Source organism: Panthera pardus, unplaced genomic scaffold (genome assembly GCF_024362965.1).
Source record: "Panthera pardus isolate Hobbes unplaced genomic scaffold, ASM2436296v1 HiC_scaffold_1, whole genome shotgun sequence".
Taxonomy (NCBI): Eukaryota; Metazoa; Chordata; class Mammalia; order Carnivora; family Felidae; genus Panthera; species Panthera pardus.
The window spans coordinates 84,634,094-84,915,018 of record NW_026526654.1 but is presented as its reverse complement, the minus strand read 5'-3'; the positions used below and the strand labels follow the sequence as shown (position 1 = coordinate 84,915,018).

Sequence of the window (280,925 nt, the reverse complement as noted above, 5' to 3'; positions counted from 1 at the left end):
TGGGGCACCAGGGCTGCTGAGTCTGTTAGGCGTCTCTTGATTTTCGGTTCAGGTCATGATCCCAGGGTCGTGGGATCTGGCCTCCCACACCGGTTCCACGCTGAGCGTGGAGACTGCTTAGGATTCTCTCTCTCTCTCTCTCTCTCTCTCTCTCTCTCTCTCTCTGTCTCTTTCTCTCTCTCCCCCCTTCTCTCTCTTTCAAATAAAAAATAAAATTTTTTTCAAAAAAGTAAAACCCATTATGGCAAGTTCCACTGGAAATGTTGGAAACGCCTAGGGCTCAGTTCTCAGATTTTTAAATTTAGCAACCCCTGTTCTCTGAGGGATCCTGTCCAAACTTGAGGAGTTAAACATATTGACATATGTTTATGACATCTTAACATATGTCATATAACATCTATATATATGTGGCATATGACATAGAAACATATTAACATATGACATGTGACATATGTTAACCATCAAATTGACATATCCAGCCTATTTCATATACGGGTCCAGCTGCGTATATATAGTTGCATCTGTGACGAGAAACGTGCACAGGCATACACCCCGTCGCCCTCCAGCCCGTTCCTGGCTTTATTTCTCTGTGTTGCACGTATATTTGACCGTTGTCTGTCTCTCCCCTGTACACCAGAAACCCCCCGGGAGGAGCCTGTACCGTCTCAGCCTCTCCTCTTTTCCCTTGGCCCTGGGTGAACGCACCATCCAGGCTCAGGACTCGGGTAGGCCGACGGTTCCCGGATTTCCCGTCCAGACCTACCTGCCGCATCTGACTCGTTACTGCAGATTGTCTCCAGACCAAAGATACCCGAAGCGGACTCCGGCCTCCGCCTTCCACCCTGCTCCTTTTACAGACGTAACCGTCTCCGTGGCCACGAACCCCTCCGTCCCGGCCGTCCAGGCCGCACCGACACTGTGGCGTCATCCTTGCTCACGCGCTATTCCCGTTCCGCAGGCAAACCCCGGGCGAACCGCCCTCCCCGCCTTTGCGGCCCCACTGCGCCAAACGACGGCCACCCACCTCTTCCCTAGACTCTTCCACAAGCGTCCCGCCTGTTTCCGCCCTGTCTCCCCAGCCTCCGGCAGCCCGAGGGACCCTTTTCACACAGCTCGTGCCACTCCTCTGCTCTCGTCCCCGCGGTGCTCCTGGCCCGGTGAGAGCCACACAAGTCCCTGCACGCCGTGGCCACCCATTTCGTACACCTGTCTTCTGTCACCCTTCCGTCCTGCGCCGTTCCTCCAGCTTGCCAAGCGTGTCTTGTCTCACGGCTCTCACACCCTGTTCCGGCTGCATCTGTCTCCCGCTCTCCCCAGCTTGGCTCGCTCCCTCACTTCGTCAGGTCTGCTCCAATCTCATCTTAGAGAGGCTCTTCGTTTCCACTGTGAAATGGCAGCCTGCCCCCCGCCTCCCCACCCCAGCCTCCTCCCCTGTCCCCTTCAGCCGGGCCTCGTTTGCCCCCATAGCACTGACCGCCACTAACTCCGGCTTGCTTGGTCTTTCTCCCCACCCCACCAGAAGATAAACTCCAGGCAGGCAGTCGTTTTTCCCTGAGATGCCGTTGACCTGTCACCAGGCCTGCTTACGGGGTGAGAGGTGTTGATTGGGTACACTTAGGTATTCAGCGTGATTGCCACAGTGTTAGCTAACACCTCTAGGCGGTCTTTTCGTCTACGGCGACTGGAAACGTGCCTTACATAGGACAGTGCTCGTAAATACTTACTGGGTGAATGAACGAGTGAACAAACGACTTCACGTTGGGACGTCAAACGGGATCTCAACTCCAGCATATCCAAAAGAGAACTTTCAATCTTCTCTCCCTCGCCAAGCTCTGGCTTCCTAACTGGCCCCTGGCTCCCACTCGCACCATCCTGTGGCCTGCCTTCCACACGGCACCGATCCTTCCTCTCCAGAACAGTGATCACTACTTGACCTTGGTATACATCTGGGGTTTTCTTTTTTGTTTGTGTTCTTGTTTATTGTCTGTCTCCCCCATGGAGTAAGGATTCAGTAGTCCTTTTATTTTTTTTTTATTTATTTTTTTTTTTTTAATTTTTTTTTCAACATTTTTTATTTTTTTATTTTTGGGACAGAGAGAGACAGAGCATGAACGGGGGAGGGGCAGAGAGAGAGGGAGACACAGAATCGGAAACAGGCTCCAGGCTCCGAGCCATCAGCCCAGAGCCTGACGCGGGGCTCGAACTCACGGACCGCGAGATCGTGACCTGGCTGAAGTCGGACGCTTAACCGACTGCGCCATCCAGGCGCCCCAGTAGTCCTTTTAAAGAACAAACTAGAATGGTCATCGTACATGCTCTTAAGCCCTCAGTGGCTTCCTGAGTCAGTCACACTCAGGAGGTTATGTGTTTTTTCAGGAGGATGTTTGTAGACATCAATACACTTTTTCTAAAATTTATGGAGAAGGAAAAGCACTAGAATGAAGGAGTGCATAGAAGATGCATTATGTGATTTTAAGCCTTAGCTAGACCTAGGGGCGCCTGGGTGGCTCGGTCGGTGAAGCATCGCACTTCTGCTCGGGCCATGGTCCCACAGTTAGTGAGTTCGAGCCTCGCATCGGCCCCTGCACCGACAGCACAGGCCTTGCTTTGGACCCTCTGTCTCCCTCTCTCTGCCCCTCCCCCGCTCACACTCTTTCTCCCAGAAATAAAAGAATAATTAAAAAAAAAAAAAAAGACATCTAAACCCACAATAATCAAGACATTGTGATATTGGAGAAAGAATAGTCTTATAAATCAGTAGAACATGATGAGTCCAGAAAGGTACTGACACACAGAAGGGCGATTGATTTTTCCAAAGAAGGGCGAAAGCATTTTAGCAGAGAAAGGATCGTCTCTTCAGCAAATGATGCCAGAGCAATTCGATATCCTTACGCAAAACCAAGCGAGCAGAGCCTTAATTCAGACCTTGAACTCCATACAGATATGAACTCAAAATGGATCATAGACCTAAATCTAAATATGAAACCTGTAGAATAAAATGTAGGAAAAACCTCTGTGGCCTCGTGTGAAGCAAAAATTTCTTAGATATAATACCAAACGCACGATGCAGAGAAGAAAAGATTGACTAAGTTAGACTCTATCTCGATTAAGAACTTCTGCCCTTTGACAGACTGTTACGAGAACGGAAGACAAACACTGACTGGGAGAAGATGTTTGCAAGTCCCGCGAGAACTTGTCTCTGGAAACAAAGAACCCTTAAAACTCAGTAATTAAAAAAAAACAACAACAAAACAGCAATTTTTTTATGGGCAAAAGATGTGAATAAACATTTCGCCAAAGAAGATAAACAGATGGCAGATCAGCTCATGGAGAGATTCTCAACAACACTGCCCATTAGGGAACTGCAAATTAAAACCACAATGAGATCCTACTACACACCTATTAAAAAGGCTAAAATTAAAAAATAACGGAGTACCACGTAGGTGAAGATGCGGGGCAACTGGAACTCTCACGTCACTAGTGGGAATGCCAAGTGACCCCGTCGTTTTAGAAAAGGTGAACAGTTTCTTTTTAAAGTTCAACACACCCTTGTCCTACAACTTAGCCGTCCCGAGTGAAGCGAGAGCATGTTCCCACAAAAACCTGCGCACAAATCTTTGCAGGGGCTTTATCTGTAATTGCTAAAAGGTGGAAACCTATCCATACCTTGACCGAAACACATGCCGTAAAATGGTGAATTTCCCATGCAGTGAAATGGAAAGTGCGTTGCTGATACACATAACGTGAATGATTCTCAGCTCGTGATGCTAAATGAAGGAAGTCCATACTGTGCGATCTCATTTCTATGGCATTCTGGAAAAAGCAAAATTATAAGAACAGAAAGACCACTAGTTGCCAGGGGCAGGAGGGAGAAGAGGGATCCGCGAAATAAGAACATGTTGGTATGTTTTTGGGTGATGAAACTTCTATACCCTGATCTTTGTCTTGGCTACACAACCGTAAACGTCAAAACTCACAGAATTGGGGCACCTGGGTGGCTCAGTCAGTTAAGCGTCTGACTCTTGATTTTGGTTCGGGCCATGATCTCACAGTTCGTGGGTTCAAGCCCCATGTCAGGCTCTGCGCTGCTAGCGGGGAGCTTGCTGGGGATTCTCTGTTCCCCTTCTCTCTGCCCTTCCCCTGCTCGTGCACTCTTGCTCTCTCTCCCTCAAAAATAAGTAAACATTTGTTTAAAAACTGGCAGAATCGTTCAGGTGAATTTCAGTGGCTTTGCATAAACTCTACCATAGTAGAAGACAAGAGGGGAAGAAAAGGACCAACAATATCCAGTGTTGGCAAGGACGGGGAGTGGCTGGAACTGTCCTACATTATTAGTAGCAATATCCAATAGAACAGCCACCCTGGAAAACAATTTGACAATTGCTTATAAAGTTATACCTATTTCCCAGGGGACCCGGCAATTGCACTCTCGTGTATTTACCGGAGAGAAATGAAAACATGTCCACACAGTGTTCAAAGCGCCTTTATTACAGCACCAAAATGGATGTCTACCAACAGATGAATAGAGAAACGAACTAGTATATCCATGAAGTGGGGTATGTTACTCAGCAGTAAAAATGGAGGTTCAGTAGACTCTTAATTGTAATGATGGTACAGGTATACATTTTGCAAAACTCCTGAAACTGTACACTTTCAATTGGCAATTTGTAAGTGATGTCTTAAAGTCAGTCTGCTTAAGATGCCGTCATGCATAAAGCGCTGAGCACACGCCTCGCCTGTAAGCGTTCATTAAATGTTAGCTATAATTAGCATTCTCTCTATATGGAGATATGATTTTTCTGAAGACTTAAAATATGACCTACTTCTAGCAGGTAAGTTGAACTTTGGGGGTCACGTCACGACCAGATGTCTCCTAGCCCTTCCCAAATGAACGTAGAGCAATTACATGAACGTAAGCAGGATTCTTGACGTCCATAATTCCAGGGCTGAAATAGTTAAAGGTAACTCCGATATCAATAACCCATCATGAAGGTTTTTTTCTTTCTTAAATCCAGGGAAGGTGAGGGGCTCCTGCTCTTTACTGAACAATTAATTCTCCTCATCTCACTTAGGGACAGCTGTGAATTTTCTCATAACCTGAATGTGTTTTGAGGGAGCAATGGCACTGAATCCACATTTACTGAGCACTTAGGATCTCAGAGAGGCTGTTAGGGCCTGTGGCCAAACAGAACTGAAACAAACCACAATCCCTATCCTCAAATACTCATGGAATTTAATTTAGTTGAGGAGGCAGGATACACGTATGGGAAATAAAGCAATGGAAGCCATTATTGGATCAAGCACTAAACGGAAGGTTAAGAACCATAACTATTTCTCTTTTGAGAAGAGAAAGTACAGTGGGAAAGATGTCGGGGGTTGGGTGGGGAGACTGTCGGTGAAAAGCATCAGAAAGAACGCGAGTTTGGGACCTAGGGCTTTGGTCGAGTCGTTCTCTTCCAAGCTCTGTAAATATTAAGAATTGTAGTAACAGGGCGCCTGGGTGGCTCAGTCGGTTGAGCATCCGACTTCGGCTCAGGTCACGATCTCACAGTTCGTGAGTTCAAGCCCCACATCGGGCTCTCCGCTGTCTGCGCAAAGCCCGCTTCGTATCCTCTGTCCCCCTCTCTCTGCCCCTCCCCTGCTTGTGCTCTCTCAAAAATGAATAAAACGTTAAAAAAAAAAAACTTACAGAAAACGAATTGTAGTGGTAACTATGATACTTTCAGTGAATCACCGAAATGCGTAAAGGTGCTGTGGAGAGCAAGCTCCATCACTGTTCAGAGTTGCCTGATTAACTTTGTTATCTCAGCTTGACCCTAAAGTAACACTGCCTGCCTACCATTTGGAGAATTAAGTACAAATGTGCTTGTCTCAGTGTACAAATGAGACAAAATGAAGTTTGGAGAGATCATGCCCTGCAAAGTCAGTCGGCTGTGTGGTAAAGTCAGATTACTGCAGCATCCAGGCCCCAGAGAAAGGAATAAGTCTAAGGTGGTCACCCACGGTGACGTGGCCACTCTGTTCAGAGCACTAAACGTGTCCTGGGCAGCAATGGCCACAGATGAAATTGGTAAGCTCGTGGAAGGCCAGTGAGGACCGTTTTGTGTACAAATAAAGTCATTTCTTAGGTGTGTTTTTCCATTTAAGTTACAAAGTACAAAGAGAATTTGTATTTTACCGGTTATCGATAATGTCTGTTGAAAGCATACTCAACAGTGCTAATGGATGTAAAAACTGAGGCTGGCTTAATAGACCCTAAAATCCACTTGATAGGCAGTAATTGGCTTCCCAGTTGAGTTTCTTCATTGGTGGAATATATGCTATACATAGGCAAAAATAGATAACGAACAATCGTCTCTGATTTAATCAAGGACTTTTCCTAATACCAAACTACGCTGGACTCCTCTCGTGGTCCCCTTCTCCCTCCAGTACCATAACTGTTTTCCTGTGAGTTTGTAGTGTAGACTGAAGTCATGGAAGTGTGGTGTCATTTCTGTTGTTCTTCGTCAGGACCGCGTTGCGTTTTGGGGTCTTTTGCGGTTCCATGCATATTTTAGGATCGTCTTTTCTATTTCTGCAAAAAGTGCCATTGGAATTTTGATAGGGATTGCATTAAATCTGTAGATTGCTTGGGTACTTTGGGTATTTTGGCAATATTAATTCTTCCATTTAACCAACATGGACTATCTTGCCATTTATTTGTGTTATCTTCGATTTCTTTCATCAGTGTTATAATTTCCAGTGTATAGGTCTTTTCTCTTCCTCGGTTAAATTTATTCCCGGGTATTTTATTCCTTTTTGATGCAATTATAAATGAGAGTGTTTTTTAAATTTCTTAACCTGGTTTTTTTTTTTTTTTATTGGATGCTGATATTGTGAATTTTCCTTTGTTGGTTACTAGATCTTGTTATATTTGTTTAGTGTTGGATTTGTTCTGGCATACTATTAAATTAACTGGATCTTTTTGATGCTTGCTTTTAAGCTTGTATATCAGGTCCAGAACTGTGCCTGGGGCTAACTAAGTAGTGATACTAAAGAAATGTCCTGAGAATTCTGCCAGATGCCTCAGCAACCACTCTGATTGGTAGGAAGATAGACTCTTCTCAGCCCTGCGTAAGTTCCTGGAAATGGTTTTCTCTGACCTCAGGTAATGTTCTCTCATGCATGCCCAGATCAGTACTCAGCAAAAGATTTGAAGGGACTCCTCTGCAGATCTCCCAAGCTCCCTCTCTCTGTGCAGTCGCCTGCTCCAATACATGGCCCTGAAATTCTGGCCACCTTAGCTTCTACGTGTATTTTATTTTATTTTATTTTATTTTATTTTAGAGAGAGAGGGCTAGCACGAGAGAGTGGAGGGGGGGGCAGAGGGAAAGAGAGGGAGAGAGAGTGGGAAAGAGAACCCCATTGCTCAGCAATTCTGAACCCCGTTCTGCTCCATTGCTCAGCACAGAACCTGACCTGGGGCTCGACCCACAACCCTGGGACCAAGACCTGAGCCGAAATCAAGAGTCAAATGCTCAACCGACTGAGCCACACAAGCGCCCCTGTAGCCACCTTAGCTTCTATGCAGTGCAGCTTCTCTCTGCTTAACACACACCAACGCCAATAGACCGTATTTGGAGCTCCCTTTCTTGTGTTGGAAACTACTTTCAAGCAGTAAGCTCACGCAAGAGTAAAACTCGCTTTGTGCTGCCTGTTATCTGATGTCTGAAAAACACATTTTTAAATATATTTGGTCCAATTTTCAAATTGTTTAAGGAGGAGGGGTCTCTAACGGTTCTTCGGTTCGAGCCCTACGTTAGGCTCTGTGCTGACAGCACGGAGGCTGCTTGGGATTCTCTCCCTCTCTCTCTCTGCCCCTCCCCTGCTCTCTCTTGCTGTCTCAAAATAAATACAATTAATGGGCATTGAGGAGGGCCCTTGTTGGGATGAGCACTGGGTATGGTAGGGTAAGCCAATTTGACAGTAAATTATATTAAGATAAATAAATAAGTAAATAAATAAATAAACTTAAATTTTAAAAATTTGTTTAAGGAGGAAGGGTAAATCTGGTCCTATTGTTCCATCGTGGCTGGAAGCAGAAGTCACAGCTGGAGACAGTTTGGTAGATGGAGAAAACATTGAGCAGATTCACAAGATTTATTAGAATTGTGATGTAAGTGAGTTCGATATTGACAAGACAGTCAATACATTTTCCTAAAACTTGTGTACGTGTCCAAACATCTGGTTTGGCAATCTGGTATATAATGTGATCCTCTGGTTTCCCAATGAGAAGATGAAAAAAAGAAAAGGATAGATAGATAGATAGATAGATAGATGATAGAGATAGATGGTAGATAGATAGATAGATAGATAGATAGATAGATAGATAGATGATAGAGACAGATAGAAAGATAGATGATAGATAGGCAGGCAGACAGACAATAGACAGACAGACATAGATATCCTTTAAGAGATGGAGATGGAATTAACTACATATAAAGTTCAATGTAGTTACAAATATTTAAAAGTACACATTACATAAACTAACATTATTTTAGAATATTGCCTCTTCTCACTAGAAGGAAATTATCCATTCTCTCATATGCATCTTTGACTTGATGAGCAATTTTGTCACTGCTATAATTTCTTTTTAAGTTATCTAAACATCATTTTTATGTCACTTGAAATTGTATGAGATACAGCATTTTTTTTTCTTTTTTATGTATATCACTCTCACTGGAAATTTTCCCCGGGCCACAAGTATTCATTCACATCACGGGAAATGGCTTGTCTGGCACTTGTTTTTGTTTATTTGTTTGTTTGTTTTCATTCAGCAGTCACCACATGCAAAATACTTTGTGGCTTTTATAAGTGATTTTTATAAGACTTATTTACAGTATATCCAATAATTCTAACTGGGTGTGTCAGACCCCCAAAGATAATCACTAAATACTAAACTTGGTCAATTGCTTTGTCTCTGTTTTTAAAAATCCATTCCATCAGGTGACCTCTCTAATCATCCCAAACTAGCATTTTAAGATCATTTTAATATTTTTTTTAACGTTTATTTTTGAGACAGAGAGAGACAGAGCATGAACGGGGGAGGGGCAGAGAGAGAGGGAGACACAGAATCGGAAACAGGCTCCAGGCTCCGAGCCATCAGCCCAGAGCCCGACGCGGGGCTTGAACTCATGGACCGCGAGATCGTGACCTGAGCCGAAGTCGGACGCTTAACCGACTGAGCCACCCAGGCGCCCCGAGATCATTTTAAACTAGAGTTGCAAGATAAAAAATACAGGTGTCCACTTAAATTTGAATTTTAGATAAACAGTAAATTTTAGTATAAATTGCCCCAAATATTGTATGAAACCTACATGCATTACCAAAAAAAAAAGGTATTTGTCTGAAATTCCAATTTAACTGGTCATACAGAATGTCCACCTGAAATAAAAATACAAACTTTTATTGGCTAAATCTGGCACTTTTATTTTATTTTCTTTACCAATTTTTTTAAATTGAGTATAGTTAACACACAAGGTTACATTAGTTTCATTCAGTTGTTAGACGTAGTGATTTGACAATGGTACACTTTATGCCGTACTTAGGACAAGTGTAGGTACCAGGCATCCCATACAACAGTACTCCAATGTCACAGACTACGTTCCCTATGTTGTGCATTTCATCTTCCTGACTTACTCATTCCATAACTGGAAGCCTGTACCTCCCACTCCCCTTCACCCATTTTGCCCATCCCCCCACCCCTGGCAAACATCAGTCTGTTCTCTGTATTTATAGGTCTGTTTCTGCTTTTTTGTTTGTTCATTTGTTTTGTTTTGTTTTTTAGATTCTACATGTGAGTTAAATCATATGTGATATTTCTCTTTCTCTAACTTACTTCACTTAGCATAATACCCTCTAGGTCCATCCATGTTATTGCAAATGGTAAGATCTCATTCTTTTTTATGGCCAAATGACATCCCATTATACACACACACACACACACAGACACACAGACACACACACACACACACACACACACACACACACCACATCTTTATCCATTCATCTATTGATGATACAACCCTGTTTTGGATCCAGGTCCTCCTTGGAAAATCTTTATAAGATGTTGCTTATCAGATGATTCCTTCTCTTTTGAGTGATAATATTGAAAAAGCATCTCGCTTTATATTTGGGCATAAACAATAATTTTCACCATCATTTTCTTCCTAAGTACTAATATCATAAGCACTCTAGACTATTTCCAAGCATTTTCCCTTGGTGGGGGGTAGAAATTAATTCAGAGAACCAAATATTAGAAGACTGTGTTCACCCATTTTCTGAATATTCCACCAGAACCCACATGACTAATTAAAGTACTACAATATTCATGAACACAGGTTTGGGCTAGGTGAGTGCGTTCATTTTTCTTTTCACGTTTTCAGGTTTATTTTCTCTGAGATTTCGGAATACCAGAATTTTTCAGAGGTAAATGTTATCTTTAACATCACTATCCTGATCCCCCCCCGCCGCCAGATTGCAGGTATCCCCTAAGCCACACACACTTGTGAGGCAATTTAGATGGCAAATGGTTGTATCTGTGAAGAAATCTAGGATTAAAGAATTCCTTCGGTCAAAATGACTTTTAAAAAAAAGTGTTAAGGAGTGAACAAAACTAATCGTATTTTCTTCATTTGTTCTTAGCATAGTAACAATAATGCTCTCGTTTCCCCCTGCTGTATCATTTAGAAAGAGTAATTCAATTTACCTCACTACTGTGGAATCCTGGTGGGGTGTCACATCTTTAATAACTTAACTTGTTCTGTCACTTTATTAAGTTAGGGGGGAAAAATAACATTTGCTACTTTGGATCCTGTTTTAGAATCCATGAAAAAGTGTTAAGTTCCTTCGTGCCTCCTGAATATCCTCAGTTAATACCAAATTGTACCCAGCTTGAAGCATTTCCTGTGATTCAGAAAAGCATTTTTGTTCTGTCCCCAAGGATACAAATTGGAAACAAAGTGATTAAACAAAACAAAACAAAAAAAACTTGGAAGTAACACAATAAAACATCCCTAGGAGGCATGAGAATCTTACATTAAGCCGTTGGTAAGTTTCGAATCCCGCCCAGATGTGCTGAAAATATCCTTCGCGCACAGTGAAAATCTCCACTGCCCTCTTTAAATCAGTGGTTTTCTCTTTCTTTCTTTCCTCTTCCCTTTTGGACACAGATGACTTTGCTGTTCTGGGGGAAATCAGAGTGCTCCCTGCCTCTGAGGCCGATGCACTGAGGAGGTCAAGGGTGCTTGCTCCAGCAGCTTCTTCACACCCGGCTTAGAAGGAATTTCTCCCAGCACATTCCTATCCCTAAAGAACACCCTTGCTTCCCATTCCAGAGCAATGCTTTCTCTGCCAGCCAGCCCGTTGATACTAACCAGAGCTTGACCAGCCCCTGAAACCCAGTTCCTCACCCAGACTTTTACATTTCACGTGTGCTAAGTCGAGCATCCTTAAAGAGAGATTTAAAAAAAAAATTTTTTTTAATGTGTATTTATTTTTGAATGAGAGAGAGAGAGTCAAGAGTGAGAGCAGGAGAGGCAGAGAGAGTTGTCAGCGCAGAGCCCGAAGCGGGGCTGGAACCCACAAACCTTGAGATCGTGACCTGAGCCAAAGTCAGATGCTTAACCGACTGAACCACCCAGGCACCCCAAAGAGAGATTTTTTTAAAAACATTATTGATGCAACAAATGGCATTTCCTTCAGGCTTTTCTTTTTCCATTTTTTTTTTTAATGTTTATTGATTATTTTTGAGAGAGACAGAGAGAGTAAGAGCAGGGGAAGGGCAGAGAGAGACGGAGACACAGAATCCGAAGCAGGCTCCAGGCTCCGAGCTGTCAGCCCAGAGCCCGACGTGGGGCTCGAACCCACAAACCGTGAGATCATGACCTGAGCCGAAGTCGGATGCTTAACCGACTGAGCCACCCAGGCGCCCCAAAGAGAGATTTTTTTTTTAAAACATTATTAATTCAACAAATGGCATTTCCTTCAGGCTTTTGTTTTTCCATTCTTTTTTTATTTAAAAAAAAATTTTTTTTAACGTTTATTTTATTTTTGAGACAGAGAGAGACGGAGCATGAACGGGGGAGGGACAGAGAGAGAGGGAGACACAGAATCGGAAGCAGGCTCCAGGCTCTGAGCCATCAGCCCAGAGCCCGACGCGGAGCTTGAACTCACGGACCGCGAGATCGTGACCTGAGCTGAAGTTGGACGCTTAACCGACTGAGCCACCCAGGTGCCCCTGTTTTTCCATTCTTAAAGGCAAGCACCCTCGGAACCAAAGTGTTTACAGTATTCTCTCTCATCCAGTAATTACCAAGCCAGCTTCAAGAGATGCCCGGCAGTCTCGGTCTTCCTTTACAGCTTGATTTCTTTCACTGCATTTTCTACTGAATGATGATGTGTGGTTTCTGAAAACGGACCATTCACTCCTTGCCCGAGGTAAATGGCATGTTCTGGAGAAGTGTGGAAGACAGAGACCCAGACTGATTTCCGACCTAAGCTGGGCTCTTGGGGCAGCACTGGGGCACAAATCAGTCTGCTTCCCTGTGGCTCAGGGTCAGCGGGGGGGACCAGATCCAAACAGGCAGGCTCGGGGCTAGCACCTTTCCAGAGTTCCAGGAGCCATCTGCGGGGGTGAGCGGAGTCTTCTAGAGGGTCTGGGATGGGACTCACGTGAGCTCACGACACCCCCTTTCTACTGCCATTACCCGCCCACCCTCCGTGAGCTTCATAGGAGCAGGAACCGGCCTTACGTACCTCCCCACTGGCGCGGCGGCCGGCAGAGCGGTCCCTTGATGGTTAAGTGTAGGTTAAACTGCTTCATCCGGGAAGACGATGTTTAGGGCTACAGTTTCCAGTTGGCTTTTCCTCAACTCCCAGCCGAGAGCAGAACGGGAGGGGGGATGGCAGGAGGAGACAGTGGCGTGGCACCGAAACTTCAACGAAGTCAAAGGTCTTAACTTTAACGGTGATTTGAAGTAGGTCTGGACTGCTTTTTCTTTTCCTGGGCGGAGCTGCTTAGCCATTTCAATGTTTGATATCTGCTAAAAGCATTGAACGTTTTTAAGCACAGTCAAGCACTTGCCCTAACGTGGCCCGGAAAGAAAGAAGTAGGAACGGGATTTCCCTGACCCCTGGCCCCTCACAGAGCTCTGGACCACACAGGTGCCCTTTGATCTGCCGACCTTCGACCGTGTTGGGTTTCTTGGGTTACAAAAAAGAGCATTTGCTCCCTCTGTATCCACGACCTTCTTCCTTCCTTCCTTTCAATCCCGTGATACCAGGGCGTTTGAATGGAAGTGGAAAGGAAACATGCGACCAACTCTGTGCTTGACATAAGGACCTTGAAGTGACCCGGAGGCCAGTGTCACCATCCTTCCCATTTTTCCTGCCTACCTTTCTGTCGCTTACCGGGTGCCAGGCCACCACGTCCCCAGTCCCGCTCCTATCACGGGAGTAACAGTATCAAGGGTAGGAAACATGTCCCCCTGTGTCCCAACCACCAGCTCACTTGCCTGTATCCTCACTAACTCGGGTCTCCGTAAGTGAGCTCGGCGCCTAGCACTCTATAAGCACGTAATACGTTCCGTGAAGACAAGGGGTGAGTCCTTAAATTTCCTAAGTGCTTTCTATATGTCAGCCCCCACCTCACCATCTGTCTTAATCCTCCCCACAATCTTAGGGCACAGACGTTATTATTATTACTCCCGTTTGCCACACGACGAGGCTGGTGCTTAAGAGGTTTGCATCTTGCCCAAGACGCACAGCTCTCAGGCAGAGCCGGGATTCAATTTCAGCCTCTCTTCCCCTACAGCTTTCGTCTTTACCTCCACAGTGGATCAGTGAGCCCACGATGCCCCCATTAAGTCCCGGAGGGAGGCAGGAAGGGGCGCAGCGATTGGGACGAAGCCGATGCTGAGGGTGGCAGAGGGGAGACCGCCAGAAGTTGGGGCTGGATGTGGACCTACCAGCCTGGAAGCCTGTTCCCCTCTGGACTTTCCAGTTACGTAGAAAATAAATATCCTTGGGGCGCCTGGGTGGCTCAGTCGGGTAAGCATCTGCCTTTGGCCCAGGTCATGATCTCATGGTTCGTGAGTTGAAGCCCCGCATCCGGCTCTGTGCTGACAGCACGGAGCTCATGTCAGATCCTCTGTCCCCTTCTCACTCTGCCCCTACCCAGCTCTCTCTCTCTCTCTGTCTCTCAAAAATAAATAAACTTAAAAAAAAAAAAAAAAGGAAAGAAATGTCCTTACTCTTTAAGCCATTTTGAGTTGATTGTTTTTGCTCTTTGTGATGAAAAATACTCATCGATACACTGGACGAGCTACGTCTGGGATTCTTCACCCACTACTGCTCTTTCTGCTTACTAATTATTTACTGATATGCTTCTTTTCTATGGGAACATGTTCATTAATGAAAATTGTAGTCGCTGTTTATCGTGTACCCGTTGGAGATCAAGCTACATCCACCAGTTAGCTTTCTGAAGATTAAAAATGTGTTCACATGCCTTTGTGTTTTTGTTTTTGTTTTTTGTCAGTTTTCTTTTTCCATCATTTAACGTCTGTGTTTATTTCATGCCCCTAAGAGTTTATGCCAGCGTCTGGCTCTTCATGGAGAAAGAGGTAACATTGATTTCTTGGTGGTGCATTGCAAGCATAACCCTCTGATCACAAAGCCCTTTATCACCCATTCCCAAGCTAATTGATTTCTTTGAGAGCCGAACAATCCCAGCCTTGTGGGAAGAGAGTCTCCCACATTCGGAGAGCAGTGGCTGGTTTAGAAACGCTCTGTCTTTGTCCCAGACGAAGTCTCTTCCGCATCCTTGATTACGTCTAAATGATGCTCTTATCCTTAAACAGAGCCCACTTTCTCAGTCCACCAGGAAGCGCCGATTTGTTTAGCAGCCTCAGGGACGGCAGGAAGCGGCGGTCCACAGGCCGATCGCACAGCCAGGTGAGCCGCCACCGAGCTCTGGCTTGGGAGAAAGCGGTTTTAAAGGCTGAAAGGGTTTGGTGTCATGCCAACCTGTTTACTAAAGCATCTGCACAGCCTGCCTGGGAAACTGGACGGGCAGGCGATGCTGAATGCTTCCAAATGGGGACACTTGAGGTAGCTGTAATTGTCCCAGCCAGGGGGGACAATCATGAGGGGACAGTGCCCATAGTGTGCGTGACCTCGGTGGATGCAGGCCTTCGCAGCAACCACAGCACTCAGGGGTGGACCAAGGATTAATGAGAATGACTGTGTATGTCTGCTGGGTAGGTGGGTGGAGAAAGGTGGTCTGATAATATTCTAAGTCCGCTAAACCGGCTTCTTACTCAGAGAAGTATCGTTAGAATTCCTTTCCCCAAAGTGAGAATTTTTATAATTCAGGCATCCCGTTGGTAAACACGGGGGCTTCAAGAAACAAGCCCACCTCGGGGGCTGGGAAGCCTTGGAGCAGAGTCTCAGCTTCTGAGATGCCTTCAAAGGAGTCCTACACATCCGGGACCGGATCCCACTCAGCCCCCGGAGAGTGACACGATGACACCCTGAGCTCCCTCCTTCACTAAGTGCCACTCCTGGTTTGTTCCACTTGTATTTCCCAACCACCCCCCCCCCCCCCCGTGACGGGCACAATCATATTGCATTGTATCTGTGCAGGCAGGATAAAGTCATTAATTTGTTCAACGGTGAACATTTAAAACATGTCAATATTTTTGTAACTGCTTTGGCATCTCTTTATTTGTTAATATATCGAGTGATTTGAAAAAAAAGGATGTGTATGTGGGGGGGGGGGGGGGTGGGGGGGGGTTGGTCCTGGACTTTTTCAACCTCAGAGAGCTTCTGCCCCGCCTGGATATCAAGGGTCCTCAGGTGGAAGGGGGCCTTGCTTCTCCAAGTGTGGCCCCTGGGCCAGGACATCTGCATCACCCGGAACTTGTGCAACACACAGAACCTGCCTTTCAGCAAGGTCGCCAGGTGATTTCTAAGCACTCTGAAAGTTCCAGAAGCACAGCCGTAGGCAAGACAAGGAGAAGGTGAATCAACAACCATAGGCTCTGGCCTGATGACAGCACCCCGTCCTCCGTCTCCGGGCGCCCTGTGTCAGGCACAGTCTTCAGCTCAGCTCCGAGGGCTCTGTCACCTTTGCTGCTGTGTTTGGGTTAAGGAGTGAGCACCTTCCGATGCGAGGCCCGGAGCTCCCGCGGAGGAAGGGGAAGGTTCCGCAGCTGGGACCGTACTCAATTATCACCAGCATCTTTTAAATCTCATCAACAAAAAATTTATGGACGTTAGTTTTCTTTCTTGTTTCACGAATCAAACTTACAGAGAGACAAAGTAGAAGGGCGGTTGCCAGGGGCTGGGGGAAGAAGGGGACTCGGGAGTTGGTGTTTAACGGGGACGGAGCGTCGGTTTGGGAAGATTACCTGGACGTGGAGGGTGGTGATGGCTGCTCAAGGAAAATGTCCTTAATGTCCCTGCAATGCATATTTAGAAATGGTTGATCGTAAATCTTACGTATTCTACCACAAAAAAATGAAACAGTCTGGAGATCAATCAGTGGGACCCCCTGGCCGATTGCCCGTGGGGGTGGGGGCCGAGAAAGAGAGGGAGGCCCAGACAGCGCTCCCCCAGAGGCTGCGGAACAGTCCCACAGCCACCTGCAGCAGGTCTCCTGCCCCCCGGAAATGCTAGCGCCCCTGGGCTAGCTGCCCTGGTCAGCGTGGCCTGTGCGGGCTGGGGCCCACTCGTGGCCCCGCGCAGAGTCAGACGCCCCCTGCCCCGCGAGCCCTCGAGAAGGCGCCGCCCTCCACTGCAGAGAGAACGGGGCAGGTCTGTGTGCAGAGCTGCGCGCAGGGGCAGGAGGCTGGCTCCACGCGTGGCCCCAGGGCCTCCGTGACCCGGGCCCACGCCCCCAGACGATACCGGCCCTCAGCCACACACGCCTGCGCCTGTCCTGCTCCCAGGCTCGGGCCTCCCCAGGGAAGGGGCAGGGGCACGAAGTGAAGGGCAGGGTCCACCAGACTGGGCAGGAGATCAGGGAAGGAACGTGGTCCTTCCTCAGGGAGCAAGGCCACCGGGCAAGGCCAAACCCAGGGCCTGGGCCCCTCTACCCGCGCTGACTCCCATCGGCCCGTATCCAGGAGATGCGATGATGAATAAAGAAAGCCTAATTCCATATGGAGTTGGGAAGCAACAAAGGGAGGGCTCTCACGCACTACCACTTGTGGCAGCTTACCGTACAAGCCGGGGCAGAAAGGATTTTCTTCTTGCCTGGCAACAACCCAGCCAATGAGAAGCCTCCACAACCCAGCCAATGAGAAACTGCCACAACCCAGCCAATGAGAAGCCTCCATAACTCAGCCAATGAAAAGCTGCCACAAGGCAGCCAATGAGAAGCCGTCACAACCGGAACTCTAGCTCTCCTCCAACGAACTTTTGTTTGGAACAACCCTGCCTAATGCCTTCCTCTCCTCTACGAGAGGACCTTCTCCTCCTTTGTTCTCGGACGTGCCCGTGGCTTGCCATGGTTTGCACTTCCTGAATTGCAGTTTCTCTGCTGTTCCTGAATAATCTCATTTTTGCTGGTTAAATAACTGGCCGTTTTATTTTTATGGTTGACAGTGGTGAGGCAGCTCCAAGACAGATGTGTGACGTTCAGACGAGAGGCGGCCTTGGAAGTGGGTTCCCAGGCTCCTGCGTCCGGGCTGCAGTGAGGACCTCGCTAAGCAGGAGGCCAGGGCTCCAGGTGACCCATTTCCTCTTTTGTGCCAGTAACTCTCATTCCACAGCGTCCCCCGAAGCTGTCCTCGAACACCAGCCCGGGAACGGGGAAACGTGCCGTGGGTGGAATTGCTGAGCCCCTGAGACGCAGGGGCCAGAGGACCCGCGGCAAAGCCTCTACTCTGATTCTTACGGGCCAGAACACGGTTGCCGAACCGAGGCTTCCAGAACGGTGAGACAAATACCGCCTCTGTGTTTGGACAGTGCTCTACGCTGCTGTGCTGTCTGAAGGTGACAAGAATTGGGTAAATAACTCGAGGATGTTTCCAGCTGCTCAGGCATATTTCAGGCACATGAAGAATCTTTCAGATCGTCTTCTGTGTGGGCGAATTGGGTCATGGGGAGAACCCTTTCGCGTCACCCTCAGGGCCATGGGCAAGACCCAGTGGTTCAAGTCAAAGAATGAAATGCTCAGTTCCCGTCGTGGCCCAGGCTCTCAGCCCTCACGTGTCCTGCGTCCTCAGCCTTCTCCCACCCACTGCTTCCTGGGTGCTCTGGGTTCTCATGAAACCATTTATTGGCTTGGCTTCTTGAGTAAATAAAAGATCACAGCATGACGCACTTTCCGGCAGGTCTGGTTGGTTCCGTCGGGACAAAGGGATTGCTTCGGGCCAGGCCTGCCGGGCAGCTGCTGAGTCCGGCCAAACCAGCGACCACAGCGTCCCTCAACACACCGGACCCCTCAGGGATCTGTCCTTTCACACACACAGTCCGTTTGCCCAGCCTACTCACCCCTCAACCCTTCCTCTTGGCCTTGCAAACTCCCGGTCAAGCTTTAAAACACTTCCGGTCTCTTCTGTTTGCAATCCTTCCAGGCCAGCGTCCTGTTGTCGACGGCACCCCTCGTGGATTGTAATTGTTCATAGGCTTTGCCTGTCTGCCAGACCGTGAGCAATCTGTGGGTAGTCAAACCTGCTTCTTGGGGGCGGGGAGGGGGTGGCGGTTAGGTCTGGAATGGACAGGGTATCATTCTTCTGCTCCCATGACGCGCAAACCCTGAGGCTCTTAGCCAGGCAATTTCAAGGGCGGGCAGCAAGGACGCCGTGATGGCCACTGAAGGGCGAGGCTGGCCTGTCTGAATTACCTGAGGCTCCCGGCTCAGTTCAGTAGGCCGGAGCGGCCTGGAGCAGCGCCAGGAGGGGCCCAGGAGAGAAGGGGCCTGTGGGAAGGACTCAGAGGAAACGCGGTACACAGAAGAGGTCACGAATGAATGTTTCCCTAAGGAGCTGGCACCTCGTAGGGAGGGAGCTGCCTTTGGGAAACCGCCCATTGAAAGGCCCTTGGGTGGAAGCTGAGGCGGAGGCCACAGAGGGAGGGCAGGGTGTGGAGAGGCAGGAGGGAAGGCAGGCTAGGGAAGCAACTCGGGGGGAAGCTGTAATCAGCCCCTGTGATGGGGGAGCGCAAAGCCAGTTAAGGACTAAGATGCTTAAGTTTGCAATAGCACTGATGTCAGTTAAACCTCTTCTCTGGCTTCCCGCCACCCCAGTGGGGTGTGTGTGTGTGTGTGTGTGTGTGTCCAGGAAGGTAGGAGAAGAGTTTCCCTCCTGGGCCTGGAAGCAGGAGCTTAGAGGCCAGAGGCACCCCGGCACCCCGTCTCTCTGTACCCTCAAGGGCTTCCCAGAAGCTGGAAGTCTAAAGCAGGGGTTCTCACCCCCAACTGTACATGATAATCGCCCACAAAGCAGGTTTGAAAACGCAATGCCTGGCGTTCACTCTCCCCTCAAGAGTCTGGCCTCAGCTGTGTGATGGGGAGCCCAAGGCATGGGTGCATTCGAAAATGCTTCCCAAGTTGTTCAAATGGGCACAAGGGTTGAGGACCACTGATCTGAGGGAGTGACTCAAGAAGGGGTTGGGGGTGGGGGCGGGGGATGGGGGCGCCTGGATGGCTCAGTTGGTTAAGCATCCAACTCGTGGTGTCGGCTCAGGTCATGATCTCACGGTTCGTGAATTTGAGCCCCATGTCTGGCCCTGCGCTGACAGGCTTGGGACTGTGTCTCTTTTCCTCTCCCTCTGCCCCTTACCTGCTCGCTCTCTCAAAATAAAGAAGCTTTAAAAAAACAAAGGAAGGGAGGGGTTCCGTGAGGCCTCCAAATGGGGAGTGGGAAGCAGGGTAGGGGGCTCAGGGAGGCAGAGAGCTGGCCATCCCCGAGGAAGGAATTTCTGGGGACGTGCAGGGACCAGGGGACCCAGCACTCAAAAGGCTATCAGTGATAGCCTTTGTGTCTCCAGCTCCAGCCCTGTGTCTGCAGGCCGCTAAGGGAGCTCAAGTGCTGACTCATTGAAACTGTGCAGCATCACATAAAGTAGCTGTGAGCTCCCCTGTTGCAGATAAGGACAGAGGAGCGTGGAGAGACGGCACCCGGCACCCAGGTTGGTTAACTTCAGGGCAGGGATTTCAGCCCAGTCTTCTACCTGCCCTGGGCACCCGCTGCCCACCCTGCAGAGCCAACACAAGGGAGCTGGGCCAGATCCTACTTTTCCGCTGTTGCCCGAAGCTCTGGTCTTGGTGTTATCTTTTCTGCGGCCTTAAAACGATCACTATGTTCAGTTTGTATTCTAGCTCATGGAAATGAGAATAGAACCTTGGTTGCATAAGGCTATAAATCTTGTGCTGTTCACTCCTAATTGTGCTGGGGGGGGGGGGGCGGGGGGCAGAGACATTCCAATACGTAAAATTCACAAATAATCACCGAATGTAGGAATTGCCAGGGACTCTATTGGCAGACCTCTCCAGACCCTGGAGTTCACAAACACTAAACAAAACGGGGCCAAGAGGGTGCCAAAGAAAAGAAGTGAATGGTTTGAATCAAATTCCCAGTCCCCAACCCAAAGATTTGGATTCCAGGCTGCACTCAAGAATCTATATTTTAAATTCCCCTCATGATTCTGATGCTCTAAGACTTGGGAACCAGTGGTGGGCATGGCCCCGTGAACTGGAGAATCAAGCTTTGCATCCCATAAGCCGGTGGCCTAGACTACACAGAGAAGAGGAAAGAGCCCCCACTGGGAGCCAGGACTCTGAATTCCAGTTTGCTTGTACTGGGTGGACAGGCTAACAGTCACCAGCGTCCAGACCCTCCCTTCGGTTTTCTTATCTGTGAAATACAAAAATTGGACAAAATAATCCCCAAACCTTTCCTGTGATGGATTTATCTGATTCTGTGAGAGTCGAATTTCTTATTCAGGAAAGGTAAGAATATTTTTAAAGGAATGGGGATCAATTCTCCAAAGGGGGGTTGCCATAATTTTAGTATCTCTTCCTAAATCTGCTTAGGAAATTTGGCAAGTCCTTCCAGCCAGCTCTCTGATCTTCCTTCCTTCCCATCACAGGGACCCTTAATGCCAGTGACCCGTGGGCCTTCCTTCCACTTCTTGCCCGACTCTCAGAAATCTCCCCTCTGGCTCTTGCTTTCTTTCCCGGAAACCCCAGAGTGGCAGTTTTCAATCCTGGCTGTGTATTAGGATCACCTGGGAAGCTCTTCCGTATTATTGGCACTCAGGCCTTACCCCCCAGACAACTGAATCAAAATTTGGGGGGTGTGGCTTAGGCATCTGCATTTGTAAAGCTCCCCAGTGGATTGCAATGCACGAGAAAGTTGGAGCAGCTCCCCAGAGCTGGTGGGAAAGCAGGGGTGATAGGTCTCAAGGTACTTCTTTATTCAAGTAAGAGAGCAAAAGTGTAGGGTTGAATTTACAGTATTCCTAGTCTTCTCTGCCTAGACCTACGTGCCAGTATTTTAGATACATCACATCGGTATCCACAGGAGCAAGCATCAAATACACTATGGAAGTGAAATGAAAATACCAGGCCACCTAGCACCACCCTACCTACACCCACCGGTGGACCTGAGTTTGGTCTCCCAGTTCCAGTTTTCCCATTTGCAAAGCGAGCCCAGCATTTCCCTCTGACCTTACAGGGTTGGGAGGTGAATCATATGATGTAATGCACGTGAATTGGCCTTGTCAACTATAAAGCACTCCACAAATTGAATGGGTTTAAGCGCCTTGCATGTGGAAGGAGTTCACTTATTCAACAAAAATATGTCGGTTCTTTCCCAGTTAATGCATGGATTCCATGCAATATTAATACCAATCAAGATGCCAGCAGGCTTCTTTATAGAAATCAACAAACTGATTCTCAAATTTGCATGGAAATGCCAAGGACCCTGAAGAGTCCAAACAGTTTTGAAAAAGTACAGACTTGGAGGACTCACACTCCCTGGTTATGAAGCCACAGCAATCAAGATAGCGTGTGAGGGGCGCCTGGGTGGCTCAGTCGGTTGAGCGTCCGACTTCAACTCAGGTCATGAACTCGCAGTTTGTGAGTTCGAGCCCCGCATCAGGCTCTGTGCTGATGGCTCTGAGCCTGGAGCCTGCTTCGGATTCCGTGTCTCCCTCTCTCTCTGCCCCTTCCCTGCTCATGCTCTGTCTCTGTCTCTCAAAAATAAATAAATGTTAAAATAAAAAAAAAGAAGATCGTGTATGAGTGTAAAGATAGGCGAGTAGTTCAATGAAATGAAATCCCAAAATAGATCCACATATATATGGCCATGTGACTTGCTACAAAACTGATAAGACAATTTGATGGAGAAGGGATAATCTTTCGACAAATGATACTGGAACAACTAGATAGCCATAGTTGAGATATATTTATGTGCATGTATATACATATGTCTCCTAGGAAAGAAGAACCGAATTGTAAAATTATGGCATCTCCATACAGTGGAATACTATTCGAAAGAAAAAAGGCATGAACTGGAGACATATATATTCGCGTGGATGCCTCACTAAAATACCATACTAAGTGAAAGAAGCCAGACACAAAGGCTGCATATTATTTGATTTCACTTCTGTGAAATTTTGCAAAAAAAGAAAAAGAAAAAGAACTATAGTGATAGAAAGCAGATCAGATAGAAACCTGCCAAGAGTCAGGGGGTGGGAGGCGGGGATTGAATATAGAGGGGCTTAAGGGAACTTTGGGGAGATGGACATATTCTATATCAAGATTACACAACTGTGTACATCGGTCAAAACTCATGGCTAAAAATGGTGAGCTTCACTGCATGTAGGTTCTGTTTCAAAAAAAGCTGACAAGATTATTGGAGTGTTTGGCTTGCCAGGCACTGTGCTGGGCACACCAAGGTGAATCAGACATGGGCCCTACCTGCAAGCACTTGCAAATAAGTGTAACACATCGCTGAAAGTGCTGTGATAGGGACTCTGCACGCGGAACTTCCTCTTCTGCGAGGTTGATTCTCACCAGGGGAGGGGGAGCAGGCTAGATGCTATCAGAGCCGAGTCTTGAAAGATAGGTAGCTATTTGCCAAGTAATAAAGGAGAGAAAAGCAGTTCTAAGCAGCAAGAGCCAAAGAACAGAACCTCACAAGCTGGAAATAGCCAGACACATTCCAGGAAACGCAAGTGGCCGGTCAAAACATGAGTTTCCAGGAAGAGCATGTCCAGAGATGAAGATGTTGCAGGGTCTCATACCACACGCTCGGGCGCTCAAGTTTCATCCTATAAACAAAGAGCAACCTACTGAATAGTTTTGAGCTGTAATAAACAGGTTCAGTTTGGTCTTTTATAAATATTAGTCTGGAAGACAGATTGAAGGGTGGTAGCAGCTAGATCGAAGGCTAAGAAGCCAATTAAGAGACGATTGCAGTCACTCAGATAAGATAAACCATGAGTTGCGTTCTGTGGGGTAACGTCGAGGCAAGGGTCATGAGACATATTAAGGCAGCATAGCTGGATGTGTTGGAGGGTGCCGCGTAAGAGAATGATGGAGAGTCAGGACTCCTTGGATCCCAGCTTGGGTGACTGGGTGACTGCTGGTGACATTTTTCAAGATGGCAGATGCAAGGAAGAGCAAGCGTGGGAGGGAAAGCTGAGTCCGGGTTGGTGCACGGTTAGCTTTTGTACAGTCCATTCTAGTAGAGTGTCTACAAGGAAACTGAACACCCAAGAGGAAAATTCAGAAGAGATCTAGACGAGATGTACGGTTCAAAGTAACGCCCACACCGATGGCAGCTGAAGCCAAGGAGTGAACGAGGGTGATCACACAGAAGGGCAAGGAGGGCTTGTAGTTATGGAAGGGATGAGCAGAGAGCAGGAAGCCTTGATGGAAACTAAGAAATAACGGTCAAAGAGGTGGAGGTGGGCCAGGAGAATGTAGTGCAGAGAAGCAAAGGAACAAGCGATCTTTTAGAGAAAGGGATGGTCAACACCATCAAATGCCACCTCTAAGTCAGTCATGATGAAGACAGGAGAGTCCGTTGGAATCGCCAAACAGGAGATCGTTGTGGTGGTGGGCAGGGCCCGGCTGTGGAAGGCCAAGCAATGAATGGGAAGGACACGGAGACAGTGAGCAGGCAGTTCGGGTCTGAAATGGAAGACAGAGGAAAGAGCGGGTTGCTAGGGAGAACTGGGGGATCCAAGTATTTGTTTTTAAAAATATTGAAGAGGTTCGTCAAATTTAACAGGCTGTTGAGGAAAAGCCAGGGGAGTAGAAGTTGACACCATAGCAAGTTCTTTCTGGCTCTCCCGGGCATAGTTCGGATCTCCCCCAGCTAGTGCCCACTCTACCCTCTCACACTTTCCATCAAAGCAATAATCACGTCACAGTAGAATTCGCTTGCTGCGATATTGTGATTTATAAGAAATGCACATTTGGTCATTCAGATGACCAAGGTATATTTCTCGTATGTATTTGGTCTTCGTCCCCACTTCCTGGCTCGCAGCTCGCAAGACTCTTGGTCTCTTTCTATTCTGTGTCTCTACGCCCGGCCCTTCCGAGCCTCAGGGTCTCAGGAATCGATCGAATGCCTGGATTTTGAAGCCAGATAAACCCTGGACTCAAATTCCAGGTCTGCCACTTGCCAGCTACTAGCTGCTGTCCTTGGGCAAGTTACTTAACCTCTTGAAGCCTCAATCTCATTATTTACGCCACGGGGGTGCTGAGGGCGGTGGCGGCGTGAAGGTGGGAGGATAAGTAATAATGTTCGGAAATTCCAACGAGATCATGGATACCAAAACCATTGCTGGTTTTTGAAAACATAGACTCAGAAATTCTCTTACAACCTAGATCTGCTCGAACCCTGATGAACAGATTCACACCCCTTTAGAAACCGGGATGCCAAATTATTAGCTCACGATAAGAATGCCAAGCAGGGGGCGCCTGGGGGCTCAGTCGGTTGAGCGTCCGACTTCGGCTCAGGTCATGATCTCGCGCTCTGTGAGTTCAAGCCCCGCATCAGGCTCAGTGCTCACAGTTCAGAGCCTGGAGCCTGCTTTGGATTCTGTGTCTCCCTCTCTCTCTGGCCCTCCCCCCGTTCATGCTCTTTCTCTGTCTCAAAAATAAATAAATGTTTAAAAAAAATTAAAAAAAAAAAAAAGAATGCCAAGCAGACCAGGCACCATGATACCGCCCCCCCCCCCACCTCCTCCCTGGGGACAGTGCCAGGGACACACTGAGAAATTCTCATTACCCACCTCACATTTTTTAGATTCTGTTATGACTATTATGCCCGTTTCTGCCATGTCATTTTGGCTTCTTTTCACAGCATGTCACATTTCCAAGTTAATTCACACTGAGCTATGACAGCGAAAGTCTCCTTATTTTAAACCTGCAGTCAAAAAGGGTGACCCTTCCCCGAACTTTGAGTCCAAGATCTCGGGCTCTGTCTTACTTCGAGAACTGCACAGCCCCCACCCGACACCCTCCCTCCCACCCCGCTCCAGTCCATTGACGACACTGTTTATCCTCAAAGGAAAGAAAAGCGGGTTTTTATTTATGGGCCAGATGATGTACCATATAGAGTTGCAAAGCATTCCCCACTGGAAGTCTCAGCAGCCGAGAGCCAAGTGCGTTAGTCAAAGGCACTATTGATACGAGGGAACAGAACCAGTGTCCTCAGCTGCCCTGAGAATGTCTTTCCTGAGGTATTTGTCTGGGAGTAGGTCTGACATTTCTGACATTTGCAAGGGAGCCTGTGGGACTGTCGTCTTAAGCAAGGAAACAGCTGGTCGCCTTCTCCCACCAGCGGCCCTGAAACGTTGTGAAATTCTGTTGTTTTCCACAGCGAGTGCAGGGGCCCTGAGAGATGTGACAGTGGGTCATTACGGAACGCTTAAATCACACCTGGTTCTGGGACCCAAGCGCGGGCCAAGCATGCTCTTTTCTGTCCTCCGTCCTCCCCTCTGTCTTTCTGTCTCTCTCTCTCTCTCCCATCCTTCCTTGAACTTTCCTTGCGTGTGTATACCTACACAGAACTTTAATAAAACCTATAATGAAGGGTAAATACGTTTAGGATAAGACGTACTTCTGTTGTAACTCCTTTTAAATTAAATAAAAATTCCGAAAGGTCAGGAATGTATCACAGGAGTATCAGGAAAGAGCAAACCTCAAACATCTTATTTGAGAAAAGAAACTTCAGCTCTGGTTTTAGGGTTACAGTCCCCACAGAGGTAAGTTTCACGTTAGCCTCAGATTCCAGTGATGGTGGCTGTGTTCAGCTGGATTGTTCCTTTTTTCCTAAGTAAGGAGATACGGAGTGCGTTGTATCTGGGGGGTCGTGTTTCGCCAAAGTGTTTCCCCAAATTCATAATGTGCCTTCTTGCCCAGTTCTGGCTTGGGATGACTGAGCTGCTCTCATGGGTAACGGGATTGAGGGATCTTCTAAAACACAGGGGTTACCATCACAAGTCTCAGCAGGGGCAGTGATGAAACTTCTAAGGCATTAAGCACAACAACACAAAGAAATACCCTAACGAAGGCGTGGCTTTCCAACGTCAGTTAAAATGATTTCTTCCTTAAGGATACCTCTCGGGGGTTTTGTTGTTGTCATTTGACCTAACTTCCTTCAGTTGCTGAGATATGGAGGGGGTGCTTGTTAGCTCAGTTGAGGCAGGTAGGTCAGGGAATTTCTTACCTCTCTCCTCTGAGTCTGTGTAGTGATGCTTCCAACATCCCGTCCCCACAATCCTGCCTCCTCCACAGCCTCCATATCCCCTCCTGGCTCCGTGACGCCTGGACCCCCCTAAACCTTGTATCTGCTTCCTCTCCCTTACCCCCAACTCCTATCTCTCTACCGTAACCCACTTTTCAATCCCCCTGCGTAGAAACATGCTTACCTTCTCCATCTTCACAGAGGCGAAGGGTTTCACAACCGGCTGGGCGTGAGGGCAGGTGGTTGATCGGTAGCATTTGCTGATGCCTGCAGTGTAAACACATCCACCGTGGGAGTGTGTCAAGCCAGTTGAACAAGAAGCGCGCATAATCTCTGAAAATTTAAACCAGCTCTGCCAGAGGTAGGAGGTTTCTGGGGCATCACTGCAGCCTTCCCCTTAGCTCTGACCTTAACTTGAACTATCTTTCTCCTTCTATTTGTTGTAGAACTTCTCAAGGAGCAGTCCACAATCATTGCTTGTGTCTCCCAGTGCCGTAGTGTCTCTTGGGCCTTTACAATCTGGGTTTTACCTCTTCAAGATCCTTAGGAATTTTGTGGTTGTTGTTGTTGTGACTACGAAAGCTATCCGTGTGGAATCCAAAAGCAAAAAAAAAAAAAAAAAAAAAAAAGAATCCATCAAGAAAAATGAGTAAAAGTATAAAAGAGATACCATAAATGAGGTTTTTTTAATGTTTATTTATTTTTGAGAGGGAGAGAGAGAGACAGACAGACAGAGCGCGAGCAGGGGAGAGGCAGAGAGAGAGGGAGACAGAATCCGAAACAGGCTCCAGGCTCTGAGCCATCAGCACAGAGCCCGACGTGGGGCTCGAACCCACGAACCGTGAGATCATGACCTGAATCGAAGTCGGACGCTCAACCGACTGAGCCACCCAGGCGCCCCTACCATCAATGAGCTTTGAATTGGAAACTGACACTCTTGTTCCTTGTTTTCTTTGGCCTTTGCACCACTGGTCGCTAGTGACCTCCCCCTCTACCAAGAACTCTTTTTTCTTCTTTTCCTTTTTTTTCTGGCATTTTTCAAGTTGAATTATGGTTGACACGATGCTACATTCGTTTCAGGCGTACGACGTAGTGATACTACAACTCTATGCGTGATTTTGTGCTCACCACAAGTGTAGCTGCTGTCCGTCGCCATGCAGCACTACGACGATATCATAGACTATATTCCCTATGATGTGCCTTTCATCCCTGTGACTTACTCACCCCATAACCGGAAGCCCATCCCTCCTGCTCCCCTTTGCCCGTTTTGCCGATCCCCCCACCCCCTCCTCTCTGGCAACCATCAGTCAGTTTGTTCTCCGTATCTGCAGGTCGGTTTCTGGGTTTTGTTTTGCATTTGTTTTCTTTGGTATTTCTCTTTCTATGTCTGATTTCTTTCACGTAGCATAACACCCTCTAGGACTATCCATGTTGTTGTAAATAGCAAGATCTCATCCTTTTTTAGGGCTACGTAATATTCCACTGTATATACGTACCACCTCTCCTTTATTCGCGCATCTACCAGTGGACACTTGGGCTGCTTCCATATCTTGGTTATTGTAATTAATGCTGCAATAAACATGGGGGTACATGTATCTTTTTGAATTAGGAGGTCTCTTTTCATTGGCCGCAGCTTCCTGTCCTTCTCCGATATGCCTTCCTCATCTCTCACCTCCTCTTCCCCTGTCCCCACAATGTCCACATCCCCAGAGCTCTCCTCCACCCTCTCCTCTTCCCTTCATCATCTCCATCAACCTTGACGTTGGTGACTCACAGGCAGATCTTTCTACCTGAGACCTCTCTTCTGTGCTCCAGTTCAGTATCCCAGTGGCCTGAAGTTTCTTTCCTCCGAAAAATGCGAATAGTCCGGAATGGGCTCCACCAGCTTGACGTCCATATCTTCTCTACTGTCTTCATCTTTCCCATAGACCGAGTTCCTCTACACTCTTCACACATACGTCCTGCTTATTGAATCTCCCGGCTACCTCTTATTCCATTTCACCTCCACAGTTGAGACCATCATTACCTATTGTCATACCTTCTGGCCTCCGGAATTGATAAGAGTTCCTCTTCCACTGAAAAGAAATCCAGGGATGCCAGCGTGGCTCAGTTAGTTGGGCATCTGACTCTTGATTTCGGCTCAGGTCATGATCTCACGGTTCATGGGATGGAATCCCACGTTGGGCTCCCTGCTGACGGCACAGAGCCTGCCTGGGATTTTCTCTTTCTCTCTTTCTGCCCTCCCCCCCATCCCCTACCCCTCTCAAAATAAATAAAATTTAAAAAAAAGAAAGAAAGAAAGAAAGAAAGAAAGAAAGAAAGAAAGAAAGAAAAGAAACCCAGCCATAGGATTTATATTTATAAAAAACAGTTCTGTACAATCTCACCTTCCAGCTCAAATACCCTTGATTATAACCGAGGCTTCACCTTAGCCTAGCATCAAAGTCCTAAATGACATGACCCCTGATTTTCTCCCAACATTATCTAACTCTCCAGCATTCACCTGCCCCGGGACTTTGTCCATGTTGTTCCCTGTCTGGAATTCCTCATCCCCTGTTTCTACATACTTAAATCCATCCATCTTCAAAGCCAGGGTCAAATGCCACCCCTGCCCTGAACTTCTTCTTGGAGCTCCCCAGCTGCCAATAATTGCACCTCCATTCTCCGAACTCGGAGCATTTTTCTTGTGTCACATCACTTCCTGCTTCGCATTAAGAGTAATTTGTGGAAGAAAGGAGGAAAACCAACATTTATGACATCAGTCGTTGCATTAGGACTTTTTGTTAGCTCCTTAAATGTTTACACAACCCTGGGTGGTGCATACTATCACCTCTTGTTACAGAAAAGGAGACAATGGCTCAGAGTGGCACCGTGAAATTGAAATCGGATGACAGCCTGCCTGACTCCACTTGTGTGCTGTCACCACTCAATCACGTGTCTGGCTTAGCTCTCCTCTCATGGTGACCTCCTTGAGACTGAGGACCATGATTTCTCCCATGTTTACACACCTCAAGACTCCCCGTGCAGGGCTGGGCACCCGGCCGTTGCGCATCGGAACGCGAGGGACCGAGTGCAGGCTGGATTGACAGATAGGTTTGCCCACTGCTCATTTCCCTGCGGGTTGCAGCTGTGCATTCCAGAGCTCCACACGCTATAAATATCTCACCGCCATTCACGTTTAGATGTTTCTTCCTGCTCTCTGTGTCCTACTTCTGTGCCTCTCTTTGATTGGCAAGCTGTGAAGGAGGCAGAGATTGAATCGGCGGTTCTCTTTTGTCCAGAGCCCGAGCACAACAATCAACAAACGATTTCTGGTGAGGGGGAAAAAAAGTTGTTTTCCCGAATGATCCTGTGCTGCTTTTCGATCGATTCTCCTTGCATTTCCTCCCCTTCGTTGGAACACATAGAAATGGCATGTAGAGTCCACTGTGACCTCACCTCTGTTGGGACGATTATTCACTCTCCAGATCCCTAGCCTATTGTGACCTCTTCTACTCCTCCTGCCCCACCCCTCCTCCCGCCCCCTGCTGGTTGCTCAAAGCCCTCATTCACAAGTGCAGGGGCAGAGCGTCCCCCAAGCCACACCCACGGGCCTGACTTACCTGTTCCTGGTTTCTTCTAGATCTACGCAACTCATCTTGTAAACCAACTGAGACTAGACAACCACTCGTGGAATCATTAGATTGTTCCCTCCTCCTTCCATTAAGCGGTGGCTTCATGAAGTAGTTTAACTAAAAAGTAACTCTAATGGTGGGAACTCGGATACCATGGCCTCCTGTTGAAAAAGACATTTTAGGGCCAAGGGACTTCTCTGAGGAAGCTCCCAGGCACCAAGCTACCTGGACGGCTGGCCCCACCCACACACCCCCTCCCGGAGCTTGCCTCCAAATCCCCAAGTTTGATTTGCACCTAGGAAGGGATGAGGAGCCAAACTCTCATTGCCTGATATGCAATCTGACGCACAGACCGGCCGGTATGACGAACATAGACGTGGCTCGCCCGAGAGCAAGGGTGATATATGGCCCTTGTAGGGCTGGCCACTCCCCAGGCTGAGGAAGTGTTTGTCAAAGCTCTATCAGTGATGTCTCTGACAGAATGCGGCACTGACCTGTCCCGTGTGCCACCCTTTCTGATGCTGAGACAGACAAAGGGGCCCCAGAGGGATGGCCAAGCTCCTGGTCGGGTCAGAGGGGGAGGGGCACCACCCTGGCCCTGTCCTGCAGACGGCAGGGCGAGCGGGACCCCGCACACGCTCTCGCTGCCTCAGGAGCGCCAAAGAGCCTCTGGCTCCCTTGGTGCGTTGTTTTGATGTAAGAAAACCCGTTTTTATTCTCCAAATTTGTGCATAAATCCCCCGGAGGCCTCGGATTTGAGGTGGGTGGATTTCATGGGCATCCAGGCCCTGAACAGCTGTTGTGGGATTTCTGACTTCTGAATGCACATTCATTCCTATGAAGAGCTCCAGGGACATCTAAGCCCTTGGATGCTCCCTCCTCCACTTGTCCTCTCTCTCCGTCCCCAGCACGTAGGTTATTGTAGCTATTACTGCAACTGTTTGGGACTTGTTCAATAAAAAGTCCCTTTTAATCCAGTGTTACTAAAACGGGTTCTAGTTTATTTGCATATATTTATTTGAATCTGTGTATGGTGGGATGAAATGTAATGCTAAGAAGTAAAATGGTTCTTCTGTGACTATAATATTATTAGCCTCTTTTTGGATATTGGGGAAATTTTATTTGTGGCAAGGTGATATACTGAAAAAGAGAGAGCGTATGTCCCTGATATAAGAGTTAGGAATTGGCCAGATAAATTTCAGGCATTATAGGTAGATAAGTAGATAGATAGATGGATAGACAGATAGATAGATAGATAGATGATAGATGAAAGAAATGTATTATATATATTTATATATGTGATATATATACTTAAAATTATAGAGAGATGTTAATCTCAGGTACTGAATGACGGGAGTTCAAAATTCCTTTTTCGTTAAGGAGAAGAAGAATAGAGGTCAGTCTGTGAGACAGAGGAGGATGGGTTGACTTCTCAATGGAGGTGGGGTCTGATCTCCTGCACAATTAGTCAGAACAGCCATTTGTCATGTGCTGGCTCCTGGCCCTGACATTGTGGATTCACCTACAGGGCTCACCGGTTCAAGAGGGACGTACAGATGTTCAGGACTGTTCCCAGCATTGACAGAGGCAGGCCATGGCTATGGCTGTGCTCCCAAGGCAAGGCCATGACAGTGCCCTAAGGAATTCTTCCTGAAACACTCTGGGAATGCAGACTTTGGAAAGGCCTGGTGCTCATGCACTTGACCTTTTAGCTGCCGTACAAGCAGGAAGTAATCCCCAACAGCAACAGCATCCTTGAACATGAATAGCAATCCCGATGTTGCCAGCAGTGTTAAGAAATGAAGAACTCTGAAACTTAACCTTTTAAACTCCTTAACATTTTGAAGAGTTCTTTTGTTTCCCAGAATCATCATTATGAAAAAGCAAAAATGTGATCTTCGCTTCAGAGAAAATAATCTAATCCCAATGCCAGTCTCAGGCCCAGCTGCATCAAATGGTTTACTTGCTGAGAATACAGAGCCCTACTTCCTACTCTGAATTCTCACATAGTACGTTTGGAGTCGGCCCTGGAACCTGCACTTAAGTCAGCTGGTGGAAAGCCAGACTTGGGGGACACTGGCCTGGTTTAACTCCCCATAAATTTAGAAATCCCTTTCACAGTATCCCTAAGCCAGAGTCTTTACGACATTGTTTCTCTTACTGAGCTGGAATCTGCCACAGAAGTGTTTTTACCCATCTGCCCTGGTTCACCCCTTGGCACAATAAATCAAAGGCCTCTGAACTCAGGGGTTGGGAGGATAGCCCAGGGCAAGGGAGCCGGCGGCTTGTGAGTAGGAGTGTACTTGCGTGTGTATGTGTGCAGATGTGTGTGTGTGTATACACGAATGCACGCTTGCAAGTGTTCGGGGTACAGTTTAGAGCAGGTATGAGGCAGGAGTGAAACTAACATTTAAGATCAACTGGGGGCTTGGCACACCCAGGTCCAACAGCCATCAAGATCTGAGAAGCAGAGACTGGGGCAGGATGGGAAGGACAGGCGTGCGAAAACAGAGTGAACACAAGACCACCTTATTCAAGAGCCTCCAACTGCAATGTTACCGGCCTGACCTCCAGAAGTGGGGGGCTAGACGGTGGGGGCAGAAAGCCGGCATGAGGTACCAGCTGAAGTTAAGGAAACGGGTATGGGGAAAGCCCAGAATACCCAGGAGACTGGAGCAAAAGGAAGTCCGCCATTCCTCCCGGTAAGGGGAAGAAAACGAGCGGCTGGGTGACACCATCAGAGCGGGTACGGCCCCCTTAGTACAGAGTTAAAACTATGTCTAGGTCTCATGAATGCACGGGGCAAGGGCTCTCATCCGCACAGTCTCCTTCATTCCGAGGACGGACAGGGACTGCACCAAAGGATGGGTCTCGTTTGAGGCTTCGGCTGTGCTGCCAGGATGGAGAAAGACCTAGATCCTTACGTCTCCCAATAATTCTCGGGTTTTGTGGATTTTTTTGCCACCCTGGTTGAGTGCCTTTAATTAACAAAGTACCATGTTCCAGAAGTGGTCTAATCAGTATGGAATAGAAGTGGAACGAATGCCTTCTTCGTTCCGGACATCAGACTGCTGTTATTGCAGTCTGAACAAGCGCCCACATCGCTTGTTCAACTTTTAGTAAGATTGGTTTACATTGACCTTGAAGACATCCAAACCCTCTAGAACCTTTCCAGAACTGAATAGAAGTCAAGACTTTATATTTTTTCTTTTTCGGTTTTATCTGTTAGTGTGGACACACTCTTCTAGATTTGGGAGGTTATTCTGAATCCTGCCCCACAGCCAATGTTTTCGCTCTCCTCCGCAAGTTGACGACGCCATCGGCAAATTTGATCAACGTGACCTTGATGTCTCCATGTAAGTTTTTAAAAAGAGTTTGGACGACACAGAATTGATATACCTCTTTGTGGTGCAGTAGAAGAGACCTCCCTCCACCTTGATCTTGAATAATTAATGTTCATCAACCAGCTACAAAGTCACCTGCTTGTCCCATCACGTACAGCACTTTGCAAATGACTGAATTGTAGCATTTATCAAAGTGTATCATAATTACTTCTTTGCACGGCTGTCTCACTCACCAGGCTGTTTCTCCAAGACAAGGACCATGTTTTATTCATCTTTGTGATGTCAATACAGAGCACAGTTAAGTGTGCAATGTCCGTGGTGTGGACTCCTCTGGCCAATATCCCCCCCAACTTGTCTGCAGAGGTAAGTATCAAGAATACTCATAAATCATCTTGCCAAAATGAAGGTACTCTTTTACCTTGCAACTCAATCTATCAAGAAACGTAGAGAGGTATGAGGTTAATTGGACACAAGTTAACAACCCAGAATTATTCATTCTTCTCCATAATGTGCATGGCAAACATAAGCTGAATAACATGCCATCAGTTTGTTAACCTAACCTAGACATTTGTTAGTACTCAAGGCCATGTTCATTGGGCTGTAGTTTCTGGTTTCCGCCTTGTTCTGTGTCTCCCACCCCCAAGTTGAGTATCCGTGGTCCTTTTGTCTCTTACCATGCCCCATATTTGCTCAAAGGTTCCTAATTATCTCCATGCCTCCAACGAGCCTCGCTCTAGTTCCCTGGGACGTCCTCCCTTGGACCCATCTGATCTCCTGGAAAGCCTTCAGCGCCAGCTGCTGGTTTCCTCTCCTTTCTTGAACCACACGCTTCAAGTTAACCAGGACTTGACATGGGTCTCTCCGGCCAGGTCTGGGAGAGAAGTGGAAATGTTACCTGGGGGGGGGCCCATGCCCTCTTATGCATGGCCTGGGTCAGGGCAAGGAGATGATGCAGAGCGGCATGTGGGCACTTTTAAGTGCCCCCCCCGCCACCCCCCCCCCCCCCCCCCCCACCAAGGACTCTTGAATAACCTTGTAGGGAAGAGTCTTCCACAAAATCATGGAGACTGGATTTCCTGCCCGCTGGAAGGAGGGGTAGGAGGAGGCTTGAAGTGATGGAGAGAAGTTGAAGAAAGGGGTCTGTCTTCTCTCATGAATATCTCAGAGCTAATTGATCTCATTACATAAGTCTTTCTTCCCTCTCAGTTTTTAGATCATTTTCACCGACAGAGAAGACAGAGAAAACTAGGATGGGGTATTTCTGTCTTTCGCCGAGCTCTCTGTTACCACCGGGCCAGCTGCCAAGCACAGCTTCAAAGCTTCCGGGCTTCCCGCTTCCTGAATGTCATTCCAAAATTTGCATCACAGTGTCCTGTGTGTCCACCCTCAGTGATGTGCTTCAGTCTTACATACGTGCATTCAGCAGAGAGTTAATCCAGCTGTGCCCCTGACACGGGGTGCGCTGCGGGCGCTGCCCCAAACAAAACGAGAAAAAAGCCACCAACCCTGCCCCTCACGGGGCTTGCAGTCGACCGGCCGGCAGACAAGAAACAAGACAAGCAAAACAAGTTGCAGCTTGGAGAGCGATACCAGCTGTGGAGGCGAATGGAGCACAGAAGATCACGTGCTGGGGCCTGAGGGACCAGGAGTTGAGGCCTGTAATAGTGCGGTCTGGGAAGGTCTCACGGAGACCTCAACGGTGGGGAGGGGGCGGGGCAGGGGAGTGGGGCAGGTGCCCCGGGAGGGAACCTCCTAGTTGCTTGTTTTGTTCAATGAGGCCAGACTGACGGGAGCAGAGGATTGGAACCCATCCTGTTAAAATTGGAACTCCACAGAGAACCTGCTGGTTTCTCCTCTGTGTCAGAACGGACTGTTCTGGACTCCGATGCAGGCATGGAACTAAGTGGCCAGGGATTGTGGTCTCATACGCGGTGGCCTCAGATGGCTGTGCTTTCTGAGTTGTTGATGTCGGACCATCCACTGGCATTTTGCTAATTTATTACATTACTCCCGAGTGCCCATTCTACCTCCGCGAATAAAACATTCCCGACCCCGACTTCACGGGCTCGGGGATACCAAGAATACAAGCAATGGTTCTGCTAGAGGACATAAGAGGTAAACGGGCCCACTGAGAGATCCAGGTGGCTTCTGGTGGGAAAGGATGTCCAAATCCTGTCTTGAAGAATGGACAGGAAGGAGTGGGCCAGGCAAAGAGGTGGGGCAGAGCTTTCCAGACATAGCATGCCCAGGGCACCAGGGCACGTACTCAAGACAGTCTCGGAGTGGTTCCAGATGTTTGGAGGCGGGTGAGGATGATGTGGGGGTTGCTGGGCGTTTGTGGAAAGAAGGATGGCAGAGACACGAGGGCGGTGAGGGCGGCACAGGCCTGGTCGTGTCTGGTCTCATCACGGGCTGCACCGGAAGTCACTGAACAGTGTGACTAGGGCAGTGACACGGTCCAATGTGCTCTCTGGTGACACGAGGAGAAGAGAGCACAACAGGGAGCAGCAAGACCCACGGGAAGCAGGGGTGGCTTGAACTCCAATGGCATCACAGAGCACAGCGACAAACGGACAGACTCCAAGATGAGGCGCCCCACTGGCTGGTCGTGGGCCTTTGGGAAGTGACTGGGTCATGTGGGTAGAACCCTCACCAAGGGGTTAGTGATCTCCCAAAAGGGACCCCAAAGAGCTCCCCCCCACCCCCAGCAGCACCGGAGCCACCTGAGAACAGAGAAAGGCCCGCACTGGAAGGGCAACCTGAGCTGACCGGCACCCCAGTCTCCGAGGACAGCCTCGACATCCGCGCGAAAGAAATTTCCGTGGTTTACAAGCCGCCCAGGCCACGGTGCCTTTGTCTAGCACACGGGAGATGCGCCCGAGCCGAGCAAGTTGCTCTGACCCAGGGCCCGGTTTCACCTGAGAGCGAGTGATTTTCAAACGCTGGCTTCAAACCCACATTTCCAGCTCGGATTTTTGTGCTTCCCATCCCTTACTCGGTTGTGTTTGGCACGGTTGAGTTCGCTGAAAAAGTGTCCTCTGGGTAAAGGAGCTGCTGTCTGGGTCCCCGACAGACCGTCCTAGGTGCAGGTTCCCGTGGGCCCGTCACAGGGAGTCCACGCCTCTGGCGCAAGACTCCCAGGCGACGTCCACGTCTTAGTCTGTGCGAACAGCGCCCCCAGGAGCTCGGGGACGGTGTAACCAGCGCAGCCCTGCGCCCCAGTTCCCCTCGGCTGGCTCCTGGCCCTGCCATTGTTTCCGGCGGGACTGGCGCGGGCAGAGCAGATGGGGAGGGGCTCTGGGGGCTGTGGGCACGGGGCCCTGCCAGGCTCGCTGCTCTGCGAAAGCGCAGCGACGCCAAACACGGGCTACAAAAGTCCCAAGTGCCCTGCGGGAGGCCCGTGCCAGGCTCCCCTCCCACGGCCTTCAGTGCGTGACTGTGACCTTGCACACACACCCCCTCCCCCCTCGCTGGACTGTGGCTCGCTGGCGACGTTGCTGGGACGCGTCCAGGTTGCCATGGGAACGCGCGGGGGCGCTACCGGTCAAGACCCAGACCCCTCAGAGCTGCTGCAAAGTCAACACCACGTACAAGGCCAGGTGCCCAGCAGCACCGTCTTGGCCCACAGCCAACCGGGAAAGGGGTCTGGAAGGGATGTCGACCTTGCCTGTCGTTGGGGAAAGCGCCCCTAGTCCCCGGCCTTAGTGGCTCTGTGCACACACCAGAGAATCACTCCCCGGGGCTAGGAGGAAGGAGCGAGGGGGCGTGCAGAGAGAGGTGGGCTCTGGGATCAGGAAGACTGGGTTCAAGTCCAGGCTCTGGCACCGGCTAGCCACCCCACTGTCAAACGGGCACCGTACATCTCCCGGGGTTATCATTGGGGTTAGATGGGAGAACACGGTCAAGTGCGGAGCCTGGCGCACGCCCAGTACCCCTTACGTGCCAGCTGGTGAGGGCGGAAGGTAAACCACTTTTCTAGCCATAGCGTGGGGCCCTTTGCGGATTCCGGGTGTCTTTGTGGGCATTCGGGGTCCCGGTGCTTGGTAAAGACCCGGGATTCTGCTTCTTCCAAAGGGATTCTGCTTCCCTGAATGGCTCATCCCTTGACATTCCGTCTAATTACTGCCTTTTCCGTTTGCAAGCGATGATCCCACAGTTCACAAGAGCTGGGCCTGGTAAACACCTTTCATCTTTGCAGTTAGGGTTTTTTAATGTGTACTCCTTCCCCGCCCCCAGCCCCACCCCGCACCGAAATAGGAGATTAAAAAAACACAACACCTCTATTAATACATAATCATGGTAGAAAAATTAGATAATACAATGCAGATAAACCACAACCAGAAATATAATTAAAATAATCCAGATCTTTCCACCCAGAGACAACCACTGTAACATTGGTTCTAGACTCTTTCCCATGTAAATACATATGTCCTTTTAAAGCAAATTTGACTCATGTTATACATAAGGCTCTTTCTTTTTTTAATATGAAATTTATTGTTAAATTGGTTTCCATACAACACCCAGTGCTCATCCCAACAAGGTGCCCTTCTCTATGCCCATCACCCACCCTCCCTGCCCTCCCACCCCCCATCAACCCTCAGTTTATTCTCAGTTTTTAAGAGTCTCTTATGGTTTGGCTCCCTCCCTCTCTAACCTTTTTTTTCCCCTTCCCGTCGCCCATGGTCTTCTGTTAAGTTTCTCAGGATCCACATAAGAGTGAAAACATATGGTGTCTGTCTTTCTCTGTAGGACTTATTTCACTTAGCATAATACATAAGTCTCCTTTAAACTGCTTTTCCAACACATACATGCTGAACATCCTTCCAAATAAATATAGAAGTATAATCCACAGCATCATTTTATTTTTTTATTTTTTATTAAAAGATTTTTTTAATGTTTATTTAGTTTTGAGAGAGAGAGAGAGAGACAGAGACAGAGCGTGAGCAGGGAAGGGGAAGAGAGAGGGAGACACAGAATCCGAAGCAGGCTGCAGGCTCTGAGCCATCAGCACAGAGCCCGATGTGGGGCTTGAACTCACAGACCGTGAGATCGTGACCTGAGCTGAATTTGGACGCTCAACCAACTGAGCCACCCAGGCACCCCTCCACAGCATCCTTTTAAATGGTTGCATGGATATATTATAATGTATTTTACCAATTATTTAAGAGGTTTGGATTCTTTTCGCTGCTATAAAAAACACTGCCGTGAGTAATCCTGTGCATGTTTCTTTGTGGTCTTACATACTTGTTTCTTAAGAAAAACATTCCTGGAGGTGGAATGATATGGAAAGTATATATCTTATGAGGGCTTTTGCTACATATTATCGAACCACTCCTTAGATGTTCCTTTTACGATCCCTCCCATTGAGAACACGAGTCATTTTTCTCATACCCATACCAACACTGGCTTTTAATTTCTCAATGAAAAAAGTATTATTCTTTTACTTTTTTCCCAGCCCATTCTATGAGAAACGCATTCTTGTAATGTTTTCTTCCGTTTGTTGGATTACTAATGAGAATGATAACTTTGGACACTTATTGGCCACTTATCTGTGTTTCTTATTTTATTAAATGCCTCTTCATTGCCACTCTTCGCCATTTTCCCGTCAGGACGTCTCTCAGCCTTTGTTGATTTGTACTAGCTTTCTCCAATAAGCTCTTACACAAACCTCTGCCCAGGAAATACTCCCCTCAGTGGGGTGAGAAATTACTACATGATTGCTCTGGCAGAGGTGCCGTTGAGGCCAAGTTCCCCCAAAGAGGCCCCGAAAGGAGAGCGGTCACCCCCTGAATGGCGGGGGGCGGGGGGTTGGGAGCTCCTGGTGTGGGTTGTGGAAACTGGCACTAACCACAGACGGAGCCTGCACATTTGGCCTCAGCGGGACTGTGTCATTTCATGTAGCAAAGTGTCTACAGATGCATCCATATTGTAGCTTGTGTCAGAATTTCCTTCCCTTTTAAGGCCGGAAACTGTCCCATTGTGTAGATGGACCCCATTTCGTCTGTCTAGTCATCTGTTACTGGAAACGACTGCATTTCGAAGAATAGTGTGCACAGGCTTCGCTGAGGATGGGGTTAAATGCAGACTTCAATCAGCACTGCTGGGACGAGGCTGGAGATTCGGCAGCAAGCTTCTGGGCCACCTGCCCTCACAAGCCAGTTCAGCTCTTCGTTCACCGTGCCCCGTCCCACTTGTAGTGAGAAGCACCAGCACCAAGGGCTGCTCTTACGGGCCGCTTTTAAAAAATACAGACTACCCATTCTCTCCTTTCTAGCTAGTTCCAACCGCCAACTCCCCACCCCCGGCCTCTGCCATCTGACAGGTCTGAGCGGCCCTGCCTGGGTCTGAGTGCCTGTCGGCCACGGCCAGGCCTCCTCAGCTGGCCTAGCTCCTAGCTCCCAACTCCCTGCAGGCCTCTCCCCGGCTCCAACCCCCGGCTCTGTTTTCATCTGTTATGTATACTTGGCTTCTTTCATTGGGAGCAAAGATCCCGAGGCCAAAAGCCTGTATCCTGTATTCATTCATTCAGCAAATATTTATTGTTACTTTGAGCAAAGCGCCGTTCCTTCTAGATACAGGGGCTACAGCAGAGACCACAAGAGACCCAAATCTCTGCCCATATTAGCTTTCATGCTGATGGGGACATAGATAATACACAAGGGAAACAAGCAAAATTTTAGCTAGAGATAGATACATAGTGAGCGTGAAAAATAAAGCAGGGAGGAGAGAGGGGAATTTGGGGGCAATGATACTTTAGGGAGGGAGTCCAGATCAGCCTTCACTTGGCGATGAAGTCGGGTAGAGATGTGGGGGTGTCAGGGAGCCAGCGGTGCGGGCATCTAAGGAGTTCATTATAGGTAGGGAGAATAGCAAACAGCAATTGCAGAGGGCCTGGGGCAGGAGCATTGAAGGCACATCAGGAGGCCATTGTGATGGGGACAGAGCAAGTGAGGCAGACGAGGCAAGAAGACGAAGCCAGAAAGGCAGCAGGGTTAGATCACGCAGTGCCCTGTGGCCCAGTGCCGTCCAAAAGAGATCTGGGAGCCACACAGGCATCTCTAAATTTTCTAGCAGCCGCACTAAACAAGTAAAAACAAATACGTGAAATTGATTTTAATATATTTTATTGAACCCAATGTATCTGAAATATTATGACTATTATTAATATGACATTTTTTTAAATGTTCATTTATTTTGAGAGACAGAGTTTGGGTGGGGGAGGGGCAGAGAGAGAGAGGGAGACACAGAATCCGAAGCAGGCTCCAGGCTCTGAGCTGTCAGCCCTGAGCCCGACGCGAGCCTCGAACTTACAAGCTGTGAGATCGTGACCTGAGCCGAAGTCGGACGCTTACCCGACTGAGCCACCCAGGTGCCCCTGAAACATTATTATTTCAACATGTGGTCAATATGAATACTGATGAGATATTTTACTATGTTTTGGTATTGCCTTTGAAACCCAGTGGATATTGTATACTTACGGTACATCTCAATATTGGCTAGCCACTTTTCGAGGGCTCAATAGCCACATGTAGCTAATGCCTAGCACCGAGGGCAGCAGAGTCTGGGCCATGTGAGCAACCTGACTTTTCCCCTGAGAATGGTTTACAATGTAGGTTTTAGGGGCGCCTGGGTGGCTCGGTCGGTTAAGCGTCCGACTTCAGGTCAGGTCCTGATCTCACGGTTCGGGAGTTTGAGCCCCACGTTGGGCTCTGTGCTGACAAGATCAGAGCCGGGAACCTGCTTTGGATTCTCTCTCTCCCTCTCTCTCTGCCCTTACCCCATTCATGCTCTGTCTCTGTCTCTCTGAAAAATAAACACACGTTAAAAAAAAAAGGTTAATGTAGGTTTTATTATCATTCAGGTATGGCAAGGCCAATGGATCAAGGAGACAAGGGGTCGTTGGAAAATTAGTTGGCTACACTTACAGTTCCCAAAAGAAGGGGTACGCCACTCCACACGGGGCCGTGCGGGGAGCCCCAGGGGCAGTCAGGAGGCAGAGGGAGAGGGGAAAGCATGAGGTAAAGACTTTCTGACAGTTTCTATGGGAAGGAACAGGAGAGGTAGGACAGGTTCAGGATGGGTAGTCTGAATAATTCCAATGGGCTCTAGAGCATAAGGCTGCCCCATTTGTCAGTACCTGGCCGTACCCGGGGTGACCAGAACAGGTGTTTATTGGCCCTGAGTGCAAGAGTCCCATAGAGGAGGCGCCTGGGGGTGTGGGCTCTGGGCTGGTTGACATGCGTATGAAAGTACACTCCTCGGTCCCTTGTTTGCCATCTTTATGAATTAGCCAGTCCTGGGAGGGGCAGTCTCTTGGAGTCCGAAAGCCCCCTTGATGTCAAAGCATCAGAAATACAAGGTTAACATAGAGAGGAGCAGGAGCACTGTGGGATTGGAGCCAGGCAGGGGTGTGATCGGGCTGCTGTGTGTGCAGGACTGGGCTCGGCTCGGGAGCGATGGAAAGGGGGAAGGGGGGACGCGGGACAGCTAGGAGGCTATAGCGACACTCCAGAGGAAAGGGGGTGGGGGCTTGGGTGAGGATAGAGACTCTGCGTGGGTGGGAGGGGAGAGGGGAGAGGGGAAGAAGCTGCATTTTAGACAAGACAGACGGACAGATCGCTAAGATGACTCCGCCCAGCAGCCCCTAAGCAACTAAATGAAAATAGACACTAACCAGGGGCCTTTTGAGGAAGGCTAGGACAACACATTTGTTGAAATGCTTAAATTCAATAAAATTCCGGGAGCGTTTAGACAGTGAAGTAATTCCAAAACAGACGCAGAGTTATTCTCAGCTGGCTCTCAGCTGGTGAGTGCGCCAGGCCTGGTCGGGTCATTCCGTTTCCCGGGTCAGAGCCTGGGGTCCCCAGAACAGGACAGAACCCAGAGATGGCACGCCATCAGGATGAGCGGAGCGCTTTTTCCTCCCATACGTCTTCATTGGTCCGGGAAATCCCAGGGCTTTGCTGAAGGAAAGACTGTTGTTGAAAGAGCCATCTGTCATCCTGCGATCCCGAGGCACCTTCGTCTATTCGGAAGGCAAGGGGCTGCCTCAGGGTCTGAGGGGCGCGAGCCTGTGGGCCCTGCTCCGTCCAACGGTCCGCCCCACGCCCACGGCTCACGCCACAATTACTCGTTCCCATTTTCTTCGTAATCCAAACACAATGCCTTCACTGGGGGCTCGCATCCCTCATGCATCGTCACTAAGCCCAGCCCAGCTGCAGGAAGCCCGGCCAGTGGGGACAGTTCCCCTTCCCATTAAAGAACAGAGGTGGGTTAAGCCCTACCTAGAGCTCACCAAGGAATAAAGTAAGATAACAGTATTGAGTCAGACAAAAAGCACTGCTTTCCTAGAAAGCAGGCAACACAGGATGGGGACTCTTTTCTTGCCTCTAAAAAAAGGTGACTGATCTGTTAGCACCTAGGCCGGAAATCCCAGATGTCGGGGAAGTGTGCTCAAAGCTGCTGCCTGGGGAGGAGTTATATCTTATTCCGAAGTTGTTCCCACACTCAGCACACATCTGGGACTCACTTCTCCTTGGCAGTGTCCTTCAGAGTCCATTGAAGCCACATTGGAAACCCCATCTCATTTTTTAGAACAAAAATAATGGTATTACTCATTTTGAGCTCGTGTGTCGTCTCCCAGACCGGACTCTGAATTATTTTTTTTGTCACTTCCTAAGCTCATTAAAAAAAAAAAAAAGGCCCATGTTCTGAAAGCAATTATATTCAAAGGCTACCAAAAACTTACATTCCTGTTTCACCGCTGATCATCGCAGGGTATATTGTTCCAATTGAATATGTACCTGATCTGAAAAATTATTTATTGAAAGATGATCCTGAATTTACATGCAGAGAAATTTACAAATCGGATGTGTACAGGTTGAGTAATCTGTGGAACTCAACACCCTACTGCGACCAGCACCCCCACTGACTCACAGAGCGTTAACCATGGCCTGGCGCCCACCCCCCTCTTTCTAGGGTAAGCAGCCCCAGACCACGGCCAAGGTCAGGGCAGGCAAGCGAGGCCCCTAGGAGGCGCTCACTCTCAGGATTAGCCCTAAAGCCTCCTTACTTCTTGCCCTGGGCACCTTCCTTCCCTCACCCTAGTCCCCACCTTGATCCTGACTTCTAACAGCACTGGTCAGTTCTGCCTTTTGTGCTTTGCAGAAGTGGAATTATCCAAAATGCTGTTCTGTGTCTGACACCTTGCGCGCAACATTGCGTTGGTGACATTCACCCATATTTTCGCATGGAGCTGTAGTTCGATCGCTCTCATTGCTGTCGGGCAGTGATTCTCACACTTGGGCGGACACCATCGTCACCTGGGGGTTTGCTAAAACACAGACTGCTGGGCCCTGGGCCAGAGTCTTGGAGTCAGTAGGTCTTGGGTGGGACCTCCAAGATTGCTTCTCTAGCAAGGTGCCCGGTGATCCTGAGGCAGCTCTTTCCAGACCGTACTTGGAGAACCACTGCTGAATATTCCGCGATGGGAATAGCTCCCCACTCCTTCGTCCATTCTAATGTTGATAAGCAGGTAGGTTTCCAGTCTTGGACTACAAATGGTGGTTCTCCAGACAGTTTTGTACATGTCTCTTGGTGAACTATGTATGCGCCTCTGTTCGATGTGTCCCTGGGGGTGGAATCGCTTAGAGTAGGCATGTGATCAGTTTTAGAGACCGTTTTCCAAAGTGGTTGTGTCAGCTTACATTCCCACCAGCAGATTATGAGGATTCCTGCGGCACACCCTTGCCAACACTTGATATTGCCCACCATTTTTCTCAGACGTTCTGGGAAATGGGTACCAGAATCTCACTGTGGCTTTAATTTGCTTTTCCCTGTTAATGGATAAGACTGAGCGCCCTTTCGTACATTAATTGGCCATTTGGCTGGCTTCCCTTATGAAGTGTCTATTCAAGTCTTTAACCCGTATTTCTGTTGGTTGTCTGTCTTTTTCTTATTGATTAGCGGGACTTCCTTATGAGTCCTTTGTGTGCATTGCAAATTCTTCCTCCCTCTCTGTGTGCTACCACTCACTCCCTTCAGTATCTTTTTTTTTTTTTTATGTTTATTTATTTGTTTTGAGAGAGACAGAGACCGGGTGAGCAGGAGAAGGGCAGAGAGGGAGAGGGAGCGAGAGAATCCCAAGCAGGTTCCGCACCTTCAGCACAGAGCCCAACACAGGGCTCGAACTCAAGATATTGTGAGATCATGACTCTTCAGTGTCTTTTTTTTAAAATTTTTTTAACGTTTTATTTATTTTTGAGACAGAGAGAGACAGAGCATGAACGGGGGAGGGGCAGAGAGAGAGGGAGACACAGAATCGGAAGCAGGCTCCAGGCTCTGAGCCATCAGCCCAGAGCCCGACACGGGGCTCGAACTCACAAACCGCGAGATCGTGACCTGAGCCGAAGTCGGACGCTTAACCAACTGAGCCACCCAGGCGCCCCTCTTCAGTGTCTTTTAATGAACAGAAGTTCTTAGTTGTAATGTAATCCAGTCTACTTTTTTCTTTATGCTTAGCATGTTTGTGTCCTGCTTAAGAAATCTTTACCAACTCCAAGATTCCAGATAAATATTTTGAAATAGGTATCCAACACTTGCTTGGAAGCGTAAGCTTGAGTGCAGTCACGCCCAACCTTTGGATCCAGAGCTGTCAACCATGGCATGCGAACTTTCATCAGCCGTGGCAAACATCACACGTTGTCCCCAAGTCTTCCCCTTTCTGCTCCGTCCACATCTTCTCTGCTTCCATCCTGCCCTTCTCCCCCTTACCCTCTCCCCACTGGTTCTTCCACGTGGCCTCGCGTAGCTCCTGCAAACGACACATCCCCTCTAACCGATAGCCTCTCTCCTCTAAGGTCCCCTGAGCTCATAATGGGGCTCCTGTGACCTGCTCCACAGAGCCCACTGGACAATAGCATCATCCCAAGAAGACTGATTGGCCTGTGTTCTTGGGTCAGACGTGGCCATGGGGTGTCCTTCTTAGACAAGAGTCCTTCCTTTCAGGGAAACATCTCTGTGTCTGCTAAGGAGTGCTCATTCGTTACTTTTTCCATCTGGATGTCTGAAATCTCAAACACCATGGCAGGATTTTAGAATGGACGTCAATCTGGGGCGCCTGGGTGGCTCAGTCGGTTAAGCCTCCCCTCCGACGTCGTCGCAGGTCATGATCTCTCGGTCTGTGAGTTCGAGCCCCACGTCGGGCTCTGTGCTGACAGCTCGGAGCCTGGAGCCTGCTTCGGATTCTGTGTCTCCCTCTCTCTCTGCCCCTCGCCTGCTCATGCTCTGTCCCTCTCCATCTCTCAATAATAAATAAACACTAAAAAAAATTAAAAAAAAAAAGAACGGACATCAATCTCTTAACGTTGGATTAGGGGTGAATTCCATTCTGCAGATCTCATGTATCACACTGTAAACATGCCTTCCCAGTCCACCAGGCGGGGCAGCATGGATCCTGGGCAGAGCCCAACCCCAGGGGTGAGCAGGACCCACACAGGCGGGGGGGGGGGTTTCGGCATGTTTGTGTTTGGAGGGCACAACAGGGGGCCAAGAAGAGTTCACAGAGAGACGTGGAGGCTTGTAAGGAAGCAACGAGAAGCATAATCATGGAAAGGACGTGGCACCAGGAATGGACAAGCCAGGTACCAGCATGGGTGGCTTGAAAAATTCTCTTAAAATGTGCCCCGTGAACCTAGGACACCTTTTACTATCATCATGTGGTCTTCACCCACAAGGGTCTCGGTCCATTTCCAACACAAAAAGCATCACTCTCGTGTGGTTAAATAGAGCTCATTAAAACACCCCTCCCTATTCCTTGACAAAGTGGTAGATGAGGAAGTAGCCCAAACTAGGCACCCTGAATATATGTCCAATATAGATCATTCTAGATTTCCATTCATGGGAAACCAGAGGTAAGCAACAAAATATTCCAATTTATTTAAGTTTTACTTTGTAAAGCATTAGATAAATCTTACTCCCTCAGCAGATCTGCCTCTATTTTCCAAGTCAAATGTAACACGTTTTTTGTATTTCCCGAGCACACACCAATGGGCGGGGTGCTGTTGGCAACAGGGGGGAAACCAGTTAGGTGTTTTAAGTGCTGCGCACGGTGTTCGATAGATAAGCCAACTAGTCTGTCTCCACTCCTTTTCAAGGATCTTATTCTTCACTTTTTAGCTCTCTCTACTTATCTTTTTATTTCCTTCCTTCTTTTCTGGTGGTTTCTTTTTCAGCTGTGCTATGGGAAGGTGTGGACTTCTACCTTCTTTGCCCTCATCCCTCTACCCTGGTTAATTTCCCATCACCCTCTGTGAAATCATCATCTTCACACTCCAGTCTAAAAGGAGAGAGAGCACTTTAAGACAGAGCCTTATTCTTGCCACCTGTCTGCTTTCGATCATTTATTGTTTGGGAGTATAGGGATTTCCCGCCCCCCCCCATTCACCAGTCGTTAAAATTATATTTAAAACTCGAACGTTAGCAGGGAGCCTGGGTGGCTCAGTCAGTTAAGTGTCGTCTCTTGATCTCAGCTCGAATCATGATCTCACCATTCTCTGGGTTTGAGCCTCGCATTGGGCTCTGTGCTGGCAGTGTGGATGCAATGCTTGGGATTCTCTCTCTCCCTCTCTCTCTGTCCCTCCCCTGTGCTCACACACACACACACACACACACTCTCTCTCTCTCTCTCTCTCTCTCTCAAAATAAATAAATAAACTTAAAAAAAACCCAAAAGTTAGAATTGCAAGAAAATGATCACAGATATATGCAAAGATTACCAGGTTGTTTATCACAACACTGACTCGTATCGCAAAGAAAAATTACAAGAAAAGTAAATATCCATCTATACAGACTCGGTTAAGTTCACTCTTCTTACAATAGAGTACTAAAAGCTGTACAAATTACGTTGTAGAATAATATTTGATGATGTGGAAAGCTGTTTATGATATATTGTTGGCGAAAAAGAGGTTAAAGTCAATACGTAGAAGATGATTCTCCTTTCTGCAAATGAACCTAAACTTGCACCTCTAGTCACGAAAAAAAAAAAAAACAAAAAAAACAAAAAAACAATCCCAATGTGAGAACTAAATGTTAGTGGGATCAGTTCTGAGCGTAGGAGAATTATTGTTGGATTTCATTTCCCTATTTGTGCTTTTCTGTATTTGCTGTGAAATCCACGTATACGTTTTGAAATCAGACATAAATGATGGCTCTGAATTTTCTTCATTTAAAATTTCAGTGAATAGAGAGACAGGGCCCTAGCAGGGGCCCCCAAGGAGGCAGACAGGGAAGGAAATGCTCGTTTGGAGAGACAGCCCTGCTGCCTACCACGTGAGCTCCGCGAGGAGACCTTGACCTCTTCGCAGGATCGCCAGCTGGACTTTGACCTGACTTAGACTGCAGTCAGCCCCAAAGAGGCCCCTTGCTAGGACACCCACTTAAAGACTAGATGCTTAGTGATATACCAGATGTTTAACTTTCTCAACAACCGGGAAGCTTGTTCCTCAGTGTATCCGTCTGCATCAGCCTGCAGGAGCCTGTGTAACAAAGACCACAGACTGGGTGGTTTAAACAACAGAAATGTGTTTCTCCCGGTTCGGGAGGCTGGAAGTCCAGATCGGGGTGTCGGCAGGTTTGATTTCACCAGAGGCCTCTCTCCTTGGCTTGCGGACGGCCATCTTCTTGCTGGGTCCTCACATGGCCTTTCTTCCGCGCATCAAGATCCCGGTGTTTCGTGTGTCGAAATTTCTTTTGGTTATGAGGACTTCGGTCCGATGGGATTAGGGGCCACCCTCATTTTAACTTAATCTCCTCGTTAAAGGCCCTATCTCCGAATACAGTCACATTCTGAGGTTCTTGGGGTAGGGCTCGAACATACGAATTTGAGAGGGACACAGTTCAGCGCAAAGCAGCAGCTGTCCTGTTTCCTGAGGGGAGAATGAGCTCAGGTGAGCTCCGGAGGCAAAGGGCCGCCTTAGGTAAGGCATCATGTTTTTCTGAACATCGTATGCGTTTTCCCCTCTGTCCACCAGAGGGCAAACTTTTAAAGTGCTTATTTAAACATGTTAACCTTGGTTTTTAACTCTTTAGAAGCCTAAATAGTTTCTTTTATTTTTAAAAATTTTTTAATGTTTATTTTTGAGAGAGAGACAGGGTGTGAGCGAGGGAGGGGCAGAGAGAGAATCCGAAGCAGGCACCCCTAGTAGTTTCTCTTTTAAATAAAAGATCATTAGGGGCACCTCGGTGGCTCAGTCATTTAAGCATCTGATCTCACGGTTTGTGAGTTCGAGCCCCGCATCGGGCTGTATGCTGCCAGCTCAGAGGCTGGAGCCTGCTTGGGATTCTGTGCCTCCCTCTCCGCCCCTGCCCCGCTCACGCTCTGTCTCCTCTCAAAAATAAACATTAAAAGAATTAAAAATAAAATAAAATAAAACATCGTTAGAAACAGACAACACTTGTGTTGCTCATTAATGTCAGTTATTCTCAGTTTAAACCTCTCTTTGAAAGTTCAGGGTCACGGACTAAGATAATTTTTCATTAGTGGGTGTGAATGTCTTGACAATTTCAAAATCAGTTGTTCAAAAAAGCGTTTCTTTGCGCATATTACATTTTATTGTAACTTTTATCATTTCGGTTTCATTATCTCAATTCCTAAGCACCTTGTGAGATAATTAAAGAGTTATCATGCAAGAACGGAAAGAAAATGAATTTTCAAGTCAAGGAACTTGAATTCATTTGTCTGTTTGTGCCTTCAGTTATTCATCCAGCCAACAGATATTTGTCATCGTCTGCAAGGCAGTGGGATTCAAGTCCTAATTCTGCCACTTGGTGGCTATCAGACTGTGGGCAACTGTGGGCAAGTCAGATCCCCCGTATTTCTGCTTCGTGGTTTGTAAAAGGGACACGACGCTGACCTAAGATGACTGAGGGCTCAGTGCAGTCAGTGGGGGGGGGGGGGGGGGAGGCGTGAAGGGGGAGGGATGTTTGGAAAACCTCAGAATGCAAAACCTCTGTCAGTTGTCACATACTTGCCAAGTTTAGTCTCCACGGTGTAGACCAGTTTCTTAAAGTGCCAGGGTCAGGGAACACCTGTTTCTGGATCTCTGGGGTGTGGCTATTGCAAGGTGGAAAACTTTCCCAAAACTTCCTGAGAATCTCTGGGGGGTTAGTGCCCAGGAAAACATGCCTGTTCATGTTTGCCCCCTGAATGCATGGGGAGCTGCAGCTTAATCTAGGCAGCGTTTCTCCACGTGGGCACTACGGTCATGTTCTGCCCGATAATTCTTAGTTGTGGGGTCTCTCCTGGGCACTGCAGGGTAGAGCAGCATCCCTGGTCTCTACCCTACAGGCCACCAGCACATCTTCCTCCTCTCCTGGTGTGACAAGTGTCTCTAGACAACACCAAGTGGCCCCCAGAGGTCAAATTTGCCCCTGGTTGAGGACCACTGAGCCAGAAAAATGGAATTGGTCGCACTGCCCTGAGGCAGAGACGTAATCCCAGTCTAGTGCCCCTCAGGGTGCAGCTCTGAGAGCCCGGCCCCTGCCGCTCCGTCCACGCCCCCATTCCTAACCTTCTCGTGGTCAGAGCCACCCTTCACCGAAGGACCCCCATGTGGCAGGAATGCTTTCCAGAAACGAACTCAAGGAACACTTGAGTGGACTCCATTATAAATTCTGGCTTAAAGGCGAGAAGCCCGAGGTTCAGAAACCCGTGCCCAAGGTCACAGCTGAGCCCAGACCTGCCTCTGAGCTCATCGCTTTCAGTATCCCTGCACCCACTGGCCATTGATTATGCCCTGCCTTGCCGCTGTCTTTGTGCCACTCACAGTCCAACGGCAGGCCCTGCAAGGACAGGAGCCGGGTCCTGGGGAAGCCGGGGAAGCTTTCAGTGGCGAGGAGCACAGCACCGTGGGTGGTGTCCTTGTTGTTTCGTGGGCAAAATGGGGGGGAGCACCGTGGTCGGGTCCCCTCCCTCAGGAGAGAAAAAACAAAAACAACCTCAAGGCAACCTGACTATCCGCGTAGGTGACAACGTCCCTCACGACCCTGTACCACGAGACCACTCACTCAGACTACGCGTTTGTGAGTTACCATATGTGGGAGACACGGAAGTAGAAAATGTATAAAAACCTACTGGGGCTCCTGGGTGGCTCAGTCCGTTGAGCCTCTGACTGCGGCTCAGGTCATGATCTCACAGACTGTGAGTTCGAGCCCCGGGTGGGGCTCTGTGCCGACAGCTCGGGGCCCGGAGCCTGTTTCAGATTCCGTGTCTCCCTCTCTCTCTGCCCCTCCCCTGTTCATGTTCTGTCTCTCTCTGTCTCAAAACTAAATAGAAACATTAAAAAAAAAAAAAAAAAAACCTACGCCACGTGGCGCTCGGGGCTCAGTTCTTTGGGTACAAACCCAGCGGAGTGAGCCCGTGCCAGCACGAATAAACTTGCCTCCTGGAGAGAAAAGCCTCGGTGTCACGATTCCGTGCGAGGATCCTGCCACAGCATTGCACAGCTTATGCCAGCAGTCGCATGCTTTCGTATTCGGGGAACAGAAAGCCGGGGTAACGGGCACGTACCGAGAGTGAAGCGGCGCCCCCGCGGGGACGGACTTCACGGATCCGCTCCCCTCGACGGCGCTGAGAATCCCCGGGAAGCTCCGAAGCCAGCTCGGCGCACTGGTCCTGCAGACGCCAACCAGGGGAGGGAAAGGGCCCCGGGCCTCGGGGCTTCCATACGTGCAATGGGCCCAGCACCACTCCCGCTGCGGCCGGTCAACCGCGAGGCCTCTCTGAGAGAAGCGGATTTGTGAAGCCACCGCCCGGGGCGTGGCATGTCCTAAGGTGTCCACGTGGTTTCTCTCCCCCCTCTGTCTTCCGTCCTCTGGCTCTGGTGCTTTCCTGCAGCCCCGGAGGGCTTTCCGACCTTACTCGTACCCCGGCTGGAGACGAGTGTGGACGTCCCCGTGCGTCATGCTCCCCGCTGCAAGGGTGGGAGGGGACAGAGAGTGTCACGGGGCCGGGCGCTCACTCCAGTTTGGGTTCCCTCGGGCTCCGGGCTGAGCCAGACCCGGGCTGATCGCTGGCAGGCCGCCAGTCTGGAGGGCAGGCCCTCGGGGAGCTCAGCGGCCCTTCCGGAGGGGCAGAGAGACCAGAAGAGCTGCCCGAGGCCCGGCGGAGGGTCCCCCTGGAGCCCAGGCCAGGGCGGTGCCGGCCGGGGGCCCCCTCGCTGCGGGCCACGCAGTCAGAGGAGGCTCCAGAAACTCCCACCGCTCCTCTCCACTTGCCAGCATCTTCTTTCCTTCGCCTGAGCCTCAAGAGCCTTTTTTGTTTTGCACTGTTTGAAGAGATGCTATCGATTTGCACACAGGCTGTTGTTTATTTTACCTTTCTAAGTATTTAAGGCTTCTGGTCTGTGGTCTATAACTTTATCCGTTTTTGACTACCTTAATTTCCTTCCTGCCCTGTTTTGAATTTCTCCCTTCTACTTAAAAAATATATATATTTTTTGATGTTTATTTATTTTTCGAGACAGAGACAGAGCAGGAGTGGGGGAAGGGCAGAGAGAGAGAGAGAGAATCCGAAGCAGGCTTCGGCTGTCATGACAGCTCAGAGCCGGAGGCCGGGCTGGAACTCAAGAACCAAGATCACCACCTCTGCTGAAGTCGGAAGCTTAACCAACTGAGCCACCCAGGTGCCCCTCTCTTCTATTGATTTTGTTTGAACTTTTATCTTAAAAAAAAATTCATATTCCTCTTCTTGTGGCTTAATAATCATTTATTTTTTTACAAGAGCGCACAAGCAAGGGAGGGGGCAGAGGGAGAGAGAGAGAGAGAGCGAGCAAGAGAGAGAGAGAACCTCAAGAAGGCTCCACACTGAGTGGGGCTTGATCCCACAATCCTGGCATCATGACCTGGGCCAAAATCAAGAGTCAGGTGCTCAACCGACTGAGCCACCCAGGCGCCCCATAAATCATTTTAATTTAAGTGAACATCCTTTTATTAGCCGTGTTTTAGTTTCTCATCTATCTTCATACTCTTCATAACACAAATTATTTTATCTTTTTAAATTTCCTTCTTATATCCTGTCCTTCTTCGTTTCTTTTTGGTTCTTCTGTTCCTTTGGATGTCTTAGTTTTAGGTAGCATCTGATTTCTTTTTAACTCTAGTTTATAAATGATGGGCAGAATGCGTATGTGTGGAGTGAGGAGGCCGAGAGGGGGCCCAGGCCGTCAGCAGAGGCCCTGGGCCAGCGCCATCTCCAGCCCTGGAGACGTCCGCTTCTCTCGCTCATCGTGAGACAGCTTCCAGCCCCTCCTATGTTCCCTGAACCAGGGTCCATCCATGTCCCCCAAAGGCCCCCAGGCTGCAGATGGATGTGGGCAGACGACAAACAAGCTTCCAAGAGTAATAAGAACAATAAAGACAATGTAGCAAGGAATGAAGGTAGAGGCTGAAGAGTGACAGTGTGAGGACAGGTGACTGGGGAACTTAGCAGAGAAAGTGGCAGTCCCCTGCTCCAGGTTTCTTTCTTTCTTTCAAGTTTATTTATCTATTTTGAGAGAGGCAGAGCGTAAGCGGGGGAGGGGCAGAGAGAGAGCGGGAGAGAGAGAATCCCAAGCAGGCTGCACACTGTCAGCACACAGCCCGACATAGGGCTCGAACTCACCAACTGTGAGAGCCAAGAGTCAGACATTAACCGACCGAGCCACCCAGGTGCCCTAGATTTTTTTTTTTAATTTCCTAAGATGCGGTCAGTTCTCTTCTCCCGGCAGGTGGTTTTGTCTGCGCGCTGGGAGCCAGAGAAGGCCTGAGGCAGGAGGCCCAGACGACGTGTCAAGGAGCCTTCAATTCTGTGATTGTACGATTCATTCTTAGTAACCGTTTGCCTCTGTGGGTTCTTTTTCTGTTGTGTCTTTTGGATACGCGGGACTCCTGGAAATAAAAGTTGTTGAAAAATTCCATTCGGGAAGAGCTGCCGGAATGGTGTTAAGGTACCACTTACATGGTAACCGTGTCCCCGTTAGGAGGCACCGAAAGATGGAAATCACATACAAACAAGCAGAATTGGTTTCTGCCACCTGTAATGATGGGGCCTGGGCCAGCCAGGGAGATGACGCACTCCCAGCAGGGGGAGGGGGGTGCTGGGGGCAGCTGGGGGGACACGTTCTTGCCTCTCCTCTCACGGGGAGGCCGGGCAAAGCTGGCCTGCAAGAACAGGGAGGGACGGGGCAAGGTTACTGTAGGGGGTTCAGGGTTGAGAAGAATTGAGCTCTAGAAGGGTCACGATTATTCAGCAAACTCCATGCAATAGTCAACGTCGTCGGGCATCCTGGGACGTGTCTACCCGTGGACAGCTTGTCTGGGGACACCTGAGCTGGGCAGCCTCAGGAGCTGGCTGCCGGCTGCAGGCTTGCCTTGTCTCCTTCTCTGGCAAGGAGGTCCGGCAGGGCTGGCCGGGCCAGTGCCATCTGGTGAAGCTGGAGGGAGAGGTAGGCGTCTTCCACCCTCGGCTGCCGGTGCATGGGGCCTGCAGGTAAATACCAAGTGAGCTCCCGTGAGCTGAGCCCAGCAAGTCTGTCTGCAACAGGTGGTAGGGCTGCGGTGGGCTTGTCAGAGAGGCTCTGGGAGGGGGTGACAAGATAAAGACGGGAAGGGGTTGGGATCATCCAATAAATACCTGTGATGGCAGCTCCCAGCAGATCGCGTGGGCAGACCTAGCCCTGTACGGGGCTCAGGACTAATGAACCCGCCTGGGGGGAGGCTCTACCCGGGATTGGGGCGCAGCGACTCTGGTTGGACTTGAGTGGGAAGCCTGGTGCTCTGCCTCCTCCCAGCAGGGCCCCCAGCAGGGCCATTAGAGGGCCCTCCAGGGGCGGGGCCTCTCCCAGGCTTCCCTTTACAAAGACAAGAAAATTCGGGTCGGGACTGAAACCGCACGACTCTCCTTTCGCTTCACCGTCCACGTAGGCAAAGACCAGGAGCCCCGCCAGCCTCTCTAGAAGGCTGGGGGCTCGTGGGAAAAGATTCTTCCGGCATCTTCTGACATGCTTCACCTCCTCCGAAAGAGCATCACGCTTGCCACATGGCATCGTAATTGCCTTTTTTGCAGTTGGGTCCCGTCACCCGCACATAGCTCGAGGGAATTCGACTGTAGGTGCTCAAAAGAACATGTGACATAAAAAGCAACATCCTGTGTGTGATCTTGCCCGCCGTCCCCCACCATGCACAGGTGCCCCGGAGTGCGGCTCTGCGAACGTTCGTACCCAGTTCCGATCCTCTCTTGCCGGGAGCATCTCACACGCTGGCGTTTAGAGCTACGATTCATATTTTTCATACAACATGACCTCAAAACACAAGTCAAGCCAAATGCTTCGTCTGGTGCTCAGCCACAGAAAACAGCCATCTGTTCCGGGGCTGCGGGGAAACTGGCTTTGTTGTATTTCTTGAGAGGCTGTGTTTCAGATGCCAGCCAATGTGCCTCCTCCCTGAGGGATGTTCCCCTCCACCCCCCAAGAATAATTTTGATTATACTTGATTTTCTTCTTGATGCTGAAATCTACCTAAGCCCTGCCAGAAATGCAACTCCGTTCTAGCTTTCTTCCCGGCTAAGCTGCGAGCTCCCCGAAGGGTGGCCCATATCGAATTCGCCCCACACGGTAGGCACAGTCCTGTGCATGAACAGAGAAGCCGGAGGGGAGCCGAGGGCGGGCGCCTGGACGGTCTTGCTCATTTACCCAAGGCGGGGGGCGGACTGAGATTACAGATGATGATCCGGTCATCCTCCAGATCTGCACGAAGGAGATGAACTCCTGCCTGTGCTCTGCTCGCCTGCCGTGCACCCCACCTTTGTGAGGAGGCGCGGCCTGACACACTGTAAGTGCTTCGAGCTTCCAGGATTCCACGCTCGCGTGTCTCGTTTGCTCACTGGACACGCGGTCTCAGGCTCCTTCGCTGGGTCCTCTTTCTTTTCCTAACCTGGAAACACTCGGGAGCCCCAGTCTCAGTCTTTGTCTCTGTCCTCTCCTCTTCCCCACCTCCAAGTGCATCTCAACGTGGTCCTGCCCAACCCCGCAGGTGTCCGTATCGTCGTGCCCCGCGCTGTCCCATATGGTAGCCACCAGCCGCGCACGGCCACGGGGCGTGTGAAATGGGACAAGTCCACGCTGGGACGTACTGTCCGTGTCGATCCACACCGGATTTTGAAGGCTTAGTATGGAAAAAACAAAAAAAGTAGAGTAGCTCATTAATACTTTTGTATTGATTAGATGCTGACATGGCAAAAGGTCGGCTCTGCTGGATGAAGTTGAATGTGTGAAAAGTAGTGTCACCTGTTTCCTCATGCCTTGTTTTTAGCGTGACTGCTGGAAAGTTTTGAGGTCTCTAAGTGGCGCACACATTTTCTCCTGTTGGACCCTTCTGATCTCCACACTGACGACTCCTAAATTTCTATCTCAAGCCTCTTTTCTTGGAGGTTTAGAGTGGCGTATCAGTTAAGCTTCTCCAGACACACAGATCCAATGGGATGTAGGCACACACATATATGAGTGTGTGTGTGTGTGTGTGTGTAGAGAGAGAGATTTAAGGAATTGGTTCACATGGTCGTGGGGCTGGCAAGTCTCAAATCTGCAAGATAGGCCAGCTGGCTGGAAACCCAGGGTAGAGTGGATGTTGCAGTCTTGAATCTGAAGGCAATCTGCTGGCAGAATTCCTCCTTCCTCGAAGGTCCTCAGTCTTTTAAGGCCTTCAACTGATTGGATAGAGGGCAATCTGTTTCACTCAAAGTCTACTGATTTAAGCGTTAATCTCATCTAAAAAAAAAAATACACCTCCACAGCGACACCTGGACTGGTATTTAACCAAGTATCAGCACCATGTCCAGCCAGGTCAGCGCATAAAATTACCCGCCCGTAAAATAAGTGGTTTGGCCAACTTGGCATCTCCACAGAGTGGTCTGATGGCCATCTTGGGGACTTCCCGTGCCCCAAGCAGACCTCTCTGCTCCCCCCCCCGCCCCCCACCGCCTTCCTTCCACCCAATTGTTCAGCCCAAATCCTAGGAGTCCTGGGCAACACCTTTCTTCCCTCACCTCTCCTCTCCTGTCCATCAGCCAAGTCCTGCCGGCTCGGCCGTTAGATCAGATCCTGATTCTGACACCACCCCGCTGGTCCAAGCCACCATCACCTGTCACCTGCACGTGACAGTTGTCCAAACCATCTCCCTGCCTCCCCTGCCACCCACCTACACACGAATCCCACAGCAGCTACACTCTCCTGTTTAAAACACCAGCTTACCAAGGAACCCCCAGCCTCAAAACTCTAATGGCTTTCTATCACATTCAGAATCAAATCAGAAATCTTTACTGAAGCCCACTTGGCAAAGACCTGCCCCTGCCAGTCTCTCTGAGCCCATAATCCACTGCTCACCTTGGCCAAACTGGTCTCACAGTTTCTCAGACGCGTCAAAGGCATTCCCGTCTCCGGACCTCTGTGCTCTTGGCCCTCCTGACCTCGTCTTCTGCTCTGTCCTTCCTCTCCTTCCCTGCTAAGGCAGCCTGCCAGGCCCGCCCGCTGCTAAGAACCACCCCCCCTTGAGCCGACACGTGGCTTTTTTGCACCTCATGGGGTGCTGACTTGGCTGTGCGAGCCCTTCTGACCTTACTTGCCATGGGCTGAAGGGACTTCAATGCCAGGCCACGCTAACATCTCCCGGGCTCGGTCTGTCATCGGTAATGACAACAACAACAGTTTCCATTTCATAGGTTTGTTTTGGGGAATTAAAGTGGCAGTCTTCATAAACCGCTGGTCCATAGAAAATATTCTCCAAATGCCGGCTAAAACACTGCTGATTTTCTTGGTGAAACTTACGGGTCAGGAACTGAGAGCCGTGCAACAGGACAGGGGCAGCCTATAATCCAGATTTCTGTCTGTTTGTACCAACCCACCCCTCAGTAAGAGCCCCAGGGGTGGAATTATTTGGGGGGAGGGTGTATGGCACAAAATTCAGTTTTTAAAATGAATCGGGGCATCCGGGTGGCTTACTGGGTTGGACTTCCGACTTCGGCTCAGTCATGATCTCACTGTTCAGTTCAGGAGTTTGAGCCCCGCGTCGGGCTCTGTGCTGACAGCTCAGAGCCTGGAGCCTGCTTCGGATTCTGTGTCTCCCTCTCTCTCTGCCCCTCCTCTGCTCACTCTCTCTCTCTCAAACATAAAACAAATTAAAAAAAATTTTTTAAATGAATCAGATCTCACATTAAGTTGATTTATTTACTTGAGAGAGAGAGAGAGAGGCAGAGAACAAGTGAGCAGGGAAGGGCCAGAGAGAGAGGGAAAGAGAGAGAATCCCCAGCAGGCTCCCGCACTGTCCCCGCAGACCCAGATGAGGAGCTCGAACTCACAAACAGGGAGATCACGACCTGAACTGAGGTCAGATGCTTAACCGACGGAGCGACCCCGGTGCCCCCAGATCTCACATTAAAGACAAAGTTGGCAATGGCCGCTGAGAGAAGGTTCCATAGTTTCCCTTTTACTCCGAGTCGGCTTTATTGGGTCTGAATCACCACTACCTTTCAGCCTTCCTTTCTTCCAACCCAGCGCGTTTGGCCTGAAGGTCCCAGCAAGGGATGTACTGACTCTAAGGCGAAATTTGTCATCCCAGCGAACGGGCTCCTCACTGAAGCTCGGACATAAAATGGCAAGTGCAGCCCCCCCATCCGTAAAAAGACAGAAGGAGGCAACACGCTGCTTTCAACGACTTTCGGTCTCTGGATGCAGGGGAACTGTAACCGCAAACTGCTGATGGCATTTGCAGACGTCACCTCAGAGTCTTCGAGAAACGCAAAATGGGACGAGCACCAGGGGACCGGAGACAGATCACGTGGTCGGAATTTTCAAAAGGTGGAAACAACGAGAATAGACCGAACTCCAGACGGAACACGCCTCAGTCCTGCTCTGCTGATCCAGAAGGGGCTTTCGAACTGCGTGTCGCTTCAGGGTCATTACACTAGACACGCTTATTGCGTCCTGGAAACGGGCAGATGTTCGCATTCACACGCTAACTGCTAACAGTTAACAGCTTCCTGGGCAACAGGGGTTGATCTGTTAATAATCTCTTCCATTTATTGGCCCCCTCTGCGCCAGGAGAAATGCTAAGTGCTCTCGTTGCATTTTCTTATTTAATCCGTCCTGCCGCCCTTCGAGGTTTGCATTCGGAGGAAATTGAAACTCAGAGAGGTGAGCTGGCGTGTCTGCAGCCACCCAGGGAGAGTGAGGACAGCTGAGGCTTGGGCACAAATGGATCTAATTTCAAAGCAATGGCCCTTAACCATTTCTCTGTCCTGCTTAGAGAAACCCCGGCCACATTTCGAGGAACAAGAACCAACGAAGGAGACGGAAAAAGGCAGTCATGGGAGCAGGGGGATGAGGCTTCTGCGAAATGCCTCGCTCCCCTCCCAGCTAGGGCGAACTTTCCGTGTTGGAAAGAACAACGTTCATGCGGGATGAACGCGCTCTCCACGAAAATGCCAGGAGCTGCTTTGAACCAAGGGTTCGAAGTCATGGCGGGGGAAGTGAAGGTGACTGGATGAATGGGAATCTAGACACTCGCCCTGTTTATGTCGTGGTAAATGTCTTCCGTCTGTACTACCAACACTCATCCTCTGAAACCAACGTGGGATTGATATTCTGTTCACAGAAACAGTTCTCCAATTTTCCCGTGTTCTACTCTAGATCACTTCGTCCTTTTCTAGTCACAGGCCCTGGCAGGCAGCAAATGGGACCCGCAGACCCTCACACTATGTACCTTCTGAGAGTTTCACGAAGGGGCTATTCATGAAGATTCGGACAAGATTGAAGGAGACCGACAGGTCATGGTCTCAAGACTCCTTAGCTCACCTGCCCTAGAAGGGCCAAGAGCAGGGGGCAGGTTCCAGAGCCTGGAGAGTGTGTCTTCCGCAGAAGGAGCAGCAGAGGGGAGGGGCGGGGGGAGACCCGGAGGGGTACGTGCTCTCACTGCACTTTCTTCCCAACCCTTGACCCCTGTCAGCGCATCCTAAAGGAAGTCACTGAACAAGAGACGCTGTTACTGTTCCCAGCACACAGATCAAGGTAGAGAAAGATGGAAAATGGATTTGGGTGGGGTTCACAGAAGACACCTACCACACTCCCCTACTTCCCCAGAGAAAAACTGGAATGAAAATAGTTAAAACAAGCAAAAAGAAAAAAAAAAAAAATGCCAAGTGATGCAATGAAGTAATAAATTGTTTTAAAAAATCACAACAAAAAGCGCCCATTGAGAGGTCACAAAGAGGTCCTTGAACAGAAAATAACCCCGAGGCTGTGTGATTTGGCCTGGCACATGCCTTACATGCATTTGAATTTGTTGCCAATATTTAACACTTTTTTAATGTTTTTATCTTATCTTATCTTATCTTATCGTATCTTATCGTATCTTATCTTATCTATCTTTGTGAGAGAGAGAGACCGAGCACAAGCGGGGAAGGGGCAGAGAGAGCAGGACACACAGAGTCTGAAGCAGGTTCCAGGCTCTGAGCTGTCAGCACAGAGTCTGACACGGGGCTCGAACTTATGGACCGTGAGATCATCACCAGAGCTGAAGTCGGACGCTTAACCCACTGAGCCCCCCAGGCGCCCCTATTGCCAATATTTAAATATTGGGGGATTTTACACAGACATCTGGATTTCCTGTTTTTCTTTTCTTTTTTTATTTTTTTTCTTTTAATTTTTTTTAACGTTTATTTATTTTTGAGAGAAAGAGACAGAGCCTGAGTGGGGGATGGTCAGAGAGAGAGGGAGACACAGAACTGGAAGCAGGCTCCAGGCTCTGAGCCGTCAGCACAGAGCCTGACGCGGGGCTCAAACTCACAGATGACGAGATCATGACCTGAGCCGAAGTCGGACGCTCAACCGACTGAGCCACCCAGGCGCCCCTCTTTTCTTTTTTTAAATGGAATAACAATTGACATACGATGTTGTGTTAGTTACGGGCATACAACACAGTAATTCAGTGTTTATGCACACTGCAAAATGGTTACCCCACTGGGCCTAGTCACCATCCGTCACCCATACAAAGTTGTTACAGGATTATTGACTGTATTCCCTAGGCTGCACATTATATCCCTCTGTCTTACTTATTGTATAACTGGAAGATTCTACCTTTTAACCGCTGTCACCTCTTTTGTACCCCCCCCCCCCCCACACACACACCACTCCCCTCTGGCAACCATTCGTGTCCTCTCTGTATCTATGAGTCTGTTTTGTTTTGGTTATTCCTTTGTTTTGGTTTTTAGATTCCACAAGTAAGTGAAATCATAAGATATTTCTCCTTGTCTGATTTAGTTCACTTAGCATAATAGCCTCTAGGTACATCCATGTTGTGGCAAATGGCAAGATTTCCTTCTTTTCCATGGCTGAGTAATATCCCATTGGTACATCTGTTCTTTATCTATTCATCTATCAATGGAAATTTAGGCTACTTTCATATCTCGTCTATGAAAAATAATGAACATAGTTCATTAGTTTTTGTTCTCTCCAGGCAAATAGCTAGAAGTAGAATTACTGGGTCATGCGATAGTTCTATCTTTAATCGTTTGAGGAGCCTCCATACTGTCTTCCGCAGTGGCTCCACCAATGTTCATTCCCACCAACGGCACACAAGGGTTCCCCTTTTCTCCACATCCTTGCCAACACTTGCGTCTTGTCTTTTTGAGGCTAGCCCTTCTGACAGGTGTGAGGTGATAGCTCGTTGTGGTTGTGACTGGCATTTCCCTGATGAGCGGCGATGTTGAGCACCTTTCCATGTGCTTGTTGGTCATCCGGATGTCTTCGTTGGGAAAGTGTCTATGCAGTTCCTCTGCCCCCTTGTCAAGCAGGTTGGTTGTTTTTTGATATTGAGTTGTATGAGTTGTTTATATATTTTGGGTATTAGCCCTTTATCAAATACGTCATCTGTGAATATCTTCTTTCATGCACTCGGTTGCCTTTTCATCTTGTTGATGGTTTCCTTTGCCGTGCAGAAATCTCTTTAGGTTGTTATCGTCCCATTTGTTTATTTTTGCTTTTGCTGTTCTTTTTTGAGAAGACAGAAAAAAAACAAAACAAAACTGCTAAGACCGATGTCAAAGAGCTTACTGCCTATGTTTTCTTCTAGGAATTTTATGGTTTCAGGTCTCTTACATCGAAGTCTTTTTTTTTAAATTTTTTTTTTAACGTTTATTTATTTTTGAGACAGAGAGACACAGAGCATGAACGGGGGAGGGGCAGAGAGAGAGGGAGACACAGAACTGGAAGCAGGCTCCAGGCTCTGAGCCATCAGCCCAGAGCCCGACGCAGGGCTCAAACTCACGGTCCGTGAGATCGTGACCTGAGCTGAAGTTGGACGCTCAACCGACTGAGCCACCCAGGCGCCCCACATCGAAGTCTTTAATCCTTCTGAGTTTATTTTTGTGTATGTGTAAGAAAGCAGTCCAGTTTCATTCATTTGCACGTAGCTGTCTCGTTCTCCCAGCACCATTTATTGAAGAGGCCGTCTTTCCTCGTTTTCTATTCTTGCCTCCTTTGTTATAGATTGACTGACCATATAATCATGGATTTATTTCTGGGCTGTCTGTTCTGTTCTGTTGATCTATGTGTCTGCTTCTGGGTCAAAACCATACTGTTTTGGTTATTACGGCTTTGTAGCGTGTAGCCCCTTCTGCCTGGGACACAAACATATCTGCCTTCATCAGCAACCCTCAGGAAGTACCTTAGATATCACTTCACTCCCTTTAGGGAGCTGTGTCTCAGAAGCTCTTACGGCATCCCCAAGCTAGTGATGATCTTGTTCCGTTATTGCCTCTAGACTAAATCTAAAAGGACAGGGATTGGGCCTCTCTTGGCTATTGTATCCACAGGACCTCTTCATGAGAACCACTCAATACTATTTGACAAATCCATGGCCACACCTTACCCGCTAACAGTTTTAGAGAAATTAGAGGCAGGTCCTGTCAGAAGCTCCAGTTTTGTCTCCAAGATAACCAGTACAAAAGAAGCAGCTCCGGGGAGAAAGTGAGCGAGTGTGAGAGAGGCCAGCCCACTTCCCGGCAAGGGCCGGCCCTGGCAAGCTCTTGCAACTCCGCCTCTCGCGAGAAAACATTTGGTTTGTAGGTTGTTCCCACTTGGCTTTGAAAAACCAAGAACACATTCAATTTAACGACCATTCGGCATTAGTCAGCATGGGTTCACAGAAGTCCTCACTCTACGTATTTATTAAGAAATCCATCGACCCTTATTTTTCTAGACAGGGCAATTTCAGACACTTCCTGTCTCCAAGAAGTCATTGCTAATATTGAATTCCAATAGTATGTGAAACTGTGGCCGGCGGCCAATAAAAGATGCTTTAAAGCCCAGCCCTCCCCTGATAGCCCGGCAATTTGTGAGCAACCTAACAGGCAGTGGAATTCATGGCATTCTGACATCCAAGCTGCTCTCTTTTGGTGGCGAGAGCCAAGGCGGGATTGATAACCCCGAAGGAGCCAGTTTGGGAATCAAAGTTGCACGCGTTCACTCACCGCGTTCACGACGAAATGTAATTTTTCCAGAAGACTTGAAAGTGTACCCTGACGTGACAAAGGAAAACACTGGAATACCATTTGCTTTCTTCACCTGGAAGGCAGATGCCCTTTCCAGACCTGACTCCAGCAAGGCAGGTGGGGGCTGGCGCCAGTCAGCTCGGGCCCCTGCCTGGTGCCGGACCTCAGGGCCTCCAGAGATGGGAAAGCCCATCTGCTTGCCCAGCATGGCCTCGCTGTAACGTGCACAGCACGTACCTGGTATTTCCTCTCTGTGGGGATTTGATGTAATGTAATCTGTCGAACGCAACCAGAACCTCAAAAGCAGGGAGCCTTAGGGAGAGAAAGGGCCTCAAGCTGTAAATAGCAGCAGAATGAAACACCGTGTTTTTCGTTGACAGGTGTTCCCTGGGGAAGGTCCCCCCCTCTCCCCCCCGCCACATCCCAGGAGGACCTACAATCACCGGAGGTTTCCAGCGCCCCTGACAGGACGACGTGACGGTCCACAAAGAGGTTGTAGAAATGACGGCTCTGTTATTACAGTGAGATTAAATGTGACTCATTGTCAGGGAACAGGAACAGTCCTACTCTTCTTTCTTTCCGTGGAAAATGGCCTGGGCTGCTGGATTGGGCATGGTCTCTAGAATTAAGTCCATCATGCAGTTAGCAGCTGGTTTCACGGAATCGCAGGCTGCTACAGGTGCAACAGCACCTCGATGCCACATATCCAAGGTTCCACGAAATGCGGTTCACGGATGACGCACCCTAAACGCAGAAGGTCGGAGTGACTTCCCGGAGGCTGTCCTGGGAGCTGGAAGCAAAGAGGGGACTACCTGTCCTCACCCAACCTGTTACCTTTTATACTGTGCCGTCACCCTGAGGACACAGCCCTGCTTACCTGGGGTTTAGGCAACGAGCTCTGGGTTTAACTGTCTGCTTTAGTCTGTTTGGGCCGCTATAACAAAACTACTATAGACTGGAAGGTTTCGCCAACAAGCATTTATTTCCCTGGAGGATGGAGGCTCGGAGGCCCAAGATCAAGGCTTCCGTAGATTTGGTGTCTGGTGAGAGTCCACTTCCGGGGTCAGAGACGGCCACTTTCTCAGGGTCCTCACGTGGTGGAAGGAGCAAGGGAGCTCTCTGGGCTCTCTTCGCAAGGGCCCGAATCCTATCAGCGAGGGCTCTACCCTTATGACCTCCCAAAGGCCCCACCTCCTAATGCCTCACCCTAGGGGTTCAGATTCAGCATAAGAATTTTGTGGGGACACAGCATCCGGGCTATAGGGTAGGTACTGGAAGGGCCTAGGCCCCCACAGGTGCTCAGTGGGAGACAATTAGGCCTCTCAATGCCCGGCCGCTGTCTCCTCCCCACTTCCTGCCCACCTATTTTTCCCCTCCTAAATCAAAGACAGAAAAGCACAGGGCAGGAAGGTTCCCAAGATCTCAGACCACTGTGACGGGGTCTGTAAGTCACCGGGCAGACGGCAGTTTTGTCCTGCGTCCAGCCCCTCTTGCCTGCTTCTTTCAGACAGTATCATCTGTGCTGACCGGAAGTTTAGCCATTTCCTGTTTTCAAAGGAAATACCTGTGGGGGCGCCTGGGTGGCTCAGATCCTTAACTCGGGTCTTAAGGACTCTTGATTCCGGCTCAGGTCTCAATCTCACGGTTCATGGGATCGAGCCCCGCATAGGGCCCTGTGCTGACAGCACAGAGCCTGCTTGGGATTCCCTCTCTCCTTCCCCCCAGTCTCTCTCTGCCCCTACTCTTTCTCTCTCTCTCAAAATAGTTATTTTAAAAATTGTAAGTAAACAAATAAATATCTGCAAAGGCGACAATGTCAAGGGGCCTAAGAGGTTTTGGGGGGGCAAACGGTGTCAGACTCCTCAAGATGAAAGGCCAACCCGGGCAGGAAGAATGGCGCCCGTGGGTTTTTATTCTTTTTTTTTTTTTTTAATTTTTTTTTTTAACGTTTATTTATTTTTGAGACAGAGAGAGACAGAGCATGAATGGGGGGAGGGTCAGAGAGAGAGGGAGACACAGAATCTGAAACAGGCTCCAGGCTCTGAGTGGTCAGCACAGAGCCTGACTCGGGGCTTGAACTCACGGACCGCGAGATCGTGACCTGAGCCGAAGTCGGACGCTTAACCGACCGAGCCACCCAGGCGCCCTTCGTGGGTTTTTATTCTTAGGGGAACAAACTGCACGACAGCTCGTGCCCAGCCTCCGGCTCATGTGTATTTCTCCGGGCAGTCAGTGAAGGGACTCCCGAGTCATTATGGACCATCTCTGATGAGTGCAGTGATGTGCTTTTCTTGCGGCCCCAATTTTCTACCTAATGTTTCAGGGGGCTGAGGAGCCACGGGTCCTTTGGCCTCCTGGCAGATCTGGGAGGGGTGCAGGGCAGGGAAAAGGTGATTTGATCCCCAGGCTTCGTGTGTCTATAAGACCCCAGCATTCGGGCCAATCCCGTCCTTCATGGATTAGGCTGACAGTCATTAAAATGGGCTTTGGACAAATGGGGTGGGGGTGGGCTAAACAGGGGGACAGGCCAATAGGATCCATCAGTTCTCCTTCCCCTGCACCTCGACGTGCAATACAGATGCTAGATCTCAGAGTATTAAGAGAGACAAGGGCACGTTCATTCTCTCATCCCACGTGCTCACCAGGCGGGAGCGAGCCAGGAACCTGCTCCAACAAGAAGCCAAAAGGCTTGGCTCTCGAAAGTGTTGAGTTCTGCCTCATCCTTAGCTTCCCTAAGAATATTTGCTTTTTGAAAAAAAAAAATTTAATAATAACAATTACTTCAAGGCTTACTTAAAAATGGGTAACCTGATTTGCCCGCAAAACAACCAAGCCTGCTCGTCCCTGGTAAAAAAGGTCAGCATCTTCCTTATTCCAGTGTGTGAGCCAGTCTGCCTCTGGGAATTCGCCAAAGTAAATAATTGTAAATTCTGAAAAATCTACACTCAAAATTATGTTTATTATAGCACTACTTAGTAGCATGAAAGAAGAGTAAACATCTTAATATTTAATGATAGGGTGGTAATAGTTAAGTAAACTGTGTAAATTCCCAGGAAGGAATATTGTTCAGCCATTATAAGTGATAAGAAAAGGCTAAGTTCGCAAAAAAAAAAAAAAAAAAGGATATAAAATTAAATAGTATTTGTGTATCTCTATAGAGGCATGGAAAAAAACCTGCCATGAAATTTCCTAAAGCATTAACAGCGATTGCAGAAGGGCGGGGGGCAAGATCATGGATGATGTCTTTCCTTTCTTTCCCAAGTTTTCAGTTACGTAATTGTATTTTTGTAATGGAAAAATATAAATATAACTTTCCAAAAAAAAAATATTGCCCTGGCCCAACTCAAGACATTCCGCTCTTCGGACCTAATAGACAACTATCTGACTTGAAAGAAATGTCCGTGTACAGGACGTGGTAGTTTAGTGACTCAGCATGAGTCACCCGTGAGTCAACTGAGTGTGAACTGTGTCAGGTAGTTGCTATGACAGCTCGTTAGGTGGTGTTGATAAAAGTGTGGTTTCTAGAACTCCTGCTGTTCTCTGTGCCGGTCGGTCGGGTAAATCAGAGTTTCCGGCCCAGAACTGCACGTGAAGGCCACCAGAAGGTGACTAGGGGTGAGGGGCCGGGGCAATGAGGAGTCTGAGAGTCATGTGACGGGGGCGGCTGAGGTCTCGAGATGGGCAAGTGGCGCTGGGGAAAGAGACGTAGCAACCCTCCTGTCGGTTGTCCTCAAATATCTGAGAAACCGGAACCTTGTTTTTCTCTTACCATCTAATCCAAGGAGGTTGGTGTCTTTATCCAAGAGCCACCAAGGAAAAGGTGACCCTGGTTCTGATTCTCTATGTGCCACGCACTGGTTCACACCCAGAGGTAGTCCTCCGGGGTGGGGGTGGGGGGTCTCTCTCCCTTATCCCTGGCTTGATTTGCCGATCAAAGAATTCTTCCTTCCCTGGTGCTTCAATTCAGACATTAGCTAGAAAATCCCTCGTCAGTGGTTCTTGAGGTTGAGTCGCTGCTCTTCCTACGTTGTTACCGGACAAACCCACGCCGTGCTGGCATTTGTCATCCATTCATGCCACCAATACTTTCATGAGCACTCACCTCGAGCCAGCTCTGAGCTAGAGGCGGGGAGGGAGGCAGCACGGAACCCAAAACATGATGACGCTTTGCCTCAATAAGCTTATGTTCTAGTGAGGGAGGGACGGTTAACATTTAAAAGGTATTTGCATGTATTAACTTAATACTCATCCCAACCCTGTTGGATAAGTACTATTATTATCTCCATTTTAAATGTTCGTTCATTTATTTATTTATGAGAGAGAGAGAGAGAGAGAAAGCATGCACGTGCACAAGTGGACAGGGAAGGGGCAGAGAGAGGGAGACAGAGAATCCCAAGCAGGCTCCACACTGTCTGCACAGAGCCCGACTCGGGGCTCAGACTCACGAACTATGAGATCGTGACCTGAGCCCAAATCAAGAGTCAGACGCTTAACCGACTGAGCCACCCAGGGGCCCCTGTTATTTCCATTTTAGAGAGGAGGACCTGGAGGCACAAACGTGCTGAGCAGCTCATCCAAGGAGTCAGAGCTGGCCATCCTCACTCTTCCCCACCCCCCACCCCGGGCCAGGGTTGCCCGTCTGTGGTCCATACTTCTCCGACTCGGCTGCAGTGTTCTTTGGCAACCCTCCGTCTGGAAATTCTCACTCGGCTGAACCGAGGTGGGAGGCGTGTGAAGGACTGGGGTGTGGGAAGAATGACGTCGAAGCTGGGGACTAATTGAAGAAATGGTTACCTCTCAGTGACCCTCTGTGCAGTGTCATCCTCCAGACCCTCAGGCTTCCGTGGGCCCACTCATGATAGTATCGGTTACGTTTTTTAAGAGCACCCCAAAAATAAAAGATTTCGAGTAAAACATTTCCTTCCCTGGAACACACTTTGGTGAATATTGTCCTAACCGCCTGGGATAACTGCTAAATACAGGCTACAGGTCAGCACTGTGATGAAAGTGCCTTCGGACCGGGACAACACGGGGCAGCCGTCCACACCGGGACAACACGGGGCAGCCGTCTACAAAGGTTGGAGAGGATTCTGACACACCAGCTCAGAATGCTGAGTTGTCACTAGACAGTGTCGTTTTCATGATAACCGTTATAGTTATTAGTTCAATTACTAACTCGTTAAGGGCATGAATCGAATAGGAAATTCTAGATGACCCTGTTAAAATAACGTCGCCCGCAAGCATTTTTCCGTTTTCCCGATACACAGCTGAAGATTTTGAAAAGATCCTTAATGAGGAAGACAAATTTTCCCTAGAACTCTGGTGTCAAATCAAGAGAGAAAGTATCCTATTTAGAGCACTCGTATAGAGCTATTTTTCTCTTCAGGATTACATACATTCCTTTGTGTTTAAAATTAATTTTATTTATTATATCATTAACCTAATATTTCCTGAGTCCACATGTCAGGCATTTTTTCTGGGCATTTATCAGTGATAAATGAAGCAGGCAAAACCTCTCACGGAGTTTATATTTTGGGGAGGGAAAGATAGTCAATAAAAAGAATACAAACAGGTGTATAAGATAATGTCACCTGGTGATAACCATTATGGGGGAAAATAATACGAACTAAGAGGAGACAAAATGAAGGGCAAAGGTAGTCTTAGATGGGTCACAAGGCAAAGCATCTCTGAGGAAGTGACACAGCTGTAGCTTTAGGGACAACAGTGTAAGGTTCAGACCTGGCTGGGCATGAAGGCCACCTCCCCACAAGCAGCATGACTTGGGGCAAGTTACACAGCGCCTCTGTCTCCTAGTCACTAAAATGGAGATAATAATCGTGTCCACATCAGAGTGGTGTTTATTCATCATTCAGTTTCTAAAAATTTCGAATGCTCCTCCTTTCCTTGTCTCATAAATGTGTGGTGACCATATTTGCCGGACACACAGCAAAAAGTGGGCAGGTGCTTTTGCAGATGATTTTGTCTGCTGTGTACATTTTACTCTCATAAAGAGATAAAAGTCAATTGACACTTTGATGCCCATGTAATTCAATATGTATATATATATATACATATATATGTGCACACACACACACACGCACACACACACACATATGGTAAAACTTGGTTTGTGAGCATAATTCATTCCGGAAACATGCTTGTAATCCAAAGCACTTGCATATCAAAGTGAATCTCCCCATGGAAAATAATGGAAACTCAGATGATTCATTCCACAACCCAAAAAAATTCATATAAAAATGATTACAATATTGTAATATAATACAAAATAATAAAGAAAATACAAACTATAAGGAAAAATAAACAAATTAACCTGCACTGACCTTTGAAAACCTTCGTGGCTGGTGTGAGGGAGACGAGAGAGGAGGGTTATTGTGTAGGACAACTTTCACTATCACTAACGAGGGGAATCACGCTATCTGTTGGCTCACTGGAGTCCTTTTCTTTTCATGCAACTTTAACAAGGAACCTATCCAATGAGTTGCTTTTGCCTCCTTTTGAGGATTTCTTGGAAATGTGACATTGCATTGATGATCATGCACAATCCTACAGCGAGAGAGAGAGAGAGAGAATCATTGGCTGAGCTGTGATCATGTAACATTCAATATATGCACTACTTGTAGTGCAAGACGTCGCTTGTTTATCAAGTTGAAGTTTATTAGAAATGTTTGCTCGTCTTGCAGGACACTCGCAGAACAAGTTACTTGCAGTCCAAGGCTTTATACGAATATATAAACTTTTAATGTTGAAGTAATTACAAACTTACATAAAGTTTCAGGACTAGGACAGAGCCCCACACACCCCCTCACCCAGATTTCCCTTAGCAATAATTATATTCACTCTCATGGGAGGGGCTGTGCAGCAGTAACCTTCTACAGTTGGGCCTGGGTGCTGGTTCACTGAATGTTTGCTCTTTAGGTGTTAAACTGTACACAGAAGTTTTGTCTATTTTTCAGTAAGTTATATTTTACCATTTCTACAGGACTGAAAGAGACAGAACAAGGGAGCAAGAATGAACGCTCCTGGTGAATTTTTCTCCATTCTTTGGTGAAATTTCACTCAAATGACATTAAAGAAATTCTTTGAAGTATGAACTCACAAGGAGAAAAAAGTGGGAGAGGAGATGACAGAATATTTCAACAAGTATTTGGAAGATGAATGAGTAGAAAATGAGTAGAAACTAATTTGGCAGAGTGGGAAAATACGAAACCTCCCTGTAAACCTTCTTCCCTACAAAGGCCAGTGAGGGATTTAGGACATGCCAATAAGAAGCCAAAATCCCATAAAGATAGTTAACTGTAAGGGGACAGGGGGATGGGCTGGAAGGGGAAAGAGGCAAGAGCAAGACTTTTCAAATTATACATCTTTTCACAGTGCTTGGATTTTGATACGTGGAAACGGTTATCTGTTCACAAGAGGAACAAGGTGGAGGGGAGGAGGAGGGGCCGGAAAGGAGAAGGACCCAGGATAGACCCTGTTGTAGGACCCAGGATAGACCTCTGTTGTAGGATCCAGGAAAGGCTACACTGCAGGAGAGTCTCCAGGTCTCTAGCAGGCAAGGTGGGTGGGGCTGAGAGAGAGCAGGGGTTGCTGGAAAGGTCAGATAAAGAGAGCTGGGCCCTCGATGCCCTCCTCCCTCACCCTCTGCAGAGCCTGAGGCCTCAGGGACACAAGCACCCCCTGAACTGGGGGGAGATGACATTAAAAGCAGAGACACGATGTGTTAGCTGACTGAATGATGAGGGGGAGTCATGGCTTCCAATGCAAGCCGCGAGGCAACAGTACCATGTTCTGGTCTATTCTCACCCAAAACCCTGTTATGGTCGGATTATGTTCTCCTGAAAGAGATACGTGGCGTCCTAACCCTTCGTACTTCAGAAAGTGACCTTATTTGGACGTCCGGCCTTTAGAGATACAATCCAGACAAAGGAGGCCGTGGGGTGGGCTCAGATCCAATACGGCTGGGATCCTCGTGAAAAGGGGAAATTTGGGCACAGCCACACAGGGAGGGGAGATCACGTGAAGATTGCAGAAGATGGCCATTTGTAAGCCAAAGAGCGTCTGAGGCCACCTGAAGCTGGAAGGGAGGCGAGAACAGAATCTTCCCTGCAGGTTCCAGAGCCAGCAGGTCCCTGCCGACAGCATGGTTTGAGGCTTCTCGCCTCCAGAACAGTGAGACAATGAACTTCTGTCGTCCCAAGCCTCCTGGTTTGTGGCGCTTTGTTATAGCAGCCCCAGGACTTAGAGCTGGAGTTAGAATTCCACGCGGTGAGTTTTCTAGATAGAGACTTGTTGGTTCCTGGTTTGAAGGCCAGATCCAAGAGTTTTCTGTTTTTGCTTTGTTTAAACGGCATTGCCTTTTAAAATATAAACATTGAACTGGACACCCCTCCCCCCCCCCCAATCTGGAGAATTCCTGATCCCTTTGGCTAAAGCAGGGGTTTTTCCTCCTTTAGAAAAAAAAGGTGGGGGGAATGACAGGTAGTTAAATTTCAAGGTCTATCTCCTCCCGGGCTTTGAAGACGAAGAAAAGCAGCTTAATTGGCTCTGGGCTGTCTTGGGGGTGATTTGATACTCTTTTTAAAAATAGAGAGCAAGGAAAATTGTCTCTTGTTGAAATGCAACTCCCTCAGTCTCAGTTTTAAAGGCTCCTTTGCAGGCATCCCTCCCGGCTTCTGGCTAACCCTGCTGGCTCGCTCGTCTGCTCTCCAGGGCCAGCTGGACAGAGCTTCCCCCGGCTTCCCGGCTGCTCTCCCTCTGCCAGGGAGAGCATGTCCCCATCATTTTTAGGATGTCCCCCTTTCAAGATCTGCCCACATCCTGAGGAAGTTTGGGAGAGGAAAATGCACCGCTTTGTCTCAGCCACGCTGTCACTAACCCCCAGTGGAGGAGGGGGTGTTCTGTCTTCATGTTGGCTCAGAGGGAGTCTGTTGTCTCTCCCTAGCCCACACCCCGACCCCGACAGCGGGGCAACTCTGTGTCTCTGGGCCTTCCTTCGAATGTTCGGTGCTGACACGAAAAGGGCCACGGCCCTCACGGTAGTTCAGGGCTGCTAGAGCGTGTTACGCATCGGCAGCTCCCAATTGCCGTGGCTTCTCAGTCCACGGCATTTATTCCAAGTCATTTCCAGTGGATGCAGCGGCTCATAACCCTGGAATTCGAAGAGGAGGGGACATTTTGAAACCTCATTAACTGTTGGCGTCTTTTCTGTGAACATTCTAGGCCATAAAATTGCTTCATTGGGGTATTTTTCATTAATTTTTACTATTTTTTATATGACATTTATTGTCAAATTGGTTTCCATACAACACCCAGGGCTCATCCCAACAGGTGCCCTCCCCCGTGCCCATCACCCACACTCCCCTCCCTCCCCCCCCATCAACCCTCAGTTTGTTCTCAGTTTTTTAAGAGTCTCTTATGGCTTGGCTCCCTCCCTCTCTAACTTTTCTTTTTTCTTCCCTTCCCCTCCCCCCATGGCCTTCTGTTAAGTTTCTCAGGATCCACGTAAGAGCGAAAACATATGGAATCGGTCTTTCTCTGTAGGACTTATTTCACTTAGCATAACAGGGATGGCATTGGGGTATTTTTAAATGCCAAGTTCTTCTGTGCCCTAATGAATTTCAGGCCACCCCTCTTGCATGCGCAGGTGAATTGTACTCTGACGAAACATAGGAGCCGTTATACGGACAGACTGATTGATAACAAAAGACCACCAGAAAGATCTCCTTTTCCTCTTGGTTTAGTTTAAGACTGTCCCTGAAGCTTCTGGTAATAGTGTCTGTCATGGTTTAAGCTCTTGGCCGAGATGGTGAGATAGAGGGGCTGTGGGAAAATTTTAAGTTCTTCTCTGGGTCTTTCACCGAGGTGCTAATAGCTCAAACCGGGGAATCCTTTATAAAGGTGTTAGAGGGAAGGAGGTACATCAGGAAAGAATCAGAGTAAGGGTACCGTTATCCCAAATTACAGACCTCTTTGGAATTTGGCGTGATGTGAAATTATAGTCTGTCTTCAGCTTCCTTTTTGCAGCTGTGAGTTGTTTACTATTGAACCATACAACCTTAAATTAGAGAGAAGATGGGAGGGGGAATCCCTGTTTGGGGCACAGTCTACGCTTATCTTTGCAGATATCTCGGAGCATGCACAGCATATTTCTATTAGTTGCCATACGGGTTCATTTTAACACCCACGTCCTGGTTGCTTCTGTAGTCCTGAAAGTGGTGTTTTCATAAATAAGGAGAAATCTAGAAAATCTGGAAGAATTTCAAAGCCGAACTAAACTGCAGTGATCTGGTTTTAACCTTTAAAAAAAACCAACTTCATTGTTAACTTCCCTTCCGACATCTCTTGGGATCTGGCAAAGGCAAACTGCAAAAAGGTCAGCCAGATTGCAGTTGGGCAGAAAATCTTGTTTAGATTATATTATCACAACCAACGAGCAGTATTTGGAAATCGGACGTAAATGACGCCAAGGAATGAGGGAGGTGGGAAGGACTCGTAACTCTCACGGCGCCCGCCCCAGACCCTGGGCGCTACTGGGCGGGGGCGGAAGCAGCTCGCAGGTTCTGGGCCCGCTTGCACCACCCGATGGCCGGTGGTCCGTGGGGGAAAGCATCCAAATGTGAAGGCTTCAGTTCCCTCATCTATAAGAAGAGGGAGTTGAAAGAGATGATCTCCAGGATTCCTTCCGGTCCAAAAAAAGTTCTGATTCTAGGCCATTTTCGATTCATTGGCTGACGTTGGGTGCTTACAGGAAGCCTTGAAGGAAGAAATGAAGTCTGAGCTGTGCCATGACAATTTGGTTCAAGAGTTCCAGGGGTATTGTGGGCTAGGAAGTGGTGGAACCGATACCTTACAGATAAGTGAGAACGCAACACCCTTAGACGGCTGGATTGACATCCTGTTTCTTCCATTTCCTTAGCTTTACAAACACCTAGAAATAATGTAAAATGCCCAGCACGGTATCAGGAACTTTGTAGGTGAACACCAGACGGAAGCTATTGATGACGCTGGAAGTTGGCCGCCCGTTGAAGCAGGAAGGGTGTGTGTACAGAAGAATATGTGAGTGGGAGAGCTATTGAAAACGTCTGAAGTCTTGAGTCACAAACTACAAATTGTTGTGACAGTTGTGACCGTCTGTTGATCTACAAAGAGAATCTGAGAGTCCCTGCTTGAGGAGTGGGACCAGGTGGGCAGAAGCAGGACAGGCCACCAAACTGGGAGACACTTGGCGTGCCACGGTTTTCTCCTGAGATGATGTGGCTCCGGGAATTAACTCTAGAAGTTTCCGTGAGGTTGACAGTAATGAAAAGCATGTGAACAACCACGCAAGGAAGGCAGGGCCAATGCACAGCAGAAAAGTCCTGGCAATGGAAGCTTGGGAGGCAGTCCTGGTCAAAGCGAAAGGTTGGGGGACCGAGGGGAGCAAATGTAAATCAATAAGAGTGTCCCCAACAGGCTGGGACGGCTCCTGCTCATATGGGACACCATACATATGTGTTCATTGACAGGCTAACTGGCTAGGTGGATGGCGTCCTTGAAGCTAAAGAGAGAGAGGGCAGAGGATCACAAGAGGCAGAGTGTATGTCTGTAAAAGCTCCATTGTTTCCTTCTGCCCTGGTTACTATTATTATTATTATTATTTTTATTTATTTATTTATTTTGGTTCCTCATCTCCCTACTTGTCCAAGGACAGTCTCAGATATCCCCAAACCTGGTTAAAGCCCCAATGGTCCCGGACAAAGGCCTTACACAAGGCTTTAACACATGATAATCATCGTGCCCTTTTCAATTTCCCTTTCTCTGGTCATCCTCACTGCTGTTTCTCTAGAGAGGCTCCCCTACTCTGACTCTCCTCACAACAGCCAGTCCTAGGGAGACTTGTGAGTACAGATTCCCTCCAGCATAAGCCGTTAGATCGTGTGGTGTCCACGCTCAAAACTTTCCCAGGGCCCGGCACTGTGTATGAGTTAGAACCCCAGCCACTTGGCTGGGCTGTGTTTCGTCCCCACACAACTGCCCGCACCCCGGCTTTCTTCCAGGAACGCTCCACCCCTCCTGTGTACCTACGCATTTCCCTTGCCTGCAAATTCCTGGGTCCACCCAGCCTTTAGCCTTGAGGTGCTGATCTGTGTGTCCCTGCTCATCCCTACTCACCCCTCCCCTTTTCCTTTCTGGACTTCATTCGTCCACTCTCTTCCTTGGGCGATTTTTCCGCCGATTCCAACTAGATAATACACCGCTTGAAGGTAAGGACTGCATTTTACCTTCCCTTCTCCACAGTACCTAGCATCGTCTGATTAATAGAAAACTATATTGGCATGCATGAGATAGCTAAAGCACGTGTGAATTTACGAAGCCGTTTCAAATACATTTTAGTAGTTAATGTGAAGGCAAGCTACCTTTCCAAAGGCCATATAAAAATAGCCTTTTAAAATCAGAATTCCTGTCTGAGTAATGAGTTGAATCAAATTTTCGGATTAAAAAAAAAAAAAAAGATGGGATACGGGTTTTTCATTTCTTCTGCTAGTTGTTTCCAGGCAACCTTGAACTTGTCAAATAAAAAAGTCTAAGCAGAAGACTGAGATGTATGACCTTACTTTGAGAAGCCTGCTCTGGTCAGGCTAAGCGCGCTATTCAGCATTACAAGCAGGCATTCTTTAGAGACCAACGTCTTTTCTCACGTTCGGTCTTCTCAGCTGATTTCAGGAAGAAAACGTGGTGTAGTGGGAGAACATAGTATTTGGGCTTACTTACTCTGAATCCTTTGAAGCCAGGCTTTATTGCTGTGAGCTTGGGGAAAAAATCATCTAAAATCTCTGAGCTTTGATGTCTTTGTCTCTGAAATGTGTCTAACCGCCCAACCTGCCTCCCTCCTCATGACATCACGTGTACCACGTGACTGAACGGTAAACAAGCTGCCTTTTGCGATCATCATCATTGTCGTCGTCATCCGTGAAGCTCCCCTCATCAGCTGTCCCTGCCAGGGCCTGCACACATGTGGCTGTGGCCAGTTCCCAAGGTGCGGCCCCCTACCCCACTGCTCCCCACCCCAGGGCCACCTTCGCGCGGCCGGAATTAGAACTGGCTCGGCTCTACCTTCTTGACTTCCACGTCCTTAATCCTTGGCCAGCGAGGGCTGACTCCAACTCGCACCCACTTTGGCCCTTGGTCGCTGGCTTCCGGTCTTTTCCAGCCACTGGGCCCAATCTGGGGTGACGCACTTCCAGCCTGATCTGGGGGGTCAGTCAAAGAGAGGCCTTTGCCACTTGTTCTGAACTTGGTTGGAGTTCTGATCACCCCTCAGCTCTGCATTTGGCATCTTGCCTTTCCTTATTCACGCGGGGAAGGAGCAATTATTGTCCCTGTGAAAATGGCAAGGCCTCCGTTCCCTTTCTCTGTTCTCAGGCAGTGCCAGATAGGGAGAGAGGAAATAAAAAAAGCCACGGGGAACCGCTGAGGCTGTTAACTTCTCCAAACCTCTTTGGTCTTCAGAGACTCATGCTGAAGATCCCCAGGAGAGAACTTCCAAATGAAAAGAGGGAACTGGATTTATTCAAAAGCTACTTCCTCCTTGCAGGATGGAAGGAGCCTTCTGTCTCAACACAAAATACGCCATTTCAGAAGAAAGCTCTTTTTTTTTTTCTTCTATTATGGCAAAATACAATGTTCCTTTGTCAGGAACGGGTAAACCTCAGAAGACGTAGCTCTTCCCTCCACAGACGTGAGGACTGACTTCTATATTTTCTATTTTAAGACGGATTCAAATCCCTCATACATGATTTAAGAGCAGCAGTGGAGAACGATTCTTTTGAGGAGAGATTTTTCCAATGGCATTCTACGCCCTCACGTCCGGCGCCCAAGGCTGGACTGGACCTCACCTACTGGTTATGGCTGGGACATCGTTATTCTGGAATGGCAAGCTATCATGAAACATCATTATTCTTCCTCCTGACCCCAGGAAGCTAATGAGACAGGCCCAATTATTAAGCCATATGGCAAAGAGATATTTGGGTAAACAAATTTGTATTTCAATAAAATTTAACAGCCCCGTAAGATATAATAATTAAAATGTAAATGACAGTAGGTGCACTGGCTTAAAGCTGACTTCGTAACTTACCAGATGGCATATTGGAGGTGATTTGTGTTTCATGAGCGGAGGTTTTTAGGCAGGTGATATTTTCAGTATTCTCCCTGTCCATTTTGTCTCTTTGGGTGATATTTCTAATTCGTTGTATCACCCCCTGCGATCAGCTTTATTTTATGGAATTGCTTAGGGCAGGCATTGAGTAGTACAGTATATTGAAGGGTTTTCTCGGTTTTGTTTTCTTTGTTTTAATTTTCTCCTTTGCCCTTGGGGGATGAGTGGGGAAGAGGGCAGGAAAATGAGAAGAACAGGAGGTGAGGTTACCAGCGAATTCCCTCTTGCCTGGACTCCCTTTCCCCCCATCAGTCTAAGCCTCCATCAACTACATGAACATCATCTCCTCTCCGCCTCCTTCAGATGCACACGCAGTAGCCTGCAGCCTCCCTTCGGGCAGTCTTTTTCTGAAAGTGGCACTAACCAGCAGGGAGATGTTAGAAGATCTAGATTCTAATTAAGGTCGCCTCTGATTGCGCTAGACAAGTCCCTGCTGCTTGGAAAACATGCTGAAAAACCTCAGATTAAGAGGGTTGTGGAGGATGGCACAGATCAGGGGCAGGGGCTCGCATGAGCCCTCTTTCTGCGAACATTATCTAAAATGGGGCTGTAGAGGGCATACGATAAAAATGTCAATAGTCTCCTCCATCGGAAGAGCGGGAGCTAGGGTTTACCTTCCCATAGCTGGGGGCAGGCAGAGTCTGGTGACGGTCTGGAACACCCTCACCTCTTCCCCTCAGCGGCCACACTGCTGGCCAGAGTTAGGGTCATGAAACTTGGCATCGTGAGTGTGCACTTTGTGTCTGAAATCGTTCTGGTTAATATGGAGAGACAGGCCAGACTGGTGATCAGAGTAGGTCATCCGATAAGTGTTGGATTAAATTAAATGAATATGTGAATGAATGGTTGTTTAAATGAATGAATGCCTGGTCCCTGCCCTGTTGGGGCTTAACATCTAAAGGAGGGGTCCAGACCAACATACAAGAAGCACGAAGCTCACAATCTCATCCTCTTGGACCTGCTCCCTAACCGGAGTTAACCAGTGGGGAGAGGGGGTGTGTCTGCTTTTCCATCGGGGTTACCAGGAGGGCCTGGGCAAACACGGTGGCTTCCTTTTCATTAGTGGAAACCTAGAAGCCCAGCAAAGTTAAATGGCTCCTCTTGGGCCACTGTCGTCCACGGGTAAACACCAGGTGAATATAACTGTTTGTCTACGAGGATAAATATGTCTGTATCGGAATTTATTTTTCAGCAACTTTAAATTTGAAAATATATTACTTCCCAGTATACAGAAAAGCTGCAAGGATAAGAAATGTACACAGAACACCCATACCTCCCTGCTTCACCTACTTTAAGTGTTATTGTTCCATTTGCTTTATTATCTGTACACAGTAATATATCTTTATATTACATTATATCATGTATCATATGAGTGAAAAACTATTTTTCTGAAGTATTTGAGGGTCAGGTACATACAGTTGATCCTTAAACAACATGAGTTTGAAATGTGTGTGTTCATTTACAGGAGGATTTTTTTCGATAAATACAGTACAGCACTGTAAATGTATTTTCTCTTCCTAATGATTTCCTTAGTAACATTTAGTTTTCTCTAGCTTACTTCATTATAAGATTACAGTATATAATAAGTATAACATACAAAACATGTTAATCAACTGTTTATGTTATCAGTAAGGCTTTCAGTCAATAGTAGGCCATATTAGTAGTTAAATTTGGGGGGAGCCAAAAGTTATATGTGAATTTTCAGCTCCTTGGGGAGTCAGCACCCCAACCCCTGTGTTGTTCTAGGGTCAACTGTATATTTGGCCTCTTAATGTTTAAATACTTCAGTGTGTACTTCCTATGAATGAGACTAGGATCCCTACCCCGATCAGCATCTTTCACAGAACCTCTCCTCCATGTGGCTAATTGGGCTTCCTCATAGCATGGCAGGCTCAGGAAAGTTGGACTACTTTCATAGCTTTAAGAGGAAGCATTCTAAGCAGCAAAGGCAGAAGTTACAGATCTCCTGAGGACCAGCTCAGAAGTCACATGGCTTCACTGTCACTCATTCTATTGGTGCAGACAGGCCACAGGGTTGGTTGAATTCAAGGGCAGGGGAACCCAAACCCACCTGCGGTGGGAAAGAATTGTTGGCCATCTTGAATCCAGCACAACACCCACCATTTTCTTTTTCTTTTTTTAAAAATTTTATTTATTTATTTGTTTATTTTTTAATTTACATCCAAGTTAGTTAGCACATAGTGCAATAATGATTTCAAGAGTAGATTCCAGGGATTCATCCCCTAGGTATAACACCCAGTGCTCATCCCAACAAGTGTCTTCCTTAATTCCCCTTACCCATTTAGCCCACCCCCCCCCACCCACAACCCCTCCAGCAACCCTATTTGGTTGCTGTATGTTTTGTCCCCCTCCTTGTTTTTATATTCCTTTTTGCTTCCCTTCCCTTATGTTCATCTGTTTTGTATCTTAAATTCCACATATGAGTGAAGTCACACGATATTTTTCTTTCTCTGACTGACTAATTTCACTTAGTATAGTACCCTCTAGTTCCATCCACATTGTTGCAAATGGCAAGATTTCATTCTTTTTGATTGCCAAGTAATGCTCCATTGTATGTATGTATGTATATATATATATATATATATATATGTATATGTATGTATGTATATATATGTATTTATATGTATGTATGTATGTGTATATATGTGTGTGTGTGTGTGTGTGTGTATATATATATATATATCTCACATCTTCTTTATCCATTCATCTGCCAATGGACATTTGAATGCCCACCATTTTCTATCTTGTGGTCTAGGCATTTATGTATGATTCTCTGTCTCCTGCTAAACTCTAAACAGCTAGAGCCTTGGTGGCAGGATTCCTATCTGTCTTATCTTAGCAACTTCTCCCATGGTACTCAGCTCACTGTCTTGCACATAGTAAGTGCTTAATATTTATGGAATAAATATTGATTGTAAACAGACTCCTCAATGGTTCAATCTCCTCACATTATTTCTGAGGACCCTGAAACCCTATGAAAGGCCCTTGATAGTCTCAAGGTCACAAAGCCCCATTGTGTTAATCTCCATGACTGTCCTGTGAATCAATGTTCCAGTAGGGAGGTGTGACTGGGGACTAAGGAGGGCTGCTACGGGTTGGTAGGAACTTGGTAGGGAAGAGACTGTTGGCTTTCTCATTTGGTGCCTGTGTTTTTGAGTAACAATCCTGCTTTGAATGGTTAATTGGCTTACCTGGGTCATAATGTATCTGTAAAATAAACTGGAAATATCTTTTTTTCTATATCTACTGGCAGAGTAAGGATACTAGATTTAAAATACCATGGGAAAGACAGGGAGGACAGATGGGTAGATGGTTCCAGAAGTAGCAGTGGAGATGGTTGAAAGGATGTCCTGTCCGCTTTGTCCCTCCTTGGTCTCTGTAACTGTGCTTAAGAATCCCTAACATGAGCATGGTCAGTGAACATGCCAGCAGTTAGCAAGTACTCGGGGTCTCTAAGCGGCTCTGCTCAGAGCTGAACAGGAGGGCTCAGCATTTTCCCTTCAGCACTAGCTTGGCCCTGTCCTCATGCGTGCCCATGCCAAATCAGAACTAACGCCCATGGCATCTGTCTCACAGGCCGATTTGCTCAACTTCAACTTTGGTCCTCCAGATTTTTGTTTTGACGTTTAAAAAATGGCCTCGTCAGTCGATACGCCCTGATTTTTGTGACGGTTCTGAATGAATTCTAACGAGTTAGTGAATCTTTCTGGATCTGTATAGAGATGTAGGAAGATAAATTGCATCCGTCTTCCAGGAGAGTTACGAATTCAGCAGAATGTCAGGCTGGGAAGGCGGGAAGGGAAGCATCTCTGACAGCAGGGCCGTGGAGCAGGCAGCACACGCTGGAAGACTGTGGGCTGTCAGATGAGGCAGACTGGACACAGGGGAAAGATAGAAATGGTCTGCACGTTCCAGACTCCTGGGAAACCACTTGCACCTATTAAAGAGGACTCTCCATCATTTTGGCCATGAAAGCAACATCTCACTTACCCGGCACTCGTTTAGATGGCCAGCTCCAATATCTGCGATGCCGCCATAACCTAGGAAGGAAGTTAAAACATCTCCGAGGCGTTAAAAGAGATGTCTCGGAATTTGTGACAAAACTCCGTGAAGTTTTAGACAGGATCTCAACAAACTTGGTTATCTGCTGTCCAACTCACAGCTAGTAAGAAGCAACTTTGGGAAGAAGGCAAGAGGCTTCTAGAGGCAGACATGAAAAGCAGAAGGAAATCACAACCTGATGGGGGAGGAGCCCTAAAAACAAGTGAAAATCCTCAACAAGTACAGCGTCCTGGGCCCAGCCTGGGAGGAGGCAGATAACTCTGTATTCTGAATTACCTGAGTTCCACGTTACAACCTGATGGAGAAATGAAGATAGATGGGGGCTGGTGGCTTCCACAAGGGGTTAAGACATGCTCATTATATTGTCATTTATACCTACAGCTTAGAAATCTATCCCTCCAAAAAGATTCGACATTTTTTAAGTTCTTATACTTAAAGGAATAGATTTTAGTTATCCGGAAAATGCATGAAGTAACTGTATTAGTCTGCTTGGGTGGCTGTCACAAATACCACAGGCTGGGGGCTTAGTTAGGCCACAGAGATTATTTTCCCACAGTCCGGGAGGCTGGCGGTCCGAGATCAAGAGGTTGGCAGGGTTGGTTTCTCCTGAGGCCTCTCTCCTTAGCTTGTAGAAGGTCCCATTCTCCCAGTGTCCTCACTTGGGCTCCTCGCCGTGCACCTGCAAGTCTGGTGTCTCCTCCTCTTGTTATAAGGACACCAGTCATATCGGGTGAGGGTCCCGCCCTCATGACCTCATTTAACTTAATTACATCTTTCAAGGCCCCATCTCCAAATATGGTCACTTCCTGAAGTACTGGGGGTTAAGATTTGGATGTATGAATTCGGGGGGGACACAGTGCAGTCTGTAAGACCAATACAATTTTATTTCTTTATTAGTGCTTTATTTTGCATCAACACAACGAATTCAGCCTTGGGGGGGGGCGGGTGCAGAAATTAGCAGAGCTACTAGGTAATCTTCTTTTCTAGTTATTTTGAAGCCACTGACAAGAGGGTTGAGGACACAACTGTTTGTGTGCAGTTCTTTCGATCTTTTACCCTCTCTCTCTCTCTCTCTCTCTCTCACACACACACACACACACACCCCTAGGAGAGCAAGTCTTATTTATTCATTTTTCTTACAAATCTTTGAAAACCTCTCCCTTCTCCTGCCGCTGCTTTCTTTCAGACCCTTATCATTTTTTTCCCGAATTCCATTATCCGCCCTAGTCCCCCTTCCCACCGTCCCCCCGGCCAGGTGAGGAGGCGATTTCCCGAAACACAGATCTCATCACACCACTTTCTGCTTACATCCCTTCAGTAGTTCCCCTATTTGCTTCCAGGATTAAGTTCAAACCCTTCAGTGGCTTTACAAGGAGGCTGACCAAACCGATGCTATCAAGTGCTGGTGAAGATGTGGAGGAACTGGAACTTTCCTACGTTGCCAGGAGCAAAGCAAAGTGATAGAGCCACTTCGGGAAACAGTTTGGAAGTTTCGTGTAAACTAAACATGCACTTATCATATGACCCAGAAATCCCACTCCTACATAATTATCCCTAGAAAAATGAAAATCTACCTTCACACGAAAGCCAATAAGCAAATGTTTACAGTGCCTTCATTGATGATTGCCAGAACCTGAAACAACCCAAAAGTCCCTCAACTAAGGAATGAATAACAAGCTGTGGGACATCTATAAACTAGAATACTCCTTAGAGATCAAAATAAAACACACACACTCCTGATACAAGTAACAACATATATGACTTTCATATCCACTGTGCTCAGGAGTCAGAATCAAAAAGCTGAAGACTTGATGAACCCATTTCTTCACACTCTTGCAAAGGAACAAGGCACAGAAAGATCATTGATTGCCAAGAGCTGAGCTGGGGGAGGGGCTGATGGGCACAGGACTTTGGTGGCTTGTGGAGCTGTGTCCGTATCTTGACTGTGGTGGTGGTTACACACCTGTATATATTGGTTCAAGTTCCCAGAACTGTATACTAAAAAGAATGACTTTTACCACATGTAAACAGTTCCTTAATTTAAAAAAATGAGAAAACAGGGGCGCCTGGGTGGTTCAGTCAGTTAAATGTTTGACTCTTGATCTCGGCTCAGGTCATGATCCACGGTTCATGAAATCGATCCCCGAGTCGGGCTCTGCACTGACAGTGGGAAGCTTGCCTGGGATTCTCTCACCCTCTCTGTCTCTGCTTCTCTCTCTCTCTCTCTCTCAACATAAATAAATAAGATTTAAAAAATCCTTAAAAAATGAGGAAACAAAAATACTGACCATATGTCCTGATTATCCTGGTACAGTTCAGATTTATGCCTATTGTCCCCGGGTAATTTAGTCCACCTTCCACCTTTTACTCTAAAAAAAAATGTCCCCAAATTGTACAATCATCGTCTTAGCTCAGGATAAACCCAGAAAGTAGCCCCTGAAATCAGAATTTGTGGACAGACACTTTGTTTTGGAAAGTGATGCCAGGGAGTAGGACTGGAAACTGGGAAATGGTGAAGCAGGGAAAGGGGCAAGGCTAATACTCAGGGGGCCGCCCTTTGTGTAGTGGGGGCTTGTCTCCACGGGTTCTTACCCTGTGTGGTTTGGAAAAGAGGAGTGTTTCTACCCTGCTCTCCTCCTGGGTCGGTCAGGCACGGCCCACGGAGTGCTGGGTTCCAGGTTGCGCATCCTCGGGGCCACGTGGGTCAGTGTTGGCATCCTATTCAGCATCTGAGAAGCCCCGAGGAGGCGAGGGGAAGGTACAGGCAGAAGCCGAGATGTGGTTCTGTCGGGCTACACCCGAGGAAAGCCAATCGCTGCAGCAGCGGCTGGCTTAAAGCATGGGCGGAGATGGCGTGAGGTGGGACACGAAAGGTGTCCGATTCAGGCATCCTACTTAGAAGGCCCTCTGGTGCTGGGTCCTGATTTCTTTTCTGACCTTACCTCCAGCTCGTCCTTCACGTGCTCGTGACCCAACCACCCTACCCTGGACATTTTGTGGTCTCCCTTGCCTCTCAGTCCCTAAGTTGTTCTTCTTTAGGGCTGCCACCGAAGGTTATATAGGTTGTATGTACAACCTATATAACTGCCCAAGGGCTACTGGAACAGGGGACATATCGGGACTGTCATCCAACCCGACCTCCACTGTATCCTCAGCGGAGAGGTGCCCACAGAGCTGTATCTCCCCAGCGACAGTACCTTTTCCTAACTTGCACAAAGGCACCCTGTAGCCTGGAAGCAAGCCCGCTCCTCTTGGAATGTGTCCTCTGGTTTCCATAGTCTCATGTCTCCTGTCCCTCTCTGCTTGCCTACTGTTCATCCCCCAAACTCACCCTAGGAAACATCAGCCTTTCCTAATCCTCCTCCAACCCAGCCCTAAGCTATTAAATACCCCTTGTAATGGGTTGAATTGTTCCTCTCCAAACTCGTACGTTAAGACCCTAACTGTGTACTACCTCAGAAGGTGACTCTATTTGAAGATACGTCCCTTCACTAAGTGATTAAATTAAAATGGCGCCCCTGAGAGTGGGCTCTAATCCAATGTGACTGGTGTCCTTATAACAAGAGGAGGAGACACCAGACTTGCAGGTGCACGGCAAGGAGCCCACGTGAGGACACTGGGAGAATGGGACCTTCTACAAGCTAAGGAGAGAGGCCTCAGGAGAAACCAACCCTGCCGACCTCTTGATCTCAGACCACCAGCCTCCCCGGCTGTGAAAAAAATAGATTTCTGTTGTCTAAGCCCCCAGCCTGTGCTGTTTGGTTATGGCCACCTGCGCTAATAGACCCCTGTTCTGTGCCCTCATAATACCTTGAGCATATGTCTTTTAGCTAGTATTCCAGAGTCTGCGAATCACTGGTGTCCCTGCTTCCTCCCCCAGCTGGATCATCGGCTCCTGGAGGGCGGTGTGATCTTGTTAGCATTCACTCCCTATCACCCAGGGCAGCGCCCGACATCAATATTTGTAGAATGAATGACTAGGCAGAAAAACCCTTATCTCATTTGGCATCCTGAGAAACTGTAGCTGCTGGTGCCATTAGAGGCTCAAATGAGAGAAGCAAATTTTATGAAAAATATATCCAGAAACGCCGCTTCATTCCATCAAATGTTTCCAGTATAGATAATACAGTGTCACCAGCGGGAAATTATGGCTTCCCATTAGCTATGGGGTTGGCTTCTATCTGCGTTCCAAATTTAACTCCTATCACTCTTTCCCTTGATCACTGTGCTGGAGCAAAGATCAACATTTTGCCGCTTGCTCTATCTGCCTTTCTGCAGCCACCCCGGCCACCACCCACCACACACGTCCCGCACATGCTGGGTGGGATCCTGCGGCTGTCCGTGCTTCTCTTCTGGAAGGTTCCCCCACTTGGCCCTGACAGCCCTCCTTCCCCTCCTAGGTGCATCATGCCTCTCCTCTGCTCCAGGGATTCTCCCATTTCTGCTTCAGACTAGATCAAACACTTCTTCTGCATGCTGTCTTATACCTGGGAGTACAACTTACCATATCATTTACCACAGCACATCACAGGTACCCATTTCCACGGTTGTCTTCCTGATATACCAGAAATTCCTTGAAAGCAAGGACCTTATCCCTTTCATTAAACACACACACACACACACACACACACACACACGACTTTATCCTTGGTGCCTGGCAAAATGCCTGATATATGTTACTCAACACGTGATAGTTGTTATGATCATTTCTAATAAAATAGTAGTAAATCATGGGAAGGACAGTGAGGTATCATATAACGTCAGTATGAATTATTTATAAACTAAATATTTTTTCTTTTCAGGTTCATTTCTTTTCCTTCCGCTAATTTCTTTTGAGCATAAGTTGTTTTCTAACTGCTGGTCTCCAAGATTGGTGAGAAAAAAAATGGAAGAAAAGACAATGAAAGTTTAAGAGGATGAGGGGAAACAGACACACACACACACACACACACACACACACACACACCACAAGTATAATTGAGGACAAGGATTTTACATACTTAAATACCCTAACTGCAGCATGGATTCCCTTAGTGCCCTAAAGTGAAGTGTACATAGTCCTTAGTCTCTGAAACTAGAGATGCAAAACATATCTCTTTCAACAAGGGGCTGAACAGATTAATTAATGCTTACAAAGCTCTTTAAAAATGAAAATGCGCACACAAATCCTTATTAGTATTAGTTATGCTCTATATAATAAGCCTTAGATGTGAAATTTATGTAATAAATCAGGTAACATGGCTCAAAAGTAGAAAAAGCATGTACAAAATACACACTGGGCATCCACATTAATCATATAATCAACAACTCCTAAACCCTCGTTCCTGACTGAGCTATCAAGAATGTAATACGAACTTGAATCCTTTGTGTGCTTTCCAACGTGATTATTGGCACAGTGTTACGTTTTGTGATGTAGATTTTAGCACACTTCTAGAAGATTTCCCTTTTTTTATATTAGATACATTAGAAAGACCTCATTCTGATGTGTTTTTTTTTTTTCTGGTGTTGGAAAAAATTGACAGCACTAAGAAAATTCATATATTTTCTTTTATAAGACTTGAAATGCTGGGTTTTGCCATAATGCGTCTATTGTCGAGGAGACAACTGGGCCATTATAATGATAACAATTTCTTCTGTCACTTTTCTTCAGTTTGGGTGAAAGTCCTTAAGCTCTTTCTAAGAAAGAGCTACTTTTCACTTCTCTGAAACAGGGAGATCCTTATAGGTGATAACACTCCTACTTTATGGTAATTGCATATTTAATGTCTGCCTTCTCCCCCGGATCGTAGCTTCACAAAGCCAGGAACTATGCCTGCCTTCTCATGTGATATTTGGCACACAGCAGGTGTTCAGTATACATTCAGTATACATCTGAAGTGGAGGGGCTAGGTGTGGAGAAAGGGAGAATGAATATTAATGATACTGATACTATCTAGGAGAGAGAGAAAGGCAGATGTAGGAAGGGAGGGGCTGGTGGAGAACACACATTTTAGAAAACTAGAGAAAAAGGTTTTGAGATTGAACAGAAGGTCCCAATTTGCTAAGGTGATAAATGTGAGTTCGAACTACTCAGTTATGTACATATGGTTTTGCTAATATTTAAACCTTATGATCTGAGGAAAAAAGAGAATAGCATGATTATCTTTGAAATTGTTTGCCCTAAAGGGTAGGTATATGGCTCATGATAAGTCAGGTAGAACTCGCAGATGTCTGGAATTCACAGTCCTGCTCATTTGGGGGTGCCAACAGCGCCTTGGTGGTATGTTTTTTTTTTTAAATATAATTTATTGTCAAGTTAGCTAACATACAGTGTATACAGTGTGCTCTTGGCTTCGGGGGTAGATTCCCATGATTCATCGCTTACATGCAACTTGGTGGTATTTTGCACGTAAGTTGTATCTCGGTAAGGTATGTGGGCTGACTCTTGACGTTATCATCGGCTATCATTTATGGAGCCCTTACTCTGTCTGGTTGGACTCAGCATTTCACATTGTTTATCTCCAATTCTCACTACTGTGCGTCAGAGACATCCTTAGAGACATTTTACGGAATAAGAAAACTGAAGCCCAAATTCCAAACAGCTGTTAAGAGGCCGAGTGTGGATTTAAATTCGTTTTACTCTAATGATCCTTTTCCTACATTGTGCTATGTTGGGGGAAAGACTGCTTTTTGGACTTAAGCATGTGACTTGAACATGTTGTTTAACTTTAATGAGCGTCCATTTCCTCATGTGGAAGATGGAGGTCTGAAAATAATCTTCAGGCCTATTTTCCACTAAAATTCTACAAATAGAGGGAGGTAAGGCACTCCCTGCTGTGTTTGGAGCTGTCCATGGTCCTGACAAGACAGACCCAATAATGCCATAATCACTTTAGGAAGAAGTCCAAGAGTCCAGAAACGCCTACATTAATAAAGATCTTGGTCTTATTCTCTGGGTCTCTTAAGTAATTAAGCATGCCTTCTCTTACTGCTGAGTGTATGGATTATTCCAGGGCCCAAGCCACTGCAAATTAAAGATACAGGCAAATATGCACGCCCTTCCCCTCTCCAACACACACACACACACACACACACACACACACACACGCCTGAAATAGTCTATGTGTTCCAGCCAAATGAGCTGTCCATCTTGCCTCCATTTTTTATTCTTTTGCCTTGAATTACAGATTCTTTTTCTGGGCAACAGATGTTCTTGAGCCTGAATTTCCAAGCTTAGCCACTCTACGAACCAAGTGAGATTAATTGAATGAATTATCTCAGAAGCCAAATAAGTTCTTTGGTTTTAGTATATTTTTATTCCTTTTTCCATTTACCCACAGGGATATATATTTCACATGTGTCTGTGTCAAGGGACGCATATTTATTGTATAAGCAATAATTTCAAAACAAGATGTAGTGGATACAGGGATGTGAAAACTTAAGATGAGTGCCCGCTGTACGTTTTCTCTGTTGATCATGGGCTAGTCACTGAATTTTGTACCATCATCTCTTACCATTTACAACTTAACCCTAATGTATGACGTAACTTGTAAAATAGCATTAATAATAAACCTCTGGTATTTTGAAGTCTTTTTACTCTATGATGGCCTTTGCAAGATTTTTTTTTAAATAGCAATATTTAAATGCATAAGGAGTTCTCTCCATGTTGAAATAGTGTGTCCCACTGAGAGTTAATTATAAGCTGGAGCTGCTTTAATAAGGATATATTGGACCACAGTAAAAGTAAAATCCTAAAAACAACAAGTGATAAAATTATAGCTAGACACTACTTTTAGTGGTTGCTTGAGTCCTTTTTTGAATTCTGTGTTCATTCACAGATCTGTGTATATAAATATGGTTTTACATTTTCAAATACACATACATGTATTTTCTTACATGCATGCATAAGTAAATATATACGGCTAAATCTAAGCTGTTTACATTTAAGGCCAGTAAGGATTCATTTTTTTGCTCTCCAAATTATCTTCCTGAGTGATCTGCAAGGAGAAGAAGGTCTTCAAAGGGAACATTTTTTAAGGTCCTTGAAGAAATGCTGAACAAGTGAATTCCTACGTCAAGCCAAGGAAAAGAGTCAGAGAGCCATAGCCTATATGGTGCTCATCCCAGCCTCAAAGAGTAAGATCAGTCTTAGGGAGAGAAACATTTCCCCCAACTCATGCATAAAAAGAGGCATTAGGGCTGGGAGGTCTGAAGGGGACTTAAGACCTTTGGGCTCCTAGAGAGTTTGCAGCTCTGGGGGTGTTGGAAGCAGCTCCCTGGGTAGGGGCAGCATCACCCCAGGATGTTTGGCAGAAACAATTACCAGGAAATGGTGGATGTCCAGCACTATGGGTGGCTGTGCACAGGCCTCGCCAGGCAGCAACAACAGCAGCTCAGGCAGACTGAATAAATCCCTCAGCAGGCAACAAGGACCCAGGGAATGCCCAAAGTCAGCTGTGTTTAGGGGAATCGGTAGCAACCTTCAAATCAGATACAACATGCTTTTGCCACATTATTATTTATACTTCGTTAAAATTTAATTTTTAAGTAAATTATAATGCATGGATATGTGTTTCCTTAGAAAACGTTCAACAATTAGAGAAAGGCTGAAATCCCATTTGCTATCACCCCCCAAACCTGGTTCCCTCTTCCTTTTTTTGAAGACTAGTTTATTTCTGCCATATTAAGGAATTGTTTTCCAAAAGAAAAAAGAAAAAGAATTATAGACTGGAAGTCAGTGAGACTACTGGTTTTCATATTGCCTTAAAAAAGTTTTTAACGTTTATTTATTTTTGAGAGAGAGAGAGACAGAGACAGCGTATGAGCAGGGGAGTCACAGAGGGAGGCACAGAATCCGAAGCAGGCTCCAGGCTCTGATCTGTCAGCACAGAGTCTGACGCAGGGCTTGAACTCACAGACCATGAGATCATGGCCTGAGCCGAAGTTGGCTGCTTAACCAACTGAGCCACCCAGGTGCCCCTTAATATTGCCTTTTTAAAAAATAAAAGAAAATAAAATAAAAAATAAAAGAAGCACATGAAACACCAAGAATACAAGCAGTACAAATAGGGCAAAAAAAAAAAAAAAAAAAAAAAAAAAAGGAAAGAAAGAAAGAAAAAACAAATAAACAGAGCTTCTGATGAGATGTTGGAAATATTCACCTCTATCAGCCCAGTCTCATAAGTACAACATTTCTCAACGGAAGGGAAATGGAGTTAAAGGTCTGGGTCCACGTGGCTGATTGATGTACCACTCTGATGTGTTGACATAAAGAAAGAAAGAAAAATCACATTCCCCAGGTTGTAGCTACATAAGGCAAGCCTCTGCTGGCAACGTCTAATCATCTTCCCCAAGGCTGTTGTGTCTTTCATATTGATGATTCAAGGTAGTTAAGAGGTAAGAGGCTGGGCAGCCTTTCACGGGGTGGCCGATTAACATTTTATCAGTAAAATTCCGTGATTTGGACACGTTTCACAGAGCAGACGTGATTCTTAAGGCACAGAATAAATAGTCAAGGTCTCCATGTGCTAGTTAATTTCTTAGTCACATGTTTTAATGGGGCCCTGTGATTATCATTATTTAATTTGATGAGGCAGGTGCTCTGATTGCTGTGAAATAGTCATCTGGTAAATGGTACTTTCATGGCCTGATGGCATTGCTGCAGCTACCCTCTGGCTTACTGTCCAGGGGCAGAATCCCTAGACATTTTGTTCTTTGTAACAGGTCACATGGTGCATGGACAGCTTGGCAGTTCTCCGAGGTGTCAGGCAGGTGAGACAGGAATCCCTTCACATCTAGGGAAGACAAGCCAAAGATAAGTGAGCTGGAGACCAGTGACCAATAAGTCCGTGGTTATTTCATGTCCCCTGCCTTCACATCCAGCCTCTTAGGAGCACCTTCCAGAACACTTGGGCAACCAAATCCTTGTGCTTCCCTTTCTGCAAGAAAGTACTCTGTGAGCCTCTAAAGAAGAGGTTACCCTCGCTTTCTCTCCCAGTCACCGATGCTCAAGCAACTTGGCTTATGACAAATGTGAGCAAAGTATCTCATACAAGTTGTTTGGCAGCCACCGTATCTTTGGATGTATACACTTTTCCTTTCTTTAAATGTTTAGTTATTTGTTATGAGAGAAAGAGAATGGGAGCGAGTAAGCGGGAGAGAGGCAGGGGTGGGGGGAGAATCCCAAGCAGGCTCCGGCTGTCAGTGCAGAGCCTGATGCGGGGCTTGATCTCACAAACTTCGAGATCATGACCTGAGCCGAGATCAAGAGCCCGACACTTAACCAATTGAGCCACCCAGGCACACCTGACTTGACTCTTTTTAAGTGTGTAGTTCAGGAGTCTTAAGTATATGTACATTGTTCTGCACGCCAATCTCTAGGACTTTCTCATCTTAAAAAGCTCAAACTCCACATCCATTAAACACTAGTTCCCCCCTCCCCACCTACTCCCCCCACAACTGCTCCTGGCAACCACCCTTCTCCTTTCTGTCTCTGTGAATCTGACTACTCTAGGTACCTCACACAAGTGGAGTCATACAATATTTGTGTTTTTGTATAACTGGCTTATTTCATGTGGCTTAATGTCTTCCGTGTTCAACCATATTGTAGACTGTGGGCTGAATAATATTTCATTGTATGTATATGCCTCATTTTGTTTATCCACTCACCTTTCAACCGATATTTGGGTTGCTTCCTCCTTTGGCCGATGGTGAATATTGCTGCCAGGAACATGGGTGTGTGAATCACTCTCCTCTCTATCTCTGTCTCTCTGTGTTTCATAATCCAACCTTTGGATCTCACCCTGACTCAACGTTCTGCTGCCAGGAAAGGAGATGTGAGAAATCATTAACGCCTCGGTGCAAATGTGCGTAGTGTGTTATTCCTAAATGAGACTGTCTGAATTTTAAAAAGAGGACCAAAGGGAAAGGAACATAAGGGAATTAATACCAAGTTGTGGAGTCCCTGGGTGGGCGCTGGGTGGGCCTATGGCATCCTAGCACTTCTCAGAGCTGATGGGAATTCTGTACCAATGGAAGCGGGACTCTGCTCCCATTAGCCCAGAACACCCTTGTCTTACGTGCCAGTTCCGATCCGAGTCTATCTTAACCATCAAACGTTAAGCATACACTCGTCTCGACCTGCAATCATTTCGTGTTAGGCTGGGAGAGAAAATCCTTATAACGTGCAGGAGAAAGCTCACTCTGCTCACAGAGCAGGTCTGGTTCCGCTCAGACCCCAGATCACACCTCCCCACTGAGCCTTTTTTCCTCACACCAGCATCCCCGGGGCCACAGCTCCTGCACGGTTGTAATCCTCCCCAGCGAGGGTTTGCTAATCTCTATTATCTTTGCCTTACGACACCTGTCAATTCATGCTCCTCTCGGAGTTCACCACCACGAACACACTGTTGCCAGAAACACACGTCCGCCCACAACTAAAGATATGCAACTCAGGGAATATTTGTCTTCCTACAGACTTTACCCGCTGTAGTCTCAGAAAATGTTAATAGGCTGCAAGAATTCGTGGTTGCTGAACGGAATCTCTGTCCCCTTTTCTTCGATTGTAATGTCACAAGCGGAGCCTGTCACGGCAGATCAGTCGCCGTGACTTAATGTGTTGCCTTTTTGCAGCACTTCTCACATCCTTCTGCTCTCACCAGCTGGACGCAGCCTGGGGGGGGTGGGGTGGGCTTGCAGGAGACAACGGGGAAAGACCCAGTCACGCCTGGAAGGCAGGTGCATAATTTGGAACCGTAGGGAAGGCTGATTTCTGAGTGTTGGGGTGGCCGACCGGGACTTAGGTGAGAGGGGGCGGCGGGCTGGTAAGTCGGGATGGAGGGGGTGGGAGAGAGTGATGGGTGCCAGAGTAGTGCGCCCAAATTCAGGAACTGTGCCAAAGTGAGAGTGCAGGAACCAGAGACCTAAGGGGGACGTGGAGAAGTGAATTTAATCCTGGAAATAGCTTTCCACGGACCTGCCCTTATTTTATTATTTATTTATTTATTTTTGAAGTTTAGTTATTTATTTTGAGAGAGAGAGAGAGAGAGAGAGAGAATCCCAAGTAGGCTCCATGCTGTCAGTGCAGAACCTGTCCAGGGTCTCAAACCCACAAACCATGAGATCGTGGCCCGAGCCGAAATCAAGAGTCCAAAGCTTAAGTGACTGAGCCATGCAGGCGCCCGACATCGGGCTTGAGCTCACGACCCGAAGATTAAGAGTCACGAGCTCTACTGACTGAGCCCACTAAGCGCTCCTCACTGATTGCTTTTAAAAGCTTAGGTATATGTTCTGAGGAAATTTCCTTTCGTTAGAACTTCCCATTGCCAGTTAAAACCCTCATGGTATTTTAAAAATATCTTCCGGGGCGCCTGGATGGCTCAGTCGGTTAAGCCTCGGACTCCGGCTCAGGTCCTGATCACACAGTCCGTGAGTTCGAGCCCCGCGTCGGGCTCTGTGCTGACCGCTCAGCGCCTGGAGCCTGCGTCGGATCCTGGGTCTCCCTCTCTCCCTCTGCCTTCCTGCCCCGCCCCCATTCACGTTCTGTCTGTGTCAAAAATAAATCAATATTAAATCAGAGTCTGTGAAGGTGGGCCTTGGGCACTGGATACAAAACAGCAACTTCCCGCGAGATTGTAACGAAGCCATAATTAACCACTGCTTTAGCCTCTCCCCATGTACATCCACCCTCCATACCACTTCCAGACAAACCTTTCAAAGTCTGATGCTTTAGAACCCTCAGGGGCTCTCCGTTGACTTCTCAAGTTGATGGGTTTCCTCGGCCTGTCTTCCAACACGCTTCGTGTCGTGGGGCTCCGCGCCTGTGGCCTGCCTACCTTCTCCTTCCGGCTCATTGCCTGCCTGACTGCGGCAGCGTAGAAGCCCTGGGAGGGCCAGGTGCAGGTGTGGGAAGGAAATCCCATCTGGCGGGCAGAAAGGGGTGTCTGAGGGGCACGTGAGCAAACTCGAGGGAAGCCCGGTACAGGGAACGGAGGCGTCCCATGACACGGGGTGGCAATATTCAGAGGTTCACGCAGACAGCAAGATCACAGACCATAGAAGGCTCTCAGCTACAGGTTGGTGGTCCTAGAGCCCTGGAAGCCATGCTGCTCAAGCCTAGCTGGGCAATGAGAATGAGGTAGAATGTCCATCTCAGCCCCAGGCCAGCTCTATCCCAACTGTCCACAGTAAGTATCCAGAAATCTTCCAACCATGCTGCCTCTCCCAAGGCAATGGCATCTGCCCAGGGTACCAGCCTTGGCCCCATAACTGGCAAGGTGGTCACGGTCCTGGGCTGCCAGACCCTGGAGGGCCAGAGCTCAGAAGGTCAGGCAGGAAGACCAGGCCACCTGTCGGGTTGTGTGCTCCTGTCTCATTTCCTGGGCTTCGCCTGCCTCCTGCTTTCCTGAATCTCCGCTGCCTCACCAGCTGGAACCCCTGGGCTGGGCTGGGCTGGGCTGGGCTGGCTCTGCCTCCATCCATCCGCTACGCTCCGTGCTCTGCCCCTCTGAAATCTCATCTTAGTGATGAGCTCTGCCAGAGCCCCTCTGGGCTCCTGTACCTGCTTGGAAACGGGCCGAATGTGCCAAGCCCTCTCCGCCCTGCCTGAGCTGGGTTTATCAGTGCAATCCCTCCCCAAAGCTATCACTTCTGCTCCCACTTCCTGCATTTGGTCCGTTCCAGGCCTTCTTCCTTGGTCCAGACCCCAAATGAGCTCTCCCTGCACCGGCATGCCCCCTGCGTCTAACTCCCCATCAGAGGGTAACACTTAGAGGGAACTATTTAAGATCGCCCTACAAATAAATATTTGTTGATGTTTGTGTTGGTGCTAAGTGGAGAAAAACAAAAGGTATTTTGTATCTGTATGTGTTCACCCCACTTATGTAACAAGTGCGCAGACAAGGTCTGCAAGGGTATTCAGCAATATGTTAAGAGCAGTTGTCTCTGGGAGGTGGAATTATGGAAGTCTTCCAATTTTCTCCTTTTTGTTTATCTCTGTCCTATAATTATTCCGCAGTAAAAAAAAATTGGTTTTTTTAAGAAGGAAAATTATATACATGTGTGTGTATGTATATATATATATATACATACACACACATATATCTTTTTTATTTGTAAATACACACACATACACACACACATTTACAAGTACAAAACATAAGGTAGCTACAGGGATCCTGGTTCTCAGAAACAAGACAGAGGTCGAACTGAGAGCACCCGGCCAAAAGCGTAGTTCAATTAAGAACTAGAGATTGCAGCCAAGCCCCAAAGTGTTGGGCCCAAGCTCCCGAGGGCAGGTACTTAAGACTTAAGTGGGTGCTTAAGACTGTAACTATTAACAGCTTGCTCGGGTTTGAATTCCAGCTCACCACCTGAGAGCTGTGCAACTCTAGGCAAATTGCTTAACCTCTCTGTGCCTTGTTTTTCTGAATACTTTGGCGCTTCAGTGGATCATATCGTGTAACAGGTACTTCAAAAGGTGCCTGCCATATAGCAAGTATGCAACTGATGTTCACTGTTCTGGGAAGGAAGGCGGGAGGGTCTGGGTGGAAAACCTACCTGGAGCTTCTAACCCTCTTTGGGCTCCTCCTGTTTATATTCCTGAAACCCCACCCATTCTTGAAACTCCATCTCAAATGCCACATCCTTCGCTCAAGCCTCCCCTTTCTGGGCCTCCAACCGGGAGGGGCCTCGCTTTCCTCCGCATCCACCCGTCACCGTGTACCGTGCCCCCAGCCCCGAACGCACCCTGCCTTCTCAGCCAGTAATTTGTACACTCGTTTTGTCCCCTCTTTGCAACCGTACGCGGAGAACCCGTGTCGTGCCTTCCACGCTGTAGCACACGTTAACTATCTGAGTTGAATCGCACGTTTTGAAGACGATCAATTCGTCCTACGAAAATGCTAACTGAAAAGTGCTGAGATTTACCGCTCGGATGGAACCGTACTTGTCGCTTGACCGATATAAGGAAGAGTAGTTGTATATTTAAACTTACGCGCTTTGGTCCCACGGAAGATTGGATGTGTCAAAGGGTACGGGCCAGGAACCTCTTTGCTATTTGCAAAACAGGTTACAAATAAGATTGCAGGTTGTCGGAGTAAAGCGGGATCTGGCCACGAAGTTGCCAATGTCTGTGATGGCATCCAAATGCCGAACGGGGACGGGGACGGCATCTCAGTCCCCGCCAGTGCGAACGTGAGGAACCGTGCGAGGCTGTGTTGTTGGCCTGCAGTCAGCAACTTTCTGTTTGGGGAAGAAAAATGCTACGCTTGCTAGAGTTTTGTTTCATATTTACCTCCCACACGTCTTGGCAAATAAACTATACATCGTTTGTTGTTCTCCATCCAGACCACACTTCCTTTTCAAATGTGTTTGTGTTACATTTGCCAGGGAGCCAGGGGATCTTAAGTGTAGTACTTAACGCATCAAAACCTGTCAGTGGGAAGAGGGTGGCGTATTGAGCACCTATTTGCACACGGGCTGTACGTTAGCTGCGTGCCCTGAAGCGATATATCCGAGAATGAGAGCTCAGGGCCATACACCCGACACATTTCGTCTGGGTTAAATAGGACTCCACGCCACCTCCTGCCCAGAGCCCGCTGAAAATTGATCAGCGGGCGCTGTCGTTGCCTTGGACATAGAGTAGGCGCTCAATAAATGCCTGTCGATGGACTGCCTTGTGCCATTTATTTAATGTCAATTTTTGAAAGGCAATGAGTAGAGCGTACGGAAATAGCGTCTGCGTGTAAGCAACCTACAGTTTTCACGGAACAAAGAATTTCCGAATTGGGCTGGAGAGGTGGGAAAATGTAAAGTAGGTGAAGAGAATTAGAAGGCGGTGGTGGGCAGTGTGGGGCTTTGGGACACTGTGTCCCTCGATGTCCTGTGTTGAAAGGCTGAGACCTACCTCTCTAAGATGTTTCTGAGCAGCAGGATGTTGGGGTGATGGTGAGGTCGGGGTTGGGGGGGGGGAATGTATCTGCCCTGGCTTTGACACTGGGGTCTTTGTTTATCCAGAAGCATTCCTGCTTTTCTCCATGGCTCTTGAGATTTCCTTTGCATGTGTGGGAGGGAGTTAAGCAGAGATGGATAGATGGATGTCTCCTGCCTTTAAAGGTGGGACTTAAAGGGGAACAAAATGGGCAAAGTTATTGGGAATGGAAGTGTATTATTTATTGATTCAGAAAGGCTTCATCTTTCATTTATAATTTTAACAATACAACAGGGATCATTTTAAAAGAGAAAACGACTTCATTTTGAATCATCTGAAGGGAAATATTACTATTTACTGTGGCATGTGGGGGCAGGGTGGGACGAGTAATAGATTAATGCTGTCTCATCTCAGATCTAAAGACCCGATTCTAGGGAAAGGCAGAGATACGTGGTGGGGAGATGGGACGATTTTAAACGGGCATAACTACCCAGCCCAGAGCCGAGAGCCCTGAGGGCGCCCAGAGCCCTCGCTGGCTGCACCGTGTGTGGGGAATGAGCTTGCAGCGCGCCTGCTAACCTGCAGCCGTAGGTTTTACGGCACCTGCCTGAAGGGTCTTTATCTTTCACAAAACTGGAATTACACAAAGATTGTGGGGCACTGTTAGTTTCCCTCGCCTGGCTGAACTTGACCCTTTCTCCTGGTGTCCACTGGGAATCGAATGGGAAACTGCTTTTAGCAGGGCTTCACTGCAATGATCTATAAGTCATTAACTGTAGCTATATTTAAACCTACAAGAATCAATCTCTGAGATCCTAGCAGATGTTATTGACATAAAGACCAGCGCGTCAAAAAATCCTTTAGAAACAATGATTTTAGGTCTGGGGCTGGGGATTCGCACTTCCCCATCTTCCAATCGTCTTCGATTTGCTACCTGGGGCTGGGACGCACGCCTCCGTCACATTCTATTCCAGAGCACCTGGCACTGGAGGGTCTCACACGCGGGACTGTGATAGATCTTCCTTGTGTCCTGGGGCAGACGCAAGGTTAGAGGCCACTGTATAAATAGAAGCTGAAGCCAATGTTCTCCAGGGAGACTATAGCGATGATGCCGTTACGTGTTGAATTGTGCCTCGCCATTCATTTGTCGAAGTGTCAAACCCCAGGACCTCAAAATGTACCTATGTTGGGAGATAAGGTCTTTAAAGAGATGATTAAGTCAAAATGAGGCTGTTAGGATGGGCCCTAATCCTATATGACTGGTGCCCTCACAAGAAGAGGATGAGACACCAGCGGGTGTGTGCCCAGGAGGGACACCAGTGAGGACACAGCCAGAGCGGCCATCGCCATCTATGAGCCAAGGAGACAGGCTTCAGGAGAAGCCAACCCTGCCTGCACCTTGACCTTGGACCCCCAGCCTCCTGACCTATGGGAAATAAATTTCCATGGTTTAAGCCCCCCAGCCAGTGGTACTTGGTTACGGCTGCTCCAGCAAACTAATACGGAGGCGAAATCACTTCCGGGCATGCTCCTAGCTAAGTATCAAACAGACGGAATTTTTTATGTTACTTATTTGGGGGGAGCGTATTAGGGAGCGTTTCAGATATGGCCTTGTTAGAAATAGATGGTACACTCCAAGGGTGTCACCGAAGAGTGTGAAGAAGGTGACTGACTGGTGTGGGCAAGGCTGAGGGAGCGGAGGAGGGATGGGGCGACCCGGGGACTGGCAGCAGTGGGGTGCCATTGGCACGCTTGACCTGAGGGCCAAGGGGATCGAAGGGTTGCTGGAGCCCCCGGCAGCTATAGCTGTAGAAAGGAGGCGGCTGGCCGCAGAGTGGCAGGGGTGGTGGAAAGGGAAAGATAAACACTCAGCCCTCTCTCTCCTCCTGCCCTCTTCACCTGTGCCAGTGCCTCCTGTTGCCCGACCTGCGTGATGGTGCAGCCCTGCAAGGTCAGGCTCCGGGCTATGGCACAGGGCAGAGAAGGGCAGAGAACACACGAGGGTGGGCACGGAGAACGTTAGCTCCTCTCTCAGAAGATCCACTCCTGCCACGTTCAGAATGGTACCCTCTCGCCCTGGGTTTCTTTGCTTTTCACTTCTCCTCTCACTTTTGGCCATTTTCTTAGTTGTAGTTTCTTCATTTTTACAAGTGGGAGCTGTAAATATTTTCCTCATGGGATTGTCGTGAACGAAACAACTTATCGACCTGTTGAAAGCCCCTGGCACGGAGGAGATCCTCTAGGAACCTCATTTGTTCTTGTTCGCCCCTAACTACTCCTTCCCCGCCTGTATCTTCCCCCTGCTCTTCTTCAAGCCTTCGTAGGTCCACACCAGACTCTCTTGGGGTGGCTTCGTCAGCAGGTCAGTGTGCTCTACAAAAATGGGACAGGAACAGGAAAGGAATAGGTAAGAAGGCAGTTTTGTGTATTGGCCAGAATAGAGATAAAATAAAGGTCCGTTAAAGAAATGGAAGAGGTTAAAGAGGAGGAGAAGGCTAATGTAGGGACACGAGAAAGTGCAGAAGATCGATCGCAAAAGAAGAAATAGGTGCTCTCTGGCTCCTTTTCCTTCCAAGGTCTGAAACCTCACTCCTATGGAGGAAGGGAGGGAAGGAGGGAGGGAATAAGGAGTGAGTGCATGGCTCGGTGGATGGGTAGATGGGTGGATGGATGGGTGGACAGATAGCTGGCTGGCTGGCTGGGTAAATGATTGGATGAATGGATGGATGGATGGATGGATGGTTGGTTGGATGGATGGGTAGATAGATGGAGGCTTGGGTTCCTGCATACCTGTACATAACTGCTCTGTTCCAATAACAACATTATGATTTGAGAGGCACAGAAAGAAGTGCTAAGGATCCTAAGCCAGGGTTGGGGAGGAAATTTTTACAGGAGCATATGGGTACTGTCTTGCCAGGTAATCTAGTTGTCAAGAGTGGATGGGAGGGTGAGAGAAAGGAGTGGTAGTATTAAAAATAGATACAAAAGTACAAGGTGAATTTTAGCTCTTGGTTTTATTTTTGGAATGAGAGCCATAAATAGTCACAATCTTACCCATTCTTCATCCTTCTGGGCTTTTCACAGGGAACTCTTATCTAAGCACAGAAGATGCATAGTCAGATCTGAGCCTCAAATACATTTTATACCAAGCATTAGGAAAACTTTTAAAAAGTGTTATTGACAGGCCAGCAAGAGTGCTTCTCACTCAAAGAAGGGGACACTTCCTGTCCCTGGAGGATGGGAGCCCCAAGAATGGGCATTTGTTGGTATCACCAAGAGAGTTCAGTGCATCTCAGTTCTCCATAAAAACATCAAAATGTGCCTACTGCTAATAGAACGTAAGCTAAGATCTCATTAGTTTTAACGTGTCTAAGGTAATGTCCTAACACAAGTTGTGTCTTCCTAAGAATCTGCCATTGTTAGTCTGTGTTATATTGTTCAGAGCAAACAAGTATAGTGAGTCCGTTTGGTGGAGGACGCTACCATGGGGACTCACAGATGCTTGGTGACATGAGCTGATGACTGAGGTCTCCTATCTGTCAAGAGGAAGACCAGACTCTGGACCAGAGACGTCCCACCACACAGGGGTTGTCCAGTGAAGCTATACTTGCTCTGTCTGTTCTGCTTGTTTCCACGTCTCAAGGGCAACCCTGGCTGTGCACCAATCCCACCCACTTTAAACTAAGTAGCTTGTCTTCTGCTAATAAGTGTGCATAACTGAAGGCGGTTTTCTGAGATTGAACTGGGCATGTCCTAGGCGTTTGAGTTAAAGAGGCAACCCACCCCTGCTTTCAGATAGCACCCGGAAGGAGTAGTGACTGTCGGGGCGGGGGTGAGAGAGATCGTGTGGGAGGTAGCAAGCGTGGCCTTGCTCAGCCACATTGCCCTTTGCCCCCTGCCTTCCACGCCTGTGAAAAATGGGATCAAGGGAGTGGGAGTCAGAGGAATGTCAGGACTTTGTTAAGATTTCTGCTACTGGAGGCTTTCTGCTAGTTTTCTCTCATTCCTCCACCTTTTAATAGAGAAGTTGAAGTTTCCCCACTACTTCAGGTTTCTACAAGATTATTGCTGGGTACAATACAGCTTGACTTACGTGGTTTTCATTGTACTTTTTGATATTTTCAATATTCCTTATCTTTCTCTAATTTGCAGAACGCTTAGATTTTCTCTAAAATTGTTTTTGCTTTCAATGCTAGTACTTTTCTTTCTTTTTTTTTTAAGTAGGCTTCACGTCCAGTGCAGAGACCAACACGGGGGCTTGAACTCAGGACACTGAGATCAAGACTGGAGCTAAGATCAAGAGTTGGACGCTTAACCGACTGCACCACCCAGGAGCCCCAGTTCCAGTACTTTTCAATTTTGTGTTTGCTTTTGATTTGCTAGTCTCCATACTGACTTCTGGCTTCATACATTTTTTTCATTTTAATTGCAATAATTTTACCTTTTCCATCCTTGTCTTTAATCTTTTATCCTTTCCACTTTTGCATTTTAATTTTTTACTTTTCTAGATTTTATTAAATCTTTTTTTTTAATGTTTTATTTGTTTTTGAGACAGAGAGGGACAGAGCACAAGTAGGGGAGGGGCAGAGAGAGAGAGGGAGACACAGAATCCGAAGCAGGCTCCAGGCTCCGAGCTGTTGGCACGTAGCCTGACGCGGGGCTCGAACCCACAGACCGCGAGATCATGACCTGGGCCCAAGTCGGACGCTTAACCGACTGAGCCACCCAGGCGCCCCTACTTTTCTAGATTTTAAATCTAAATCCTATTTACCCGATCACCATCTTATTATTTAAACGGTTTTGACTTTCAGTCTTGGATGTGGCTTAATGAATTCACTTAAAATAGTGAATTGATGTTTTAAAATACCATTATTTAATCTTAACTTACTAGATTTATTCTTATCTTAAACCACTACCTTCCCTTTTAGTCTTGCCTTTCTCTTGTATTTTAAATACTTTCATTTTCATTTTATTTTAGGGATCACACATAGTTTAGAATTTTATTTTGGGGATCACGAACAGACAAGAAACAAATGTATGTGACTTAGCTGGATATAAGGTGATAGGAGAGCAGATATAGCACAGGTACCTGGAGACAGCGCATCCTGCCTAGAAGACCCAGATGAAGACAAACCACACGGGAGAAAATATCTAGGATAAAAAATATATATATATATAGGAGCTAATAATGGTGCTAACTTTTGAGTGGGATTATAGTTTTTTTTTTTTTTTTCTTTTTGTTTGTCTCTAGTTTCAAAATCTTACAAACGTCAATCACGATGCGTTGGTAATCATGGGAGGAGAGTAAACACAAAAGCGAAAGACAACATAAGGAAAATACTATTCCAGCCAGACGAACACATCTGCCGGCTGTATGTGGCCCGCAGGCTCTAGCGTGTGACCTTGACTTATTTTCCTGACGGCAGGAAAGAAGCTTACGCTGCAAAGAGGGGAAGCTGGAGCCACCCTCCTGCCCTCCTACTTGGGCTCCGTGCCTCTCAAGGAGAGTTCTCCCCGAAGCTTTGGCTGTTGGGTCTTGATGTTCCATCCGCAAAATTTCTTGCCAGTAAAACATAAGGAGCACTTTGTACATTCTAAGTGCTCCTGTTTCTCCTGAGCCACTGAATACTTTTTATTTAACAGCTACCGGGAGTCATTTCGTTCTTTGGGTTGAATAGAATAGAATGGTTGCTATTCATGATTTCAGCATGATCTCTCAAGTGTCTAACTCACACGTTTGTTCTCTGATTTCCTCACTACTTTTTAATCCCGTGTTGCTGAATACATGCTGGGAGACACCTTAAGTCAGCTTTGAAATAACATAGGGTATACATAAAGTAATTGACTAAATGCGTGGGAACTGCCTCAGTTTACCTCCTCAGTCTCATTTCCGTAAAACTCTTTCCACACTGCTTGTCTACACACACACACACGCGCGCGCGCGCACACACGCACACACCCCATATGCATCAGTTTCCCGGAGATCTCCAGAATTAATGGAGATACTTACCTGAATTCACCATGCATCCTTCGTGCTTTGCATTTGGTCTCACCTCTGCCTGGAGTTGGCCCTTTGTTTATCTTACTGATTCCTACTCATTCTTTCGGACTTTGAATCTTCTGTTCGCGTAGCCTTCTTCAGTTTCCCTTTTCTGCCTTTCCACTTAGATGCTTCTCCCAGTGCTCATAGAACCCTCTAGAATAGTGTGTTGGCCTATTTGCTTCTCTTGATCTTCTCCCCTAAACTGGGAATTCTCTGGTGGCTGGGACTTAATCATTTTTTCAACACTTCCATTAAGTGCGAGGAAAATGTTCCAGACACGTGTCCACACTGAAATGAGTGACAAAACATAAAACTGAAACCAGAACATTTTAGGGGCATGGGCCTTTGTTTGGGTGGATTAATACATTCCATATAGATTTGATCTAGTCATTTAACCATGCATCAATGTCAACGAATGACGTCACCTTAAATCGCTTGGATCTCCCTGGAGAGCAAGGTTTCACTCTATTAATATCTGTCATGACAGATCACTTGGTTTGCTACACTGACCTTGCATTCAGTCGTGTAGAGATAGTTCAGGTTTTCAGATTCTGCGTGATTAAACCTCCGCACAAATAGTGTTTATGCATTTTCATCTTTTCATTTGTATTTTTATCTTTTCATTTGTATAGCACCCAATACATTTCCTTAGCATTCACCATACAACTCCGGATGTTTTCCCTCAAACCTGCTGTTTCTCTGGTCTACCTGTCTGTAAATACCTCCTCCCGCTCCTCCTGCAGAAGCTTGAAACCTGGAAAGAGTGTCTGACATTTTTAATCCCCTCCTCTTCCAGCCCATGGCCAAAGCCCACGGATCGTACCCTACGACACACCCCACATCTGCTCTTTCCTTTCCGTTCTCCTTGCTACTTTCTCGGTTTGGGCCTTCATTGCCTGTCACTCACTGGGAGAACTTAATGATTCGTCTCTCCTCCGCAATCCACTACACCTGGATGAGAGGAATCTTCACGAGGCCTGCCCGCTCTCCCTTGCACTCTTGTCCACAGCACTGGGCCCAACCTCCAGGCTTACACGTGTTCAATGGACAGGCTCTTCAGAGGCTCCTCACAGTCTATGTCTGAATTCCTTACAAGACACGAGTGACCCTACATAGCTACGTTCTGATCTCTTCTCCTAGCTTCTCTGCAACTCGCTCCAGCATTTCCCAGTTCTCTAGCCTGTCCTATGTCATGTCACACCCCGGGGTGTCCTTGCCCAGCTATCTCTGCTTGTCATAGTGACATCTGCCTTTCAAGGTTCAACTTGGTTGGAACCTCTTCCATGCTTCCACTTGGATGCATATATTTTCCCTCTCAATGATATTCTGGTGGAATTTATCTTATAATTTACTTCTCTCCTAGAACCTACTACATTTTTTTTCTTGACTTACATCTTTTTTTTTTCATTTGAAAACATGCCTGAGTTTCCCTTTCCAGGATGGGGGGATTCTCCCAGAGAGCAGGAAAAAACATTATAGAGTAAAACCTTGAATTGCGAGTAACTTGTTTTGCGAGTGTTCTGCAAGACGAGCAAACATTTCTAATAAATTTTAACTTGACAAAGGAGTGACGCTTTGCAATATGAGTAGTACGAGATGCCAAAGGTCAAGTGATTGCCACTGAGCCAATGGTTCTCTCTCTGTGGGTGATCGCCTCCCGTGCTCGGATGCTCGGTCTCAGGCGTCCGTATTTGGCAGAAATCAGTGATTTTTCAGAACGTTGGAAGGTGCCCACAATTAGTACTAGTGTATTTATTGTCCCTTCAAAGCACCTATGGACAGTCCTTAGCTTTTCCAGACAAGAGAAAGCTTAGGGATGCTTAGCTCCATTTCTAGGTCAAGCGCCTGCAGATATAGACCCTTTCCTCTGCTGCCTTATTGCCAGTTACATTATATACAGTGAATGACAAGAGTTTATGAATACTGTACCGCAGTCAACATCCAGGCGAGCATATACAACGGCCCCATGCAGAAAAAGATTCCAGGGAGCCAACAGATAGCAGTGATTCCGGCAGTGATAGTCAAAGTCGTCCTACACAATAACCCTCCTCTCTCTTGTCTCCCTCATACCAGCCATGAAGGTTTTCAAAGGTACGTGCAGGTTAATTTCTTTGTTCTTTATATTTTGTATTTTCCTTATTGTTTTGTATTATATTCCAGTATTGTAATCATTTTTACATGAATATTTTTGGGTTGTGGAACCAATCATCTGAGTTTCCATTATTTCTTATGGGGACATTTGCTTGGATAGACGAGTGCTTTGGATGACAAACATGTTTCCGGAATGAATTATCCTGGAAAACCAAAGTTTCACTGTCCTGGGCTTAGCATCCCCTGGAGCACCTTGCAAGCTGTGTCCCCTTTTCGAAGCGCTTACCAAATACAATTAGTCCTGCGTACGTAGCAAACTGAGCAAACCTGATGATCTCATATGGGTAGTGAGGGCCGGAGGATTGTCTCTCTCTCTCAAAAATAAATAAACATTAAAAAAATTTAAAAAATTAAAAAACACCTAAATCTGTTAAGATCTCTAAATTTTATAAGAAAAGCCATTGCATAAATAACCCACATAGAAATGGGTTTGGAATGGCTAACTAGCAAAACTTCCAGGCTCCGATGGTCAAGAGGAATGACTGATAATGAAGGCAGGTTCTTCAGGTAGCATTAATCTGGGAGTTATTTCCTTCCTGTCAAAGCCCGGGGGGGGGGGGGGGGGTTATATAACTCCACCTTACTGCAGCACAGAGATAAAAGGCGTCTTGGGCAATTGCAGCAGGTAATTTTGCAGACTATGCATGGCAAGAGTGTTGTACGTTTGTTTCAGGAGCAAATTAGGAACAGTAATAGCCCAAGCAATAAAATGAAGACTCTGGATTTTTAATAACTGAATTTGGAGCAATTGCCCTTCAATTTTTCTAACAGTATGAAGGCAAAGTACCCGTGGATTTAAAAGCAGCAGAGGTCCTGGACAGGGGCGAGCACACTGGAGGAAGGTCTCTGTGGGACCAGCACAGGGTCGTTGCCCTCAACATCAGGCTCCAAGATTTGTTTGAAAAAAAAAAAAAAAAAAAACTCTTATTGCAGGAAATAGGTGCACCCTATACCTTCTTTACTGCTTGCGTAAATATGCAGCATGAACTTCAGTTCACTTCGTAAGCTTTGGTGTCGTCGTTCCCACGTAACCCTTCCGCGTTGTTTGTAAAATACTGACTTCAAACAGATTTCCTTCAGGTAGTGGAGGAAAGGGATCTAATCAACCAACAAGTGCAGTCTGGAGAGGGAGAGGGTTGAAGATGAGGAATAATTAATGTTCTCTGAATACCGGCAATCGTACAACCCCATTTTTTATGTTCATGTTACACGAGGGAAATGGACAGGGTCTCCGAGACCGTAAGTTACCTTCGTCAGTACACAGTGGATGCGGAGTGGAAACCCTCTGTGGTTTCACTCAAGAGCTCATGCCCTTTGTATCCGTTCACCAGCCTCCTGAAGTTTGGGGTCCAGGGTAAGCAGACAAATGAATGACGTCTACTTATGGCCTGTGCTTATGTTCCTGTAACCCACTCCACAGCCGGATCACTTCAGATCCGGGTATGCTTCCTCCCCTCTCCCCCCAGCAAGGTCAGGACTGTGTGTCTGTTGGATGAGGGTCAGGGGAAGCCGACAAGTGTCACGTGGGCCCGGGGCGGTGTGGAAGCAGGCAGCATACGCAGGCCCTCGTGCTTGCCAGGCCAGCAGTCACGGGTTCACCTTCGTTCTTCCTGACGCTGTTGTCATCGGCTTCCTGGCCTTCGTGGGGGACAGAAGCCTGGGGAAATTTCTGAGCCTGATGCCTCTCAGAGCTCTCTGTTAGTGCTATTTGGATTGCTTGCATATTAGTTTTTCCTATGATATCATGAAAATCCATTCAACAAAGATTAGCTATATGCCTGCATGTGTTTGGGTCTGGGGATTCGAGAAGAGGAAGGGAGAGTGTCTGCCCTCTAGGAATTCACTGGCTGGTGCGGGACTGAGACAGGGTAGGACAGGCGTGTGAAGAAGTGCAAGGGGAGTGCTTGGCGGGTGTGAGTACCCGCACGAAGGCTCCCGAGAGGGGGGGGCGTTTGAACTGCGTTGTGCAAAGTGAGCTTCCCAGGGGAAGAAAGGCAGGAAAGGTCTTCAGACAGAAAATGTCCAGGCACACAGGAAGAATGCTAGGGATGCTTTGGGGAAACTAGTTGGAGCTGGTAATTAGTAAGGGTTTTATTTGACTTCCCCTGGAGATGGTAGGCGCCTCTGAAGGGTTCTGAGCAGAGGAGAGACACAATTCGATCTGTATTTGAAAAATCACCCACGAGATAATGCAAAGACAGACCGAAGGGAAATGAAGCCATGGGAAACGTGTTAGAAAAACTACCCCAGCGCAGAAGGGGACCGCAGTGACCTCAAGTTGAGTGGTGGCAATGGGGAAAGAGTAGGGGGACAGACTTGAGAGAATTCCCTGCCGTGGTGTCAGAAGGGCATGTACATAGCGTTCCGCTGTCTCGCTGAGTGACTTTCAGGGCTGCCCTGGCCCACTGGAAAAGCAGCTTTCCGTGAAAATATCACATCAGTAACTCTGGTAAATAACATACTTTCTTGGGGCGCCCGGGTGGCTCAGTCGCTTGAGCATCCGACTTCGGCTCAGGTCATGATCTCACGGTTCGTGAGTTCGAGCCCTGCATCGGGCTCCCTGCTGTCAGCACAGAGCCCGCTTCGGATCCTCTGTCCCCCTCTCTCCCTGTTCCCCCCACTTGCTCTCGCTCTCTCTTTCTCAAAAATAAATAAACATTAAAAATAAAACCATACTCTCTGTGTCTTATCTGTAAAGTGGGCGTCACACCGTGTATTCAACAGACACCTCGAATATTAACTATACCAAGGCCGCCGTATGGCAAGTAGTGAATTCACAATTCATGTTATATTCACCTTCTCGTATTTTTCCTCTCTTAAAAATAAGGTTAATATCAATAGACTGCCCTGCTCTCATGAGATAACTGGCCTCACAAGATAAACATAGATGCTCTCCTCCAAAAGAAAGCTAGACTAAGCGCAGCATGTTTATAAAGATTTATGTACGGAGCTAAATTAATTCCTGAGAACTGAGGATTTGTAGTCATCGTTCTACCTCATTCTGAGAACACATACAAATGGGCATGTCAAAAATGATGACAATTATTATGCCTTTGTAATTCGATTTCTTACATATTCTAATTATATTCTTTTAATTAGTAACCACTCTCGTTCTGGAGCTTCCCCAAAGTGAGATTGAACTCAGTTCCTAATGCAAAAACAGTTTGTAATTTTTATGTCACAGGACACGTTATTAAGTGAAAAGAATGACAATTGTGTTTTTCACTGAAGACTTAGTAATGGTGAGAGAGAACTTCAGCTAATCACCGAGCATGTATCTAATTTATAAAGCGTCTAATTTGTAAAAGTCACAGTGTCATCACTATCCGAATCGTCCGATTAAAGTAAAAGATGATGCGAACACTACATTTGAACTTTGGGCATTTACCCAAGAGCTTGGCCAGGCAGGAGTAAAGAGGAACAAAGATGACACATTTCAAGAGGTTTAAAAAAATATCGTCTGGAAGATCTCATTAAGAATATGCTTGAGATCTTGTTCAGTTGTCATCACCCTGGACAGCACGCGTTCAGCCGGCTGGTGGGTCCAGAACCGGCCGCACCGCACGCTTGATGAACGTCATTTCACAAAACATGAATGATGGCTCGCTAGCCTTGCCTCACCAGAATTTTCCTTGGCCGGATGCCACACCACCAACCTCCCTGGCTCCAAAATTTGATTTTACCCGCTCAGCATGATCCCAGTTCATGGGGATAAGGACATTCTATGTCAGACTGGCCAGGTATTTACAGAAAACAAAAGGGAAGTGATGCAGCTTGAGTAGTCAGACATACCTTGTCTCCACGAGCCCATTTTAAAGGCTCTGCTTGTCTCTTCTTATGTGCTAGAACAAGCCAGACATTTCTGCTCTTGGAGGTACATGCAGAGGTATTTAAAGTGTCTTATGTCTGTGAATTGCCTCCAGAGGTTGACTGAAAAAAAAGTCATGTGCACAGAGAAAAGAGAGAGAGAGAGAGAGAGAGAGAGAGAGAGAGACTGACGAAGAATGAAGAAGCAAATGTGGTGCTGTGTAGACATTTGGTGAATCTGGGTAAAAGGTCCATTGTGCCATTTTTTTCAGTTTTTCTTTACATTTGAAAAATGTTCACTATAAAAAATTGGAGCACCCCCCACATCAAAAAAAAAAAGTATATGCGATAAACTTTTTAAGATTTAGCAATAGTTGAAGGGCAATAGCATTTGTCTGTGAATGCATTGAAGGCCCATAAATAAAACAAAGGTGGCTTCTCCAAACATTTTTATTTCCTCTTTATTATGTTCACCTCATTACGGACCAGCATTGTAACAGCATCCTTGACCGTTAACTATGGTTCCCTTGTTTTAGTGATTAACAGACTTTATTTTTTAGTATAGTTTTAGATTTACAGCATAGCTGAGCAGATAGTACATAGTATATACTCACCCCACCCCACCCCTCCACCCCTCACACAGTTTGTCTTATTATGAACACCTCACACAGTTTCTCCTGTTATTAACATCTTGTGCAATTATAATTAATGGACTAATATTAACACATTTTTTATTAACTAAAGTCCATAGTTCACCTGAAGTTTCACTTCTGGGTTTTGCATTCTGTGGATTTTGACAAATACATAATGACAGGTACTTACCGTTATGTATCGTACAGAATAGTTTCCTTGCCCTAAAAATGCTCTGTGCTCTGCCGACTCACCCCTCCCTCCCCCAGCCCCTGGCAACCACTGATCTTTTTAGTTTTCATAGTTTTGCCTTTTCCAGAATCTCCTCGTTGGAATCGTACAGAACGTAGCCTTTTTAGATACGTTTCTTTCGCTTAGTAATATACATGTAAGGTTCCCCATGTCTTTTCATGGCCCAATTACTCATTCTTTTTATCACCGAATCACATCCTCCTGTCTGGATGACCGCTTTGTTCATCCACTCACCTACTGAAGGACTTGGTTGCTTCCAGTGTTTGGTGATGATGAAGACCGATGCGGGCCTCGAACTCACGAACTATGAGGTCATGACCTGAGCCGGAATCAGGAGTGAGACGCTTAACTGAATGAGCCACCCAGGTGCCCTTTGCTCATTTCTATTTATTTATTTATTTGTTTATTTATTTATAATATAGCTTATTGTCAAATTGGCTTCCATACAACACCCTGGGCTCACCCTTGCTCATTTTTAAACTGGGTTGTTTGTTTTCTTGAGATTTGAATGACTTTTTTTTTTTTTTTAAAGTGGGTCAACTCATGAATAGGGGGTGGGTCCAATCATGTGTTCACTTATTCCACAACCATGGCAGAAACTGCATTTCCCTTCTCCTTTACTAAAGGAATCCTGACATCGTTGCAGACAAGGTCCCTGGCCTGAAATATTTAGTCTTTCAGACTCCTTTGAGAGGTGGTCAGTGCGACACAGGTCTGGCCCACAAGAAACAAAAACAAACAGAAAGTGCTGGTTGGGGCTTCCCAGAAGGACTGTTAGAAAGGAAGACTCAGTTGGCATGCACCACTTTGATCTTTTGTCCTTACCTGTACCCCTACCATTTCCCAGAACGTGATACAGTGCCCAGAAAGGGAGAGATCATCTTGTGAGGAGGAAGACAAAGTCACTTGACGAGTAGAGCCAATGGATAGACGGAATCTGAGGTATAATGACACCATGGAGGTGTTGCAGAAGCCAGGACCGTCCCTAGACGTCCTGGTTTGTGATGAGAAGCACCCCCATTTGGTAAGCATTTTAGTCAAGTTTCTGTTACAGGCAACCAATGCATTCCCCGATATGGCGACATTTTTCAAGCACCGTTCAGGGTGACACGCTGTCTCCCTGACAAGACTATTCTAAGCAATGTTGATTTAAAGTCCTGGTTCGCAGAAGTACTACATTTGAAAAAATTTCTGTATGTTATGGGCACGATGCCAAGGATGGAGTTATATTTCCAATGTGTTCAGCACTGTGCTGGGCATCATGGGGAGAGGAAACGAGAGAATGAAATAATGAGGTTACCCTCATGGAACTTACCATCTGATTAGAGATAAGAGCGACCTACATGAAATAATCCTGAGCGCATCAGGACGGTAAGATGAAGGGCTCATAGTGGTTATAAACTAAGTATAGCAGCAGCTCCCATAAGGTGAGGTCACTGAAGAAGAGAGGAAAGGGGAATGCGATTGTCAACTCTGAAAACACACTTTGGGTATCCTATAGCTTCATATTTTTGAGTATTAAATCAATGACCTAAATATGGACAGGAAAGCTAGTGCCTGGGTAAGTGAAGACAAAATGAAGAAAAGTCATTTTAATTTGTATACCAATTCAGCTTTGAATTCAGAGGAAATTTATCACACTAGTACCAATATTTCAAATACAGAGGACTGTAAATAATTCACTAAAATTCTATTTACCTTATTAATTGCCAGTATATTTCATGTTGACACGAAATGGAAACTGAGTGTATGTTATCTCAAAATAGAGCTTTCCCAACCCTTCCTTTGGTAGGTTAATGGATTTCACCCGAAGAGGGGCCCATGCTGTTTCTTACGCGTTTCTGGTGGTGCAAATTTTGCTAATACTGTTAGCAACTGCTATTCATTTTTCCTAGCTTGCGGTTGCCGTTAAGGTGGATAGTTATCACACGTCTGTACAGACAAGAGCAAGGCAATCTGAATTAGTTTTTCTTGGGACCCTTTCCTGGGATTTGAAATTTTTTTTCTCAAGTTTTTCAATTTCAGTGATAGAAGAATAAAGGCTTGCAACTAAAATACAGATGACTTCTCTATCTAAAGTTTTTAAACCCCTTTTCTTCAGGACTTGGGGGCACGAGGACATACTTGGCTTTTCTTTTTTCTTCTCTTCCTTTCCTCTTCCATTCTTGAGTTTACGCCTGAGTCATCAAGTCAAGTCATCAAGTTTACGCCTGGCTGTGCTTCATTGCCACGGGGCTTAGTTTCAGGGTTATCAGATCTTTAATGGGCACTGTGGATTGTCTCACATCTGGGCTGGAGGGCGACTGGAGATAGGGTGAATCAAAAGGGAAGAATCTGTAGAAGGATAGGAGAATAGGCAGAATGTTAACGGATTGGAGAAGGGCATGGAACCAATAGATGACAAGAGCTATAATCCTCTCAAGGTTGCCTGAACTTAACCCTGTAGGACGTCTGACTACCTACAGGTAGATGGGACTTGTTCGCAGGGGCCCTCAAAACCCGGGTAAGGTTAGGGTACGGGTGGAAACTCAAAGGGACTGCAGTGGGTCCATCGGTAGCAGAGGCGATGGAAGGGCCCCTGATGATAAACTCAGCCGAAAGTAACCCCACCTCTCCACCCCGGGGCCGACTCCGGCCAAATCCTCATCCGGAGCCGCGGGCGGAGGACTGATCGTGAGAGCCACCTCCTCCGCAATCCCCCGCCCCTCGGCGCCGACGCTCCGCGCTCCTTCCATTTCCCCATTGGCTGAGGCGCTCGCCAATCCTGGTGAAGCGGCTCGGCGAGAGGCCTCCGGTTGGTGGAGCCGGCGCTGAGCCCCCCTCTTGCTCCGGCCGGGCCCCCGGCCGAGAGGGGGCGTGGCCGCGGCCGTGGCCGGGCCGGAGGCGGCGTCGCTGGCGCCGCTGCGTGCGGTGTGGTGCGGGGCGGGGGCGCCGGGCGGCCGCGGCGCGGCGGGACCATGGAGCTCGGAGCGCAGCCCCGGCGCCGGCGGCGGAGCCGCGGACCGGTGAGTGCGGGCTGCGGCCGGCCGGACTCCCCGGTCCTGGCCCCTTCGCTGCGCGGCTCCGGGCCGAGGGGCTGCCCCGGGGGAGGGGCGGGCGCGGGCCGGGTCCCCGCAGCCCCGTGGCCAAGTGAAGTTGCTGCATCGCGCCGGGCGCTCTCGGGCGGCCGGCGGGGCCCACTGCGGGCCGCGGCGCCGCCCCGCGCCTTGCCCTGCAGCCCAGCCGCATCCTCCGCGCCGGCTCCCGTGCCGGCCCGGGCTTCCCGCCGTCGCGGCGCGGCCCGGCGGCCGCTCTCCCCCGCGCGGTTCCTCGGCCCTCGGCCCCGGCGCTGCTCGGTGCGCGCTTCCCGGGCTGCGGGGCAGGCGCCCGCCATCCCGGCCGCAGGTGGCGCCCGGGCCTCCGCTCGCGCCCCACGCACGATGCTCGGGGCTGCCCGGCGTCCGGGACCTTCACATCCCGTGGCTCTGCGCGCCCTGCCGGCATGTGGCCCGGTCCCCGCGTGCCTGCCGCCCCGGGTCGGGCCCTCCCTCCACCCCCGGCTTCGCCCTCCCCGCGCCGCTGCGCCGGGTGCCCCCTCCCCCGGGTCTGCAGGCCCGCGGGGCTCCCGGCCTCCGCAGCCAGGCTCGGCTCCCCGAGCGCAGGGCAGGGGGGTCGGGCAGCCGGCGAGGGGGCGCGCTGCAGGGCAAGGGGAGAGGGCTGAGCGCCCGGGAGCCGCTTCGCGGGCATGGATCGTCCCCGGGAGACTTTGCCTGCGCGGCGGGCGGGGGCCGCGGCGCCTGGCTCTCGCCCTCCTCCGCGCCCGAGCTCCAGCGCGTGGAAAACCTTCCCCTCTCCGGCCGTGGTACTTACGGGCAATGGCGATTTCTTCTTGCTTCAGCCTCCCTGCAAGGGATAGTTCCGTGGCGGAGAGCAGAGTTCTTAATTATTAAGAAGCTAAGCGATGGGCTTAGGGATGAATGGGAGCATCTCATTTTTCTTAGCCGCCGTCGGGCGTATTAGGAATTCTTTCTCATTTGGGGGTCAGTTGAAATCGTACTTAACTACGAGCAGTAATTTCTCAGTGTTTAAAAGACCGAACATTCAAAGGTCAGTTTTTGCTTTGTGCTTGCTTCTCCAAATCAAATGCATACGGGGGCACGAAATTTTAAGATTCAGAATCCACATTTTTGGTTTTTCTTGAGGGGAGGGGCTAGCCCCATTTAAACATCGGTTTGTCGAAAACTTAAAATGCCTGCGTCTCTATCAAAACTAAGTTCAAAGTGTTATAATGGACTTCTTTTTCTGTCGCCTCTAGGGCAAATTCTGTTGAACCTTGGTTGCTTCTTTTTTGTGCATGCTTTCCTCAACTTTCCTTTTCTAGCTGTGAAACAACGCAGTGATTCTTTAAAGCTAGCTCTTTTATCTACTAGAGAGGTTAAACAAAGGAAAGCTGGGTTTGACCTTTCCCATAGGCAGTTCTTATTGTGTATCTGGTCTCCTTTCTAATAGCCTCCACCTAGTGCTCATTTTTCTTCATTTTTGAAGATCTTAATTTATATTCACAAAAGTTGTGTCCTTTGGGATGTTTAAAACTCACTAGGTTGGGAAGTTTGCGTGACTTCATCATACATTTGCAGTTCGACCTGTATTCACTGTTGTCTTAAAACCGTGAAAAGAAGCTTGTTCTGGAACTGTCTACGTAAAAATTGTTCCTGCATTTCCAGTTGCTGACGTGAAGTTGCTCTATAACAGCGTTTTATCTGTTTCCTTGAAACTTATGACCTAATAGCCAATGGTGTACTACTCTGTTTTTAAAAAATTCTGGAAAAAAAAAAGAAAAGGTGAAACTGCACTTTACTAAGTGGTGGTGTCGGCATCGTAGCCCCCTGTGTGTTCTCAGCGTGTCTTTGTATACCGACTTTACCCTTCCCAGAGTAACCTGCATGTGGGAAGCCACTTCTTGCTTATTGGAGTGGTTCCATTAAAACAGTTGCCTGTTTATCAGTATTAAAAGAATTCCCTGTCAGGGTGCCTGGGTGGCTCAGTCGGTTAGGCAACCGACTTCTGCTCAGGTCATGATCTCACGGTTCGTGGGCTCGAGCCCCACGTCGGGCTCTGTCCTGACAGCTCAGAGCCTGGAGTGGAGCCCGCTTCGGATTCTGTGTCTCTTCCTCTCTCTCCCCCTCCCCTGCTCATGCTCTGGGTCTCTCTGTCTCTCGATAAGAAATCAACGTTAAAAAAATTAAAAAAAAAAAAAAAAAGAATTGTCTGTCCTAGGAGGCCAGTACTACTGGTTTCATTTAGAGTTCTCAGAACTTTTCTTTGAGAAATAATCGCCGGGTATATTTCCCACTTCTACGCTGTTATCATTCCTTATATCTTCTTGGGCCTGCCCCCCACCTTGTCGTACAGACTGTTGATGCTCACCTCAGTCCTTTTTGCTCAGAAGCCTGCTTTCCTCTGCAAGGTCAGGTTTTCTTGGGACCTGCCCTGGGGCATTTGGAGCCCAATGCTCAGGGCTGGGTCTTCACCCATGGTGCCTTTTACGCTGGTAATACAGGAATAGTGTATGCCATTCACATGTAAATAAGGCATTATTATAAAATAAATGGAGTGTCACTACGGAGAGGAGATATGTGGAGTAACAAGTCTCGGTCCCCTTTTCCTCTTCTTCTTGGGTGCCCTTGCCCTGTGTCTTTCTCCAGAGGTAACCAAACCTGATCCTATGGGGTGTGGCCTTCCAGAACTTTTTCGATAACTTTTTTTTTCTTCAGAAGCCAGTGAGTGGATGCCCGCTAGGCGCCCGGCGCTGTTTTCATACCGGGAGTGCAGAAATAAGACAGAAAAGCTCTCAAGATGTTGTTAGTCCGCCGAGACAAACGATTTCAGTGCGGTGTGATCAGTGCCGTGATGGGAGTTAGTAAGCAGAGAGGGATGCGGAGCACCACATGAATGGCCTAGTCCATTCGTTTGCTTGCTTTATTCATTCGCTGTACTTGAGCTTATTCCACGTGCTGGGGATACAAAGGCAAAAGGTAGATGCCTCTTTTAGCGTCTGGTCATCGGGTTCTCGGACAGTTTTACAAAAAAATTTTTTTTTAATGTTTGCTTATTTTTGAGAGCGAGAGAGACAGAACATGAGCAGGGGCAGAGAGAGAGAGAGAGAGAGAGTGGGAGACACAGAATCCGAAGCAGGCTCCAGGCTCTGAGCGGTCGGCACAGAGCCCGATGCGGGGCTCGAACCCACGAGCTGTGAGATCATGACCTGAGCCGAAGTCAGTTGCTTAACCGACTGAGCCACCCAGGTGCCCCATCGGACAGTTTTAACCGATGGGGCACACATTTAGTTAAGCAGTGTGGTATATGGTAAGTGCTCTGAAAGGGCTCAGCTGCTGGAGCTTAGAGGGTGACTGGGAACCGAAGCTTAGGGACTATTCAGAGAGATGAGAAAAGCCTCCGGGAGAAATACAAGGGAAGGAATTGGTCGGAGTCTGGGTCAAGGAGAGGCTTGGTAAAGGCTGTCAGGGACATGGTATATTGGAGCACCTGACAAAATTTAGTCTGGTGGCGTGACAAGGTGTGGATGGGCTCAGGGAAGCGGCAAGAAATGGGGCAGGAGAAGCGACCCGGGGCTGTGCGGCATAGGGCCTTGCGATTCGTGTCGTAAGGGGTTTGGACTCTTCTGTGGACGAAAGGAAACAGTTGCGGAATTCTGAAGCAGAAGGGCATGATCAGATTTGCCCTTTGCAGAATGGATGGAAGGGAGCAAGGGTGGAAGGAGGGAAGGTCGAGGAGGTAGAATTCCTGGGGCTTGGTTGTCGGTTGGTGGGGGTACATGTGGGGGAGTTAGGAGAGGCGGGAGTTCTGGGCAGTGCTGAGTCCTGGGTGGCCAGCCGGGTGGATGATGGTGCCTTTCTCAACGGAGCAGCGGCCGTTTGGAAGAAACGATGCCCGGTGCACTTGCCTTCGTGAAGTTTCAGGTGGCCGCGGGACACGGTGGTCAGTCGACTGCGTTAGGGATCCGGCTGTTGGGGGATGTCTGGACTTGAGACAGACATCTGAGAGTCCTTAGACCACAGTTCCCAGACTGTGGGCTGATGTGATGCAGTGAACTCACAGGGAGACTGCAGGATATTGAATTGTGGAAGGAAACTCAGCAGTCCATGACATCTGTCCTGCCCTGTGGGGAATACTCGCTCAGAGGAATCTACGCTTTCCACCGTCAGTTGCATTACTCTCTTTTCGTTGATAACGTTTGTAAGGCTGGGCGTTCAGTGGTTGGCTTCCCTGTGAGATTCAGTGTGTAGTAGGACATGCACGAGGTGGTATCCAGTCCAGCTCCAAGGTTTGAGAAATTGTGAGGTGCCCAACAGGTGCACGCGTACCATAAGTAAATACTGGTGGTTTATTCAGACATAAAGATACTGATTTTTTTTTTTTTTTCTCAATTGAAATGTGCTTTTTAAAAATAGGTAGTAAGTTGTTAGGGCATGAATACTTAAGTTATTTGAACTTGTCCAACAATGCAGCAGTCAGGCGTTTCTTTTGGCCCGAGACGCTAAGGGTGCCGTGAACAGAGAAAGTTCCAGAACCTCTGCCTTTGCCCGTATTTGTGAACGGAGGCTGTTGGAGTGGATGGAGTTATTCAAGAAGCACGTACAGAAAAAAGGAGTGTGTCGAATGTGACCTGGGGAGCTCCTGTGTTCAAAAGATACGCAGGAGAGGGTAGGCTCTCACTGTGAGACCGAGAAGGACAGTTGTGGGGGGAGGGGGGCACGAATGGCGTCCGGAAGCCGTGGTCCAAAAGAATGTCAGCAAAGAGGGGTGCTGAGAGCCAGGAAGTCATTAGTGATATAGGAGGTGGCAGCGGTGACACGGTAATGGGGACAGGAGCGGGATGGCCAGATCGTGAGAGGGTTTAACAGCGGGAGCCAGGAAGTATGTGGGGACGGTGTGTGGGGACAGCTCTCGGGCGTGGTGGTGGTAAAGGGTGGCTCCAGGAGGCCAGGGAAAGGGGGGACTTCTTTGTTTTTTAGTGCAAGGATTTGAGCATGTTGAGGAACCAAGGGGAGAGGGTGCTAGCTAGCACGAGATCCAGACAGACAGTGGGTACAGAGTGTCCATTGGCTTCCACTCTGGGATGTCATTACTGGTTTCACAGGAAGAGTCCCAGGGGAGCCTTACTGCCATGGACCAAGGATTGTACTCAGGTGGGGAGGCTGGTCGGGTTACGCGGTGCTTCTAAACCTTGGTTATGGAGAAGAGAGAAGGGCATTCGCTAGGGAGGCACGTCTGGTTCAAGGGGAGTTGTTTTTTGTTGTTTTTTTTTTAAACATTGACTTTATTTTCTTTTATTAACTTTTTTTTTTTTTTTTTTTTTTTTTTTTTTTTTTTTTAAGAACGCCTTTTTTTCTCTTCCATTTAAGACATGCTTTTCTTAGGACTGGTTGGGCCTTCTCAGGGTGGGGTGCTCTGGGCATGGCCGTGCCTTTTTCTAGGTCCTGGCGTCCCGTGAAGGTCGTATGGTCCGCGACAGTGCTGTCCTGTTTTGCTTTGAGTGGACGCTTTCTGCTGTCAGTGCTGTGCTGCTTACCTCAAGGTCAGTTTTGTTTGTTTTGTGTAAGAGCCTATCCTCCTGTCTTAGCAGATGTCCCTAGATTAGGATAATTTTTCCACACTCAGATTTCGGCCTTAATCTTTGGAGCCACCCTGTTCTGGTTCTTCTTCCCTGGATCTGTGCCTCTTCTCTTTGAGGTTAGCTCTTTTCTTCTCTTTTCTCCTGTTGATGCTCTGTTTTTTTTTTTTTTTTTTTTTTTTGTTTTGTTTTGTTTTTTTTGGGAGGGGGGTAGGTTTAAACATCCTGAATATCCCAGGGTGATTTCTCCTCTTTCAGGTCTAGTAGGAGCTTCTGAGCCTCAGCTCTGGGCTCAGCATCCGGGATGGCATTTTCCCTTGGGCCTGTTCTTAGGGGGCCCTCCGACCTCTGGGAGCAGTGGTCTTGTATTGATCTAAAGATGTCTTCTGCTGCATTGTATATTTTTGGACTTTTTCAGTGTTTTATTAACATTTCTCTTTAGTTTTTGCTTTATGGTTCTTTTCACATGATTGAATGCCTACTGTGGACCGTTCTGGTTATTGCTGATAACAGCATTAATTGGACAAAGCACCAGTCCTCAATACCTGGAGAGGGAAAACAGAGGTAAATTGTCTTGCAAACTAACTGTAAGCTCCTTGTGGGCAGGCACCAGACGGCATGGCGGCATGGCACGGTGCCTCGTCCACAGCCGGCTGTTAGTAGATGTGCTCCAGCTTTGTTAAGTTACCTCTTAAACACTGTGGCCACTTACAGACTGTTGTTTAGGTCATAACCTTACTGGCCAGTGGTAACACCCAGTGCCTCCTTGGCTTCAGCTGGCCATTTGCCCAAAGCCTTTGTGATCTTTGATCCTTGAATACTTCCTTTTACTAACGACTGAAAGCCATCTTGGATTAAAAAAAAATTTTTTTTTAATGTTTATTAATTTTTGAGTGACAGAGAGACGGAGTGTGAGCAGGGGAGGGGCAGAGAGAGGAGACACAGAATGTGAAGCAGGCTCCAGGCTCCGAGCTGTCAGCACAGGGCCCGACGCGGGGCCCGAACTCACAGACGGTGAGATCGTGACCTGAGCCGAAGTGGACACTTGACCGGCTGAGCCACCCAGGCGCCCCCATCTTGGATTTTTAAAGCTGTGCTCCAGTGCGTCCTGAAGATGTTATTACCCTGCTGCTGTGGTTCCTCTTGCGGAGTGCTGTCATCCGTGTTGTGCACACGGACAGCTCAGTGAAATTGTGATGCACATAAAAGTATGGATGTGATTGACCGAACGAAGAGCCCATGTGGCCATATTTTATCAGCTAAATGGAAGAAATGGTGTCTTCCTTGCACATGGCAGATACTCAACAAATATGTTTTCATTGACTGAACGTGTCATGGGTTTTGATTGAGGACCATAGGAAAAGCAGAACACTATCGCTACTTTCTAATTTTAAGAGTCCGGACTGAGTCGTTTTGCTCTACTCATGTTGCACTTTTGTTTTAAGCCCCCCGAAACACGTGCATGACACTCCCCCCTCCCCCCTCTTGTTTTGTCATGTAGTCCTGTGTTAGAGTTATTACCTAGGCACAGTTCGGCTCTGAATTTGACTTTGTAACTCCTTTCGGGGCCATATTCTGTGCAGTTTAGAATTAACACTTACCATGGATTTAAATTGCTCCCTGCGGTGCATGGAAGGAACACTGTCTAAACACTCAGGGAGTGAAGTATCTAGTCCAGTAGAGGGATGACATTAACCAGAAGAGTGGCAGGAAAGTGAGGGAGCAGTTTATGTTTGTGTTTGTATCATTCTGAGAGAGGCTGTTCACAGCTTACAACGAAGGGGAACTGACTTGCCTTCCGTCTCTTGAAAAGTAAGATTTTAATTTTGGCGGGAAGACTGTAGTTTTCCAATATAGGTTACATGCCCATTTTCAATAGAAACAGAAAAACACATTTTGTTTATAACCAAACCTATAGAGTTTGAAACATAACTTGGTTCTCGGTTTTCCATAGTACTTATCTCCTGTTTGTGTACATCTTTTAGAGTTAATTACCCGGTTTTTGATTTAAAAACCGAAATGCACAGAGACCCCTTAATTCCCCAATCACCTGTCTTCAGGTTTTAATTACACACTGCAAACAACATTGTTTCCAAAGTCTTTACTAAAATGTGGATTGTCCTTTGAGATATCCCAGGGAGGAAGATTATTAAAATGTTACTTCTTTTTGAAAGCTAGCGTTGTAAAATTGGAGGATTGCAAGGCCTATCAGTGATAATGAAGTTCATACCTGAGTTTGCCCGTTGTATTGCATGGATTAATTAAAAACTTCTTCCATTTCTGACATGTCCAGCATATTCCATACTACCTGTCCAAAAAAAAAAAAAAAATGTGCTAACAACAAAACCTCATGGTATCATTTGATAGAATTATAGAGGCATTAGGTATTACAGGGTCTAGAACAATTTTCGTTTTAAGCTACATCTATAGCTACTTATTGTTGCTAGACAGGAGTTTAGAAACGTGTGGTTTCATTTCTTAGGCTATTTGGTTTCTGATGATTGTCAAATTACATTTGAGATAAAACATATTGCCCTGCATTTTAGTATTCACCCAGCATGCCCTCTGGTTCTGGACCCTGATACAACTTAGACCAACTGTGTACAAGTGAATGTTACAAGTAGGGTTTTGTTGCAGTGTTTATGTTTTATCCAAATACATTTGTTCAGATTTTGTTGTTTGAGATGCTTATGATTTTATTGAATGCAAACAGTGGAGGCTTGTCCCTCGTCCCCCATTACATAAAGATTTAAATTAGCTTATAGGAAATACTCATAGTGATGAAGCTGAATATAAATAACGAGAATCAAAACCATGTGAAGATCATGAATGAAAACAATGAAACCTATTCTTTGAACAAGGGCCCAGCCTCCCAGGTGGGTGTTTTAGTTGTGGAGGGCTAGAATTTTACTCGTGCAAAGCGTCAGTGACTCAGCCCCAAAAGCATCTGTTGCTTAGTGTTTGTGTTCCTCATGGGGTCGTCTTCCACGGGACCCTTCTGGTAGGCCAGCTTTTTCCACCTGTGACTCAGCCTCCATTAGGAAGTAGGAACTTCCTCCTGCTCGGTTCAGCTGGTGGGCCGGGAGAGAGCCAAGTCCCGTGGAGGTTTTATGGGCCAGCACACATCACTTCTCATCCCCCTGGCTGAACTCCGACGCGGCCTCATTTAATGTGCTGAAGGCTAAAAACGTCGGCTGACTCTGAATCCCGTAGGCTGACTCTGAATCCCCGAGAAGAGAGGACGTAGATATTGGTGACATAACTAACCAGTCTGCAGACTGGGAACTTGGCCGAGCATCCTGGTGGTGAAAGGGGGAAGCATCGTTAGCTCTACCCTGCAGCTTTGACCATCTGTAGAAAACATACCAGTTTCCTTTCCTTAATACGTTCCCCAAACCCTCACTTGGGGTTCGTATTGGTTACACTGAGAGCCACAGTGACGGGTGTGCAGCCCATAGGACGTGGTTTTTCTGAAGCTGATTATATTCTGTTTTTTAGATGAAGGGAAAACACACCTTAATAACAGCGTTTCTGCAGAGGGTTAAACTCACATGGTTCATGTGCTTTCTGGTGGCAAGTGTGAATGCACTGCATCTCTGTCAAAACAGCCATTCAGGAATATAATGAGCCTCAAATGGATTTTTTGGTAAAAGGTGTATAGAAGCTGGTTTGAAGTTCTCTTTCCTGATTAGGTTGGAGTGCTGGTATTTTATGTTGTCAATTAGAGGTAGACTTTTTAGAGACCAAAAATGGAGAAATGATTGATTAATTCAAAGTCAGTGTACAGCATGCCAAGCGTGTTCCAGAACAGGGGTTGGTAAACAATAGCCTTCGGGCCCAGTCTGGACTTTTGCCTGATTTTGTAAAGAAAATTCTATTGGAGTAGAGGCCTGTCCATTCGTTTACATACTGTCTGTGGCTGCTTTTGTGCTATAAGGCAGAGGTGAGTAGTTGTGACAGGAACTGTCTAACCTGCAGAGTACAAAATATTTACTGGATGAGTCTTTAGAGCAAAAAATCCCGACCCCTCTTCTAGAGGGTAAGTGCCCTTTCTCAGATCCCGTTCGAGTGGGGGGGGGGGAAAGATAATAAATAAGCAGCATAAATACATGTAGTGATAATGGCCATGGAAAAAGTACAGGAGCAAGGGGACAGTGTATCGGGGACTGCCATTCTTGATAGTGTGGTCAAGGAAGTGGTCAGGGAAGGTGTCTCTGGGGTGACAGTTGACAGAGGCGTGATGAAGGTCAAGTGCACCAGTCCGGCAGATATTTTGGCCAAGAGCCTTATGGGAGGAGGAACAGCAGGTGCAAAGACCCTTGAGGTGGTAGGAGGGTAGTATGAGTAAGTGGGGTGTGTGTGTGCGTGTGTGTGTGTGTGTGTGTGTGTACGTGTGCAGTTACAGAGGTAATAAAGGACCAGATCATGTAGGGTCTGGTAGACTGTGGTGGCACTTTGGATTTTATTCTGAGTCAAATGGAAAGCCATTGCAAGTTTTTGAGCAGGGAAACGATACCATGTGGCTTAGATTTTAAAAGGGTCGCCAGCAGTGTCGTGTAGAGAATACATTGTAGGGGACAAGGTAGAAAGACAGTGTGTGCACCTGCTAGGCATTGCTAGATGCTGAGGGTGTCAGGATGAATCAGATGGCCCTTTCCTCCAGGGGCTGACGGTGTAACCGCTGAGAAAAACAAGTGAAAAGATCACTGTCGTGTGTAGCTGTAGGTGGGAAAGTGTAAGGTGCCGTGGGATTGGGCAGGAGGGGTGCTTGATCCAGAGTGGGAGACGACACCCGCCTGAGCAAACGGGAGGACGCTAATGAAGACTGATCGGAATAGGTGCCCGTTGCATACCTGAGCTCTGAGAGTTTTGGAAGAACCACGCGAACAGATCGTCAGAGATTCTGCCATCGAGCAGAGGTGGCGGTGGGTTTCAGATCCTAACGATTGTTCTCTGGAGCACTGTGGGAGAGTGATTCTAAGATTGCGTCGGGCCCCGATGGGATACGGTGCAGTGGGCGCTGAAGGGGCATGGATGATCTTTGCCAGAGAGCAGGACCAAGGTAATTTTGGTCCGGAAAAATTGTAGAAAAGTCTCCGTAATTTATCTGTGGAACGTATTGTAGAGCGTTGATAACCTTTCCCATGAGCCCGGCAGCATGAATGAGGTTGCAAAATATACCTCTGAGTAGTTAAACAAATTGATCTGCTGTCTGCAGTTACTGGATCTGACCCAATGAAACTTTGGAGGATGTCTGTAGCGATGGTTTTTATTTTTGAGAGAGGTGATATTATCCCATTTTGGATAATAATTAGCGGAAAAAATTGCTGCCATTTTTATTGGTGTAGTGAAGGTTATTCATCTTTTTATTTTCTTTAATAGAGTGTCTAGATCATCTGAAAATAATTTCAGTGATTATAAAAGAAATAGGGAGATGAAATGGATACATTCACAATCGTAGAGGGAGTTATTTTTTGTACTACCCTGGTATTGTAATGAACAGAATTTCGTAAGGATATAGAAGATTTGAACAACACAATATTTGAACAATAAACTCGCCTTGCATGTCTAGACATTGCCCCTAACAACTGCAGAATACACATTATTTACCAGTTCATGTGGATAAGCTGTCAGCTTATGGGATATTTCAGAGGATTGAGGTCAAACAGTACAGTATTCTCTGCGTTAAACTAAAATCAATAGCAAAAAGTAAAATCATTTCTAAATACCCACAAATTATGGAAGATCTTTAATTGCAATGAGAATTTTAAATATTGACAAAATATTTTGATCAGAATTAATATGAAAATACTTCATATCGAAATCTGGGGGATGCAGCTAAAGTTATACTTAGAGGAAAGTTTATAGCCATAAATACATGTTAGGAAAGAAGACTGAAAAACATTCAGTGATCTGTACATCCATCTCACGGAGTTAGGAACAAAACAGCAAACTAAACACGGAGGAAGTACAGTTGACCCTTACCGTGGGGGTTAAGGATGCTGACCCCTGGGCAAAGATTCACATGTAATTTTCGGGTATGGATTTTAAGTCAAGGTCTGAAAACCTTTCCCTGCACCCATGTTACAGAAGGCTTCACCAATAATTTCCTTAAGAAGTTAGGTAGCTTTCAGCTCTTACATTTTGATTTCTGCTGCACTTGGAGTTTATTCTGGTGTGTGATATTATGAATGGGTCTCATCTTATCTTCCACGTGGCTATTCACTTGCCCCAACATTGATGAAGCCCATCTTCGCGCAAGTCATTTGAGATGCCACCATTGTTATATATTACTAGGTTTCCGTATATAGGTTGGGTCTGTTTTTGCATTCTCTGTTTCATTTCCCTGGTCTGTCTGCCTCTTTGAGTGCTACCACCACAATTTTAATCATGGAACTTTGTTCTTGTATCTGGTAGGGCTACTTCTCCCTCGTTCCAGTTCAGTGTTAACTGAGCGTCAACTTGTCTAGCTCCATAAAGAAGCTTCCGAGGAATTTTTATTGCAGTTGTGTTATATTTGTAAATTAGTTTAGGGAGAACCAACTGCCAATCTACTGAAGTTGCGATATCTCATCCATGAATGGTGGATGCGGAAGTCTCACAGGGTGTGCCTTTTCAGGAGTGTGAGTCTGTAGATTTCTTCATGGAAGTTTTGAACATTTCTTGTTAAGTGTGCGTTCTTTTCTCTTGCTGTTACAAATGGGGTTTTCTCTTCCATTACATATCCTGACTGGTTATCGGTTGTGGACACGAAGGCTATTGTTTTTTTGTTTGTTAATTTTATATCCTGCTGCCTTGCGGAATTCCCTTTCTTGAGTTATTTTTTATCACTGATTCTTTTGATTTTCCAGGTTTACTGTCATGCGATCAGCTAGTAGAGAGTTTTATTTCTCCTTTTTCACTGTTTGTGTTTTTAGTTGTTTTCTCTTGGTGAATGCCTCCAGATTAATTAATGCTTACAGTGTTAAATAGTAGACAACGTATTGGGCATCCTTGCTTGGTTCTTGGCCTTAAGTGGGCATGCCTCTAGTTTTGACCCAGTAAGATGTTGGCACCCCCGCTCTCTTGTGTGCGTGCTCTCTTGTGGGTGTACTCTCTTGTGTGGGTACTCCTACACACATACTCTCTCTATATGTATCGGTAAAGTCATGTTAAGATTCCTATTTATTCAAGAGATGGTTTTCCAGAATTAGGAATGGATACTGAATTTTGTCAAGGGTTTTTTTCAGGCCTTTTTGGAGGTTATTATGTATTTTTTCTCATTAGATTTATTAGTATGGTGAGTTGTTATTATTCAATTTGCTAATACTGAATAACAATAATAATAATACTGGTGTTGTTTTTTTTTTTATTCCTTTAAGTTTATTCATTTATTTTTGAGAGAGAGAGAGAGTATGTATGTGTGTGAGCAGGGAAGGGGCAGAGAAAGAAGGAGGGAGAGAATCCCAAGCAGGCCTCACACTGTCAGTGTAGACCCTTGACATGGGGCCTGATCCCACAAACCATGAAATCATGACCTGAGCTGAAATCAAGAGTTGGACGCTTAACTGACTGAGTCACCTAGGTGCCCTGGGTTTTTTTTTCTTTAATATTTTATTTCATATGTCTGCATCGGTGTTCCTAAGTGCTATTCGTTTGTAAAGGTGTTCTTTTTTTTTTTTTTTACTATCTTAATTGGGTTCAGGTATTAACGTTACAGTTTTTTATGTTATACTTGATTCATAAAAAGAATTTGGAAGTTACTCTTTATTTTTCATGTTTTAAAACAATTTAATATTGGAACTGTCTGTTTTTTAAGGGTTTGGTAGATTTCCTCTGGGCTCTCTGGTTTGGTCCTCTTTCAGTAAGGTAGTTCTTTGGTAACTTTTTCTGATTCTTCTAGGGAAGTTAGTTGGTTTAAGCATTGTCTCTGCTGGGGTCCGTTTTGATACGCTGTATTTCCTAAGAAATTATCTATTTCATCTAGGTTTTTAAATGTGTTTGCATGCAAGGGGGCAGGGTACTCTTTTATGATTTATAGATTTTATCTTTTTTGTATTCGTATATTCGCTTCTTTTTTTCCTTTGCTGAAATTAGTGTATGCTTTGTTTTGTTATTTCAGCTGTACAGGTCTGTGGCATTACGTCCTTTAAGTGCAACCATGAGCACCATTCAGCTCTAGAGCTGCTTCACCTTCCCATAATCCAAATTCTGTGCTGGTTGAATATTCACCCCCCGTTCTTCCCTTCCCCCAGCTCCTGGCAACCACCGTTCTCCTTTCTGTCTATGAATCTGATGACTCTAGGTCCCTCATATACGTGAACTCAGTTTTTTTTTTTTTTAAAGAATGAGAATTTTTATTAAGTTAATTTCTGCTTTTGTATCTTTACAGTTACCATCTTTAAAAAAATGTATTTATTTTAAAGTAATCTCTAGACCTAACATGGGGCTCGAATCATGACCCTGATCTTAAGAGTTGTAAGCTCCACCAACTGAGTGAGGGGCCTTCTTTGTACTCCTTTTGGTTTACCTTGTTCTCCTTTTTAGCTTTTTGAGTTAGGAATGGAATTCATTCATTTTCTGCTCTTAAAAAATTGACATAGGTGGTTAAGGCTCTGGATTTGTTTCTGATTAGTACTTTAAATTCTTCCATGGAGTCTGATATGTAATATTTTCATTATCATTATTTTTTAGGAATTCTGTGACTTGTTTGTATATTCTCTTTCTTCCAAGAGTTGTTTAAGGTTTTCGGTGGGAAGGCTTTAAAAAAATAATTTCTAGCTTTTCTCTGATTTTTAAGAAAAAAATGTTAATTTTATTGATACTGATAAAAATCACATCAGAAGTGTGGAGCTTGGTGCATTTTCACAAAATGTATTCCATCACCCATGAAACTAGCACCTAGAACATTCCAGTGTCTCCTTTGAGTCATGACCACCCTGCTCTCCAAGGGCATCCCCTATGCTGACTTCTAAACTGATGAGTTTTGCCTGGTTTTGAATTTTGATCATTATAAATGGTTTTGTATTTAGATCTTTTGTTCACCAATTTTTAAAAATTCGTCCATGTTGTTGCAAGTACTCTTGGGTCATTTATTCTTCTTGCTGTGTGTGATTCCATTGTGTGTACCATAATTCATTTATGTTTCTCTTCTTGTACCATTTTACATTGTTTCCAGTCTTTCAGTTTTCTTTGCAATTTTGATCACTGGTTATTGTTGGTAATATTGCTGTTTCATGATTACGTTCATGATTTATTTGTGCCTTATCCTGGGATTAATGTTTTGTGTTTGTTCAAAGGAGGTATATTCTCTATTCTTAGAGCATGGCGTTCATATATGTCCAAAAAAACCCTTCTTTATTGGTTATGTTGTTTAGATCATTTACTTTTTTTTTTTTTAATGTTTATTTTTGAGACAGAGACAGAGCATGAACGGGGGAGGGTCAGAGAGAGAGGGAGACACAGAATCTAAAACAGGCTCCAGACTCTGAGCTGTCAGCACAGAGCCCGACGCGGGGCTCGAACTCACGGACCGCGAGATCATGACCTGAGCCGAAGTCGGATGCTCAACCGACTGAGCCACCCAAGCGCCCCTAGATCATTTATTTTTAGTCTTTGTTTATTTTCCTTCCTGATCTGTTTTGGGTACTGAGTAGTGCGTGTCTCTTATTTATAGAGATTGTATTTTTTCTTGGATTGGTTATAGTTTCTGTTATTTGATTCATAGATATTAATACTTTTTTTGCATTGTGAAATAATAGCTTTTAGCATTCATCCGCTTGAATACTTTTTGTCTTAACTTTTATCTTGTCTGGTATGATTGCCACCTAATTGCTTCCATTTGCCTGATAAGTTTTTGTGCATCGCTTTATTTTTAGCCTTTTTGAATCTTGCATCTTAAATCTGTCTTCTCGTTACTACGGTACAGGGTTGGCCTTTGCTCTCTGAGGAAGTTTGAAAATCTTTTAAGTAGGCAAGTTTAGTTCATTCACATGAATTGTTATAACTGAGATACTTGTTTTCAGCTCTGTTGTTATCTATGATACAGTTACCGTGTGTATCGAACTTACTGTGTTCACTCATGTGTATTTTCCTTGAGCTTGATAAAGACAACTTCATATCTAGGAAGGAATAAATTTTTGTTCTAGCGGTTACTTTTCAATTATGTACCTGTATAGTACACCCTCCCCCTTTTTAACCATTTTAACCCATTTTACTCTCTTGTATGTCACCTTGACATGGCTTTTTTTGATTCTCACCTGTTACCAATACAGTAGTGATTTTATTGTTTTTTTCTTTCTCTTTTACCTCCCCATTTTACTTACTTACTTAACTTATTTATAGTGTATGCGCTCGCTCGCAAGCCGGGGAGGGGCAGAGGGAGAGAGAGAATCTTAAGAAGCTCCATGGTCAGTGTGGAGCCCTACTTGGGGCTCGATCTCATGACTGAGATCACGATCTGAGCCGAAACCAAGAGTCAAGACGCTTAACCGAGTGAGCCACGCAGGGGCCCCTTCCCATTATTTTTGTTGCAATTTTCTGCTTTGTCACAATGTAGGTTTATATACTTTATCCGTGACCCTAGTCTCGTTTTTAGTTTTAGTTCTGCTGTTGAATACACAGACTGGGCACTTCTTCATCAGTCCTCTTCAGTCATCCTGTGACCGGTGGGAGATTCTGCATTGTGTGAACGGAGGTCTCAGTTCTTGGCTTCCCCAGGAGAAGATTTATGTGCGGATCCACACTTGCTCTGGACTAAAGGTGGCTGGACGGAAAGTAGCAAGCACGGAGCAGTTTATTAAGGACAGTACATCCTCAAGGTGGGAGAGTGGGCAGGCCCAGAAGTGGCAGCTGCCGGGGTTAGAGGGGACATTTCTTTCTGTGTTTGCATAGGTCATGGGTCACAGCTAGGGCCATCTCCCACTGAGGGCTGAGGTTGCTTCCAGTCATCTACGGGACTACTCCCACAGGTTAGGAAGGGGAGCTTTTGGCCCTATACACACACGGTTCTTGCCAGAACTGTCATGGCCATCTCCCCCAGGGAGTGGGGGTTGAAACCACAGTGTAAATATATTAAAATGAATCTACAGGTTACCCTGGGACAGAGGTTGAAGAGGAGAGCCATGTTCTACACCTGTGGCTCTTGGTCTATCAGCCCTGTGTGTTGGAAGCCACAAAGTAAGGGGGAACCTGGGTGGCTCAGTCGGTTGAGCCTGACTCCAGCTCAGGTAATGATCTCAGGGTTCGTGAGTTCGAGTCCCACATGAGGCTCACGGCTGTCAGCTCAGGGCCAGCTTCACATCCTGTTTCCCTCTCTCTGCCCCTACCCCACTCATATCCTCTCTCTCTCTCTCTCTCTCTCTCTCTCTCTCAAAAACGAATACACATTAAAAAAAAAAGCCACAAAGTCAGGATGTTGTGCCCTCAGGCTTCTTATGTGTCTCCTGTGTATCACTGCCTTTGCCTCTTACTCATGTCTGACTGCCTGTTCCATTCCTTGGTTAGATGGAGTTCAGTGTCTAGTGCATCCATTGAATATAATGGATTAACTTCTCTCCCGTGCATGTAGAAGTGTGTTAGTTTTGTGTCTTTGGGAGAACTGAGAAGATAGTCATGCCGATCATTCTGTGTCTTTGATTCAGATGATGAGCCTGAGTTGAGAAGGGTGATTGGAATCCTTAGGATGCGTGCCTGTGTAAGCATTTTTTGAGTTCTTGCTTGTTTGAGTATTTTTCATGGTCCCGATAGTTGAAGGACAGCTTGGCTGGGTATAAAAACGTATGTTTCACTAAGTTTTCAGGCTGACGCAGGGCTCCATCTCACAACCGTGAGATCATGACCTGAGCCAAAATCAAGAGTCGGATGCTTAACCAACTGAGCCACCCAGGTGCCATCCCTCTTTTAGTATTTTAAATATCTTTTCCCAGAGTCTTGACTCTTTGTACCCTGGAATACTTGTGTCTTCAGTTACATGATGTTTGACTTTCTTTGCCTGTTTTCTGTTTCATTCACTGTCTGCATACTCATTTCTTTATCTTTTTCTTTTGGTTGTTTTCTCACTTTTTCTTAATGCCTTTTATTAAATTTTCATTTGAAGTTAATTTCCTTTGGGCACCTTTTCATTTAATCTTCTGCAACAGGATTTTTTTCTTCTATTTCTTTCCCAATTAAGTTCAGCTTGCTTTTGTTTCAGTTTCTTTTTCAGTCCATTTTCATTGTCAGCTTCTGTACTAGATTCACATGTGCTTGTTTGAGGGTACTCAGTTCGGTTTTGAGTGTCATACTAGAGTTTTCTTTGGTTTCACAGATGCTTTGGGGGAGAAGTTTTGTTAGTGAAATGCTTTGATTTACATTTTCTGTTTTCCTCTAGCAGTTTTGTGTGGGTATGGACTTCATTTACGTTTTTGAATCCCTGTTTATTTTGTGAGTAGGTTTCTTGGTTGGAGAGCACTCTTTCCAGTTGTTCCCTAAATTCTTTTAATGATGTCAGTTTTGGTGGGCGGGTGGCTTGTCTTATTTTTGCTTTCATTTCTGCATTTTCTTAATTTTCCTCTTCTTTCTTTCTTTCCCCTTTCTGCCATGTCTCCAAGACGTGCCAGTCTCTCTAAATAACTGACCCTTCTTCACAAACGTTGCTTCTCCAAGGCTGCGACTTCTAGTTCCACTCACTTTCAAGCCCCTCTCTTGTAGCCAGTTCTGTGAACTACCAAGTCTTGATCTGTGTTCAGTGACGTAGCACTTTTTCTCCCCCCAGGGGGTTGAGGGTCATTTAAGTCTTCCACATGTCTCTACTCTGTTTTATATAACCTTTCATCTCTCCAGCCTTGTTCTCTCCAGCCATAGGCTTTCAGTGGTGTAGGGTGGAAGCTCTGTTGGAATGCAGTTTATTTATTTACAGCTTATTTGAAGGCTGTTGTATTCTGCTTCCTATTCCGGCACGAAGGCATGGGTCATATGTGGATATTTTTGCTCTTCTTATAGATGTTTCGGGAAGAGGATGTATGGGGAGATTTGGAATCAGGGTGGCCAAACTCTTGCAAGCCTGGAAGTCCTGCCAGAGAAGCATAGTCTTAACATCAAATATTGTCAAGGAATAAATTATAGGACAGTCTCATTCATGGACATACTTGCAAAAATCCTTAAGCATAACAATGAGATCTACCAGTGTAAAAGGGTAATATGAGCATTTTGTATTTATTCTAGAATGCGAGGTTGGCTTAATACTCAAAATCAAATGTATCTCATCATATTAATGAAGGAGAAAAACTAGTATAATCATTATGAGATGCAGAAAGCACTCAAATTTAATATTTGTTCATGTTGAAAAACTGTTAAGCAAGCTAGGAAAGAATGATCTCAGGAAGAGTATCTACAAGGAAACTTACAGCAAATGTCATATTAATGGTGTTCAGTGATGAAATGCTTATCTTCGGAAATTGGGAATGAAATAAGAATGCTTGTCCTTACCACATTTATTCACCATTATGCTGTAGGTTATGGCCAATGCAGTAAGAAAAGAAAAGTAAAAGGATACGAATTAGAAGAAAAAAAAAATTGAATGTATGTAGGTAGTACGATTGGTTTGTGTAGTATTGTATATAGAAACATCCAAGAGAATCTACACGTAAGTTATTAGACTTTAGAAGTGTATTTAGCATGGTTGTTGAATTCTCTATAGCAACTGGAAAATGAAATTAACAAAGACGTTGTTCTGGCATTAAAGGTCCCAATATATAGGAGTAGAAGTAGCAAGAAATTTATAATACCATTGTGCAGGAAACTATAAAATATTTAGAGAATTTAAGGGAAAGGTAAGGAAAAGGGGACTATATCATGTTCATGAAATGAAAGCCTTAATATTATGGAGATGTCAGTCCTCTCTAAATCAATACATGGATTCTGTTCAACCTTAGACCATAGCCTGAAAAATTTGGGGAGGAATGGAAATTGACTATTTGTGTCTAAAATTTATGTGGAAAAATAGAGGGCCACGAGTTTCAAGACATTCTTGAAGAACAACAAATCCCTGGGCTTATCAGATACGTAGAGTTATTATAAAGCTATAGGATTCAAGCAGCGTGGTATTAATGCGTGTAAGCGTAGGCAAACACGATTAATGAAGTGGAGTAGAAAGCCCTAAAGCAGGCCCAGGCATTTATAGATGTCTGATTATGTTAAGTGCAAAACAGTCTGGAAAGAATGTTTTTTTTTTGATAAAAATTGTTGTGTGATTGTTAAGATGGCTGTCCCTAATTGACATTTGACCCCTATCCTGTATCATACTCAGAGATCAATTCCACACAGACTACAGGTCTACAGGTAAAAAATAATATAGAAAATCCTCATGGCCTGTGAGCAGGAGAACCTTTCTTAAACAGGACACAGAAGGCCCTGACTATAAATAAACAGATGCTAAGTTGAACTGAGTATTAAGAACTTCTGTTTATTAAAGTGTACCATTGAGATTCAAAAAGTAGTCCATAGGCTGAAAAAGAATGTTTGAATCACATGTAAACTGACATGTCTCCTACCTCGAAAATTTGAAGAGCTGGCAGAGATCAGTAAGAGAGCCAGATAACCTAACAGATCAATGGGCAAGAGACTTGAACTTGCACTTTTCCAGAAGATGTACAAATAGCCAATGAAGACACGAAAAGAAGTTTAAACTCAGTAGTCGGGAAGTGCAGAATAAATAATACTGAGATATCGCCACAGTCTTCAGATGGGCTAACGTTGAAAAGACCGGCAGTCTGTAGCGTGGAGCCACCGAAATGCATATCCCAGCTGATGGGAGTGGAAATTGGTACATACGCGTTGAAGAGCTGTTGGGGGTTGTACCGAAGTCGGAGGTCCACATTCCTCGTGAACCAGTATCTGTCTTCTACATATACGCTCCATAGCTATGCGTGCACGATTGCACCAAGATACGTGTACGGTGGTGTGCATAGAAGCATTATTTGTAATACCCCATTTGGATACATCCCACGTGTTCGTCAGTAGCACAACGGTTATGTAAAGTGTGGTGGATTCATCCACCACCCAGTGATAGAAGTGAAAAAGTTGAAGCCGTGTGCGACAGCAGTAATAATCTCATAAATTTGACGTTGAGTGAAAAGATGCTAGACAGCAGAATCCAAACTGTATGCTTTTGCTAAATACGGTTTTAAAGGGGTGTCAGGAACAGGGGAGGTGATTATCTTTGGGGAAGAAGAAGGGATTCCAAGTGAGAGAGGCACGATGGGTACTTCTGAGGGTGCTGGCATTGTCTTATTTCATGATCTTGATGGTGGTTCCCTGGATTTGTCCACTTTGCGTTAATCCTTCAAGCTGCAATTTCTTTAATAGCTAGATTTATTCTATATACGTCACGTTTACACTGGTGTTCGGATATAGATTTCCTTCACAGCTCGTGTTCGGTTTTGATTCAGTTCACTTATAAGTGTTAATCTTTTCATCGAAAACCAATGTGGGTTTTGAGCCAGCTCTCTCCCCCTCCCCCTGTCTATTTTTTCTAGCGGAAGTCCTGCCTCTCTGACAGCTGCAGACCTCATTAGTCCTCCTTGCTTCTATACTCTCGACCAGCAGTTTTCTCAGTGTAGAATGGGACCTCGGGGAGTCTCCAGCACCTTTTTAGGGGTCATTGAGGTCGCACTTATTTTCAAAATTAGGCTAAAATATAATTTGCCCTTTTTACTCTCATTATTTCAGAGCATACAATAGGGTTTTTCAGAGGCTGCATGAACAGAGCTAACAGTTACTTGAAAAGACTATTAAAAACTCCTCTTTCCAACTAGATATCTGTGTAAGACTGAATTGTCTCCACACACTGCAGCCAAAACAACGTGTTACAGTGGAATGAATTCAGAAAGCAGATACGAAAATCCAGCTGCCTTCTTTTAAGCCAGATGTTAAAGAAACTCGTAAAAATACAATGGTGCCAATGGTTTTTTGTTTTGAGAAATACAGTTATTTTTTAAGATACGTTTGTTCACACATAATGAATTTATTTTGTCCTTTTCAGTGCTTTTTTTTTTTTTTTTTTTTTGAGAGAGAGAGAGAGAGAGAGAGAGAGAGAAAGAGAGAGTGAGCGCATGTGTGTGAGCCAGGGAGGGGCAGAGAGAGAGAGAGAGAGAGAGAGAGAGAGAGAGAGAGAAAATCTTAAGCAGGCTTCATGCCCAGCATGGAGCCCAGTGTGAGGTTCTGTTTCATGACTGTGAGATCTTGCTTGACTTGAGCTGAAATCAAGAGTTGGGCGCTTAATTGACTGAGCCACCTAGGCACCCCAGCGTTTTATTTAAAACATTTTTCTCATAATTTCTAATATGGTAAATGTTGATACATACAACTCATGAACAATCACAGTTTGGGGTTTCAGATGGTAAGAGGTCCTGAACAAAAATTTTAGAGGATTATTGCTTCATACAGCAGTGGTTCACCCAGGGAGTTTTAAAGATACTCATGCCTGTGTCCTGGTCCCATAAATTGTGATTTAATTGGGCCTGGGGTGTTGCATAGGTTTGAAATTTCTAAATGACCTCTAGAGGATTCTGCCGTGTACACAAGCTTGGGAATTCTATTGATTTATAGTTTGGGATGGTGGTATATTGTATGCTTATGTGACTTCTGCTCTTGAGGTCTTGAAAAACAGATAAGGTGCTGGACCCCAGATTTGTACAAACACCTTACCTTGGGGGTCTTAATTTCATTTCTGGTTGTTGCTGTTATGTAGAAAAACAACCGATTTTTCAGAAAATAATTTTTAAAAAGTTTTTTTTTTTTTAACATTTATTTATTTTTGAGACAGAGACAGAGCTTGAGCGGGGGAGGGGCAGAGAGAGAGAGGGAGACACAGAATCTGAAACAGGCTCCGGGCTCCGAGCTGTCAGCACAGAGCCCGACACGGGGCTCGAACTCACGGACCGTGAGATCATGACCTGAGCTGAAGTCGGACACTTAACCGACTGAGCCACCCAGGCGCCATTTGACCCTGAGCTTTTCTTTGTGGGAAGAGTTTTAATTATTAATCCAGTCTGTTAACTTGCTACGACCTAATTCAGCTTTTCTCTTTCTTTTTTAGTTACTTTTGTTAACTTATATGTTTCCAGCAACTTTCCTTTTCATCTGAGTTGTCCAGTTTGGTGGCGTACATTTGTTGGTTATTCCTTTATAATTGGTTGGTGGTAATTGATGTTTTCTTATTTCATAACTGATTTTGTGCTCTACTCTCTTTTTATCTTGGTCAGTTTCAGGGTTTGTCAGTTTTGTTGATCTGCTTCCATCTAGGTAGGATTTAACCTCAAAATCGTTTAAAAAATGATAATTATCTGATGTCTGTGATTGGACTATGGAATTTTAGGATGATGATTGTCTGGGATTGTTTTTTGAACATGAAATGGATACTTAGTCCCTGTAAAAACAACAAGAGAGAAACTAGATTGAAATACATAAGTAGAGGTGCCTGGGTGGCTCAGCTGGTTGAGCATCTGACCCTTGATTTTGGCTCAAGTCATGATCCCTGGGTCTTTGGATCTGTCTCTGTGTGGGGCTCTTTGACTCTGTCCCTCTGCCCTTCTCCCCTGCTCTCTCTTAAAAAAAAAAAAAAAAAAAAAAAAGTAGTAGTAAGGTGTCTAAGCTAGAGAAAGGGGAAGGATACTGATGATTGATTATAAGTAAGTTATTTAATTATAATCCTTATTTTTTTTTGCTTACCTTTTATTGGGTCATTTCGGGTGGTAGACAAATGAAATTCAAATATTTCAGTGTTCCATGGATTAAATAAGTGAGTAATCTGGGTCCGGACAAGTGTCGAATTGAAGTGCCAATGACAGAAAATAAGGTTGAAAATAATATTTCTCCTCTTCTGAGGAGACATTTCTGTTTGGGTTATTTTGCACATATAACATAATCTCACATATATTGTCTCCTTGCCTGTTTTACCATTATTTATTTATGTATTTTTGGTCTCTGTGAATTTCTGATAAAAACAAAGGAAAAAAAGAAAAACGTAGACCATCTTGCAGTCCCCCCTCCGACCTCCCGTGCAGTGATGTATAGACATGATATGTACCCTTGCAGTGACCCTTTTCTACCAGGGGGTGACATTCCTCATGGTTAGTGTGAACCCTGATTATGCATGGTCATCAGAAATGAATGAACTGGTAACGCAAAGGAATGGATGAATCCAGAAAAAATGAACCACATCATGCTGAAAAACAGACGATTTCCAGACTGACTGCGTTTCTGAAACCTCAGATGTCGAACATTGGAGATGCCTGCATTTCCAGGAATTTCTTACTGTGTATTTTTGGCTTTCTAGTATATAAGATTTCATTAAAAAATAGCCTCTTAAACTTTTCCTTTTAGAAGAGTATTGGGGCAGATCCATTAATATGAATGTGTCTAGAAGTGGGCTTTTTCAGAGGTTCTGTAGCATGACATGGGTTAAAAGTATGTGCACTTTCCATTTCTGTCAGGAACATTGGAAAGAATCTCCGTGAATGGAGTTACTCTCTCAATGGGCTTTGTATAAAACTGGCCAAGCATTAGATTCATATTCTTTCATAGGTCCAATTAGCATTCAAATATTATTTCTGAAGTGTTGGATTTAATATATTTTAGAGCTTCTTGACCCTCGCCCCCCAACTTTCTCCCCCCCCAATTTTCTAATTACAGCCTCAAATTATTTCTAGTAATTTTAGAATTTCTTTTCTTGAAGATGGCATTTGTTTTTACAGGCAGTGATGGTTAATGAAACCCTTCCTTCTCTGGAGGAATGGAATATGATTTCCTAAATTGAGTAGAATTTGATTTATCCTAGTCTTCTGATTGAAGTGCTAAAATAAATCAGAAGATTCAGCAAATTTAATTTGAAGCTCCCTGAATTTTTGAAGTGGTAGGCATACGAATGATTAACTAGAAAAAGCAAATTTTTGGAAAGTTGAATGAATAGAAGCCCAGAGTGCTTTGAGTTGACCAGAGCATTTTGATCGGTTTCCCTTCCCTTTCCCCCAGATGCAGAAATGATAAATGCTACATCTTAAGGTTATATTTTACTGCTTTCTTTCTGGTTCTAGAGTACCGAAGTTAATCTAGCATAGTTTTGTAACTTTTTTTAGGCACTGTTATTTTCTTGCTGCTGTATGTAAGTTTCTTCGGTTAGCTTCAGTTTTCTTAATTTGCTGTTTTTCCTTCCCAGTGAGGTTTCCTACACGTATGTATATATTTAATAGCTTTATCACCCAGAGTTTCACTTTGGCTGGTAATTGTTCCTTTGGGAAGGAAAGTAAGGGGGAAACTTCATAAATTCATATTGTGATAGAAGGAAGCAGTAGGACACGAGTTAGCTGTAAATGTCAGAGAAGGACGGGGAGTAGTCACGAGTGACAAGTTAGCGTGGAGAAATCAGTCGGCACCCTTCCGCTCTCGTTCCAAACAGACTCATTCCCTTTGCAGCTGCTTGGTGTTCTAACGAGAAGTTACTGTTAACCTAAAAGAATTAAAACAGCCAATTATTTTACCAGCAAAATGGGTTTATCCGGGGATAGTGGAGAACTGCAGTCTGAGACATGCAATCTGTGGCAGGCCAGTCCCCCAGACGAAGGAGAGGAATGTTAATTTATTGAGAAGGAGGAGGAAGTTGGGAGGGGTTGTTGGGAACAGAAAGCCCCTCGGAGAGAAGCAAGAGTTCAGGGTGACAACGGTTTCTCTTTGGCTGACTTGAAGGGGTAGCACATTCCTTGTCGGAGATGCGGTGTCCCATCTTTTCCCGTTGGGACCTGTAATTGACACTGCTTCCTGTAATTGATGTTGAGTGGGCCAGGCTCCCCTTTCTGGCCTCCTGGTCCTTTTTAGTGAGGTTTTCCTTCGCTCATTTTCACATTACAGAACCACTGCTTTTGTGGGTAAGGGGTCCCAAGTTGTCATGTTTTCAGTGAAGATAATCAGAATTCCTTGGCTTTTTGTTTTTAATTATCTTGTACTAGAGATTCTTTGACAATCGTTTGCTACAAACTGGGCTTTGGTTTCGGAAGAACACAGGGGGGCTGTTTGGGATATTGAGGAGGAAGGGATATGTACTGGTACTTTGGGATAGGATGTTAGCAGGTGTGGATTGAAATATGTTTGCTTTCGGGACTTCGAATCGGGAGTAAAGGCAGTTTCCGTGAGCGTTTGGCAGGTTTGTGGCTGTAGACACTGAGTTCTTTAGTATCTCAGATTTCCCTTTGCAAGTCCTTTGACCAAACTTGTTTCACCTGTAGCGGATGTACAGGGTTTAGGGGCTGCCTTCCGCACTTGTTTCATTTCTAGCTCACATGATGCTTCTAGTCTTTTTTTTTTTTTTAACTGACTTCCATCATCTGTTGTCTTTTTTAACAGGGGGATGTACATAAACGCAATCATGTAGAGATGGTTCCTGACTAGACCTACCCCTTTGTAGGTTTCAGGCTCGGGACTGATGACTGATGGCCTCTGAGACCGGCTGAGACAGAATTGCAAGCCAGTGGAGCAGGGGCTCTGGGGGCAGACTCATTGGGTTCAAATCTTGGCTTTGCCATTTCCTAGCAGCGTGGTTTCTGGGGCACTTGCCAACTTTGGGGAGCCTTGCTCTTCTCATCTATAAAACAGTAACTACCCCATAGAGTTGTAAGGAGTAAAGGAGAGCATGTAAATAATAAATAAAGGGTTGAGAGTGATGTACCAAGAATAGAAACCTGCCCGGCAGCCGGCAGAATAGAGGACGACAGAAAGAGTAAGAACATTCTTGAGAAAGTTTCAGACCTGCGTGTGCAGCATTGACCACACTTTTGAAGAGAGGGGCACAACCACCTAGGTGTCCTTTTTAGCTGTTAGAAGTAATAGGGGAGAATTATGAGGGGATAATTTGTCAACCAGAAAGGTGATGACAGGCCTCTTTGTGGATGTTTAGAACAGGGCAGGAGGAAATTAACGCCGAGTTAGTGATTTGGGGTGTTGGTGCGAAGAGAGTGACAACTGCGGTGTTGTGGTTTGGGCGGAGTTAGTGTGGATAACTTGTCACCAGTTCTCAAAAGACTGCATGCTTGTCTAGTGATTTATGGTGTTAAGGGTCTTTACGATCCAGTGGAATTTGATGAGTACGCTCAGAAGGTAGCTTATTGTTCAGATGATTCTCGTTTGCACGGGGGCAAGTTCCAGAGGCACTGGGGAGCAAGCAAGGATGAGAAAAAGTCCAGCGATTTTCCTTCGATGGGTGAGAGAGAAAGATTCACGCGGTCAGTGAGTGAATGCACCAGGCCTGTAGAGAATTCCTGATATGAGCGTGGGGCTCTTTCTCCTAGAGGTCGGGGTGGTGGCTGTCTGTGCCCAAAATGGGAGCGCTGAAAGATACAGAATAGTTCACAGGGGAGGTGAGGTGGAAGCTGGACCCCAGGGGTCCTTCAACCCGAGCGGGAACTGTTTTCTGCTGGATGGTATCTTCGTAGAAAATTCCTTACCCTATTAAAAAAAAAATGTTTACTTTTTAAATTACTAATTTGATTATAGTCTTTGTTTTTGTTGTTTCTTTAGACAGTTTCTCAGAAGAGTGTCCCCCTGAACACATGGTACCCTGGGGTTGGGACTATGTTTTTTTCATTTGTTAATTCATTAAAAAAAATTTTTTTTTTTTAAATGTTTGTTTATTTCTGACAGAGAGAGCGACAGAGCATGAGTGCGGGAGGGGCAGAGAGAGAGGGAGACACAGAATCCGAAGCTCCAGGCTCCGAGCTGTGAGCACAGAGCCCCATGCGGGGCTCGAACTCATGGACCGTGACATCATGACCTGAGCCGAAGTCGGACGCTCAACCGACTGAGCCACCCGGGCGCCCCTAATTAATTCATTTAAAAAAAAAATTTCTTAATAATTTTTGAATGAGCCCGATGTTTTTATTTTTCTTTATTTTGCTTGTTTTACTTCAGGTTTTTTAATTCCACATATGAATGAGAACATACCGTTTTTGTCTTTCTCTGACTTATTTTGCTTCTGCTCTCTAGCTCCATCCATGTTGTTGCCCATGGCAAAATTTCCTTCTTTTCGCGGTTGAGTAATATTCCATCGCTCGTGCGTGCGCGCACACACACACACACACACACACACACCCCACTTCGTCTTTATCCATTCAGCTATCGATGGACACTTGGGATGCTTCCATAATTCGGCTACTACAAATAATGCTGCAATAAACATAGGGGTGCATGTATCTCTTTGAATTAGTGTTTTTGTATTTTTTTGGTAAATACCCAGTAGTGCAATTGCTGGGTCCTAGGGTAGTTCTATTTTTATTTTTTTGAGGAACCTCCATAGTGTTTTCCACAATGGCTGTTTGTATTCCTACCAACAGGGCCGTAGGTTTCCTTTTTTTCTACATCCTCACCAACACCTTTTGTTTCTTGTGTTGTTGGATTTTAGGCAGTCTGGCAGGTGTGAGGTGATACCTCTTTGTAGTTTTGATTTGCATTTCCTTGAAGATGAGTGATGCTGAGCATCTTTTCGTGTGTCTGTTGGCCATCTGGATGTCTTCTTTGCGGAAGTGTCCGTACCTTCTGCCCATTTTTTTTTTTTTAATTTTTTTTTTTAACGTTTATTTATTTTTGAGACAGAGAGAGACAGAGCATGAACGGGGGAGGGGCAGAGAGAGGGAGACACAGAATCTGAAACAGGCTCCAGGCTCTGAGCTGTCAGCACAGAGCCCGACACGGGGCTCGAACTCACGGACTGCGAGATCATGACCTGAGCCCAAGTTGCCCGCTTAACCAACTGAGCCACCCAGGCGCCCCCTCTTCTGCCCATTTTTTAATTGCATTATTTGGGGATTTTTGGGTGTTGAGTTGTATCAGTTCTTTATGTATTTTGTATGTTAACTCTTTGTTGGATATGTCATTGCAAATATCTTTCCCATTCTGTAGGTTGCCTTTTTGTTGGTTGATTGCTGTGCAGAATCTTTTTATTTTTTTGATGTACTCCCAATAGTTTATTTTTGCTTTTATTTTCCTTGCCTCAGGATACGTATCTAGAAAAATGTTGCCATGGCTGATGTCAGAGAAATTATTGCCTGTGCTCTCTTCAAGGATTTTGATGGTTTCATGTCTCACATTTAGGTCTTTAATCCATTTTGAGTTTATTTTTGTATATGGTGAAAGAAAGTGGTCCAGTTTCATTCTGTTTCATTTGGCTGTCCGGTTTTCCCAGCACCATTTGTTGAGGAGACTTTTCCCATTTGATATTCATTCCTCTTTTGTAGAAGATTGATTGACCATATAATTGTGGTTTTATTTCTGGATTTTCTATTTTATTCCATTGATCTGGGTGTCTGTTTTTATGCCAGCACCATACTGTTTTAATTATTACCACTTTGTAATATAACTTGAAATCTGGAATTGTGATAGTGCCATATGTTTTTCAAGATTTCTTTGGCTATTTAAGGTCTTTTGTGATTCCGTACGAGTTTTAGGATTGTGTGTTCTTGTTCTGTGAAAAGTACTGTTGGTATTTTGATAGGGATCCCATTAAACGTATAGATTGCTTTGGGTGGTATACACATTTTAACAGCATTTGTTCCAATGGTTTGGACTAACTTTGCATTCCCCTTTTCTATTACATTTATACAGTATCCCCTTTGCTCTTTACAGCCTTGACAGCCTTTTGAAGCTACTGTAGCTTTGTTGTAGTTTGCTCTTGTCATTAGGAGGGTGCGTAAAAACCAGGTCTGTCTCTCCAAAGAGCTAGATAGTAATAGGAGTCAGGGGTGTAGGTCGACACTTTCGTACCCTGGAAAGGTTGGGAGTGCAGGAGGGAAAAGGCTCACCGGAAATTTGGTGTCCTGAAAACTCAATTTCAGTAAAGTACATTTTGGGCTCAGTGCATTGAATCTGTGACCTCCTGTAAGATCCTGCATTTTTGCCTAATGTTTACTTAAGCCTCTAACTTTTAAGAGGTACCCCTCCCGCTCTCCTACCAGGCTCAAGCCCTCCCCAGAAGATACTCACTTGGTTTTGCAGGATTATGGAGATCCAGCAAACGTAACAAAGGCATTTTCTTTTTTAGGTGCCTTTTTTTCTCTGGCCTCATAGCTTAGTTACTTATTGGCACGGGACTCCTAAGTTAGAATGCTGGTGTTTTTTTTCTGTTGCTTTCTCTTGAGGGCTAATGATTTCTGCTGGAATGCAAATGAAGCATCTCAAATTTTCCACATCTTTACTATGAAAAATCCCAGACTGTGGCAAATGAGAATATTTTATTAATTCCTGGAAATACTTGCTAAGAATACTTCTCTAGAGTACTTATTTGTAGAGTAAAAATTGTGACTTCAATTTCCGTTACCATGCGGTGAACATAATTTTTGTGAAATAGTGGCTGTAAGGATCTAGAATTAACACTATATGGCTCGTGTTCACCAAATCTGTATTTGATACATTCAGTGCAGTATTGCGAGTTCTGGCTGTTTAACCAGCGGAATTATTCATTACAGAAGTTGATTTTTAAAAAAAATTTTTTTTTTTAACGTTTATTTATTTTTGAGACAGAGAGAGACAGAGCATGAATGGGGGAGGGTCAGAGAGAGGGAGACACAGAATCTGAAACAGGCTCCAGGCTCTGAGCTGTCAGCACAGAGCCCGACGCGGGGCTCGAACTCACGGATCGCAAGATCATGACCTGAGCCGAAGTCGGCCGCTTAACCGACTGAGCCACCCAGGCGCCCCTACAGAAGTTGATTACGGACAGCTTATCGGAGTTGACTTACAGTTTCATTCATTGTTTTTCATAATTAACCAGATAAAAGGATGACAAGTCAGTCATTTTCTTTTTAATTAAAGTAAGGAACTTACAAACGATTCTTCGGTTTTATGTTCTGTTATGTAGAGAAGTTCACAGGCAACCAGGACATGGGGTAATTATTCAGGAATTTCATTTGCTAGTATTTGTGTGTTGAAGGTACAGAGGGGAATGAGAGGTTTTACAATGTCTTTGCCAAGTCAGAATTGCCTTGTAAAGGACCTTACAGAAATTCCTAACTGTTTCTGAGCCTTTTAAGCGAAGAAACGGAAAGTTAGTACTCCTTCGATAGTTGTGGTAGGGTGGCTCATGCTAGCTGGCCGAAGGAGTGGAGGGATGCCACTATCCCCTACTCCGGGAGAAGAGAGGAGTGTTGGTGACAAAGCCCTTCCTCCCAATTGGAGCTTCCTTGTTAAAGTACATAATATAATTCTCCCAGGCAATAGTGCGGGAAGCAAAAAAGGGAAGAGGGACTTAAAAAAAAAAAGGACTGAAGTGAGTTAGCACATGATTTGTAGTAAGTAGTATCTCTAGGTCAGCAAGGCAGACTGAATGAATGGGTAAGAAACTGGGAGATCTGGATACCAGAAATGGATAAAGGGGAGAAAGTGCATGGAAATAAACACAACATGGTTTTGGGATCAAGGTGATACCGGACTAATGATCTGAATTTGCATAGCAGCTGTTCTGCTACCCTGCAGGAAGATACCTCACCCAGCTGACAGGCTCTGACTGTAGTGCCTTCGGGTTTTGAGCCGAGTCACTTGGGTATACCCATAAACTAGTTTAAAAAACGACATGGTTGATTACGATTTGCTTCTAGTAATAAGTTAGAGAGGGGTACTTTTGCTTCGTCGGGCAGCCACCCGGGGAGATTTGAGATGGAAACAATGTATGTTACTGCCCTTGGTGAGCAGATACCCTTTCTTCATGGTCTGACTAGTAAGCTGGTTCCTGGAAGGCAGGAGACTGGTTCTTTTTCATCTCAGAGTTTGACATACCACCTTACATACAGTAGGAACTCAGTTAGTCTCTGTTGATGCTATACATTTGGTAAGCATTCACTGTTGAACCTGCATGTTGCCCATCTGGCCACATACCCCAGAGCAAGCTTATTCTGGGAAAACTATTAACCTCGTATTGCTTTACTGTGTGTGCGTTTTGTTGAAATTAAGCTGTGACCCGAAGATGCCTTACGAAAGACATTGCCTTATTGTAGGTTGGATGGTTTCTAACACGAGTGGAGGATAGTAGCTGTGGGTGGTGCTGTAGAAATCTCAGGTCAGGGGCCTAGGCAAGTTTGAGATTCTCACCGTGCATTCTGTTGGATTTGATTTTTTTTTCTTTTTTGTATTGTTTTAAAACCCCTAGCAACTTGGGATCGTAGGAAAGACAGAAAGAGTGCTGTACTTGGCATGGCATAGAACCTGGGTTTTGTGCTGGTTGGACTTGTGCTTGGACTTCATGCCTAATCTTGACCTTGTCGATGAAGTTTTCTGTAAGGAAGCCATGTTTTATGTTTTTTTCTTTCTTTCTTTTTTTTTTTTTAATATATGAAATTCATTGTCAAATTGGTTTCCATACAACACCCAGTGCTCATCCCAAAAGATGCCCTCTTCAATACCCATCACCCACCCTCCCCTGCCTCCCACCCCCCATCAACCCTCAGTTTGTTCTCAGTTTTTAAAAAATATGGAACGCTTCACGAATTTGTGTGTCATCCTTGCACAGGGGCCATGCTAATCTCTGTATCGTTCCAATTTTAGTATATGTGCTGCCGAAGTGAGCACCATGTTTTCTGTTTCAAGTAGTTTCATGGTTTGGCTTCTGTTGTTTTTCAACCATTCTTTGAAAGACCTTCTCCACTACCAGATTGTTAGAAAAAGATCCTTTCGTGTTTCTTCTAGTCCTTTAGTGGCTTCATGCTGTATATTTTTGCTGCATTTAGAGCTTTGCGTAGTATATGGGCAAGGTAAGGACTCAGTTTGGGATCTCCACCCCCCCCTTACTGTGTACTCATTTAATTAATAGTCTTTACCCCAGTGATTTGAAACGCCACCTCCATTTTATACTGAGTTCCTTGGTATATTCATTAGTTCCTGCACTTTCTAATCTGTTCAGTTATTAGGTTTATTTCCTCAGATGTCAGCACCACACTGTTTTAACTATTGTAGCTTTATAATGTTTCAGTATTCTATAGGGATGGCCCCTACTCTTTAGTCTTCTTTTTCAGGAGTGCCTTGTCTATCTTTGCTTGATTTTCTACAAGAACTTTAAAATCGCCTTGTCTAGCCCCTAAGGGAATCGCTGGGGGTGCTGGAAAGAAAACCTTCCTCTGTGATGAATGATCCTGGATTCTTAGAGCCCCATCTGCATTGTAAATCTGGAGACTTGGTTTCAGACTTCGTTCTGACGTTCACTGGTGCTGCAGTGAAAAATTAGATTTGTGTTTTACAGCTTTGCAGATGTGTACAGGTGCTTTTAAAGAATTACTGTGTACTTGCTGTTTTTGTCCCTTTACTTTTTCAATCAGTAGATATAACCATTAGAACACGCCTCAATTTTTTAGCGTTGCAGAAGGGCCCTCATACTTGCAAACGTTGGAGACAACTGGTTGAGAGTTCTCTAAGCTCTTCTCTGTTCTAAAATTCAGTTCTAAATAATAAAAGGTGGTGTATCATCAATCCAATCAAGGATTGAATTTAAATCTTTGTAGCCACTGAAAGGGCTACTCTACCAAGAGAAGCTGCAGAAACGTTTCTTGGCAAGATCATTTGTCTGTGTCTTTCTTTTCCTCTGTAAGCAGTTGGTGTTTTGAAAGGAAGCATATTGTCTAGATTTTCAAAGTTCTCTAAAAACAGGATGGGGGAGTGCGTTATTTTCGAAGCTTGTAACACGATTGCATTTTAAGCGGAATTAAGTGCTTTGAAAGCTTGAATTTGTGTTGTCATAGTTGAGTATTTATGATTGAAATAACTACGCATATGTCTTCTTCCCTTTCTGTGTGATCATTGTTAGGTCTAGCGAGAGCCTCTGGACAGAATGGTTGGTTTATAGGAGAAGACAATCAAGGCTGTGGTAATTCTCAAAAGTAAAGCTTTACATTTTGAAGGGCAAGTCACATCTATAGTTTGTATGATTCTGTAACAGATGGGGAAATCATGGAACAAATGATGAGAGAAAATTGGCCTTTATCTGTTGGCAAATGGCAGTCAATGAAGAGATGACAATTTTTTTGGCTCCTTTTGGAAAATTACTTTCAGGATTCATTGATTTAAAATTGCTACAGGACTTGGGGCGCCTGTGTGGCTGAGTCGGTTCAGTGTCTGACTCTTGATTTCAGCTCAGGTCATGATCTTGCTGGTTCATGAGATCAAGCCCTGAGTCCGGTTCTGCACTGACAGTTTGAAGCCTGCTTAGGAGTCTCTCCCTCTCTGTTTGCCCCTCCCCCACTTGCTCCCTCTCTCTGTCTCTGTCTCTCTCTCTCAAATAAGTAAACATTTAAAAATAATAATAAAATTGCTACAGGACTTAAAACTCTAAAAACATTTACCAGAAAGTGTAGAATTGTATACTGAATAATATTCTGAAGTTAAGGTTGAGGTTCGGGATATGTTGAGTCTAATTAAACCAGACTCAGTCTATTTAAGATAGGTAAATAATGTACTTAAGGAGGAATAAACATAATTAGATAAGCTGATCTAAATTACCATTATTAAAATTAGAAAGGTTGAAGAGGGGAGTTTAAGAAAACAAAAATATAAGCAGAAAATAATCCTGAGAATGAAAGTCAGTTTATTGAATCTTCAGATGTTGTTTGTGTGCTGAAAAGGAATAGAATGTCCCAGGAATGTGAGACTTCTTCAGATAAAGCTCTTGAGTTTACATTTCCTTTTTTCAAGAGTACATGTGACTAGAATAAATCAGAATCCGAGCCCCAATTCCACATTCCTGGGAGGGAAACTGGCCCCTTTTGGGTAGCGCCTGTCTCCGTCCAGTCAGCCTCCAGTCAGCCGTGGCTACAAGGTGGGGGTGGGGGTCACAAAGCCCAGGGTTTCAAAGGGTCATTAACCCCTCACGTTCCTACTAAAGTCAAACGGCACCTTAAAATGGATTTGTGTTTCAGTTGTCATCACAGATTATGTTTTGGGAAATAGGTATTTTTTTCCTTGGAGTTCAGTTCGATCTTGCGGACTCTTTGCAGTCTTAAAAAGCTTTAATTTACAGTCTATTAGAGTGCCCGTGTAGCACCGTCCTGGCGAACACTGGGGTTTTTCATATGTTTTAATCTCCACTAATCTAGTAAGTGAAAATGGTGTAACACATCGTGGCTTCAGTTTGCATTTCTTCAGTATTATGGAAGGTTGGGCATTTTTGCGGATCTGCTTTTTCCACTAGCCATCAGGTGGATGGTAACTTAGTTCCTTTCTGTTCTTGTTCAACCAGATTGGTGGGCTACAGGGCGTCTTTTGTAGCGTGCTACTTTGGAGGAAGTTTCAGCTTGTTCTATCAGCCATCAAATTAGCACTAAAAATGGCTCATCTCAGGACTGGCTCAGGTGGAGTGAAGTGCCGGCAGAGCATTAAAGGGAAGTGGTCACAGGGCAGGTGTCATGGTGGGAACCGTCGTGATTGGTCGACAGCAAACCGTCACTGCAAATCGAGCTCAGCGTGGACGGAGGACTGTATGGTTTAGAAAGTTACTTTATGTAGGCAAGCGACAAAGTCCTCTGAAGGCTTAGAGATCTGGGTCTGGCGTGGCGTTGTCAGTAGGTGCGTTTGTATGAGGGGTCTTGCTGTTTAACATTAGGTGAATGTTCCGAATGAAATCGTACCATGACGCAGCCTTTGGAAAGATTTTTGCACGTATCTCGCGTTTAAACCTTTCCTTTTGTTATTTCTTCAAAGCTCAACAGAGCTGGGCGGGCCGATAACGTGTAATTCTCTTGAAATTTAAAAACAATCACATTACGGTAGGTTGGTTGGGGTGTAGGGCGTTTTCCACCTCTGAGAATGTTAGAGCTCGTGCTTTGGATTGTCTTGAACATATACTCCATTTGGCTGGATGTTTCTTTAGATTTTAATATTCATGAGCACTGTCATCATGCTTCTTAACATTGAATTAAAGCCAAGGTAGGGCTGTCGAAGGCATTTTCGCCTTTCTTTTGCGTTACTTCCTTGACTGGGCTCTCTCCGTTTCTGGGTTTCTGCCAGTGCAGATGAAGGTTGACTTCATTAGCTCTCAGTGTACAACAGTGAATGGAAAACATAAACATGCGTCTGTTCTCGCATGTCGAACTTTCCCCGTCCCCTTTGCAACCAACTCCTTTGGGGAAGCTGAAACTGAAGACCCGTGGCTGAATAGCATTTTAACAGTATTTCTCATTAATATGCTTTGTCAGTCCTCAATTTGCAAGAAAGGCGCTGTCAGGATGTTCTTGGTTTGAAGCCTGGATGCTTTGATTTCCGTCCTGTTAATTTCTTATCCGTGACCCTCTGCTGGGAAATGCCCTCCCCCCCCCCCTTCCCGTTTGATCACATTCAGGAGAAAAAGTAAAACTTCTGATATCTTTTTAAAATTGTTCACGTATTAATAAGATTGCCACCTCTTCCTCTCTGTGTGAAGATGTAATATAGTACATACTTTTGCTTCAGTAGTTTTTCCGAATTTTGACCTTTTTTATTTGAGAAAAAAACCTAAAGGAAGGCATAAGGTGGAAAGTTGTTGATTATTCTCTTTAAATGTCTTTCCTCTTACAGATGTCATCTTTAAGTGTAGGTTTTAAACCAGAAATATCCCCTACAACTTGACTCACAGAAAGTAATTTGGAAGAGATTTAAGTGCACATCAGATCTACATGAGATCACTGGATGAGGTCACCAAGGGAAAGGTCCAAATAAACACATCTAAAATCTGGTAATCTCGTAATTCTCTGGCATTTTGGAAGATGATAGGTACTATAGAGAAAAAGAAACCATTAAAGATGTTGCAATTTTGTGTGGGGTGGGGTCAGAGAAGATAGTATTTGAATAGAGATTTGAAGGAGGCTCGAGGGGTGTGGGGTGGGTGGGGAGGGACATTCCAGGAGAGGTCATAGCAAATGCAAAGGTCTTCCTCTTTGGAATGGCTGCTCCCTGGTGTGTAGAGGGAATTGGCCTAGGAAGGCAGCCAGGCCTGAAGTAGACTGAGAGAAGGGGGTGGGGGTGTGAGAGAGAGGGGATGAGAGAGATAGAGAGAGAGAGAGAGAGAGAGAGAGAGATGAGGACAGAGTGGTAAAGGGAGGGAAGGAGGCAGGTCAGGTAGCTATCTTCTAGGTCATTGTAAAGGTTTTGGCTTTGACCTGAATGAGGTGAACAACGATTAGAGGGTTTTGAATAGAGGAGAGACATGATCCAACTTCCCCTTTGATAGAAATGCTCTGGTTTCCATTCAGAAGAGAACAGGAGCAAAGGGTAGAGGCAGGAGACCAGGGGGAGTCCTCAGGTGGGAGCTGCCTGATGGTGGCCCTAGGTTGGGATGGAAGCAGTCGAGGTGGGAGGAGTGTTCTGATTTTGATATGTTTAATTTTTTTTAAATGTTTATTATTGAGAGACAGAGAGAGACAGAGCATGAGCATGGGAGGGGCAGAGAGAAGGGGAGACACAGAATCCAAAGCAGGCTCCAGGCTCTGAGCTGTCAGCACAGAGCCTGATGCGGGACTCGAACTCACAAACCACGAGATCAAGACCTGAGCCAAAGTCGGACGCTTAACTGACTGAGCCACCCAGGCACCCCTGATTTTGATATATTTAAAAGGCAGAATCACCCGTGGTATTTGCTGATGGGTCCGATGTGAGCTATGTGAGGGAGAGGGGGGAGAGAAGTTAAGGATGCCTAGTGTTTTTTTGTTTTGTTTTTTAATATTTATTTTGAGAGAGAGAGAGAGAGAGAGAGAGAGAGAGAGTGTATGCGTGTAGGGGAAGGGCAGAGGGAGAGAAAGAGTCCCAAGCAGGCTCCGCATTGTCAGCTCAGAGCCTTCTTATTTTAGATACAGAGAAATTATTTTCCCAAGGTGTTTCTTAATAATTGGTTGCACAACTTGTGTCCGTATTTTCAGTGCTTCCCTTCAGTTTAGTCTTTTCACAAATTGAACAGTCTGATACTTGCATAATGGGGAGTGGTTTGTAAATTTCGATGGCATTTCGGGTCCTGTTTCTAGGGCCTGTGTGATTTTGCTGGAGTCCCTGCCATGCTGCTATGCGGTGTTGATTCAGTGAGTGAATGAACTTAGGTGAATGTGTGTGTGTGTGTCTGTGGGGGCGGAGGGTTGTACTATAATGAAGACAGGAAATGTGAAAAATACCATCTTAGCTGGTAGACGGGAAGGATCACTTGTCTTGTGAGATTTTCTGCCTTCAGCGTTGCAGACTTCATCTTGGCTCAAAGCAGCTTAGTAGAAGCACAGGCTTCCATAAGTATGTTGCTTTCCTGTCCTTCCTGAGTTTCCTGGTTCGGGAGGGGGAAGGTACCAGGTTTTGTAAAAGTTCTGCCTCCTGGTGATGCTAAAGGAGAAACCATGGAGGGCCCACGCACTTCCTGTTTATAATTACACTTTGATTTTCCTAGACCATTTACTAAGCCGCCTGAAGTTTGCTTTGTTTTAAACTTTTATTTTACATTATTTTTACTATTAATCTTGAGGCTTCTTTTAAAACGATTCCAGGTTTTTTTTTTACATAGTTTTTTATACACACACACACACACACACAGACACACACACACACACACACACACACACACACACACACACACATTGTCTTATTATGTCACCTGTTAATGTTTGTCTTACTAGCATTTATTTCATTCCTGATTGTCTTGCATGTTGATTTATCTACCCTTCCTGGCTCACTTTCCAGTAGAAGCCGAGCTTCACAAAAACAAGAAATTGTCTTTCACTGCATTTTATCCCCAGTACCTAAGTGATAGTAGATAATAGGTATTCAGTAAATAGTCTTGCGTAAAAAAATACTGCAGACCCTATTTTGTATGCTGTAAAATATTCAGTGTCATAAGAAGTTTATCCCATAATTAAAAAGTCTTCTGAAATACTACCTAGGCGGTTGCATACTTATTTTATAGATCTAATTTAATTTGCTTTGAGTTAATTATTTTGTTTGGTTATTTAGTTTCTTCTGTTTTATTATTGGAAATAACATTGAAAGGAGGACATCTTTATATATAGATCCTTGACTACATTTGTATTTATTCCTTTCATGTATCGTAAAGAATTATTAGTTGAGATCATTTAGGTCTGAACATGTACTGACAACAGAAGTGTAATAGTTTACACCTCCATTGACATTTTGCAAGGGCCCCTTTCTTCTAGAATTTGATCTCCAATACTGTGTTCTTCTCGTTTTATACTCCTTCGCTTTGGCAAGCCCATCTCTTGCTGCTTTGACAGCCAGTGCTGGTGATTTGTGGCCTCTTAACCTCAGGCTGTTACTCTGTATGTGCTAGATCCTGGAGATCCCTCTGTACCTCAAGTTCACATTCCCCAACGGCATAATGATTATCTTTCCATCAGAATCTGCTCCCTGCTGCTCTGTTCCCTTTTGAGGTAAATGAAAGTAACATCTTTTCAGGCGCCCAAGATAGAAATGTGGGCATGATTCTCAATTCTTCTCTTTCCTCTTTATCCTTAACTAGTTGGTACAAGCCCCTTTATTTCCATGCTTTTTCCTCCTCTTCTGGTTTAAGCTTATTACCACCTCTTCCTTGGACTATTAGATTATTGCTCTGACTTCCTCTATCACTTTGCTCTAATGGATCATCCTTACTGCCAAAGCTGTCTTCCTAAAAGGCCCATCTTCTCTTGCTGCCCTAATTAAATTCCTTCAAACTCTCCTAGTTCCTTACAGAGTGAAGTTTGAGCAGAGACTTCAGCAGAGACCGTGCTCCGCTTGCCCTCCGCACAATCCGCCCTTCATCATTTCTTGTAATGAGGGATTTTCCTCCCCCTTATTCTCCAGGTGCGTTGCACCCTTGGCGTTCCACGTATGTGTCTTAACTCTTTTGTCCCTCAGTGGCTGGACTCTGTCTAGAATACTGTCCCTCACTTATTCACTTAACATTCATTTGTAAATTCAGCTCCAAGAAGACTTTCTTACTGACTCTTTTCTAGTGATAGCTTCCTTTTCTGTACAGCTGCGGGTGGTGTTTCAGCACTTCTGTGACTGAATATTCAATGTCATTTATAGGTTTGTATGCTAGGCTGTGTGATTGAGTCTTATTTGTCCTTGATTCCATGGCACTTACCATAAGAGACTATTGTAGAAAAAATATTTAACAAGTATTAGTTGAATTAATGAATATGTCAATGGAAACATCCTTGAAATTGATATCTTTTTAGTGTTCTTCCTTTCTGCTTCTGTCTGGGAAGTATTTCCATTTAGTGTGAAGAACTTTAGCATCTTTGGTAGTATGGATCTGTTCAGCTTTGGTTTATTGGAACATGTCTTTGTTTTGCTTTCTTTTTATTTTTAAATAATTATAGTCTCACAGGAGATTTCAAAAAATCACAGTCCCATGTGCCCTTTGCCCAGTTTTCCCAAATGGGGACATCTGGTATACCTGTTACTGTTTTAGCAAAACCAAAAAATTGATCTTAGTATATTTCTATTAACTATTAAGATTAAGATTGATTAAGATTAAGATTAAGATCTTAGTCACTGTTCAGTGTATTTTCAGTTACACTGTGTGCGTGTGTGTGTAGTTCTGTACAATTGTGTTACGTGTAGATTTGTGTAAGCACTGCCAGTCAAGATACGGTACTGTTTTCATCACCGTATAAGGTCTCCCTTGTGCTTTTTAAAAATAATCTCATCCACTCTACCCCCTACACCCTGTTCTCCATGTCTGTAGTTGTGTTATTTTGAGAATGTTACCTACATTGAATTGTACTGTACTTAGTAAAAAATGGGCAGAGGACCTGAATAGACACTTTTCCAAAGAAGATAGGCAGATGGTCAGCAGACACATGAAAAAATGCTCAACATCAGTAATCATTAGGGAACTGCAAATCAGAACCACAGTGAGATATCACCTCATACCTGTCAGAATGCTGCTTTCAGAAAGACAAGACATAACTAGTGTTAGTGGGGATGTGGGGAAAAGGGAACCCTCATACACTGTTGTTGGGAGTGCAGACTGGTGCAGCCACTGTGGAAAACCGTATGGAAGCTCCTCAAAGAATTTAAAAATGGAACTACCATATGATGCGGCAATTTCGGTTCTGGGTATTTATCCAAAGAAAAAGAAAACACTAATTCAAAAAGGTATATACACCCCTGGGTTCACTGCAGCATCATGCACGATGGGAACAGCCTGTGTGTGTGTGTGTGTGTGTGTGTGTGTGTGTGTGTGTAGGGATTATCACTCAGCCCTACAAAGAATGTGATCTTGCTGTTTGCAACAACATGGATGGACCTACAAGGTATTATGCTAAGTGAAATAAGACAGAGAAAGACCCAGGACCTTGTGATTTCACTTGAATATTAAATCTAAAAAACAAAACAGACAAAAGAAAACAAATAGACTCATAAATATAAAGAACAAACTGGTGGTTGCCAGAAGGGAAGGGTGGGGGGAATTAAGAGATACAGGCTTCCAGTTATAAAATAAGTAAGGCACAGAGATGAAAAGTACAGCGAAAAGAATATAGCCAATGATACTGTAATAACTCTGTATGCGACAGGGGTAGCTAGACTTACCCTGGTGATAATTTCATAATGTATATAAATATCGGATCACTCTGGTGAACACCTAAAACTAATATAACGCTGTATGTCAGCTATACCTCGATAATAAGAAAGTTTCACCAAACCCAAGATAATAAACTAATTAAAACTATGTGGGTATGGCACTGTTTCTTTAGAAGAGCTGATAAACAAATCTGTCTTCACCGGAAATCATGTTCCGCAGCTGTGATCAAAGAGTGGGAATAAGGTGAAGCAAATCATCATGTTCAGGGTGTCTGAGTAATATCGTTTTGCAAGATGAGCTCCATTTTAATTTACAGAAACACTCTTAGGTAAAGTCAAGTGAATTAAAAATTTTTAAAAGCGAATTAAAAATAAACCGCATGAGTGAACGGATTCCCAGTTCAAGAAGTCCTCACAACTGAAAGCGAACTCATTTTTTTCATTGACTATATAATCTGTAAGTATTTGGGGAAGTTAAAATAGTGTTAATATTTTTTGTTTTATTGCTAAATATCTGTAACAGTACTTAGGTCCACCTAATAAAAAGATGAGTCAGATATATAGAATGTGCTACTGCGAGCGTGTTTTTAAGGCATTCATTATACAGTGTATCTCGTGTCTTACATCCTAGTAAAATATTATAATGAAAACAATCCAGAATGCCCTTACAAATCATTCAGATCGTTGTCTGTATCAATATTTCTTCCTTTTTATTGCTGAGTAGTAAAGCATTGTATGGATTCACCAGAGTTTGTTCAACCATCCGCCCGAATAACATTTGACTGGTTTCTAGTGTTATGAATAAAGCTGCTGTGTTCACATACAGGTTTCTGTATGGAAATGGGTTTTCACTTCTGTGGAATAAATACCCAGGAGTGTTTATTGGCCCAGGGTCCAATGGCAAGTGCGTATTTAGTTTGGTAAGAACTTGCCAAACTGTTTTCCAGAGTAGCTGTACTATTTTTATTTTACATCCCACCAGCGGTGTATGGGTGATCTAATTTCTCTGGCTCCTCATCAGAATTTGGTATTATTACTGTTTTTTTTAAAGAGCTTTTTTTTTTTTTTTTTTTTTTTTTAAATTTATTTTTGGGACAGAGAGAGACAAAGCATGAACGGGGGAGGGGCAGAGAGAGAGGGAGACACAGAATCGGAAACAGGCTCCAGGCTCCGAGCCATCAGCCCAGAGCCTGACGCGGGGCTCGAACTCACGGACTGCGAGATCGTGACCTGGCTGAAGTTGGACGCTTAACCGACTGCGCCACCCAGGCGCCCCTATTACTGTTTTTTATTTTAACTGCTCCTGTAGGTGTGTAGTGATATCTCACTGTGGTTTTAGGTGGCATTTCCCAAACGGCTAATGATGTTGACCAGTGATGTTGGCCATTAATGTTAATGACTGATTGCCATCTGTCTCTCCTCTTTGATGAAATGTTTCCTTCTGTCTGTTGCTCATTTTATACTTGTGTGCTTTTTCTTTTAACTGTTGAGTTTTGTGATTCTTTATATATTCTAGATAGGAGGCTTTTGTGGCACGTTCGGTTTCCAGATATTTTCTCCGTGTGTAACTTGCTTTCATCCTCTTAACAGAGTCTTTGCAGCTCAAGACTGCAAAGTTTGATGCTTTTGTTTTTGAAAGTATTTCTGCTGGATGAAAAATTCTGTGTTGGGGATGCCTGGGTAGCTCAGTTGGTTAAGCATCTGACTCTTGATTTTGGCTCAGGTCATGATCACGGTTCGTGGGAGTGAGACCCACATCGGGCTCCACACTGACAGCATGGAGCCTGCTTGGGATTCTCTCTCTTTCTGCCCCTCCCTTGCATGCACGCACACACACACACACACACACACACACACACACACACACGCATGCACGCACTCTCAAAATAAATTTAAAAAATTCTGTGTGACAGTTTATTTTTTCTCCTTCCTCAGCATTCTAAACACGTCACTCCATTGCATTCTGATTTTCACTATTTTTGATAAAATGTCCCTTTCTTACATGTTATTCTTATTGTGGTTCCCTTTTTCCTATTGGTGGCTTTGGCTGTTTTCTCCTTATCTTTGGTTTTCAGCAGTTTGGCTATCGTGCCTATGCGTGGTTTTCTTTGTATTTATCCTCCTTGGAATTGAGTGAGCTTCTTGGATCTGTGGGTTGATGTCCTCTATCACAGTCTGGAAAGTTCTTAGACATTGTTTCTTCAGGTATTTCTTCTGTCCCCTTCTGTCTTTCTCACCTTCTGGGACCCCAGTTACACTTGTAGTCGAGCCATTTGATATTGTGACACAGATCTTGGGAAACTTTGTTGTGCTTTTTAAATTATTTTTTTCTCTTGACATTTGTAGAACTGTCTGCTGTTTCCAGTTTGCTGTTAAGCGCATTGAAGTATTTATTTCAGAAGTTGTAGTTCTCTTTTCTCCCTTTTCTGTTCAGCTGTTTAGTTTCTGTTTTATTCTGCTGAGATCCTTCCCTGTTCATGTTTACTGCTCATCTTTCCTACAAGATTTTTTAGTACACTGAACATAGTTGGGTCTGCTGGTTGCAGTCCAGGGTCATATATGGGCTTACCTCCGTTGCCTGCTTTTTCTCTTTTTTATGAATCATATTCTTGCTCTCCTGTTCGATGATTTTCTTGTGTGGTGGTCACTGTGTGTAATGAACAGTGAAGCCTGTAGGATACCACACGAAAAGGGCTTGTCCCTCTTTTGGTCATGCTGCTGACACGAGGGACTGAGCTGGGCCTAGACTTTGCTGTAGCAAGAGTTAGGTCCACTTCATCATTAGCTGCAGATATTTTGGGAGTGGGATTGAGACATTGTTTTTGGGAGAGCTTCAGAATGATCCCAGGAAGACCTTGGAGATTTCTGTGCTTTAGAGCTAGGCTGCCAACTTTTTTTTTTATTAAATTTTTTTTTTTAACGTTTATTCATTTTTTGATAGAGACAGAGCGTGAGTGGGGAAGGGGCAGAGAGAGAGGGAGGCACAGAATCTGAAGCAGGCTCCAGGCTCCGAACTGACAGCACAGAGCCCGACGCGGGGCTCGAACTCACAGGCCGTGAGATCATGACCTGAGCTGAAGTTGGACACTCAACCGACTGAGCCACCCAGGCGCCCCATAGGCTGCCAACTTTCTGAACAATGACGGACTCTCGGTTTTATAGCTTGGCTGCTAGTTTTGGGGACACTAATGAGTCCTCTTTGCCCTCCGGTCTGTGGCTTTCTTCTCTGGAGATCTTTCTTTGCCCTACTGTTTCTTAGAAGAAGTTTTCTCAGCTCTCCTTTCTTCCTCCTGGTGTTAGAGGGTGCCTGGATATGGAGCCTCTCAGCTCTTGTGTTCTGTCTGTACGTGTGCCATCTACATTATTTGGTAAAGGTCCCAGTGGAAGAGTTGGCAGGTGAGTGCAGACTTGCCCTGTGTCTGGGGCTCCTTGAGATTCTAACCCAACATTTCTGCTCATGTGTGGACATCAAAGGTTTATTAACAGTTCAGCTGGTATTTTCTTACCCCTGTTTACAGCAGGTTCTCCTTCCTGGCACTCTGCTGGGGATGAAAACAGTTGTGGGTCCTGTCTCTCCTAGGAAGGCCTTGTCAATATCTGGTATTTACTTCATTTAGCTTTCTTTCTGTTCTGAGCTTTTTTTTTTTTTATTTTTTTTTATGGGTTTCTTTCTTTCCTTTTCTTTTGAAACTTTTGGTTTTGTAGCTTTCTTCAGTTTATACTCATTATTATGGAAATTTGCTTTATTAACGTTTCTTATGAATATGTTTAACATTTTACTGATGAAGCGCTGATACTGTGTCTTAATTTCTGATCCTGAGGCAATCTGTTCCCTTAAGCAGTGGTCTTAAAAACCATTTGATTATGTACTTCATAATAAGAAAATGAGCACAGAGTCCCAATATATGCATACCTTTTTTAAGTTTATTTATTTAGAGAGAGAGAGATAGAGACAGTCAGCCTGAGTGGGGGTGGGGGGAGGTCAGAGAGAAAGAGAAGGAGAGGAAGAGAGAGAATCCCAAGGAGGCTCCACACTGTCAGTACAGAGGCACACGTGGGGCTCGAACTCAAGAACTGTGAGATCATGACCTGAACCAAAATCAGGAGTCAGACACTTAACTGACTGAGCCCCCTGGGCGCCCCTGCATATCTTACAAATTATAGATATATACTAGGTTATTAAACTGTATTTTTCCCACGTTTTAGGACCTTAAACATTATAAGATTCATAAAATTTAAAAATTTTTATATTTACCTGAAATTGTCGATAGTGGATATAAATTTATTTCAATTCATTGCTTTGATGACTGAAAAAATTTTAAGTTGATTTCTATAGATGTGTTCAGATTATGATTGTATTTGACTCATCTAGCTGACAAGAGGAAGTTACCTAGACAAAGTGTCAACTTTGCCATTTTCTTGTTAGCTGTGAGAAATAAGCCCACTGCTCCAGTCAAAGGAGGGACACAGAGACTCGGAGCACAGTGAAGCGAGGCTTTGATCAATGTTCTTGCAAGAGCAGGTGTCTGATGGACAGGCATGCTCCGGGCAGTTACAGCAGACAATTTATCTCCTAGTATGCAAGTCCCTCCCCTGGGTCCTCATTGGCTGAGCACTACAGAGGCAAGTCCCTCCCCTGGTGCCTCATTGGCTGAGCACTACAGGGTTACAGCCTTCCCCGGAAGTCGCCTGTGCCCGTGTAAGGCAAAAAGTAGTCTGATTGGAACAAATGTACCTTCCTTGAGGTGACACACAGACTCTCAGTCCCTCCTCCCTTTGTTCTTTGGCACGTGCTCATTGCAGAGCCCGTGAATGCAGAGGGGAAGAAGAACCAGGAATCGAAGGGTCTAAGGGTTTGGGACTCCATTTTGTGTGTGTGTGTGTGTGTGTTGGGGGGGTTGTACATATTTCCAGTAGGTTGTGAACCTACTGTTAACTAGACAGCAGAGCTTTTATTTGGTATTTCTGAAAATAGATTATCTCTCTTCCTACATCAGCTTATTCTTGTGTTAATCAATATTTAATCCTTTTGTTGTTGTTCCAGGAGCCTCTTTTTTTACCCTCCTCTTTCATTTTTGTGAGAATTAGTTTTATTGAAACTGGTTAAAATGACTTGTAATTCCACTTTGCCTGGGCCCCTGTAGACTGAAACCCTGCAGAACATCTCACCTGCCAGTAGCTCTTGGGGCAGGGCTCTCCTTTCCTTATCCAGTAATTGTATACTGTTGGGAGGAAGACGTTCCTCTGCCCTTCAGGATCCTTCTACCTGGACTTAGAATCAAATTGACATGAGACAGATTAACAGGAGAAAATCAAATTTAATAGTGTACATAAAAGGGGAATCCACACAGACATGAAATTTTGAAGACAGTGAGGCAACGTGAAGCTTCTTTGAGCTATGGAGGGGGTAGGGCCTGAGGATACAAAGGAGAGGAGATCATTAGGGGGAAGGTGAGAGGAGCTAAGTTTGGAAAAACAAGTTGCCCTATGATACAGATCAGTTTTTTTTTAGGTAAAGGGGAATCTCCCTTAATAGCTCTCTTCCTGAAGCAGGCTCTCCTTTCCAGTGCAATTAAGCAGTTGAGGACCAGGGAGAGAGCTTTTCTTGCATCTGCTGGGTTTTGATTACTTTTAACTCAAAATAATGTTTATGCCCAAGTGGCCCATCCTGGGGCAGCCTCCCCCTGACCACCTCCTATAATACCTTGATACATGACCGCTGACCTGTCGTCCACAGGAAGACACGGTGTCTTACATATGTTAACTATGAGTAAGGCTTATTAATTCCTCTTCTGTCTCCCTATTCATTTTGTGTTTCCATTTCTCCCTGCCCATCGGGGCCCTGCACTTTGTAAATCATTGCCCTAGAAAACTAGAGCCAGTTCTGTATTTGGGGAGCCGCTCTTCCTTTCACATTCTTAGAGCGTTCACTGCCTCTGTTCAGCCAACTTTCCTGTTGATCCTGTTAGAGTAGCTATTCCCCAACCTCCCCCCTGCCCCTGCCCCTGGCAGGCACATCTAGAGCACAGCAGGATCCTTCTGGAAGTCCTAGGGCAAGCCATCTCTGTGTAATGTCATAGAACGGAAGTGAACAGTCATCCCACGGGATTCAATTCATTTAGGCCAAGTAGGCAAAATATTTCCAAAGGCATCATCTGCTGTAAGTGGGCTGGGAGTTCACCTTGCCTTTGCCACTAAGAAGCTGGTGGTAATATTCAGTTATTCCTACTCTCTGAAGAGTACTCATTTGTTAATTGGGGTTTATACCACCTGCCTTCTCTTTGGGCGCTAATGATTAAGTGATGTGCTAAACGCAGAAGTCCATAGTAGATTTTCCAGGGCTCGAACGGCTTTCGGAGGATTGCTGTAGAGAGACTGTGAAGTTTACCTTTCAGAGTGGAGTGCACGGTAAGGTGAGTGGAATGGAAATTCGATAGCTTTCCATTTCCTGACTTTGCAGTGAGACTCTTATTTAATTTCACATGAAAGGGGGTGGATAGTGGTTAACAGCATCGTCTCTGGAAGCAGAGACTTTTCAGGTGGTAATCTGCACTCCATTATGTGTTGTGTGACCCTTGGGCCATTCCCTTCTCTGTTCCCTAGTTTCCTCATCTGTAAAATGGGGTTCATGCTAGCACTTAACCTCATAGGGTTAGCATGAGGATCAAGTGAAAGACACAAGCTTGTAGAGCAGTTGAGCGGCGTGCCTGGCTTATTAGCATTGCAGGCCCAGGAAATGTTAGCTAGCCTGCTCCTCCTTTTTTCCTTTCTAAATGTCCTTGTGTGATACAGTCCTGGCTCACATTTCAGCCCAGCAGAGAATTCAGAACACAAACCCTGACCCAAAAAGATGTTTTCAGTAAGAAACCTCACAGTGTTTATGGGAGCGGGGGTTTTGTTTTGTTGGGTGGTTGGTCTTGGAGGCCAGATGTTTTCAGCTCCTTTCTGCATGAATTTAATCTCCTTGTGTTCAAGTCGTCAGCAAAAGAGGAGCCGGGGCACCCTCTCTGAATCACTTACTGCCTCGAACAAGATGCAGGGTCACCATTGCCACCGCTCTGGCGAATCTCGTCAGTTTCCCTTGCAGATTTCTGCACACCTTCCCGCTTCTGTCTGTCTTTCCTTGATTGTTGCAGGAATGTGGTAAATAGCGGATTGCTTCTGTCTGTCTTTCCTTGACTGTTGCAGGAATGTGGTAAATAGTGGATTGCTTTCTTGCGGGCAGGGTAGAGACTGTCTGGTTGCAAATTCTTGAGGTTGTGGTAAGGGAGGGCCGTGATGTATTGAAATCATATGATCTCGTTAGTTTAATAATATTGTCTTTTTAGTATCTCTGTTTTTTTCTTTTCAGTATTTTTAGGTACAACAGCTCATTTACTTACCTTCAGAAGGATTTTAATATTGCTGGCCTCTTTGTTAATAGATTTAAGAGCCATTTGTTTTAAGCATCGAAACTGATGAAAATAGTATTTAATGTCTTCGCACTTGTGACACATGAAAATTGATACCATTATACGTCTTCGGTACCTGGATTATATAGTATTTACTTTAGTAAATTTCCATGGCGTTTCCTTTATTTCTGCAGTTGTGAAGGGAGAAAGTAAAACTGGATATGAAACTGGCTGAAGTGCATTGTGGTCTCATGTCTGCGGCCTGCCCCTGAATAGGTTGTTGTCACTTTCATTCTCTCTGTCCACTTTATACGTGGAGTCAGTCACGTAACCGTGACCCCTGTGCCAAAAGGCTGTATGGACTTGAGGTCTGCCTTTGGGAGAAGTGGGCTTTTCTCGACTTGGAGAGAAGAGTGATGTCAGCTCTTCGGGATTATGGTGGGTGGTGGAGAGAACAGAACAGAATCTGGATCTTGGCATCTTCATAGCCTTCGGGGTTGACAGATTCCGCTGGCATTTCATGCAGAATTCAAACCTAACAGAAAACTACACAAGTGAAAGAGCTTTTGTTAAGTAAAAAAACCCCCGAGGATTTCAAACATCAGAATACCTACTGCTGGGAATATCCACATTTCCATGCCTTTTCTCTCGGTGTGTAGATTGGCCATCATCTTCACTTGCAGAAATCAAGCAAGGGCTGGATGGGACACAGCCAGTACGTTGGCCACTTGCCACGGGCATCCGCTTTGTCTTTTCTAGACAGGTGGGTTAACTACAGTAACTTGAGAATGAGAAAGCGGCACGTCCTCTGCCTTCACAAAAGCCACGGTCTCTGCATTTCCCCTGTGCCATAGCGGCCTAAGTAACCCTGCCCGATTGTGGCGGGGATGCTTCCGCCTCCCTGTTGGAGGACAAGGCCCCGCCAAGTGCGCGACAAGTGCGTTTAGCTTCCTGTAGGAGGTGGTTAGCAGCCACCGCTTACGAAGCATCTCTGCCTCCTTGCTGTGTTCTTTGACAGAATGGCTCATCCTCCCCTCGTGCTTCCGGGGGGGGGGGGGAGGGCACTGTTGGCCTTCTTACACATGGGGAGACTGAGGCCCGGAGAGTCACAACTTCCCCAGAGTCCACAGCTTCGGGTGGTGGATCCAGGCATGGAGCGCCAGTCTCCGATGGCCACATCTCTGTTCTTTCCCCTTTGTCGTGCAGCCGCTGGTCCTCAGCGCGTGTTTTCTCCAAGATCACATTGGATGCCACTAATTACATGGTTACTACTTAATTACTAGGAGACAATTTAATGCTAGAAATATTTTCAGTGGCAATGAGTTACTTTCTAGGTGACTGAAATTTTATATTCATTTCTGGGTGGTGATAATTCCGCCCGCGTCCCCCCCCCCCCCCCCCCCCGCCTTGTGTTTGCCTTCTGTCATAAGCTGTGGTATTCTTGTAGTCTGGTCTGCTGGTGAGCCATTCAGCCATTCCCCAGTTACTTTAGATACAGTGTCCATTAGGGTGACCAGAGGCTCAAGGGAATTGAGCATAGACGTGCCATAAAATGTTACTGCTGTGTTTGTCCGTCTTCTGTGGACGCACAGGGTCCCCGGTGGGTAGAAGTTTATGGACCCATTTGTTATATTGGCTGGTACTATAATTTATCCTGGCGTGGGGGGGGGGGGTGGGAACGGGGGAAATGACTGAAGGTACTTGTTGAATGGCACGTGAAATCTTTCTGTCGGGTTTAGTGTTACATAGCTAGCTTGGAAATATATTTGGATTTGGGGATATGTAAAGATTGTCATGGGAATGAAGAAAAAAAAAAGCCTCTGCAATGCAGCACTTACATCTGCTGTTTCCATCTGATAATGCACAGATTTCCCAAGTACTTTGGTGCGGTTAGGTAAGAATTCTCTTTGTCCAAATGGAAGAGTCAGCATAGTTAATGAAGCCGAATGGTAATCCTGATTTGCTTATGATCTGTTTGGTTTCCAACAGGATGTTGATTGCTGACGGGGCTGCCCTAATGTTTAGGATGAGTTTGAAGAGGAAGGATATAAGGTCAAGGGGAGTTAAGAGTCACTGCCGCGGGTACCCGTGTTACTTTCGTCTTTCTCTCGAAATAGCCGTGGACATGCCGAATCCAGGTGCAAACTAAAGATAAAAAATAAGGCAATATCCCTCTCCTGACCGCTCATACATAGGAGGCTCAGCAGGTCCCTGTGTAGGGGCCTGCACGGTATCTGTGGCAGTGGGTTTGCTGTGGTTGATAGGATGGGTTCGAAAGTCAGGGTCAGGAGAACCCAGGCGGGGCTGGAACTTAGGAATCCTGGCGTGAACAGAAAGCAGGTGAATATGGGAATCAAGGCAGGTCACATCAAGGAGATAAAAAACCCAGACAGGCAGCCGGTGAATCAGGACCTCAGGAGCTTATGAAACTGAGCAGTCAGTCGGAAACCAGGGCAGTTTATAGTTACAGGAGAGCAGAAGAGACTCAAACCTGTTCAAGAGGAGAGCAGCTTTAATCACTGTTAAGAAAGCCTCTTTTTTTATTTATTTATGATGGCCTGGGAACGGCTTCCGGGATTTTCTAATCTAGTTGCAAGTGATGCCGTAGTTGGGAAGTAGGAGAAGAGAGACTTTGTCTACTCGATGATTCTTTGATAGGTGGTGCGATAAAAAATAGTTCAGTGTCTGCCCTTTATGTACATGATTCTAGACACTAAGAAATATAAGATTCTCGAGGGGATCCTAATGGAGTTGAGAAGACAACAGGTGGATCCCAAGGTCAATCACAATGGGAAGTAGATGTGTTGGGGAACACCCGGGTAGTACTCTCCGTGAGCTTTGTTGGAGTTGGGGGGAAGGGGTGACCTGGCAGGGCTGGGGTGGGGGAGGGTCCAGGAAGCCTGGTGAAGGTAACAGAGTGTGCCCTTGCAGGAGCTGAGTTTGGAATACAAAGTGGGATTAAAGGTGAGGAGGATGGGGGTGAACGGCCCTCCCACCTTCATGTGCTGTGTCAGTTTTTAAACTGGTTCCCTAATTTGTAAAATGGAAGTAATTCCTACCTTTCCCGTTTGCGTGAGGGTTATTGTGGAGATTATGTATATGACGTGATTCATGTGAAAGCACTTTGTAAATGGCACCATGGGTTCAAATGTAGGTTGTTATTAATAATTGCCATTTGTGGAGTGCCTGGGTGGCTCAGTCGGTTAAGCGTCCCAACTCTTGATTTCGGCTCAGGTCACGATCTCACGGTTCGTGAAATTGAGCCCCGTGTGTTGCTGACAGCACGGGGGCCTGCTGGGGATTCTCTCTCTCTTCTCTCTCTGCCTCTTCCCTGCTCGCACGTGCTCTGTCTCTCTCAAAATAAATAAATAAACATTTAAAAAAAATAATTGCCATTTGTAGTAGGAGAGCCTGTTGGAACACGGCTGGGCTTTGTTTCAATTCATTTATCACATGTAAATGACATTGCATTCTTCAATCAAAGGTGTTTCATGAAGGTCATGATTAAATGTAAAGGGAAAGGAGCTGTTTTTAAGCAAGGTTAGTTTATGTCTGAGATTTCATGTTAAGCTTATAAATGCATAATTAATATTGAAAATTAATGTTTAATGTGTATCTGAAGTGTTTTACGTTTTTGGTTAATAAAAAGAGGAGATATATTTCAAGAGTAAGTTACTGAGCTGTGAAAAAAATAGAAGTCCATTTAGTAGCAAAATTACATGATGCTTCTCATTCTACATTCTGAAACAGACTATTTTTAGCATCTCTTTGAATCAGTGATGAATTCCAATTACAGGATTCAGTAATTAAAGCAGAGAAAAATATATAACATCGTTTAGGCAAGAAAATCTTTCACTTGAGTTGGATCTGTTTCAAGTTTTAAGCCATTATGTTCAGGGGCCTCCCCGGAATCATTGATTTGTCATCTTTGTGGGGTCACAAGCAACAGGAAAAGTGCCAGAACATCAGCCAAGGACAAAGTGTCCCACTTTTAAGAAAAGGAGTTTAAAAAATTCTGCGATTCTGGGATGTCTCAGCGGGTGCGTGTGTTGTGTCTCTGTTGTCCGCAGAATTCCGGAAGAAAACTTCAGGGGCCCCTCGGCCTCACCCTGTTTTCCCTCCCTCCTATGGTCAGCCTACTCCCCGACCAGGACCTCTGTCCCTCTGTCCCCTGCATCTGTCCTGCCTGCTCCTTTCTTCCTTCCAATCTCTGGCTGCTTCTGAGTGTCTCGAAAGAAAACGGCATGATGGTACCACTCCACATTTGTATTTAATGGTTGTAGATTGTCCCATAATGTTGCCAAACAGCTTTTAAAAAGCTTGTTCCTAGTCAGCAATCTTTCCTCAAGCCGGAAGCCTTATTTTATCTCTAGCCAGTTATTATTTATCTTTTTATGCCCCTTGCACAAAAGCTCATTAACCATTTGGCTGAATTGAAACACGTGTTCTGTTGACCCCAATTCTCCTCTTTGCTTGGGTAAAGCCCAGCACTGAAGGTGGTGACCCACGGGGACAATACAGGGTCACTAGACACAAGCAAGTCCAACTTTCCCGGTCAAAGTAGGTCAGGAAGAGGCATCGCGATTTTTTTTTTTTTTAACCTAGGCATTCAAGAAAATTCACTTATTTGGCAAATGATTTTTGAGTGTGGGCCATGTGCCAAGCACTGAGCTAGGTCCTAAGAATTTTAAAATGAAAATGAAAAAATGTTCATAGTGAAGAGTTCAGTTAGGGGTCAAAAGTGTTGGGGCTCACAGGTGGCTGTCTGGGGCCAGACCTCTCTGCCATGAGCATTAAAAACATGACAAATTGAAAATAAAAAAAACTTAACATTTGCATTAGGCAGAAATGTCATACAACTCGATAATCCGTTTTTCCCCTTTGAAATCGGATGCTGTTTATTGTGAATTTCTGAACATTTCAACCTCGAAATTCTTTTTTTTTTTTTAAACTCCTGTTTTTTGTTTTTTTTTTTTATTTAAAAAAAAATTTTTTTTTTTTTCAACGTTTATTTATTTTTGGGACAGAGAGAGACAGAGCATGAACGGGGGAGGGGCAGAGAGAGAGGGAGACACAGAATCGGAAACAGGCTCCAGGCTCCGAGCCGTCAGCCCAGAGCCCGACGCGGGGCTCCAACTCAGGGACCACGAGATCGTGACCTGGCTGAAGTCGGACGCTCAACCGACTGCGCCACCCAGGCGCCCCAAAACTCCTGTTTTTTAATGTTTATTTTTGAGAGAGTGAGAGACCAGGGGAGGAGCAGAAGGAGAGGGAGACACAGAATCCGAAGCAGGCTCCAGGCCCCGAGCTGCCAGAACAGAGCCTGACACGGGGCTCGAACTCAGGAGCTGTGAGATCATGACCTGAGCCCAAGTTGGACACTTAACAGACTGAGCGACCCAGGCGCCCCTCATATTTTTCTTAATCCTGTTTGCACATCTCCTTAAATAATTATTTTATAAAATGTCTATAGTTGGTATAAAATGTCTATAGTTGGTAAGTTTCATAAGGCTTTTATGTCTTAACATCATTTTTAAAAATTTTTTTAACGTTTATTTATTTTTGAAGGAGAAAGAGACAAGAGCACAAGTGAGGGAGGGGCAGAGAGGAAGACACAGAATCCGAATTAGGCTCCAGGCTCCGAGCTGTAGGCACCGAGCCCTACGTGGGGCTCGGGCGGGGCTCGAGTTCACAAAACGGTGAGATCATGACCTGAGCCGAAGTCGGACGCCCAACTGCCTGGGCCACCCGGGCGCCCCTGAATCTCTAAATTCTTTGATCTCCTGGCGGCTCGGTGCATTCTGTTGTGATAATTGTAGTTCAGGAAGTTTAAGCCCAAATAACCTGCCCGGAGTCTTGGAGTGTGTGAGTGGGGAAGTCGGTTGGAGTCAATTCCGGCTTGAGAGCCCCCCCTGCACCCTGGCATCCTGCATGGCGCCTCTGGTTGGTGGGGGTGGAGAAGGGAGAAGGGAGAAGGGGACGCTACCGGGAAGCCGAACGATGCTTTGCAGGGGGCCCTGAGTCGGCCCAGTAGGAGAGCCAGTAACCGTGGAGAGGCAGGTGTGAAGAAAGGCAGGGGTGGACGGGTCGGGGCCCCATCGCAACTTGAGAGACGTGGAGGAGGTCACCTGCCAATGGGCTGCCTGGGAATCGAGCTCCGGAGGGGTGGGCCAGTCCTGAGCAGGAGTGTGCCCGGCGTGGCGGCGGCATCCAGAAGAGAAAACCGGTGGAGCAGACTGGCAGGCTGGCCGCCTTAAGGGGAGGGGTGTGCTGCCTCCCTCGGGCGGCATCTGGTGTGTGGTGTTCTGGGCACTGCACCTCCCGAAGCACCGGCCAGAGGGCCCCTGGGAGAGGCTGGAGGGACTGGAGCAGTTAACTGTCCCCTCCGATGCTTGGAAGCTGGCAGAGCTGCGGGTGTGGTAGCCTCTGCCTGGGCTCGGCGGGCGGAGCAGAGCATTGGTTCGCGGTTAGGAAGATGCAAGCTTCAACCGAATAGAAAGAAGGCCTCGGGGGCGCCTGGCTGGCTGAGTCCGTTGAGCGTCCGGCTTCGGCTCAGGTCACGATCTCGCGGCTCGTGAGTTCGAGCCCCGCGTGGGGCCCTGTGCTCACAGCTCGGAGCCCGGAGCCTCCTTCGGATTCTGCGTCTCCCTCTCTCTCTGTCCTGCCCCCCCTCCCCCCCACTTGTGCTGTGTCTCTGTCTGTCTCTCAAATAAATGTTAAAAAAAAAAAAGAAAGAAAGCAAGCCTCATGTCAAGTAGTGTTTCTTAACGCGTGGGGTTACGAAGTCATGGCTTCCCTCTCCCTGAGCAGCGTTCTAGTAGATGCGTTCACATGGGGTGGGGGGGTGCTCTGGACCCCTTCTGACGCTTGCCTGGGAGTTTCCCGTAGCTTCCCTGGAGACGGGCAGGCAGATGCATACTTTTTATTTTGTGAGGAAGCTCTGGATCTGCTGCTCAGGATCCTGACTTCCTCATGATGTCCTGACGCTCCAGCGATGATACGGCATTTATCTTTATATTCCCTTTGCATAGTCTGTGCATCTCAGAAGACAGTAATCAGTCTCGTGGTGTCACTTTGAGCCCCAGGCGGATTTGAAGGCTTTTCTTGTCTATCGCAGCTGGCACTAGCCTTCTCTTCGCTCATAGCGTGTCACCCGTATCTCTCTTGCCACTTGGCATTTTGAACTTGCGGTGTGGTGTCTAGCCGTGTACGGCCTCACCTTCATCTGACTCATGGCTGTGTTTCTCATGCACAGCAGGAAGAGAGTAAATGTTTGGATGGATCGATGAGTGGTTGATGTGACCCCGATCTTTATCGGGGCTATTCGGTTCCTTGACCATCGTTAGCCCAGAGGTGTGGGCCCGCTGTGGATCGCTGCAGAAGTCATGCTATGTCAGGAATTGATCACTCCTCGTGGTTTCCTGGGTAGTTACGCTGTTCGTTAAGTGAAGGGGAAGAAGATGCTGTCTCACGACCCTCGTATTTAGGTCCGGGGTAAGTCCTTTCTAAATGAACAGATTACTCAAAAACGGGCGAAGTTTTCATCTGCGCTCATCGTTAACGTGGTTTTGTTAATTAACGAAGGAAAGTGAACCTAGCAGAGAGTGCGATACACGTAGGTGTTCGGTGGATGGCAGTCGGCTACAGTTATTTTTGTTTTACTCATAGCAATATCTCTTGTGCGGCTTGTTTCACATTTTTTGTGTTTATTTGCTCTTCCCCCCCCCCCCCCAGATCAAGCTTTCCGGAGGCCGAGACCTTGTCTTGTTACTTAACGTTTTCGCTCTCCCTTCTGCAAAAGAGCCCACTAATACTTTGAATTGAATTGTGGGGCCAGCCAAGCGTGTCCCTGTTGGCTCTGATTTCAGAGACGTAGGACTGTTGTGGCGCTGGGACTTGGGGCACAGGTATCCAGCCCGAGGGGCCAACGAGGGGACGCACAAGACTTCTGTGTTAACCGTGTTGTTACACATACGATTCTAGCTAAAAACACTCATAATAGACATTCTGATGAGATCTGTTTCTCTGAAGCTAACAGAGGCTACCGGTTCTCAGGTGCCCAACGGTCTTGTAAATAGAACTTTGTATGTGAGTGGTTATGAACATGGATGACGTGATCTCATGGAGAGGGAGGAACGTCGAACTGGAGTCTGCTTAATAAAGTAGCACGGGAAAATGCAGCCGGGAAACAGCTATCTGGAACATGGAACAGCATGGGTATTGTATACCTGCCAGCTTCTCATTTCTGGAAAACTGGAATTCGGAAGCTTAAGAGGGATGGCAAGGACCAAAATAGTAAACAAATCCTAGTACAATCAGATTAGGATAATATTGGCGGATTAACGTTAGTCATTTGGACACAACCTGTTCTCAGGTTTCTGAACAGTATCTGTTTTCGTGTCACAGAGTTATTTATCTCATATTGACTTGGATGTTGTGGATAGCTACGAGAAAAGGGCATGTTCCTAGGGACAGCTTTATTATCATTGACCTTTTAAAATGCTCCGTGGGACAAAATGAGGTGTTTCGTGAGATAAATTCAATCCTTTCCCCCAGCAGAGTATAGAGGAATGTAAACGAATGTCAGCTGAACTGCGTAGGAGGTGAGCGGACTGTAATGTATTTGTAATGACCTGAACTCATCATAAAGCTGTTTGGTCCCCTCCTCCTCCCCGCTTCTTTCTGTTTTTAGAAAAGGACACATTTTACGAGACAGTTATTTATCCTGGCTTGATTATCCTGGGTCTGGGATTATTCCCCAAGTTATGACTTGCTGTAATTTCATGATACCATTTTTCTTTCTTCTTTTTCTCTTTTTGTTTTGTTTTTTTTTTATACTGAAGAGCATAAGGAATTTTAATTTAGCAGTATTTCAAGAATTAGACTGAGGTTTGGAGACAGCATGAGTGCATTTTGATATCACCATACTGAAAGCAGTATTTGAAACCTGAAGGAGCAAGGGTGGGTACCTCTTTGATGGGATTTTAGAGGGAGGAGTCCTTCAAGGTCACCCTGTTCCTCTTTTCCTTTGCTGGTTCGTTCACCTATTCAACAAATATCTGAGTGTCTGTATGTCTTTCTCTTGGTATTCCTTTCCCCAGATACTGATGGTAACCCCTCAACTCAGTATCTCAAGCCTGAAGTGTTAAGAGCTGCACTGTTGAAGCCGTTAGCTGCTAGCCGCGTGTTGCTGTTTAAGTTTGGTTAAAATGAAATAAAATGACAAATTCAGATTCTCAGCCACACTCACCACATTTCAGGTGCCCCATCAAGTGCTCTATGTGTGGCTGGAGGCTGCCATATTGGATGGTGTTCATCTACAGGACGTTTCCGTCATTGCGGGGGGTTAAGCTGGACCGTGCTGTCTTAGCAGCCCTTGACTCTGCCTTCCGAGAGACATCCCAGCATCCCTTCTGCTTCGTCGCCTGATACCTACGTTTGTCAAGTTCGTTCCCTTTAAAAAATTCTCCCATCTTATTACTTCAGGTCCGCATCATCTGTCATCTGGATTAAGGCACCTGTGTTACCAGGGCTGCGGTGTCTTCCTGCCGCTCCCTGCCTTGCGCTTTCTTAATACCGTGTGTATATCTTGATCGCATGGAATGCCAATTCCTTTCTTGTGCAGTTTTCTTCTGGTGGACCAAGAGGTTCTTGCGGTTGCGGGATTGGGCTTTGATCTTCCCGGGGTGGGGACACACAGTGCCTAACACATTACTACAACAGATGACTGTTCATTGAGCAGCTAGAGGGCTGAATGGATTGGTGAAGGAGGCTGTTGCATTCTGAAGGCTAGGCACAGTTGGGCTGCATGGAAGATAGAAAAGGGCGATCATACTGGGGGGCCATCATGGGCGCAGGCCCATTGGGCGGAAATTAAAGCACAACTGTGCTCCTAGACTGTCGCCACGGAGAGGCAAGCATTTTCAGTACCACTTAGAGCTTAACCATGGGACATAAATAGAATTTGAATTCTGGTGTTGCATATAAATGTGTTTCCCTGCGCTTGCTAATACGACACCTCTAAGTAGAGGTGCTGGCTTTCACGCTTAATAACCTTAAACGGTAGCTTCCGAGGAGTTAAAGATAGGCTCTCCTGTAAAATTAAGCAACACACTCACAAAGCCCAGTTGATTCTTCGAGACTTTTAGGGTTCCCGACTTAGGTTGGACATGGTAGCTGCAGAAGAAGAAAGAAAACTGCATGTGTGCGTGTTCAAAAGGAGGCTGTCCCCTACCGCAGTTCAAAAGAGTGACTGCAGCCAGACAGAACTGCCCTGAGCCCGCTGCTTCCAAGCTGGGTCATCCTGGGCAGGTCGCCTTCTGGTCCTCGGTTTCCTCATTTTTTGATGGAGATGGATGTTACCTGCCTTGTGAGGATAAGTTAAAGTACCGTGTGACACGTGAGCGCTGTGCTGAATCCTGAGTAAACCATTCACCAAGTGATAGCTAATAGCAGATTAATAGTTACGTAGCATTTCACGCAAATGGGAAAATTCACGGTTGTGTTTCCCAAAGGAAGAATTCACACGTGATTGCGCTCATGCAGGAAACATGCATAGGGGACACTTTCCTTCCCACTTAGCTAGGTAGAACCATCTCTAAAGTGAAGCGCGTGGTTACTTTGAGAATCACGCAAGTAAGATGATCTGGCAGAGGTAAAGTTTGGCCTGGATACTCAGAAACCCAGGGGTGATTCTCCGCGTTTGGAAATAAGGTGATCGCCAGTGGAAACTGCTTGGGAAAAACTCACTTTTCTCTTTCGTTCTGCATAATCAAGAGCGTGCCGTACAGCTGCTCCTAAGGAAGGAGAAGAAAATCATGTGCTGCTTTTAATTTTAAGTAAGCAAACCAGTGGGACGTGTCTAAATGAGAGTATCATTGAACGATCTCTCTATTTTCCCCGCTTTCAAAGCAGTGGTGACAGTCTCAACTGGGAGGACTCCGCTGGCCGACAGATCATTCTTGCACATCCAGAGAATCCTCTTTAGTGGATTTCAAGTTGCTTTCCTCCCACTCAGACATTGCACACTGCTCCTTCCCTGTGCCTACATGACCTTTGCCTGGCCTCACTCCTCCTCAGGACTCTTTGTCCTCGGAGAAGCTGTTTGATGATAAGCTCCACCCCCTTCTGGACTCGCTCTTGCTTTCATGTGACTGTCTTATTGTGGCATAATTATCGGTATGTATTGGCCTCTGTGAGTTCTTTGACGAGCATTTCTGTATCTGCAGTGTTTTGAATTTTTTTTTTTCAACATTTGTTTGCTTATTTTTGAGGGACAGAGAGAGACAGAGCATGAGCAGGGGAGGGGCAGAGAGGGAGACCCAGAATCCGAAGCAGGCTCCAGGCTCCGAGCTGTTGGCACAGAGCCCGACACGGGGCTCGAACTCACAAACCGCGAGATCATGACCCGAGCCGAAGTCGGAAGCTCAACCCGACTGAGCCAGCCAGGCACCCCTGTATCTGCAGTGTTTAAAGGGACACTTACTCATACAAAATGCCTTGTAAAGTTTTGCTGAATGCATCAATAATGATATTCACTAACTTTTTCTTCTGTGTGTTGTTCCTAAGTAAACCATAACTCTTGTTTGGGTGGGAAACTATACCATACATACTTACTGCTACCTCCTGGCTCTAGCACATTGATAATAAACAATTTTAGACTGTTCTGTAGTCTTACGGCTCTGAATATCCATTATCCTGGAAACACTTTCTAGACTCGATTGAGCAAGTATTAAATTTGTGTTGTTACTATTTTATTCCCATACATTCTAGTAAAGTATTATAGATGACCACCAGGATTTCTATTGAATTTAAATATTTTTGTGTGAAAAATTAATACAAGTGCTTTTATATGAGAGAGTTCTTGTGTGCGTCATCCGTGTTCAGTTCATTGTAGGCATTAACAAAACCTTAAATGTATGTGTGCAGAGCCTATGAACTGAGCGGTTCAGTTGAATAGACTTGTAATATACTTGGCTTTTTGTTTTTCTGCCCTGTAGCTATTCACTGTGATTTCTTGAAGTTAATTTCAGAGTTTATTCCAGGATAGGGAGTTGGAATTATTCAGGAACTCACATACCTTATTAGCTCCTTGCTTAAACTCATTAAAAAAAAAAACAACAAAAAACAAAACCTAGTTCTGGGAGTAGCACTCCCTTGATGAAATTGTTGACATGTGAAATTGAAATTTAAAACTTTCTCGAAGACTTGAATGCATTTTACTTACTGTTATTTAATTTTTTTTTTTTTTTTTTTAGTTTTAATTCTGATTGCTGTACCATTGATATCTGAGCCAAAGTGGTGATGCGACTACCTGAGGGACATTTCTGCAACCCGTAAGTCAACACTTACACGGTAAGAATGTGTGCCTCTTACACTTAAAGCCATTTAATTTCTGTAACATTATAGTTTAGAATTTTAATTTAAAATAGAATAGTATAAAAGCCATTTAATTTCTGTAACATTATAGTTTAGAATTTTAATTTAAAATAGAATAGTATAAAAGCCATTTAATTTCTGTAACATTATAGTTTAGAATTTTAATTTAAAATAGAATAGTATAAAATAGTCTAAGATTTTAACATATTAAGTATTAATGTATATTAACATAAAAATTAACAGCAGATAATATTTTGGTGCTTTAGATCCTAATCAACAGTTGGATTTGAAAGAGAAAAATATAACTTGGTCTATCAATTTCATGTTAATTTTTGTGTGAAAAACACACTGCTATATAGTTTATGACTAAACTGGGCTCTCACTTTCCATTTCCTGGGGTTTAACCAGTTCTTTATTATCTGAATCTTGTTAATAATGAATGGATAGGAGATGTCAAGATAATCAAACCGAAACCTAGTTGGCATTTACCACAACTTACTTTGAACTAAAGTGGTGTTGATTCTAACGGTGGCTAAAATGAGGTTTTGAATTATTTAGGGATTTAAATGATCTGTATTCCTCTATCTTCAAGGGATAATTCAAGAGGAATGAGACACGGCCAACCAGGAAGGAGAGTTATTCCTTTGAGCTGCATTTTCCTTGTACTGAGTGTCTGTAATTTGTTTTATAGAGTTGTAAAAAGCAAATGAGATGATCTATGTGAAACTGTCCTTTTCTTCCTTTTTTTTGGAAGGGTAGGGGGAGAATAACAAAAAAGTCTTGATTTTGACGTGGATTTAGAGAGAACACACTGCTCTTCTATCCTCTAAGTTTTTTTAATGTTTATTTTTGAGAGAGAGAGAGAGACAGAGTGCGAGGTGGGGGAGGGGCAGAGAGAGAGAGAGAGAGAGAGAGAGAGACACACACACCCACACACACACACACACACACACACACACACACACAGAATCTGAAGCAGGCTCCAGCTCTGAGCTGTCAGCACAGAGCCCGACACAGGGCTTGAACTCATGAACTGCAAGATCATGACCTGAGCCAAAGTAGGATGCTTAAAAAACGTAGGATGCTTTTTTTTTTTTTTTTTTTTTTTTTTTTTTTTTTTTTTAATGTTGCTCTTCATATCCTTTAGAGGAAAGGGTACTGGAAGACCCGATCTCCAGTTTGGTCTCAGTTTGACTGTGGGCATGTCGTTTCATTAATTTACAATCAGAAAATTGAATTTGATTTCCATACTTTCACCTCACAGGTGACTTCTCACGAGTATGTCCTGTGTTTTTTGACTGCAATGAAACTAAGCTGGAAATCAGTATCAGCTTATCTGTGAAATCTCCAAGTATTTTGAAATTAAATACCACATTCTAAAAATCCCATGGTCAAAGAGGAAGTCGCAAAGGAAATTAGAAAATATTTTGAACTGAAGCACCTGGGTGACTCAGTCGGTTAAGTGTCCGACTTCAGCTCAGGTCATGATCTCATCTCATGGTTGGTGAGTCTGAGCCCTGCATTGGGCCCTGTGCTGACAGTACAGAGCCCGCTTTGGATCTCCTGTCCCCCCGCTCTCTCTGCTCCTTCTTCACTGGTTCTCTCTCTGTATCTCAAAATAAAAATAAACTTAAAGAAAATATTTTGAATTGAGTGAAAATGAAAATACAACACATCTAAATTTATGGGATGCACCTAAAACAGTACTTCTAGGGGAAATTCACAGTGCTAAAGGCTTCTGTTGGGAAACAGAAGTTTTAAAACAAAAAATCTAAGCCTTCACCTTACGAAATTAGAAGGCAAAGAGCAAATTAAATGCAGAACAAGCAGAGAAGATACGAAAGATAAGAGCAGAATTCATTGAAACAGAAAACAGAAAAACTAATCAGTGAAACCAAAAGCTGTTTTATTTTATTTTTTTTTTAATGAGATCAATGAAATTGATAAACTTGTAGTTTTTCTTTCAGGAAAAAAGAGAGAGAAGGCAGAAATTTCTGATATCAGAAGAGAGAGACCATCAATGTAGATTCTACAAAAGGAAGTTAAAGAGAATATTATGAGCCAGTTAATATATTTGATTATTTAGATAAATGGACATACTTCCTCAGAGACACAAGGTACTTAACCTTACTCAAGAAGCAGCAGATAATCTGCATAGCTCTTTATTCCAGAAATGGAATTTGTAGTTAAAAACCCTCCCCCAGAAACAAAGCTGTACACCCAAATGGTCTACGGTGAATTCTACCAACCTATTAAGAAAGAAATAATACCAATTATATACAAAATCTTTAGAAAATAGAAGGAATGGAACACTGATTTATTTTATGGGGCCGTTATTACTCGGATATAAAAAACAAAGACATTTCTCAACAAAATATTAGCAAATTGATTAAAGTTTATATAAAAAAGATGATACATCATGCCAAAGTACCATTTATTCCAGAAATGCAGGATTGGTTCTTCATTTGAAAATCCGTCATATAATTCACAGTATCAAGAAATTAAGCAGAATTTTTAAAACCTGTATAACCATCTTAATAGATACAGAAAGAGCATTTGATACTATTTATCATTTATTCACGATAAAAACTCAGAACAGTAGAAATAGAAGGGAGCTTTTTCAAGTTGATAAAGGTGTCTGTGAAAGACCTACAGCTAAGAATTATAATTATTGATGAAAGACTTCATGTTTTTGCCTGATTTTAGCTCACTCACCGTTCTTACTCAGAATTGTCCTAGTCAGTGCAGTAAAGCAAAATCAAAAACAAAAACACACATATATATATATCCATATACATATACACATATATATACACACACACATATGTGTATATGTAATATGTATTATATATAATATATGTAATACGTATATAATATAGATGAAAAATAGATAAAATATATATGTATAAATATATATATGAAAAAAATACATCTATATGAAAAATTAAGGTCCTATGGCAAGGGACCTGAGAAATGAGCTTCTAGCCTTCTAGCCTCTGATACAGGGAAGGGGACAGAGGAGGTGGGAATAAATGTTAATACCAGTAGACCGTATTTATTACATTTTGGTTTCTGTGATCACGATGTAAAAATCATAAGAACAAGGCCACATTTATGTGACTTGTGGTTTTAAGTTACTGTTTTCTCTGGAGTCAAAAGTCAGCATAATCTGTTGAGGGAGCTGTGGTTCAGCATTTTCTTCTTTCTGTTAATCTAGCCAGAAAGCTTTGTGTAGTACTTGAAAGTTATGCCTTGGTTTCACCTTCATTACATAACTTACTCTTTGGTTTAACGAAAAAGACTGACACAGTACTAAGATGTTCTCTTAAATTCTAAGAGGGCATATAGAATTACTTGTTGAATCCGTTACAACTATCATATATCTTTGGATGAGTTAAAATTATTTTGTATGCTTGTTGTACATATCTTAGAATTTGTTGACATGTTTTGCATAATAACGTAAGCCACATATTACGCCTGTTGATTTCTGTTAAGTAATTTCCATACACATACTTTTATGATGGGTGGCAGTTAAGAATTGAGGGAACCCTGAGTCCTTGTCCCATCTGCCTGTTGGCAGACCGTTGTATGGCAAGACATTGTGTCTGTGGATGGTGTTACTGGAATCATTTCTAAGTCTCTTGCAATCAAATAGTTTCTCAGCCTTAGTGGAATGCTTATAAATGTAAACAAATATTTAATAACTGTGTGCATTTCCATTTTAAGTACAGTTGACCCTTGAACGGTGCAACGGTTAGGGGCGCTGACTTCTGCACAAATCCACATACAACTTTTGATTCCGCCCCCCCCCCCCCCCCCCGCAGAAAAAAACTTAACTACTGGTAGTCTTGACTAGAAGCCTTCCCAATGATATAAATAGGTGATTAACATATATTTTGTATATTATATGTATTATATACCGTATTCTTACAATAAAGTAAGTTAGAGAAAAAAATGTTAAGAAAATCATAAGGAAGAGAAAATACATTTACAGTAGTGCACTATATTAATTGAAAAAAATCCACTTATAGGTGGACTGTGCCGTTCAAACCCATGCTGTCCAAAGGTCAGCTGTACATGTTATTGGCCATATCAGTTGGCATGGCAGAGTGGCATAGTAGAGGGAGTGTAAGTTTAGGAGTTAACAGAAAAATTTGGGGTTCAGATGCTAAAAACATACAGGCTCTACGCTTTTGAGCAAAATCCACTTCAATCCTTGATCCCCATTTCCCTCCTCTGTAGAAGGAGGATAATCTTGACGAGCTGCTTGAAAATATTAAAAATAATACCCAGAGCTTCTAGCAGACAGTGGGTGCTCAAACGGTGATGCTAACAGAGGATCTTACTTGCAGAAATGTTATAAGACTTCGGTATCTGACAGAGCTGGTTTTGAATTGGATTGGAAGAATTAATATTCAAAAAATGCCTATACTACACAAAGCATTGCACAGATGCAGTGCAATCCCTATCAAAATTCCAGTGGTATTTTTCACAGAAATAGAACCTGATTTTAAAATTTTCATGGAACCGTGAAAGATCCTGGATAAGCCAAAGCAGTCTTGAGAAAGAGGAGCAAAGCTGGAGGCATCACGCTCCCTGATTTCAAGCTATATTGGAAAGTGATCGTATTTGAAACATTATGGCACTGGTATAAAAGCAGACACACAGGTCAATGGAAAAGAAGAGAGAGCCTGAAAATAAATCCAGACATATGTGGTCAATTTATGACAGAGGAGCCAAGAATATTCAATGGGACAGTCTCTTCAATTAACGGTGCTGGGAAAACCGAACAGCTACATGCAAAACAATGAAACTGGACCGCTGCGTCTATAGCATACACCAAACTTAACTCAAAGTGGATTAAAGACTTAAATGTAAGACCCAAATCCATAGAAGTTCTAACAAGAAAGTATAGGTGGTCTCGGCGATGAGTTTTTGGATCTGAACTTCAAAAGCAAGGGCAACAAAAGCAAAAATAAACAAGTGGGACTACATCACACTAAAAAGCTTCTGCACAGCAAAGGAGATCATCAAGAAAACGAAAAGGCACATCACTGAATGGGAGAAAATGTTTGCAACTCCTGTCTCCGATAAGGGGTTCATATTCAGGATATATATAAAAAAGCCATACAACTCAATAGTAAGAAAAATCTGGCAAAAAAGGGACAGAAGATCTGAACAGATAGTTTTTCAAAGAAGACACCTGGATGGGCAAGCAGGTATGTGAAAAGATGTGCAATATCACTGATCAGGGGAACGCGTATCAAAACCGTAATGAGCTAGCCCCTCACACCTATTAGAATGGCTGTTATCAGAAAGACAGGATGAGGTGAGGATACAGAAAAGAAGGAACTCTTGTGCACTGCTGGTGGGAACGTAAATTGGGGCAACCACTATGAAAAGCAGTATGGAGGTTCCTCAAAAAGTTACAAGTAGAGGGGCGCCTGGGTGGCGCAGTCGGTTAAGCGTCCAACTTCAGCCAGGTCACGATCTCGCGGTCCGTGAGTTCGAGCCCCGCGTCAGGCTCTGGGCTGATGGCTCGGAGCCTGGAGCCTGTTTCCTATTCTGTGTCTCCCTCTCTCTCTGCCCCTCCCCCGTTCATGCTCTGTCTCTCTCTGTCCCAAAAATAAATAAAAAACGTTGAAAAAAAAAAATTAAAAAAAAAGTTACAAGTAGAACTCCCATATGATTCAGCAGTTCCACTTCTGAATATTTATCCGACGGAAACGAAAACACTAATTTGAAAAGGTATCTGTACCCCCATGTCATTGCATTTTCGATAGTTCAAGATATGCAGACAGCTTACATGTCCATCAGTGGATGAATGGATAAAGATGTGATATATGGAAACCAGAATGGAATATTCAGCCATAAACGATAATAAAACATTACCATTTCTAAGTACATGAATGGACCTTGGGGACATTATGCTAAGTGAGATAAATCAGAGAAAGACAGATACTGTATGATTTCACTTATATGTGGAATTAAAAAACAAAAACAGGGGCGCCTGGGTGGCATGTTGGTTGAGCATCGACTCTGGCTCAGGTCATGATCTCCCAGTTCACGAGTTCGAGCCCCGTGTCGGGCTCTGTGCCGACAGCTCAGGACCTGGAGCCTGCTTCATTCAGATTCTGTGTCTCCCTCTCTCTCCCCTGTTCACGCTGCTCTGTCCTTCTCTTTCTCTCTCTCTCAAAAATAAATAAATATTAAAAAATTCAAAAAAAAAAAAAAAAAACCACCCAGGGTTATAGATGCAGAGAGCAGATTGGTAGTTGCCAGAGGTGAAAGGTCAAGGGTGGGGGAAAATGGGTGAAGGGTTCACAAGGTGCAGACTTCCAAATATAAAATAAATAAGTCCTGGGAATGTAATGTACAGCACAGTGACTATAGTTAGAATATTGTATTGCATATTTGAAAGTGGTCAAAACAGAGTAGATCTTAAAAGTCCCCATTACAAGAAAAATATGTAATTATATATGGCGACGGATGTTACCTTATTGTGATGATTATTTTACGGTATATGTAAATTTCAAATCACTGCGTTGTACACCTGAAACTAATACAGTTGACCTTTGAACACAGGGGTTCAAGGTTAGGGGTGCCGACCCCCCAACACAGTAAAAAAATCTGCATATGTAACTTTTGACTGTCCAGAAACTTTACTAATAGCCTGTTGTTGATTGGAAGCCTTACTGATAACATAAACAGTTGATTAACACATACTTTGTATGTTGTATGTATTAGGTAACTGCATTCTTACAATAAAGGAAGCAAGAGAAAAGTCAGTGTTACTAGGAAAATCATAGGGAGAGAAAATACGTTTACAACACTATACCGTATTTATAAACAAACAAAACCGTGTATAACTGCGCAGTTCAAACCTGTGTCGTCCAAGGGTCAACTATATAATGTTATAGCTCAATTAAAAAAAAGAAAAAAGACTGGCATCTGACAGAATCCTTTTTTCTTTACTTTACTTTTTCCTTTTGGTTTTGAATTTAAGTTCTTCTGCTTGCTTTTCAAGCCTTGATCTCTTTTTCTTTTAGTTGGGCGCAGTACCAGCCTGTAAAGTGGTAGTGGACATAAATGACATAATGCATACAAATGCTTACGTACGCAAATGTTCCCATTTGTCATCTTTAACCGGTTCGCTACCATTAGCCTTTTGACTTGGTTTCTTTGGTTGGTTTTTTATAAAGTTACCCCAAAACCCTGCCTGCTCCTTTTGACGGCGCTCGTGATTTACTTGCTGGAATACATTCCAAAGAATGAAGTTGATAGGTTGCCAGATTTGATGGTTGGAGACCAGGTACCTAGGTTGCAAATTTCAGAAGTTTTGCTATCTCGTATTTCTCTGAATGCTTTCATGGCCCAAACAATTGGGAATAGTTAACTAAAAGAGCCATTTAATTGTTCTTAATTTTCTTTCATGAGCACAGTTTCCAGTTGCCAAAACTACTGCCGTCAGGATGCTTTTGTTTCTAAAAACACAGGAACTCATGGTTAGTACCATGTATGCTAAGGAACAGTTGGTAGGTTCTACAGCTTTATTGCTATTTTAATTTTATCTCATTTTATTGTGTTCATTCATGTGAAATTACCAACATTTTGGCTGTTAAGACCAGCAAGAGTGGTAATTTCATACGGTTCAACTTGCTGTTTCGGGGTAAGGTGACAATGTGTGCAATTGGCAAATTCCCTAATTTTGTAGCTTATAATTTGTTGTTGCCTCTAAAAACGTAAGTTTTAATTCATTTGGAGTCTGTAAATTTGTTTGGTGAAGGTCATTCTCACATGCAGAAGAGGAAGGTAGAGAAAAGTGGTAACTTGTTTCTTAACAACAACAAAAAAGGAGATGCTAATTTTTGAGGAGACTTTAAATTTATGGTTAACTGGATCATTGGAAGCAAAAACTAGGGGTGCCTGGGTGGTTCAGTCAGTTAAGCATCCGACTCTTGATTTTGGCTCAAGTCATGATCTCAGGGTCATGAGATCGAACCCCGAGTTGGGCGTTGTGCTGGATGGGCAAGGCTCTTGCTTCTCTCTCCCTCTCTCTCTGCCCCTCCCCAACTAGCATACACGCACACATGTGCTCTCTCTCTCAAAAAAAAAAAAAATCTAAACCTTGAGGTCACAGGTGATACCAGGTAAATTCTGAGTACCTCAAAATTTTTCTTGAATTTTTTAAAAAAATACTTATTTATTTTGGGGAGAGCGCAAGTGGAGGAGGGGCAGAGAGAGGGGGACAGAGGATCCGAAGCAGGCTCTGTGCCGACAGGCTTGACGGGAGTGAGCCAGATGTGGGGCTCGAACTCAACTAACCGTGAGATCATGACCTGAGCCACCCAGGCGCCCCCTTCTTGAGTTTTAAAAAATTCTTTGACATCAGCACCGTTCAGAAAGTCATGTCTTTGGCAAGTGATAAAATGCTGTTGGTGGTTTTAGCTTCTGAGTGTTTATTGACGTATTTTATGTTATTAAAACAAGGCTAATTTCGCTTAACTTTTTTAACATTGTGTTCATAAAATGTGTGTAGGTCGCCTGTTGATTATACCTTGAATAAGGACCTGGCGATTTTGGTTTGAAAGAGCATTAACGTAACAGGTACTTCACGTGGGTTATAGGTTATAGTATCACGCTAAATAGCGTATGAGCACGTCATGTGCACCACAGTGTGGTACTGATAAATGGCTTCTTCCTCTTGCTGTCCAATTAAAGTGAAAAGGAGGTGGTTAAAGGTAGTTAGTTGGTCAGGTGAGCATTTATTTGCTGAAGAGGAACAATATCTAGGGGCGCCTGGGTGGCTCAGCTGGTTAAGCGTCCGACACTTGATCTCAGGGCTCAGGGAATGATCTCATGGTTTGTGAGGTCGCCTCACCCCGGGCTCTGTGCTGAGCGCGGAGCCTGCTTGGGATTCTCTGTCTCCTTCTTTGTCTGCCCCTCACCCCCTCGGAAAATAAATTAATAAACTTAAAAAAAAGATAGGCATAGTATCCAGTGTTTGCATTCTGCTTTATGGTTTTCAGTGCGTCTTCAGCTGGGCCTTCTCATCGCGGCCCTTTCAGGCCACCGGGCAGATGTTCTGGCTGCTGTGTGTTAACTAAGGACTTGGGTGTAGTCGGGTTTCAGTGACTCCCACAGGCCTCTCCGCTCCTGAGGAACTGGGGCTTCTGCTCGTGTGGCTTGTTTGGCTGTGCTGGAGAGAGAGGCCCCTGGAGGAGAGCCAGCCGTGCTCAGACTGTGGCACACTCCCTGATGAGGTTGGTGAGGCAGATTCCCTTCAGGTGAAGGAATTCTGTGGGAGGAGAACTTTCCTTAGGGAACTGAGCTCATTTCTGTTTATTACGCCACTAACCGGCCCTTTGTAAATACTCTTGGAGCGGTGGCCTACCTGCTAAATTTATCGCTTATGTCTGTTTCTTCTGCCGTGATGTTTAGTCCTGTGTCTGTGGCCAACAATAGAGTTGTCTCTACTAGGCCGTCGTGTTAGAACCTAAGCGGTGAAGAAATATTCAGTGATCTCCCAATTAGTTTTCCGCCCTTATCTCTTGTTCGCCTCCACTGATTGATTTTGTAAACGGTTGTATCGAGGCGTAATTGACATACGGTAAACTATGTACATTTAAAATGTACAGTCTGATAAATTCTGACATGTGCACACACCCATGAAACCACCACCCCCAGCAAGAAAGTGAATCTACCATTACCCACACAACTCTCCTCGTGCCCCTGGTCATCCCTCCCTCCTGTCCGTCCCCAGCCTCCAGGCCACCACTGATCTGCTTTCTGTCACTGTAGGTTAGCTTGTGTTTCCTAGAACGTTATTGTGAAGGAAGAACACTCCTCCGTGTGTCTCCTGTATTATAAATTCCTTACCACAGCACCACCTCACTTCTGACGATAGACGTGTGGGTTTTCCACACATCAGGCAACTTGACCACAGCAGCTGGGTGTCCTGCAGTTTAACTCGTTTATTTCCCTGGAGACCGCATCGGATCCCGCAGATGAAAGGTTCTGTCCCACAAGACTTCCCCCCTCGCTCCCCCCATCTGCCCAATTTCAGTCTCAAGCCCAGAATGTTCCCGGTGCTTCCAACCGACTGGCTGTAAATTGGGGGTTCCCATGCCCCCACTTCTTGGGTTTTATTAATTAGCTTGAGTGGCTTATAGAACTCAGGACACCAGTTCACTTAGTAGATGACTAGTTTATTATGAGAGATATTCAGGGATGTGGTTGAACAGCCACAGGCCTGGCAGAACACAGGAGCTTCTGTCCTCATGGAGTTTAGGCTGTGCCACTCGCCAGTACATGAATGCATCCCGGCTCACCGACCTGGAAGGTCACTGGATCGTGTCCTTTTGGGTCTTTATGGAGGTCGATTACCTAGGGACAGTTGGTTAAATCACTGGCTCCTGGTGACTGAACTCAAGCCTCTCCTTTTCCCCCAAAGCTAGGGTGGCTGGGACTGAAAGTTCTAACCCTCTAATCACATGGTTGGTTTCCCTGGCAACCGGCTCCCACCCTTCTGACAGTAGGAGTGTCTTTCCCAAAGTCACCTGGCGAGGTTGAGAGGGATTTGTTATGAATATCAAAATTACAGCTCTTCTGACTTAGGAAATTCCAAGGATTTTAGGAGCTCTGTACCAGAAATGAGGATGAAAACCAAATATAGATCTCTTACTATAAATCACAGTATCATAGGCCCCTGGGTGGCTCAGTCATTTAAGCATCCAACTCTTCTTTTTGGCTCGGGTTATGATCCCAGGGTCATGGGATCCAGCCCCATGTGGGACTCTGCTGACAGCATGGAGCCTGCTTGGGAGTTTCTCTCTCCCTCTCTCTCTCTGCCCCTCCCCGCCTCAAAATAAATAAACTTAAAAAAACATTTTTTATTTTATTTATTAACATTTTTTTTAATGTTTATTCATTTTTGAGAGAGAGAAATAGGGTGTGGGTAGGGGAGGGGTAGAGAGAGAGGGAGACACGGAATCCAAAGCAGGCTCCAGGCTCTGAGCCGTCAGCACAGAGTCCGACGTGGGGCTCAAACTCATGGACCGTGAGATCATGACCAGAGCCGAAGTCGGAGGCTTAACTGACGGAGCCACCCAGGTGACCCTAAAAAAAATGTTTTTTAAAAAAGATTCTCCCTCTGTCCTTCTCCCCCACTTGTGTACTCTCTCTCTAAAATAATAATAATAAAAAAAATCACAATATCACAATTATGTAAATGGAATCGTATAGTATACACTCTTTTTTTCGGTCTTTTTTTATTTTTTAAGTTTATTTTTGAGGGAGAGAGACAGAGACAGAGACAGAGACAGAGTGGGGGTGGGGAGGGACAGAGAGAGGGAGAAAGAACGCAGAGCCTGATGCGGGGCTCAAACTCAAGAACCGTGAGATCATGACCTGAGCCGAAATCAAGTCAGACACTTACCCGACTGAGCCCCCTGGGTGCCCCTGGTCTGGTTTTTATTCAGCACAATTATCTTGATATTCATCCATGTTGTTACATGAATCAGTACCTCATCCCGTGTTACTGCTGATTAGTAGAGTTTATTTATCTATTCGCTTGTTGGTGGATTTAGGGTGGTTTCTATTTTTGGATCATTTTGGCTACTACAAATAAAGCTGTATGAACATTCGTGTACAAATCTGCATGTGGGCATTATGCTTTTATTTCTTTTGCATAAATACCTAGGAGTGTGTGTTTAACTTTCTAAGAACGTGGCAAACTTTTCAACAGTGATGGTGTTATTTTACGTTTTCTTCAGGGCTTGAGCGTTCCAGTCGCTCTGTATTCCTACCAACAGTTGGTGTGGTTGGTCTTTTTGTTTTTTTTTTAAGTTTATTTATTTATTTTGAGAGCATGCGAGCGAGCCCGAGCATGAGTGGGGGAGAGACAGAGGGAGAGAGAGAATCCCAAGCAGGCTCTGCCCTGCCAGTGCACGAGCCCCAAGTTGACCTCCATCTTATGAGCCGTGAGACCATGACCAAGAGTAGGATTCTTAATTGACTGAACCACCTAAGGGCCCCTTATTGCATATATTTTAAATCTAGATCTTTTTTTTTTTTTTTTTTTTTTGTCATTTCTGGGGATTTGAAGCCTAAGGAGAAGCCTAGACTAGCTTAAGGAGAAGTTCTCACGTAGATTTGTTTTTCTTTCTTCAGTCGTCCCATTCAAATTATAATAGCTTTTGAAATGATTTCCTTTAAAGAGCTAATAACACCACACACACACACACACACACACACACACACACACACACACACACCCTAGTTCTTACAAGTTTCTCATTTTGATTGAGAGATTCACTTAGTATTGCTAGGGCCTAAGAAACAACAGTAAGTTACCTGTAATCCCAAATCAAGGAATAGGAGATGGTCACTTTCTCTTGTCCCAAAGGTCCTGTTAAACTGGGAAGTTTTCCTTACCGTACCCACACACAACAGCATTTCCCTGCTTGTCCTTAGAGACTGGGTATATACTCATAGTCTCCTGCACACACCTGTCTGGCAGATGTCAAATGGGAGTTGAGTTACCAAGGTGTCATGCTGAATCATGCCCAGTAGAGGTGTAGGTAGAGTGCTTCCCTGGCCTGGGAAGTAGGATGGAACACAAATATCTGGGTTTCTGGAATAGTTAACCAAAAGCCAGTCCTGTTGTAAAAGCTCACGTATTTCGAAAATACAAAACAGAATAAGATCAGGACATCTGATGCTTTATGCATCAGCAACAAGGCAGCATCAGGAGCTGAGGGACCAGACAAAACCCCCTGTTTAGAAAAAATACTACAATATCTTCCATAAATGGAGCCTTGGAAAGACCAGCTTCTTGCTTTCACGGTTGGAGTTGACCACTCGCAACAGGTGCGTGGTTCAGTGTCGGGAAGGTAGCAGGAAGGAGAGGGACTATGTTGAAGCATCATGTGAGAAGTCAAGGCTTACTTGCATACCAAGGCAGAGAATTTTTGCTGCCTTGCTGCCTTTATACACTGATAAAACACAGAAATGAAATAGCCTTGGCTTGTTGGTATATTTACAGATGGGGCTTATAGGAGGAAGGCTTGCAAATGGGAATGCGGTGGGCAGAGCACCAGCAAAGTCAGAGATTGAGCTAATTTCTCCTCTTCCTTGGCAAATGTCCACGATGTGGGAGAGTTGGGGTCTCTTGGTCTTTCTCTCTGACTGTAAAATGAAGAAGTTAGTCTAGATCTCCCAGGTTCCATTCATCCAGCAAAAGTTTATTTTAATAAAGAGCAGGTTTTGTTGGGCTGGTCAAAACAGGGAAGGAAAATAGTGTCTGGCAAAAGCATCTTCGAGGTTCCTAGAGTAGTAACATGCATGGGGATAAATTTGTATGCACAACAAAGAAATAGAAGACAGGCGTAGGCTCCAATATAAAATATATTCTCTAGTCCCAGATATACTGAGTATCTGGTTGTATGGACGCCAGGGCCATTATGGACTTGGAAACAGAAGACATATTTTATTTTATTTTATTTTATTTTATTTTATTTTATTTTATTTTATTTTATTTTTTATTTTAATTATTTATTTTTAATTTTTTAATGTTTATTCTTGAGAGAGAGAGAGGGAGCGAGCGAGCACGCCAGCAGGGGAGGGGCAGAGAGAGAGGGAGATACGGAATCTGAAGCAGGCTCCAGGCTCAGAGCCGTCAGCACAGGGCCCGTTGTGGGGCTTAAACTCAGGAACTGCAAGATCATGACCTGAGCCAAAGTAAGCTACTTAACTGACTGAGCCACCCAGGTTCTCTTATTATTATTATTTTTAAGTGTTTGTTTTTGAGAGAGGGAGAGAGAGAGCATGAGCCAGGGGAAGGGTAGAGAGAGAGGGAGACACAGAATCTGAAGCAGGCTCCAGGCTCTGAGCTGTCAGCACAGGGCCCGACGCAGGGCTCGAACTCATGAACCGTGAGATCATGCTGAAGTCGGACACCCAATCGACTGAGCCACCCAGGTGCCCCAAGACGTATATGCTTTAAAAACATTTCATATCTAATAGGAACTTAGTAATTTATTTAAATAAAAAAAAATCTAGACTAAAGAAGGATATAAAACAGAGCATAAGAATCAGTTTAGCTAAGTGTAGCTAAATAGAAATAAATGGTGGAAGGTTCTAGAACAGAGACTTTTTTTTTCCTTTTCTTTTTTTTTGGGGGGGGGGCACTCATCACTCTTCCCCACAATAACCAGGAGAGAAAAGAGAGGAGAGGGACCTAAGGATTTTTTTTAGTGATTGTTCTTTGCCAGGGTCCCCACTCTGCTTCTCTATATTCTCACTTACGATAAATTGCTTTTTGTCACCTGCACTGGCTTTGAGGTTTCTCCCCGAAGCAGAGAAACTGCAAGACAGGAGCCAATGGGGAGAGCGTTGGTGGGGAGAAATCTCAACCTAGACATCTGATCTCTGCTTTTTCAGTTCGAACCAGATATCAGCTTCCACCTGAAGTGTCTTTTGGTGCCTTTTTGTAGCCCACAAAAGGCAAAGGATCACTCTGTATCTCAGAATGTCCTCCAACAATAGGTACGGGACACACGTTTCAGGTACATCGTGTTATTCGGCAGACCTGGGTCTCCTGTTGCTCCCCGGATGCTTGCTTGTTGCGGCTGCTTGGCGGTTTTTAAAAATAATGCGATGCCTCCCACGGACCTGGAGTAAGACCTCGGTTCGTCCGCTAATGCTTGTTGAGTAGCGGCTCCTGCGTGCCGGGCATGGCGCTACAGGCCTGTGATGCGGGGCTCCCTCCTCCCCACCGCCCTGCTGCTGAATCCTACCAGTTGTGTTTAAATTTAGTTGCCCGGGTGTGAGAAATACCTATAACGTAGGGCTTGTCACACTGGGTTGTAACTTAATTTATATGCCTGGGTCTCTCACTAAGCCATTAATTTTTTGAGGAAAGGGACTCTTATTTTCGTCTGTTCTTCGTATTCCCACTGGCTAAAGAATAATAAAAACGCACTAAAGGTCTAGAAGATAATGTCACAGGTTGGGAGTTGAGGAATCCTGGGCTCTTCCTTCGGCCTTGGGAATGTAACATTAGTGGGAAATGCCTCCGGGGACTGTCAGTAGGCAGGCAGCGTGCCGTGAAACGAGGGCGCACACACATGGCCTTTGCCCTTTGGAATCGACAGGGCCCGGTGGGCAGTGTTGGTGGGAGGTGAGAGCAGGGGCTTGGAAGCAGTGTGTCACTTAGTTCTGTACGAGCGTGGAGACAGGACCACTCCTGCTTAGATCGCTCTGGAGTACAAATCTCATACATACAAGTCAGCGTGATTGAAAAGCCAGACACGGGCGGCACGCACACGTTGAGTTTGGCGTGTGTGTATCGCCCGAACGGTGTGATTTGGCTCTGCCTCGCGTGGCACTGATTGCCTGGCACGCGGCAGTCAGAGCCAAGGTTACCAGCGCATCCGGAATAGAAAAGACAGAATCATTAACACCGTCAAGTTCTGCAGGCCGTGCGTGCTCTCAGAACTCCCAGGATTGTCTTTGTGGCTGCGGAGTGGAGAAGGGAACCTGTCACGAAGCCTGTTGGTTCAGTTTTGTACACTTAACTCTAACGCTCAGTAATACGGTTTTAAAATCTGTCCTAAAGACTTAATGCAGTTACTAGAAGTTACTCTGCATCCGGTCAGCCCTTCCTACGATTGTGGAATAAGCTGGGGAATGATCACAGTTGTGGGTTTCAACTTAATTTATACTCCCCATGGCAGTATGTTCCACGCATGAAAGCTGTTGTCTGTACTCCTATGGTAGTGTTACTCCTTTGTTTCCAAAACAGTTTGCTCACTTTGGGGTCTGCGCACACAGATACTTAGAGTACCCTCAGATGGTCACTCCTCAAGAATGTCCGTTTGCTTTCTTGTCCCTTTGTGAGTATAGTTAGCCGTTTCAAGTCTTAACAAAAGAGGAAGCTGATGTGTTTGTTCATCTTGTCCTTACCATGCTGCCAGAGAGTTTCTTTTCCAGTTACGATATAAAAAGTTGGAAATGAGCATTGCTTCCATCAGTAAGAGAGAGAAGCCAGATGATCTATAAAGTAATAACTTATCTTGAATTATGAAGAGTAGCAAGCCCTCCTGAGGAGAGCAGGACTCTTAAACTGTTTTGTGTTTTGCAGAGCATGGGACGGGGGGGACAGGTGACCACCATCAAAGTGGCTAAAAGGAGCTCTTAAAGGTTGAGTGTGAGTGAACACATCCGTTCGAATAACCAGGAGCCTAGATACAAGGGGGGTTCACACTCGCAAGCTGTTTTCTGCAGGCCTCCACCAGGCACTGGTAAGAAAGAAGAGGGACTAGACAGGACCCCACTGGTGGTGCGGCCATGCGGGGGATGGTCGTACTGGGGGACTGGTAGGCTGTAAGGTCCGTTATTCTGCTCCTTCTCTCCTTTGACACAGAAGTTGCTGGGAGGGCAGCAAAGCCCCCAGGACCCAGGTAAATGTGAACAGCCAGATGAAGAAGTACATGGGATGAGGTCTCGAAGGGTCCCAGGGACCAGAGCTTCCGTCCCCAATTCCCACAGAGTTGAGATTTGCCACCCTCCTGGTACATGAATGTGTTCACCAACCTGGGAGATCTCCACACCCCATAGTTTGGGGATTTTTAATGAGGTTTCATCACATAAGCATGATTGATTTCCATTTCCCTTCATTTCCAGTCCCTTTGCCTCCCCCATGAGGGGGAGGTGCAGAGAGACAGGAGGAAGAGAGAGAGTCCCAAACAGACTCCATGCTGTCAGATCAGAGCCCGAGGTGGGGCTGGATCCCATGAACCCCATGAACCGTGCGATCATGACCTGAGTCAAAATCAAGAGTTGGAAACTTAACTGACTGAGGCACCCAGGCGCCCCTCCAGTATTTTCCCTGGATAATACTTTCTTTCTTTTCCTTTTGGATTTCCAATTACAAGTATGTTACACTACTGATATTGTTCCATACTTCTTGGGTGTTCTGCGGTATCCTCTGTGTTTGTGAAAGCTCATGCTTTCTCTCTCTCTCTCTCTCAAAATAAAGACATAAATATTCTCTTTTTTCAATGTTTTTTTAACGTTTTTACTTATTTTTGAGACAGAGAGAGACAGAGCATGAGCAGGGGAAGGGCAGAGAGAGAGGGAGACACAATCCAAAGCAGGCTCCAGGTTCTGAGCTGTCAGCACAGAGCCCAAAGTGGGGCTCGAACTCACGAACTGTGAGATCATGACCTGAGCCGGAGTCGGACGCTTAACCGACTGAGCCACCCAGGCTCCCCAAACATAAATATTCTTTGAAAAGAACACCACTTAAAAAAAAAATACTTGAAGAGTTGCTGAGAATTATCCAAAATTGATGGAAGCAAAAAAAAAAAAAAAAAATTAAATAAGGAAATACATACAAATCCAACAATTTCAGAGAGCAAGAAATGCGAACCCCCCCTCCAGTTCTATAAACACAAGAACCAAGCTGCTGAAATACCAAAGATAAACAGGAATATCTTAAAGGCAGCCATAAGGAGAATGAACATTACAAATGGAGGAGCAAAGATAATAGTGGAATAACATCTGTAAAGTACCAAAAGACAAAATAAAAAACCCTAAATTTTGGCAACCCAAATTTCTATACCCATCAAAAATCTCTTTAAAAAAAAAAAAAAAAAAAGGACCATGTGAAGACTTTTTAAGACAAACAGAAGCCGAGGGAATTTTTCTTTTTTTTTCTAGGATATCTGCCCCACAAGAAATGTTGAAAGAAGTTCTTTAGGCAGAAGGGGTGCCAGATGGCAGTCTGGATCTACACAGAGAAACGAATAGACCCTGATATGGTGAAAAATGAGGGTGAACATGAACGTATCAGCATTGGAGAAAGAAGACAAAAATGCGCCCTTCCGAGGTTACAGCCAATGTTCACACACGATGCACGATGTAGTTTAGTAGTAGTTGAAGGTAGGCCGTGATTATACATAGATCGTAAGACGGTAGGGAAACCACTTTAGAAAGGTTAAAAGTGAGTAAAAGCCAGTTATGGAGATGAGACATCAGAAAAATAATTATTAGAGGACAGAAAGATGGCAAAACGGAGCAAAATGCAGAACATAGAAGACCACTGGCAAGAAGGCTTAAATTCTACCTGATCATTACACTTGAAAGAAAGTACATGACCTAACCACACCAATTAAAAGACAGAAATCGTCATTTTGGACAGAAAAGCAAGACCAAACCGCATGCTGTCTCAAACCTACTGTAAAGACACGGAAAGGTTAAAATTGAAAGGAAGAACTTACATTGCATAAACACTGGTCAAAAGAAGGGATGACTGAAGTAGACTCTGGGACGGCGATCCAGCTCGGGGGTGAAGGGAACGTTACATAAGGACAAGGGGTTTATTTCACCAGGAAGACGTGATGATCTGAAATGTGTGTGTAGATTCAACAACAGACCTTCAAAATACATAAAAACTGATAGAACGCCAGGGAGAAATGGACAAATCTATTACTGTGGGCAGCCTCAAACCTCCTCTCAGGGATTCAGGGAACAAGCGTACTAAGAATTAGTTAAGAAAATAGAAGATCACAACATCATCCTCATCAGTCACCACAGCTGAACACACGTCTGTTCGCCAAGACGTACGTGTGGAATGCTCACCAAGACAAATCATGCTTTGGGCCATAAGACACGTCTCAACAAATTTAGACAAGTTCAGACAAATTATGTCTTCTGAATACGGTGAAATTAAACTGAAAATCGGTAACAGTAAGTGATCTGGAAAGATCCACCAGTGACTTAGATTGCTGAGATGACAGCTCATCCCGGGTGGTTCGGTGTGGACGGGAATGGTTGGGAGAAGGGACACTACGAGAACTTCACACCGTTTTTAAACATTTGTTGAATTGCTTTTGTAACCTTTTTAGAAAAGACATTCCAATTAATCATTCTATAGGAAGACTTCAGAGTTTTATAATACGGAATTTCATTTTATGTATTTTTTTAAATGTTTATTTATTTTTGAAAGAGGGACAGAGAGAGCGAGCATGAGTGGGGGAAGGGCAGAGAGAGAGGGAGACACAGAATCCAAAGCAGGTTCCAGGCTGTGAGCTGTCAGCACAGAGCCCATCGTGGGGCTTGAACTCACGCGCTGTGAGATCATGACCTGGGCTGAAGTCGGACGCTTAACTGACTGAGCCACCCAGGCGCCCCAGTGTATGGAATTTTAAAAAAGAGGTTAGATAACTTATTGGAAGAGAGACAAGTTGCCTTTAAGTAGAAAGCACACTGATATTACTTGAAATTCTTTAATCATTTGACTTTAGTTAGAAGATTACCACTCCGGGAAGTGAAATGCCAGTGTTTGGACATTCAGCTGCCATAGTAAGTCAAGTTGCAGGAGAAATTCAGGTGTAGACTAATTGGACACTAAATAAAATTAGAGGGAAAAAATTAAGTATCTTACTTTAGGAATGAACGTTAGATTAATATTAAAATTTAATAATACCATCAGTATGTTACTTTTTTTTTTTTTGCCCAGCACACATTTTCATGTGAGCTGTAAGGAAGGCAGGGAAGGTGTAATCAGCACACACAGGGACTCAGGCTTAATTTGTTAATGCAGTTCATAAATTGGAGTAAAGAATACGTTTTTGCTCTATATTCGACATTGTCTTCCCCATTGTTACCCACTTTACCCATATTATTCTCTGCTGGTCACCGATCCTTTCAGTTTTTCACTATACCTTGCCGATCGTTGTACTCACCCTTTCTCGTTCCACATTTGAGGACCACAATGGAGAGGGTTATAGGAACAGTGAAACGTGATGTGATACAGTGATGGAGAGGCTGGGGGGGTTAAGAGAGTCCGCATAGGAGACATCTACGAAGTGAAATTAGCCATGTGAGTTTCTGTGGACATGTACAGCTGCTGGGTAAAGTATAGCTGACTGTGTATGAATTTATGTGTTTTTTTTTTTTTTTTTAAACCTTGCCTTGTTGGAAAGAACACGTTGGCGGCCTGTCCACGGGTGTTAGAAGCCAAGGGGGTCGAGAGGGGAAAGGACACCAGAACAGGTGCTGGAGGCTAGGTTCTGATGCTGCCCATGGTACAGAAACGTGTGTCCGGCCAGCCTGAGGCAGCGAGCTGGAACTGGAGCCTCAAATGAACACTGTGATTTTCAGAGGGTTGTCAGATCCCTTAAAAATTGGGTGGAAGAACGGCTCGCCAGCCTTGAGAAATGGCTTGCCATCTGCCTGGGGCTCCAGAAATAAAAAACCCCAAGCTCTCGGTGAGAAATTAGAACCCTCGTCCTGTGCCAGGGTCTCTGTCAAAGCAAACACAAGGTTGCTGTGTCGGGAAACTCCTGAAAGGAGGTGCGGAGAAGAAAGCCCCACCGTGAGGAACAAGTTAACGATGAGATAGATGCTCCAGGAAATCGGCAGGTGCGGCGCACACACGCGCGCGCACGCGCGCTGACCGAGCACGCTAGGTAAGGTGGGTAATCAAGTACCCGGATCCTGCCGGAAGCGGGCAACAAGATGCGTGTCGCCTGGCTTGCACGCGTGCTCCTCCCTGCCCTTTGTGTAAACGCAGCCCTTCCTCCTGCTCACAGTCGGCTTCCTGTGCCCCAAGGGGACTCTGGTCCCTGGCCCAAGGGGTCCGGGGTGCTGCCCGGAGCCAGAACCTGCAGTTCCCTGGGACCTTGACCGTGGCCCCTGCCGGAATGAGCCCTTCCTGGCCCTCCAGAGTCCAGCGGGCAGGGGCAGGAACGCAGAACCCCTCAGTGGGCTCTTGGCAGTGATGGTAAGTGGGTCGTGGCAGCTTCCGCCTCCTGGCTCCTGAACCCGCGTGCCCTTCTTAGGGACGCGGTGCCACAGAGCGGTCTTCGACCTCGCAGACCGCATCGTGAAGCGTGGCACCCATCCTGTCAGACCGTCTCTCGAGCTTCCGTGTGCTTTGAGAAGGCGGTTGCGGCACTCGGGGCGGGGGGGCATCTGCATCTGGACGGTGTGGTGTGTGTTACCTACCACCCACCGTGTTGGGTCCAGTCCCGAGCCTCCCCGCTGTGAAGGGGGGCCCCTGGTCAGATGCGGCGACGGAGGCGATCCCATCGGGCAAATCTGATGCCGCGGCCTCGTGGATCTTGCCCACTCGGTACTCCGCGCCTCTCCTGTGGGGGGCGGGAGGGGGGGGTTGACACGATCCAGGAGCCTTCCCACTGTGCCCGCTCCCCAGTGCCTGCCCCGTATGCTTGTATCCAGACTTCCTTGTCCCTGCTGCTCTCGTTCTTTTCCTTCTCGTCCCCTGACCACACAGCGGGCAGCCCAGGCATCTGGATTTTCAGCTCAGGCTCCGTCTCCTTTCCGCACGAAGTGGGGTGAACTGTCGTGTCGCACCTCCGCGTGCGGGAAGGTTTTCCTCTCCGGTGTCTTCAAGGGCAATCCCCAGTTGCTGCTGTAACAGAGCCATGGGCGCTTCTTGCTTTCGTCCCTGACGTCAGGCTGACCCGTCTGTCATCCAGGCTCGTGCCTGCCCCGCTCTGCCCGCTAGACGTACAAGTCGGCGTTTCGCCGGGGGCACGGGCATGGACTGCGCCGGCAGCTGTGGTGGGGGACGTGGAGGAGGTCTGGACTTCCTGCTCGTGGGAGTCACTTGTGCCTTCCACGCTGGCTCACTCTGGGGAGTGCCCTTTCCATCCCCTGGTGGACCGGTTGACCTACAAACCCAGCTCACCGCGGGGGGGCGGGGGGGGGGGGGGCCTTGGATGCTTCCGCCCTTGCTGTTGATGACCTCTACCAGGGCCTGGTAATGCACACGCCTGGAGCTGTTCTCAAAGGGCGTATCATCCTCTGCTGTGATGGCGTGGCCTTCAGAATCCCAGGGGGGTACGCTTGATTCTCCATCTGGCGCTTGCCAGGGGCTCCTTACTGCACCTGTTCCCGTTACGGACCCCTCCGTACCATCCAGGGTCACTGGATCCTACGGCCTAAACATCCGGGCCGCTTGTGCCAAGCCCGGCCCTGCTGCAGAGAAAGCCTCTTGCTCTGGGCCCCACTCCCAGGTGGCAGCCGCTGTGCCACCCGGTCTGCGGGCCAGAGCAGCATCCCAGCTGCGTTGCCCCCACGACCCAGCCGAATGGGCGCTGCACTTCCTTCTTTGTGGATGTGTCTTTTACTCAGGAGGGGCTCTCCCAGCATGCCCCCAACTGCCACGCCCCTAGAAGCTTCACCAGAGTTGCCACATCCAGGGCCTTCCCACGCTTTGTCTTCCACGCTCCCCCCGAAGCTTGTGTCTCTGGGGCACAGCCACCCACCGCTTGCTGGTCCTCCCCGGGCTGCCTGATGTCAGTCTCCCCCGCCAGGCCCGGCACCAGTTCCCCCGTTGGCACGCGGGAAGGGACGTGTGCAGCCCGCGCGGGTCACCTGCCAGCCGTGGGGGCGAGGCCTGTGCGGCATCCCCCAGTGGTGTGCTGACCACTTCCGGAGGGAGCTGGGGGGTGGTGGGGAAGTGTTTGCGCCCAGCATCCTCATGGGCATCCGTCAGGAGTCCGTGTTCCAGTTCTCAGGATCCCTGAAAACCGCAGCCTGGATCTGCATACTAACAGGATGCTCTGACCGAGCATTCGAACATCTTGAGCTCCATAGCTGTCACGCAGTCCAGTCCGCAGTTCCATTTCAGGTCACTACAGGTCACTGATGAGGACCGGTTTACACCCACCAGGAAGGCTCCGGTGTTCTCTCACTTAGCCATTAACGGCTTGTTAACAGCTTTCGGTCCCTCATTACCCTTACGCAGGCCATCAGTGCAGGCTAGCAGCCACGAGCCAACCCTGCTGTTGTTGTAGATGTTTTTTACCTTCTGGATCTTCCACGGGTCCACACTGTTATTCCTGTCGTGGCATTTCCCTCCACCGGACAGTTTCCAGGTCACTTACGGCTCAGTCCCGTAGCAGGTGAACCACAGTCTTGTGGCAGGACTCTTCACGCCTGCCCTTTCAAGACGGCCGCCTCCTCTCCTGCACAGTGGTCTGTGCACGAGGCCCGTATCCCTGGATTACTACCCGTTTTTCTTAAACCACTCCCAGAGCCGCTCCTATTTGTCTGGGTCCTCGAGAGAAAGCCATCAAGATGGGGTCATACCTGCGAGGGTTTGGTTACGGGAACTGTGGTGTGGAAGGAAAGAGAGGAGGCGAGAAGAGGCCGAAAGAGGCATCAGACCGGGATGCAAGCCTGACCCCCCCGCCCAGTGAAGTGGGGGGTTGGGTAGGAGTGTCCTCTCCTCGTTGGCCGTGCATTCTGAGGATTGGGCAAAGCCTTGGGGTGTCCTTGTCTGCCTCTTGGCTTTGCCAGTTTGTCTGGGACTTCGTTCTCATTTCTTGGCTGTGACTGTGGCAGTCTCCACTTCCTGTGGCAGAGGGGTTACCCATGCCTGCTGTTCGAGAGAGCAGCAGCTGAGCTGGGTGTGGGGTCCCACTTCCGAATTCCCAGGGAAGGGCTCTGGCCTGCTTTCAGCCGCGTCTGGAATCTAGTTCACGGTTATGTGAACCAGGTTGTCTGTCTCTAAATTGAAACATTTCCCAGAAAGGTTGGGCGAACTACAGGTTTAATAGCAATACCTTACGTAACCTCTAATAATCCATAAACGTATGATTAGCAGTCTTTGATTTTTTTCTTAGCGCACAGGATGACTTTGAAGAATGCTCCGGATGCATCCTAGTTCTTCAAGCGAAGGAATCGAGAGGCATACTTAAGTGATTTGTTGGTGACTAATTGGGTTAGTTCATTATGTGTCCGTTTTTGTCATTGCAGAGCATTTTCAAGAGTAATGAGTGACCCAACGTTTTCCCCTGTACCTCTACCCTGCCGTTCAGTGTATTCAAAACTGGATTAGTGTCAGATAAAATAAAGGCCGGCCGGGGGAAAATTCACGTGTTAGGGTACTTCACCCTGAATCGGGAAGTCATGACAGTCATTGCTAGGCAATTAGAACTTTCCAAAGGAACTACAAAGCCATTTTTCTAAAGTTGAGAGGAGAGTAGCGTTTCCTCCCCCTGTTGTATCGTTTGTGTTTAGACAAGTGTGGGGGTGCCAAAGAGACGTATAACGACCGTGAGAAGTGAAGGCTGGGATTCGTTAGGGCTGAAATACTGGAACAACAACAGACGCAGTGCCCAAGGAGAGGGCCAAACAGAGACGTGTCTGCCTACACGTGTCGGCGTGTAACCAGCAGACGGTTTTTCAACACTCAGGTTGTGTTGGGGACCCTGGAAGTCGGTGTGGGACACACAGAACTTGTAGGCTCAGTCCCTGAGTTCAGAAAGCTTCTAGTCCACTTCGGGAGGGAGTCCTTGCCTGGGGCCAGGCACGTAGACTCCTGCAGTTCGCTTGCAATGGTAAGCAGGGACACAGATACATCGCTGCCATGTTGCTTCCTGGGAATCCTTCTCAGACTTCCCTGTTGTCTTAAAATACAGTATGCTGGGGCGCCTGGGTGGCTCAGTCGGTTGAGCGTCTGACTTCGGCTCAGGTCACGATCTCGCGGTCCGTGAGTTCGAGCCCCACGTCGGGCTCTGGGCTGACGGCTCAGAGCCTGGAGCCTGTTTCAGATTCTGTGTCTCCCTCTCTCTGACCCTCCCCTGTTCATGCTCTGTCTCTCTCTGTCTCAAAAATAAATAAACGTTAAAAAAAAAAATTTTTTTTAAATACAGTATGCTAATCGAAAAGGTGACATACGGGCTGGCCGGCAGATCAGGAGGTGATACCATAAGGTAAACGTTACAGATCCCAAGATGAGGGGACTGCGCGGCGGGAAGCACCGGGTTTGGGGGGTACCTGGAGACAGAGCGAAAGAGGAAGCTGGCATGGAGAGCCTTTATCACGGCTTCTGTGGGGAAGGATGGATAAGGCAGCCTGAGCAGGTTTGGGATTGGCTACTTTGAGTAATTTCAGCAGGCTTTGGGGCGTAATGTTGTCCCCGGTTGTCTGGCACCTGGTCCTGGGGTGACTGGGGCAGTTGGACGGTGGTGTGGGGTGTGAGAGCGGATAGAGGAGGTGCGGGCTGTGGGTTGATAGGTTTGCATATGAGAGGCGAGCCCCTGGGTGAGTTTACCAGCTCTAGGAATTGGCTAATCCCCGGAGGACCGATGCCTCCAGGGACCTCCGTCTGGCTCCAAGATATCAAAGCATCAGAATGCAGAAATAAAAGATGTGGGTACTGCACCCGCTTAGACTTAAGCTTTTTTTCTTTGGTGCCCTAATAACGTCTTAAGCAAGCCTCTAGGTGAGCCCTTTCGGTGAGGCCGCAGTACCCATGGAGCCTCCCGGGACCCACCGTGTTCAGCCAACAGTTCACTGCGTGAACACAAGAGGGGGCTGTCTTAAATACGAAACTGAGGGCCTTTGGTGGGGGGGTGGGGAGGGTGGGTATCAGAGTGGGCCTTGAGCACCTCTGACTGAGAACACGGGGAAGATTCTGTGCGCGTTTTCAAGATTCCCTCGAAACAGACAGCCGGTGGTAGCTCCCACATATGCCCTGATGAATGGCAGGTGTATCCGATATTGGGGACCCAGTCCAGGGAAAGAGGGGAGGGAGGTATTACCTAGCTGTGGCCGTGTTTCGGACATGTTGGTGGGACCTCTGTGATACGTGGATGATTAGATTTCTATGCGTTTGAATAAATCGTAAGAGATGTGGTGGTGGGCTGGGGGAGGTGTACCGGGAAGGTTGCTGGGCATGTCAGAGGCTGAAACACACGGGTAAAGAGTCACATTTCATCCTGGATGAACACAGAACGAATGTGCAGGAGGGGCGTGTTATATGCGCAGCCTTCAGCTCCTAAATCTTACATTTACCCCAAACTCTCATAAATCCCTCTTTTGAGAAATTATTTAAAAGCTAATTCACACTTGGGCCACTTGCACAAATCGGCGTTACAAGCAGGCCGCCCGCGAATTCAGAGTCTTCTAGAACATCCGGTTCGCTAGCTTATCTGTGCCGTCCTTAGAAGCTTTTGCCACCACATCCCTCTCCACCCCCCACCCCCGATCGCTCCGTGCTTCTTTATGGATATCATGGTTTTTGTTGCTTAATTTCCTTCTCGCTTCCCTGGAGTGAGTCCCCGTTTTCAGTAGTTTTCTTTCCCACACTCTATGCTTTTATTAAGTTTGTTAATGAGTTTTCTCTTTTTCCCTTATGACAAATTCTGGCTTTCTAGTTCATTTTATTGTGATTAGTTACCATCCTGTCTTGTTGTTCTAATGTGGCTCCAGAAAGAAATGACAACTCACAGTAAATCTTCTGTTTTTTGCCTTGAGACTTGGACCTCTAGAATTTTCATATTTTAGCATTCCTTCCTTGAGTGTGTACATCTTCTTTCACATAATTTCTATGCGAATATTGTTATCTTTTGTGGTTCAGCCTTATCGTCGGCTAGTAAACCGTTCCTTTTACTAGTATGATAGAAATAATAGTTAACATTATAACAACATATAAGATGTCACTAAATTAATTATCAGTCACATTTTTTTTAGTGCTGCTATATTTCAGGCTGTTCTAAATGATTAATATATGTAATCGTTCATTAGATTCGCACTCTCTAAGGTAGGGACTGCTGTATTCTCCCCATTTTACAAGGAGGAAACAGGCACAGAGAGGTGAAGGGAGGTGCTGTAGGCATTGCGCCTGCATCAATGGGAGTAGTATTTGAATCTGAAAATAGGGTCAGTGTGTTGAACGACCACCTTCATGGATATAAGGCAGAAATAGTCGATTAAACGTTGGATAATTGGACAGAACTTTTCCTTTACAGCTCTCACCCCCTTTTGCCTTCCTTTGCTTCATTCTCCACATTACCACACAGGACCCTTGTTCACCCTTCAGATTTCAGGTCCCGTGTTCACAGGAGCTTGTCCGTGACTCTAGACAGCTGAGCACCCTGACCCCATAAACGGTTTTCTAACCCCAAATTCATTAACCTGCGCGGTCGGGTCAATGTCTCTCTCCCTCGTAGAATAGAGCTTCAATGGGAAGGGGGGTTCCTTGTCTGCTTTGACTCCCCATTGGATCGTCAACCTCCTACACCGCCGGGTGGGTGGTAGGTGCTCTGTAAGTATTTATTAGATATATGAGCAAAAGTCTTAAAGAAAGGAGGAAGAAAGGCAAAGATTTATTATATGCTTACCACATTCCAGGATCTTTAGGTACAGCGTACCATTCAGTTGTTGTACCAGTTGGAAATAAGTTTCACACCACATAACAGAAAGCCCAACTACGGTGGTTTAAACAAAGAGGATGTTACTTGTCTCCCATAACAAGAATTCAGATTGGCACTTCATGGCAGGTTTGACCGCTGACCAACATCCTAGGCTCTTGTGTTTCTGTACCTCCAAGCTGGCCAATATGATGATCTTGTTAAAATAACGGTTATGTCCCAGTCACTGGATTTTCTACCGTTGTATGAGCGGTAGGTTGGTTGTCTAAGTAGTAGGTTTGAAACTCTATATGCCTCCTTCAACAAAATGTTGAGATTTCATGTTATTTATAATGTACTTTTTGTGGAGAGAAGTGAAAGGGATTCCCAGGTTTCCCCACATTGGGGAAGGCTTTCCTGAAGTGTCTGGTGATCCTTCACTGTGCATTCTTATGTCCGGGGCGTTAAAAGCCATGTGGGAACTGTGCGGGGAGAGATTATTGGCAGGTGTAACTGGTAGGTGACCCGGTCGGCATTTTCCATAGGGGGAAGCCCTGGCCCAGTGTCCCATGTTTGTAGATCTCTCTTCCAGTATTCCCAGGGAGGGATGTCCCTGTCTCTTTGGGTGGGAGTGAAAACCAGGCTGCCAGGGCTCTGGGAGCCACGTGGAGAAGCCAGCCAGGGAACGAGGGTGTGGGGAGAAGCCCCATCTTACATTCAGTGTAGACTTTGATTGAATACCCCTGGTCTCAGTGCATTTCCTGCCCCAACCTTTAGCTCTGCTTTGTGTCTCAAGTCCAAATCCTGGAGTTCACCAGAAAGTAAAACATGCTGGGTAGGGTGGAGTGGAGGCAGCCCAGGAAGGGAGAAGGAACTTGTAAATGGATTTTTAAAAGCTAGTCCTCCTGTTGTCATATTCCTTCGTGTGGATCCTTGTGGTTCATCTAGTTCATTAGCTTATCCCACTTGGGAAGCCATCCCCTCCTCCCCCACCTCTGTCCGTTTCATGCATACGTGTCACCTTCTGTTCCTGAGCTGTTGTTGGGGAAGGTGGGCAGTGGGCTCACTTCCTTTCTCCCTTCATTGGCCTCCAGGGTATGGTCTTGTCTGTGTCTTCATCTGATTAGGCTCTGTCCAGTTTGGGACCGCTATGTCCTTTCCTGCCCTTAGCACTTCTGGGCTTATGCCTTTTTGATCTCTCATCATGTTAGTAGAGAGGGAGGGAAAGTATAAATGCATGCATTCAGTCATTCATACTTTACTGGAAATCTTGCTTACATTATCTTTCTATAAAAGTCGGGTTGTATGCTAAATATATCTTGGCAATCGATAAACTTTTATGAAATTAATTCGACATCTGCTGTGTTTCTAGCTGATTGTCTCACGTAGAAAGGATAATGAAAACTCTAAGTTTCTTAAAATGTGACTGTGAGCTTTTAAAAAAATGTCTTTTTGATTTTCAGATCGTGAGCCATGCCTTTAGTGAAGAGGAACATCGAGCCCCGGCACTTGTGCCGGGGAGCCCTGCCGGAGGGGATTACCAGTGAACTTGAATGTGTAACCAACAGTACCCTTGCTGCTATCATACGCCAGCTCAGCAGTCTAAGTAAGTCGTCTTCTGTCTAGAACACTTTTTTCTGATTACAGATGGCATGTGACGAACTTTAACGTCAGCACATTGGTTTCACTTCAGTCGCTAGTTTTGTCCCAAGAAGAGACCGCAGCTTTGAAGGAAAGAGCCCACCCCTGCCCCCTCCCGATTTTCCCAGAGTGAAATAACTCACTGGTCTTATGATACCAACTTTATGTGCTGAAGACGTAAAGTTCAAATTGACCCATTTACAGATTGTTAGATAAGACTGAATTGTGGATTCAAAGTAGTGTCGGTTCTTATTAAATGAGGATTACATGATTGGTACTTTTTTTAAAAATGTGAATTACTTCGTTAAGCTTGGACAGGACTGATTTTTTTCTTTTTAACGGGATAAATTAAAACCTTGTTAACACTTGTAACATGCCTGGCACAGAGTAGGTGCTCAAGTATTTGTTGATTAACTAATGCTCCAAGTGAATTGACGATTAAAGCCAAAAAATTGTGAGATTTGCTGATTTTCACTTACTAAAATGCAGGTACCAACTTCCAAATTGAGGTCAACAGATAAACTGTTACATATACAATACTGTGTATGTATTACATGTGCAGGTATATAAACGCAAGCAAATATAAGGAAGAAAGGACTTTCTATTATTTTAATTTTGAATATGAAGGTGAAACACCCAAGAAATAGTTCATTTCTTAAGACTCAGATATTCACGAAAATGCATTTTCCTTCAAAGTTTCTTGAAATCGGAATGTTTTCCCCCTAATTCTTACATTTAAATCATGATCTTATTATTTTACTTTGTCCCACTCCTTTTTGGTTTAGATGGTTTACACCGCATTTGGGTGATGGGTTTTCACAGTAAAATGTTCCAGAAGCTCTGTTAATAATTAGAAAATCCTCCATGATTTCACCTACTGGTAGCCTCAAGCATAGAAATATGCTTTTTAAGAACATTCAGGTACTTTCTGGGGTGCCTTGGGGGCTCAGTTGGTTAAGTGTCTGACCCTTGATATCCGTTCCGGTCACGATCTCGCAGTTCATGGGTTTGAGCCCTGTGTCCGGCTCTGTGCTGACAGCACAGAACCTGCTTGGGTTTTCTCTGTCTCTCTCTCTGTCTCTCTGTGCCCCTCACTCCCCCCCCCCCCCCCCCCGCTGGTGCTCACTTGCTGTCTCTCTCTGCTCTCTCTCTCTGTCTCTCTCTCTCAAAATGAATAAATAAACATTAAAAAAAAATAAAAACACTCAAGTAATTTTATTTAAATTTTGAAGAAGAAACATTCTGGAGAAGTATTTTTTCTTTAAAAGAATTGTACAGTGTTGTTGTATTTTTCATATATCTATAATCATTGGCTGAGGCAAAAGTAACTTGAAAATTACTTAAAATCTGTTTCAAAATAGATATCTTTTGGAATCTAAACTAATTACAATTGATTTTGAGTAGCGGTTGTTGATAAAATGTATAAATTGGTATAATTGCAGGAAAATAGCTGGTAAATTATCGAAGGCTAGAAATGTTTCTGTTTGAATTCATAATATTTTTGTAAGAACACTCTGGTCTCTTGTTTTTATGGCTGAAATGTCTATTGATGGAGAGTGTAAAAGATGGAAACCAACATAAATCGTTGAAGTTTCAGTAGTCAGGCTGCATCTCATGCTGTAATAACACTCAGCATAGAGTTGTTGGTCATGTTTATGGTGTCTGTAAGTAAACCCCACACGTTTTATGTTCTGTTCCCCATAGTCTGCTCATGGTAGGCAGAATAAGAATGGCCCCCCAAAAAGTCTGCGTCTTAATCCTTGGAACCTGTGGATACGCTATGTGACATGATGGGGAGATGACGGTTGCTGATCAGCTAATCTTAAGCAAGAGGTTAGCTTGGATTATCCAGTGCAATCCCAGGGTTCCTTTAAACGTGGAGGGAGGAGGTGGAACAGCCCACATCAGAGCGATGTGATGTGAGAAAGACTGAGTCAGCCGTTGCCGGCTTAGAAGATGGCAGAAGAGATCGTAAACCGCGGAACGCAGGCCACTTCTGGAAGGTGGAAAAGACCAGGAGAGAGATTCTCCTCTGGGGCCTCCAGGATGAACGTAGCGCTGCCAAAACCTTGATTTAGCCCAGTGACATCCCTTTCAGACTTCTGACCGCTCGGTTTCATTGCACCCACCTAATCCACCCAGGGATGGGCACCGACCGGCCTCAAGGACAGTCAGCCTTAGTTAGGCTGCCCCAGTGGCTCCCAGCCCTGTCCCTGCTAGAATCACCTGGGGAGCTTTAAAACAAGGCGCTAGCAATCCCCCCAGAGATGATGATTGGAGTGTGCCCTCGCAGTGTGATCTAGAGAATCTGGTACCGTGTATCCGCATTGAAACGATGAGCCGGGTCAGCCCTGTGCTTGCAGGAAGTTTGACCTAAGAAACACGGCGAGCTCGCTAGGTTGTTATGGGACCTGCTGCCGAAGTGTCCCCCAGGACCGAAGCAGTGATGGCCACCCGCAAGCTGAAGCTGGGGTTGTGGGCAGAGTTTAAGAGAAGGCAGAGGAAGCCAGCTGGTGAAGGCAGGCGAAAGCATGGGCAGAAACGGGAGCGGACTGGGAGAGAGACCGCAGGTCGCAGCCTGGCGGAGGCAGCACCTGGTCCCTACACCTGCGCGGGGGAGCTTTCCCTCCGGTTCAGGGGGCGGTGGTCGGGCATCCTCAGAGCACACCCGCTACCTTCCCCTTCCTCGTGATCCATGCTTGCGGCCCAAAGAGACTTCCGGAAAGGGGACTATAGTGATACGTACGCCAAGGATGTAATTGTAGGAAACTAATACACCTAGTTACTTACTGGTAGTAGAATAGCACGTTGTCGGTTACCAGTGATTTATTCATGAGTGATTGTTCACTCGGGATCCCCTAGGTGCAACGCACAGCAAATAAAATCGACTAGGTACCTGCGTGGAATTTTAAAAGCATATATAATTGGCGGTGATGTCCTAGAACAGGAAGCATATGCACTTACTATGACGATGCTCTAGCACTCACACGTGTAATAAACGACCGCTCCATTTGGGGTGACTCCGTTTTGTGGGGGGCTTGCACGGAGTCGAACTATATGACAGGAGATATTTTTTGATCTAATTTTTTATGATCTAAACTTGCTAGGAAGAATCAGAATTTAAAAATTACGTTTTTATATTATTTTCTAATTTTGTAATCCTTCATCAGGTATTTTTAAAATGAAGTTTTAGGAATGCATGAATCTGTCATTCAGAGTCTTCTAAAAAAAAAAGTCTTCTACTGAGTATTAATTCCCAAGATAAAGTCAAAAAGGAATCTGTTTTTTACTCCCATTAGGCAGTAGGCCCAGATAAGTCTTAATCTTCCCCGCTTCCCTACCCACCGTCCCACACGCCATGACCACCCCTCGTGGGGGTTCCCCAGGTTAGGAGCGGGTGATAACATCACCTGAACTTCTCATGAACCATATAGAGAGAGGCTGGACTCCGTCTACAAAGGCCACGGTGGGCGGAGTCCCATGGGAACTTGAAGGATTTGCCTTGACCCTACACACACTCCTATGCGCCTGAACAGCAGAGACTTGCCCTGGGCGACCTTCTGCGATGGTCCAGGGTAGCTGATTCTCCAGTAGGTGCGAGGGAGGAAGAACAGACCAGGAGTCCGCGGGAATTTGGTTGCTCTTTTCCAAAAAGGAAAACTTAGAAATCCAGGCCCCGTTTCACCAGATCATTCTGATTCTCATCACGTGTCTGGGGCAGTTCAGCATCATGCAGGTATCACTGACTTGGCATAATCAAGAAAAGAATGTGGTCCCGGATACCAAATAGACCTCTGAAGCCCCTAAAATGCTGCATAACTTTTGGGAAATCTGTAGGTTTTTACCAAGTACCGTGTTCCCATTATATCCAGATGAGACACTTGACTTTAAAGGGTGAGAAATTTTGTCCGCTCTAGATTCTTTTAACCAGGCTTTTCAGGGAATTGAAATCTTTTCAATGAGAAAATATTGATTATTGTAATGAGTTTAAGAACAGTCACTGAAACGCAAGAGCAGATTTGTAACTTGAATCGCCTTATAGTTAAAAGATCAAAGCTTTCTCCAATAAAGAATTAGTAATTTTCAGATTTTTTTTTTCTTTTGTGTGTTCCTGACTTCTAATAGGAGTGATCTGGGGGAAGTGGGAGGAGACAGGGAAGCCATTATTTAAAACAGTTTTGGTTAGGGGCGCCTGGGTGGCTCAGTCGGTTAAGCGTCCGACTTCGGCTCAGGTCATGATCTCACGGCCCATGAGTTCGAGCCCCGCGGCGGGCTCTGTGCTGACGGCTCAGAACCTGGAGCCTGCTTCGGATTCTGTGTCTCCCTCTCTCTCTGCCCCTCCCCTGTTCATGCTCTGTCTCTCTCTGTCTCAAAAATAAACGTTAAAAAAAAATTTTTTTTTAAACAGTTTTGGTTAATAGTGTGTTACTTGGTTTTCTAACTATGGAATATTGACTTTTTTTTCCTTCAAATAATGACAGTTTAGTGTAGCAATTAAATCAGTGCTTTTTCATCATTTTGCTTGATTAATAATCTGAGTACTCTTGTTCCTATCAGCTAGTTGCTCAATTAAAATTACAGTATCTTGCAATCAAATTCCTACTGATATTATAATGTAATTTTAATATAATTTGCATTAAAAAGGACATGGGAATATAGGACATTTGTGCCAAGGATGACATAAATCCTCTTTAATACCTCTAGGCTGTTTTTTACTACTTCTTTTCTCTTTGTTCTTGTGATAATAATGGTCTTTCTTTTCCCATCTGAAGAAGCCTCCCAGGATGTCACAAAGAAAGGGATCAGACCTTTAGTGCAGCACCCCCCACCCCAAGATTTTTGCTTGTATTAGAGGGCATTAATGAGATAATACAGAGAACTTACAGAGCACAGGAAAGCACACAGGAAAAAAAAATTGCAAAATTTTCATTAATCAGAGAAGGTAATCGGTAATGCCTTGTATGCATCTTCATAAAAATTGTATCTTATTATACATATGGTTTTGTAGCCTGTACTCAATATATAGTAAGCATCTTTGTTGATTCTTCTAGGACATAGTTTTTAATGGCTAGAGATTATTATATTGATATACCATAATTATTTAACCATGTTTCTACTGTTGGACATATAAATTGTTTCTTTGTTAAGGGGTGACACTGTCATAAATTCTTGTATAAACCAGTATATACATCTCTGGTTATTTTTGGTATTAAAAATTTTTTTTGAGACACCATTCATTTTAAATATACCTCTCCTTTAAAAACTTATTACAAAATCAGCTGCCTGGGTGGCTCAGTCGGTTGGGCATCCGACTTCGGCTCAGGTCATGATCTCACAGCTCGTGAGTTCGAGCTCCATGTCAGGCTCTGTGCTGACGGCTCAGAGCCTGGAGCCTGCTTCGGATTCTGTGTCTCCCTCTCTCTCTGCCCCTCCCCTGCTCACGCTCTGTCTCTCTCTCTCTCAAAAATAAATAAACATTAAACAAATTATTTAAAAAAAATTATTACAAAATCAATTTTTCTGTTAATTTCAATGTTTCAGGTAATTGCATGAATGAGAAAGGAGATCTGTTGACCTCTCAAAGATTTTAATAAATGATTAATATTTTTACTAATAATCCTTGTGATGCATACTGTTTCATATCAAACCAAATGCTAGGTCAGCATAAAAAATGCTACCTATTAATGGGGAGATACCCGGGTGGCTCTCAGTTAGGTGTCTGACTTTGGCTCTGGTCACGATCTCATGGTTTGTGAGTTTGAGCCCTGTGTGGCGCTCTGTACTTACAGCTCAGAGCCTGGAGCCCACTTTGGATATTCCCTCTCTCTCTCTCTCTCTCTCTCTCTCTCTCTGTCTCCTGCTCCCCCACTTGTTCTCTCTCTGTCTCAAATATAAATAAATAAATATAAAAAAAAGATTAAAAAATACTACCTTAAGGGCTTGCTCACCTTTGGTTTATCTAATCAGATCTAAAATTTGGAGTTAGATTAATTGATTATATCAAGTGCAGTTCTACTCAGAATAGAGATCTAAATATTTTGAAGGCATGCACTAAATAGATCTCTAAGATGTTTGTAGGGGGACATGGGGGAGGAAGGGGAGATACCCAAATGCAGTAGGTACAAGAAATAGATCACAAGTACATTTCCATGCAGTGTAAGGCCAGGGTTAAAAGGCTTATGTTAGGAGAAAACGTACTGCTGTATCTGGATAGAGGTTGACTGGAAGAAACAGCAAGAACTTTAAAAATTTTAATGCTTCAAACTGAGATAAATGTTTGCATTTCTTGTGGACTCAAACAGAAAGCCAGTGAAGGGAGGTGAGCAATGTATACTTAGGAAAACTAGGAGATAAAAGTTCTGTCAGCAAATTGGAGGCAAGTGTAAGAGGCCCCTCTCCCGAGAGGCAGGATTGTTAGGAATTCAAGCACTTTGCGGATGCATCGTTTGACCTGAAATATCAGAAATACTTCCTTCCAGGCGTTATAGAAGTAATTATGACTTAGATTGTTTTTCATTTCTCCTTTTTCTAGATGGACCTCTACATAGCAGAGTTTAAATGTAAGATAATTCATAGGAACACAAGTTGGAGAGTCCAGCCAAATCTGTATGTTTAGTCCTATCATTGAACTTCTGGTTTATCATCTGTATCCTTCCTGTTTCATGAGTATGTAGGCTTATGTGATTTATAGATGGTTTCCTTTCTCTTTCTTTCTTTCTTTCTTTCTTTCTTTCTTTCTTTCTTTCTTTCTTTCTTTCTTTCTTCTCTTGAGAGTATGCAGGAGTGGGGGAGAGGAGCAGAGGGACAGAAAGAGAGAGAGAGAGAGAGAGAGAGAGAGAGAGAGAGAGAGAGAGAGAGAGAGAGAGAGAACCTCAAGCATGCTTGACGCCCAGTGCAGAGCCTGATATGGGGCTCGATGCCATGACCCTGGGATCATGGCCTGAGCTGAAATTGAGTCGGACGCTCAACTGACTGAGCCACCCAGGCATCCCTAGATGTTTTTCTAATTGTTTTGCCTTACTAAAGCCGACCATCTGAAAACTTTGAGGGAAGATTTTAAAGGTTTTTAATATTCTAAAATTTTGCTATGCTCACTCCCACATTAGGAACACGATTGTTATTATCAGCGGCCTAAAGTAGCATTCTTCTGTCAAGTGTGCCCTTGTATAAGACTAAACATTTGCTATCTCATTTCTGCTATTCTACATACCTTGTCCAGTGAAAAAATACAAGACATTCAGAAAAGGAGAAAAATGTGACTTCATAATTAAGAGAAAAAGCAACTGGTGGCCACAGGACCCACAGATGACCCCAGTTTTGGAGTAGCTGGAAAAATGCTATGAAAAATATATTGAAGGCGACTTGCAGGTTCCAACCTGGCATTGAAGGGGCTCAGAAATGATTGGTGATAAAAAATCGCAAGAAAAAGCTGAACAAATTGAAAACCCAGAAGCTTCTCTTCGATCTGTCAGAGAACGGAGGTCACAGTTCAAACCACTGCCCCCACGTGTGGAGAGGACTGGTGAATTGCTGAGGGCTCAGTGAGAACAAGTTTGAGAGTTAAAAGCTCGGGGCGGGGGGGGTCCATTCTTCGTGGGGCTTCCACACTTCCGTGAGTTTTACTGTCAGGTGCCCTTCTGTTCTCACAGTAAACATTAGAGCAAAATCCCCGAGTTTCCATCAGAGGAAACCGATGGGCCACCTACTCCAGCCCCTTCTCGCCTTCCTTTCTCATCTAAGGGGGAGCGGAGTGAGACCCGGGGGCCTAGGCTCACTGAAAGACTGACACCGGGTCATAGGGCTACCATCAGCAGGTGAAGGGATAGGAAGATGGGGAATATACGTGGACACGATGGGGTATTCAGCAAGGAGAAGGAAGGACATCCTGCCATTTGGAACATGGATGTACCTGGGGGACTTTATGGTAAGTGAAATGAGCCATACAGAGAAGACTGTATGATCTCATTTATGTGCAGAATCTTTAAAAAAAAAAAAACAAAGTTGAACTCCTAGAAACAAATAGTAGAATGGTTGTTACCGGGTGAGGGCTGTGGGGGAGGGGAAGCAGGCAGATGCTGGTCAGAAGGTACAAGCCTTTAGCTTTTGGTTACAGGATGACTAAGTTCCAGGGATCTGATGTACAGCATGGTGACCATAACTAAAAATACTGGATTGCATGTTTGAAATTTGCTAAAGGAGTAGATGGTAGGGGTTCTCACCAAAAAAAGAAAAAAAAGAAAAGGTTTGTGAGGTGATGGTATGTTAATCAATTGTGCTAATCCTTTCACTAAGTATATGTATTTCAAATCATGACATTGCACACTTTAAATATATACCGTTTTGTCCGTTACACATCAGTAAAGCTGGAACCAAAGGGCATAGGACTGTAGAACACTTTCCCTCCCCCCACACCTTCCCAACACGTCACCAAAGGCCTTCGTATCCCGGTTTCCTTTGACCCTGTACAGCATGTCTGGGTTTCACCAAAAAAAAAAAAAAAAAAAAAAAAAAAGAAATTAAAAGGTAAAAAACCCAGTTTGAAGAGGCAGAGTAAACCTCAGAACCAAAGTCAGATACGGTAGGGACGTTGTAATTATCAGACCAGGAATTTAAAAGAGCTGATTCATATGTCAAGGATGCCAATGGAAAAAGCAGACAGGATTCAAAAACAGATGGGTCATGTCAGCAGAGATTGAAGTTATAAGAAAGAGTTAAAAAAATATATTGGAGGATAGATCAAAAAACTAGGTGACTGACATACATGAAGAAATAGAGAATTTATTTTCTAAAAAAATTTTTTTAGTGTTTATTAAAAAATTTTTTTTTAACATTTATTTATTTTTGAGAGACAGAGGCAAAGCATGAGCAGGGGAGCGGGGGAGGGAGAGAGATACAGAATCTGAAGCAGGCTCCAGGCTCTGAGCTGTTCGTCAGCACAGAGCCCGATGCAGGGCTCAAACCCGTGAACTGCAAGACCATGACCCGAGCTGAAGTCGGGTGCTCAACCGACTGAGCCACCCAGGTGCCCCTAGTGTTCATTTTTGAGATGGAGACAGAGCACGAGCAGGAGAGGGGCAGAGAGAGAAGGAGACACAGAATCCGAAGCAGGCTCCAGGCTCCGAGCTTTCGGCACAGGGCATGACACGGGGCTTAAACTCACGAACCGTGAGATCATGACCTGAGCTGAGGTCAGACGCTTCACTGACTGAGCCACCCAGGCACCCCAGAAATTTCAACAGAGAAATGGAAACTATAGAGAAAATAAATAGAACTGAAAATGCCAGTATCAGAAATAAAGGAATTCACTTGATGCTCCCACTTGCAGAACGGACACAAGCAGAAGTGGCTTGGGGACAAACCAGTAGAAATTATTCAAACTAATTCACAAGAGACACCGAATGATAAAAAAGAAAAAAAAAAGAACAGAACAACCAGAATACGGGCTAATACCAGAGGGTCTAATACGTATGTAATTGGAGTCCCAGAAGGAGAGGAGAGAGCAAAAATAAGGTAGACAAAATAACGGATGAGAATTTTTGAATATTGATGGTAGATATCAACCAGCGGGTTCAAGAAGCTCAGCAAATTTGCAGAAGTGTAAATTACACAAAATCCCATGTAGTCACATCCTAGTAATATTGCTGAAAAAACGAAAGTAAAGAGAAAATCATAGCAAGAGGAAAAAAACACATTACGTATAGGGCGGGCACCGTGTTAAGAATGACAGCTGATTCTCATCAGACACAAGACCAGAAATGAAATATGAATGAAATGAAGGGAAATGGAAATGAAATAGACATATTTTATTTAGACAAAATCTGAGAGAATTCATCTTCAGTATATCTCCATTACCAAAAATGCTAGAAAAACTCTTTAAGCTAAATGAAAACGATACCAGATGGTAGCCTGGATCTGCAAGAAGGAATAAAGATCAACAGAAGGAGTAAATATGGGACTAAAGAAAAATGGGCATTAAAATGATATATTTGTATCTCTTTGCTCAAAGGCTGTTGACGGCTGAAAGTTTATTGTAGAGTTCATACCCCGTGAAATTAAAATATATGGCAGTAACAGCTATATGAGTAGAAGTGGGGAAATGGAACCTAAGTTGCTGTGTTTTACATTGGTTTTGAAATACTGTACTATTTGAAAGTACATTGTGATGAGTTAAGGATGCCTATTTTAATTTCCGGTAACCTCCAGGATAACACACAGAGGAGATAGATGGAACCCCAAGGTAAATCGTTTGGTTTTCCCAGAAGAAGGCAGGAGAGGAAGAAGAAAGGAACCAAGAACAGAAAGGACAAATGGAAAACCAATACCCAGGTGATAGAATTAAACCCAGCCATATCAAGAATTACATTAAATGGAAACATGTTAAATACCCCCTTAAAATTTAAGGCAGAGCTTAATCAGGTCAGGTAAAAAAGCAAGACTAAAATACATGCATTATTAAGGATGAAGACACAGATTTAAAGAAAATAATATAAAAACTATAGCATGTGAACATAAAGCAGAAGGAAGCTGATGTGGGTATATTAACGTCAAATAAAGTAAACTGTCAAACAGAAAGAAGGAATGTTCCATAGTGATAAGAGCTCATTTGTCAAGAACTCACAATTCTACATTTTAGTTTAAAAGAACGTGGCGTAACAATAGAACCAAAAGGGAGAAATAGACAAATGAAGAATGACAGTTGCAGATTTTAACAAAAACCTCTCGGTGAATGCTAAAAAAAAATAGACAAAAATCTGTAAGAATATAGGTGGTTTGGGGCGCCTGGGTGGCTCAGTCGGTTGAGCATCTCACACTTGATTTTGGCTCAGGTCACGATCCCAGAGTCATGGGATTGAGCCCCGTGTCGGGCTTTGTGCTGAGCGTGGAGCCTGGTTAAGATATATATTCTCTCTCTCTCTCTCTCTCTCTCTCCTCTCTCTCTCTCTCTCTCTCTCTCTCTCTCTCTCTCTCTCTCTCCCCCTCTCTCCCTCTCTCCCTCTCTCCCTCTCCCTCTCCCTCTCCCTCTCCCTCTCCCTCTCCCTCTCCCTCTCCTCCCCTCCCCCAGCCCCTCTCCACTGCTTGCACACTCTCTGTCTTTAAAATATATGTAGATTTGTAGGTGGTTTGAACAACACTACTAAACAATCTGATTTAATTGACCTTTATAGAACACTCAACTCCCAAATTATAGAATATACATTCTTTTAATGTTCACATGGAATGTTCACCAAGATGAACATAGGCTCAGCCATAAAATGCTACATTTGAAAGATTGACATCCTGAAGAGTATGGTGGTAATGAGACGGTAATTATAATAATCTTTTAAGAGAATTCTCACATATCAGAAGATGAAGCAGGATCTTTTAGAATAATCCCTGGGTCGAAGAAGAAATCAAAAAGGAAATTAGAAACTGTTTCTGATGTGTGATAATGAACCATGTATTTCTGGGATTTACTTAAAGCAGTGCTTAGAGGGAAATTTGCACCTTTAAATGCTTATGTTGGAAAAGAAGAGGGATTTAAAATCGTGGGCACATTGCTCAGGTGAGCCCTCAATGTTGCTCTGCGATCCTGCTGTAATTGCTTCGTTAATCCATTTCCCTGCCCTTAGGGTGTCTCTTCTGTACCTTTTCCACCTCAGACCTCCCCTCTGAGCTGACGACTTGTTTCTTACTTCATTTGGAAAAGGAAAGCAGCCAGAGGAGAACCAGACATCCCCTTCTGCCGGCTCAGTCGGCCAATACCAGACAGAACCCGGATGTGCTGGTCACCCTCCTTTCAAATGGTGACTGTTGATGTTTCTTTCAGACACACCGGACCCGAGACCCTCCTGCTCGCTCCAGGACGGCGTTCACCCTCTCTTTTTCCTGCAGTATCTTTCTCCCCTCCCTGCCTCCATCATTTCTGCCAAATAGTAAAATATGGAGAAATCTCTCGACTTAAACCTCCAACCGTCCTCTACCCGTTTCCCCATTTCTTGGTCCCCTTCACAGCAGGATACGTTGAAAGGACCCTTCCTTCCTCCGCTGCCTTCACTTCCCTCATTTTCTCTTGTCCCCATTAAAGTCTTGTCCCATCTACACTTAAAATTTGTGCTTGTCCGCACTACCAGGGGCCTCCCCATTGCCAAGCCCAGTGCTTAGTCTCGAGTCTGGAGCAAACTTCTTGACCTGGCTTCTGGGCCAGCGCGCTCTGGTGCTTCTCTGTCACAAGCTGTTCTTTATTAGTCTCCTTTGATGATACCTCTGCACGTGGGAACGCTCCAGGGCTCGGTCACTGACGCTCTTCTCTGGCTGTTCCCATTCACTAGGCGATCTCATGACTTGAAACACCGTCTTTACGCCGATGACTTCCAAACGTGGGTCTTCAATTCTCACCTCTTCCCTAGATTTCAGACTTGTGTACACAACTGCCTACGAGGTATCTGCGCTCGGGTTTTTGTTTTTGAAAGTAGGCTTCATACCCAGCGCAGAGCCCAACGCGGGGCTTGAACTCCCGACCCTGGGATCAAGACCTGAACTGAGATCGGGAGGCCGACACTTAACCGACAGAGCCACCCAGGCTCCCCTGATTCACTTGGCTTTCTGAGGCATCTCACACCCTACATGTCAAAAGCAGAATTGTTTCATTCTTCTTTCTTCCCTGCCCCCCCCCCCCGCCAGTTCTTTTCTATTTGTGACCCCCTTCTCTCCTACCGTGTGCCTTCGGAGTAGGGAAGCACATCTCTACACCTGTTGGCACGTCCACAGCTGAGCCCCCACGGTGTCCCTGCTCAGTGCGCAGCAGCGGCCTCCGGTCTGGTCTCCCCACGCCACTCATCACCCCGCTTCACAGGGAAGGAACTTATTTGCCTGCGCTCTTCTCCCACTTTTCCCTCCATTCACCGGACTCCAGCCACATTGGCCTCCTTGAGGCCGCCCTCCCACACCAGCTGGGGTTCTGCCTTCCGCCTGGAAGGTTCCTCCCTGAGATGAGATCCGCGTACGTTTCCCTGGCCTCTGGTGACCGCCTACGGGGCACCCCCTTCCTACCACTCTCTGCGCCCTCGCTGTCTTACTTTCTTCACAGCACGTGTCATCACGTGACCTGTGTGTGACGTCAGCTTTGTGGCTGTGTTCGCTGCCGCGTTCCTTCGGGCGACTGGGATGGCACCCGGTGCGGAGGGGGTGTTTATGGAATAGTTCCTGAGTAAACTGAATATGCTTAACAGTCAGCTTCTATTATCTTAGTTCTTATGAAATGCTAGAAAGAGTATTGTGAAGAAGTGTACAGAAAAGTTCACCATGGTTGCCTGTGGGTGACGTTTCTACTTTTCTGAGTTTTCCAGATTTTCTATCATGAGTGTATATTTTATACTCCCAGAGACACTTCAGTCATAAGGTGTTCACTAGGTTTTTTGGCTTTTCCACAGACTGGTCAACACAACGAAGACAGAAGAAAGAAATCGGAGTGTCAGCAGTAGATGGATTGGGCTTGGGGCCATTTCTTTCTACTGTTTACTCTTCCGTGTTTTCTGTATTTTTTATGATAAGCATGGATTGCTTTCATAGAAGGAAAATAGAACTTTAAAAGGGGGGAAAAGGGGCGCCTGGGTGGCTCAGTCGGTTGAGCGTCCGACTTCGGCTCAGGTCATGATCTCGCGGTCTGTGAGTTCGAGCCCCGCGTCGGGTTCTGTGCTGACCGCTCAGAGCCTGGAGCCTGTTTCGGATTCTGTTGTCTCCCTCTCTCTCTGACCCTCCCCCATTCATGCTCTGTCTCTCTGTGTCTCAAAAATAAATAAACGTTAAAAAAAATTAAAAAAAAAATAAATAAAAGGGGGGAAATCCTTAGGGCCCCCAAATTATAACTTGGTATTTTTATGGAACTCAATGGTCATTGGACTTCACTGCAAACACTACAATAAGGTTTCTTTTTTACCTTATTTTGAAATGACTTCAGACTTCTAAAAAGGTCAAAACAGTAACGAGTTCTCAAACTTTCACCTACATATTCTTTTTCTCAGAGACTCTTCCTCCTGCCCTCCCTTCTCCTATACACACATGTACACATATATATTTAATATTTTATGTGTATGTTTAGCATTTTTAAAATATTATATATTTTATGTTTAGTATAATATATATATTTAATTCTCTTCTTGAGCCTGAAGTAGTTCCTCAGTCTTTCTTTGACTTGATGATTTGATATTTGAAAAGGGAACTGGCCGTTTCTTTTGTGGAATGTCCGTTGGTCTGGGTCTCCTGAGGTTTCCTCATGATTTGATTTAGGAAATTGGCAAGACTGTGACGGAGTGATGGTACGTCCTTCTCAGTACGTTTGTTCACAAAGCACACATTCTCTGCTTGTCCCATAACTGCCCATGGTGACTTCGCTCACGCTTTGTTTTCCATCACGTTGGCGTTTTGTCCGTAGATTTCCGTAGCTAAAGTTGTGTCTCCTTCTGTAATTGGTAAGGATCTGTGGGGAAACATACTGAGACTTTGTAATAGCCTGTTTTCATCCACTGCTTTCCACTAGTCTTAACATCCGTTGATGATTCTTGCCCCAAACACTTACTGTTGTGGTGGTTGCAGAAAGGTGATTTTGGTGGTTCCCTAATTCTGCGTTTATTAGTTGGAATTCTGCTGTAAGTGCTTTCGTTTCTTTCCTTGTCATTCATTCATTCAATCAGCTTGAACTCAGGGATTCTCATTTTATTCTGTGGGCTATCATCCATTATCTTTCTTATTTATTTTGATGCTCACATTTTCCCAGATTTGGGCAGTGGGAGTCCTTTCACGCAGACCCCTGTGTCCTTTTGACATGTCTCTGCCCCTCTCTGAGTACTCCTGTATGTTTTTAGAAAAGCACAGCAAAAGGTGTGCTAAGCTCCTCTTGGCCTTATCCACCCTCAGCCCTAGAATCATTTTTCCAAGAAGCCTTGTTATTTTTAGTGGTGAGTGAAAAGCCAGAATCTCGACCAATCAGGATCGAGGTGCTAGGGGTGCGCACTAAAATTTCTGAAGGACCTTGTTAGGACTGGTTTCTTGTTCTACAGAAAGGACTCCTATCAGACAACGGTGGTTGTTGCCAGTAAATCGTCGCTTTTGAATACAATTGAAAATCCATGCATAATTTTGACTGCTTCGGCAGCTTAGAGGCATACTTCCCAACCTGACATACCTGGACACGAATTCATAATGGTACCGATAAATCCATAAGTAGATCCTTTGTCAGTAAAGAATGAATAAATTACACTTAGCTCAGCGTGGTCTTCAATTCAGAATGATTTTAGTTTCGCTATTAATGGACTTGCCACTTCCAAGAGCACGTAAAATTAAGCTTTTCAAATAAGTTGCTGTTTGCAAAACTGAATACTGTAATTTGCAACATTTTAGTCTCGTTCATCAGGAAAATATAGTTTCTCCCATTTTCTTCAGTCACTTGTTGGCTTGCAGCAGCTGGCAAAAGATGAAGTATGCGGTCCTCAATTTCTGTGTCTTTTTTTTTTTGTTGATAAATTAAGAACCTCCGGGGCATCTGGGTAGTTCAGTCGGATAATCGTCTGACTCTTGATTGCAGCCCAGGCCGTGGTCTCACGGTTCTTGAGTTTGAGCCCCACCTCGGGCTTTGCGCTGACCGTGTAGCACCTGCTTGGGATTCTCTCTCGACCTCTGCCCCTCTCCTGCTTGCCTGCGTGGTCTCCTTTTCTCAAAACAAAACAAAACACTAAAAGAACTTCCTACAGAAGTATAGTCAATGGCATGGTTTTTGGTCTTTGGTTTTTGTTTTTTTCCCAAATAGGGTTAAGCATTAAAGGCAGAGGCCACATGTTATTTATCCTTGTCACCTTCTATAGTATCTAGCAGAACGTGGTTCTCAGCAATAGTCGCTGTGCTTGGAGAATGCTGGCGTGACTTTGGCAAGGGACGAGAGTATATACTCCCATATTCTTGGTGATACATGCTGTCCCTGTTAGATCTCTGTATAACGGAAGGGAAAGGGGAAGGATTTGGGTGGGCAGAGGTGGGAATCACACTGGAATATTTTTTATTTTTCTTTTATTTTTTAATGTTTATTTTTGAGAGACAGAGTGTGAGCAGGGGAGGGGCAGAGAGAGAGGGAGACACGGAATCCGAGCTGTCAGCACAGAGCCCGACATGGGGCTCAAACCCACGAACTGCAAGATCACGACCTGAGCCGAAGTCGGGAGCTCAACCAACTGAGCCACCCGGGCGCTCCTGGACTATTTCTTTTAAACTATGAATGGCCAGATGGAGAAACAAAAATTAGTTGGCTCTACTTGATCGTGTCTCGTATTCAAAATAAACAACTGATAGGCTTGGATAGATACCCTTTCGAACCTGGTACTTTGTCTACAGATCATCCAGCCTGAACGGGCGTTTTCCTGAATAGGTGTCATAAACCAGAACTTCCAAAGGATGTTATTAGGTGGTGCCAGGCCCAGTCCGTTTGAAAACATGGTATGCTAGATGCTTCTCTTACAGATTCCTATTGCATATGAGCATATTAAAGATTTGAGATACCCCAAGGCATAGAAGCACGTTTGTCGAATCTTTTCAGCCCAGCATTCCCCAAACTTACTTGAGCAGGGAGCATTTGTTGGTTGTGCACGTGTTAACAAGAAAACACAGGTAGAGATGCTGTGTTTTTTTGTTCAAGAGGTACTTGCTGAACACTAACTCAGCACAGGCAATGAAGAGAGAAAAGGCTTTGCTCATACCCGCAAAGAACTTCTGTAAAGACAACGTTTGGGTTACGTGAAGAGTCCTGTGACTGAGGTATGCCTAGGGTATTGTGGGAACACAGAGGGAGGCATGATCTTCCCCCGGTCTGCATCCAGAAGGATTGATTTGGAGTTAATATGTTTTTATTCACTTATTCCAAAATCTTTTTGAGCACATACTATAAGGCAGACCTGCCCTGGACCTTGGAGATTGATACAGCAGTGCGCGGGACCCAGTAGAGCCCTTGTCCTCTTGGGTCATACATTCTGGCGGAAGGAGACAGGCTAGAAACATGAGGAATAAGCACACGTGTCCGGGGAAGCTCAGTCAGTTAAGTGTCCGGCTCTTGGTCACGATTTCGCGGTTCGCTTCGTGAGTTCGTGTCCCAAATCGGGCTCTGTGCTGATGGTGTGGAGTGGGATTCTCAATCTCTCCTTCTCTCTCTCTCTGCCCCTCCCCCACTTGTGCACGCTCCCTCTCAAATGTAAAAAGAAAGTACGAGGCTACAATTATAACATGGTGGTAAATGCTGAGGAGAAAACTACAGCAGGGAAGGGCCAAGGGCGTGTGTGTGCCTCTAGTGTGGTGAAGTGATTGCAATCTTAGCTAAGGTTGCTAGAGACGTCTCACTTCGAAGGTGACAGTTGGGTACAGGCCCGGATGAAGCGAGGGACCAAACCGTGTGAGTTTCTGATACAAAAATGGTCCAGGGAGAAAGAACAGGAAATGCACCCCCCCCCCAAAGGCAAGTATGATTGGCACGTCTGAGAAACAGCAGGAAGCCAGAGTAGTTGGGGGAGTGGAATATGTGAGAGGGTGGCGTAGTGGATGAGGCCAGCGGGGTAGGTGGTGTTCATCACGTGACCTGTGGCTTTTGCTCTGGGTGGGGGGACAAAGGGCGGAAGGGTTTGAAAGCAAAGAGCGGTGGCGCCACCTGTGGGGAAGGGCCATGGGCACCGCAAGTAGTCCCTTCGGACCGGAGCACAAAGGGAGGGCACAAGTGAGGTGCACGGGGCCTTGTGTGGCCTGCCAAGAGGCCTAGATTCTATGTTGAGATGATGGGGAGGAGGAGGGACAGTCAGATCTTTCTTTCAGAGAGATCACTTGGCAGTGGTGTGACGAACAGGTTCGAGGGTGGGAGGCGAGCCTGAAAGCAGAAAAGAAAAAAAAAAACCCAACAACCGTCGCTTGTTTAATTCAGGAGGGAAACGGGAGAGTCGGAGCTCAGGGGCGCCGGGAAGAGGCAAGTGACAAGGTCTGGTGTTGGGTGAGCCGTAGCGGGAGGCAGCAGCCACGGATGACCCCGTTTCTGCGTGGGCTTCCCTTTCGGCGATTGATGCCTCTCCACACGGGCGTGCAGGTTTGAGTTAACGTGAAAATGAATTCCTGTTCGCACTTGTACAGCATTTTGGGATTCTGTAGGACATCAACGTGGAGATGTTCATGAGCCAGTTAGGCACACAAGTCCGGCACTCAGCAAAGGGTTCCGAAGGCAGTGAACACACGCTAATTCTGGATATCCCATCTAGTTACAGAGTTTAGAAATATGTAATTTGTGAGGACTTTATTTCATTCCCTTGCCTTTGTCGAAACCGTTTTGTATGTTGTGGCAATGGAAAGTGTTGGCAGAATTTTAAGCGACTCTAGAGGATCATACACTAGATAACAGACTTTAAGAGAAATGATTTCTTGCTCAGCTGACATCAGTGGCCTTGGGGATCCCCCTTCCATTTTTGGCAGAGGGATGACTTTTTAGATACAGAATGTTTTTACTGATTCCTTTATTGCTCTCATTTTTAAAGAGAAAGTTCTTCCTGTTAGGACAGTCACACTATGGGAATTTATGAAATTATACTGCTTTTAGATTCACAAGAAATGCTTATCTGGTGTCTGGGAGTGACCATTTAGGCAGCAAATATTTTAGTCCCTTTAATTAAGTAAACAGGAAATTACCGAGTGGCTTGTGGCCTGCAATAATTTGTGGAAGTTGCTAATTTCTAGGCAGGGAAGTTCAAGGAAGAATATGATAAAATCAGGAGATCAGAAGCTAGAAGACCAAAGTTCAGTTTCATCTTTTTCTGCCACTTACTAGCCATGAGATTTGGACAGATCACCTTTCTGGTGGTCAGGTTGGTCATCTGGAAAATGAAAGCAGTAACTCGCTATTGACCTCATAAGCCGATGCGTTCTTTGAACAGGCGTTTGTCAGGACTCATTGGTCTAGCTAGGGCTGGGCTGCAACACTGAACAGACAGGCTTCGTTCTTATTCTCACATTTTGCAGTGTCGTGAATTACAGCAGGCAGTCTGCAAAGTGGAGATCAGACTGTGTAAATTGTAAAGCACTATGAAAACATCACGGTTATTCTCGCTTTAAGTAAGTATTCTTTCCAGAAGAATTAAAATGAAAACCTTACGCTCTGTGAAAGATAGTCAGGAGAATAATAAGACCTACCACAGACGGGGAGAAAATGTTTGCAGAAGACATAATCTGATAAAAGGCTGTTGTCCATACTATACAAAGACCTCTTAAAATTCAATAAAAACTAACAACCTGATTAAAAAATGGGCAAAAGACCTGAACAGACATCTCACCAAAGAAGATGTACAGATGGCGGTCACAGCACATATGAAAAGGTATTTAATATCGTATGTCATCAGGGAAATGCAAATTAAAATGAGAAGACCACTTCACACCTTTCAGAATGGCTAAAATCCGGAACACCGACAACACCAGATGCCGATGAGGGTGTGGAGCAACAGGAACTCAGATACACGGCTGGTAGGAGCGCAAAGTGATACCGCCGCTTTGGAAGTGAGATCGTGACCGGAACCGAAGTCGGACACTTAACCCACCGAGCCACCCAGGCGCGCCCCGACTGCCTGTTTCTTATAAAAACAAACATATTCTTACCATACAGTCTGGCGGTCCTGCTTGTTGGTGTTTACCCAGATGAGTTGAGAACCTTTGTCCGCACAGAAACCTGCCCACAGCTGTTGATTCCTCACCACCAGACACGAGAAGCAACCCAGGTGTCCTTCAGTAGGTGAATGGATGATCACACTGTGCTTCGTCCAGACAGTGGGACGTTACTCAGCGCTGAAGAGAAACTAGCTGTCTTGCCACGAAAAAGCATGGAACCTGAAGTGCTTATTACTAAGCAAGTACGATTAATTGTAATTAATGACGATTCCTACTATATGACATTCTAGGAAAGGCAAAACAAGACAGTAAAAATCAGTGGTTGCCAGGAGTTGAGAGGGGGTGGGGTGAGGGAGGTAAACAAGTGGGAGCATAAAGGATTTTCAGGGCAGGGAAGCCATTTTGTTGAAACTGTCATGGTGGATACATGTGTCTTTTATGCGTATGTCAAAACCCATGGAATGTGTGCCATCAAGAGTGGACGGACCCTCCTGGAAACTAGACTGTGGATGTCACGATATGTCACTGCGGGTTCATCAGTTACAACAAATGCATCACTCTGGGGTGGGATGTTGATCGTGGGGAGGCTGTGTGTGACGGGGTTAGGGAATATACGAGAACTTTCCTGTGCTCTCTGATAAATTTTCCTGTGAACCGGAAACTGTTCTTAAAAGTCAAGTCTTATTTATTTATTGATTTTTAAAGTGGTATCTCTGGGGGCGCCTGGGTGGCGCAGTCGGTTAAGCGTCCGACTTCAGCCAGGTCACGATCTCGCGGTCCGTGAGTTCGAGCCCCGCGTCGGGCTCTGGGCTGACAGCTCAGAGCCTGGAGCCTGTTTCCGATTCTGTGTCTCCCTCTCTCTGACCCTCCCCCGTTCATGCTCTGTCTCTCTCTGTCCCAAAAATAAATAAAAAACGTTGAAAAAAAAATTTTTAAAAATAAATAAATAAAAAAAATAAAGTGGTATCTCTGGCAGAGAGAAGATGCAGCTCTGCCTCGCACAATCAGGGTAGACGGTTATTAAGTGTTTGTTGAATGAATAAAGGAACGATGTTAGGATTTGGAAATTCAAGCAGGTACTTATTCCTGTCTTTTCAGAAATGTTTTTTATTACATTTTTTACAAAGTGGGAGTAGTTGTGTCTGGCACTCATAAGGATCCATGCAGAAAAAATTAACTCCGAATGCAAAATAGTGATTTTTTGAGAGTGCCAGATTTTTAGAGAGTGCTTAGATTTCAAAATACGGATTAGAACAATTTAATGCCACTAGAGAATGTTAGGCGCAGCGTAAGATACCTAATGTTTCTGATTGTGAATGAAGCGGGATCTTAAATTTAGAAACCAACATGATTTATTTAATTCTCACAGGAAGTAAAAGGAAGGTTAAGTTCCTGAGATTCTATTTATACATAAAGCATGCAAAATGTGAGCAAATTTTTTCCCAACGAAGTTTAATGGGAACCACGTTTCACGATAACTCACGTAGCAAATGAGTGAAAATGCCATAGTGTCTTAAAACTTTACAACTTTGGGTCAATTTCAGATATACATGAATGTCCACAATACATTTTCAAAAGTTGTAAAGGCCTTTGACCGTGACGCTTTAATTTTATAATCATTTGCACGAAGTCCCACGTGTCGACAGTCCTCAGCAGTGGCGAGAACGTGTGAAGGCTGCCTCAGCAGTTCTTAACAGATGGCCTTCTCCATTCATTCTCTCCTATAGGCAAACATGCTGAAGACATATTTGGTGAGCTGTTTCACGAGGCTAACAACTTCTACATCAGAGCAAATTCTCTTCAAGACAGAATTGATCGCCTCGCTGTCAAAGTTACCCAGCTGGATTCAACAGTGGAAGAGGGTAGGTAATGGCACGGAAGCCACGAGCTAGAGGTGATGTTGACAGGACAGCAGTAATTAATTGTGGTGTCATCACTGTTTTTTCCTTGGGGTAGTGTACTGATACTTCATCTTGTCCTTTCTGGAAGAATATTAAGGGGGGGCGGGACCCCAACATTGGGTTACTTAGTAATTAAAAGATTCTCGTCTGCCTTATATATGCCATACTCTTTTTAAAAATTTTACACATAGAGTATTTGTGTTTAAAGCCTTTGAATGAATTCGGTATTAGAACCCCTAATTTAGGTCATTGGTAGTTATTCTAAAGATACTTTCTTAGCCAAAACTCACAGAATCACTCAGAAGATGTGGTCCAACTAAGAGGGAGGGTGATACGTACACAGCGTGACTGAGCGAAGGCTTCTAGCTGCTACGCTTGTTGGGGTTGATGCCTGTAAATAACCTTGGTTGATCCTGCTGATTGCACACCTCAAGAAATAGCATTTACTGAAGGCCTTTAGCGTCAGAGTTTTCAAATAAGGTCAGTATTGGTAACCACTGTGTAGGTAACTGATCATCACTTTGAGGACTTACCGTGAACTTGTGACAGTTTCACAATTAAAATTCTGCAACTCCGCTTTAAAGATTTCACTTTCTGTAGCTTTCCAATGAGAGACTGAAGTTAGACTAGAAGAAAAAAAAAACTTGAAAAAAAGTGTAAGATGTGTCATTTCGTATTTACTTGAGGGAAACGTTCAGAGTAGCAATTCCTGTGGTAGTTACCGTGTCTGGTTGCATTAAAGTGATCTTAGCATCTGCTTTTTCTACTAGACCTATAATAGTAGTGTCAGTAAAAGATGAAAGTTTTATTATTTTTTTTAAATGTAGCATTTTATGCAATTCATCCCTCATCATTTATGTTCGGGGCTTTCCAGAGGTCGTTATTAAATTAGTGAATTAGAAATTTAACAAAAATGCAGAGCATTGAAATTTTAATATCCACGATGAACATTCTCTAGTCTGATTTTTATGATTGATCTTGTTTGAAAAAGGAAAAACCTGGATAGCTATGCGGTCTATTCAAATGAGAAATTTTAATCATCTTAAGCCAGTCATTCATTTTTCAAATTGGTATCACAAATGATTTTTAATATTTATTCATCTGCCTTCAGTTTTGTTTTTTTTTCTTTTGTGGGCTCTTGCCATTGGAACACCAGTGATAAACCTTGGGCTGGAAAAGATTAATCTGTGCATTAGATTTCCTAAGATTTTGCAGTGTGTCTATCTCATATCCTCAAAATCATTTCCAGTCAAGATTTACCTGATTACTGTCCTTGGCATGGATGTTATAGTAGAAAAAAACATTTGACCAAGTTAGGAAATCTGTGTTCTATCTCAGGCCTACCTTTTTTTTGCTGGGTCACCTTGGAAGGGTCACTTAACACCGTCATGACACTCCCCTTCATTGGCCAAGTGGTTAATGGACCAGGTTGGCCAATTCAAAAAGTTGACGTCACAGTTAGATGAGTTAATACATGAGGTACGGAGCGTTGTGCAAACGAGAAATAAGTATAGTCAGCCCTGATTTTCTCACCCCTGAGTGTAGTTTTTGTGTCCTGCTACTTAATTTCTAGGACTGTAGAAAAGCTTTGCCGTCTTTCTTTAATATTCGCGTCAAGAAAACTTAATGCGCTTTTTACACTTGTGTGTTTTTTGCAGACGTATTTCGTACATGTGTTACAATTCAACTGGTATTAACTGTTTGAATGTTTTTTTCCTTCTAGGATACCCAGATCTTTGTACTTACATGCCTGTTACACTCAACTGTATTCCTTGTGGTTTCTGCAAAGTGCTAGTATAAAGAATGATGCTCTAATGCTAGGTTCAAAGAAATAATTAGATCACTACAGAAGTGGGCAAGATGTGATTCGACTTCATTTTATAGAGATAACTATTATTTATAAGAGGGAAGGAAGGCACATGCTATTTAATGCACAGGCTTTTAAACGAACAATAAAAACATGATTTTGTTATCCTAGGGGATATTTACGATTATGTCTCAAATGATGCTTATTTCTGCACAGTGAAAAATATTTCTGTATAACTCAACTCGGGGGGCTTTTCTCTAAATAGTGTCACTACAGGATATCAACATGAAAAAAGCTTTCAAAAGTTCCACAGTCCAAGACCAGCAGGTGGTTTCAAAGAACAGCATTCCTAATCCCGTTGCTGACATTTACAACCAGAGCGATAAGCCACCTCCTCTGAATATTCTTACGCCGTACAGGTATGGCTTCGTGCGTTCCTGGTGCCGTTTTTAGTCTAGATAAGCTGAGACAGGAGGGCAGTGCTGTGAAACTATTTACGCTGTGAAAATAATAATTGTATTATATATACAACAAAATTAGTTACTGGTACAGAACTGTTAAAGGGTTCATATTTGAAACTGCAGATAAACTTACCGAGAGAAGCGTGAACTGTCGTGTTAGCTTTTGTATCTGAAGTAGACACCTGTAGTACCTATCTCCTTTTGTAGTTATCTGAGCGTAGATATCTGAAGTCGAAGCGGACACATCATATGGTATCGTGTGTGATGTTTTTCCTCATATCCAGAGTCAATTTTAAAGGAGCTGCCTAGTTCATGTACAATGTGGCAAAATGCCGGTCTCAGCATTTCAGCACTGCAGAAAAACGTATTCCGTGGCAGTAGGGGTTTCTAAGAGGGAAGAATATAGTCAACGAATTAACCCGTTACTGTCAAATGGTAGGACGCGTTATTAGGACCAGACTTCTGACAAAAAAGACTGGAGAATCAATGGCGAAGAAAATGAATATTAAGAAACTGAAAATGCTGTTTAAAAACACCTCTCCTAGCTGTTACCACATTCGTGTTTTCTTTCCATATTCTGTCACCTTGTCTCCCATCTCCCTTATCTGCAGACCTTCTCATTGTCCCTCATTGCACACAGCTTGTTCTTCTCCCACACTTACCCTGCTGGTGAACTCACTCCCTCACAGCACAGGCTGTGGTAGGTAGGGGTGGTCTTCACTGTCCTCGGGATTAGCTCCGCTGGGTGGCGTTCTTGACCGCTGAGGGAGTTCTCTGCTTCCGGTGCCGCCATCTTGGTTGGGCCTTTGGTGCTTCTCAGAGAGTGCTCAGACGTGTTTTGGTCTGAATTCCTGTCCCTTCTCAGGGTCCAAAAGGAGATGTTCGGACCCACCCTCCACTGAAGCTCTGCTCGTAAAGTAGCAGTTCCGACTGTACCCCCTTCTTTTAGCACAGACGGAAAGATTCTCTCAAAAAAGAAGTCCTAGAAATCCCCTGGAAACTGTGATGGGAGAGGGCCAACCTGTCACAGTTTTCTGGGAAATATGTCTGCTTTTCTGGAAGGTTTAGCACACGCGTCTAAAAACTGATGGTCTATATGACTAGTAGTATTGTAAGTCTAATGTTTTAACTTGTGTTTTTGCTTTTGTTCATAGGCATTTTTCTGGGGCAGTTTCAGTTTTACTTAGCACTGGAAGCCCTGAGGGCGGGCCTGTTAAAACTTTCCTAAGACACCTCACTAAATATTCTAAAGGAAAAAGCCCATAAAACTCAGTGAACTGCTTATATTTGATAAATCAAGATCATGATTAGATAATTTGTGGTGACAGAAAAATTCTAATTACATAAAAAATGACTTGTATATATTGGATGTGTGCATTCAGTTTTATGGAAAATAAAAATGTCTCTGACTTTTTAAGAGTGTGTTTAAGAAGAGCAGTGCTGGGGCGCCTGGGTGACTCAGTCATTTAAGCGTCCGACTCTCGATTTCGGCTCAGGTCATGATCTCACTGTTGCGAGATCGAACCCCACGTAGGCCTCTGCGCTGACAGTGTGGAGTCTGCTTGGGATTCTCTCTCCTTCTGCCCCTCCCACCCCTCAAAATAAATGAATAAACTTTTAGAAAAATAGAAGGGGCGCCTGGGTGGCTCCGTGGATTAAGTGTCTGACTTTGGCTCAGGTCATGATCTCACAGTTTGTGGGTTCAGGCCCCACTTTGGGCTCTGTGCTGACAGCTCGGAGCCTGGGGCCTGCTTCGGATTCTGTGTCTCCCTCTCTCTCTGCCCCTCCCCTGCTCACACTGTGGTTCTCTTTCTCTCAAAAATAAATAAACATTAAAAAAAAATTTTTTTTTAAAAGAACAGTGCTGACTCAGATGTACTTTTTGATAGTAAAATAATATTTGTGGTATATAAAATACTAAATAAAGATTGTTATATGAGCATTACGATGTGACCAGAAAATGACGTATTCACTTGCTGTAAACACAGGATATTGCTGCTTATATTCTTGTGTTTAGATTACTGTTTGTTTATTTACATGAGCTTCTGCCTTCATTAAAGTATTAGCTCCCCTCTTCAAAAAAAAAGTGTGGATTTTGTATGTCTTAAATTTTGCAGCAAGTTACTGCTCAGTTTCTTCTGTATCTTCGTCTATATAGAAGGCCTTGTATCTTAGGGAAACATACATGTTTCACAATAACGTTCTTAATAAAATCTCTATAATGGAAGTCTCATACCCGTTAGGAAACTTGGGAAGGAAGCGAATTGCCATGATTAGTGATTTTCAGACAGTTGAACGGGCCAGAATAGCCCCTGTAGGAACTTGGGCCTTAGTTTGAGATGATGAGAAGTTCACCAGGAGCAGGGACTTCAAGGACAGGCAGGGTTTTCCCCTGGACTCATTCAGTTAGTTTTCTTTGACTGTTTAGGCAGAAAGTTTTTTTTTTGTTTTTTTTTTGTTTTTTAAATTCAAGTTACTTAACATACAATGTAGTCTTGGTTTCAGGAGCAGAACCTGGGGATTCATCTCTTACATGACACCCAGTACTCATCCCAGCAAGTGCCCTCCTTAATGCCCCTCACCCATTTAGCCCATCTCCCCACCCACCTCCCTCCAGCAACCCTCAGTTTGTTTTCTGTATTTAAGAGTCTCTTATGGTTTGTCTCCCTCTCTGTTTGTATCTTCTTTTTCCTTCCTTTCCCCTATGTTCATGTGTTTTGTATCTTAAATTTCACGTATGAGTGAAATCACAGATACCTGTCTTTTTCCACTGACTTATTTTGCTTAGTATAATACACTCTAGTTCCATCCACGTTGTTCAGCATAAACTTATACTCCTCTCACTGTGCCTCATTTCATTTTGCTTTTCTCTGTGCCTAGAACGACTTGTTGAAACACTAATTTGAAATGTAAATGTTCTGCTTCCTCTTGAAGGTAATCTACAGGCCAAATACTTTATGATTATTTTGAGCCTTACTGTTGATTTATATTACACCTTGGGATTTGTATTGGCTTTATGATAGGTGAATAACTCCTATAAACACCCGGAATATTCTTTCAGACCACAGTAGTTACAGCAGGACTCGAAAAGGAAATGCCACGAGTGAATTCTCTTTGTGGACTACTTCTACTTCGGTCACACTTACACACCTTGAACGTGTTGCTTCTTTCCAAATTGAATTTACAGATGTTGGGCCAACCTGATGTAAAAAAAAAAGGGAAAGCATACTTTCTAATTTAAAAAAAATTTTTTTTAATGCTTATTTTTGAGAGAAAGAGAGAGAGAGAGAGAGAGAGAGACAGAATATGAATGGGGGAGGGTCAGAGAGAGAGAGGGAGACACAGAATCCGAAGCTGGCTCCAGGCTCTGAGCTGTCAGCACAGAGTCCGACGTGGGGCTCGAACTCACAGACCACAAGATCATGACCTGAGCCGAAGTCGGACGCTTAACTGACTGAGCCCCCCAGACGCCCTGTGTACTTCTTAATTTTTATCCTAATAATATTGAAACTCCAGAAAAGAGGTGAATATATATACACAAACCAAGAATCCATCCATCTGTGTGTATGGCCCCTGTTGGAATAAGCAAAATGTTTCCTGAAATAATTGAGGTATTAGATATTGTTGTTTATGAGCCATCTTGTGATTTTTAGGCACTTTTCTGTACTTAAACCTGAATTGGCAAGAGTACTTTTTGCCTGATTATTCTAGAAAACTTTGCCCTTCCTGCATGTTTGCAGTTTTTGTCAAATAAGGAAATCGGAGAAACGTAATGTATAGGACAGTTAAAATGCCCCATGCAGACGTTATCCTCTCATGAGTTGAAATTAAATTAGTATTAACCCCATCTGAAAATGTCTAACAACCTTTTCCCCCCCAACTTGTAATACATTGATTTATAGAGATGATAAAAAGGATGGGCTGAAGTTCTACACAGATCCTTCCTATTTCTTCGACCTCTGGAAAGAAAAAATGCTCCAGGACACGGAAGACAAAAGGAAGGAGAAAAGGCGTCAAAAGGTAAATAATTCTAGGACGGGAACGTGCATACTTATGTGTCAGGGAGCTTCTTGTTTAGAAATAAGTCAGTAAGTTCTTTATTTAAATGGTTGAGAGGCTGGATTTAGGGCAGAAGTAGGTTGCATTTTTTACATGAAGATACTGACCATTCAGTCTAACACAGTAATACTGTATTTCAATAAATGCTATCTGATTTGTTCCCTAATACTTGCATTGCTTTAACAGAAGTAGAGGCTAATATTTCAATTCTGTTTGTAACTGTGTTTTATAGCTTTTCTCCTGCTGCTCTTTAAATATGTATCATGGAAACATCAGATACAATGATCTGTTCTCATCTCTTGAAAGCATTCCTAATTGGTGGGTTGGCACTTTGCTGTAATTAATACCTTGGTGAGATGTTCACGTTGAATTGAAAAGCATGTGTGATCTGTACATATAGGGGAGAGTATTTACTAAAAAATGAGACTCCTTTTGGTGAGGTGGTCGTAGGCAAGAGAGTTGCAAGTCTGAAGGTTGACAAACATCCACATTATAAGCACTCTTAGAAGAATAAGCCACTCTGGTCAGGTGTAGGGACTTCTGGGTTTTTTTAATGTTTGTTTATTTTTTGAGAGAGAGACAGAGTGCGAGCAGGGGACGGGCAGAGACAGAGGGGGAGACACAGACTCCGAAGCAGGCTCCAGGCTCCACACTGTCCGCACAGAGCCCGACACGGGGCTGGAACTCACAGACCGTGAGATCATGACCTGAGCCGAAGTCGGCCGCTTAACCGCCTGAGCCACCCAGGCTACCCTAGGGACTTCTGTTTTAAAAACTGTCCTTTGGGGCCCAGAAATTAGACTTAACCCACTGAGAGTTAATTCTCCAAAGGCAAATATTTGCTAAGACTCATGTATATAAAGTATGTTTCAAAAAAATGAGCACCTGTTTTGCTTGACAAAGATTAGGGTGCTTTGGTGAGGACAAATTCTTGGTATCTTGTGGGGTGGTGGCATTAATGTTTGGCAGTATTTACATGTACTGGCCCCAGAGAAGTGACAGTTTGGGATGGAAGAGAATCTGGGATGTGAAAATAGGATTTAAGAAAGGGACATGGAAAGAGTTTGCAGACTGCAAATGTAAGATGTTCTCACGGAATTCCAGGGAAGAATTCCAGAGGTTGGTTATTCATAGTCTCTCCCTGCACTGTGGGTCGGGGAAATCAATTGGGAAATTTGGGGAAGAGTATTCCAGTGGAAAAGTATTCAAGGGAAGAAATTACAAAGTATTCAAGTGAAAAGAAGAAAGACCCTAATCTCTTGACAGGAAAAGAAACATTTATCTAAAGGCCCATTGGTCTCAGTCCCTATACCTTTTTATATTAACAGAGGTTTAAGAGTATTTTCCTTTAAAACATAATGTCCTTTTAAATGGCCTTCTAGGTTTCCCTTCTCAGTGATATCTTGGCAAAAATACCTAATTTTTTCAGCATTGTTCTTCAGGGAAAAACAGTGTTAGTCTATGGATGACTATCACGTCTTCAAAATGACGCCATTTCCTTGGCTGTTTTGTCTCATTGCACATTCCTCCTCCGACACATAGAATTCTGATAAGGACTTCTTAATCACTTACGTAATAATGTGTCTTGGATGCCTTCTAACTGCTGGATAAACAGTGGTGAGAAAGGATTATCGCCCTCAAGGAAATGACAATGTAGCAGGGGAGACAAACACGAAGTAATCATGCAGCCCGCTGGAACTCATAAAGAGGGAAAGAAGTTTGAAAATTCCAGTACAAATCTGCTTTTACTAGGTAGGAATGTAAAATGAGGCCAGATAGCCTTCATTTCCCAGGGTTTCATAAGCACGGGTTGCTGCTTTCAGTTTTGCACTGACAAATCTCTCTGAAGAAAAGTTAGTTTAGAAAAATTTAGGGGGTGAGAAATCCATTGTTTCTGAACTTGGTTTCCTTAGTTTGCTGGTTTCGAAACATTTTTAGAATTGCAAATAAATAGGTAGTTGTGAGCGTGTCGTTACGGTGCTGTAAGCGTTGCGAAGGAAAAGTGTGGTGTGCGGTGGGGTGAGGGGACAAGGAGGGGACGGCGTAAGTGCAGTGGAGTGTCATTCATTGAGCCCCAGCAGTGGGGAGTTAGAAGTCAGCTAAGCAGAGTTGGGGGAGGGTGTGTGTGTGTGTGTGTGTGTGTGCACGCGCGCACGTGGAAGAGGGGTGAATGCTGGAAGAACGGAGGACAGAGGAGGTGGGGTGCATTTGGGGTAGAAGCAGCCAAGACCGTACTGGGCTAGGAGACAGTTGGGCACATTCTGGGACTTTAGGACAGTGTAGTTGGAGTATAGATGCGTCACTGTTAAAACTTTGTCAGAGTTTGTGCACGTGTGTGTGTGCGCGTGTGTGATGTGCATGATGGTGGGTAGATTTGGAGGCTGAACCGCTGTAAAGACCGTTGCATAATCGTAGCAATACCTGAATAGTCAACATACATCACTGAAAAGTAAGGGTGGGCGTTACTGATCAGTGCAGTGGTCCTTAATCAGGATGCATATTGCTTGAAGTCCATTGAAGTCTCCCTCCTTTGGGTTTCTACAGATATGCAGACAATACATGCTGGTTGTAAAATGCTCAAATTACACCGAAGTAAATACATCAGAAAATTTGGGGAGAAGTTTCTTCCCTCCCCAGGTGTCACTAATCAGTAGTAACAGTTCAGGGCGCATATTTTAGGTCTTTTGGGCATTCGTAAACATGTGCACACACATTTCACCAAGTATTTTTACGTGCGTAGAATTGTACCACTCTTGACGCACACACACACGCAGACGTGTACGGATATTGACATAATTAAAGATCTTCTTCGGTCTTTTTAATAGTTGTATGGTACGCCGAGGTATGCCCACTACGCAGACTATTTACCCAGTAGCGTATTAGGAAATAGAATGTAAATAATTGCTTAACCGCAATACTGCCGTACTCATGTGTCGATATCTCTTCTCAGTAAATTCCTACAAGGCAAGGAGGAGTTTTACATTTTGAAAGATACCATCATATTGCCCCTGACCATTAAAAGACTGAACCAGTGTATACTCTTAACAGACTTCTTCTAGACCTGGATGTTATTATTATTTTTTGGATGAGCTCACCCCTCCCCCTCATCTAATTTGCATCACACATCCTTATTAACCATCTGCATGTGTTCTGTGAGCTCCACGTTCACATCCTCCGCCAGGACATCGCCTGTGCCTCCTGAACCCCTCTGCAAATAGTCCGGCTCCGCCTCGGCACCCACCGCGAGCCGTCAGCCGCCCCTTTTTCCAGGACCTGCCTGAGCAGCTTCTGTTTACCATCCCTGCCCTTCCCCCTTTTATCTTTTATTTAGTTTTATTTTGTTTTTTTGCCTTCCCCTTTTTGATCCGTTCTCCACTACCTAGAGGGCCCTTCTCACATGCCTGGGCAGGGTGTCAGCCCCTCCCTTGTCCCATTGCTCTCGGGGTGAAGAAAAACACTTGTGACACAGCCATTAAGGCCTTGCAAACCTTTTAGATCTTGGAGCCATTCACCTTAACTCACCATTTCCCTTCTTTATTCCTCCTGGCGTGCCGCTGTCCGCCCTCCACGGGGCCTCTGCACGTTCTCTCCCCTGTGGGCATGCTGCTGACCCCTGCTCCTTTGCAGAATTAATGCCTGCACACTGCAGATCTGACCTCTCAGTCACTCCAGGACACTCCCTGACTTCCAGACTAGGCAGCATTCGGTGTATGATGCACTTAGTTTCACCACATTTCGTAGCTAGGCGTTTATTTGTGTGATCTTGTGGGCTTCGCCCACCGGATTGCAGGCTCCATGAGGGCAGATTCCGTGTTTGTGTGTTTGCTGTTTGTATCAGCAGCGCCTGACACGGTGTCTGGGACGGAGTAAGCGCCCTGAGCCCACCTAGACCTGGTCATATAGTCAGCCTTTGCCAAGTGCACACTGTCTGTAAAGCCGTGTGTGGAGGTGCTTTAAGAGGAGCGTAGGAGTTAAAGGCACACAGTTCTGATCCTTAAAGACCAGGACGTCTTACTCGGGAAGCAGGAAAAACACGTAAACACACGTAGAAATAACCGCCTTCACCTTTAAAGAAACACCTATGTAGGACCTGTGTATTTACTGGAGACATTTTTGCTGGCAACGTACGGCTGGCACAAGAATGATTCTTTGTATGTGAAGGTAAGTCCTAATCACGGTTTGCTTTGTGTTAAGCTAGTTGCAGGATTAGCTTAAATATTCTGTAATGATCTTCTAGAGACTGGAAATAGAGGATTTTGAGTTATTTCGTGAAACAGCATGGCCTGTTAACAACTCAGTCAAAATTGTGCAGTGGTGGGAAGTGATTTCTCTGCATGTTAGATATTTCACGTGTATAATACACATCTGAAAGGTACAGCACATTTAAAACAAGCTAAAAGCCTAGTAAGGTGTACATTCTCTTCTTTAATTTTATTTATTTATTTTGAGAGAGACAGAGGGAGGGCGCCAGCAGGGGAGGGGCAGAGAGAGGGGGACAGATGATCCGAAGTGGGCCCTGTGCTGACCGCAGAGAGCCTGACGCAGGGCTCATGACCCACGATGTATGCTGACCGTGAGATCATGACCCGAGCGGAAACCAAGAGTCAGACACTTAACCGACTGAGCCACCCAGGCGCCCCTTAAGGTGTGAATTCTCTACCAAAAATGATGGTTAAGCAATTCCTGTAGTTAGCTGCAGTACAGTCAGTAGCTTTTGTTTATTTAGGTTACATAGTGAAGTACCCGTTCCTTCTGTTGGGTCTGCGTTGGGTAAGAGAGTATATGCTTAGAATTTTCTTCACGTTAAAACCACCGGAAATGGGAATGTCTCTTGTTTGCACACCACGCTTGTTTCCTATGCATTACGACTGCATTTAACTTCTGTTTTCCTCTCCCTTCTGTCTTGGCATGCTTGCCCTCTCTGCCTGGACACCAGGAGCAAAAGCGTATAGATGGCACAACCCGTGAGGTGAAAAAGGTTAGGAAAGCCAGAAACAGGCGCCAGGAGTGGAGTATGATGGCATATGACAAAGAGCTTAGACCCGACAACAGGCTGTCTCAGAGTGTGTACCACGGAGCGTCTTCCGAGGGATCCCTGTCCCCAGACACTAGGTGTGTGTGCGTGTGTCGTAGCAAAGCCTCTGCGTAGTGCTCGGTTTTATTGTACGTTGGAGACGTACCAGTGGCTTTCGTGTTCGCGTGGCCCACGGTACGTTTCAAAGCTTTCCTTAAAAGTCGATTCTATGTATGTTTTCGATTGTGAAATAATCCTTTAAAACAGTTTCATTTTACATTGGGTCACATCGTATGCTTCTCCACCACTCTGACTTCAGTTTATGGTTCCATTAATCTAGACGCTGTGTTTTAACGTTGATACTAACTTTGGGCTTGATAACCGTCGATGACTGACATTTTTATTTTAATAATCATTAATTCTTTCTCTTCTGCTTTAGCTTAGAATCTCGAATTTCCTTTGCCACCTGGTATCTAAAATTAATTAGTAGGTAGTAATTGATGTGCCTGCGATGCAACTTCATTATTCTTTAAATAACCTTTTCTAAGAGTGGTGAGCAAAAACGATAGTGTTTTCTTCAGTGCACTAATCTTGTGTATTCTAATTTCAGGAGAAGAGTTCTGTTGGAGTTACTTTTAAGAATTTGTAAGCATTTAAGTAAAAAAAAAATATTCCTTGCAGGTGTGAATGACATGGTCACTAAGTCACCATTTGTCGCAAAAGGGATTCACCGAACGACAGAAGCTGACTAGTCAATTTTTACTTCTGGTTTAATTTCCTGTTTCTGCTTTTGTAAGGTCATGGTCTGCCACTTGCCTGCAGCCTCAGAGTCTTCCGTCAACATTTCAAAATTCCAATAGAGAATTCTTAAGGGACACAAGAATGTTCTAAAAATAGCCAACAACCTGGACATCGCATTACATTTGTATCTTTTTTTTTTTTTTTAATGTTTATTATTGAGAGACAGAGAGAGACCATGAGCAGGGGAGGGGCAGAGAGAGGGGGAGACACAGAATCCAAAGCAGGCTCCAGGCTCTGTGCACAGAGCCTGATGCGGGGCTCGAACTCGGGAACCACGAGAGCACGACCTGAGCTGAAGGCAGACGTTTAACTGACTGAGCCACCCAGGCACCCCACATCTGTGTCCTTTTTAAATTTTTATCTCTATAACCTCGGCGTCTAGTCCGCTCTGCACAAGTGGCTTTGTCTTTGGTAGTTACCACGCCCAGAAACATCCCTGCCCCAGAAGGGCTGCAAGTCTTTGGCTATGTTAGGAGGCAAGTTCTAGGCAGTTTTTCTGTACTGGCTGTTACCTGTTCAGCATTAGAGAATTAGTGGAGCTTTAACTGAGTGCTTGCCTCAAGTTTGAATCTCTGTGTCCATATATTTCCATAGAAAATAACAACAATGACGGTCCAGGGGTGAGGGGTCCAGGGGGACTCTAGGGGTGAGGAGGGGTACTTGAATACGATAGCCTTGAGAGTGCCAATTGGCTTTTTGGCATTTTTTTTCCAACTAATTTCGTTGTGCCTGTTTACTCATAGGAAACCTATGCTTTATTTTATAATACTCCATATACTTGCTCTCCCATTTCAACAGATGCAGGTGGAAAAATGATTTTTTCCTCCCTCAGTTGAGGGATGGTTACTCGCTCCGGCATCCGAGATTCCGTTGTTCCGTGTTGGGTATAAAATTGACAGTTGCTGAGATTATTTAGTATTCAGCCTTCGTATTTATGTGGTTCAGGTGCATCTTCATTTTTCTTAGTTTGCAGAATGCAAATCCCATTTCCCACAGCCTCTTGCTATCTGCACACGCGAGATAATAGATTAAAATTCATCCGTGTACTTGGATTCTGTCCCTTAATTTAGAGACTTTTTTATTTTACTAAAGTGTATCACTTTTTCTTCATATAAAATAAGCTTTTTATATTTGGAAAGCACCAACGAAAAGTAAAATATTATCCATAATCCTATCATCCAGAGAAACCCCTTTCTGCATTTTAGTGTATTTCTTCCTTTGGTCTTTTTTTCAGTACACGTCCATGTTTTTTCTCTTACGAAATTGAAATCATGCGCCATGTTTTCTGTCTTTTGACTTTTATTATTTCATATTTATGTTTTAAGTGTTATTTAGAAACAAGGTTTTTAATGGATATATTGAGGACAACTGCCTGTTCGTGTAAGTAGTGTGTTTGAATCCCATCCAGGTAAACTAACCACGAGATTTTGCTCCGCTGATCAGGAATGGTTTGATTCTAAGCATAAATTTAGGATGAGAATTGACACACTTACCTCCTGCTCTCCCTTGCCCTTCTCAGGGGTAGATGCCTCCGGCCCAGGTGTCCTTGCGTTTGTCTCTTCCTGTCCTGCGCCCGTGTTACAGCCGTCCCGCTGCCCACCTGTCTACCCACAAGACCCTGGGGGGACTCTTTTGATTCTCCCACTGCGTCTCCACTGCCTGCACTTTTCTTCTTCCTTTTTCCATGTGGTCTTCACTCCTACCAGTTCTCTTTTCTGTAACGGACAGTCAGCGATGATCATGACGTTTCAGGACCACCCCACTCATCTCCACGTTGGTACAGCATCTTCTGGGGCTGACTGCTACCTTCCCGCGGGGATGTCTGGCCCCCACCGGGCCCCCGAATCCCCACCTTTCCTCCAGCCCACTGGCGCCCCCCGCCTCAACAGAGCAGCCCTACCCTCCAGACCTCGCCCGTGCTGTTCTTATCCTCAGACGCACACCCCCTGCTCCTTTACTCTCTCCTCCGTCTGGTCTTCCTTCCCCTTTCACCAGCTCCTTTGGGCCTCTGTCACAAGGCTACTCTGTGGGAGGAGTGCCCCGAGTTACCCCAGGATGTTTACAGTTTCTGGCTCCCCATCTCCTCAGAAGCACTGCCTATTTTGCGAGATGACCTCGTTTCCTTGAGAAAGTGGTGCACGCAGTCTGTGACACAGGCACACGCGCACACACACACACACACACGGTCAGTCACGCACCACCAGTGGCTCCAGTGTCTTCGGGGTTTCCATTTTTAAAATGTGCTACTTCTAAAGCTAGGTCGGGTGCTTCCCCCATTAAGAGTGTTTTTAACTCGCTAGCAGTTTGCATGGTTCAAAAGACATACTCGTGTTCACACCGTAATCTAGAATTCACACTGCAAGTAGGAAGCAAAAAGTGAGTTATTCGTTATTCTCATTATATTGCAAGTAGGGAAGGGAAAAAAAAGCAAAAAAGCAGCCTCTTGTCATTTAGAATGCTTTTCTGTGCCGTGCGACGCTCCGGTTAAGGAAGCTACCGTCGGGATTTCAAAGATGGAAATTCAGTTGGTGTCTTCCCTGCTCCCCCCCCGCATCCCCAACGTGTGTTTGCCTGTTTCCTTCAGAGAGAGAAGCACAAGCTGAATCCTAACAGAAACCAGCAAATAAATGTGAGAAAAGTAAGAACAAGAAGAGAAGAGTGGGAGAGAAGGAAAATGGGCATTGAGTTCATGAGTGACACCAAGGAGCTGGCACAGGCAGGGAGCACGGCCGAGGACAGAGTGCCCAGGGGGTTCGTCACTTTGCACTCTCGGACCCCAGCCTCAGGTTGCCCGCCCTGCTTTGGCTGTCCTGAGAGGACGCGCGGCCCCCTTACTGACAACGCCTCCTGTAACCTGTCCTGTAACCCTGGGCCAGGAACACGCCGCTGTTGTTACTAATGCCCGTGGCCTGTGTGGCTGCGACACTCACGAGTCCCCGCTCCCTCCGTAGGGCCTCGCTGGTGTCCCAGCGTCCGCACCTTTCTGAGCTCTGCTCGTCTAATCTAAGACCTCCATTCCTTCCAGAGTTTCACGCTCAGCTGTGCGCTCAAAGAGAAGACGACCTTTCCGTGTTACCCCACGCTCTTTCCTTTTTGGCCGAGTACAGTTCTTCCGTCGAAGAACACTACGGTTCACTGTATTGCATTCTGGATTTCTTTCCTTTTCTTTCCCGTTCGTGTTCATCCGGGTCACCTGCCATTTTGTAACTTCTAATTATATGCTCTCACTCTCATTGCCACCGAAATCCTCTGCCTTAGGTGCGGTTTTTTAATTAAATGGGATCTGTCTTGTAGCCTTCTCTCTTAGAAAAAAAAAAAAAAGCACGCTGAAATACTGTGGAAATGGGGCTCTGCTGCTCCCTGCTTGCCAATCTGACTTACCCACTTCAACGCTGTGAATCTGAAGCCACGTAACACTGGGGCTTGCTGCTAAAGTCGTAATGATGTTGTTGCTGGGAGGCTCTCATGGGGCTGGACCTGGCTGGTGCTTGTAAAGGAAACACAGTGTGTGATTTCTGTACATCGGCAAGGTGGTTGCTCAAATAGAGGTGTATGCCTGTTGGGGTGGGGTGGGGGGATCCTCCTAATTTAATTTGAATTTCTCCCCCCCTCTTCCCTGAACGCCAGGTCGCACGCGTCGGATGTCACAGATTACTCTTACCCGGCGACCCCCAACCACTCTCTGCAGCCGCAGCCCGTGACCCCTTCTTACGCGGCCGGCGACGCACCACCGCACGGGCCGGCAGCCCAGGCCCCCGAGCATGAGTACCGACCCCCCTCCGCCTCGGCGAGGCACATGGCGCTGAACAGACCCCAGCAGCCGCCGCCGCCACCCCCACCGCAGGCCACAGAGGGGTCCCAGGCCTCCGCGCCCATGGCGCCAGCAGACTACGGGTAACCGGGACTCCTGCGTCCTGCCGCGCTTAATGTGGCATCGGGAGTCTTGCTGTGTGTGCTCGAGAAGGTGTAACTGAACGATCACGCCTTAGGGGCCAGAAGCAGCCAGGGGCGGCTGGGTGTAGATACTACCAGCTAAGCCACATTCTGCGTTAAAAGCCTCAGTGTCCCGCTGCTCCCCTTTCCGTTACAGATGCATCTCAGGTTCGAATCTGTAGTCATGCGCACCCCCCCCCCCCCCACCCCTCCATACATACCCCTGGCTACGTTCGAATGGATTGCGAAGCCAAGGCGTTGATCGAGGGTGACACGCTGATTTTGTGAACCTGTCCCAGATCTCCGGGTTTCTGGACGTGCGCCGGGTGAACCGCAGAGAGTTCCCGTCACACGTGAGAAAACCATACAGTGCAGCCCCCCGTGAGCCGTGTTCGCACTTGGCCCCGTGGTCCCCTTTCTTGACCTGTTGGAGCCCAGACATCATTCCTCCCCCGGGTCCTTTTGTTTTCCGTGTCTCGGGTGGGATTCAAACGCCTCCTAAAGAAAGACCCTCACGTTCAGGAGTTTATTAATGTAAGCACCCGTCTCTGTTTTGATAGGCGGTCTTTTGCCCTGTCTTTTCGGGCTTAACCGTAACCTTTGAAGAGTTAGGCCCTCCGAGACCGTGTCCGGGAAGGTTGAGTGTGTGTTTGTGTTAACATGTGTGTTCTTCAGAGCAGCATGAAACACCTGAATGTATGCCCTGCCCCCCCCCCCGCCAGCTTTTTGAGGTTCCCTCTGTGACCGCTCAGTCCTGGTTATTCCCATCCATCCGTTCTCTCTCTCGGAGTGTGTTCTGAGGCTCTAGCCAAGGGTCAGGCAAAGAGAGGGTCTGTGGTCCAGTTGGTTAGGAAAAGCCTTAGCTAAGTAGAATTCAGTGGATTTCTTAGCTGAAGGACTTTTCAAAGATTTTGATACTTCCATAGGCACTGTCGGCTTGAGGCACTTCCGTGGGACGGGCTAGGAAATACAGATTTTTCCGAATCTGACCACAGAACCCTTGTAAGACCGAGTGCGTGAGCCGCCCACCTTTGAGATGCCCAGGAGAAAGGGGAGACTTGAGTCACTGTTCTTAACCTCTGCCGTCAACCGTTTTATTCTGGCCTGCCACAGAGAGTTACTTTTTGAGTGATTTTCTTTTCGGTTCCTTTGAGTAGGTGATCTCGAATCGCATCACAGCGAATAATGTAGACATGTGAGAACGGCTGGTGCGAAGCGTGGATGTTCGCGTCCTACGGTGTTACAAGTTCAAAGGACAGTGTATACTGTGTTGGAGGGAGGCCCCTGTGTTAGGTGTATTAGACGCGCAGAGGATGTGGCTGTTGCTGCTTTAACGACTCTTGGTGTTTCCTCTCTTTATTAGGATGCTCCCAGCACAGATCATTGAGTATTACAACCCCTCAGGACCGCCGCCTCCTCCACCGCCCCCCATGATTCCTTCAGCACAAACTGCTTTCGTCAGCCCTCTCCAGATCCCCATGCAGCCCCCCTTCCCTGCCTCTGCGGGCTCCTCCTACGCGCCTCCTCCCCACCCTCCCGCCGCGGGGCTCGTGGTCACGGCCCCGCCGCCTCCGGGCCCACCGCCGCCCCCGCCGGGCCCTCCTGGCGCAGGGTCTTCTCGATCCTCCTCCCCGATGCACGGCCCCCCAGCAGCCGAGGCAAAGCGCCAGGAGACGGCACAGCCACCCATAAGCGATGCTCGAAGCGATCTGCTTGCCGCCATTCGAATGGGTGAGTGAGCGTCTCAAACACAGTCTTCCTTCTAGAAGGAGATCTCTTCGTGGCTCCGACCCCAGCTACAGCCTGGCCCTCAAGTGTCTACTCTCCACTGAACTGTGTCTGAGGATAGGGTTCAAGGACACTTGTTTGATTTTTTTTTTTGAAGTTTATTTATTTTGAGAGAGACAGAGGCAGTGCGAGCGGGCGAGGGGCAGAGAGAGAAGGAGAGAGAGAGAGAGAGAGAATCCCCTGTGCCACCAGCTACGGAGCCCAGCGCGGGGCTTGAACTCCTGAACCGTGAGTTCGTGACCTGGGCCGAAACCAGGAGTCGGACACTCAGCCGACTGAGCCACCCAGGCGCCCCTTGATTTTGTTTTTGGTAAACTGTAGATATGTTTTTGCCAGTGCAGGATAAACACACAGTAATAAAGAATTGAGAATTCAGGAAACCTTTACTTGACTAGAAATAGCTCATAAAAATGATCACTAATTAATGAGATCTTTCCTCTGCCTTCTACTCTGGGGGTAAATGTATAAATGAGCGAAAGCAAGCTCGTGTATATGATTTAGTTATTTTTAAAAATCTAAGCTGTGTCCTAGACTTCCCATATTTTTAGCTCGATGTGCTAAGCCAGTAAGCTTTTCAACATTTATTTAGCAGCAGAATTCTTTTGTCAGATTGAAGTCCTACACTGAACCCCAGAACATGAGACATACAGAAATAGAGCATCTCTGGTCCCATCAGGTTGGAGGAGCCCAGACGTTCACCCGTTTTGCCCCCGCCCCCCCCGAGCCACACACTTCCAGTCTGTTCCACCCCGTTTTTTCTCAGCCCCAGGCACAGCCCAGGCTGGTTGAGGGTCCCTGACAGGGCGTGCGATATCCCAAGAGCTCCTCGTGCAGTCGGGAGATGCACCGTCTCCTGGTCCCAGTCTGGTTGTTTCCGTTCGGAAGGGGCTGAGAAGGGAGCCCGACAGCAGCACCCCTGGCGTCCTTCACAGGACGGCGGGGACGTGACTGCCTCTGCTCTGAGTGCCCACAAATCAGACTGGAGTGTGACACACAGGCCCGGGGTTCTCGTATGTCTTGAACGTCTTGAACGTCATTGGCACACTTTGATTTTGTCGAGGAGAGAAGATCCCAGAGGTACACGACCCCGTCGCAAATAAATTTAGGGTCATAGCAGGACAGTGGTTTTGTTTTCTGACACCCGTGAGCCCCTTCCAGTAAGAGCGATAACATAACTTGGGTCTAATCACGAGGAAACCTCTGATAAGCCCACATCAAGGGACAGTCTACAGAAGAGCTGCCTGTGTTCTTCAAAACCGTCAAGGTCGTAAAACACAAAGACTGAAGAACTTCCCAGAATAAGGGACATTAATGACAACTAACGTGATGGGTGTTTCCACGTCAGATCCCAAGCCTGGTGGAAAACTTTCTTCATTTGCTGCTGTTAGGTCTGCTGGCAAAATTGAAATAAAATTGTGCAGTAGATGGTAGTATATTTGTGTCTGCACTAATAGCCTGATTGTGATCATTGTCTCTTAGGAATTACACATGAGGTATTTTAGGGGCAAAAGGACATCATATACTACCTTACTCTCAAGTGATCCAGGAAAAAGTATGGGTGTGTGAGCAAGAATGCCAGAGAAGGGTTGCTAGTTAAACAAGACGGTCAAATGGAATCGGGATGTCGGTTGTATGGGGACGTTTTTCCGCTAGTTTTACAGCCTATAAATCTGAAATCGTTTCAAAAGAGAAAGTTAAAGAATTAGCACATTAAATCATCTTTGTATCCCACTTTGTTAATAAGAAAGCGGACGACTGTATTTTGTATTCATTTTCAGCAAATCAGTGAGACAAAGATCTCTTAACTCCCCACACCGGCCAAGGGCTACTGGGGCAAAGCACTGCTTTCTAAGCCTTGGGATTACAGCAGCGTCCCGGAAGTGTTCATGATGCAGTCCAGTATGGTAGCCCCCGGGGCCCAGTAACTTCACCCTTAACTAGCCACATGTGGCTAGTGGCTACCCCACTGGACGGTGTAGCTCCAGAACTTTCCTGACGTTCGTATGTCCTGATTCGAACACGCTGCCGTAAAACACTTTGCTACAAAAAACGTTTCCACTTTGAGTGCCAATTTTGTTGGTCCCGAAACTTCTATTTCCCAAGCTTTTCTCCCCTCAGGTTTCCAAAACTTTCTACCCTGGGTGTCAGCAGGAAAAACAAAAAAAAAAAGGCCGCTAGGCCTGTTAGTTTGTGTTTCCTTCGTGTGGAGCCGGCAGAGGGATTAAATTCTACGCTCCGTGTCGTGTCTCTAGGGATTCAGCTGAAGAAGGTGCAGGAGCAGCGTGAGCAAGAAGCCAAGCGCGAGCCAGTTGGGAACGACGTGGCCACGATTCTGTCCAGACGCATCGCCGTGGAGTACAGCGATTCTGACGACGACTCCGAGTTCGACGAGAACGACTGGTCCGACTGAGGCGGGGCGCGTGCGCAGGTGGACGGCGTGGGGGCAGGGCTGCTTGCCGGCAGGAGACCGTGCGTCGGAAAATGCCTCGCAGATTTTGTGGTCTCCGCGCCCACGTAGTGGTATTATAACCCTGTAGCTTAGCGACTTTTGTATTAATAATGTGATATTGCTTTTGCACATCCAAAAATTCTGGGTTTTTTCAGTATTTACTGTGTAATACTTAAGTGCCACTACACATAGCAAATTGTGCTGCACACGAGGAAATATGCTGTAACTATTGCATTGTCCCGAAAACGGCATTTTGCTTCCTTTCTCTTGGCCGTGAGCGTATTTAGTGCAGTTTGCGTTTCCTCCTTTTGGTCGCTATAATTCTGCAGACTTGCTGCGTGTTTGTGAAGCTGCCTGGTGTTAGGTCTTTGCAAGATTAATGACCGTGTGTCAGAGTGATGTCTTCCAATCAGTACGTGATACCGTTTCACCTTCGTTTTGTTCTGTTCTGTTTGAAACGTGTTTCAGAAGAAGTTGGTTCTAGAGGGAAGGATTCAACAAGTAAGGAGGACCCAGTGTTTCTGCTCGCAGTGTCTGGGCTTGTGCCTCTGTGTGACTCAGAACGATCTGTTAGATAATTTCGTTTCCTTCGCACCGGCCCTTTGCAGGCAGGGTTCCCCGCGGGCGTTCGCTTGGTCCCTGCCTGTCGGCAGTTGCCATTAAGAGGTTTGGGCAGCTGCGCAGTGATGAACACGAACAACAGGGTTCTTCTTCCGTCAGGGCCACGGGGTTGTGACGCTGGAAACGTGTGACAGCGCTTACGGCCTTGGGTGCCAGCCGGCCAGCACAGACACGGTGGTCCGGGACCCCCGGACCTCAGGGAGAGGGCTTCCCGTGGCTCCTCGCGCCGCGTGCTCTGAAGTTGAAAAGCTTAGATGGAGGTGGACGTAGATGCTGGCAGCTACTTGCTTTTCCCGGTGCCGCGGCCACATTAGGGACCCATCACCCGAGCGGGGCCGTGGCCCTGCTCCTAGAAGCACACGGTTCTCTTTCCTCACGTGGCCGTCGGCACAGGGGATTTTCAAAAGTACCTCAGGTCAGAGTAGGCTCCTGGCTGCACCGGATCACTTGCCCCTCGCCTTCGCCCTTCCCGCTCTGCTTCCCACACGGCAATACGACCGAGCCATGGGGTTGATCTTCCTGAGGAAGGCAGACTGCTGGAACGCTCACGGATGGCAGCTTACGTCTTAGAAGTCGGGGTGAGGGATCGCTGCTTGTTCGGAACAGATAAACGCCCCCGGGCTTTGATTCTAGATACGACTTCACAAATAACACTAAGACACTTTACTTACTAGGGATTCTTACCCGAGTACAGCATTTCTCACGGATGGCGGTTACTCGTGACTCTCGGTCGTGACAGAGGAGTCTTCAGCTCAAGGCAGAGCTGGCTGGTTCATGGTGGTCGTCTCAGCAGGACCATGACCGATGGGTTTTTGTTACTGAGTCCTCCTGAGGACTTCAGCGGCACCCTCGAACCGGGTCTCTGCGTCCCTGTGTGGACATTTACGTGGCTTGTGGGCGTTCGTCCTATAAAGCCGATACCTTGAATTTCAATCACGTAGAGTTGGAGGCTCCGAAAAGCCTAATGTCTGTGTCCCCTTCCCAAGACCATCCTTCTCACATCAGGTTACCTGAGTCTTTTCAGCGGGACTGGCTATTTTGACACATGCTTCTCGAGTTTCTGTGTCTTGGAGCTGGACGCCATAATTTTACCGATTATAAGCAGTAGTTAGTAATGAACGTTTAAATTTCTCCCTTTGATTTCTCTCCCTTTATTTCAGTGTAAAGGCCTCCTGTGTTGGCATTATTCTTGGGACTTTTACCATTTGTACTCCTCTTTTGTCTTTATTACAATATTTTGTTTGTATTGTTACTTTTGGAGTAGGAATTACTTGCACAATTCTAGAACTTCTATCTGGTAACGCTTCTTTGTTTTTTATGTCCCTTCTGTTCTCAGGACGAAGAGAACACATAAAGCTACTACCCATGTCAGAATTTCTTCTATTTATATCTTATTACAATAAAATTACTGGCACTTTATTCATAAATATTCATAAGCCTATTAATTATTAGTCGTCTTCCTGTAGTGGAATCAACAAGTCACTTTCAACTTGATTTTCCGACTAGTGAAAAACCTTTTGCCCTAGGGTGTCACCTAGCCTTTAACAGAATGGAAAAGGACTAAATTTCCATTTCGATTATTTTTACAGTATTTTTCTCAGCAAATCGGATTTCTTCGAAAATTTAAATCCAGACTTTTTCTAATGTGCTAGTACATGAAAAGGAAAAAGTGAATATTTTGATTTTTCAGTTTTCCATTTTCAAAAAATATTTACCAAAACAAACGGAGAAGGACATTCAAAAGGGTATTTCATAGCTGTGAATTTTACATTTTAAAGTAGCAGTCATCTATTGTAAGGTTATTTTAAATCATCCTCCGTTTTGTTCCCCCGCGTGTATTTTAGATTCATTTCTGATCAGCTTTTTTCTCACATCATAGATTAGGCAGAGGGGATGAGAAGACTGCTCGGTACCACACACATTAGCTACACAAACATAACGTGGTTGCTTTTCCATCGGTGGCCCCAGACCGTAGGATTTGGTACACTTCTGGTTTTCCTTTCGTGAAAGTATACTGTTAGGAAATTAACATTTTCATTTCAGTAAATGTTTAGAATATCAACATCTTTTCTGAGCACCAAGTGGCTAGGCTGTGAAAGTTTTGTAATAATTTGCAACGGAAATACACGATACATTTGAATCCATTAAAGACTAGTGGGAATGTATCAGCCAGAGTAGCAAGTAAGTTTTGTTTTATAAATCACAGTATCTGTCACCTTGCAGTATTATTACCAATGCTGTTGTAAATTGAATTGAAAATGGTATTAAAAAAAAAAAAAACAACCTCCTGTTAAACAATTTTTATCTGTTTGTATATCTTACTATAGATTATGTACAAGTAACATCTAAATAAAATTACACTTTTAACCCTAAAAGGTTTTACTCATTGGCAACAGTGTTGTATGTTTAACCTTTTTTGGAGGGGAGAAGTTGGGGGTTTGGCAGAGTTTTTAAAAAAATTTAAAAAAAAATTTTTTTTAATGTTTATTTTTGAGAGAGAGAGAGACAGACCGTGAACAGAGGAAGGGCAGAGAGAGAGGGAGACACAGAATCCGAAACAGGCTCCAGGCTCCAAGCTGTCAGCGCAGAGACTGATGCGGGGTTCGACCTCACGGACCACGAGATCATGACCGAGCTGAAATCAGAGGCTTAACCGACTGAGCCACCCACGTGCCCCTTAAAATTTTTTTAATGTTCTTATTTATCTTAGAGAGAGAGAGAGAGAGACAGTACATGAGCTGGGGAGAGGCATAGAGAGAAGGAGACACAGAATCTGAAGCAGATCCAGGCTCTGAGCTGTCAGCACAGAGCCCAATGCAGGGCTCGAACTTGTGAACCTTGAGATCATGACCTGGGCTGGAGTCGGACACTCAACCCGCTGAGCCACCCAGGTGCCACAAGGGCAGAGTTTTCACTTAGCATTTTCATTATTAGATAGCAAATACTCTGATTTCCATTTAAATTTCTGCATAAGTTTTGCGTCACCAGGATTTGTGATTGGATCCTGGGAGGGACCCGGCATAGTGAGAAAGGAAAAGCCATTCTGGGAGCAGGAGGCCGTGTGCTTCGCCACGTCTAGTCTTGATAATAGCAGTGATGAACATTCGGTAGCATTTATTGTTCCTGGGATGCTTTTCTCCAGCCCTTACAAGTAACACATCATGATACACGTCGTGTACGTATATAACACATCATATACATTCAGTATACACATCATAAATTAGAGTTTAATATTTGTAACTAACGTTTAATATTTTTGAGGTAAACGTGAAATGCAGCATCCTAAGTATACCACCCGATGAGTTGTCACAGTGTGGACGCTCTCGTAACGCCAATCCCATCGCTCGTAACGCCAATCCCATCTCTCGTAACGCCAATCCCACAAAGGTAGCCAGCACTGCCGTGACCCCAGCATGTTGCTCCATATCCTTCAGAGGCTTCTGTCCTAGTCCCTGGAGCAACCACCGTTGTGGTTTTGTTTTGTTTTTTTAAGCTATGGATTCACTTTAGCCTGTTTGAGAACTTCACATATGTGGAGTAAAATAGTACCATTTTCCATCTGGCTTCTTTTAGCATAATGTTTTTGAAAGCCATTAATGCACGGCATATGTCAATATTTTATGCCTTTTTTGTCACTGAGTAGCGTTCCATTGTATGAATATCCCGAAGCGGGTTTATCCACGCCCTTGGTAAGACTCCATACAAGTCCTTTCTGGGCGTATCTGCTCATCTATCTTGGATAAATACCCAGGAACGCGACTGCTGAGTCACAGGTAGGTGTGTGTTTAGTTTTATAAGAAATTGCCAGACTTTTGCAAAGTGGCTGTACTATTTTTAAACTCCCCAGCAATGTTGCTTCATATGCTTTGCTATGATTTTCCTTGTATTTATCTCGCTTGGAGTTCCCTGAGCTTGAATCTGTAATTTATGTCTTAGATGAAATTTGGAGAATATTTAGACGTTACTTTTTCAAATATATTTTCTGTCCCTTTCTTTCCTTACATTCCTATTACACATACATTAACCTTTTGAGGTTGGCCCACAATTCCTTGAGGCTCTTTCGATTTAAAAATTGTTTTTCTCTCTGTTTTTCTCTCTTCAGGTTCACCGACTCTTTATTCTGTCTCTTACAATTTACTCTAAAGCCCGTCTAGTAAGTCTTTTCTTCTAACCTTCTTTTCCATGTAGAATTTCATACCCTTTTTTAAAGTTTATTATGAGAGAGAGAGAGGGAGCATGAGTAGGGGAGGGGCAGAGAGAGAGGAGACAGAGAATCCCAAGCAGGCTCTGGGCTGTCAGCATAGAACCCGATGGGGTTGATCTCACAAACCACGAAATCATGGCCTGAGCCAAAATCAAGTGTCTGATGCTTAACCACCCAGGCGCCCCTGTTCTTTTTTCTTTTTTAATAGCTTTTTTTTTTTTTTTCTCTGCTGAGATTCCCTACCTGTTTGTTTATTACAAGCTTATTTTCCTTTACATCTTTGAGCATGGTTATACTAGCTCTTTAAAAATCCTTGCCTGCCAATTCCAACATGTGGATCTTTTCAGGATCCGTCTCTAGATTACCTTTTTCTCTTGGGTGCATGCCTCGTAGTTTTGGATTGTATCCTAAACTTTATGAATTCTACATTTCAGGGACTCTGGAGTGTGTTATGTTCCTCTGAAAAGTACTGATTTAAAAAAAAAATTTTTTTAACGTTTGTTTATTTTTGAGAGACAGAGCGTGAGCAGGGGAAGGGCAGAAACCGAGGGAGACAGAGTCCGAAGCAGCTCTAGGCTCTGAGCTCTCAGCACAGAGCCGGACACAGGGCTCGGACTCACAAACCTTGAGATCACACCTGAGCTGAACCGACTGAGCCACCCAAGCGCCCCTGAAAAGTGCTGATTTTTAAGGGAGGTCGTTAACAGGGCTAGAATTAAGCTGCCACTTCTCCTTACCCTGCCTATGATGGATAACCACAGAACTCTCCTAAGTTCTTTTAGCTTAGCCAGGCCACTTTGAGTTTGCCTTGCTTTATACCTGGTTTATAGGATCAACCAGAGATTTGGGCAGTTTTACCCAGGATTTTTGGATCCTCCTTTCTGGCTCTCTTTTCTAGTATCTTCTGTCACTTTCTGCCTGTTCTGATCACTCTGAACTTGGTCCTCTTACTTGTTAAGCCAGCAAGGCTGCGGGTTTTCTACTCCAGCTCAGCTGCCCTACTTGGCAGATGGAAGCCTGTCCTCGGGCAGAAAAGCCATTAAATGCACCCAAAGATTTTCCTCCTAAGCCTCGGCCCTCCTCTGGTGTTCCGGTTTTGATTTCTCTCCAGTACCTTCGATAGTCGTGAAGTGTATTTTGTCCACTTTGTGGTTGTTCTCTGTAAAGAATTGCTCTAGAATGGGCCAGTCCTGCATTCTCAGGAGCCTCCCTCCATAAATATTGGATGCAATAGCTTCTTAAAAACATTTTAAAATATCATTTAAAGATGAGGACTGGGGCGCCTGAGTCGCTCATCGCATGATGTGCTCTAAAACATCAGCCATCTTGACCGCCTTGCTCTAAACTGTACAAGCAGAACACGGCACCTGAATGACCTGGAGCCCGAGACGACTTTAAAAAATCGCTGGCCTTAACCCCAGTCTCAAATTTTTATGTTCACCGCAAGGACCTTGATGTTTCCACGGAGTGTTAAAACGTTAAATGTAGGAATAAATCGACGCAGACAAAATAATTTCTATTTCTGACTCTTGGTTCCTTTGAAAAAGGGGTGCCACTACTTAGAAGTCTGAAAACGGCCACCTGACATCATCGCCGTCCGATTTTCTTGTCTTTAGACCGAGAAGTGTTTGCACTGTGATAGCACATTGAACTGCGGTCCAATTCTGCGTTTTATGAAGACAGTACCAATACGGAGGCCTGTCAAAAGCTGGAGAAGCCTCAGCTATCTAATTTGGAGGTGTGAGTACCTTGTAGAGGTATCTTGACGGGGACTTAGACGCTTAAGAGGTTCGCTTTCAAAATACACTTCCTTCACGGCTGACGCGTGGACGTTTCTTTGCCAAAACACAATAGCTCTCTGTTGCGAATATTTGCATGTGTCATTTTTCTAAATCCCCCCCCTCCCGCATTCATCCTGTGTACTTGTGATTTGAATAATTGGCTTCAAATATAGCACCGTGATTAGTTCGAGGTGGTGAATCGGTGGATGATTTGCCACGAAGAAAAATTAAGAGAATATGCCCTTTGAGAACAATTTAAAACCTACCAAGTGGTACTTACCATGAAGTGACATTTAAAAGCATTTAATATTCTAGGATGTGCTGCAGCTCTTCTGGCCTAAAACCAGTTTAAATAGAAGTCAAGCGATTTGAGAGTACGTAAGCCTACACATCCCGAAAGTGTGAATATAACTTAGCACTTCACATGGGTAAGATGTTACTTTTTGTGGTGTGCGTGACGGTGGCTCGCAATGTCCCTTCTTACCCTTTTGAAATCAGGACTTTATGATCCCGATAATTAAGTTAGGGTGTCAACGTAACGCTCCTTTGAAAGGTCTTTTAATATTTCAAGGACCTAGGCATTCATTTGATTTGCAAGCTAGAGTTTCAACAACCTATGCACTGAGGGCTCAAAGAGCAGCCCAGTGAATCACCAGTGGATGGTTCACCGTGGAGGCCCCCCCCCCCACTGCCCCGGATCGCTGCCCCACCCGTGAGCACCCACACTCATCAGGAATCAGGAGTGATTCTTAGGAACACCGAAGTGTAAGAACATCGTCTTAGCACCTGACCTTGCACGGTTGCTAGGAGCCCAAAGATCACCTGCAGTGACCCAGGACTGGTCAGCTGACTGGTGTCGCCACGGGGACCCCATGCTGAGCCCCGGGACCCCACGACACTCTCGTGTCTGCTCGGTGGCGGACGAGCACCCCCCCGGTGCCGACGGGGTTCGGGTGAATGGAGTAACGACTGGTCGTCTCTGGACTGCAGGTGCAGGGATGCAGAATCACCATCTTTGATTCTGCACCTGGTGGCCCAATTCCATGTTCCTTGCAGAGAGCCTGTCCCCTCGTGTCCAAACCTCCCCAAGCTTCTCACTCGTTTATGTCATTGGGTCTTGGCTGCACAAAGTGCGTGGGAGACGTTACGGTCCCAGAGCAGATAATTTAGAAACTCCTTCCAACTCTCGTCCTCAGTAGCTGGGGAAGAGAAATGTCGGGGCCTGACTTTTGCCTGTGGGCTGTTGTTATTGGTGTCCCTCCCCAGACGGGCCTCGGTCTTTCCCCGGCGGCCGCGGGAGAGGCTCGTCTGTCTGTTGTTGATTCTCTGTTGTTTGTCGTGCCATGGGGGTCCTTGGGGCAGGAATGTGGCTGTGGGCTGCACATCACCCAGCATCTCCAGGGTTCTCTTGGGGTTGCTGTAAGCACAACACTCTTGAGAGCCCCCTTCTCCCTTCACGGCCTGACCTCTCCCTTGGTCTGTTTGCTTTGGCCCCCTGGCTCTGGGCAGTGGTGCAGAGAAGGAAGGTTCCTCTCTCCCTGTGTCATCAGTCTGTGGGCGGCCAGGAGCAGGCGGGTCCCTAAGCGGTTCCCTGCAGGGGGCTCCCTAGGGGTGTCCTTGCCTCGGGATGGGAAACAAAAGAAACATTCTTGGGTTGGCCCCACATCTAGCCATCGTGGCTCTCTGCCCTCTGCTAAATGGCCAGAGGCTGGTGTACATCCTGGTGGGCCCTCTACCCTGTGATGAAGGACCCTCGTCTGGGTTCAGGGACAGCACGGGAAGCCCCGTGGCCATATCCGCCCCTTCCCCGCACGCCCACTGGACTCACTCCCAGCCTGTCTGTTCTGAGGCAAGAAAGAGATTTTCAAAGTAGCTTAACACAATTGTCTGCCTTCAGGACTAATGAGGGCAGGAGGTGGGGCTTCCTGTGTTCAAACTCCTTCTTGGTTGTGAACTAGGGAGCAGTGAGAGGTCAGCCTGTGGGAGGGAAGGACAGTCCCACCCCCCCTCCACCATGGCCTGGGGCCACTAACACAGGGCCAGGGCGAAGCCCGAGTCCCATTGGATCAAGCATAGAGTGACACAGCCATCAGCCCTAGTGGGGGATGGCACTCAGTGCCTGACTGCTCAGACTGGTCCCCTGAGGGACAGATGATAGCCAGGGAGCAGCCGCCGTGTCCCCAGGGCCCCGTGCTCCTCAGTGTGCTTGGGGTCGCTGGAGGGAGGCCCGAGACCGCCCCTCAGGGTGTGTGGTGCCCAGTGTAAGCCTGGCCCTCCTCTGCTGGCGGGGGTGGGGGGGGGGGGGGGCGGCACTGGAGTGCCCGTCCCGTCCGGATGAGGGTGTGTGGGCCACAGCTGCAGGGGACAAGGGTCAGAGAGGTGGGAACTGATTGCCCTCGGATCCGAGGCCTGGCACTAAGACCGCTCTCCGACGTAACATAGCACCTCTACGAAGCAGAAACCGAGATCATAGGCGAGGAAACGGGGCCCCATGATCTGCCCACGGCTCCCAGAGGTGAGGCTCCAAGCCGGGCCTCCCTAAAGCGACTCTGCGTCACTCCTGCTTGGAGCGGCCTCCCAAGCCTCGCGGAGGACCCGCGGGATGCCGTGGTCAGCCTTCACCCCTGCTGCACCACAAGGCTGACGCGGGAAGTCATGGGTTGGTTCCCAAAGGGTCAGCCGCACGTGGGTGAGCTTGACGCACGGGGACAGCGTGGCCTCCGAACAGCCCAAGAGGCCCGCTCGGTCCCTAATTTGACCCAAACACAGATTGTGAAATTCAGAGGCCGTGTTCCTTGCCCTGCCCCTGACTCCCCACCCCATCCCCGAGCTGTGCCTGGATCTCAGTGGTCGAGGCAGCATCCGAGATGGGGCAGGCGGACCTCCGCCCACCTCACTCAGTTGTTGACAAGGTTCGTGCGCAGCGGAATCGTCCTGGCCTCAAAGCCACGTTGTCAAAACGTCCTGCTCTGTCCCCAGTGGTGTCGAGGGGCAGGAAGCTGGCTGGGGCCCTGCAGGGCCTGCCTGGGAGGGAACTCAGCCTGTGCGAGGGCCCCTGTGCTTGGAGCCACACTGGCGTTCATGGGTCTCGGGGGCTCCAGGCCATCCTTGGAAGTGACCAAGGGTCCCACCTGAAGGAGGGGGGAAGGGGCCACACCCTGGGGAGGTGTCACAGAGGCTCAGCGCCTCCGAGGTCTCTGCAGAGCGACCACCCCAGGTCCCCCGGCACTATGCAAGCCCCCGCGTTTGCAGGCCTAAAACCACAACCACTGGAAATGTGCCTTTGAAGGAATGGCCTCACCTCCAGAGGCCCCTACAGAGGACGAATCCGTTCTGAGCTCTGGTGCCGTGGCCTCGGGAGGGCTTTACACAGGCATCGGAGCCTCCTGTACTGTAAAGGACAAAAGGAACGGAGCGCTGTGACTCCTGTCTTCCTCTTCCGGGCTGTCAAGGGCAACCAAGTGGGGTATAAGTCCACGCACCGGGACCTGGATGTAGGGAGCCTCCCCTGCCCAAAGCAAACCGGTGCTCACAGACCTTCTTTCCCAGGGCGCCTCCCAGCGCTTCCGTGGGAAAACACCGCCTCCCAGTGGCCGGACGATTAAGTGTTTCTCTGAAGATCAACTTGGCATTCATTCAGTCACTCTTCATTCACTCTTTGTCCTTTCCATCAATCGTTCACTCCTTCCGGAGACAGATCCGTGCTTCTCATGCACTGCTGTTGGGAGTGAACTGGTACAAATCCTCTGAAGGGCTATTAACGAACACCTATGGAAATTAGAGCTGTACCTCCCTGTCACGGACCAAGAGCGTTTCCAGAAAGGTACCCATGACGGATTGGATTAAAATGTTACAACGGTATTTCTGGACTCGAATTCTCTTCCAGGACCTTGCCACTCCGTGTCAAGAGGTGGGTTCTATTCCCCTTCCTTTGAAGCGGGGTGGGATTTGGGGGCGGCCTCCTGCCCCCGACTGCCAAGGGCGAGGGGGCCGGCCTGGCTCTCTCAGAATGCCCTTCTGGAGCTCAGCCACCATGCTGCGAAGAAGTCCAGGCTGCCTGCAGGGGCCCCAGGCAAGGGTCTGGTCACAGCTAAGGCCTCAGCCAACCGCCAGGATGGCTTGCTGGCTCCGTGAGTGGACGAGACTTCATCCGAGGGCTCGGTCCCCACCCTGAACTGGCACCGCTGACGGCCTGTGGAGCAGAGACCACTGTCCTCACGGAATCCTGCCAGCGGAAATCGCAGACTTGTGAGCCAAAAAGATGAATGCCATTGTTGCAGGTTACTCAGATTTGGGGTAACTTGTTACCCAGCTTTAGAAACTGAGACAGATAGATTACGCTCACTAGAACTATTTCATGGGCTAAATGACATAGTCACCACGAGATGATCTGCGATCACAAAAGGTGAGAAACATCCTACTGCTCTAGCAACCGAGTATGGGTTAAATCACAAGAGACACCGACGGAGTCCTCTGCAACTGTTCAAAGAACGAAGATGTTTGAGGGGCGCTTGGCTGGCTCAGTTGGTGGAACGTATGACTCTCGGGGTCTTGAGTTCAAGCTCCATGTTGGGCATGGGACCTAGTTAAAAAAAAAAAGAATGAGAATGTTTTAAATGATACAACCTTCGAGATATCGTTAAAGTGAGAAAACAAGGAGCAGAGAAATGTGCATATATGTGCCATTCACTAGCTAAAAAGGAGAATTGACGTAACATTTATACTACGGCCCTGCTGTCAAGGCAAAACAGTAGCATGAGGATAAAAGAGTGAAGCTTCTAGAATCCGGCTGCTGGGGTTCGAGTGAAGCTTGTAGAATCCGGCTGCTGGGGTTCAACTCCTGGCTCTGCTCTGTGACCTTGCAGCTCACTCAAATGATCAATTCTTCAGATTCCTCCTCTGAACAGTGGGCGCCCACCCGTGCTTCCCTCGAAGGGTGGTTGAGTTGTTGGCGACTGGCTATTGATCTGTTCAGATTTTCTACTTCTTGTGGCCGTTTAAGCATTTGAAATTCTTAGAGAAATGTTTCTGTTTCCTCTTCTATTTTCCTGTTGTATTTTTGTTTATTTGAATCTCCTCTCCTGATTAGTTCTCCTGCTGGCTTGTCTATATTAGGAGACTTTTCAAAGGACCAGTTATTTGGTTTTACTGGCCTTCCATTTTTCTATTATTCCCATTTCACCCATTTCTACTCTTTTCTTTGGGTGTTGTGTTTGCTTGTTTGCTTGCTTGGGTTCACTTCTGGGAACTTACTAAATGGGAACTTCATTTGCTGCTTTCTCATGAATATTTTTAAAACTATGATTTTATCTCTAAATTTCTTTCGTTTGTCCTATACATTTTGACATGGAGTATTTTTCATTTCGATTAAAAATATTTAATAATTTCCTTTATTATTTCTTCCCTATTTCAAAGATTATTTCATCATATTACATTTTGTTTTCAGTTTTCATTCATGAGGGATCTTATAAATTGATCCTTTTGATGTTGATTTCTTTTACATAAGGTCAGATAACATAGTCTGAACTTGCTGTGGAGGCTCTGGAATATACTGGGGTTTCCTCTGTGGCCTTATGCATAATCGACATTTGTGAATGTTCTGTATGTACTTGAAAGCAACGTGTATTCTTTCTCTAATATTTAACTGATCAAGCTTTGTTAGGCACATTAATCAAATCTCCTATACGTTTGGTTCTTACTTGTCTGCTTGATCTGTTTCAAAGAGAGCATTTTAAGTTGTAAAAATTGTTTAATGTTTATTTATTTTTGAGAGAGACGGAGACAGAATGTGAGTGGGGAAGGGGCAGAGAGGGAGACACAGAATCTGAAGCAGGCTCCAGGCTCTGAGCCGTCAGCACAAAGCCCCATGCGGGCTGTGAGCTGTGAGATCAGGACCTGAGCCAAAGTCGGACGCCCAACCGACTGAGCCACCCAGGTGCCCCATGAAGAGAGTATTTTAAAATCTCTAACTCAATTGTCCGTTATCTTTTTATTTACAAGATTCTTTCTTTTCTTTTTCTTTCTGATTTTAAAAATTTTGGACTTGAAACAGCTCTGGCACCAAATTTGCTATACCAGCTTTCTTTTGCTTTATTTTTGCCTGGCGCTTGTTCAAAAACTTAAAAAAAAAAATCTGTATCCTTTTGTTTTAAATGTGTTTCACAATAGACATATCACATATATAGAGATATTCATGTCACTTGTTATTTCTTCTTTTTTAATCTTTATAAGTTTGTCTTTTTCTTGTCTTACTATACTAATGGGTGACTATGATAAGTGAAATTTACTATAGGTATGTTATTTAAAAAACTTCATCAGGGGTGCCTGGGTGGCTCAGTCGGTTAAGCGTCCAGCTTCAGCTCAGGTCATGATCTCATGGTTTATGAGTTCAAGCCCCACGTCAGGCTCTATGCTGACAGCTCAAAGCCTGGAGCCTGCTTTGGATTCTGTGTCTCCCTCACTCTCTGCCCCTCCCCGGCTCATGCTCTGTCTTTGTGTCTCTCTCTCAAAAATAAAAAGTAAAAAAAATTTTAAAAAATAAAAAACTTCATCAGATTAATAAAATTCCCCTCCATTTCCTTTCTCAATTTTGAAAAAAATTATAAATAGATGTTGAATTTTATCAATGACTTTCTGTATTGATGTCAACATTCCTATGAACTTTCACCTTTAAGCTGTTAACTACAGATTACATTATTTTGTTAATATTTTTTAGAAGTTTTGTGTTTATGTTCATGAGTAGATTATAATTTTTCTTTTTTTTTTTTTTAAATGTTTATTTATTTTGTTTCTGAGAGAGAAAGAACACAAGCGGGGAGCAGGCAGAGAAAGAGGGAGACAGAGAATCCCAAATAGGTTTTGTGCTGCCAGCACAGAGCCTGAGACACGGGGCTCGATCTCACAAAGCCGTGAGATCATGACCTGAGCCAAAATCAAGCGTGGAATGCTTAACCAACTGAACCACGCAGGTACCCCTGTAGTTTTCCTTTCCTAAGCTGTCATCATATTTTGGCATGAAGGTTATGTTTGCCTCATAAAATAAGCAAGAAAATATTTGCTTTTTTCCTCCCTATTCTGTAGAAGAGCTTGTATAAGACTGAAGTTTTGGTCCTTGATATCAGGCACGGTAGAAATGGAGGGTGAAGCCACGTGAGTCTGAACTTTTCACTGAAGAAGGGCTTTGGGTTGCTGATTCAATTCTTAAATGTTCATAGGGCAACTTAAATGTTTTATCTCTTCTTGAGTCATTTCTGATAAATTGTCTTGTTCTAGAACTGTGACCATTTCTTCTACATTTAGAGAAAAAGTTTTCATTACATGCCCCCCCCAGGTTAACCTTTTATATATTTATTTAGCAACATGCGTATCTTACACACACACACACACACACACACACACACACGCCATATTTGGTAAACTCATATCAGTTATATTATGCTATAAATCTCATTCTGTATTTCTATTTCTGTGTCTTTTGAGTGGAAAAAAATCATATGTAAATGTAGTTCTTATCCTCTTAATGTGAGCAGCAACTATAGTGATTTCCGTTCTCTCCATCACTGAAATAGGTCTGTGCTTTCTCTTTTTCTTATCCGGGTTCGTTGGAGGCTCATCAATCCCATTAGTGTTTGAAAAAAAAAAAAAACAACAACAACAAAAAACAAAAACAAAAACAAACAAAAACAAAAAAACAAACCAAAAAAACTTTTAGTTTGTTGATCTTCGCTATTGTAGATTTTTTTTTTTCAATTTCATTTGTTTCTGCTCTGAATTTTAGTGATTCCTTATTTCTTCCTTCTTTGGGTTTATTTCGCCATTCCTTTCCTAGCTCCCGGAGATGGGATCTTCATTATTTTTCAGCCTTTCTTCTCTTCCAACATACATATTTTAGGGCTTTGGTTTTCCTCTAAATTCTGCTGACTTAAATTCCATTAGTTGTGACATGGCATTTCCCTGTTTACATATGTAAATTATCTAGAAGCATGTTTCTTAATTTCCAAACATACGAGGATTTTTTTTAGGCTTTTGGATTTTCCCGCTTCCATGTGGGGAAACCGAAAACGACAGAGACTAAGTGCTTTGCTTAAGATCACATACCTAAGTAGCAGAGCTGGGATTTGAACAGGCTGACTCTGGAAACTGTTCTTTGAATCGAACTTTCACCTCTTTCTAATGAACGGGCTTCCGTCATTATGACACGGGCTTCTTCCTGGTGAGTGTCTTTGCCTTAAATCTGTTTTGCCTGATACACCATGCTCCACTAGCTTTTTTTTTTTTTTTTTTTTAATGTTTTTATTTATTTTTGAGACAGAGAGAGACAGAGCATGAGCAGGGGAGGGGCAGAGAGAGAGGGAGACACAGAATCCGAAGCGGGCTCCGGGGCTCTGAGCCGTCAGCCCAGAGCCCGACGCGGGGCTCGAACTCACGGACTGTGAGATCGTGACCTGAGCTGAAGTCGGACGCTTAACCGACTGAGCCACCCAGGCGCCCCTGGATTGACTTTTTTTTTTAATTATTCTAATTTTTCTTCAGTAAGTTAGAAGCGTATACTGTTTATATTTTGGAGTCATTACTCTAAAAATCACAATATGGAAACTTAATTGATCAAAATCTAAGGTTAATCAATAATTTTTCTCAGAGGGAATTTGAAAACATGGTTGTGCCGGCCAGGGTGACGCACACGGGGTCCAATCAGAACGCACGGGAGCCAGTTCCCTCGTACAAGTGCACAATGCCTGAGTGTCAGCCCCGGGGACAATGCCAGAGCCTGCACTCTGTTTATACTCTGCTGGCTGCCGTCATAAAACACGGGGGGACCGGGGAGCTTAAACAACAGAAATTAATGTTCTTGCAGTTCCGAAGGCTGGAGGTGTGATTTCGAGGGTGCCAGTGTGGTCAGGTTGCGGTGAGAGCCCTCTTTCCCCTGGCGGATGGCACCTTCTTAAGCGCGTCGCTGATGCCTCTTATAAGGGCGCCGATCCGTCATGAGGCCCCCCTCTCGTGGCCTCACCTCCACCCAGTCACCTCTTCTTCCAGGCCCCATCTCCAAACGCCATCACAGCGTGGGTTACGACGCCAACATACGAGTTGCAGGGAACACGGTTCATTCTGTAGCCACCCCTGTCGGACTTCTATGCTTTTGTTCTTTTGCTTTTTCAAACCTCATGAGACAGTATTGTTTCACGCAGTGAATAGATGCGCTTTTAGATCTATCCCAATCCCCATCATTATTAGTTTGGCTTATCACTTCTTTGTATATTTCCGGCCTTCCGCTTGGGATCATTTTGGTTTTTTTCCCGAAGTATGTGGCTTTAGAATTTTCTTTAGTGAGGATCTGCTAATGGGAAGGTGCTGTGTTCACCTGAAAATATCTTGACGTCACCCTCTGGTCTAGTTACTGAGCTCCTGCCTGTCAACCCCAGACGCCACCCCCACCTCCCAACACACACATACTCTGCTTTGTGTCCTGCAGCCGGGACTCTGCCAGCGACATTCCTGCTTTTCCCAGCTGAATCCTTGTTAGGAGACTCTATTAGTCAGGGTCTGTCGGAAACAGAGACAGAAACGTCCCTGCTTATTGGAACAGGGCCATTCTCGTATAGCGAGTTACTGAGTAGAATGAGACAAGGTGGTTAATTACTAACAGGAGTTAGGAGGGAGCCCAGATGTGGAAGGTGCAGAAGGACAGCTTTTCTAGGCTGAGAAAGAGAGGACACTGGAGGAACTGAGGACAGGATGGGGACCCCCTCCAAGGCTGAAGCCTCTTCAAAGAAGCCTCAGAAACGTGCGGGCTGCCCATGGAAAAACACCAAACAAAGGAAACAAAAACCCGCAAGAATGTGGGCTGGCGCTGGTCTGTAGAGGGAGCCCACCATTCCCGGAGGATGTGGGCAGGCCTGTTCTAGAAGCAGCCCACTTTGGTAGAGGGCGTTTCTGGGACAATGTTGGTCAGCAGAGGGGGAGAGGCAAAAGACCCGGAATAGCCAGCACAATGTTGAAGAAAAAGAAAACAAAGTCGGACCGATGTCACCCAACTTCAAGACTCACGATAAAGGCACAGTAAGCCAGACAGTGCGCTACTGGGGAAAGAACAGGCGAGGAGATCAACGGAACAATATAGAGAGTGCCAAAAGAGATCCAGTCAAGTTCTCAGAGTTCTGGAAGCTGGGAAGTCTAAGGTCAAGCTACGTGTCCATATGCATCGTCTGGTGAGATCCTCCCCCTTGGTTCATAGATGGATGGGGGGTGGTCTTCTCATCGTGTCCTCACACAGCAGAAGAGGCGAGAGAGTTCTCTGGGGTCTCTTTTATAAGGGCAATAATTCCATGCAAGAGGGCCCTACCCTCATGATCCAATCACACACACCTCAACAGCCACGCCCCCGAACTTACCATCTTGAAGAGCAGGTTTCACTTAATTTGGGGGGGGGGGGACACAAACATTCAGTCAATGGCACAAATATAGTCAGTTGATCTTTGACAAAGGAGCAAAGGTAATACATTGGAACAAAGACAGTCTTCAACAAATGGTGCTAGGACAACTGGACGATCATGTGCAAGAAAAAAAAACAAAAGAATCTAAACCCAGGCCTTACACCTTTCACAAAAATTGGTGCAAAATGGATCGCAGACCTCAATGGCAAATGGCAAAACTATAAAACTCCTAGAAGATAACACCGAAGAATCCAAGGTGACCTTGGGTTTGGTGATGACGTTTCAGTTCCAACACCAAGAGCATGATCCGTGGCAAGAAAATTTGGCAAGTCGGTCAAGAACTTTTGCTCTGCGAAATCCAGCGTTCAGAGAATGAAAAGACAAGACACAGACCGGGAGGAAATATTTGCAAAATGTATACCTGATGAAGGACTTGGAAGACAGCGGGGAGTCATATTTGCAACGTCTTAATCGAATACCTGAAAAGTTGTCTTCCACTGTGGCTGCTGGGAGCGCCTGTCCCTCATGTGCCCTTTGCTGACTGCAGGACCCCGGGCCAGTCTCTGGGGCTCTCTTTCCTCACCCGTAAGGTGTTGAGAATGGTACCTACCCCACAGTGTGGTTGTAAGCATCAGGGAACCTGACTTCGGGGGGAACCAAGAGGGGGGGTGGCTAGAAATGCTAGAAAGGCAGGCCTTTCTGAGAAGCTCATTTACAGAGAAGTTCACGGGCTTTCCACACGGTGTCAGTGGTGCCTTAGAGCGCCTGGGAAGCTTTTCTGTCTGACCGGGTTTGAAAAGACAGGACGAGGTATCCCCGGGGCCCAGGGTCCCTCAGCACCCCTGTGGGTCCTCCCACCCGCCTTGACACCTCCCTGCCCTCAAGTTACCTGGCAGGCAGCCCTGGCCCCGGCAGGTGGCCTCCACCCCAGGGCTCACGCTCCTCACAGAGCCTGCCGCCTGCCAGGGGGTCCCAGCCCCCATTGGCCGAGCCTTCTTGCAGTTAAAGAGCCCACGCTGGGGTCAGAAGCCCGCTGGGTGGGCTCCCTGGGTGACGGGGGCCGGCTGGCACCTGCTTGATGACCGAGTCTTAAGCAAAAACGGGGGACTGCCGGAGCCCTGGTTTGTAGCCGTTGCCCATTTCTGTGGTCTAACAAGTCTGAAGGCAGCCACCTCGCGCCATCAACGCGGGATTACCCAGGGCAGGGTGGAGACAGGCGCGCAAGGTGCCGGCTGGAGCCCGCGCGGCCCCAGGCTCCTCGTAACTGAGACGGGAGCGACCGTCCCACCTGCTCCTCAGGGCGGGCGCCCTTGAGGGTTGTGCAATGCACCTGGCACCATGTCTGCCCTGTATCAAGTGCGGAAGAGACGTTCACTGCCACTGCCGATGCGGCCGTGGCTTCTACCGTTTTCTCCTCCCCCATAGCGTCCCCTGGATGGAGCTACTCCTCTCTCTCCCCTCCTTAAGCACTCTGCTTTCCCTCCCTCCTGCGGCCTTGCCATGGGTTTGCAGGGTCATCTCCCCCCTCAAGAGTCAGGTGCCCCTGGAGGCAGGACTGCCTGGGGTTGAGCCCCACTCTGCCACTCACCAGCTGGGTCAACTTGGACAAGGAACGTAAAACCCCCTGCCCTAGACGCCGCGAGACGGGCGTGATCACCGGTTCATGTTGAGCAGGACCGTAGAGGGCGTCGCAAGGCTCGGTGTCTCCCGCGCTGGCGTTCCTGCTGACCACGGCGGCCTTAGGAGTCTACACCGTGGGATCAGGTGACTCCTGGAAGGAGGGAGCCGCGTCGCTGGGCGCCTCCCGTGGCTCCTGCCTCTCGCAGTGCCTGCCTCTGGGGTGGGGCTCTCTGCAGGCCGCGGGCGAGGCCCGAAGGGCGCTTCCCGAGACCCGACGGCGTGCAAGGCCGCCCCGACGGCCAACGTCACGCGTTGGCGGTCCACCCCTGCAGGCTTTCTCACCACATCCTCTCAGGGCCCTGAGGCTGGGGCGTGGCTGCTGCGGACTCCGAAGAAACCACAAAAACGCGTCGCGAGGCAGGCCAGTGTTGGAGCTGCTGGCTTATGGTGGAGACCGAAGAAACTGAGGCCAGAGGAAGCAGAGCAGCGGTGGGGGCTGCCGTGGCCGCAGACTGGGGGTGGCAGGTGAAGGTGGGAAGTCGCCTGCCTTCCTGGGCCCCGGCTGTCTGGGTCGACGAAGCCCCGCTTTACCCAGTGCCCTCCTCCGTCCCGTCCGCAGTTTCATCAGGCTTCTCTAGTTTTGCGCCTCAAGGGGGCCGACTTTTCTCCCAGAGGTGGAGTCAAGCAGGCAAATGCTAACAGGCCGCTGATAATTGGAGGTAAACTGTGTTTCTGTAAATTAACGCAGCGGGCGGGGTAACTCTGTTGGCCTGGGAGGATTTTCTTTTTTTTTTTTTTCCTGAATCAGTGGGTTTGATCGTAAACACGGCGGGTGTGCCCATCTCGGGTGAGCTGGTTCAGTAACCACATAGCTCCGTCAAAAGCAAGGCGGGCCCGGGTTCCCTTTTTTGCTGGCAAGTTCTAACGCTGTGTCGCAGCGAAAATCCCCCTGCGGAGGTCCGCGAGTGCCGCCGATTTCGCAGGGCCTGCTTCTAAGGACGCGCCGACTCGCCCCTGAATGTGATTTCGTCTACGCCGCACGTGCGAACCCTCCCTCCACTTGCGCGGCCTTGCCCCTGGCTGAGCGCACTCCTGCCGTGTGCCCTCTGCCCGCCGCAGCCTGGGCGCCTGCATTCTGAGCAGGAAAGTCTTCCAGCCGGAGGGAAGCGCACTCCTCAGCTTCTGCGGTTGTGAGAAGGGTTATGCCTTCCGTCTGGGCTCAGCGAAACGGCGCGGGCAGATGAGGGCACGAGCCAAGGGGAGCAGGGCCGCCTGGGGTCCGTTCCGGGTGGTGGACCCTCGTGGGACCTGACCTTGCCCGGGGCGGGGAAAGCAGGGTCGGTGGAGGCAGGGGGGGTGCCCAGGTCTTGGAGGAGCTTCACTGTGGGTAGATCTGCGCCCCCTGTGCCCTGCAGCATGAACTGAACTGAAGCAGGGGGCCACCTGCCAGCCAGCCAGGTGAACATTTGTAGGGTGAGAGCAGCAGCCTTTTGAAGGCAGGGCCAGATCTCCCAAGTCCCAAGACTCTGGTGGCTGCTGTGCATGACACGAGTGACCTTCCTCTCACTCCCCAGAGAAACAGGTGTGTAGCACAACAGGAGCCGGGCCCCGATGCAGAATCACTGCTGGCCTCTTCGTGTCCCTTGTCCTCCAGAGAAACAGAACTAACGTAGCTTTGGAGAAACGGCGGGCGTCGATCCCCATAATTTGTTTATTTCGTAACTGGAAGCTTATCCCTCCCGATCCCCTCCACCCCTGTCGCATACCCCCCACTCCCCTCCTATGTGGCAACCTCTAATCTGTCCTCTGCATCTATGAGTTTTGCTTTATCTGTTATGGTTTTTTTTTAGAGTCCGCATGTACGTGAAATCGTGTGTTATGTGTCTTTCTCTGACTCATTTCACGCAGCATGACATCTCGGACGCCTTCCGTGTTGTTGCACAAGGTCTCATTCGGTTTGGGCTGAGTGATGTTTAGTGGCGTCCAAGATACCACATTTTCCTTATCCATTCGTCTACGGAGGGACACCTGGATTGCTTCCCTATCTTGGCTACTGTACCTAATGCTGTAATAAACATAAGGGCGCAAATATCTTTTTGAATTAGTGTTTTGTTCTCTGTGGGTAAATAGCCGGTAGTGGAATTATGGGATCGCGTGGTAGTCCTATTTGTAATTTTTTGAGGGACCTCCATACTGTCTCCATAGTGTTTGCACCGATTTACGTTCCCACCAATAGTGCGCGAGGGTTCCCTTTTCTCCACATCCTCACCAACACTTGTTTCCTGTGTTTTTGGTTCTAGCCATTCCGACGGGTGTGAGGCGATATCTCACTGCGGCTTTGCTTTGCATCTCCCTGATAATGAGTGATGTTGGCCAATCTGGTAATGTGTCTGCCGTTTGTATGTCTTTTTTGGGAAAATGTCTATTCAGGTCCTCTGCCCATTTTATTTATTTAAAAAAAAATTTTTTTTTTAATTTTTGAGAGAGACAGACAGAGTGTGAGTGGGGGAGGGGCACAGAGAGAGGGGGACACAGAATCCAAAGCAGGCTCCAGGCTCCGAGCTGTCAGCACAGAGCCTGACGTGGGGCTCGAACCCACAAACCGCAAGATCATGACCTGAGCGGAAGTCAGACGCTTAACCGACTGAGCCACCCAGGCGCCCCATTCCTCTGCCCATTTTGAATTGGATTAGTTTTTTGTGGGGTTTTTTTGGTATTGAATTCTCTAAGTTCTTCGTGTATTCTGATGATTAACCCCTCATTGGATATACCATTTGTGAATATCTTGTCCCATTCAGTAGGTTGCCTTTTCATTTTGTTGATGGTCTCTTTCACCGTGTAAAAGCTTTTTGTTTGTGGTGTAGTCCCAATAGTTTATTTTTATTTTCCTTGCTTTTCCATTTTCTAAAGGGTGATTTTGGAGATGCAAATGTTTTAAAATGTATACTCTGCCCAAATTTTCCTCTATCGTTTTTGCCTCTGTAAAACTTACAAAGACCTTCCCAAACCTGAGAGATCTAATTTTTTTCTTTTCGTTCAGAGAGAAAGTATGTGATGGTAAGAACTCTGCATTAACTGTCAGGAGACCTCCATTCTAGTCATTGGTGTGTTGGGCAATAATACATAACCAAAATATTACATCTGTTATTTGAAAAAGACCGTCAACGTCTTTAATGTTGTATTTGTTTATCTTTCCCTTTTTCACTTCCAACTTTTGCTTCATGGGTTGTGGAGTTCTTTGGTAGATGTATACACATCCAGGAACATTATGTCTTCTTGTTGAAGTGTTCTTAAAATGCTTGTTTTCAAGTAGTGTTTTCTTTGATTTTTCTTGTTCTGAAGCCTACTTCGTCTATGATGAAGATAATCGCTCTAGTTCCCTTATGACTAGACTTTACGTCAATATCTTTTCCCATCCTTTTACTTTTAGCCTGTATGTTTGTACTTACAGTACATTTCTTCTAGAAAACACAGTTGGGTTCAATCTAATATTTCCTGCCTTCTAATTGGAGCATTGAGTCTACTTATACTTAATGCTTCATTAAAGTGTTATTCAATCTTCTTTTAACGTACTTGTTGCTATAAGTTGGATTTATGTCTGCTGTCTTGCTGTTGGTTTTTATTTATCCCATCTGTCTTGCTTTTTTCTTTCCCTGCCTTTGAATTAGTCAAGTATTTTCAGGTATTCCATTGTATATCCTCTGTTGGGTTTCCTGCTACGCCTCTTTGTTTTGTTTGTTTGCTTTTGCTCCTGGCCCTGGAACCTAGGGATGCCACATATATTCTTGACACATCTGTGTACTTCAAATATTACATTTTTCAGTTCTAGAATTTTCATTTGATTTCTAAAAAAAAAGGTTCCATTTTTCCTACCGACTTCTTATCTGTTCACTCATTGTGTACCTCTTTTTCTTTACTTGTAATAGCTGTTTTAAAGTTCTCCTTTGCTAACTCAAAGAAAAAGTAAACAGAGATCCCAATAGTTCATTGTTGCTTTTGTTTCCCTTGCCTCTCGAGACACGTCGAGTAGGAAGTTGCTGTCCAGCCGAGGTCAAAGAGCTTTTGCCTTCTTTCTCCTCTAGGATTTTGATGGTTTCCTGTCTCCCATTTAGGTCGTTCATCCATTTTGAGTTTCTTTTTGTGAACGGTGTAAGAAAGTGGTCTAGTTTTATTCTTCTGCATGTTGCTGTCCAGTTCTCCCAGCACCATTTGTTAAAGAGACTGTCTTTTTTCCACTGGATATTCTTTCCTGCTTTGTCAAAGATTAATTGGCCATACATTTGTGGGTCCGATTATGGGTTCTATATTTTGTTCCATTTGATCTAAGTGTCTGTTTTTATGGCAGTACTGTGTTGTCTTGGTGATTACAGCTCTGTAATATGTCTTGAAGGCCAGAATTGTGACGCCTCCAGCTTTGGTTTTCTTGTTCAGGATTGCTTTGGCTATTCGCGGTCTTTTCTGGTTCCATACAAATTTTCGGATAGTTTGTTCTGGCTCTGTGAAGAATGCTGGTGTTATTTTGATAGGGATTGCATTGAATATGTAGATTGCTTTGGGTCGTATCCACATTTTAACAGTATTTGTTCTTTCAATCCGTGAGCATGGGATCTTTTTCCTTTTTTTGTGTGTGTCTTCTTCAATTTCTTTCATAAGCTTTCTATAGTTTTCAGTGTATGGATTTTTCACCTCTTTGGTTAGGTTTATCCCTAGGTATTTTACGGTTTTTGATATAATTGTAAATGGGATCAATTCCATGATTTCTCTTTCTGTGGCCTCGTTTTTGGTGTATAGAAATGCAAATGATTTCTGTGCATTGATTTTATATCCTGAGACTTTACTGAATTCATGGATCAGTTCTAGCAGTTTTTTGGTGGGCTCTTTGGGTTTTCCATATTGAGTATCATGTCATCTGCAAAGAGCAGAAGTTTGACTTCCTCCTTGCCAATTTGGATACCTTTTATTTCTTTGTGTTCTCCGATTGCTGAGGCCAGGACTTCCAATACTATGTTGAATAACAGTGGTGAGAGTGGACATCTCTGTCGTGTTCCTGACCTTAGGGGGAAAGCTCTCAGTTTTTCCCCATTGAGAATATTAGCTGTGGGTCTTTTATATATGGCTTTTATGATCTTGAGGTACGATCCTTCTAGCCCTACTTTCTTGAGGGTTTCTATCAAAAAAGGATGATGTATTTTGTCAAAAGCTTTCTCTGCATCTATTGAGAGGATCGTGTGGTTGTTGTCCTTTCTTTTATCGATGTCATGTGTCACATTGATTGATTTGCGGATATGGAACCAGTCCTGCATCCCGGGAATAAATCCCACTTGGTCACGGTGAATAATTCTTTTAATGCATTGTTGGATCACGGTGGCTAGTATCTTGTTGAGAATTTTTGCATCCATGTTCATCAGGGAAATTGGTCTATAGTTCTCCTTTTTAGTGGGGTCTCTGTCTGGTTTTGGGATCAACGTAATCCTGGCTTCATAGAATGAGTTTTGAGACCTCATCAAGATAAAAACTTCTGCACAGTGAAGGAAACAATCAGCAAAACTAAAAAGCAACTGACAGAATGGGAGAAGATATTTGCAAATGGCATATCAGATAAAGGGTTGGTATCCCAAATCTATAAAGAACTCAAGCTCAACACCCAAAAAACAAATAATCCAGTGAAGAAATGGGCAAAAGACACGAAGAGACACTTTTCCAAAGAAGACATCCAGATGGTTAACAAACACATGAAAAATGCTCACCATCACTCATTATCAAGGAAATACAAATCAAAACCACAATGAGATACCCCTTCATACAAGTCAGAATGGCTACAATTAATAACTCAGGCAACAACAGACGTTGGTGAGGATGCGGAGAAAAAGGATCTCTTTTGCACTACTGGTGGGAATGCAAACTGGTACAGCCACTCTGGAAAACAGTATGGAGGTTCCTCAAAAAATTAAAAACAAAAGTACACTACGACCCAACAATGGCACTACTAGGTATTTATCCAAAAGATATAGGTGTGCTGTTTCAAAGGGGCACACGCACCCCAAAGTTTATAGCAGTGCTATCGACAATACCCAAAGTATGGAAAGAGCCCCAACGTCCATCGCTGGATGAATGGATAAAGAAGATGTGGTATATCTATATATACAATGGAGTATTCCTCGGCAATCAAAAAGAATGACATCTTGCCATTTGCAACAACGTGGATGGAACTAGAGTGCATTATGCTAAGGGAAATTAGGGAAAGACAAATTATCACATGACTTCACTCATGCGTGGAACTTAAGAGACAAAACAGATGAACATAAGGGAAGGGAAACAAAAATAATAGAAAACCAGGGAGAGGGACAAAACAGAAGAGGCTCTTAAATATGGACAACAAACTAAGGGCTGCTGGAGGGGAGGTGGGTGGGGCATGGGCTAAATGGGTGAGGGGCATTAAGGAGGACACTTGTGGGGATGAGCACTGGGTGTTAGATGTAGGAAATGAATCACTGAAATCCTGAAATCCGTATTGCACTAGACGCTAACTCACTTGGATGTAAATTAAAAAAAAAAAAATGTTCCCCTACGTGAGCAATGAAATCCTGAAGTCTTTATTGAAAAAAAAAGAAAGAAAGAAAAAGGACACAGAGAGTAAGAAGAAGACGGATTTTCTGGATCACGTGATCTATTCTTATTTATCTCACATGCCTCTCTGCCAGGCTCCTGGAACGCCTGATACGGTGTAACCCTATCCTTTAAAAATGCGAGCAGAGGAGCAACCCTAGATGCTTTAGCATGCCTTCACCATAGAACGACACCCCACAACTCCTAAATACCCAACTCCCACCAGCATAAATCCTGCCTTTCGAGTTTAACATTCTGTACAAAGACAGCGTAAATGCTCTTTTCTTACGAAGTCGGTAGAGCAGGTGTGTAGGGTAAGGCCACAGTAGAATAATCTACACAACACCAGAGTCAGCTCACTGAGGGTGGCTCACCAGAGACCCACCCGGCTGTGGACACAGCGCTGTCTACAGGAGTTCCTGGCTTGCTGCTCAAGGCTGGTAACAACTGCACCCGGGCTTGTGGTCCTTCAAAGGGTCAGAAGAAGAGTTGCAGCCGGGGTGGAGGCCAGCCCAAAATGAAAGGACAGAGACAAGTGAGCAAGTGGCCTGGGAATCCCTTATTCCCATTCGAACACCCACGCCACACCCATTGAGTCAAGAATCAGGGGGAAGAACTTCTAAAAGCTCTGCTGGTGATTCTAAGATGCAACCGGGGGTTGAGAGCTCTGCCTCTTTCCTCGCCCCATCCCCAACCCCCTTGGGACAAAACGTTCTGTGAGTACAAAGGCGATTGTATTTTCTTTATGGGGAGTGACACGAGCGGATGGTCCCCGAACTTCAGCACGCATCAGAATTACCTGGCGGGCATGTTAAAACACAGATTTCTGGGGCCCACTCCCTGCATTTCTCACTCAGTTGGCCTGGGGTGGGGTCATAACCAACAAGTTTTCAGGTGTCACCGATGCAGCTGGTGGGGCCCACCCTGGATGAGCCTCCACTTTCTGCAAGGAAGCATTTCTGCCCCCAGTCACTGTATTGGTCCTCACCCCGCCAAGAGGTGAGTCCCTCCCTCTGAGGTGAGGGGCGCAAGCCCGAAACAGAGCCCCCATTTTAATGCATCTCATGGCAATTAATACAACTGGATTTCTGGTGGGGTTTGGAAAAGTGCTTGAGGAGTGGTCACAGATCACCCGGTGCACGACATTAGGAGCTCTGGGTTTTCCCTCCTCCACCCCCCCACCCCCCACCCCCACTGCCTTGGGGCACAAACCCCTGATCTCAGCCTTTGGTGGGAGGAGAGAGCTGAAGGGTTGACAGTCACAGGCTTAGGAATTCCGTTGCTTTTCATGCTGTCAGGTGGGTCACGAGCCCTTTATTTGCTCATCTCTCTGGACTTGACTTCTTAAAATTTTTTTAGGTTGACATTTATTTATTTATTTATTTATTGAAAGAACGATAGAGAGAAAGCAGGGGAGGGGCAGAGAGAGAGAGGGAGACAGAATCCCAAGCAGGGCGGAGCCTGATGGCGGGGTTCAGGCTTCACAAACCCGTGAGATCGTGACTGGAGCCAAAGTCAAGAGTCAGACGCTCAACCGACTGAGCCACCCAGGCACCCCTAAAAAATTTAAATCTGTTTTTATTTTTACTGTGGCAAAATCACACGACATTTGCAATCGTCATCATTTTGAAGCATTCCGTTCGGTAGCATTAAGTACATTCCCATTGTTGTGCAACCGTGACTCTTCATCTCTGGAATTTTTCATCTTCCCAAACGGAGGCTCTGTATCCATTGAAAACGAACTCCCCATTCCCCCTCCCCTCAGCCCCTGGCGGCTACATTTCTCCTTGCTGTATCTGTGAATTTGACTCCTTCAGGTCCCTCGTATAAGTGGACTCATACAATATTTGTCTTCTTTGTGCCTGGTTTCTTTCACTTGGCACGATGTCTTCAATTCTAAACCGGTCTGTGATCTCAGTCAGAATTATTATACCAGGATGGGGTCCGACAGAAAACTTTGGACTCAGAGGGTCCCAGTTTCGAGTCCTAGCTCTGCCTCCTTTGGTGATGTGATTTGGGATGACTTACTTAATATGCCCTGCGCCTTAGTTTTCCCCAAACTCAATTAGGAAGTCTTATAATATTTATCTCATGAAGTAGCCAGGAGGACTACGGGACAGCAAATATAGGACATATTAGGTAGTGAGAGCGAGCTAGCTCTCCCCCCAGCCTGGAGAAACAGAAGGCTCCAAGGGGTTAGGTGACCCTCCTTGGGGTTAGGTAGGGGAGTGGCTGTAGATAAGGTCCCATCCTGAGTCACGCTGCCTCCTCCTGGGCTTGTGTTTTCTGTTTCCTGCAAGGCAGAAGTCTTGTTTCTACAAAGCGAGCTTGGCCAACATCCATGTCTGCAATGCTGGCGTGTGTAAAGAACTGCTTTTGCCTTTTAGAGTATTTTAAAATGAGCTATCTGCTCTGTTCTCCCCCCCCCCCCCCACTCTCTTGAGTTTAAAATGCAGTGCTAACAAAATATTTTTGGCATAGTAAGCATAATATATTGAATGGTTTTTATAAAGGATTAACGTAACTTGGAATCCTATTAAGCCTAAGAAAGCAGTTCTCATTAAGATTCCGAATTATGCCATGCAGTACAGTTTTTATGATGATTAGGATAGGCAAAATAGCAAGGAAGCAGAATTTTCTTGGCATAATGCAAACTTGATATCATGATCACTTACAGCCATCTGTGGTTGTTCATGAGGCCTTGGGTACTGGGAAAAAGAGTGTCCTGGGTGCCCCGAGGCCATGGTTCCCAATGTTGGCTGAACATGAGAATCACTTGAGGGGATTTTGGAAATCTCAAATGCCCAGATGATGCAATTCCATCAGAATTCTGGGGGGGGGGGGGGGTGGATCCAGGAATCTGTATTATTTTTAAGTCCCCAGGTCATTCCAAGGTTCAGCCACTGTTGAGAACCCTGCTCAAGTCCCAGTGGTAACCCACTTGCCTTTCCTTTTATAGTCTTCCTCATACAGATCTTGTACGTATTTTGTTATATTTATACCTAAGTATTTCATTCTGGGGGATATTAATGTAAGTGGTATTATGTTTTTAATTTCAAATTTCACTTGTTCATTGTTGGTATATAGGAAAGTGATGAACTTTTGTGTATTAACCTTGTATCCTGCAACCTTGCTCTAATTGTTAATTAGTTCCAGTAGGTTTTTCTTTTTTCTTTTTGACAATTCTTTCAGTTTCTACATGGATCGTCATGTCATCTATGAATAAGGACAATTTTATGTCTTCCTTCCCAATCTGTATGCCCTGCCCCCCTTTTCTTGTCTTACCGCATTATTTAGGACTTCCCGTACAATGTTGGAAGCAGTGGCGAGTGGAGATATTTTTGCCTTGTTCCTGATCTTGGCATAAGATCATGAGCTTTTACCATGAAGTATGATGTTAGTGTAGGGTTTTGTTGATGTCCTTTACCAAGATGTGGAAGCTCATCTTTATTCCTAGTTTGCTGAGGCCAGATGTACTTTTGCAGCCACTTACAAACTGTCTCCCGTAGATTGAACCAAAGCTGTGACCCACTCAGTTTGCATGGGTGTGTGTGTCCGTGACTTAGTCTACAGATAGGTTCTATCCCGTATAATCCTAATAATCATACTCTCGTTCATGCTACACTCATTCATTGAGTGTCTGTCATGTAGACACAACATTAAACAGGATAGAACACACAGAACATACACTGTTTCGTTTCTTTTCATTTGAATGAAATTGTTTTATTTTTTTTCTGATTATAAACACGCTACCAGCAATACAGGAGAGATTACAGAATAAAAATAAAAATATCTCTTACATACCACCCAAAGGCAGCCACTGTCAACAATTTTTTACATGTTCGGCAATGGTTAAGAGTTTTTAATAGCAAAAAAGAAAAAGTAAATGAAATTGGGAACAGTGAAAGAGTCCAATTAAATTCTTTCAATTGATTTTTTTATTGGGATAAAATATGCATAACATAAAATTTATTCTTTTAAAGTGTGCTATTTAATGGCATTAGCTGCATTCGCAGTGTTGTACAGCCGTAGCCACTATTCACGTCCAGAACTTTTTTATCACCCCAAATAAAAACCTCATACCCATTAAACACCAACTCCTCATTGTCCCCATACGCCCGACTCTGGCAACTTCTATTATACTTTCTGTCTCTATGAATTCACCTATTCTAGGTACCTCATATAAGTGGGATATACGATATTTGTCTGTTAATATTTTGACAAATAGCCACATAGGTATCTCTTTTGTATGTTTGCACAGGCACACACACAATTTTATGTTTATTAAATATTTCAACTCATATGATAATGTACCTTATCACATAATAATTTTCTATAATCTTCTTCATGTAAATAGATATATATATATATTACATGGCATTCCACCAATGTCCTCTTGACATATATTTAAGGTTCCTTCACCCCATTTTATTGAACAATGCTTACAATTATTGTCTTTGGATTTATATCACTTTGCACTTGACTGATCATCGTTCGGGATAAATTCCTAGACGTAGACTATTTGGTGCAAGACTATGAACTAAATTTTCTTACATGTTGTCTTAAAAGCAATACATTTTCCCTGGGGCCAGTGGCTCTAGAACAGTTGGAAGTTTATTTATTTATTTATTTATCTATCTATCTATCTATCTTAAAATTTTTCCACAATGACCAATTCAGGAAAATGATGTCTACACATAGCTAGGACCCAAGGGTACAAGAACATCGGGCTCTACGGGTCCCCAACAGACCAGGCTGAGCCAGTCACCGCTGAGAAAATCCAGACACAGAGAGATGAGCGGTAATGACACAAGAAAGGAATTTATTTCAATGAGGCCAACTGGGAGAAGACAGAGGACAAGTGTCTCAGGGACTGCCTTCAAAGTGCTGACAGTACTTCCAGGTTTATATTAGGAAAATATGGGACGAAGGTCAATGAGTATGTGCAGGTGGGCAGAGAAGGCCAAGTCCTCAGTGTCTTAGGGTCAGTCATGGGTGGAGTCTGCTGGCTCGGGGCACTCCTTATTACTGAAGGGATAGTTTCCGTTCCCATAGGGGACTCTTTGCCATCTGTGTCTTTTGCCTGAGTCAGGAGATAAGATGGAAAGAAGAACTTAATCCATTAGAAGGTAGAAACAAAGGTCAAAATTGGTAGGTAATCGAAGTCCTCTTTCATACAGGCAAATGTGGTCCAAAATTTAAATACTGAAGTTTTATTCATGGAAAAAGTATACATTCTTACAAACAGAATATATGTTCATGGAATAGAAGGATGTTATTAGAAATGGATTAGCTTTTTTTTTTTAGCAACAAAAATATTAATATCTAGCAACATGAGGAGAGTTTGGGAATCTTCTTTATGAAATCAGATTAAGGGCTGCAGAGAGGTCATAGAGTCTGGATTTGAACAGGTTTGGTGGAAACAGTGTCACTTGTTGCTGTGGTTGACCGCGATTTACTTATTAGATTTGCCAAAGGGAAGGTTAGGGGGAAATGAAGACGCGTAGCATCACATTCTACACATTCCATTGTATGGATGCCTCTCAGTTTGTCCTATTAAGAGACATCTTAAGACTATACCTTCAGGGATCATTTCTATAGTTTGGCTAGGTGCACGAGTACCGTTCAATTGTGGGTAATCAGTAATACAGTTGCCATAAATATTCATGTGCTGGTTTTCTGTGTAAACGTAAGTTTTCAGCTCCATTGAGTAAATACCTTGGAGCGTGATTGTCAGATCACGTGGTCAGCCTGTGTTTAGCTTTGTACCAAATTGCTCAACTGTCTTCCAAAGTGGCTGGGCCATCTTGCATTCCCACCAGCCATGAACGAGAGCTCCTGTCCCGCTACACCCTCACTAGCAGTTGGCGTTGTCAGTGTTCTGGATTTTGGGTTTCCTAATAGGCATGTAGTGGTATCTCATTGCTGTCCCCATTTGCATTTCCCTGGTGACCGATGACTGTTAACGATCTTTCATATGCTTATTTGCCACCTGCGTGACTTCTTTGGTGAGATGTCTATTCATGTCTTTTGCCCATTTTTAAATTGAGTCGTTTGTGTTCTTATTAAGTTTTAATGGTCCTTTGTATATTTGAGGTACAGGTGATTTGTCTCTCATTCTCTAATAGTATCTCTTGCAGAGCGGAAGGTTTTCATTTTAATGAAGTCCAAATTACCGATGTTTTTCCTTTCGTGGATTGTGCTTTTGGTGTTGTCTCAAAAAAGTCGTCAGCGAACCCAATATCACCTGGATTTTCTCCTGTGATGGCCTATAGAAGTTTTATAGTTTTGCATTTTGCATTTAGGTCCATGATCCACTTTAAGTTGGTTTTGGTGAAGGGCGTGAGTTCTGTGTCTAGATTAATTTTTTTGTCTGTGGCTGTCCTCGACTACATCTGCCCTCCCTCCCCTCTCCCACTCATGTGACACTGTGGAGTCCGATTTCTTCTTTGCCCTGAATTCTAACCTCCCCGTCTGGGGCTGTACGTAGTGTTGGACCACACCTACGTTTAAGGATCCAAGTCCAAGTTCAAGTTTGGCTGAGATCCTGATTCAAACAAACTAGAACCAACACTGGGGTTGGTTTGGCTTGACTCTGAGTGCCTGCGATGTCTCCTGCCCCTCAAGGTCACTCTGCCTGGGTGGATGGGCAGGGAGGCCTGCCCCTCAGGGAGTTAGCCTCTGATTTCTCACTTGCTTTGTTCTGCCCATCGTTAGCAACCTAACAACACTTCATGGCTGTCTACTCGGTAAAACATTGCTTTTGCATGTGGTTCCTGCTCAAGGAGTACTGGGTTTGTTGGATTTGTTCCTCCTGGCCACCTCCCAGCTTTCTAGAGAAAAGAAAAAGGTACAGAGATCAGACAGAGAGAGAATAAAGGTTGAACAGAGGCAGGAAATCAGAGCAATGATGACTTAAAACAAGATAGTTCCCCTGAGCATCTCCAGAGCCATGGAGGGTAGGTTGGAGGAAGAGTGTAGATGTTCTCTCATACATTGAATGGGGCCAATATTGACTAAAATAAGGTGATATGTGAGGGATAGGTAACAAAATGACGATAGTTTAAATAAATAGAGGGCAAAACCCCTTCCATTATTTATTTAAGGACTACTCAGAATCAAGTCATTTAAGGGCAGCGCGTCCATGACTGGTAGAACTGTAATTTGGTATCTGAAGGGCAATTTGTCAATAGTCAGAGGAATCAGTTTAATTGGGTACACTCGGGGCAAACAGGTGTGGTATACCTGAGACCTAGATCTTTCTGTCATGATTCTGAGCACATGGCTTTTGAGTCATGGTTCAGATAACTGCTGTCGCTCCAGCCATCAAATATGCATCCCAGCCAGTGAGAAGAAAGAAGGAGGAGGAGGGTGCGTTTCTTCCTCTTAAGGACATTTCTAGGTGGCTGTAGACACCAATGTTGCTTATATTTCATTGGGTGCTTTAGGTGCAAGGAAGGTGAGTAAGCGTCACTTTCTTCTGGGTGCTCATGTACCTAGCTAAAGCTTGAGGAAAATGGGAAGAAGAATGGGAAGAAGAAGGGAAAAGTCACGTTCGAGATAGAACCTTGTCATGGCACCCTAAGCGACTTTTACTTTAATACTAAAACCACGGTGAAGAGGGTGTCAGGAAATTCAGTTCATCTATTCTCCAAGAGAGGCTGACCAAAGTACCGGTAAAGCCAAAGTCACCTCTTAATAGAAACCCCAACAAATGGAGACCTTTTTGGATTTTTTATCAGTTTTGATATTTTGTGGCACTGTTCACCCTCTTTAAGGCTCTTGAAGTCTTTACTCTCTGGAAGAAATGATCGCTGAATCATGGGACAGTGACCGTCCAGTGATCCTGAATGGAGGCAAGGCAGCCAGGCCCCTAGCCTCACTCTCCTCCTGAGCAGAGTTCAATGCTCTTTAGCAGGGGCCGGATGTGGAAGGTCATGGAAAATGTCGTCACTTATAGGTGCATAGGGTTTCACAGACGGTGGTGTGTGTCCGAAGCCTTTATTTCCCTCTTCTTGGATTGGGTTTTGAGACAACGTGTGGGTGGATCTTCACCAAGAGGAGCCCACGCCTGTCCTTAAAATGCCACTGAGCCTTTCCTGTCTCCCAGGGTCTATCCCATGAGTGCCCACCCCTCCATCAGCAGCGATGGAGCCACTGCCTTCAGCATTTTGCTCTGCCTGCCGAATTTCGGTCCTGTGGAAATGGTCTTGTTTTCACAAAAAGTGTGAGTTCTGTCCCTCCAGATAGCTACGAGTCCTACCTTCTGTTTCAGAAGTTCTCGATAACAGTGCAACATCCCAGCCATGTGTCTTGGGCAAATCGTTACTGACAAGAAAGGCCTGAAGCCTGAAATATTGTCTCTTTCAAGCCCATTAAAACACATTCAAGGTTACCTCCAGAGTGGCTGTCATCCCGGTGTGCCTTCTCGAGTGACATCGGAACAGTAGGAGTGACGGCCACTGTGTGAGTGACAGGGCTCCGGGGCGTGTCTCACCCGGAAATGTCAGCCTCCGTGGGCGCGGAGGGGGTGCTCGATTTCTTTTTGACCCCCAGACACGGTCTTCTGTGGAGTTCTCTACGTAGGAAATGCCACTCCCTCAACACCCACCACGAGTGGCCTCGGTTCGCTGGCAAAGCGAAGCAACGAGAACCAGCGACAAGTGTGGACGTGAGACCCTGTGGGCCCTGGGTCATCTGTGATGCGGTCACAGAGTCTACGTAGAACGCACGCCTCAAGCTCAGCCAGTGGCGTGTTACGGCAGCCCAGCTTCCCAACTTGAGGAGGGCCCCACCGAAGTTACACAGGCACGCCTCTGCGTTCGTTAATTCTAGCCCCACGATTTTAGCTGGGTTTGGCTAAAAGGGATGCTTTGAAGACGCAGCTGCTTGACATCTCTGATGAAGAAACTAGTTTGGATCCTCTATTCTGCCTTTCTGCCAACCGTCTGAACCTCACTGGCCATTTCTAACCAGGGAGGGGGGGCCCGAGCTTTGCTTGGGTGGCTCCCCCAAGTCCAGGCAAATAGCCTCCTGTTCTTCTGAGCTGAACCCACTGCCCTTCGGCATCTTGGGGGCCGGGGGCCCGGGGGCCCCACCCCGTGGCAGTTCCGGAGGCCTCCTGGACCAGTGCCGGGGCTGGTGGTTCCAGGTGGGTGGACTGGGGCGCGGGGGTTCTGGGCAGCTGTGGATGTGGGGGCTTTGCCACGAGGTCTGGGGGGGCTCATGCGGAAGGAAGGGGTTTTATACCTTCACGCCAGGTGATACATGTTATTAAATAAGATGATTGGGAGCGGATGCCACGGATGAGACCTGCTTCAGGAGGGGAGAGCTGCCATGAAATCCGCAGGACTCGGGTAGAGGCCGGGCTTCGGGACCTCGCCTCCAGTTGTCGCTTATGACAGGGACGAGTTGGCAGAGTTGGGACGAGCAAAGAAAAGAGTTCACTTCTTTTGGTTTTGTTTTTAAGTTTATTTATTTTGAGAGAGAGTGTGGGGGGGAGGGGCAGAGAGAGAGAGGGAGAGAATCCTAAGGAGGGTCTGCACCGTCAGCACAGAGCCCGAAGCGGGGCTCAAACTCATGAACTGTGAAATCATGACCTGGGCCGAAATCAAGAGGTGGACACTTAACGCACAGAGCCACCGAGGCGCCCTGAAAAGAGTTCACTTCTGAAAGGGGTGTGGGGGGGGGGACCATCTCGGTTGACTGCCACCCTGGGAAGGGAAGAGGGGCCCGGGGAAGATTCCCCTGTGGGGACGGGGGGGGGCGCAGAGATTAGGTTTGGAGAAGAGGCATGCCAGAGGGGCATTTGGGGGAGAGACAACACTTGACCCCGTGGACTCTTCCCTTGACCCCTCAAGTGCCGGACGAACCAACGTGTATCACGATACGCCCGGGGTGAGGGCTGACGACGGGACCAAGATTTATGTCACGTTTGCAAAGGAACAGCTCATATCTAGACGACACCGATGCTTTCCAATGCGTCATGCACTGACTATACACCGGGACAGCGTACCCCAGGGTTAAAAGCACGGGCTTTGGAGCCCAGCAGATTGAAGTTGAAGTCCTCGTTCTCCTACCTGTAGTCAACAGTCGATAAATACACATGTAGTGACACAGACTCTTCCAGGCACAATGCCAAGTGTCTGGGCATTCCATGGAAATTGTCGTATCGACTGTGGGGCCTTTAGCAAGTTGTCATTCCTTTAGAGCCCTGTCTGTAAACGGAGATGACACTACAGACGTGATTATCTTCATTGAAAGGTTGTCATCAGGGTTAAATGAGAAAATGCATTTAAAGTATTTGCATCATATCCAACTAGAAAAGCCCTGGTTTAAATGTTGTGTTTTTTTTTTTTTTTTAACTTTTTAATGTTTATTTTTGGGACAGAAAGGGAGACAGAGCGCAAGCAGGGGAGGGGCAGAGAGAAAGGGAGACACAGAATCTGAAGCAGACTCCAGGCTCCGAGCTGTCAGCCCAGAGCCCAACCTGGGGCTTGAACTCACGGACTGCGAGATCATGACCTGAGCTGAAGTCGGACACCTAACCGACGGAGCCACCCAGGCGCCCCTAGAAAAGCCCCGTTTTAATATGATCTAGCCTTCTTCTTCAGTACTCCATTAATACTGAGAAAAAAAATACTCTCACATTCTTTACACCTTCAACGTAGTAATTAGCTCATCAACTCGCCTCCTTTGCTTCAGGACAAATAACCCCA

General features: G+C 45.7%; 1 protein-coding gene, 2 long non-coding RNA genes and 1 other non-coding gene across 14 annotated transcripts; 1 reads left to right on the top strand and 3 right to left on the bottom strand.

The window, feature by feature from the left end:
- Positions 1-111,601: 111,601 nt before the first annotated feature.
- Positions 111,602-114,511, bottom strand: LOC128776463 (uncharacterized). Of its 2 annotated transcripts, none has more exons than XR_008421493.1 (3): positions 114,221-114,511; positions 112,496-112,705; positions 111,602-111,807 (listed from the first exon to the last, which is right to left on the bottom strand). It is a non-coding gene; the product is annotated as an uncharacterized LOC128776463 (long non-coding RNA). The 2 variants fall into 2 exon arrangements; XR_008421494.1 differs by having other exon boundaries at positions 112,496-112,674.
- On the top strand, positions 113,232-247,938 carry WASF3 (WASP family member 3). 10 transcript variants are annotated; one of them, XM_019447915.2, is made up of 11 exons: positions 170,281-170,490; positions 170,731-170,848; positions 174,145-174,222; positions 202,905-203,047; positions 224,457-224,591; positions 226,703-226,856; positions 230,801-230,918; positions 235,894-236,069; positions 240,400-240,666; positions 242,069-242,436; positions 244,746-247,938. In XM_019447915.2, exons 4-11 carry the CDS (start codon positions 202,915-202,917, stop codon positions 244,901-244,903), a joined length of 1,509 nt encoding a protein of 502 aa, XP_019303460.1. In that variant the 5' UTR covers positions 170,281-170,490; positions 170,731-170,848; positions 174,145-174,222; positions 202,905-202,914; the 3' UTR covers positions 244,904-247,938. The 10 variants fall into 10 exon arrangements, with proteins under 10 accessions (XP_019303464.1, XP_019303459.1, XP_019303455.1 ...); XM_019447912.2 differs by having other exon boundaries at positions 174,145-174,241; XM_019447919.2 differs by lacking the exons at positions 170,281-170,490; positions 170,731-170,848; positions 235,894-236,069 and adding exons at positions 113,232-113,376; positions 239,357-239,523 and having other exon boundaries at positions 174,145-174,241.
- Positions 145,441-145,544, bottom strand: LOC128776637 (U6 spliceosomal RNA). The gene has a single exon (XR_008421803.1). It is a non-coding gene; the product is annotated as a U6 spliceosomal RNA (small nuclear RNA).
- LOC109266140 (uncharacterized) lies at positions 201,395-206,029 on the bottom strand. Its single transcript, XR_002079587.2, has 3 exons — positions 205,873-206,029; positions 202,463-202,639; positions 201,395-201,759 (listed from the first exon to the last, which is right to left on the bottom strand). It is a non-coding gene; the product is annotated as an uncharacterized LOC109266140 (long non-coding RNA).
- Positions 247,939-280,925: the final 32,987 nt, after the last annotated feature.

Coding starts and splice junctions, on each gene's coding strand:
- WASF3 (XM_019447914.2), top strand. CDS start 202,915: ATGCCTTTAGTGAAGAGGAACATCGAGCCCCGGCACTTGTGCCGGGGA. Junction 203,048..224,456: donor ACGCCAGCTCAGCAGTCTAA/GTAAGTCGTCTT, acceptor TCTCTCCTATAG/GCAAACATGCTGAAGACATA. Junction 230,919..235,893: donor AGGAGAAAAGGCGTCAAAAG/GTAAATAATTCT, acceptor CCTGGACACCAG/GAGCAAAAGCGTATAGATGG.